General features: G+C 39.4%; 36 protein-coding genes and 1 non-coding gene across 70 annotated transcripts; 14 read left to right on the plus strand and 23 right to left on the minus strand.

The window, feature by feature from the left end:
* Nucleotides 1-1,370: 1,370 nt before the first annotated feature.
* Nucleotides 1,371-4,216, minus strand: LOC149741018 (fibroblast growth factor 13-like). 5 transcript variants are annotated; one of them, XM_089878817.1, is made up of 4 exons: nt 3,832-4,216; nt 2,235-2,449; nt 1,987-2,185; nt 1,371-1,921 (listed from the first exon to the last, which is right to left on the minus strand). In XM_089878817.1, exons 1-4 carry the CDS (start codon nt 3,929-3,931, stop codon nt 1,806-1,808), a joined length of 630 nt encoding a protein of 209 aa, XP_089734943.1. In that variant the 5' UTR covers nt 3,932-4,216; the 3' UTR covers nt 1,371-1,805. The 5 variants fall into 5 exon arrangements, with proteins under 5 accessions (XP_089734943.1, XP_089734934.1, XP_089734970.1 ...); XM_089878808.1 differs by having other exon boundaries at nt 1,371-1,936; XM_089878844.1 differs by lacking the exon at nt 3,832-4,216 and adding an exon at nt 2,817-3,069.
* Nucleotides 4,217-4,361: 145 nt separating this feature from the next.
* Nucleotides 4,362-34,152, minus strand: LOC149741019 (26S proteasome non-ATPase regulatory subunit 1-like). Its single transcript, XM_089878442.1, has 23 exons — nt 33,992-34,152; nt 33,780-33,897; nt 33,527-33,696; nt 33,269-33,465; nt 32,975-33,211; nt 32,799-32,915; nt 32,595-32,735; nt 25,804-25,886; nt 25,662-25,752; nt 24,008-24,233; nt 23,732-23,821; nt 23,576-23,673; nt 20,561-20,716; nt 19,582-19,646; nt 17,096-17,210; nt 16,903-17,019; nt 16,752-16,854; nt 12,216-12,385; nt 11,966-12,157; nt 7,499-7,558; nt 7,019-7,132; nt 6,872-6,947; nt 4,362-4,502 (listed from the first exon to the last, which is right to left on the minus strand). Exons 1-23 carry the CDS (start codon nt 34,008-34,010, stop codon nt 4,426-4,428), a joined length of 2,832 nt encoding a protein of 943 aa, XP_089734568.1. The 5' UTR covers nt 34,011-34,152; the 3' UTR covers nt 4,362-4,425.
* On the plus strand, nt 17,276-17,348 carry Trnar-ccg (transfer RNA arginine (anticodon CCG)). The gene has a single exon. It is a non-coding gene; the product is annotated as a tRNA-Arg (tRNA).
* Nucleotides 17,635-19,512, plus strand: LOC149741021 (5-hydroxytryptamine receptor 2A-like). Of its 6 annotated transcripts, none has more exons than XM_089878641.1 (6): nt 17,635-17,774; nt 17,824-18,021; nt 18,126-18,374; nt 18,426-18,771; nt 18,821-19,093; nt 19,150-19,512. In XM_089878641.1, exons 1-6 carry the CDS (start codon nt 17,738-17,740, stop codon nt 19,385-19,387), a joined length of 1,341 nt encoding a protein of 446 aa, XP_089734767.1. In that variant the 5' UTR covers nt 17,635-17,737; the 3' UTR covers nt 19,388-19,512. The 6 variants fall into 6 exon arrangements, with proteins under 6 accessions (XP_089734767.1, XP_089734774.1, XP_089734782.1 ...); XM_089878648.1 differs by having other exon boundaries at nt 18,824-19,093; XM_089878656.1 differs by having other exon boundaries at nt 17,686-18,021; nt 18,821-18,926; nt 18,975-19,093.
* Nucleotides 34,153-35,023: 871 nt separating the features above from the next.
* On the minus strand, nt 35,024-39,597 carry LOC149741022 (uncharacterized). Its single transcript, XM_089878473.1, has 2 exons — nt 39,182-39,597; nt 35,024-37,518 (listed from the first exon to the last, which is right to left on the minus strand). Exons 1-2 carry the CDS (start codon nt 39,513-39,515, stop codon nt 35,393-35,395), a joined length of 2,460 nt encoding a protein of 819 aa, XP_089734599.1. The 5' UTR covers nt 39,516-39,597; the 3' UTR covers nt 35,024-35,392.
* Nucleotides 39,598-40,206: 609 nt separating this feature from the next.
* LOC149741023 (FAS-associated factor 2-like) lies at nt 40,207-53,664 on the minus strand. The gene is made up of 10 exons (XM_089878613.1): nt 53,522-53,664; nt 53,333-53,455; nt 46,665-46,819; nt 46,359-46,479; nt 45,182-45,374; nt 45,021-45,127; nt 41,616-41,768; nt 41,339-41,462; nt 40,546-40,652; nt 40,207-40,488 (listed from the first exon to the last, which is right to left on the minus strand). The coding sequence occupies exons 1-10, from the start codon at nt 53,579-53,581 to the stop codon at nt 40,273-40,275; spliced, it is 1,359 nt and encodes a 452-aa protein (XP_089734739.1). The 5' UTR covers nt 53,582-53,664; the 3' UTR covers nt 40,207-40,272.
* Nucleotides 53,597-55,282, minus strand: LOC149741024 (tetratricopeptide repeat protein 14-like). The gene has a single exon (XM_089878594.1). It carries the CDS (start codon nt 55,216-55,218, stop codon nt 53,713-53,715), a length of 1,506 nt encoding a protein of 501 aa, XP_089734720.1. The 5' UTR covers nt 55,219-55,282; the 3' UTR covers nt 53,597-53,712.
* A 1,052-nt stretch (nt 55,283-56,334) lies between these two features.
* LOC149741025 (F-box only protein 21-like) lies at nt 56,335-58,568 on the plus strand. The gene is made up of 6 exons (XM_089878571.1): nt 56,335-57,448; nt 57,498-57,708; nt 57,762-57,881; nt 57,947-58,023; nt 58,075-58,281; nt 58,339-58,568. The coding sequence occupies exons 1-6, from the start codon at nt 56,550-56,552 to the stop codon at nt 58,520-58,522; spliced, it is 1,698 nt and encodes a 565-aa protein (XP_089734697.1). The 5' UTR covers nt 56,335-56,549; the 3' UTR covers nt 58,523-58,568.
* Nucleotides 58,014-70,204, minus strand: LOC149741026 (rap guanine nucleotide exchange factor 1-like). 5 transcript variants are annotated; one of them, XM_089878398.1, is made up of 26 exons: nt 70,045-70,204; nt 69,034-69,165; nt 68,902-68,969; nt 68,282-68,469; nt 68,098-68,231; nt 67,933-68,038; nt 67,782-67,859; nt 67,504-67,603; nt 67,324-67,447; nt 66,806-66,932; nt 66,660-66,746; nt 65,719-65,817; nt 65,585-65,664; nt 64,584-64,735; nt 64,321-64,398; nt 64,008-64,263; nt 63,614-63,817; nt 63,472-63,553; nt 63,192-63,296; nt 61,290-61,475; nt 60,436-60,520; nt 60,021-60,194; nt 59,754-59,953; nt 59,569-59,700; nt 59,320-59,458; nt 58,014-58,719 (listed from the first exon to the last, which is right to left on the minus strand). In XM_089878398.1, the coding sequence occupies exons 1-26, from the start codon at nt 70,067-70,069 to the stop codon at nt 58,654-58,656; spliced, it is 3,207 nt and encodes a 1,068-aa protein (XP_089734524.1). In that variant the 5' UTR covers nt 70,070-70,204; the 3' UTR covers nt 58,014-58,653. The 5 variants fall into 5 exon arrangements, with proteins under 5 accessions (XP_089734524.1, XP_089734516.1, XP_089734508.1 ...); XM_089878390.1 differs by having other exon boundaries at nt 58,427-58,719; nt 64,321-64,401; nt 68,282-68,466; XM_089878382.1 differs by having other exon boundaries at nt 58,427-58,719; nt 64,321-64,401.
* A 715-nt stretch (nt 70,205-70,919) lies between these two features.
* Nucleotides 70,920-72,279, plus strand: LOC149741027 (transcription initiation factor IIA subunit 1-like). Of its 2 annotated transcripts, XM_089878758.1 has the most exons (2): nt 70,920-71,645; nt 71,712-72,279. In XM_089878758.1, exons 1-2 carry the CDS (start codon nt 71,166-71,168, stop codon nt 72,096-72,098), a joined length of 867 nt encoding a protein of 288 aa, XP_089734884.1. In that variant the 5' UTR covers nt 70,920-71,165; the 3' UTR covers nt 72,099-72,279. The 2 variants fall into 2 exon arrangements, with proteins under 2 accessions (XP_089734884.1, XP_089734876.1); XM_089878750.1 differs by having other exon boundaries at nt 70,922-72,279.
* Nucleotides 72,249-73,390, plus strand: LOC149741028 (transcription initiation factor TFIID subunit 9-like). The gene is made up of 5 exons (XM_089878856.1): nt 72,249-72,417; nt 72,540-72,676; nt 72,811-72,948; nt 73,001-73,069; nt 73,125-73,390. The coding sequence occupies exons 1-5, from the start codon at nt 72,249-72,251 to the stop codon at nt 73,185-73,187; spliced, it is 576 nt and encodes a 191-aa protein (XP_089734982.1). The 3' UTR covers nt 73,188-73,390.
* LOC149741029 (uncharacterized) lies at nt 73,188-76,718 on the minus strand. The gene is made up of 12 exons (XM_089878582.1): nt 76,395-76,718; nt 76,075-76,132; nt 75,879-76,021; nt 75,530-75,714; nt 75,314-75,370; nt 75,093-75,258; nt 74,862-75,002; nt 74,724-74,792; nt 74,353-74,501; nt 73,920-74,086; nt 73,752-73,797; nt 73,188-73,686 (listed from the first exon to the last, which is right to left on the minus strand). Exons 1-12 carry the CDS (start codon nt 76,617-76,619, stop codon nt 73,488-73,490), a joined length of 1,605 nt encoding a protein of 534 aa, XP_089734708.1. The 5' UTR covers nt 76,620-76,718; the 3' UTR covers nt 73,188-73,487.
* Nucleotides 76,719-77,157: 439 nt separating this feature from the next.
* On the minus strand, nt 77,158-84,102 carry LOC149741030 (GRIP and coiled-coil domain-containing protein 1-like). 2 transcript variants are annotated; one of them, XM_089878531.1, is made up of 17 exons: nt 83,785-84,102; nt 83,478-83,590; nt 83,403-83,415; nt 83,144-83,286; nt 82,935-83,024; nt 82,742-82,870; nt 82,230-82,421; nt 81,656-81,837; nt 81,411-81,485; nt 81,251-81,339; nt 78,837-78,940; nt 78,619-78,780; nt 78,226-78,425; nt 78,039-78,117; nt 77,766-77,899; nt 77,465-77,530; nt 77,158-77,408 (listed from the first exon to the last, which is right to left on the minus strand). In XM_089878531.1, exons 1-17 carry the CDS (start codon nt 83,870-83,872, stop codon nt 77,249-77,251), a joined length of 2,019 nt encoding a protein of 672 aa, XP_089734657.1. In that variant the 5' UTR covers nt 83,873-84,102; the 3' UTR covers nt 77,158-77,248. The 2 variants fall into 2 exon arrangements, with proteins under 2 accessions (XP_089734657.1, XP_089734648.1); XM_089878522.1 differs by having other exon boundaries at nt 81,227-81,339; nt 83,785-84,101.
* Nucleotides 84,103-85,012: 910 nt separating this feature from the next.
* Nucleotides 85,013-88,393, minus strand: LOC149741031 (phosphatidylinositol 4,5-bisphosphate 3-kinase catalytic subunit alpha isoform-like). Its single transcript, XM_089878430.1, has one exon. It carries the CDS (start codon nt 88,391-88,393, stop codon nt 85,262-85,264), a length of 3,132 nt encoding a protein of 1,043 aa, XP_089734556.1. The 3' UTR covers nt 85,013-85,261.
* Nucleotides 88,394-89,486: 1,093 nt separating this feature from the next.
* LOC149741032 (replication termination factor 2-like) lies at nt 89,487-91,783 on the minus strand. Its single transcript, XM_089878770.1, has 6 exons — nt 91,486-91,783; nt 91,184-91,260; nt 90,523-90,664; nt 90,239-90,368; nt 89,883-89,990; nt 89,487-89,823 (listed from the first exon to the last, which is right to left on the minus strand). The coding sequence occupies exons 1-6, from the start codon at nt 91,647-91,649 to the stop codon at nt 89,614-89,616; spliced, it is 831 nt and encodes a 276-aa protein (XP_089734896.1). The 5' UTR covers nt 91,650-91,783; the 3' UTR covers nt 89,487-89,613.
* On the minus strand, nt 91,668-92,855 carry LOC149741033 (torsin-1A-like). The gene has a single exon (XM_089878704.1). It carries the CDS (start codon nt 92,778-92,780, stop codon nt 91,749-91,751), a length of 1,032 nt encoding a protein of 343 aa, XP_089734830.1. The 5' UTR covers nt 92,781-92,855; the 3' UTR covers nt 91,668-91,748.
* Nucleotides 92,856-92,988: 133 nt separating this feature from the next.
* On the minus strand, nt 92,989-101,107 carry LOC149741034 (uncharacterized). Of its 4 annotated transcripts, none has more exons than XM_089878484.1 (18): nt 100,788-101,105; nt 100,358-100,519; nt 99,981-100,101; nt 99,792-99,871; nt 99,597-99,707; nt 99,132-99,251; nt 97,891-98,095; nt 97,568-97,706; nt 96,743-96,839; nt 96,112-96,339; nt 95,930-96,043; nt 95,746-95,849; nt 95,580-95,676; nt 95,166-95,317; nt 94,271-94,468; nt 94,153-94,219; nt 93,988-94,068; nt 92,990-93,451 (listed from the first exon to the last, which is right to left on the minus strand). In XM_089878484.1, exons 1-18 carry the CDS (start codon nt 100,806-100,808, stop codon nt 93,317-93,319), a joined length of 2,232 nt encoding a protein of 743 aa, XP_089734610.1. In that variant the 5' UTR covers nt 100,809-101,105; the 3' UTR covers nt 92,990-93,316. The 4 variants fall into 4 exon arrangements, with proteins under 4 accessions (XP_089734627.1, XP_089734610.1, XP_089734635.1 ...); XM_089878493.1 differs by having other exon boundaries at nt 92,991-93,451; nt 95,770-95,849; nt 100,788-101,104; XM_089878501.1 differs by lacking the exon at nt 95,930-96,043 and having other exon boundaries at nt 92,989-93,451; nt 100,788-101,107.
* A 389-nt stretch (nt 101,108-101,496) lies between these two features.
* LOC149741035 (uncharacterized) lies at nt 101,497-106,797 on the plus strand. Its single transcript, XM_089878691.1, has 11 exons — nt 101,497-101,701; nt 101,770-101,910; nt 102,699-102,763; nt 102,829-102,984; nt 103,136-103,208; nt 103,313-103,456; nt 103,681-103,785; nt 103,881-104,032; nt 104,406-104,501; nt 106,327-106,389; nt 106,604-106,797. The coding sequence occupies exons 1-11, from the start codon at nt 101,644-101,646 to the stop codon at nt 106,634-106,636; spliced, it is 1,086 nt and encodes a 361-aa protein (XP_089734817.1). The 5' UTR covers nt 101,497-101,643; the 3' UTR covers nt 106,637-106,797.
* A 128-nt stretch (nt 106,798-106,925) lies between these two features.
* Nucleotides 106,926-108,081, plus strand: LOC149741036 (uncharacterized). The gene is made up of 2 exons (XM_089878795.1): nt 106,926-107,186; nt 107,450-108,081. The coding sequence occupies exons 1-2, from the start codon at nt 107,003-107,005 to the stop codon at nt 108,007-108,009; spliced, it is 744 nt and encodes a 247-aa protein (XP_089734921.1). The 5' UTR covers nt 106,926-107,002; the 3' UTR covers nt 108,010-108,081.
* LOC149741037 (uncharacterized) lies at nt 108,041-112,247 on the minus strand. Its single transcript, XM_089878676.1, has 9 exons — nt 111,365-112,247; nt 111,187-111,302; nt 110,776-110,883; nt 110,239-110,399; nt 109,508-109,654; nt 109,155-109,319; nt 108,835-108,932; nt 108,637-108,717; nt 108,041-108,503 (listed from the first exon to the last, which is right to left on the minus strand). Exons 1-9 carry the CDS (start codon nt 111,515-111,517, stop codon nt 108,303-108,305), a joined length of 1,230 nt encoding a protein of 409 aa, XP_089734802.1. The 5' UTR covers nt 111,518-112,247; the 3' UTR covers nt 108,041-108,302.
* A 2,621-nt stretch (nt 112,248-114,868) lies between these two features.
* Nucleotides 114,869-133,659, minus strand: LOC149741038 (rotatin-like). Of its 2 annotated transcripts, none has more exons than XM_089878371.1 (39): nt 133,471-133,659; nt 133,045-133,232; nt 132,595-132,793; nt 132,208-132,293; nt 131,686-131,928; nt 131,315-131,453; nt 130,888-131,071; nt 130,468-130,675; nt 130,087-130,173; nt 129,663-129,854; nt 129,336-129,542; nt 128,938-129,082; nt 128,465-128,630; nt 128,006-128,189; nt 127,498-127,675; nt 126,551-127,125; nt 126,160-126,349; nt 125,611-125,858; nt 125,076-125,381; nt 124,538-124,759; nt 124,198-124,323; nt 123,732-123,929; nt 123,546-123,674; nt 122,817-123,009; nt 122,380-122,462; nt 122,189-122,240; nt 121,928-122,126; nt 121,427-121,680; nt 121,052-121,180; nt 120,578-120,709; nt 120,347-120,523; nt 119,672-119,773; nt 119,501-119,613; nt 119,321-119,417; nt 116,332-116,519; nt 115,736-115,889; nt 115,554-115,670; nt 115,239-115,336; nt 114,869-115,094 (listed from the first exon to the last, which is right to left on the minus strand). In XM_089878371.1, exons 1-39 carry the CDS (start codon nt 133,523-133,525, stop codon nt 114,957-114,959), a joined length of 6,681 nt encoding a protein of 2,226 aa, XP_089734497.1. In that variant the 5' UTR covers nt 133,526-133,659; the 3' UTR covers nt 114,869-114,956. The 2 variants fall into 2 exon arrangements, with proteins under 2 accessions (XP_089734497.1, XP_089734489.1); XM_089878363.1 differs by having other exon boundaries at nt 128,465-128,633.
* Nucleotides 133,660-134,143: 484 nt separating this feature from the next.
* Nucleotides 134,144-147,880, minus strand: LOC149741039 (transmembrane and coiled-coil domains protein 1-like). Of its 3 annotated transcripts, XM_089878553.1 has the most exons (15): nt 147,738-147,880; nt 146,196-146,362; nt 145,779-145,883; nt 144,632-144,702; nt 144,258-144,330; nt 140,549-140,648; nt 139,586-139,685; nt 138,326-138,473; nt 136,850-137,014; nt 136,504-136,627; nt 135,983-136,194; nt 135,715-135,824; nt 135,239-135,374; nt 134,890-135,090; nt 134,144-134,671 (listed from the first exon to the last, which is right to left on the minus strand). In XM_089878553.1, exons 1-15 carry the CDS (start codon nt 147,760-147,762, stop codon nt 134,582-134,584), a joined length of 1,827 nt encoding a protein of 608 aa, XP_089734679.1. In that variant the 5' UTR covers nt 147,763-147,880; the 3' UTR covers nt 134,144-134,581. The 3 variants fall into 3 exon arrangements, with proteins under 3 accessions (XP_089734679.1, XP_089734667.1, XP_089734688.1); XM_089878541.1 differs by lacking the exons at nt 144,258-144,330; nt 144,632-144,702; nt 145,779-145,883; nt 146,196-146,362; nt 147,738-147,880 and adding an exon at nt 142,074-143,841; XM_089878562.1 differs by lacking the exons at nt 134,144-134,671; nt 135,239-135,374; nt 144,258-144,330; ... (2 more) ...; nt 146,196-146,362; nt 147,738-147,880 and adding an exon at nt 142,074-144,179 and having other exon boundaries at nt 134,896-135,090.
* Nucleotides 147,881-148,616: 736 nt separating this feature from the next.
* On the plus strand, nt 148,617-151,801 carry LOC149741040 (uncharacterized). Of its 4 annotated transcripts, none has more exons than XM_089878722.1 (7): nt 148,617-148,880; nt 148,958-149,157; nt 149,639-149,873; nt 150,255-150,326; nt 150,504-150,605; nt 150,838-151,009; nt 151,243-151,801. In XM_089878722.1, exons 2-7 carry the CDS (start codon nt 148,985-148,987, stop codon nt 151,488-151,490), a joined length of 1,002 nt encoding a protein of 333 aa, XP_089734848.1. In that variant the 5' UTR covers nt 148,617-148,880; nt 148,958-148,984; the 3' UTR covers nt 151,491-151,801. The 4 variants fall into 4 exon arrangements, with proteins under 4 accessions (XP_089734848.1, XP_089734855.1, XP_089734840.1 ...); XM_089878729.1 differs by having other exon boundaries at nt 148,617-148,848; nt 148,977-149,157; XM_089878714.1 differs by having other exon boundaries at nt 148,618-148,880; nt 148,977-149,157.
* A 34-nt stretch (nt 151,802-151,835) lies between these two features.
* Nucleotides 151,836-157,572, plus strand: LOC149741041 (neurotrypsin-like). Of its 2 annotated transcripts, none has more exons than XM_089878462.1 (17): nt 151,836-152,057; nt 152,118-152,467; nt 152,728-152,882; nt 153,169-153,356; nt 153,568-153,717; nt 153,771-153,887; nt 154,272-154,429; nt 154,486-154,588; nt 154,646-154,750; nt 154,948-155,107; nt 155,182-155,351; nt 155,412-155,617; nt 155,674-155,759; nt 155,927-156,077; nt 156,471-156,603; nt 156,788-156,976; nt 157,410-157,572. In XM_089878462.1, exons 1-17 carry the CDS (start codon nt 151,973-151,975, stop codon nt 157,538-157,540), a joined length of 2,637 nt encoding a protein of 878 aa, XP_089734588.1. In that variant the 5' UTR covers nt 151,836-151,972; the 3' UTR covers nt 157,541-157,572. The 2 variants fall into 2 exon arrangements, with proteins under 2 accessions (XP_089734588.1, XP_089734578.1); XM_089878452.1 differs by lacking the exon at nt 157,410-157,572 and adding an exon at nt 157,213-157,368.
* LOC149741042 (uncharacterized) lies at nt 157,562-159,786 on the minus strand. Its single transcript, XM_089878782.1, has 5 exons — nt 159,025-159,786; nt 158,755-158,838; nt 158,464-158,526; nt 157,999-158,286; nt 157,562-157,759 (listed from the first exon to the last, which is right to left on the minus strand). The coding sequence occupies exons 1-5, from the start codon at nt 159,199-159,201 to the stop codon at nt 157,580-157,582; spliced, it is 792 nt and encodes a 263-aa protein (XP_089734908.1). The 5' UTR covers nt 159,202-159,786; the 3' UTR covers nt 157,562-157,579.
* A 107-nt stretch (nt 159,787-159,893) lies between these two features.
* On the minus strand, nt 159,894-163,382 carry LOC149741043 (uncharacterized). The gene is made up of 8 exons (XM_089878603.1): nt 163,232-163,382; nt 162,688-162,793; nt 162,144-162,316; nt 161,710-161,811; nt 161,492-161,545; nt 161,181-161,395; nt 160,418-160,880; nt 159,894-160,297 (listed from the first exon to the last, which is right to left on the minus strand). Exons 1-8 carry the CDS (start codon nt 163,359-163,361, stop codon nt 160,059-160,061), a joined length of 1,482 nt encoding a protein of 493 aa, XP_089734729.1. The 5' UTR covers nt 163,362-163,382; the 3' UTR covers nt 159,894-160,058.
* A 5,659-nt stretch (nt 163,383-169,041) lies between these two features.
* On the plus strand, nt 169,042-170,954 carry LOC149741044 (transcription factor HES-4-B-like). Its single transcript, XM_089884689.1, has 4 exons — nt 169,042-169,183; nt 169,469-169,564; nt 169,667-169,757; nt 170,059-170,954. The coding sequence occupies exons 1-4, from the start codon at nt 169,100-169,102 to the stop codon at nt 170,601-170,603; spliced, it is 816 nt and encodes a 271-aa protein (XP_089740815.1). The 5' UTR covers nt 169,042-169,099; the 3' UTR covers nt 170,604-170,954.
* Nucleotides 170,955-175,548: 4,594 nt separating this feature from the next.
* On the plus strand, nt 175,549-176,910 carry LOC149741045 (uncharacterized). Its single transcript, XM_089886814.1, has one exon. The coding sequence runs from the start codon at nt 175,567-175,569 to the stop codon at nt 176,908-176,910; it is 1,344 nt and encodes a 447-aa protein (XP_089742940.1). The 5' UTR covers nt 175,549-175,566.
* Nucleotides 176,911-180,885: 3,975 nt separating this feature from the next.
* On the plus strand, nt 180,886-183,250 carry LOC149741046 (uncharacterized). The gene is made up of 2 exons (XM_089886762.1): nt 180,886-181,253; nt 181,448-183,250. Exons 1-2 carry the CDS (start codon nt 181,025-181,027, stop codon nt 182,824-182,826), a joined length of 1,608 nt encoding a protein of 535 aa, XP_089742888.1. The 5' UTR covers nt 180,886-181,024; the 3' UTR covers nt 182,827-183,250.
* A 498-nt stretch (nt 183,251-183,748) lies between these two features.
* LOC149741047 (uncharacterized) lies at nt 183,749-185,938 on the minus strand. Its single transcript, XM_089886753.1, has 2 exons — nt 185,540-185,938; nt 183,749-185,229 (listed from the first exon to the last, which is right to left on the minus strand). The coding sequence occupies exons 1-2, from the start codon at nt 185,766-185,768 to the stop codon at nt 183,845-183,847; spliced, it is 1,614 nt and encodes a 537-aa protein (XP_089742879.1). The 5' UTR covers nt 185,769-185,938; the 3' UTR covers nt 183,749-183,844.
* Nucleotides 185,939-186,204: 266 nt separating this feature from the next.
* LOC149741048 (protocadherin-18-like) lies at nt 186,205-197,442 on the minus strand. Its single transcript, XM_089886729.1, has 19 exons — nt 196,037-197,442; nt 193,242-193,378; nt 192,813-193,045; nt 192,183-192,354; nt 191,815-191,928; nt 191,406-191,539; nt 190,851-191,059; nt 190,439-190,584; nt 189,877-190,156; nt 189,513-189,690; nt 189,112-189,252; nt 188,716-188,889; nt 188,305-188,484; nt 187,879-188,097; nt 187,477-187,640; nt 187,294-187,408; nt 187,116-187,227; nt 186,949-187,053; nt 186,205-186,536 (listed from the first exon to the last, which is right to left on the minus strand). The coding sequence occupies exons 2-19, from the start codon at nt 193,372-193,374 to the stop codon at nt 186,271-186,273; spliced, it is 3,075 nt and encodes a 1,024-aa protein (XP_089742855.1). The 5' UTR covers nt 193,375-193,378; nt 196,037-197,442; the 3' UTR covers nt 186,205-186,270.
* Nucleotides 197,443-201,049: 3,607 nt separating this feature from the next.
* On the minus strand, nt 201,050-207,855 carry LOC149741049 (lysophospholipid acyltransferase 5-like). Its single transcript, XM_089886799.1, has 13 exons — nt 207,590-207,855; nt 206,945-207,052; nt 206,516-206,622; nt 206,029-206,122; nt 205,458-205,495; nt 205,132-205,239; nt 204,621-204,691; nt 204,215-204,323; nt 203,796-203,882; nt 203,228-203,391; nt 202,867-203,014; nt 202,284-202,442; nt 201,050-201,641 (listed from the first exon to the last, which is right to left on the minus strand). Exons 1-13 carry the CDS (start codon nt 207,666-207,668, stop codon nt 201,531-201,533), a joined length of 1,383 nt encoding a protein of 460 aa, XP_089742925.1. The 5' UTR covers nt 207,669-207,855; the 3' UTR covers nt 201,050-201,530.
* A 629-nt stretch (nt 207,856-208,484) lies between these two features.
* On the minus strand, nt 208,485-214,818 carry LOC149741050 (glycogenin-1-like). Of its 3 annotated transcripts, none has more exons than XM_089886778.1 (9): nt 214,273-214,818; nt 213,665-213,839; nt 213,278-213,440; nt 212,650-212,776; nt 212,291-212,394; nt 211,978-212,015; nt 211,101-211,304; nt 209,980-210,081; nt 208,485-209,254 (listed from the first exon to the last, which is right to left on the minus strand). In XM_089886778.1, the coding sequence occupies exons 1-9, from the start codon at nt 214,413-214,415 to the stop codon at nt 208,853-208,855; spliced, it is 1,458 nt and encodes a 485-aa protein (XP_089742904.1). In that variant the 5' UTR covers nt 214,416-214,818; the 3' UTR covers nt 208,485-208,852. The 3 variants fall into 3 exon arrangements, with proteins under 3 accessions (XP_089742904.1, XP_089742897.1, XP_089742913.1); XM_089886771.1 differs by having other exon boundaries at nt 211,927-212,015; nt 214,273-214,802; XM_089886787.1 differs by lacking the exons at nt 208,485-209,254; nt 209,980-210,081 and having other exon boundaries at nt 210,829-211,304; nt 211,927-212,015; nt 214,273-214,603.
* A 556-nt stretch (nt 214,819-215,374) lies between these two features.
* LOC149741051 (dedicator of cytokinesis protein 9-like) lies at nt 215,375-273,967 on the minus strand. Of its 7 annotated transcripts, none has more exons than XM_089886682.1 (49): nt 273,133-273,960; nt 272,415-272,500; nt 269,189-269,305; nt 267,869-267,958; nt 266,569-266,685; nt 266,120-266,245; nt 265,438-265,572; nt 263,927-264,089; nt 263,449-263,618; nt 262,751-262,897; nt 262,405-262,497; nt 262,033-262,161; nt 261,330-261,467; nt 260,940-261,010; nt 260,157-260,276; nt 259,760-259,839; nt 259,236-259,444; nt 257,733-257,900; nt 257,218-257,329; nt 257,024-257,154; nt 242,116-242,283; nt 241,340-241,528; nt 240,796-240,989; nt 239,781-239,880; nt 239,168-239,305; nt 238,848-238,953; nt 238,597-238,653; nt 238,028-238,187; nt 237,324-237,447; nt 234,576-234,729; nt 234,229-234,356; nt 233,791-233,972; nt 233,613-233,669; nt 232,371-232,480; nt 231,946-232,067; nt 231,427-231,564; nt 230,924-231,109; nt 230,321-230,434; nt 221,658-221,873; nt 221,286-221,343; nt 220,080-220,189; nt 219,781-219,903; nt 219,183-219,338; nt 218,758-218,862; nt 218,221-218,431; nt 217,757-217,947; nt 217,280-217,380; nt 216,842-216,980; nt 215,375-216,349 (listed from the first exon to the last, which is right to left on the minus strand). In XM_089886682.1, exons 1-49 carry the CDS (start codon nt 273,158-273,160, stop codon nt 216,215-216,217), a joined length of 6,402 nt encoding a protein of 2,133 aa, XP_089742808.1. In that variant the 5' UTR covers nt 273,161-273,960; the 3' UTR covers nt 215,375-216,214. The 7 variants fall into 7 exon arrangements, with proteins under 7 accessions (XP_089742808.1, XP_089742817.1, XP_089742802.1 ...); XM_089886691.1 differs by having other exon boundaries at nt 232,371-232,453; nt 265,429-265,572; XM_089886676.1 differs by having other exon boundaries at nt 265,429-265,572; nt 273,133-273,959.
* On the plus strand, nt 224,269-229,061 carry LOC149741052 (uncharacterized). The gene is made up of 3 exons (XM_089886826.1): nt 224,269-225,564; nt 226,573-226,813; nt 227,737-229,061. The coding sequence occupies exons 1-3, from the start codon at nt 225,430-225,432 to the stop codon at nt 228,255-228,257; spliced, it is 897 nt and encodes a 298-aa protein (XP_089742952.1). The 5' UTR covers nt 224,269-225,429; the 3' UTR covers nt 228,258-229,061.
* LOC149741053 (uncharacterized) lies at nt 251,297-254,497 on the plus strand. The gene has a single exon (XM_089886742.1). It carries the CDS (start codon nt 252,029-252,031, stop codon nt 254,051-254,053), a length of 2,025 nt encoding a protein of 674 aa, XP_089742868.1. The 5' UTR covers nt 251,297-252,028; the 3' UTR covers nt 254,054-254,497.
* Nucleotides 273,968-278,852: 4,885 nt separating the features above from the next.
* On the minus strand, nt 278,853-280,148 carry LOC149741054 (protein NLRC5-like). Its single transcript, XM_089886665.1, is given in 1 exon segment — nt 278,853-280,148. A coding segment is annotated over 1 exon segment (1,281 nt). The 5' UTR covers nt 280,134-280,148.
* Nucleotides 280,149-282,458: the final 2,310 nt, after the last annotated feature.

Here is a 282,458-nt window from a genome sequence, read left to right on the forward strand (position 1 = left end):
TAGGTATGATCATATACTATTATGTAAACTAAGCTGATTGCTGCTAGTCTTAATCGCCAACGTAAAGTACCCTGTTAAACCACACTGTACACCGAAAACCAGTCAAAATATTAATTTACTTCACATTAATTCCTAGATTTAATATTATATAACAAGATTTACATTAGAAATTATATTTTAAATGTTAAAACAACCGCTATATGTGTTTTCTAGCTTTGTATTGCTTACAAGAACTAAATGAACACATACCGACCATGCATTTGTATAGGCGATTCACGCTCTGTGGGCTCCGTAATGGCGGACACGAGCGCCGTTTCCTAACTTGGTCTATACTAACTTTGGTTATAGGAGCTTAGTTACTGTTTTATGGTTAGCAGATAACGTAGGGGCGGATTCTTCACTAGCACTAAACTTATTTTAGAACATAGTCAAAGGCTACAAATATAAAACAAACCTTTCTTAAGCATTCAAAACCAACCAACAATTCGTGATTCTTGGCATCGTAACAACTAATCCTGGCAAACACTCGCTATCTTACATACAGCGACTTCTAGAAACTTCGATCTCGGTTTGGCGCGCTTTTCCGCCAATTATTTCACCTTTGACCCTAAGAAGTCGAATCGACTTCTTACGTCATACAAATGTCGAATTCGCCAAAAGTTTTAACTAGCTTTAAACAGAGTCGTATAAACACCGAGTAGTCCAACTGCCGTCTTGTGTGTCCAAAATAGAGCAAAAGTAGTGACTTTGGCAATGGGTTTAAACGAACTTGTTAAGTTTTGTTTGTGTTTTCCTTTTTGTGGGAGGCGTAAAACAGCTTCTATTTACCTTACCAAACATTTTTCGGAAAATATATATGAATTTAGCCGCACCAAATGACTAAAATGTCACAAATCAACCACTTTTAGTTCTATTTTTTGACTTTTTTGGTACAGAAAACAAACAACACATGGTTTGTACATTTTTCAACCTTTAAATTTGTATTTAGGCCCAAGTTTTTTCCGTAAAAACCCGAAAAACAGACATTTTCCTTATACCTTCTGTGTTACTTTGGACCCAAATTGCCGTTTGATTTGTATTTTACGTAACAATGGGTTAGATTACTCGGTATTTCTATGGCTCTGGTTTCAGGTATCGCCAATAATCAAAAACCTTTTTTAACGATACAGTAAACTGAGCTTTTACCTAAACAAACTTGCATTTTTGATGCTGTGGATTACTTTTAAACCAAGCAGGTGGCAGCATCAAGTTTACAATTAGTTCAACATTGGGAAGCACAATCAGATGCGACTCTCATTCAAATGCGTTAAACCAAAGGGTTATTATTAATTCTTTGCAATGTTTACGTCCCAGTTTATCTTTAGCAAAACTAGCGGATTCTCTTTGCTGTATTTGTGTACAAGAGAGGGCGCGCGAAAGCACTTTAAACGGGGAGTTATTTTAATACATTCATATTTTTAATATATTTAAAATATATTTATGAACGACGAGTTGCACATAGATGTTTGTAGTTATAACTACAACTACTTTCAACTACATCTGTAATTACATAAACTCAACAATAACGTCGCAGCCACTATGAAAATCTCGTAACAGCAATACGTTAGTTTTAAACAAACTATTTATAAAGATGGCAGAGCTTTCAACAACGGTTGATATATAGTTTCGCTGAAAGACAGGTAGCAGCACCGAGTTTCGTACCTTTTACCCTCTGGTAACCATTATTTTAACTATTGTACCACGCCGCCTGTTGAAAACATAGGTTACGTATTAGTTGTTGCTAATGCTAAACACTGGATGGTCTCTCAATAATTTATCGCAAACATTTTTATAAATTCTTTCCTCTTCTTATTATCCGATGAAGAAACACTTCTGCTGGGCGCCGCCAACTCGCAGATGCTCGGTTCCTTGAACATTCGCACTGCATATAACATTTCTATAAAGTGTATGCTATTTTTATAAGGTGTATGCTATTTCCATACTAACCTTCTATTGGTCTTGGTATGAAATGTGTGCAAGGTTTATGTTTCTTTGCATGCGACCCTTTAACCGGAATCCCATCCTTAGACATACCAACATTCCATGGACGACCACTTTGTAATTGTTTGTAAATACATGAAGTATAAACCACGTAATAATTATCATGAACGGATTCTTTAAACTTGCATTCCATGGTGTAAACGTCCTGTTGATTGATATATAAGACAAATATAGACATAAGCATGTCGTTTTACCGTTGTATATAACCTTCCCTCGCTGTTCATGGCGATATAAAGCAATGTTTCGCTGTGTTGGATTGAAACGATTCGTAACCCGACAGGTATCAAGTAAAAGATCGTAGACTCCGAGTCGTCATCAACCCCCTTTACACCACCATTCTCACGGTCAATGTCCAAATAGAAACCATGTCTTGAATAAAGTCGTGTCTTCACTCCTTTAAGTTGAGATTCTGAACATAAAACGTCTTATAACTTTCCCTTCTTAGGTGAGATTTTAAAAAATCGATTCAACGAATTAATAATTCATTATAAGACGTCACAATAACCTTTGCAACGTAACAAACAGGAACAATAGCCGCACCTTTATGGCTGCTACCTGCCTCGTCATGTTTTATCAAAAATCCCGTTTCCTCCATGTTTTAAGCTTACTATGCGAGGACTTGAAGCGAATGGAAAATATATCACGAGATAAATTTGCTTGAGGGTTGAGGCAATTGAATAATTCATCGGATCTTGTTGGGCAAACTGCCAAGCCCTAATATTATACTTGCTCGTATATAGCGAAAGGGTGTTGAATAACATTAAATATGCATCTACCTCTTACTCCTTTCAATTGCCCGCCGACTTTTAGTTTATCCATTTCGTTCAATATCGACAAACACTTACAAATATATAATCTTCTTTCTACAGAATACTGCACACTAATAACCTGCCGTGTGCGAAAATCACCAGATATTTATGCCACCCTACCCCATACACTAGGAAGCTACTTCATAAATATTTCACGGAACGAGAAGGCTCACAACGGCTAGCCGATCGAAACCATCAATACATGAACAAAACACACACCGAGTCTTTCTTCTGATTAAATACGATCCCACAAAGCAATAAAACCAACGATCAATAAAAACTTTAAACCAATATTAAGATTTCTATGTTACCAAAAGAGACATAAACTGCTGACGTCATGGATACTGACGTCATACTTTAGATATAAATGATTCAATACGGTATAAATTATGAAAACATTCGTTAAGACGAACTCTATCATATGTCTTGACGACGTTTACCAATATATTCGTGTATTATAAACCATTATAAACATGTGTGTATTATAAACCATTATAAACATGTGTGTATTATAAACCATTATAAACATGTGTGTATTATAAACCATTATAAACATGCGTGTATTATAAACCATTACAAACAACGCCCTTTATGGTCGCAGGACCCCCATGTTTCATGCGGGAATCTGTCCCGCTATATAGCTGATAGTTCAAGTGGTTTAAATCAGGGCTACCCGTGAAGCCTCGATTGTACAACAAATATTCCGGCAAGCACTTTTCAGTGCTAACTATGTTGAGAGTTTGTTTTCTCACTGTTTTTTACTATGACTTATACTGTGCGAGTTATAGTCGTTAGTGGTAATAATAAAAGTTAAAATGATCTAATATCTGCTATCTGATAAAGAAGAGTCTGCTTAGGCGTTCATCCTAAGAGCACGCGACCTCGGAAGTGGATATACAATCTACTAGCAGCAGCAACAGCATCAAAACGATAAGAACGTCATTTCACACACAAATGTACCCCCCTTCCCAGCCACAATTACCTTCATCGGGAGTTCTTAGCTTCAATCCACGCCGACAGCGACAAATAAAAGGCATATGTTGCGGGAAACTTACAAGTAGATGTAATAATAGTTGAGGCATCACCCCTAACAATATTCACTAGACCTGCATGTCTATTCTCATGCGAACCTCACCTGAAACAAAACCTTTGTAACCTTAGAACGTCGGTGATGCTCTATTAAACACGGCGATTATGATGTAACAATCCATAGAACTTTAAGCATTCTTACGTCATAATACGGAACAAAGAGTCTCATTTTAATTTAAGCGTCACCACTTAATATTTTATGAGAAAAGAGCTAGCATCAAAACCGCACACAGAGCTACACGAAGCATCTGTACAATTATCAACAGTGTCGGTACGCATGGCCGACCACAATCAATTATTGGATTTATTTCAAACGTTAAATTCATCGATTTCTTACCAACAGTTCGGTGGTGGCTTCAACTCATGACGTAGTAAACAACCGATTACGTCACAACCTCAACTCGTGACGTAGTAAACAACCGATTACGTCACAACGAATACGAATTTTTATTTTACACAAAACTTTTTTTTAATTTACATTCAATTTCTACTCTGTGAATTCGAATGGTTCGGGAGGAGATGGTTCGTCTTCCTCGTCCGTTTCCTCTTTCTTTGGCCCGCCAGCTGTAAATGTGGATATTATTAGTGTAACTCGACAGTAAGCATGAGGTGTATGAATACATCTTGTGTGTCTGGTGTATAAGAAGACACCCATGTTATAAATCGACGGTAAGCATGAGGTGTATGAATACACCATGTGTGTCTGGTGTATAAGAAGACACCCATGTTGTAACTCGACAGTAAGCATGAGGTGTATGAATACACCATGTGTGTCTGGTGTATAAGAAGACACCCATGTTATAACTTGACAGGGAGCATGAGGTGTATGAATACATCATGTGTGTTTGGTGTATAAGAAGACACCCATGTTATAACTTGACAGGGAGCATGAGGTGTATGAATACATCATGTGTGTTTGGTGTGTAAGAAGACACCCATGTTATAACTCGACAGTGAGCATGAGGTGTATAAATACACCATGTGTGTCTGGTGAATAAGAAGACATCCATGTTATAACTCGACAGTAAGCATGAGGTGTATGAATACACCATGTGTGTCTGGTGTATAAGAAGACACCCATGTTATAACTCGACGGTGAGCATGAGGTGTATGAATACATCATGTGTGTTTGGTGTATAAGAAGACACCCATGTTATAACTTGACAGGGAGCATGAGGTGTATGAATACACCATGTGTGTCTGGTGTATAAGAAGACACCCATGTTATAACTCGACGGTGAGCATGAGGTGTATGAATACATCATGTGTGTTTGGTGTATAAGAAGACACCCATGTTATAACTTGACAGGGAGCATGAGGTGTATGAATACACCATGTGTGTCTGGTGTATAAGAAGACACCCATGTTATAACTCGATAGTGAGCATGAGGTGTATGAATACATCATGTGTGTTTGGTGTGTAAGAAGACACCCATGTTATAACTCGACAGTGAGCATGAGGTGTATGAATACACCATGTGTGTCTGGTGAATAAGAAGACATCCATGTTATAACTCGACAGTAAGCATGAGGTGTATGAATACACCATGTGTCTGGTGTATAAGAAGACACCCATGTTATAACTTGACAGGGAGCATGAGGTGTATGAATACATCATGTGTGTTTGGTGTATAAGAAGACACCCATGTTATAACTCGACAGTGAGCATGAGTTGTATGAATACACCATGTGTGTCTGGTGAATAAGAAGACACCCATGTTATAACTCGACAGTGAGCATGAGGTGTATGAATACATCATGTGTGTCTGGTGTATAAGAAGACACCCATGTTATAACTCGGCAGTGAGCATGAGGTGTATGAATACATCATGTGTGTCTGGTGTATAAGAAGACACCCATGTTATAACTTGACAGGGAGCATGAGGTGTATGAATACATCATGTGTGTTTGGTGTATAAGAAGACATCCATGTTATAACTCGACAGTGAGCATGAGGTGTATGAATACACCATGTGTGTCTGGTGAATAAGAAGACATCCATGCTATAACTCGACGGTGAGCATGAGGTGTATGAATACATCATGTGTGTTTGGTGTATAAGAAGACACCCATGTTATAACTTGACAGGGAGCATGAGGTGTATGAATACATCATGTGTGTTTGGTGTATAAGAAGACACCCATGTTATAACTTGACAGGGAGCATGAGGTGTATGAATACACCATGTGTGTCTGGTGTATAAGAAGACACCCATGTTATAACTCGACAGTGAGCATGAGGTGTATGAATACATCATGTGTGTCTGGTGTATAAGAAGACACCCATGTTGTAACTCGACAGTGAGCATAATGTGTATGAATACACCATGTGTGTCTGGTGTATAAGAAGACACCCATGTTATAACTTGACAGTGAGCATGAGGTGTATGAATACACCATGTGTGTCTGGTGTATAAGAAGACACCCATGTTATAACTCGACAGTGAGCATGAGGTGTATGAATACATCATGTGTGTCTGGTGTATAAGAAGACACCCATGTTGTAACTCGACAGTGAGCATAATGTGTATGAATACACCATGTGTGTCTGGTGTATAAGAAGACACCCATGTTATAACTTGACAGTGAGCATGAGGTGTATGAATACACCATGTGTGTCTGGTGTATAAGAAGACACCCATGTTATAACTCGACAGTGAGCATGGGGTGTATGAATACACCATGTGTGTCTGGTGTATAAGAAGACATCCATGTTATAACTCGACAGCGAGTATGAGGTGTATGGGCGTAACTCGACAGCGAGCATGAGGTGTATGGGCGTAACTCGACAGCGAGCATGAGGTGTATGGGCGTAACTTGACAGCGAGTATGAGGTGTATGGATGTAACTCGACAGCGAGCATGTGGTGTATGGGCGTAACTCGACAGCGAGCATGAGGTGTATGGATGTAACTCGACAGCGAGCATGAGGTACCTGCAACTGGTTCAAGCAATTGTTCAGGCTCGCCAGGTTTTTTATCTTTGAGCAAAATGATCCCTCCGCTGGCAATCTGGAAGTTAAATAGAACATAGAAATGTTAAATATAACAGAGAAATGTTAGACATAGAAACATTATATCACCGATTTAAGTGGGGAATATCTGTTCTCGTCGTTCAAAGTGATAAGTTTAAGTTGCGGTAGAATAACTCTGCATGGATTTTCCAACATCTCAAATGAAGATTCTTCTTTTGGTTTCTACAAATATTTTAATTCATTCGCAAATATCATGACCTTGCATTGTATCTAAGGCTCAATGCTACCATTGTGGGCGTAAGTGTCCTTGGGCAAGACACCTAACGGCATTCGTTCCAACCCAGTAGTCACTAATGTGTTGTCCAAATTGTCAGCCATAAATATAACAATCACTCACTAAGTTACATGCGTGGTAACTTGCTGCCCAATCAAATATAAACCTAATAATGCTGGTGCGTCTGATTATGATGCTGTAGACATGTCACAAAGGTAATAAAAAGCAGGCTTGGTGTTGGGGTAATGAGCCAACTCTGGTCCCGGGACTTTCCCTATATACATCAGAATAAAGTGAATCAATTCCCCACAAACCTCAGTTTCCATATTCTCAATCTCTTCTTCTTTCTTGTCAACTTTCTTTGCCGTGTTTTCCTACATATTTAATAATGTTATACCGCAACGTTACCCCACAACGTTACCCCACAACGTTACCCCACAACGTTACCCCACAATGTTACCCCACAACATTACCCCGCAACGTTACCCCACAACGTTACCCCACAACGTTACCCCGCAACGTTACCCCGCAACATTACCCCACAACGTTACCCCGCAACGTTACCCCACAACATTATTACATTACCCCACAACGTTACCCCACAACGTTACCCCACAACGTTACCCCACAACGTTACCCCGCAACGTTACCCCACAACATTATTACATTACCCCACAACGTTACCCCACAACGTTACCCCGCAACGTTACCCCACAACGTTACCCCACAACGTTACCCCACAACGTTACCCCACAATGTTACCCCGCAACATTACCCCGCAACATTATTACATTACCCCACAACGTTACACCACAACGTTACCCCGCAACGTTACCCCACAACATTACCCCAACATTACCCCACAACGTTACCCCACAACGTTACCCCACAACGTTACCCCACAACGTTACCCCACAACATTACCCCACAACGTTACCCCACAACGTTACCCCACAACGTTACCCCACAACGTTACCCCACAACGTTACCCCACAACGTTACCCCACAACGTTACCCCACAACGTTACCCCACAACGTTACCCCGCAACGTTACCCCACAACATTATTACATTACCCCACAACGTTACCCCACAACGTTACCCCGCAACGTTACCCCACAACGTTACCCCACAACGTTACCCCACAACGTTACCCCACAATGTTACCCCGCAACATTATTACATTACCCCACAACGTTACCCCACAACGTTACCCCGCAACGTTACCCCACAACATTACCCCACAACGTTACCCCGCAACGTTACCCCACAACGTTACCCCGCAACATTACCCCGCAACATTACCCCGCAACGTTACCCCGCAACATTACCCCACAACATTACCCCACAACGTTACCCCGCAACGTTACCCCACAACGTTACCCCACAACGTTACCCCACAACGTTACCCCGCAACGTTACCTCGCAACGTTACCCCGCAACGTTACCCCGCAACATTACCCCACAACATTACCCCACAACGTTACCCCGCAACGTTACCCACAACGTTACCCCACAACGTTACCCACAACGTTACCCGCAACGTTACCCCGCAACGTTACCCCACAACGTTACCCCACAACGTTACCCCACAACGTTACCCCGCAACATTACCCACAACATTACCCCACAACGTTACCCCACAACGTTACCCCACAACATTACCCCACAACGTTACCCCGCAACGTTACCCCGCAACGTTACCCCACAACGTTACCCCGCAACGTTACCCCGCAACGTTACCCCACAACGTTACCCCACAACGTTACCCCACAACGTTACCCCACAACGTTACCCCGCAACATTACCCCACAACATTACCCCACAACGTTACCCCACAACGTTACCCCACAACGTTACCCCACAACGTTACCCCGCAACGTTACCCCGCAACATTACCCCGCAAGTTACCCCACAACGTTACCCCACAACATTACCCCACAACGTTACCCGCAACGTTACCCCACAACGTTACCCCACAACGTTACCTTGCAACGTTACCCCGCAACGTTACCCCACAACGTTACCCCACAACAATACCTCACAACGTTACCCCACAACATTACCCCACAACGTTACCCCACAACGTTACCCCGCAACGTTACCCCGCAACGTTACCCCACAACGTTACCCCACAACGTTACCCCACAACATTACCCCACAACGTTACCCCGCAACGTTACCCCACAACGTTACCCCACAACGTTACCCCACAACGTTACCTTGCAACGTTACCCCGCAACGTTACCCCGCAACGTTACCCCGCAACGTTACCCACAACGTTACCCCACAACGTTACCCCACAACATTACCCCACAACGTTACCCCGCAACGTTACCCCGCAACGTTACCCCGCAACGTTACCCCACAACGTTACCTTGCAACGTTACCCCGCAACATTACCCCACAACGTTACCCCGCAACGTTACCCCACAACGTTACCCCACAACGTTACCCCACAACATTACCCCGCAACGTTACCCCGCAACGTTACCCCGCAACGTTACCCCGCAACGTTACCTTGCAACGTTACCCCGCAACGTTACCCCACAACGTTACCCCACAACGTTACCCCACAACGTTACCCCACAACATTACCCCACAACGTTACCCCGCAACGTTACCTCACAACGTTACCTCACAACGTTACCCCACAACGTTACCCCACAACGTTACCCCACAACGTTACCCCGCAACATTACCCCGCAACAATACCCCGCAACATTACCCCGCAACATTACCCCACAACGTTACCCCACAACGTTACCCCGCAACGTTACCCCACAACGTTACCCCACAACGTTACCCCACAACGTTACCCCGCAACGTTACCCCGCAACGTTACCCCACAACGTTACCCCGCAACGTTACCCCACAACGTTACCCCACAACGTTACCCCGCAACGTTACCCCGCAACGTTACCCCACAACGTTACCCCGCAACGTTACCCCGCAACGTTACCCCGCAACATTACCCCGCAACATTACCCCACAACGTTACCCCGCAACATTACCCCGCAACATTACCCCACAACGTTACCCCACAACATTACCCCACAACGTTACCCCACAACGTTACCCCACAACGTTACCTCGCAACGTTACCTCGCAACGTTACCCCGCAACGTTACCCCACAACGTTACCCGCAACGTTACCCCACAACGTTACCCCACAACGTTACTTCACAACGTTACCCCACAACGTTACCCCACAACGTTACCCCACAACGTTACCCCGCAACGTTACCCCGCAACGTTACCCCACAACATTACCTCACAACGTTACCCCACAACGTTACTTCACAACGTTACCTTGCAACGTTACCCCGCAACGTTACCCCACAACGTTACCCCGCAACGTTACCCCACAACGTTACCCCACAACGTTACTTCACAACGTTACCCCACAACGTTACCCCACAACGTTACCCCACAACATTACCCCACAACGTTACCCCGCAACATTACCCCGCAACATTACCCCACAACGTTACCCCACAACGTTACCTCACAACGTTACCCCACAACGTTACCCCACAACGTTACCCCACAACATTACCCCGCAACATTACCCCGCAACGTTACCCCGCAACGTTACCTCACAACGTTACCCCACAACATTACCCCGCAACGTTACCCCGCAACGTTACCCCGCAACGTTACCCCACAACGTTACCCCACAACATTACCCCGCAACATTACCCCGCAACGTTACCCCGCAACATTACCCCACAACGTTACCCCACAACATTACCCCACAACGTTACCCCACAACGTTACCCCACAACGTTACCTCGCAACGTTACCTCGCAACGTTACCCCGCAACGTTACCCCACAACGTTACCCCGCAACGTTACCCCGCAACATTACCCCACAACGTTACCCCGCAACATTACCCCACAACGTTACCCCACAACATTACCCCACAACGTTACCCCACAACGTTACCCCACAACGTTACCCCGCAACGTTACCCCACAACGTTACCCCACAACGTTACCTCGCAACGTTACCTCGCAACGTTACCCCGCAACGTTACCCCACAACGTTACCCCAACGTTACCCCACAACGTTACCCCACAACGTTACCCCACAACGTTACCCCACAACATTACCCCGCAACGTTACCCCGCAACGTTACCCCGCAACGTTACCCCACAACGTTACCCCACAACATTACCCCGCAACGTTACCCCACAACGTTACCCCACAACGTTACCCCACAACGTTACCCCAAACATTACCCCGCAACATTACCCCGCAACATTACCCCGCAACGTTACCTCACAACGTTACCCCACAACGTTACCCCGCAACGTTACCCCACAACGTTACCCCACAATGTTACCCCACAACGTTACCCCACAACATTACCCCGCAACATTACCCCGCAAGTTACCCCGCAACGTTACCCCACAACGTTACCCCACAACGTTACCCCACATTACCCCGTTACCCCAACATTACCCCACAACGTTACCCCACAACGTTACCCACAACGTTACCCCACAACGTTACCCCACAACGTTACCCCACAACGTTACCCCACAACGTTACCCCACAACGTTACCCCACAACATTACCCCACAAGTTACCCCGCAACGTTACCCCACAACGTTACCCCACAACATTACCCCAACATTACCCCGTTACCCCACAACGTTACCCCACAACATTATCTCACAACGTTACCCCGCAACATTACCCCGCAACGTTACCCCACAATGTTACCCCACAACAATACCCCGCAACGTTACTCCCCTCCAAACCCCACAACCCACCACTTCCATCTTTTCCCCCTCGTTGCCCGCCGCTCGCTTCTTTTCTTTCTTCTCCTTTGCTTTCTGCTTGGCTGTGGTAGATAGGACAGCCGTCTCAACTTTCTCGGCTTCACGCCCTCGTTTTTCCTCAAGTGGGGCGGGGTAAGCGAAACTGCTCGGCTTTGCGTTCGAACGAACTGACATCTTCGGCATCTGGGTACATAGAAAACATTTTTAATCAAACATAGAAAACAGATATATTAAAACTAACCTTAAGATCCGAGTTGAGACCAATAATGGCAGACGGTGTAAAAGCAAGAGACAAGAAATGGGCGTGAGGAAACCAATACCAATACTGACAGAACACCAACATACCCACAACAGACGCCATGTTGACGTGTCCTGTGCGTGACTGCAGCGATAATGTGACGTTTCTACCCCCTGTTGGTATATATGGTTAAGCATTGAAGGGGTTGGTTTATATGGTTAAGCATTGAAGGGGTTGGTTTATATATGGTTAAGCATTGAAGGGGTTGGTTTATACGGTTAAGCATTGAAGGGGTTGGTTTATATGGTTAAGCATTGAAGGGGTTGGTTTATATGGTTAAGCATTGAGGGGGTTGGTTTATATGGTTAAGCATTGAAGGGGTTGGTTTATATGGTTAAGCATTGAAGGGGTTGGTTTATATGGTTAAGCATTGAAGGGGTTGGTTTATATGGTTAAGCATTGAAGGGGTTGGTTTATATATGGTTAAGTATTGAAGGGGTTGGTTTATATGGTTAAGTATTGAAGGGGTTGGTTTATATATGGTTAAGCATTGAAGGGGTTGGTTTATATATGGTTAAGTATTGAAGGGGTTGGTTTATATATGGTTAAGCATTGAAGGGGTTGGTTTATATGGTTAAGCATTGAAGGGGTTGGTTTATATATGGTTAAGCATTGAAGGGGTTGGTTTATATGGTTAAGCATTGAAGGGGTTGGTTTATATGGTTAAGCATTGAAGGGGTTGGTTTATATATGGTTAAGCATTGAAGGGGTTGGTTTATATGGTTAAGTATTGAAGGGGTTGGTTTATATATGGTTAAGTATTGAAGGGGTTGGTTTATATGGTTAAGTATTGAAGGGGTTGGTTTATATATGGTTAAGCATTGAAGGGGTTGGTTTATATATGGTTAAGTATTGAAGGGGTTGGTTTATATATGGTTAAGTATTGAAGGGGTTGGTTTATATGGTTAAGCATTGAAGGGGTTGGTTTATATATGGTTAAGTATTGAAGGGGTTGGTTTATATATGGTTAAGTATTGAAGGGGTTGGTTTATATATGGTTAAGTTGAAGGGGTTGGTTTATATATGGTTAAGTATTGAAGGGGTTGGTTTATATATGGTTAAGCATTGAAGGGGTTGGTTTATATGGTTAAGTATTGAAGGGGTTGGTTTATATATGGTTAAGCATTGAAGGGGTTGGTTTATATGGTTAAGCATTGAAGGGGTTGGTTTATATATGGTTAAGTATTGAAGGGGTTGGTTTATATGGTTAAGCATTGAAGGGGTTGGTTTATATGGTTAAGCATTGAAGGGATTGGTTTATATGGTTAAGCATTGAAGGGGTTGGTTTATATGGTTAAGCATTGAAGGGGTTGGTTTATATGGTTAAGCATTGAAGGGGTTGGTTTATATATGGTTAAGTATTGAAGGGGTTGGTTTATATATGGTTAAGTATTGAAGGGGTTGGTTTATATGGTTAAGCATTGAAGGGGTTGGTTTATATGGTTAAGCATTGAAGGGGTTGGTTTATATGGTTAAGTATTGAAGGGGTTGGTTTATATGGTTAAGTATTGAAGGGGTTGGTTTATATGGTTAAGTATTGAAGGGGTTGGTTTATATATGGTTAAGTATTGAAGGGGTTGGTTTATATATGGTTAAGTATTGAAGGGGTTGGTTTATATATGGTTAAGTATTGAAGGGGTTGGTTTATATATGGTTAAGTATTGAAGGGGTTGGTTTATATGGTTAAGCATTGAAGGGGTTGGTTTATATGGTTAAGCATTGAAGGGGTTGGTTTATATGGTTAAGTATTGAAGGGGTTGGTTTATATGGTTAAGTATTGAAGGGGTTGGTTTATATGGTTAAGTATTGAAGGGGTTGGTTTATATATGGTTAAGTATTGAAGGGGTTGGTTTATATATGGTTAAGTATTGAAGGGGTTGGTTTATATATGGTTAAGTATTGAAGGGGTTGGTTTATATATGGTTAAGTATTGAAGGGGTTGGTTTATATATGGTTAAGTATTGAAGGGGTTGGTTTATATATGGTTAAGTATTGAAGGGGTTGGTTTATATGGTTAAGCATTGAAGGGGTTGGTTTATATATGGTTAAGTATTGAAGGGGTTGGTTTATATACGGTTAAGCATTGAAGGGGTTGGTTTATATATGGTTAAGCATTGAAGGGGTTGGTTTATATATGGTTAAGTATTGAAGGGGTTGGTTTATATATGGTTAAGTATTGAAGGGGTTGGTTTATATATGGTTAAGTATTGAAGGGGTTGGTTTATATGGTTAAGCATTGATTGAAGGGGTTGGTTTATATGGTTAAGTATTGAAGGGGTTGGTTTATATATGGTTAAGCATTGAAGGGGTTGGTTTATATATGGTTAAGTATTGAAGGGGTTGGTTTATATATGGTTAAGTATTGAAGGGGTTGGTTTATATATGGTTAAGTATTGAAGGGGTTGGTTTATATATGGTTAAGTATTGAAGGGGTTGGTTTATATATGGTTAAGTATTGAAGGGGTTGGTTTATATGGTTAAGCATTGATTGAAGGGGTTGGTTTATATATGGTTAAGTATTGAAGGGGTTGGTTTATATATGGTTAAGTATTGAAGGGGTTGGTTTATATGGTTAAGCATTGATTGAAGGGGTTGGTTTATATGGTTAAGTATTGAAGGGGTTGGTTTATATATGGTTAAGCATTGAAGGGGTTGGTTTATATATGGTTAAGTATTGAAGGGGTTGGTTTATATATGGTTAAGTATTGAAGGGGTTGGTTTATATATGGTTAAGTATTGAAGGGGTTGGTTTATATATGGTTAAGTATTGAAGGGGTTGGTTTATATATGGTTAAGTATTGAAGGGGTTGGTTTATATGGTTAAGCATTGATTGAAGGGGTTGGTTTATATATGGTTAAGTATTGAAGGGGTTGGTTTATATATGGTTAAGCATTGAAGGGGTTGGTTTATATATGGTTAAGTATTGAAGGGGTTGGTTTATATATGGTTAAGTATTGAAGGGGTTGGTTTATATGGTTAAGTATTGAAGGGGTTGGTTTATATATGGTTAAGTATTGAAGGGGTTGGTTTATATGGTTAAGCATTGATTGAAGGGGTTGGTTTATATGGTTAGGCATTGAAGGGGTTGGTTTATATGGTTAAGTATTGAAGGGGTTGGTTTATATATGGTTAAGTATTGAAGGGGTTGGTTTATATGGTTAAGTATTGATTGAAGGGGTTGGTTTATATGGTTAGGCATTGAAGGGGTTGGTTTATATGGTTAAGCATTGAAGGGGTTGGTTTATATATGGTTAAGCATTGAAGGGGTTGGTATATATGGTTAAGCATTGAAAGGGTTGGTTTATATGGTTAAGCATTGAAGGGGTTGGTTTATATGGTTAAGCATTGAAGGGGTTGGTTTATATGGTTAAGTATTGAAGGGGTTGGTTTATATATGGTTAAGCATTGAAGGGGTTGGTTTATATGGTTAAGTATTGAAGGGGTTGGTTTATATGGTTAAGCATTGAAGGGGTTGGTTTATATATGGTTAAGCATTGAAGGGGTTGGTTTATATGGTTAAGCATTGAAGGGGTTGGTTTATATATGGTTAAGTATTGAAGGGGTTGGTTTATATGGTTAAGCATTGAAGGGGTTGGTTTATATGGTTAAGTATTGAAGGGGTTGGTTTATATATGGTTAAGTATTGAAGGGGTTGGTTTATATGGTTAAGTATTGAAGGGGTTGGTTTATATATGGTTAAGCATTGAAGGGGTTGGTTTATATGGTTAAGTATTGAAGGGGTTGGTTTATATGGTTAAGCATTGAAGGGGTTGGTTTATATATGGTTAAGCATTGAAGGGGTTGGTTTATATGGTTAAGCATTGAAGGGGTTGGTTTATATATGGTTAAGTATTGAAGGGGTTGGTTTATATGGTTAAGTATTGAAGGGGTTGGTTTATATATGGTTAAGTATTGAAGGGGTTGGTTTATATATGGTTAAGTATTGAAGGGGTTGGTTTATATGGTTAAGCATTGAAGGGGTTGGTTTATATGGTTAAGTATTGAAGGGGTTGGTTTATATATGGTTAAGCATTGAAGGGGTTGGTTTATATGGTTAAGTATTGAAGGGGTTGGTTTATATGGTTAAGTATTGAAGGGGTTGGTTTATATACGGTTAAGTATTGAAGGGGTTGGTTTATATATGGTTAAGTATTGAAGGGGTTGGTTTATATATGGTTAAGCATTGAAGGGGTTGGTTTATATGGTTAAGCATTGAAGGGGTTGGTTTATATGGTTAAGCATTGAAGGGGTTGGTTTATATATGGTTAAGTATTGAAGGGGTTGGTTTATATATGGTTAAGCATTGAAGGGGTTGGTTTATATGGTTAAGCATTGAAGGGGTTGGTTTATATGGTTAAGTATTGAAGGGGTTGGTTTATATGGTTAAGCATTGAAGGGGTTGGTTTATATATGGTTAAGTATTGAAGGGGTTGGTTTATATGGTTAAGCATTGAAGGGGTTGGTTTATATATAGCCACCTGCATCGATAATTCCCTGCGATAAAATAGCTCCAAACTTTGACATGACGTCCTCGTGTTTGTCGTTTATCACTTTCTTGTACAATTCCTTGTATTGTTTAACCTGTGTTAAAATATGTTAGAAACTAACCGGGCAACTTAAACAAGTTACCTTGGGACAAGTAGTATCAGTATGTTGGATTAATATCATGGACGAAGAAATGAGCGCTCCTTGTCGGACGTAGTTGATTGAATCACTTGTGAGAGGTTCCAATAAATTTAAGGCGTCCTAGGGTTTAATATGATGTGACACAACACAATACACGGTAGCAAAACATATACAGACTAACAAAACAACCACTAACCTTATTTCCGCTACCAGCGCAAGCAATACCCAAAGCAACCGCCGCTCCATACCGAACATGAGGGTTGTAACTCTCCGATAGAAGCGAAACAACGCTCGGGCAATGGGCGGGCGTTCTAAACACAATGAATGTTAAACGCGCGTTGTATATAAGCGATCGTTCGCCCGCCACACAACGACTGACCCTGTGGCCTAATGGATAAGGCGTCAGCCTCCGGAGCTGAAGATTGTGGGTTCGAGTCCCATCAGGGTCGAAACTTGGGCGTCATTTTACAAATAGGTAATTTATTTTTCTATTTTACACGATTGTTGCATCAACTTGCGTGTTAAGACCAATGATTTAAATCCCAGCGAAGAATTCGACGTTTTATGACGTAACACTATGTTTTATTAAAACATAAAACACTACGTTTTATGACGTCACAAGTTAAATATTTGATCTCGAAGATTCGACGCGAAAGAAATTGTTTCATTTGAAGTTAAAACAACATTTAGCGACGACATCGCTTTAAATATTAAGGCGAGAGAATTAGAGAAAAAGGCAAGGGTTGCCATCATAATGTATCGGTGGTTTAGTTTTGGGGACGCAAGGTTAGGTTGGGTTGAGTTATGAACGTTACGCAACGTTAAGTTAAGTTGAGTTATGAACGTTACGCAAGGTTTTACAGCTGCAGACGATGGTGAGTCGGCCGATTAATTATAATCAAGTTAGAATGATATATGTTACAGAGGCGATGGATTGGAGCGTACTGTTGTTGATCCCTCTCATTCTTATGGTCGCAACAGGCAATGTGTTGGTTATTATATCGGTATGGCTGGATCGGAGGCTGAGAAGTTCAACCAATTATTTCCTAACATCGCTAGCTGTCGCTGATTTATTGGTGGCTGTAGTTGTTATGCCGCCGAGTCTAGCAATGATAGTCAACAGTAAGTACGCTGTGATCAGTCGGCTATGAAATCCGGGTCGGTAGAACTCAGTACCAACATTAACCGCTATATACACATTGTCGTCAAATAAGTTCCTTTTCCAGATTATGTTTGGCCTTTTCCCCCTCAACTATGTGGTGTATGGACAATGTTGGATGTTTTCTTCAGCACCGCATCAATATTGCACTTGTGTTTAATATCATTGGACCGTTATGTTGCATTATCTCGACCATTCAGCCACCGCAGAAGCGAATCGTCGCTGGTTGGTCGAATAAAGTTGGGGAGTTACGAGAAGCCACGCGTTACACGAAGTATAGGAATCCGTATCTTTATAGTTTGGGCCACAGCCTTTGGTAAATATGACATGAACATATTGTGCAGAAATTAAATGTATATTTGTTCAGTTATTGCAGTTCCGCTGCCCATATTGGGTGCAAGTGACCGTGACAACTTATTTATTGGTGATATGTGCGCGATAAACGTGCCCGAGTTCGCTGTGTTTGGATCACTAGTAGCCTTCCTCCTACCATTGGTTATAATGTTCGTAATGTACACGCTAACAATCCTCGCGCTTCGAAGGCAAGCCAAACTTATAACGAACGCTATGACACAAAGTAGCGACGAAACCATGAACCCGAACCATGGTAAATATTCATCGGTAAGAAAAGCTATCAACCAAATACAAACTCTGCTCGGGTTCGGCGTTGTAATTCAACCTGATGGCGTCAAACCAATGACATCACATGCAAGGTAAGTGACGTCACAATAAAATTCTTGTGGTAATTGTGACATCACACAGCAGCACTAAACGAATCTACCGAAGCAAAAATTCAACAAGACGATTATCTAGTTCGTTTAAACACCGAATAATGGCGAATATCAACAACGAACAACGCGCGTCTAAGGTAATTATGACAATACGTGGTTATGACGTCACAAGTACATATTTACAGGTGCTGGGTTTGATCTTCGTTTTGTTTTGTTTGTTTTGGAGTCCTTTCTTTATAACCAACGTAGTCAGCCATCTTTGCCAAACATGTAACCAACAACTAATGGGACAATGCATGAATTGGTGAGCTACGTCATAATATACATAAATTCTTACGTCATAACCATCATTTATTACAGGTTTGTATGGGTTGGTTATGTTTCATCTGGCGTCAACCCGTGCGTATATACTTTGTTCAGTCGAAGATTTCGGCAAACTTTCCTTAATATATTACGCGGTCGATGCTTACGTGTCAATCAACTGCAACGGGGTGGGTTAAGGTCGTCATGTGAAGCTACAGGGGGGAGTGTTAAGTCCGTACAAGAACCTACTATGACGTCACGAAACGTAAACAAAGTTTGGCGGACCGGAAGTTGAATGACGTCATCATAATATTAAAGACAGTGTCATATTGGGGAAATACCCATAGTGTACAATTGTTTGTATGAATCTTGATTGTGACGCAACATGTGAATAAAGTATCGGATCGAATATAACTAAGTTAGCAATGATTGTGGATATATCCCATTAGTGGGTCGGAATCATTATGTGAAGGTAAATAGGATTCTTACCTGAACAATATAAACCCGAGGCTTTCGACTGCTGCTCGCCGAACGTCGTTGTTTACGTCAGATACCTGTCAATCAAAAACACTTCATGCTCACTGTCGAGTTATAACATTGGTGTCTTTTTATACACCAGACACACATGTTGTATTCATACACTTCATGCTCACTGTCGAGTTATAACATGGGTGTCTTCTTATACACCAGACACACATGGTGTATTTATACACCTCATGCTCACTGTCGAGTTATAACATAGGTGTCTTCTTATACACCAGACACACATGGTGTATTCATACACCTCATGCTCACTGTCGAGTTATAACATGGGTGTCTTCTTATACACCAGACACACATGTTGTATTCATACACCTCATGCTCGCTGTCGAGTTATAACATGGGTGTCTTCTTATACACCAGACACACATGGTGTATTCATACACCTCATGCCTACTGTCGAGTTATAACATGGGTGTCTTCTTATACACCAGACACACATGTTGTATTCATACACCTCATGCTCGCTGTCGAGTTATAACATGGGTGTCTTCTTATTCACCAGACACACATGATGTATTCATACACCTCATGCTCGCTGTCGAGTTATAACATGGGTGTCTTCTTATTCACCAGACACACATGATGTATTCATACACCTCATGCTCACTGCCGAGTTATAACATGGGTGTCTTCTTATACACAACACACATGGTGTATTCATACACCTCATGCTCGCTGTCAAGTTATAACATGGGTGTCTTCTTATACACCAGACACACATGATGTATTCATACACCTCATGCTCACTGTCAAGTTATAACATAGGTGTCTTTTTATAAACCAGGCACACATGGTGTATTCATACACCTCATGCTCGCTGTCAAGTTATAACATGGGTGTCTTTTTATAAACCAGGCACACATGGTGTATTCATACACCTCGTGCTCACTGTCAAGTTATAACATGGGTGTCTTCTTATACTCACAGCCACGTGCAGCAACATCCTGTTAGCTTTATTCGACCCCGATCCTACATAAGCCATAGCTATCGTGTACATCGCGGATCTTCTGAGGATCGGATCTTTATCGTTCATTAAATCTTCGATAAGAACGTCGGCCTCGTCCATTCGCCCGTACATAACCTGTTTATAAACAAGTTAATATTTATAATAAACAAACATGTTAGTATTTATAATAAACAAACAAGTTAATATTTATAATAAACAAACATGTTAATATTTATAATAAACAAACATGTTAATATTTATAATAAACAAACATGTTAATATTTATAATAAACAAACAAGTTAATATTTATAATAAACAAACATGTTAATATTTATATTAAACAAACAAGTTAATATTTATATTAAACAAACATGTTAATATTTATAATAAACAAACAAGCTAATAGTTATAATAAACAAACATGTTAATATTTATAATAAACAAACATGTTAATATTTATAATAAACAAACATGTTAATATTTATAATAAACAAACATGTTAATATTTATAATAAACAAACATGTTAATATTTATAATAAACAAACAAGATAATATTTATAATAAACAAACAAGCTAATAGTTATAATAAACAAACAAGTTAATATTTATAATAAACAAACATGTTAATATTTATAATAAACAAACATGTTAATATTTATAATAAACAAACATGTTAATATTTATAATAAACAAACATGTTAATATTTATAATAAACAAACAAGTTAATATTTATAATAAACAAACATGTTAATATTTATATTAAACAAACAAGTTAATATTTATATTAAACAAACATGTTAATATTTATAATAAACAAACATGTTAATATTTATATTAAACAAACATGTTAATATTTATAATAAACAAACATGTTAATATTTATAATAAACAAACAAGTTAATATTTATAATAAACAAACATGTTAATATTTATAATAAACAAACATGTTAATATTTATAATAAACAAACATGTTAATATTTATAATAAACAAACATGTTAATAGTTATAATAAACAAACATGTTAATATTTATAATAAACAAACATGTTAATATTTATAATAAACAAACATGTTAATATTTATAATAAACAAACATGTTAATATTTATAATAAACAAACATGTTAATAGTTATAATAAACAAACATGTTAATATTTATAATAAACAAACATGTTAATATTTATAATAAACAAACATGTTAATATTTATAATAAACAAACATGTTAATATTTATAATAAACAAACATGTTAATATTTATAATAAACAAACAAGTTAATAGTTATAATAAACAAACAAGTTAATATTTATAATAAACAAACAAGTTAATATTTATAATAAACAAACAAGTTAATATTTATAATAAACAAACATGTTAATATTTATAATAAACAAACATGTTAATATTTATAATAAACAAACATGTTAATATTTATAATAAACAAACATGTTAATAGTTATAATAAACAAACATGTTAATATTTATAATAAACAAACAAGTTAATATTTATAATAAACAAACAAGTTAATATTTATAATAAACAAACATGTTAATATTTATAATAAACAAACAAGTTAATATTTATATTAAACAAACATGTTAATATTTATAATAAACAAACAAGTTAATATTTATAATAAACAAACATGTTAATATTTATAATAAACAAACATGTTAATATTTATAATAAACAAACAAGTTAATATTTATATTAAACAAACATGTTAATATTTATAATAAACAAACAAGTTAATATTTATATTAAACAAACATGTTAATATTTATAATAAACAAACATGTTAATATTTATAATAAACAAACATGTTAATATTTATAATAAACAAACATGTTAATATTTATAATAAACAAACATGTTAATATTTATATTAAACAAACATGTTAATATTTATAATAAACAAACATGTTAATATTTATAATAAACAAACAAGTTAATATTAATAAACAAACATGTTAATATTTATAATAAACAAACATGTTAATATTTATAATAAACAAACATGTTAATAGTTATAATAAACAAACATGTTAATATTTATAATAAACAAACATGTTAATATTTATAATAAACAAACAAGTTAATATTTATAATAAACAAACATGTTAATAGTTATAATAAACAAACATGTTAATATTTATAATAAACAAACATGTTAATATTTATAATAAACAAACAAGTTAATATTTATAATAAACAAACATGTTAATATTTATAATAAACAAACAAGTTAATATTTATAATAAACAAACATGTTAATAGTTATAATAAACAAACATGTTAATATTTATAATAAACAAACATGTTAATATTTATAATAAACAAACATGTTAATATTTATAATAAACAAACATGTTAATATTTATATTAAACAAACATGTTAATATTTATATTAAACAAACATGTTAATATTTATAATAAACAAACAAGTTAATATTTATAATAAACAAACATGTTAATAGTTATAATAAACAAACATGTTAATATTTATAATAAACAAACATGTTAATATTTATAATAAACAAACATGTTAATATTTATAATAAACAAACATGTTAATATTTATATTAAACAAACATGTTAATATTTATAATAAACAAACAAGTTAATATTTATAATAAACAAACATGTTAATATTTATATTAAACAAACATGTTAATATTTATAATAAACAAACAAGTTAATATTTATAATAAACAAACAAGTTAATATTTATAATAAACAAACATGTTAATATTTATAATAAACAAACATGTTAATATTTATAATAAACAAACATGTTAATATTTATAATAAACAAACATGTTAATATTTATAATAAACAAACATGTTAATATTTATATTAAACAAACATGTTAATATTTATAATAAACAAACATGTTAATAGTTATAATAAACAAACAAGTTAATATTTATAATAAACAAACATGTTAATATTTATAATAAACAAACAAGTTAATATTTATAATAAACAAACCAAAGCGATCCCCACTGCCAACCCTCGGATGATTTTCTCGTGTTGAGTTTCCTTGGCGTAAGACACCATGTCTTCCAAAACTTTCTCGTTGTTTGAACCTACAACAACAACATATATATACTATTTCTATGTAGAGCAGTATAAACAACGACCCACCTATCATGACCAATCCCATTGCCAGCCCGGCAGCTTCACCAGTCACCGCATCGTCTTGGTATAAATTACTTTTCAATAATTCGTAAACATCTGTTGGAAGGAACATGTTGTTGTAACCATTGTATGATATATTATGATAACTTATCATCGTATGATATATTATGATAAGTTATCATCGTATGATATATTATGATAAGTTATCATCGTATGATATATTATGATAAGTTATCATCGTATGATATATTATGATAAGCATTGTATAATATATGAACTTACCATTATTGGATGTTCCAAGCGAAGCCAACCCCAAACCCAGACACCCCCCATGTCTAATTGTCTCATTAGTAGCATTACTGAGTTGACTGAACAAATAATCAGTAATCTTTCCCCTTCCATGGTTTGCATGTATGAGCCCAATAGCGTACAACCCCCCAGCTTCCTGGTAGGCGCTCCCCCCGCTCGCATCTTTCGGAAGGTAGGTTGACATCAAGTCTAATGAATCCTGGGGTACCAAAGTTCCAAAGTAAGTTAACGAACGAACCCCAAAAGTTACAAGTAAGTTAACGAACGAACCCCAAAAGTTACAAAGTAAGTTAACGAACGAACCCCCAAAAGTTGCAAAATAAGTTAACGAACGAACCCCCAAAAGTTGCAAAATAAGTTAACGAACGAACCCCCAAAAGTTGCAAAGTAAGTTAATGAGCGAACCCCCAAAAGATGGCAAAGTAACGAACGAACCCCAAAAGTTACAAAGTAAGTTAACGAACGAACCCCCAAAAGTTGCAAAATAAGTTAACGAACGAACCCCCAAAAGTTGCAAAATAAGTTAACGAATGAACCCCCAAAAGTTACAAATAAACGAACGAACGAACCCCCAAAAGTTACAAAGTAAGTAACGAACAAACCCCCAAAAGTTGCAAAGTAAGTCAACGAACGAACCCCAAAAGTTACAAAGTAAGTTAACGAACGAACCCCCAAAAGTTGCAAAATAAGTTAACGAACGAACCCCCAAAAGTTGCAAAATAAGTTAACGAATGAACCCCCAAAAGTTACAAATAAACGAACGAACGAACCCCCAAAAGTTACAAAGTAAGTAACGAACAAACCCCCAAAAGTTGCAAAGTAAGTCAACGAACGAACCCCAAAAGATGGCAAAGTAAGTTAACGAATGAACCCCCAAAAGTTACAAATAAACGAACGAACGAACCCCCAAAAGTTACAAAGTAAGTAACGAACAAATCCCCAAAAGTTACAAAGTAAGTTAACGAACGAACCTAAAAAGATGGCAAAGTAACGAACAAACCCCCAAAAGTTGCAAAGTAAGTTAACGAACGAACCCCCAAAAGTTGCAAAGTAAGTTAACGAACGAACCCCCAAAAGTTACAAAGTAAGTTAACGAACGAACCTAAAAAGATGGCAAAGTAACGAACAAACCTCCAAAAGTTGCAAAGTAAGTTAACGAACGAACCCCCAAAAGTTGCAAAGTAAGTTAACGAACGAACCCCCAAAAGTTACAAAGTAAGTTAACGAACAAATCCCCAAAAGTTACAAAGTAAGTTAACGAACGAACCTAAAAAGATGGCAAAGTAACGAACAAACCCCCAAAAGTTGCAAAGTAAGTTAACGAAGAACCCCAAAAGATGGCAAAGTAACGAACAAACCCCCCAAAGTTACAAAGTAAGTTAACGAACAAACCCCCCAAAGTTACAAAGTAAGTTAACGAATGAACCCCCAAAAGTTACAAATAAACGAACGAACGAATCCCCCAAAAGTTGCAAAGTAAGTTAACGAGCGAACCCCCAAAAGTTACAAAATAAGTTACAAACAAACCCCCAAAAGTTGCAAAGTAAGTTAACGAACGAACCCCCAAAAGTTACAAAGTAACGAACGAACCCCCAAAAGTTGCAAAGTAACGAATGAACCCCCCCACCTTTTCATGCCGTTGATGAATGACCCCAAGACTCGACGTGGCTGTGAACTTGGCCCAATTCGTTGCCCTCGCCAACCAATCTAAGTTATCCCTGTGAATATAACGTTAAACCAACACTCAATGACAAACATGATGTTCTTACCGAAGGAACTGATCAATTGTCGTTCCACAATGCATGTAACTGTTGGCTATCACACATGCGTTGTGGCACACCGAGTTGCGAACCTGTCAAACATTGTACATTACCCCAACATTGTATATTACCCAAACATTGTATATTACCCCAACATTGTACATTACCCCAACATTGTACATTACCCCAACATTGTATATCACCCCAACATTGTATATCACCCCAACATTGTATATCACCCCAACATTGTATATTACCCCAACATTGTATATCACCCCAACATTGTATATCACCCCAACATTGTATATCACCCCAACATTGTATATTACCCCAACATTGTATATCACCCCAACATTGTATATCACCCCAACATTGTATATCACCCCAACATTGTATATTACCCCAACATTGTATATTACCCCAACATTGTATATTACCCCAACATTGTATATCACCCCAACATTGTATATTACCCCAACATTGTATATTACCCCAACATTGTATATCACCCCAACATTGTATATCACCCCAACATTGTATATCACCCCAACATTGTATATTACCCCAACATTGTATATTACCCCAACATTGTATATCACCCCAACATTGTATATCACCCCAACATTGTATATTACCCCAACATTGTATATCACCCCAACATTGTATATTACTCCAACATTGTATATCACCCCAACATTGTACATCACCCCAACATTGTACATCACCCCAACATTGTACATTACCCCAACATTGTACATTTCCCCAACATTGTACATTACCCCAACATTGTATATCACCCCAACAATGTATATCACCCCAACTTTGTATATCACCCCAACATTGTATATCACCCCAACATTGTATATCACCCCAACATTGTATATTACCCCAACATTGTATATTACCCCAACATTGTATATCACCCCAACATTGTATATTACCCCAACATTGTATATTACCCCAACATTGTATATCACCCCAACATTGTATATCACCCCAACATTGTATACCACCCCAACATTGTATATTACCCCAACATTGTATATTACCCCAACATTGTATATCACCCCAACATTGTATATCACCCCAACATTGTATATTACCCCAACATTGTATATCACCCCAACATTGTATATTACCCCAACATTGTACATTTCCCCAACATTGTACATTACCCCAACATTGTATATCACCCCAACAATGTATATCACCCCAACAATGTATATCACCCCAACTTTGTATATCACCCCAACATTGTATATCACCCCAACATTGTATATCACCCCAACATTGTATATCACCCCAACATTGTATATCACCCCAACAATGTATATCACCCCAACATTGTATATCACCCCAACATTGTATATTACCCCAACATTGTATATTACCCCAACATTGTATATCACCCCAACATTGTATATTACCCCAACATTGTACATTTCCCCAACATTGTACATTACCCCAACATTGTATATCACCCCAACAATGTATATCACCCCAACTTTGTATATCACCCCAACATTGTACATTACCCCAACATTGTACATTTCCCCAACATTGTACATTACCCCAACATTGTATATCACCCCAACAATGTATATCACCCCAACTTTGTATATCACCCCAACATTGTATATCACCCCAACATTGTATACCACCCCAACATTGTATATCACCCCAACATTGTATATTACCCCAACATTGTATATTACCCCAACATTGTATATCACCCCAACATTGTATATCACCCCAACATTGTATACCACCCCAACATTGTATATTACCCCAACATTGTATATTACCCCAACATTGTATATTACCCCAACATTGTATATCACCCCAACATTGTATATCACCCCAACATTGTATACCACCCCAACATTGTATATTACCCCAACATTGTATATTACCCCAACATTGTATATTACCCCAACATTGTATATCACCCCAACATTGTATATCACCCCAACATTGTATACCACCCCAACATTGTATATCACCCCAACATTGTATATTACTCCAACATTGTATATCACCCCAACATTGTACATCACCCCAACATTGTACATCACCCCAACATTGTACATTACCCCAACATTGTACATTTCCCCAACATTGTACATTACCCCAACATTGTATATCACCCCAACAATGTATATCACCCCAACTTTGTATATCACCCCAACATTGTATATCACCCCAACATTGTATATCACCCCAACATTGTATATTACCCCAACATTGTATATTACCCCAACATTGTATATCACCCCAACATTGTATATTACCCCAACATTGTATATTACCCCAACATTGTATATCACCCCAACATTGTATATTACTCCAACATTGTATATCACCCCAACATTGTACATCACCCCAACATTGTACATCACCCCAACATTGTACATTACCCCAACATTGTACATTTCCCCAACATTGTACATTACCCCAACATTGTATATCACCCCAACAATGTATATCACCCCAACATTGTATACCACCCCAACATTGTATATTACCCCAACATTGTATATCACCCCAACATTGTATATCACCCCAACATTGTATACCACCCCAACATTGTATATCACCCCAACATTGTATATTACCCCAACATTGTATATTACCCCAACATTGTATATCACCCCAACATTGTATATCACCCCAACATTGTATACCACCCCAACATTGTATATTACCCCAACAATGTATATCACCCCAACATTGTATATCACCCCAACATTGTATATCACCCCAACATTGTATATTACCCCAACATTGTATATTACTAGTGATGTACCGAAGTTTCGGTTTGCCGAATTTATTCGGCCGAATCAGCGATTTTGACAAAGATTCGGTTTTGGCCGAATCGTGCGTAAAGATTCGGCAAAAACCGAACTTTTTCACAGACAATATAGATACGATTAGCAAGAACTTGCGCAATTTGTGAGATAAGAATTAAAGACTATTTGCAACAAATAAGTTTAATTCAATTAATCGTCATGCTTTATAGCAATGGTAATCATTTCGGATACGGTTCTATGGGCTATGGCACACGCGCACTTTGATAAACTTCGTCACATTCGCGACCGAATCTGCTCCCGATCGTCGATAAAGAAACACTCGCATTTTCTCTCTAAATAGTGCACGCGTCTGCTCCCGGTCGTCGATAAAGAAACACTCGCTTTTTCTCTCTAAATAGTGCACGCGTCTGCTCCCGGTCGTCGATAAAGAAACACTCGCTTTTTCTCTCTAAACAGTGCACGCGTCTGCTCCCGGTCGTCGATAAAGAAACACTCGCTTTTTCTCTCTAAATAGTGCACGCGTCTGCGCACGATCCCCTGCACATTTTTAGCACAAAGCAGAATACAAAATGTAAAAGTAAAGTTTTCGAATAATTTTTTTACTCTCGGTATAGTTTTAAGCCAGTGACCGTGAGTAGTATAAATGCATGTGAATCGCGATTATGTGAATTTTAATTGATGCAAATATAAGTGCGAGGAGCGAAGCTATCAGGAAATTAGAACCAACACAAATTGTAATGTAATATTGCTAAGCATGGTCCCGGCCGAGCTTGGACAGAAGCCAAAAACGTCGTTCTTGGGCACCGCGCGAAAATCAGAGTTTCGTGAATCACAGTTGCAAGATATTAATTTTACACCTAAAATATTAAATTAAAAATTTATATACACATGTTACGTTATGTAACATTCAAAATTCAAAAAACATTTCATACAAATCCGACAATTTATATACCACAGGGAACAGGCTGCTTGCAAATAGACTGAGATTAGCATTTCGTCGGTTTCTACAAGAACAAATTCACAACGATTGCTTCGCTTACTAAGTGTTGAAAGTATGCTATCGCATGCGTCTTCCTTTATTTCCCAAGCCGACGCAGAGCGTAAAATGGGACGCTCATACACAATGTTTTTTTCGTCACAAAAGTAAATAATTTTTTTGTTTGCGTAACACAGGTCTTGTCAATGGTTACGCCGTTACAGTAAAGAATTTTTAAGTTCTCGAATTAACTGCTCGTCAAATATAAAATTAAATTTATCGAATCCAATAAATTAAATTTATCTAATCCACGCTCGTCCGTCACCGTTGTGCTTTTGTGCTTTTCTCCCAACGATTTACCTTCCCTGTAGTTTTGGTTCGTAAATACGCGCGTTATTAGGAGACTAATGTTTCCCACAACGCTTTATTGCCACATTAAAGACTTATATTGAAATTGTTGATACTTGTGTGTGACACGGTGCCATGATAAAGTATTTTCCTATATGTCGTTTTTACCGACCGCCCGTCGCCGTAGGTTCGGATGACGTCATAAACGATTCGGTTGATTCGGCCGAATCGATTCGGCACAAATGGCCGAATATTCGGTTTCGGCCGAATCGTTTTTTTAACGATTCGGTACATCACTATATATTACCCCAACATTGTATATCACCCCAACATTGTATATCACCCCAACATTGTATATCACCCCAACATTGTATATCACCCCAACATTGTATATTACCCCAACATTGTATATTACCCTAACATTGTATATTACCCCAACATTGTATATCACCCCAACATTGTATATCACCCCAACATTGTATATCACCCCAACATTGTATATCACCCCAACATTGTATACCACCCCAACATTGTATATTACCCCAACATTGTATATTACCCCAACATTGTATATTACCCCAACATTGTATATCACCCCAACATTGTATATCACCCCAACATTGTATATCACCCCAACATTGTATATCACCCCAACATTGTATATCACCCCAACATTGTATATCACCCCAACATTGTATATCACCCCAACATTGTATATCACCCCAACATTGTATATTACCCCAACATTGTATATTACCCCAACATTGTATATCACCCCAACATTGTATATCACCCCAACATTGTATATCACCCCAACATTGTATATTACCCCAACATTGTATATTACCCCCAACATTGTATATTACCCCAACATTGTATATTACCCCAACATTGTATATTACCCCAACATTGTATATTACCCCAACATTGTATATCACCCCAACATTGTATATTACCCCAACATTGTATATCACCCCAACATTGTATATTTCCCCAACATTGTATATCACCCCAACATTGTATATTTCCCCAACATTGTATATTACCCCAACATTGTATATCACCCCAACATTGTATATTACCCCAACATTGTATATTACCCCAACATTGTATATCACCCCAACATTGTATATTACCCCAACTTTGTATATTACCCCAACATTGTATATCACCCCAACATTGTATATCACCCCAACATTGTATATTACCCCAACATTGTACATTTCCCCAACATTGTACATTACCCCAACATTGTATATCACCCCAACATTGTACATTACCCCAACATTGTACATTTCCCCAACATTGTACATTACCCCAACATTGTATATCACCCAAACATTGTATATTACCCCAACATTGTATATCACCCCAACATTGTATATCACCCCAACATTGTATATCACCCCAACATTGTATATCACCCCAACATTGTATATTACCCCAACATTGTATATTACCCCAACATTGTATATTACCCCAATATTGTATATTACCCCAACATTGTACATTACCCCAACATTGTATATTACCCCAACATTGTATATTACCCCAACATTGTATATCACCCCAACATTGTATATTACCCCAACATTGTATATCACCCCAACATTGTATATTTCCCCAACATTGTATATCACCCCAACATTGTATATTTCCCCAACATTGTATATTACCCCAACATTGTATATTACCCCAACATTGTATATTACCCCAACATTGTATATTACCCCAACATTGTATATCACCCCAACATTGTATATTACCCCAACTTTGTATATTACCCCAACAATGTATATCACCCCAACATTGTATATCACCCCAACATTGTATATTTCCCCAACATTGTATATCACCCCAACATTGTATATTTCCCCAACATTGTATATTACCCCAACATTGTATATCACCCCAACATTGTATATTACCCCAACATTGTATATTACCCCAACATTGTATATCACCCCAACATTGTATATCACCCCAACATTGTATATCACCCCAACATTGTATATCACCCCAACATTGTATATTACCCCAACATTGTATATTACCCCAACATTGTATATCACCCCAACATTGTATATTTCCCCAACATTGTATATCACCCCAACATTGTATATTACCCCAACTTTGTATATTACCCCAACATTGTATATCACCCCAACATTGTATATCACCCCAACATTGTATATTACCCCAACATTGTACATTTCCCCAACATTGTACATTACCCCAACATTGTATATCACCCCAACATTGTACATTACCCCAACATTGTACATTTCCCCAACATTGTACATTACCCCAACATTGTATATCACCCAAACATTGTATATTACCCCAACATTGTATATCACCCCAACATTGTATATCACCCCAACATTGTATATCACCCCAACATTGTATATCACCCCAACATTGTATATTACCCCAACATTGTATATCACCCCAACATTGTATATTACCCCAACATTGTATATCACCCCAACATTGTATATCACCCCAACATTGTATATTACCCCAACATTGTATATTACCCCAACATTGTATATCACCCCAACATTGTATATCACCCCAACATTGTATATCACCCCAACATTGTATATCACCCCAACATTGTATATTACCCCAACATTGTATATCACCCCAACCAACCAACTTACCTGATCTTTAGTTTGTTTCAATGTAACTAGGTCTGCATGATTATTCCTTATAAGAAATTGCAAATACAATTCAATACTTTTCTCTCCATCTAAGATTGAACAGATTTGGTCGATTTCAACTTTTAAATCTGCACCAGAATCCTAAACAACCAATGTTAGATCAGCCAATGTTGGGGCTCGGGGGCGACGTTAGTTATTGCTCACCTTATCCTCTTGATAGGAAGCAGTATTGCGCAACGCTTCAATCACTCCAAGTAAGAAATATTGTGAAGCACTGTCGTACATATCAAACGCTATTTGGTAAGCCATAGGTACTTGATCCTGCAATAAAACCCATGTTGTAATATTGTTGTGAATATAACAAGGTAACCCATGTTCACCTTCCCAGTTTTGATCAGTTTTAACAAAATATCTGCAACAGCTGAAGCATCATCAAGATATATCAAGCATTGACAAATATTGATGTAGTCTGGTTGAGTTACTGTCTTCGAAGTGGAAGGAGCAAGATTGGAATGAAGACGAACAAGAAGTTTCAAAATATCTTCGCGAAGTTTTTTATTCTCAACCAATCTTGTGCATAGAGTTGTGCAGTAAGACAACATTTCACCAAGGTTTGGCTGAGAATTAACATAAATATAACACATGATATAAAACTATGGGTATCCACTTTATACCGTCATTCTGACCGCTCGTTCAAATATATCAAGCCTTCTAGTTTCCACAGAGATCCCAACAGCTTGTTTATACTGCCCTCCCTCCAAACAATTCTCAAACATTCGGTTGACAATTTCTTCAAGTCGGGGATCGATCTTTACTTCTTTACCTTCGTGTTGGCTGACCCGAAGTTTCGTGTAATGGTCAATGCATTTGCCTGGTAATGTAATGTTTGTACAATAATGTAGTGTTTAACAAAACATACAAGATGAACTTACAAATTGTAGTAACCACATATTCAGAACTCTCCTTAACGTTAAACGCAGCACCAGCGCAAAGGGCATAATTCAATGAATCTTCATAAGCGCCAAGATAATAATACAACTTTGATGCGAGTAAAGCCGACATTTCTCGATGTTTAAACGTTTCATCCTCATAAAGAACTTCACTGAAAAACAAATTATATTTGTTTAAATAAATTATTATGAAGTAGTTTGTTCATATAATTCAATTATTTTAATTATTTCTTACATTTGTTCCACATGGTCTGATATTTCTGGCCAAAACTCTGGTACAATATCATTAAGACGTTTTAACGCATAAACTTTCAATTCGTCTTCTGGTTCTTGAAGAAGAGAAAGCACACCCGCTGGAAAATATAATATTTTATAAACATTGGCACAAATATATAAAATTATGTAACTTTCAGGCATTATGTTTAATTATAAAATAATGTAGTTTACCTGCTGAAGTAATATGCATGATGCCCGTTCAAACTATTCCAACTTTAACAAAACAACTTTGAATAAACTAAATATCTGTACAACATAATTAAACGTGAGTACGTTTCGTCTAGAACTTATTTTAAAAAGCTATTGACTACTTTATTTTTTTTACAAATATCAACCACGCTTCTATACCCCACACATTGGCAACATGACCTGACAATTATGAATGAAACGTTTTCACAAAAACTTTAAAATTTGTTTCAGAAAGTCAGATGTTAAAGTTGGTTTTTGTAGGTAATAGAAATAGCATATTATTCGTTCGAATGCGCTTTGTCATTCCAGAATAATATAGTAGGGTAGGGGAAGATGGGACACCTTTTAACTTTTTTCTCGTCCCATTTAGCAGTTAACAATAAACAATCAAACATTTATAAATCTATATCTTCACGGTTCCCATAGACCGTTGTTAACTGTTTAAAATACGATCAGGATATCTGGATATTATGTGCTAAAGACGTCCCATCTTCCCCGACCCTACTATATTTTAAAAAGAATGTTTAATAGTAACCATATGTAATATATGCCACACATAATAAACATAAAATAAACAACAAATGTAAATAATTTGCACCGTGTAAAACGTAAAGCGACGTTGCAATCCTTGACAACACAAAGGGTAAAGCTACGCTGCTACGACAAAGTTAGTATAGACGTTGCTCTGGCTGGGTGTTTACGTATGCTTTTAATGCCACAATTCGAAAGGGTTCTTTATAGTAACACATGCGACAAATTTTGGATGTTCTTATAATATATTACATGCATCTCTATCTCCACCAACCGGCCAGAAATAATACCCCCTACACATGCTTTATCGTAGATGAGAGAAACTTGAGACGTTGGTGAAATACAGTAATTTATAAGGTGGGGGTATTCTGCTTACAACATTTAACTTTATCCCAATCTACCTGGGGGTATTCTGCTTACAACATTTAACTTTATCCCAATCTACCTGGTTTGGGAAAGACTAACATTAAACAGGCAAACACATATTGTTCCGTAGCAATGCTCTTTACTGGCGACGACAGTTCTTTATGACAATGAAGAAAGTTACTAAAGAATAAAAACACGACAATAAATAACAATGAGGTTCGACATCACACTTTCAATTTATTTACAGAATAAATTCTGTTTCAGGTGTGTGACATCATCAGTTATGACATCATCAGTTATGACATCATGAACAGCAACATGAGTAAATGAGGTTGTATGTAAAGTGCTTACTTACGAGAGGTACCACACAAGTGCTAACCACCAACCATGTTATTCGTACCAATGTCACCCATATATATAAAGTAGCGTACAAGGAATATAAAAATAGAACCACGATGCAATTAAAGCACCAAAAATAATATTAAATCATGAAGTAAATTCCATATGGGCATAAGAAGAGCCCCGTTGGTTTGTTGCTTCAACATACCGTGATTGTTGTGCTTGCGATTGAGCTTTCTCAAAGTCAATGTTAACGTAGTCCCCACCTGGGGATAAAGGGGGTTTTGCGGGTGGGGAACCACCTTGACTAATAGTTATAGGAGGAATATTTTTCTTGTTTTGTTTCACAGATTGTGAACGTCTTGTACTCGATGTGTGACGAAAGCCAAGAGATTTCGGTCGTTTCTTGTTTGTTCGATCGAGTGATTGGGTTGAAAAGGATTTGAGTTGATGAGGATACTGTGGGGTTGGTTTAGGGGGCTCCATGGCAACTGATAATATAGAGCTGACAATGGACTTCCTGGTGCCAGGAATAATATTTCCCGCGCTTACTGGGCTCATAGGAATGTAACCTTCAATGTCGTTTCTACCATCGGGTGAAATATTTATGGGATCTTTAACTTTCAAGTTGGACAAACCGTTGTTTAGCGGTTTCATGCTTAAATATTCTTCGTTGAGCTCAACGTAAGATTCTGGTGTCATGTCGGTATAATCTGATGATAGTTTAAGATGACAATTATAATGTGGTGAAGACGGGGCCATCTTGGTGTAAATAGCTGAGTTGACTCTCTGTGCGTCTGTTGTGCATGATGAACATTGTCGTGGTTTGATGTTCCCTTTCTCAGGGGATGAGCCGTACAATGACCACGCCCCTTCAACACTAAACGTCATGTCGGGGTCAGATTTACGTCGGGGTTCAATCTCTTGCGGCAACGACCGGGTTGTCACAGATTTCATCGGAACGTAACCGACATCTTCATCAACTTTGGAATCCGCGCCAAACCAACCAAACTTTGCAAGAATCCCGTTTTGTGGCGGGCTAACCTGCCTTGCTTGGGATTTATTTGGATTTCTATTAAACTCCATGACTGAATATTCATTGAGAGATTCTTTTTTTGACGTTTGTTCATCGTGTTTATCCTCTGCTTCGTATATGTGGTGGGGAGAAGCTGACAGTGATGACGTTCCGCAACTTAAATTATCATCAAGTGAATGTGTGCGTGAGTGTGTGGGTACATTGGTATATTCGTGGGTGAGGGGGTTAGAGGGGGGTTGAGTGTCAGGGGGTGGGGGGGCTGTACCGTGTCGGGGGTGGAATGTATGCGAGCAGGTGGGGCAGTAACCCCCATCCTCTTGTATGGGTGGGGTACTTGCTGTTTGTGTTTCAGCAATGCTGCGACTAGATTGTTGCTTACGTATATAAGTCTGGGTTGGACTGTTACTCCCATATTCATCAGCCGATGTTGGTTCGCTTGTATGCGCGGAGCATGTGATAGAACTACTCATGTAACCAGATGAAAAGTCATGGTTGATATGTTCGGTGCTTGACGCTGTGCTTGAGCTGTTGCAACTGCCAGGCAAGGATGATGTATGTGAATGTGAGACGTGATGTTGACTCATACGTTTGTACGTCGGTGTTAATCGATTCCTCATACCAGGACTTGTTGAACCATAAGTGAGTCGCATACTGTTGTATCTTAGTGGTCGTTTCATCGTGTTCTCACCCTCGCTACCTGTGCGTAACCTTGAATCTTGCAACCCAACAACATGGGAGGCAGGCAAGCTGTCACATCGATTACGTTTAGCCGATGAAATTTTGCCCATCCCTATCTGGCTGGGTGGTGGGTTATGGTGGGTACGTGTTGTTCGTGTCCGACTTGAGTTTGATCCTGAACTATTGGATCTTCCCCTGTAACTGCAACTTGCTTCTTCCTGTCGAAGCGCGTACATAACGTTAAGTATCGTGGTGTGCATCTGTGCAGCCATGGCGTCGTCGCCAACGTCCATCCATAACTTTCCGTTCCCGATGCCAGACGCACGCCCTGGTTCGATGAAGAACATGTTCTCCTTGTGCCCACACAACCTTATGTTAGTAATAAGAATCTCGGCAGGTGTATTATTACAGCGATCATTGCAAGCCACGAACACCATAGAGTCATGAGTGAGACAAATACGATGTTGGCCGTGTAAACTAAGGTTGCTGCTGCTCATTTCAAGTTCTTTGTTCTCCAACACAACTTGCCAGATGTATTTGAACATTGTCAAACCAGCAGCTGTAATAAACAACAACAACTGTTAATTATAAATAGTTGGAAATAAATATTGAGTTTACAATGACAGGCCCCATTACACAACGGAGCCACTCCACACACTCCTTCTCTTTTTATTCTCTTTATTTTCCCATCAACGACGCGACAACACGCCAAACTTTCTATTACGTCATAAAAGTTAGACACCTACTTATGACGTAATAATATCAAAAACAAGTTTAATAACAAAATATCCCGACATTTCTTGGCGTTCTGATTCATGTTTGTGATTCATAGAACGCCAACATGAGTAAGACCTGACTCAACAACAACCATGAAAGTTTTAATGCCACATTCCAACGCGCGTCATATTTACACAAGCGCGCAAACAAGTGCTCCATCAAACAATATGGAAACTTATATTCAACCAAATTAATATTCTACACTTTATATTACCTTTGTGACGTATGTGCGTAACGTTTGTGACGTCATATAAACCACTGTGATATAATACATTAGCGCTAGAAGCGTCGATTTAGGTTTAATTAAATCTTGGCGAAAATGACGTCACAATATAACCGCTGAATTAAAACGTCGATAAATAAACCTGTTTTGTTCAATAAGGTTTTACATATACGTGAATGTAGCGAGTTTTGGTGGTTAATATTTAAATATGTTTAAGTCACGTCCACGTCTGGGAGCCCTACTACGCTAGCAGTTGTTTTCGTCTACCCCGCAAGCCAAACGTCGCGTATTCGTATGTACATTGGGGTAAGCTAACATTATATGACGGTAAATACAGTTCTCAAACATTAGGAGGATAATTATCACGTTGTATTTATTTAAACAACAAATTGAAATTAAACCCAGAAAAACAACGTGTGTATTCGTTATATAAGCCGGTTTAATACGATCGTAGTTTCTTTCAAAACAGGACGCGCGTGTGTGTGTGTGCGCGCGTGTGTGGGCGTGTCACATAATTTTACTTAGGTTTATCTAAAATTCATTCGTATGATTTTATTCGTTTTATATAAAGTATTCATATTAACGTTTATTAGATGCAATATCTACAACTAATATAAACGAATAAGCGCGAAAACAAAGTTACGCATTTATAATGGAATGCCAGACGAGCGTTGTCTTATTGTTTAAGTGTGTGCGCGCGTGCTCGTGTGTGTATGTGCGTGTATGCGCGTGTATGTGCGCGTGTGTGCGTCCCCTCTTTTTCTCTCCTTATTGAAAGCAAGAGCGAGTTGTTTACGACGAACGTTGAGGCGTTTTGGGCAAAACCACAAACACAATATTAAATAAAACAAAAAAAAATACCAACATATATTAAATATGTTTAGTAACTGTAATTTATTATAAAACTTACACCTTATATAAACCTTGTTTATATTCTTTGAATTTTTAAACAAGTAAATATAAATCAACCTTACCCCTGTTTCATGCTGTCAGATATTACACAAGTAAAATCAGATTACATTTAACTATATTTAAACAGTTAACTGCTACAAATTTGTTACATAACCTATACTGACAGCAATAATATATTTTATTTCCAAAGTTATTATGGTTTAGTTATTTAACATTCATTTATAAAGAAGAGTTGTGTTAAATTACCAACAAATACAATGTGTGTGAATTAACTGAAACATTATAACAAATGAAAAACAGAATAACTTACCAGGCCGGACAGTTTTAAGCAAAGCAGAGATCCAAGTTTGTTGAACGTCTGCGCTTTCTGCTGCCATTGTAAAATATTCATCTTTCGTGAAAATAACGATTAAGAATTCGTGCTTTGTATCTTTCTTTTTATCGATATTCCAAGGGTTGCCCAAACTTATTTGTCGCTTTGGTTTGTTAACTTTCCATTTGCGTTCGTTTTCATAATATTCAAGTTTTGGAGGGTTGCCATCTCTTAATACAAAGAATCTTTTATTCCAAGTTTTAGCTTTTCGAAGTGTTCCTTTCAACACAATGTCCGTCGACATAGCTGAATAATCTGGTTCTGGAGCCATCAGTAGAAATCAGGGAAGCAATATTTTTCAGTTGTTTTTATAAACCATATTCTCTATATCTGCATGTAAAATAATAAGTTACCTACAATTTTACAAACACTATAGTAATAAAGCATATGAGCCCAAATACAAGTAATACAACAGCCTACACATAGGTTGACCAGAACGTTTAAAATAGATATACTCACAAAACGTTTCCAACATAACATATTTTGTCTTTTAACCTGACAGCAAACATCAAACAAAACCAACAAAGCTAGAATATCAAATATGACCGGAGATTGAACTACAAACTATTATAATATATTCTGTTTGTGAACGAACTCGTCTTGTTTTTCTGCCAAACTACTCGCCGTCTCCAACACAAGAAGAAGGCTGGCTTGTTTTTCAGTCCAAGGTCCTTTCAACTACCCGACTTATTCTCTTTTTTTATCTTTGCTTTCCGACACATTACGCCCTATAGGCGGCAACGGTAAACAACACCAAAATGTTTTTCTCTTATTTTGTGAGTAATACTGGCCTACTCACTTCCCATAGCAAATTATATTTATAAAGAATTTCACGAACGTGTCGTAACATTAAACATAATCACCCAAACCACGCCGTACTATTGGAATAAGCACGGCTGTGATTTCAACAGTTGTTTACACCGATATAGTAGGTCAAACAACTGCAATAACAACAGTCTAAATTTTACGCGGTCACGTGTTGTATTATTTATTAAATCTGAATATCACAATAACAGGGATAATATATATTATCTATCTTCATCATCAGACGAAGAATCTTCCCCCACATTTTGCACAAACACCGTGTCGTTCCTGTTTAAGCCAGCATCTTGTATTAAAGGATGACTTTGCGTTGAAATAACCTCATCCGTTGAACATCCAGCTATTGGTGCTCGGGGAAAACTAGTGAATATTTGGTAACGAGCCGGTGCTTCATCTTGTGCATAAACATAATCGTGTAACACCTGTAAAATAATCATACATGTTTAATTCATATAAACCTCATGCTCACTGTCAAATACCTTCACAGAAACAGCTTTATGGAATCTTCTGTTGATTCGTTTTCCGCACGGAAATTTAATCAATAATGAAATGACATCATCGCCATCACTTGGTTCTTCACAAATATCTAAACAACCAATAAAACATAAACTCCATGTAAGCATTGTAACCCCCCTGCAACCCCATGTAAGCATTGTAACCCCCCTGCAACCCCATGTAAGCATTGTAACCCCATGCAACCCCATGTAAGCATAGAACCCCCCTGCAACCCCATGTAAGCATTGTAACCCCCCTGCAACCCATGTAAGCATTGTAACCCCCTGCAACCCCATGTAAGCATTGTAACCCCCTGCAACCCCATGTAAGCATTGTAACCCCCCTGCAACCCCATGTAAGCATTGTAACCCCCCTGCAACCCCATGTAAGCATTGTAACCCCCTGCAACCCCATGTAAGCATTGTAACCCCCCTGCAACCCCATGTAAGCATTGTAACCCCCCTGCAACCCATGTAAGCATTGTAATTCCCCTGCAACCCCATGTAAGCATTGTAACCCCCTGCAACCCCATGTAAGCATTGTAACCCCCCTGCAACCCCATGTAAGCATTGTAACTCCCCTGCAACCCCATGTAAGCATTGTAACCCCCCTGCAACCCCATGTAAGCATTGTAACCCCCTGCAACCCCATGTAAGCATTGTAACCCCCCTGTAACCCCATGTAAGCATTGTAACCCCCCTGCAACCCCATGTAAGCATTGTAACTCCCCTGCAACCCCATGTAAGCATTGTAACCCCCCTGTAACCCCACCTTTACCTTTTTTACATTTAAGTTTCATCTCAAGTTGTGCTTGCCGCGACAATTCTTTCTCTTGTTTTAACTTTTCTTTTCTTCTTTCTTCATTTTCAGCGATCTCTTTTTCCTTTCTCTTCTTATCCATCTAAACAGAGAGAACAGAATTATACAAATACAAAACATTAACTGCCATGAAACATTACAAAAAAATTAATAAATAAGTTTTTAATTTTTAAAGCATTGTTAACATATTGATTCTACTAGAATATTAAACCAACCATAACTTGCACAACCAAACCTTCTGTTTATCTTTTTCCAGCGATAATAAATAAGCTTCGTCCTGCTCGGCGCGAATCTGTTGGTTCTGGTTGAGTGCTTCACGGTCCGCACGAGCCGACACCAACACCGGCTCATAAAGATCAACTATTTCACGTAATCTCGACAATAATTCCTGCCACAAATATCTTATTTATCATGGAATTGGTATATGGGTGAGGTCCTACAGTGAGGCACGCCATGAGATCTGGGATTTGAGCCAGAGTTGGCCCATTACCCCAACATTGTACATGCACATTCTATTCTATATGGGTGAGGTCCTACAGTAAGGCACGCCATGAGACCTGGGGTTTAGACCAGAGTTGGCCCATTACCCCAACATTGTATATGCACATTCTATTCTATATGGGTGAGGTCCTACAGTAAGGCACGCCATGGAACCTGGAATTTAGACCAGAGTTGGCCCATTACTCCAACATTGTATATGCACTTTCTATTCTATATGGGTGAGGTCCTACAGTGAGGCACGCCATGGGACCTGGGATTTGAGCCAGAGTTGGCCCATTACCCCAACATTGTATATGCACATTCTATTCTATATGGGTGAGGTCCTACAGTGAGGCATGGCATGGGACCTGAGATTTAGACCAGAGTTGGCCCATTACCCCAACATTGTATATGCACATTCTATTCTATATGGGTGAGGTCCTACAGTAAGGCATGCCATGGGACCTGGGATTTAAGCCAGAGTTGACCCATTACCCCAACATTGTATATGCACATTCTATTCTATATGGGTGAGGTCCTACAGTAAGGCATGCCATGGGACCTGGGGTTTGAGCCAGAGTTGGCCCATTACCCCAACATTGTATATGCACATTCTATTCTATATGGGTGAGGTCCTACAGTAAGGCATGCCATGGGACCTGGGATTTAAGCCAGAGTTGACCCATTACCCCAACATTGTATATGCACATTCTATTCTATATGGGTGAGGTCCTACAGTAAGGCATGCCATGGGACCTGGGATTTAAGCCAGAGTTGACCCATTACCCCAACATTGTATATGCACATTCTATTCTATATGGGTGAGGTCCTACAGTAAGGCATGTCATGGGACCTGGGATTTAAGCCAGAGTTGACCCATTACCCCAACATTGTATATGCACATTCTATTCTATATGGGTGAGGTCCTACAGTAAGGCATGCCATGGGACCTGGGGTTTGAGCCAGAGTTGGTGAATTACCCCAACATTGTATATGCACATTCTATTCTATATGGGTGAGGTCCTACAGTAAGGCATGCCATGGGACCTGGGATTTAAGCCAGAGTTGACCCATTACCCCAACATTGTATATGCACATTCTATTCTATATGGGTGAGGTCCTACAGGAGGGCATGCCATGGGACCTGGGATTTAAGCCAGAGTTGACCCATTACCCCAACATTGTATATGCACATTCTATTCTATATGGGTGAGGTCCTACAGTGAGGCATGCCATGGGACCTGGGATTTGAGCCAGAGTTGGTGAATTACCCCAACATTGTATATGCACATTCTATTCTATATGGGTGAGGTCCTACAGTAAGGCATGCCATGGGACCTGGGATTTAAGCCAGAGTTGACCCATTACCCCAACATTGTATATGCACATTCTATTCTATATGGGTGAGGTCCTACAGGAGGGCATGCCATGGGACCTGGGATTTAAGCCAGAGTTGACCCATTACCCCAACATTGTATATGCACATTCTATTCTATATGGGTGAGGTCCTACAGTAAGGCATGCCATGGGACCTGGGATTTAAGCCAGAGTTGACCCATTACCCAACATTGTATATGCACATTCTATTCTATATGGGTGAGGTCCTACAGTAAGGCATGCCATGGGACCTGGGGTTTGAGCCAGAGTTGGTGAATTACCCCAACATTGTATATGCACATTCTATTCTATATGGGTGAGGTCCTACAGTAAGGCATGCCATGGGACCTGGGATTTAAGCCAGAGTTGACCCATTACCCCAACATTGTATATGCACATTCTATTCTATATGGGTGAGGTCCTACAGTAAGGCATGCCATGGGACCTGGGATTTAAGCCAGAGTTGACCCATTACCCCAACATTGTATATGCACATTCTATTCTATATGGGTGAGGTCCTACAGTGAGGCATGCCATGGGACCTGGGATTTGAGCCAGAGTTGGTGAATTACCCCAACATTGTATATGCACATTCTATTCTATATGGGTGAGGTCCTACAGTAAGGCATGCCATGGGACCTGGGATTTAAGCCAGAGTTGACCCATTACCCCAACATTGTATATGCACATTCTATTCTATATGGGTGAGGTCCTACAGTAAGGCATGCCATGGGACCTGGGATTTAAGCCAGAGTTGACCCATTACCCCAACATTGTATATGCACATTCTATTCTATATGGGTGAGGTCCTACAGTAAGGCATGCCATGGGACCTGGGATTTAAGCCAGAGTTGACCCATTACCCCAACATTGTATATGCACATTCTATTCTATATGGGTGAGGTCCTACAGTAAGGCATGCCATGGGACCTGGGGTTTGAGCCAGAGTTGGCCCATTACCCCAACATTGTATATGCACATTCTATTCTATATGGGTGAGGTCCTACAGTAAGGCATGCCATGGGACCTGGGATTTAAGCCAGAGTTGACCCATTACCCCAACATTGTATATGCACATTCTATTCTATATGGGTGAGGTCCTACAGTAAGGCATGCCATGGGACCTGGGATTTAAGCCAGAGTTGACCCATTACCCCAACATTGTATATGCACATTCTATTCTATATGGGTGAGGTCCTACAGTAAGGCATGCCATGGGACCTGGGATTTGAGCCAGAGTTGGTGAATTACCCCAACATTGTATATGCACATTCTATTCTATATGGGTGAGGTCCTACAGTAAGGCATGCCATGGGACCTGGGATTTAAGCCAGAGTTGACCCATTACCCCAACATTGTATATGCACATTCTATATGGGTGAGGTCCTACAGTAAGGCATGCCATGGGACCTGGGATTTAAGCCAGAGTTGACCCATTACCCCAACATTGTATATGCACATTCTATATGGGTGAGGTCCTACAGTAAGGCATGCCATGGGACCTGGGATTTGAGCCAGAGTTGGTGAATTACCCCAACATTGTATATGCACATTCTATTCTATATGGGCGAGGTCCTACAGTAAGGCATGCCATGGGACCTGGGATTTAGACCAGAGTTGGCCTATTACCCCAACATTGTATATGCACATTCTATTCTATATGGGTGAGGTCCTACAGTGAGGCATGCCATGGGACCTGGGATTTAGACCAGAGTTGGTGAATTACCCCACAGATTCACAGAATTAAATAAATGAAGTTAAACACCCATGTATAACAAGTCACCTCAGCAGTAACTTTCCCTTGCACTCTTCCTACGATAGCAAGTTGGTTTTGGTAAAGACACACCACGGCCACCAAGGGGTATGTTGGGTTTCGGATCAGCTTCGAAACTAAAACAACAACATAAATAAATCAAGTCATTCATAAAACATAAGTTTGAAAACCTTTGTAGCCCTCCGGTTTCTGTATGGAGCATCCCCAGAACAACATATTGGTGTTTATATATTCCACAACATTATTATTGCACAAAGTACCCGAACAAAATGGTTCGGAATCTTTATTATGTGGGTCGTGTAAATATACGAGCAGAAATTGAAGATTCTTCTTGGCTTCGGCTTGAGCTTCGCCGTAGCTTCCCTGGGGGTTAACATTAAGTTAGATGGACCTGGGGGTTAACATTAAGTTAGATGGACCTGGGGGTTAACAATAAGTTAGATGGACCTGGGGGTTAACAATAAGTTAGATGGACCTGGGGGTTAACATTAAGTTAGATGGGCCTGGGGGTTAACATTAAGTTAGATGGACCTGGGGGTTAACATTAAGTTAGATGGGCCTGGGGGTTAACATTAAGTTAGATGGACCTGGGGGTTAACATTAAGTTAGATAGACCTGGGGGTTAACATTAAGTTAGATGGGCCTGGGGGTTAACATTAAGTTAGATGGACCTGGGGGTTAACATTAAGTTAGATAGACCTGGGGGTTAACATTAAGTTAGATGGGCCTGGGGGTTAACATTAAGTTAGATGGACCTGGGGGTTAACATTAAGTTAGATAGACCTGGGGGTTAACATTAAGTTAGATGGGCCTGGGGGTTAACATTAAGTTAGATGGACCTGGGGGTTAACATTAAGTTAGATGGACCTGGGGGTTATTCGGGTTAACCTTAAGTTAGATGGACCTGGGGGTTAACATTAAGTTAGATGGACCTGGGGGTTAACCTTAAGTTAGATGGACCTGGGGGTTAACATTAAGTTAGATGGACCTGGGGGTTAACCTTAAGTTAGATGGACCTGGGGGTTAACATTAAGTTAGATGGACCTGGGGGTTAACCTTAAGTTAGATGGACCTGGGGGTTAACATTAAGTTAGATGGGCCTGGGGGTTAACATTAAGTTAGATGGGCCTGGGGGTTAACCTTAAGTTAGATGGACCTGGGGGTTAACATTAAGTTAGATGGACCTGGGGGTTAACATTAAGTTAGATGGACCTGGGGGTTAACATTAAGTTAGATGGGGTAACAGTATATCGTTGTCATCTCATAATATATAAAGTTGTCATCTCATACACTTCCACAGTATTTACGAGTAAATAAATTTAATCATGCATTAGTTACAAGCATTACCCTAAACATCTGGGGAGGGTTCTCATATTTTGCCTCGAACTCGTCAACGAACGTTAACACATCCCCTCGTGGATCCGTCACCATTTCCCGAGGGTCAGGGTTAAAGATTCTCCAAACAAACCTTATGAATATTCAATACATAAGGTGTAGCGACCACGCTTCGATTAAACATAGATATATTTTTAACTGCAGCACTTGTTAACAACTTTGTCGTTATATATCGTGTCTTTTCATTTCAAATATTCTTTAATCTTCGCTACCAACCATAGATACAAACAAATTTATTATTTCTACAGAACAAATTACCTAAACAAACTGAATATTGTTGAGAAAGTAAAACGTATCGGCGAGACAAGGACGGACATTGCCCAACTAAGTATTGAACCCCCCCCTCCATGGTTGCCGTATATTAGTTGGGGTGGGGGGGCACGGTAGTGGGTCAGGATGCGGGGAATGTTCACCTGTCAATCAAATACAACCTGTCAATCAAATAATACCTGTCTATCATATAACACCTGTCTGTGAAATACAACCTGTCAATTAAATAACACATCAAACAAACCATGGGTGGGGTGTCTACATCATACATACCATGGGTGGGGGTGTCTACATCATACATACCATGGGTGGGGGGTCTACATCAAACATACCATGGGTGGGGGTGTCTACATCAAACATACCATGGGTGGGGGTGTCTACATCATACATACCATGGGTGGGGGTTGTCTACACCATACATACCATGGGTGGGGATGTCTACATCATACATACCATGGGTGGGGGTGTCTACATCATACATACCATGGGTGGGGGGTCTACATCAAACATACCATGGGTGGGGGTGTCTACATCAAACATACCATGGGTGGGGGTGTCTACATCAAACATACCATGGGTGGGGGTGTCTACATCATACATACCATGGGTGGGGGTTGTCTACACCATACATACCATGGGTGGGGATGTCTACACCATACATACCATGGGTGGGGATGTCTACATCATACATACCATGGGTGGGGGTGTCTACATCATACATACCATGGGTGGGGGTGTCTACATCATACATACCATGGGTGGGGGGCCTACATCAAACATACCATGGGTGGGGGTGCCTACACCATACATACCATGGGTGGGGGGTGTCTACATCAAACATACCATGGGTGGGGGGTGTCTACATCATACATACTATGGGTGGGGGTGTCTACATCATACATACCATGGGTGGGGGTGTCTACATCATACATACCATGGGTGGGGGTGTCTACACCATACATACCATGGGTGGGGTGTCTACACCATACATACCATGGGTGGGGGTGTCTACATCATACATACCATGGGTGGGGGTGTCTACATCATACTTACCATGGGTGGGGGTGTCTACATCATACATACCATGGGTGGGGGGTGTCTACACCATACATACCATGGGTGGGGGTGTCTACATCATACATACCATGGGTTGGGGTGTCTACATCAAACATACCATGGGTGGGGGGTGTCTACATCATACATACCATGGGTGGGGGTGTCTATATCATACATACCATGGGTGGGGGTGTCTACATCATACATACCATGGGTGGGGGGTGTCTACATCATACATACCATGGGTTGGGGTGTCTACATCAAACATACCATGGGTGGGGGGTGTCTACATCATACATACCATGGGTGGGGGTGTCTATATCAAACATACCATGGATGGGGGTGTCTACATCATACATACCATGGGTGGGTGTGTCTACATCATACATACCATGGGTGGGGGTGTCTATATCAAACATACCATGGGTGGGGGTGTCTACATCATACATACCATGGGTGGGGGTGTCTACATCATACATACCATGGGTGGGGGTGTCTACATCATACATACCATGGGTGGGGGTGTCTACATCATACATACCATGGGTGGGGGTGTCTACATCAAACATACCATGGGTGGGGGGTCTACATCATACATACCATGGGTGGGGGTGTCTACATCATACATACCATGGGTTGGGGTGTCTACATCAAACATACCATGGGTGGGGGTGTCTACATCATACATACCATGAGTGGGGGGTCTACATCATACATACCATGGGTGGGGGGTGTCTACATCATACATACCATGGGTGGGGGTGTCTACATCATACATACCATGGGTGGGGGATGTCTACATCATACATACCATGGGTGGGGGTGTCTACACCATACATACCATGGGTGGGGGTGTCTACATCATACATACCATGGGTGGGGGTGTCTACATCATACATACCATGGGTGGGGGTGTCTACATCATACATACCATGGGTGGGGGGTGTCTACATCATACATACCATGGGTGGGTGTCTACATCATACATACCATGGGTGGGGTGTCTACATCATACATACCATGGGTGGGGTGTCTACATCATACATACCATGGGTGGGGGTGTCTACATCATACATACCATGGGTGGGGTGTCTACATCATACATACCATGGGTGGGGGGTCTACATCATACATACCATGGGTGGGGATGTCTACACCATACATACCATGGGTGGGGGTGTCTACATCATACATACCATGGGTGGGGATGTCTACATCATACATACCATGGGTGGGGGGTGTCTACATCATACATACCATGGGTGGGGGGTCTACATCATACATACCATGGGTGGGGATGTCTACACCATACATACCATGGGTGGGGGTGTCTACATCATACATACCATGGGTGGGGGTGTCTATACCATACATACCATGGGTGGGGGTGTCTACATCATACATACCATGGGTGGCGGGTGTCTATATCAAACATACCATGGGTGGGGGATGTCTACATCATACATACCATGGGTGGGGGTGTCTACATCATACATACCATGGGTGGGGGTGTCTACACCATACATACCATGGGTGGGGGTGTCTACACCATACATACCATGGGTGGGGGGTGTCTACATCATACATACCATGGGTGGGGGTGTCTACATCAAACATACCATGGGTGGGGTGTCTACATCATACATACCATGGGTGGGGGGTGTCTACATCAAACATACCATGGGTGGGGATGTCTACATCATACATACCATGGGTGGGGTGTCTACACCATACATACCATGGGTGGGGGTGTCTACATCAAACATACCATGGGTGGGGGTGTCTACATCATACATACCATGGGTGGGGGTGTCTACATCATACATACCATGGGTGGGGGTGTCTACATCATACATACCATGGGTGGGGGGTGTCTACACCATACATACCATGGGTGGGGGTGTCTACATCAAACATACCATGGGTGGGGGTGTCTACATCATACATACCATGGGTGGGGGTGTCTACACCATACATACCATGGGTGGGGGTGTCTACATCATACATACCATGGGTGGGGGTGTCTACATCATACATACCATGGATTGGGGTGTCTACATCATACATACCATGGGTGGGGGTGTCTACATCATACATACCATGGGTGGGGGTGTCTATATCAAACATACCATGGGTGGGGGTGTCTATATCAAACATACCATGGGTGGGGGATGTCTACATCATACATACCATGGGTGGGGGTGTCTACATCATACATACCATGGGTGGGGGGTCTACATCAAACATACCATGGGTGGGGGTGTCTACACCATACATACCATGGGTGGGGGTGTCTACATCATACATACCATGGGTGGGGGTGTCTATATCAAACATACCATGGGTGGGGGTGTCTACATCATACATACCATGGTTGGGGGTGTCTACATCATACATACCATGGGTGGGGGTGTCTATATCAAACATACCATGGGTGGGGGTGTCTACACCATACATACCATGGGTGGGGGGTGTCTACATCATACATACCATGGGTGGGGGTGTCTACATCATACATACCATGGGTGGGGGGTGTCTACATCATACATACCATGGGTGGGGGTGTCTACATCAAACATACCATGGGTGGGGGGTGTCTACATCATACATACCATGGGTGGGGGGTGTCTACATCATACATACCATGGGTGGGGGGTGTCTACATCATACATACCATGGGTGGGGGTGTCTATATCAAACATACCATGGGTGGGGGTGTCTACATCATACATACCATGGGTGGGGGGTGTCTACACCATACATACCATGGGTGGGGGTGTCTACATCATACATACCATGGGTGGGGTGTCTACATCATACATACCATGGGTGGGGGTGTCTACACAATACATACCATGGGTGGGGGTGTCTACACAATACATACCATGGGTGGGGGTGTCTACATCATACATACCATGGGTGGGGGGTGTCTACATCATACATACCATGGGTGGGGGTGTCTACATCATACATACCATGGGTGGGGTGTCTACACAATACATACCATGGGTGGGGTGTCTACACCATACATACCATGGGTGGGGGGTCTACATCATACATACCATGGGTGGGGGTGTCTACATCATACATACCATGGGTGGGGTGTCTACACAATACATACCATGGGTGGGGTGTCTACACCATACATACCATGGGTGGGGGGTCTACATCATACATACCATGGGTGGGGGTGTCTACATCATACATACCATGGTGGGGTGTCTACATCATACATACCATGGGTGGGGGTGTCTACACCATACATACCATGGGTGGGGGTGTCTACATCATACATACCATGGGTGGGGGTCTACATCATACATACCATGGGTGGGGGTGTCTACACAATACATACCATGGGTGGGGTGTCTACATCATACATACCATGGGTGGGGGTGTCTACATCATACATACCATGGGTGGGGGTGTCTACATCATACATACCATGGGTGGGGGTGTCTACATCATACATACCATGGGTGGGGTGTCTACACATACATACCATGGGTGGGGTGTCTACACCATACATACCATGGGTGGGGGGTCTACATCATACATACCATGGGTGGGGGTGTCTACATCATACATACCATGGGTGGGGTGTCTACATCATACATACCATGGGTGGGGGTGTCTACATCATACATACCATGGGTGGGGGTGTCTACACAATACATACCATGGGTGGGGGTGTCTACATCATACATACCATGGGTGGGGGTGTCTACATCATACATACCATGGGTGGGGGTGTCTACATCATACATACCATGGGTGGGGGTGTCTACATCATACATACCATGGGTGGGTGTCTACATCATACATACCATGGGTGGGGGTGTCTACATCATACATACCATGGGTGTGGGGTGTCTACATCATACATACCATGGGTGTCTACATCATACATACCATGGGTGGGGGTGTCTACATCATACATACCATGGGTGGGGGGTCTACATCATACATACCATGGGTGGGGGTGTCTACACAATACATACCATGGGTGGGGTGTCTACATCATACATACCATGGGTGGGGGTGTCTACACAATACATACCATGGGTGGGGTGTCTACATCATACATACCATGGGTGGGGGTGTCTACACAATACATACCATGGGTGGGGGTGTCTACACAATACATACCATGGGTGGGGTGTCTACATCATACATACCATGGGTGGGGGTGTCTACATCATACATACCATGGGTGGGGGTGTCTACATCATACATACCATGGGTGGGGGTGTCTACATCATACATACCATGGGTGGGGGTGTCTACATCATACATACCATGGGTGGGGGTGTCTACATCATACATACCATGGGTGGGGGTGTCTACATCATACATACCATGGGTGGGGGTGTCTACATCATACATACCATGGGTGGGGGTGTCTACATCATACATACCATGGGTGGGGGTGTCTACATCATACATACCATGGGTGGGGGTGTCTACATCATACATACCATGGGTGGGGGTGTCTACATCAACATACCATGGGTGGGGGTGTCTACATCATACATACCATGGGTGGGGGTGTCTACATCATACATACCATGGGTGGGGGTGTCTACATCATACATACCATGGGTGGGGGTGTCTACATCATACATACCATGGGTGGGGGTGTCTACATCAAACATACCATGGGTGGGGGTGTCTACATCATACATACCATGGGTGGGGGTGTCTACATCATACATACCATGGGTGGGGGTGTCTACATCATACATACCATGGGTGGGGGTGTCTACATCATACATACCATGGGTGGGGGTGTCTACATCATACATACCATGGGTGGGGGTGTCTACATCATACATACCATGGGTGGGGGTGTCTACATCATACATACCATGGGTGGGGGTGTCTACATCATACATACCATGGGTGGGGGTCTACATCATACATACCATGGGTGGGGGTGTCTACATCATACATACCATGGGTGGGGTGTCTACATCATACATACCATGGGTGGGGGTGTCTACATCATACATACCATGGGTGGGGGTCTACATCATACATACCATGGGTGGGGGTGTCTACATCAACATACCATGGGTGGGGGTCTACATCAAACATACCATGGGTGGGGGTGTCTACATCAACATACCATGGGTGGGGGTGTCTACATCATACATACCATGGGTGGGGGTGTCTACATCATACATACCATGGGTGGGGGTGTCTACATCAAACATACCATGGGTGGGGGTGTCTACATCAAACATACCATGGGTGGGGGGTGTCTACATCATACATACCATGGGTGGGGGGTGTCTACATCATACATACCATGGGTGGGGGTGTCTACATCATACATACCATGGGTGGGGGTGTCTACATCATACATACCATGGGTGGGGGTGTCTACATCATACATACCATGGGTGGGGGTGTCTACATCATACATACCATGGGTGGGGGTGTCTACATCATACATACCATGGGTGGGGGGGTCTACATCATACATACCATGGGTGGGGGGTCTACATCATACATACCATGGGTGGGGGGTCTACATCATACATACCATGGGGGGGTCTACATCAAACCATGGGTGGGGGGGTCTACATCAAACATACCATGGGTGAGGGTCGCTGGTTCGTCCCTTCATTAAACTTGGCTTGCACGGCCTTCTCAATATCCCAATCATGTTCGATTAATAATTTCTTGCATTCTTCTAAATCATCTGTATGGGTGATTTCCTGTAATTTAACATGTGATACACCTCATGCTCACTGCCGACCCCTAAAATAAACGAAACCACTTACTTGGAAATGCAGCAACTTTACTGTTAATTCGTCGTTCAAATCACCTTCTCCATCAGCCATCTTATTATTTACATATCTGTTAAATATATGTTTTATGTCTAATAGCAAACACACAAAATGTGTTTAACAAGTTATATCGAATTGTTTATACAAGTATAAAACATCAACTATTTTCAACAAAATATCAAAACTCAGTGTTTTGATTCAAACTTCGAGATTTGTTTCAATATATCGCTGAACGTTTCTTTGTTCACGTTTGTTATTGTTTTGTTTGTTTTATTTAGTTTCTTGAGTTTCGTTTCATCCTGTTTCAATTGTTTCTTTGTTTCACTCCAAGATTTCCGTTTCTTTGGCCGGTCATGTGACTTGTGGTCATTTGACTTGTGGTCATGTGACTTGCGGTCATGTGACTTGCCGTCATGTGACCTTCGTTTCCGTGGCGACATCGAAAAACTTTCTTCGCTCATCGAGGATTTCCTCCTCGAGTGTCGACTTTTATCGTCACAACCAAAATCTTTCTCCAGGAGTTGTTTCACTTTATTGATCGTCGCACGTTTATTATCTTCAACTCCAACTTTATCCATGGCTGGTTTGGCAACTTTAACCAACCCCCCCAACCCTGTAGTAGCTTCTACACACCCTGGTTGAACCTCGAGCACTCGTCGATACAACCTCCCCGCCTCCCTCAACAAAACTTCATCTTCCCCAGATGTTTCAACACTTTTAGCTTTCGTCAACAAAACCTCAACTAAATAACTTTGAGCGTTTTTATTCTTGCTGTCGTATTTTAACGCAAGTTCAAAATCCGCGATTGCTTTCGTGAAGGAAAGTTTGTTTGCATAGATGGCCCCCCTCGCAACCAAAGCATCCACGTTTGAACCATCCAGTTCGAGGGCATAATTAAGATCCTGCAATGCCTCGATGTCCCTTCCCTGTTTACACAACTCCACACCCCGTGTTACGCTCATGGCAGCAACTTTACTCGACTGTTGTTTCCTTAAATGTTCGGCGAACTCGTCGATTGGGAAACTCAATTCGCAAATATCGGAAACGAACGAAAACATCGGTTTCTGGATCAAACTTTCTTTCAAGTGCGACAAACATTGTGGGTTTTGGAATCCAGTTTCCTGTTTCAACATATCTGCATAACACCCATGTGAACTATGGGTGTATGGTCGTGGCAAGCCATCCTCCTCAACCACACCATACACATGTTTGTTGCTCATTAACGTGACAATAATATCATCCGAACATTCAATAATCTCTCCTCTTACAAAACAACCAACATGATATCTTGAAAGCAAATCCTCATGTTTAGACTTTCTGCCCATTTCACTGAGGGGACAAAACGCTGTCAACCCCAATGTTTCTAATGCTTGACTTTTTCCAGCGTCAAAACATAAAACTTTTAAATAAATCCCTTTTTCATTTTTGTTAAAAACTTTTCCTATGATGACGTCACCCAGCTCCATTTTGTTGATGACGTTGTGTTGAATATATTTTTCTTTAATTCCCATAAACGTCTCCATTGGCGGTAACACCGCATATATATCACCAGTGTTAACTTTCGACGACCATGAACGTAATGTACATCCCTTGGATTCGCGCAAATCACTCAATTGCTTTGATAAATCTGACACAAGCTGTTTAACATCGTCCATTATTATATCACCTATACGTCGTATACGCAACAGCATACAAGGTTTTGCGGCATTTCTAAAAAATTTTAACGTAGACCTCTAGCTACATCTTGCGGGGGGAATAATTTAATTGTTTTATCAGCAGGTGATGAAAAAAGCACAGAAATAAAAAAGAGTAGAACGCGCAACTTCCCAAAACCGTGATATATTCTTTTTTCTATTCACGTGACCGCCAACTCCGTCCCCATTTCGCTTGGTCTCCATTGTAAAAGATAGGCGCATAGTAGTTTTAAGAGGTTTTTGCTGTTTATTTCAAAGACTACACTAACTATTCCAGTTTATTAGGCCAGTTCACTTATTTGGTAGGTTAACGCTTACAGTTTACCACTTTTTAGGAAATTTAATTATTTAATAATTTTAATTAAAAACCTTCAAGCAAACGGTTTGTTAGAAATATTTGTATATTAGAAAATAGTTGTTTTACCCTATAACTTTAAATCAAGTCAAAAAATGAAGAAAAACTAGATAAAACGACCTCGATTCCATTGACTACAATAGTAAACGGGAACGACCCGCAAAAGAGAGAGAGTGTATCATGCTCTCTTCTTTGCCGACATAGGAGATGCGCGTTCTATTCTTTTTTAGTTCTGTGGAATAAAGGCATTAGTACGTTAACTCCCCAAAGCAATTTAATTCGCGTCCACGGTTAATTTATAATCGAGTTTTAAGTTTCTAGAAAATATTTTAATGCAGAGTAGTAATGCTTTATAACACAACAGAGTAAAAATAATCGAACTTACTTTTGTGAGAAAAAAGAGTAATGTCACATGAGTGGGGAGTACGTGTCGTATTGCTCTTTTACGCCACCTGCTGCTAATATAATTAGATATTTATTCCGCTAGGTGTCACTAGAGGTTTCGCAAGATACAAGCATTTTTACTTTTTTGGTTTTTATTATTCAAAATAAAAAATTAAAAACAAAAATTATTTTTAATAAAAACTAATAAAACTTATCATATGCATTCAAGATTGTTTGTCGGACTCTCTGGTGTCACCTAACGGAATAAAAACTTAGCAATATTGGCAGCAGGTGGCGTAAAAGAGCAATGCGGCACGGACTCCCCATTTCATGTCGCATTGCTCATTTTTTACGCAAAAGTGAGTTTCATTATTTTTGCTTCGTTGTGTTATAATACTATGTTTCTCTGCATTAAAATATTTTTTCTTTATTATAACCAAAAAATAAAATATTAAACTTGTTTTGTAAATCGCGAAACCTTGCGGAAATAATCAAGTAAAAGCAAGGTGTCGTAGGGAAAACCCCTAAACTATAACCAAAAAGTTTTGTTTGTATACAAAACATTCGGAATCAAAACGAAGTAACGAAGATGTTTAATTTTCCTGGATTGCCCGAGCATTTGGTGGAAGATGTTATGACGTGTGGTTTTCTTGGAACGAAAGACGTTTTGAATCTCGGATCAACTTGCAAGAAATTGTGGGGGATCTCAAAACGAAATCTGGTTTGGAAAAAGTTGTTTAAATTAAAATTTCCACATTTATTAAACAAAGAAAGTAATCTTGAGGTTGTTCTCCAGTCATTGGTTATAACTGATGGGTCAAATACGTTGGTTGGAAATCACTGGATGGATGTTTATCACCAAACCAACCTAATAATTAAAGCGTTAAACGAAATATCAACCACACATAACACAAACCTCCAACTTGACGATGAAGATTTTGAAACTTTGCTGAATTATTCGAAACAATTCACGTTTAAACTTGTGTTGTGTATATTAAGATGTTTGGTTAATAATCCACGCGACCTCACAACAACTTACTATGCAAACAAAGCTTTGGTTTATCTCAAATGTTGTTCTTTAACGGAAGAAATTAAACAACTCGTTGAAACTCCCGACCCCTCGATGACCCTCCTAATGCAAGGGGCAATGCTCGTCTCTGATTGGTTCAAAAGTGAAACCGATATTGACCAATCAGAAGTAAAGGATTTCATTCGAACCTCAGCACAACTCATCCGTGACAGGTCATGTGACCTCACCCTGCTACAAGCGGCCAATCACATCTTCCAACAAAACTTCAGCGGAAATCAACAAAACTATTATGACATCAGCAATTCATTTATTGATGATGTCATAAAGACACGACGGGGAATCCCGATCACCCTTTGTTTAATATTTCGTGAAATATCATCGCACGTTGGTTTGAACCTTCACCCCGTTGCTTGTCCCAGCCACTTCCTGCTAAGAATGACAAACCCTGGGGGCCACAAGTAAGTTAGAAGTCAAACTTAAACACGAATGTTACAACTTTTGTTGCAGATTTATCGACGTTTTTAACGATGGGAAAGTTCAAACATTTGAAGAACTCGGGTTGAAAGAAGAATTGTTGAAAACGACGACAAATGTTGAAGTTTTGTCACGGATATGTCGCAATATTAACGCACATTCCAAGTATAACAATACAGCGGATCCCAGTTTGGCTGAAAGAGTTTTGAACTTGAGCGTTTTACTTGAACCAACATCAGAAATTGTAAGAATATTAAGATTGTTCGAAATATTTGATAATTTACCTCCAGCTCACAGAACCGAGCTGAACGTTTGAAGTTTTTGTTTCGAATAAATAAGAATCTTCACACGATGTTAGAGGATAATACGTTGGTGGGCGAAGAGTTTCGGGGGGTGGCCGGTATCGCTTCACGGGAGGTGGGTGTCATGTGATCACGGTGTCATGTGGCCAACCCATTAGTGACCACTGGTTTGATTGACAGGTGATAGAAGCACGAATATTATCAAGCATCAAATTAAAAATGAAGGAAAAGAAAAAAACTCGGAAAATAAAATTCAGGTTTTAAATTTATTCTTGTTTGATTGTGAAGTAATAATGTTAAAACATAAGATCGGCCGATGAAAATGCCCGAGTCATGTTTTCGGTTGGAACGGTGACTCGGCACTTAAAGTACGGCTACGTATGCGTTGTGAGGGGTTGGGACAACTACTGCGATATGTCGGTAAGATGGCAACGACTGATGGGGATTCCTCAGTTAAATGATGGGGCGACACAACCATATTATAATGTGTTGGTTCACGAAGATGGATCAGAAAGGTGGGGTTGATGTTGAAGTGTTGTAACATAAATGCAGCGCGTAACATTCTATTGTAGGTATGCGGCGCAAGAAAACTTGGAAGTGTTGAAAGGAGGGTTGGCGGTCGAACACGAGGAAATTGGAAAGTATTTTCAATCAATTAAACACGATGATGGGAAAATATATTATGAACCAAATCAACAACTTAAACTTGAATATCCTGAAGACATGGCCCATACAATAACATTGTGTCAGCAATAAGTGTTGTATACATATATATATACTCTGTAATAAATATAACAGCTCATATGCGTGATATTACAGAATATAGAAACACTGCATGTTACGCGCACCACCAAGCCATTGAAGAAACAATAAAAATATTTACAACATTAAGTGCGTTCAACCGTGTCTTCGCTTGATTGGTCGTTTGCCGTCGTGGGTGACTGATCTTCAGTCTGTGAAGAAATAATTGATTGTAACTTATTTATCCTCGCATGGCGGAGCAACAACACTTGTTATAACACAGGTGTTCTATTTCATACACCTCGTGTCCGCTTACCAGTTACCACGTATGTAACTTATTTATCCTCGCATGGCGGGGTAACGGCAGTCGTTATAACACAGGTGTTCTATTTCATACACCTCGTGTCCGCTTACCAGTTACCATGTATGTAACTTATTTATCCCTGCATGGCGGGGTAACGGCAGTCGTTATAACACAGGTGTTCTGTTTCATACACCTCGTGCCCGCTTACCAGTTACCATGTATGTAACTTATTTATTCTCGCATGGCGGGGTAATGGCAGTCGTTATAACACAGGTGTTCTGTTCCATACACCTCGTGCTCGCTTACGAGTTACCATGTATGTAACTTATTTATCCTCGCATGGCGGGGCAACAACAGTCGTTATAACATAGGTGTTCTGTTTCATACACCTCGTGCCCGCTTACCAGTTACCATGTATGTAACTTATTTACCCTCGCATGGTAACAACAGTCAATATACCAACCCATTAGTCCATGCACACAATAGCAGCAAACCATGTTTAACCTACCGGAGTTATTTGTCGTCTCGCTCTATGTTGCCGGGGTTTGATAGACAGCGATAACCCCCAAAGCGCTTCCTCGGACAAGTAGTCGTCGAAACGACCGATTAGTCGAATGACCTCGTCATCGCGTTGAAACTGATATTGACTGCAACAAATTGCAAAGGATGAACATGAGTAGTTCAGCACATATACATTATATGGAAGATATACACATATATATATAGTAACATACACACAGTAACATAGATAGACAACCTTTGTTTAAATCTTCTCATGGTATCCAAAATACTAAACTGTTGCCATCTTTTTCTAAAGTTGATGATTCCTGGTGCCAGTTCATCTTGGTTTCCGAGGTGAATGAACGTCAGATCTTGTAATATTAAACCCCTGTGTATATAATAATCAATATTATGACATCACACATGGTATTATGACCTCACAGATATGGTATGCATGGTTGAGTGGCTTCAGCGAGCGCTTCCCTGTACGTTCGGAACGAGGACGAGCTGTCAATCAAACGACAATATTCTTGCAGCCCCTCGCTTGTTTGTCGCTGCCATTCCAAACGACGAACGGGCGCCGAATCCAACGCGGATAAAACAGCAAGATAAGAATTAAAATTGTTCAACTTTCGTAGATGCTGAAGTACAAGGTTATTGTGGTTGGTGGTCCAACTTTTATAATAAATATCTTTGTATTCAACCTACCCTCATTATTCGAATAAATTTATTCAAAAGTTTTTCTCGTTCTTGTGGTTTTGTTTGTTTGAGAATAATCGTTCTCGCCCAAAATGACATTTTATTAAAATGTTCGGTAAACCTCGTTAAGTGCGGCGACAATTCCTCTGATTGTTCTTGTGCCCACTGCAGGACCTCGGGGATCTGTAGCGACATCGTGTGAACAAATACAACGATAAAATCAGTTTAGTTTTACAAAAGTATTAAAGCGGGAAAGATAATAATATTTACAATTTTAAGATTTAACAAATTTTAATTTATTTAACATTGTTTGGGTTTGTCCACTAGGTGGAGCATCATGCTTCTTATAATTAAATGTGAATTTGTTTTTTTGCGGACTGTCATTTATCAATATTTCCAAATACATGTAATTACAACTAAGTACCTCGATCTTTTGAAACATTTCTAAATCGAGCAACGTCATTTGTTCGGCCAACTTCTCGCTGCTGAAGTCGTGAATGCTGAGAACTCTGTGATGTATATTATGTACCATGTATATTGTATACCATGTATATTATATACCATGTATATTATATACCATGTATATTATATACCATGTATATTGTATACCATGTATATTATATACCATGTATATTGTATACCATGTATATTATATACCATGTATATTGTGTACCATGTATATTATATACCATGTATATTGTGTACCATGTATATTACGTACCATGTATATTGTATACCATGTATATTATATACCATGTATATTGTATACCATGTATATTACGTACCATGTATATTATATACCATGTATATTGTATACCATGTATATTATATACCATGTATATTGTATACCATGTATATTACGTACCATGTATATTATATACCATGTATATTGTGTACCATGTATATTATATACCATGTATATTATGTACCATGTATATTGTGTACCATGTATATTATGTACCATGTATATTGTATACCATGTATATTGTATACCATGTATATTGTATACCATGTATATTATATACCATGTATATTATATACCATGTATATTGTATACCATGTATATTGTGTACCATGTATATTATATACCATGTATATTATATACCATGTATATTACGTACCATGTATATTATATACCATGTATATTGTATACCATGTATATTGTGTACCATGTATATTGTGTACCATGTATATTACGTACCATGTATATTATATACCATGTATATTACGTACCATGTATATTGTATACCATGTATACACAAAACATACCCCGCTTACCTTGACGTAATATGCAATGCTGATAAAGGTTGAGATATGATTTCTATGTTGCTTGTTTTACGATGATCATGTTTGCCGAGCACAGTTTGCCGGAGTAGTTTGGCCAATGTGAGTTCCCCCTGGCACACAAGTTTGTAAACAAGGTCCATCAACATCTTCAATACGTCGTTGGTAATGTCCGCTAAACTGTGGATCAAACTTTATTATAAGTAAAACAATGCATATTATGTATGTTGGTGACATCATATATGACATCATTACAAAAACAAAATCTCTTTTACACTTATGATGGTGAAGTTAGTAAACCACCCACCCCGATGACCAACAAAACAACCAGCTACCACCCACCCCGATGACCAACAAAACAACCAGCTACCACCCACCCCGATGACCAACAAAACAACCAGCTACCACCCACATGATGATCAACAACACAACCAGCTACCACCCACATGATGATCAACAAAACAACCAGCTACCACCCACATGATGATCAACAAAACAACCAGCTACCACCCACCCCGATGACCAACAAAACAACCAGCTACCACCCACATGATGACCAACAAAACAACCAGCTACCACCCACCCCGATGACCAACAAAACAACCAGCTACCACCCACCCCGATGACCAACAAAACAACCAGCTACCACCCACCCCGATGACCAACAAAACAACCAGCTACCACCCACCCCGATGACCAACAAAACAACCAGCTACCACCCACCCCGATGACCAACAAAACAACCAGCTACCACCCACCCCGATGACCAACAAAACAACCAGCTACCACCCACATGATGACCAACAAAACAACCAGCTACCACCCACCCCGATGACCAACAAAACAACCAGCTACCACCCACCCCGATGACCAACAAAACAACCAGCTACCACCCACCCCGATGACCAACAAAACAACCAGCTACCACCCACCCCGATGACCAACAAAACAACCAGCTACCACCCACATGATGACCAACAAAACAACCAGCTACCACCCACCCCGATGACCAACAAAACAACCAGCTACCACCCACCCCGATGACCAATAAAACAACCAGCTACCACCCACATGATGACCAACAAAACAACCAGCTACCACCCACCCGATGACCAACAAAACAACCAGCTACCACCCACCCCGATGACCAACAAAACAACCAGCTACCACCCACCCCGATGACCAACAAAACAACCAGTTACCACCCACCCCGATGATCAACAAAACAACCAGCTACCACCCACATGATGACCAACAAAACAACCAGCTACCACCCACCCCGATGACCAACAAAACAACCAGCTACCACCCACCCCGATGACCAACAAAACAACCAGCTACCACCCACCCCGATGACCAACAAAACAACCAGCTACCACCCACCCCGATGACCAACAAAACAACCAGCTACCACCCACCCCGATGACCAACAAAACAACCAGCTACCACCCACCCCGATGACCAACAAAACAACCAGCTACCACCCACCCGATGACCAACAAAACAACCAGCTACCACCCACATGATGACCAACAAAACAACCAGCTACCACCCACCCGATGACCAACAAAACAACCAGCTACCACCCACCCGATGACCAACAAAACAACCAGCTACCACCCACCCGATGACCAACAAAACAACCAGCTACCACCCACCCGATGACTAACAAAACAACCAGCTACCACCCACATGATGACCAACAAAACAACCAGCTACCACCCACCCGATGACCAACAAAACAACCAGCTACCACCCACCCGATGACCAACAAAACAACCAGCTACCACCCACATGATGACCAACAAAACAACCAGCTACCACCCACCCGATGACCAACAAAACAACCAGCTACCACCCACCCGATGACCAACAAAACAACCAGCTACCACCTACCAAAGTTCATCCACCACGCGCACCAGAAGGAAAAAAGCATTTTTGGAAATCCTTTTACTTTTCCTGTCGGCCGCGGTCAAAGATTCGGATCCAAAGTTCTTTTGCGTTAGACGTGTTAAGGAATAATAAACGAGGCTATATAGATATAGTATAATATTATTATGACATCATATGATATATAATGACAATGTATGTTATATTATGACATCATATGATATATTATGACATCTTATGTTATATTATGACATTATATGTTATATAATGACATCATAAAGGATATCTATAAAGAAGCTTTTGTAGTAACTCAGGAGGTTGAATGAACGTTCGATAAGTTGTGAGGAAAGCTTCAAAGTAGATGAGGTCTGCAGGAAAGTTGGTTAGAATTGCAACATGTCGTATTAATAACAACTTAACAAGCTTACTTTTGGTCCCCGCCTCAGCTGCGTACACGATAAGGGCGTCTACACACCCACTGCAAACCTCATTAGATGATTGGTCGCCATGTTTATGAAAACTTAGATAGTTTGAAACTTCGCCAGCGTCAAGCAGGTTGCCGGGGTCAGGTTGGGGGAGGGGGCATGACTTGGAACCCCCTCGTTTTGGGGGGCTGGGTGACGGGGGTAGGGCTGTGGGGGGGGGTTAGAACCAAATAAAAGGAATTGCGCTTGCATGGTTAGCAACACAGGAACTTTTATCTTATTAAATGTTCAAAGGCCTATGTTTAGGTTCATAAATGGTTACTGGTTAGTTTAGATGTTGTGTCACAATTTAGAAGTAAATTACAAAACCGAATCTTTGCAGCCCTCTAATTCTTACCATTATCTTCTACTTTCTCGTCGACATTTTCAGAGAAACTTTTCTGTGGCAGCGGTTCAACTCGTGCTGTTGTTTTCTTGGGTAGGGGCGGGGCAACTAGGGGTGGGGTGGTTATGGGCGTGGCAGCCATCCCGTGCTCCTCGTTCAACTGTTGTTGTCGGTTTAATATCGAAGTTCTTCGGAAACTGACGCTACTTCTCTTGGGTAAGATGGGCGGGGGTCGTTCCTCTATGGTGGGGAACGTAAATATGCTCTCCTGTGATGTCATAGCGGTGTCATATTGTGTCATAATGTGTGATGTCATAATACTTACTGTTTTACGAGCTTTAGGGGGTAGTGCCGGGGGTGTGTCGTATAACGGGGATCCGGGGGAACTTCCATCTCCGCTACTCTGCTAAAACAAGATGTTAAAATATATCTATGAATATATATAAGATATCTATGCATGTATATGAGATACCTATGAATATATATAAGATATCTATGAATGTATATACGATATCTATGCATATATATAAGATATCTATGCATGTATATAAGATATCTATGCATATATATAAGATATTTATGTCGTACCTGCCACTGCTCTGTACTTCCCACTAGTGTCCTCGTGGCAGGGGAAACCACACTATGGGGCAAGTTGTACCTCCGCGCAGTTTCACGAGATATATCGGACATGGGAGGGGGTTGGGGTTGTTCTTGTGCGAATAAATGCATGTACAAATCAACTGTTTAAACATGGGTTAATATATCATTGTTGCATCATAATATAATTATGTAAAGTAATATCTTGTATTTCGCAAACATTTCTTGACAAATATGTGTTTTATATTACTTGTTTGGATTGCATTGCGTTTATACTTTAAAGCGCTTGATGCTAAACCATTGTTTCTAAAACTGGGGGGCGCGACCCCCTAGGGGGGCGTGAAACACTCGTAAGGGGGGCGCGATAAACTATAAAATAAAGTGTTTTAACAATGGTGTTCAAAAGGCTAAAACACGACGCATCAGGTAAAAGTTAAATTAAAATAGCAAACATTTAAGTCTGTTTTTAAACCTCTTACACATGCTAAATGATGAGGTGTCAATCCCTATTATGACGCTAATAATCGCCATGTGAATTGCTGTTATGTCGTAATTAATTGCCAGGCAAAACAATCGCTATTATGATGCAATGAATCCCTACTATTTCGTAACAAACAGTCTACCTGGCTAAGAAAAAAATGGTAAATATAAGGTTTAACTACAACGTAAACTGAACAGTTATTTGATTTCACTCTTGCGTTGATCGCGATAAAGTATTTTACGGAATAATACAGATACAGTTAACTAACGGGGCTGCGGTTTAAAGCATGTCCAATTTGCCAGGTTAGGCTGTGGTGGATCATGGCAGAAATTAATTAAACACCACTGTGGTAACTTAACAAAAAAGGAGGGAGGGGGCGCAAGTTTGTTGAGATCTTCATTGGGGGGGGGCGTGCTTTAAAAAGTTTAAGAACCCCTGTGCTAAACCATATTGTGTGGCAACATATCAACCATGCCACACCAGGTTTAATGACAATAAATCAAGTACTTACATTTATTCCTCTTAGTAGGAAGCGGCGGTGGTTCTTCATCCTCGCTTGCTATGCTTGCCATGCTAAGATCTGTTGACTTCCTGTTTATATATGGTTAGTTCCCGTGGTATACCATGGTTCCCATGTATACCCACCTGTTTAACTTGGCGGGGAGATCAGGGGGGATATCGAGTTCGTTTAAACTGTTGACCGACGCTGCGTCATCGTAATAAACGTTATGTGATGATGAAGGGCTGCGATATATATGTGTAAAAGAGGTTACTATCAACCAAGTTACTGTCCGAAACATCTGCTGATCATGAGTTTAGTATCCAGACAGTAACTTGGTCCATCATCAGTGTAAAAAAGGTTACTATGAACCAAGTTACTGTCCGAAACATCTGCTGATCATGAGTTTAGTATCCAGACAGTAACTTGGTCCATCATCAGTGTAAAAAAGGTTACTATCAACCAAGTTACTGTCCGAAACATCTGCTGATCATGAGTTTAGCATCCAGACAGTAACTTGGTCCATCATCAGTGTAAAAGAGGTTACTATCCACCAAGTTACTGTCCGAAACATCTGCTGATCATGAGTTTAGTATCCAGACAGTAACTTGGTCCATCATCAGTGTAAAAGAGGTTACTATCCACCAAGTTACTGTCCGAAACATCTGCTGATCATGAGTTTAGTATCCAGACAGTAACTTGGTCCATCATCAGTGTAAAAGAGGTTACTATCCACCAAGTTACTGCCCGAAACATCTGCTGATCATGGGTTTAGTATCCAGACAGTAACTTGGTCCACCATCTGTGTAAAAGAGGTTACTATCTACCAAGTTACTGTCCCAAACGAAATATTGTGGTTATGAGAATATGTTACATCACAATCATAATTATGACACGTTAGTGAGTTAATTAAAACGAAAACAAACGAAAGGAAATGTATGAATCACAAAGCACACTGTTGTGTTATTTATAATTCAATGGCTTTTTATGATGTAATAACGCAGTGAATGAAATTTAATTGTTTCCTTCCGGAATTATTTTAATTAAAGAAACATTAATTGAGTGATGATTATGATGTCATAAGTACCTTCCCAACAAGCAGTTGTAGGATCCGCTGTGTTGATCGTCGATGGTGATGCTTGACATTGAACTTGCAGCGCTTGGTATATTAAGCCTATGATCATGCACATGCTGTGAGTGGGGCTTGTGGGGGTTGGTGGGGGGGGGGCTTACCTTATTGGTACGAGTTGGTTTGGATATGATGCCGGTCGTTCACTGGTCCCATCTTCCATATTATGCCATCGTAGAATATTCTTTGCAACATAATTTGCCTCGCCGTTTGTTAGTACTTCGCAGCTATCTGTATATATGTTTGTGCCAACATTCGTTACATGATTAATACTCTATATACGGTAGGGTGGGTAAAGATGGGACACCTTTCTCATTCTATTTTATCATCCCATTTGGTAGTAAACAAAGATCATTCAAAGAATTATAAAACTGTATCCTCACAACTCCCATGGACCGTTTTTGATTGTTTAAAATACAATCAGGATATTTAGATATTCTGTTCTAAAGGTGTCCCATCTTCCCCACCCCACTATACATCATACACAACCTATTCAATTTATTGTAATAATTTTTTTATTTATTTCTTCGATAACGAAGATTAAATTAATAAAACAAAACAGGGATTAGCAGCAAGAACGTCGAGCAATGCATTCATAACACATCCTAACATATTGTTTTACCTGAACTTAAATTACTTGAGCAATAACTCGCGCGGTCGTTTGATTCCGTGTTGTTGAATTTGTACGAGGGGCCGATCAAGGATTCCTCGGATCTCGTTAAACCACGCACACCAAACACAGAAACCTGGGGTTACAACATGGGGTGGGTTAGGGGGTGGAACATGGGGTGACACAACTTACATCAGGGTTGGGGTTGAAAGGGGAAACGATCCCAATCGGTTTGTTTGTTCGTTTCTTTGGTGGGATTGGAGGTACTGATTCATCGTGGATGGCTTGTAACCTAAGGTTTGTGGGGTTATTGTTGGTGGGTACCAATCATATAAATTAAAAATGTGAAAGAGATCTTTCAGTTTTTTTTGGCCAAGATACATGCAACAACAGCATGTACAAACATTCACTATAAGAAGCTACAACAAGAAATTTGAAAACAATTTGTTGAATTTTCATGCGTTGGGTACCTGCTAAAGTGGTGTGCTAGTGATTGGCTTCTAAGTTGGTTGTTGGGGATTCTTAGTGATCCAAACGCATCAGGAAGGCTGTGGTAATATGAACATATTCACATGCATGATCACATAATCACGTGCATGCAACATCATGACATAACAATACCTTGCCCCCCTACTAGGGGAGGTGGGGGTGGTTGGGGCGCTACTTCGGGATCGGATCTTGCTCAAAGCTTCATCAACTAATCCGTCAACACCTCTTTGGACGGAATCTGTGGATGGCGGGAGGTTAACTACCACAATACAACATAATACACAATATACAACGTACCTATAAGTGTAGGAACCAAACTAAATCGTTCATCATTGCTTGTTGTGTTTGCACCCAACAGCATGTCGTCGGACCACTGGATTAGCTGGGCGAGGCTTTGAACAACACAAGCACGACACGATGTCATTACTGAACTATGGAAATACTTTGGGTTAATATTTATAACGTACAAACAGAGATATACCTTAGCTCGGGAGATATTTGGTTCCTTGATATTTCATCCAACACGGTGATCACAACTTCCAGAATCCTCGAGGCCGAACCCGAAAATTGTTCGAACCTTTTATTTGAAACCACGGCGCGGAAATACATCAACCCAACTTTCAAATCTTTCACTAATTCCCTGATCTTTGTTTCACCATCCAACGACTGCTGGGTTGGGAAGTTATAACATGCCATTATCATCATATAACACACATGCCAAAGTTGAGAGTTGGCCCATTACCCCAACATTGTATATGCACATTCTATTCTATATGGGTGAGGTCCTACAGTGAGGCATGCCATGGGACCTGGGGTTTAAGCCAAAGTTGGCCCATTACCCCAACATTGTATATGCACATTCTATTCTATATGAGTGAGGTCCTATAGTGAGGCATGTCATGGGACCTGGGGTTTAAGCCAAAGTTGGCCCATTACCCCAACATTGTATATGCAAATTCTATTCTATATGGGTGAGGTCCTACAGTGAGGCACGCGTTGGCCCATTACCCCAACACCACCAAGCTTACTTTTTCAAGGGTGCTACCGCAGAAACTATTTTCACATGCATGCTACCACCAACCATGATATATAACAACCAACCTGGGAAGAAGTTAGATCTTCTTGACTGCCACACGGTGATGGACGTGACTTTCCCTTTACTCGACCCCCTGTAATATAAACATCATATAACATTTAGGTTACTTAATGGCTTCAATACAACGTTTATTCCACCTTTTCCAGGTTTTTTGATTTGTTTATATTTTTCTCGGTAAAATTCAGTCGATGATTTGAACGAATCCGTAATTTTCCGCTTGGCGATCTTCAACCTGTCTGTCACTTTCGCCGAGTTTTCCGGGGATTCCCCTGTAATGATGTCATAGTTAGCTAACATTATTATGAACATCATCAAGCAGCAATGCTTGCTTTAATTCGATAATAAATAGTTGAAAGCCCTGCTTCTAAAGAACAAGGGACGAAAATACAATCGCCCACAAAATTACATACGTGGTAACTCGTAAGCGGGCACGAGGTGCATGAAACAAAACACCTGTGTTATAACAAGTGTTGTTGCCCCGCCATGCGAGGATAAACAAGTCACATACGTGGTAACTTGTAAGCGGGCACGAGGTGTATGAAACAAAACACCCGTGTTATAACAAGTGTTGTTGCCCCGCCATGCGAGGATAAACAAGTCACATACGTGGTAACTCGTAAGCAGGCACAAGGTGCATGAAACAAAACACCTGTGTTATAACAAGTGTTGTTGCCCCGCCATGCGAGGATAAACAAGTCACATACGTGGTAACTCGTAAGCAGGCACAAGGTGCATGAAACAAAACACCCGTGTTATAACAAGTGTTGTTGCCCCGCCATGCGAGGATAAACAAGTCACATACGTGGTAACTTGTAAGCGGGCACGAGGTGCATGAAACAGAACACCCGTGTTATAACAAGTGTTGTTGCCCCGCCATGCGAGGATAAATAAGTTACATACGTGGTAACTTGTAAGCGGGCACGAGGTGCATGAAACAGAACACCCGTGTTATAACAAGTGTTGTTGCCCCGCCATGCGAGGATAAACAAGTCACATACGTGGTAACTTGTAAGCGGGCACGAGGTGTATGAAACAGAACACCCGTGTTATAACAAGTGTTGTTGCCCCGCCATGTGAGGATAAATAAGTTACATTCATTCAAAATGTAGCACCACCATTTATAACACATAACCCATGCATCATCTTACCTCTTTTATGAGAATTATCCGCCATTATTATGTTTACATCATTTTCACCACAACTTTCTTTCAGTCAACACCTTACAATAATCCAAAGCTGTTTGTCTGTTAAGTATGAAAGCACATCTAGATTGAAAGTGTGGGCACTTTCTCCAAACTTTTGTTTTAACTTAAAAACAAATTTAACTTAAATAAGATTATATTAAAAAAATACATAAATTTTCAAGCTTATTTTAATTTAGCGGGCATTAGTCATTGTCCGGCGCCGTGGTATAGTGGTTAGCGCGCCTGCCTGTAACCCAGAGGTAATGGGTTCAAGGCTTGACGCTGTTACCACTGTGGGCGTATGTGTCCTTGGGCAAGACGCTTAACGGCAATTGCTCCAACCCAGTGGCCACTAATGGGTTGTCTAAATGATCAGAAATACATAAAAAAAAATTCAAAAAAAATAATTACCCACAAAGTAACATACATGGTAACTCGTAAGCTGGCGCGAGGTGCACACCCGTGTGATAACGACTGTCGTTTTCCGGCCACGCGAGGATAAAGTAAGTTACATTCATTTCATTTCATTTCATTTCAGTCGCTGTTTAAATACAACTCTATTTCAACCATATTCACAAGTGTAACTTCTTTTTGGAATTCAGCTATTTCTTTTAGAAAATTAATACTTTTGATTGGGTCCGCGTCAGAGTTTGTATATAAACATGTTGATCTACGTTATACAAACACATTAGTATATTTCGCCAATAACCCAAGCTTACTAAATTTACCACAACAATATTTTAAAATTTAGCTGGCAACACTGCAGGAATACTTTTTTGTCAGAAAGAGTGTTTGTTGTGGAAAACTTTTTCTCGTGTTTGACAGAAAATGTTAAGTTTGTTTGTTCTGCGTTTTGTTGATAATTTGTGGCTGTGTTAAGTTTAAATTGTATCCATAGTCGTCGGCACAGTGTCAATCATATTATAGTGAGGTAAAGAGCGATATGTTATATGCTGATGCAATAGCCAATATATAAGCAAAAGAACAAACTTCGTAAACACTCAAATAACAAATTAGTTCCAGGTTACCAACTTATTTAACATGGCTTGCATAATTCAACTTTAATTTAAACTTGAATCAAACAAATGGCGAAGGCACCCGGAGGTCAGAATAGCGTCGCTAAACTTTATCAAACAGTGATTGAAGACGTCATAAACAATATACGAGAGGCATTTCTCGACGACGGAGTGGACGAGCATGTATTGCAGGAGTTGAAACAAACATGGGAACAAAAGTTGGCGCAATCCAAGGCTGTTGAGAATAGTAGTAATGAACTGAGGCATGCCCAGTCTGTTATGCCATTGTATGTATACGCTAACTCAATGCAGGGCGACAAAAGTCAACAACCCCTGGTGTATCATACAATGACCGCTGCTGGACAACAAGCGGCCATGTCCCTTCCTAACAGTGTGTTGTACCAAAGGCAGCAACATCCAAACCAACAGGTGTACGCCCCATACCAACCTGGTACATCCACCAACCAACAAAGCACAAGTGGGGGAGGTAAACAACATCCGTCGGTGATTATACAAGCGGACGGGGCGAATGATCAGCGGATCACGCAGGTGGACGGGGCGAATGATCAGCAGATCACGCAGGTAGACGGGGCGAATGACCAGCGGATCACGCAGGTGGACGGGGCGAATGATCAGCGGATCACGCAAGTGGACGGGGCGAATGACCAGCGGATCACGCAGGTGGACGGGGCGAATGACCAGCGGATCACACAGGTGGACGGGGCGAATGCAGATTCATCATCGGAGGAGGATGATGACGATGATGAAGATGAGGTGGAGGAGGAAGAGGAAGCGGTAGATGAGGAACCTCTATGTTCCGCTGATGATGGATCGGATGACGACCCTGTTGAATTGTTCGACACAGATAACGTGGTGGTTTGTCAATACGATAAAATCCATCGCGCCAAATGTCGATGGAAATTTAACCTCAAAGTTGGAATCATGAACTTGAACGGGAAAGACCTTGTTTTCCAGAAAGCTACAGGGGAGGCTGAGTGGTGAAGACATTGTTGGCTTGTAAATAATTATCGTTTATTTCTATACGACCAGTGGTGACTTTGCTTGTTGCGACACGTTTCATTAAAACTTGGACAAAAATCACTTTTACGATAATTTCTGTTAAAATATTAAGTTTAAACAACAATCGTGACGATGATTTTATATTTTTCATGGTTAGTTAAAATGAACTCAGTTGAAAATAATCCTGAAAGGAATAAAAACCTTCCTAAAGATGCGGAAACGATAATAGCAGTGTTGCAAGATATGGGTGTGACGGAGTACGAGCCCAAGGTAGTCCACCAACTGTTGGAGTTTACATATCGTAAGTTGAACTTATTTATCCTCTTGTGATGAGGCAAGGACAGTTGTTCAGTGTAACTTAGTAGGTGCCACCTGCACTCATGTTTTACAATTTTTAATTGTTTTCACTTGTTGTCTATGAAGGTTACATAAGCGAGGTTTTGGACGAAGCCAAGGTTTACGCAAACCACGCCGGTCGTTCCAATATTAATGTTGATGACACAAAGCTAGCTGTGATGTCACAATTGGATAATTCATTCACTAACCCCCCACCCCGAGATGTAAGTAGCGGAAACAGTTGTCAAACATCGGGAACCATATTGTCTGGTATACACACATTCCAGAATCCCTTACATTCACAGTGGTTGATTAATGTGGTGAATATACTTTACCCACTAACCCCCCCTCCTCACAGTTCCTGGTTGACGTAGCACGGCAGAAGAACACGATTGCTTTACCACTCGTCAAGAATTACTCAGCGGCCCGCCTTCCCCCCGACCGATATTGCCTTCTATCTGTTAACTACCGACTCAAGGGATCTGCCGATAAAAAAGTAAGTTCACAATATTCATTATGACATTATAATTACATACCTTCCATTGCAGAATGTTCGGAAAAACTCTACAAAATATTTGACGACTTCGACGCAGAAACATCTGTTTGCCAACCCCCAGGTACCTGGTGTTGTAAACTCCCGTAGTCCTTATTTACCTTCGAACCCACTTACAGGTTATCATGCCTTCCACAAATGCAAAGCGGAAATGGCATGAGATCGGAAACTACGACACCTAGTGTTGAGCAGCTCTCTTTATTTTACAACTCGTGGCAGCAAACTTTGAAAATACAAAAAATTTGAAATTTTCAACGAAAAAAAGTTTTTGCCCCTTTTTATAAAAATAATCCCTGAGTGAAACCCCAAGTCATGTGTTGTCTATTACTACGTTGTTATAATGACATCCATGTAGTGCATTCGCTAATAAAGATTCTAGCATTAATGTTGTGTCTATGGAATGTTCATCTTTCAACAAATTTAAAAAACGCGAAAAGCTAAAATTTGCTTTCCATATTTAACAAGGGAGTGTGGGTAAGTTGTTAGAACAGCGGAGTAGATCCTCGTGATTCACTCCCCGACTCTATATCGCCGCTTAGTGGTGTCCCTGAATAAACAGCGGAGGATGACCTCGACGACCCCGCACACCCCACGCCCCCGTCGATCACCATGGCAACCTCATCGTCGGGGGTGAACGACGAGACGTCGATGGTTTGCGGCTCAATCTTCACTTCGGGTGTTCTGTGATGGGGGGGAGAATGAACAACTTTAATAATAATATATGTTTATAATTTATTCCAACTTACCCAACACTTGCTTCACTAACTTCCCCACTTGTTTTGCCAGCCATCTCTGGAATCACAATATAAAATATAGAACTTTAATATTTTATGATTATGGTAGCGAAGATTAAATAAACAAGTTTGTGGATAAATAACGAGCATCACCAACAACATAGAAACAACATTACTTACGCTCAAGGTAAGGTTTCAACACCGGGGGCACTAGAGTCATAGCCGTTCGAAGGTTGTCATTACTACACACCCCGGCCTCCAACCCGTAGGCCATCCCCATGCGTTTCAAAACTTCGATGTCATCGTGGATCTCGAACGTATTATCAAAGTTGAACATGTACTCGTACCTGGGGGTTAATGTGGGATAACTGGGTGGGTGTGTCACATACTTATCATTAGAAATACACTGGTACATACTTATCATTAGAAATACACTGGTACATACTTATCATTAGAAATACACTGGTACATACTTATCATTAGAAATACACTGGTACATACTTATCATTAGAAATACACTGGCACATACTTATCATTAGAAATACACTGGTACATACTTATCATTAGAAATACACTGGTACATACTTATCATTAGAAATACACTGGTACATACTTATCATTAGAAATACTGCAGTCAATGACGGTCTTCTTGCTTGTATTAACGATAATAAATGGAAGTTGGATCGATGAATTATCGGCGGGGAAACCTTGCGTTTGTTCGATACGTTTGTTGCGTTGAACCAAATTCTTGAAGGCAATTTGCTGGAAAAGATATTCATTATATTTGTTGAAGGAGATCTTATGTCAATTGTTTGTGATGTTATTGGACCGTTGTTTCATCTGCCATACAGGGAGACATTATCAGGGTTTGCAGTTAAGTGTCTTAAAGACATCCAATAATATTGGTATCAATAAACATATTACACCTGTTATGTATATTACACCTGTTATTTATAATTAGACATGTTATATATATTGTCCAACCTGTAATATGAGCTCGTGTAACTGCAGAGTCTTCTGTTGAATTCTTTGTTGACGATTTTTCTTTTCAGTCTAAATTAAAATATTTTTTGACGAATTCAAGCGTTATCCCCCCCCCACACATAGTTTTTGCGCACGAACCTGTAATGTTTGGACTTCTTGCGCTGAGTTTGTCGGCAACCCCACCCAGTGGATATCCTTCTTGTCCTTATATATGATATCCATGGCCATTAATACGTTTAATGCATCGTAAACTCGCCGTCGAATGTTCTTCTGGTCATACTGTGAAACATAACATAGAAATCAAAAATCTAAATGTTTTTAATTTTTTCCAACTGGACCACAGCTACTTAACATAGAAATCCGACGCACCTGATCAGTAACTTGCCGTTGATGGTCGGCAAACTCCGACACGAGTTCGTCCGCAACCTCGTTGTATGTTGTTGTCACTTTCTGTTTCACTTTCTCACAAACCAACATCGCAAAGTGTCGCAAACCCTTGCTGCCTTTGTCTGTAGTTGGGGTGCGTCGTCGTTTGCTGGGGTTAAGGTAGGGGGTAATTTACTACACCATATGGGACGTGTCATATTTACCTTTCAACCATCTGTGCTGGATCATTGAACATGGACGGTCGTTTATAACTTGGGCTACTGTAGATGAATGTGGATTAATTGCAATAAACAACAGCTCTTATTCTATCTTTTTCTCTAACAAAGCTGACACTAATAAACAAAAGTGAAAAGTCGTTACAGCAAACTAAAATTTACAACAGAAGATCAAAACTTGTTACATCGGACCATAACACCGACCTTGCATTCCATGTTGGCGACATATTGTTTATTCGAACGGGTGAAGCCATTTGTTGCGAGAAGAAAGATTTGTTTTGAGGCGTTGACGGCGTCATCTGTTTTATGTTGTTTGTGTTGGGAGCAATGAACACCGGTGTTTGGTTCGATGTGACGACTTTCACCAACTTTGTTCCGCTTGGTTGAATCTACGGTTGATATTAATGTTATTTCTATGGACCATAGGCACCACACCTGGGGTGGCAGGGGTGGGCAGGACAACCCTGGAATTTTCTATTAATTAGTAAACATAACAACATTGTGATTATAATTAATGGTATTTCTATGAAACAACACATATGACGTCACTTACCACATCGTTGGGGTCATTGCTGGAACTTTGGTTTTCGTTTATTATATTTGACTTCTGTATTGTTATCGTATCGCCAACCTTTAGTTTGGGTCCTGGGTGCGTCAGAAGCTTCGATCCGGTTGGTATATTGATTATGGCGCCACCTACAAACATCATATATATACATGGCTGTTGGTTTATTGTTTTACGTTGATACCTTTCACGGGACTTGCAAGGGGGGCTCGTATATTGATGACGTTCGGTGATCCAGTTACCTGAACATATTGTTAGGATTTAATAAAGTAACTTATTTATCCTTGCATAGTGGGGCAACGACAGTCGTTATAACACGGGTATTCTGTTTCATGAATCTCGTGCCTGCTTATAAGTTACCATGTATGTAACATTTTTTCTGTATGGCTGATAACTTGGACAACCAGTTAGTGACCACTGGGTTGGAGCAACTATCGTTAAGTGTCTAGCCACATATACAGTAAAAATACACACCACACATACTTACACACCACACATACTTACTGCTTCCCCTGCTTTAATAATCCGCACAACTTGTGGTGTTTGCTGAGGTGTAGTTTGGACAACACGAACTTGGGAACCTGCAGTCCTTACAATACCACTTCCCGAAGATGGGGTTGTTAGAAATACACTTTGTCCCTTAACTGGTGTAGTATGTACCACACTAATGGTTGGGGCATGTGGTCTAATGGTAGCGCAAGTGGATTTAGCGTTCTGTTCGACTTCCATCCTTTATTTTCGTTGATTTGAAACAAAATTATTGAAACTGTGCAACAAACTTTTGCCCACGCACCAATATTAGATGTCTATGTATTGTTCAGTCCCCGGTCAAATCATATTTTATTGCCGTAAACTAAACGTATTCTGCTTATAATATTTAATAAAAATAACTATTATCGCAATAAATATACGCTACAGCAGATAAATGGTTTATATCAGAGTCTGTTTATATACGGACTTTGGTTTATATAATGTACATAAAGCGCTGGGACACAAACAAACGAGGGTACGAATGCACTTTGCTGGCGTTCTTACAACATGGCACATTACGGTGGTGGCCATAACGTTGCGATGTCCCTTCCCACTTTGCCAATACGAAAAATAGAATGCCCCCTACCCACTCGCGAATTGAGGCTTTGGGGAAACTATGTGATTCAGGTCGTCCGTAATACAGCATAACACCATGGGTGGGTGTATAGTGTAACACAGCTCACTGCAGACCTTACTACACAACATATGATTAAACATTATGGGGATGATATAACAATTATATACAACGATATGATCACTTGTATTATTCCACCACTTTTATTGCACTAAATATACACATGGCACAAATATTATAATAAACACCAAAACTATTTAGTCCTTATCCCAACTCTCTTCATCTCATCAGGACTAAACTGCAATATTGTAGCGATCGCAACCAACATCTTTTGCTTTGCGTTCCCATCAACAGTAGTTAGGTATTGACACAACACGTTCTTCACATATTCATTGTTTGCATTTTCACGTGATCTATGACAATATAATGATGATTATGATGTCATACAACCCATTGTTACATAACTTACATTCCCCGTTTAATTTGTTCGATTTTTTCTTTCAACTCGGCGACTTGTTGCGCGTTCGCTTCGTCCCTGGGTGGGTTGGGAATATTAACACGCACATTGATTGCACATTGGTGCACATAATTGCGCTAATGCACCTAACAAGCATAGCATACCCTGGAATCTTTAAGATATCTATGAGTATCCAGCCTAAACTACACAACCAACATGAGGGTGACAAGAAGATCAGTGGTAGTGGAATGATCAACCCAAGGTTAATAAAGTGGCAAGTAGCAAATATTGTCACCTTGTACCACATACTTACTTCATTATACCAGCATCTTGTAGTTGTCTAACTTGGAGCTCGAGTTCTTTCTTTTTCCTTCTCACATTATTAATCGTCACATCTTTCCTTGCGAGTTGTTCAACATAATGCATGAGGTTTGTATCCTTGCCCCCCTGTATGTGGATGGTACTATCATGACATCATAACACATCATGACATCATAACGCATCATGACATCATAATGCATCATGACATCATAATGCATCATGACATCATAATGCATCATGACATCATAATGTATATTATTCAAACCTTTGTTAAAATCTCGGCAACAGAATCATCTGTGATGTCATAATCCCTTGATGCTGTTCGTTCAACATTCTGGTATTCGCTGGAAAACAAATCATTGAAGGTTGGTTGGTGTAACTGTATGGATACGCCTACAATGGTGGGAACATCCAACCTTGGACCTTAATATAGAAGCCCCCCCCCCACTAACCTATGATAAGTTGATGTGTAAACTTTAAGTTGTTTAATCTCTTTATCTTTATCCATTAGCATAGACACGGTTCGTTCACGCTGGTTCTTAACCTCTTGTTCAATACTTGACACTTGGTTCTTATGTTGCTCCAACATCTTCTGCGTGTCCTCTGCGTGCAACGTGGCTTGCTTGGCCATCGCGCGCTTATGTTCAACTTCCTAGGGATACCAACATGTTGTGGGTTAAGGATGTCGGAACATCTTACTATTCAACAGACCAAGGAACGAATGGAAGAATATGTCAACCTTGGGTAAGAAACACTTTTATTGCCAGCAGAACAAGACACCCCTAACCCAACTCTTTGCACCCCCCCCCAACTCACCATCTCCTTACACCCCCCCCCCAACTCACCATTTCTTTACACCGTGCCTCCAAATCCTCACATCTCCCACGGAGATTAAAATGTCGGTCCCTCGCAGCTTGGAGTTGTTTCCTCGCCTCCTCAAGCTCCCTGTTAGACCCGGAAGACCCCCCACCCCCCTTTATATTCTTGAGCACGGATTGTGCGCGAACCTGCGTGGTATACAACGTGTGAAATATATGTTATGAACACCACAAGCACCACCCACCTTGTATTTATCAAACTCTTCTTTTACTTTTAATAATTCTTCCTGTGATTCGAGATATAGTTGTTGAAAATCATCGCACGGGATTTTATTCGAAGATAAAATATCTGGGATTCACAACAGTTAGGAACATAGAAACATAATTAAAAGTATAATAAACAAATGTTTTTACGTCATTTTTTTTTTTATTCTTTATGGGTGAGGTCCTTGTCAAGGACCTGGGATTTAGGCCAGATTTGGCCCATTACCCCAACACCCGGAAAGCCCATTTAAGTCCTTCTTGCGAGCGGTGCCGCGACACCGCATCGCAGTCAGACGCGTATTGTTGGCACCATTTTTTATCCTCGTGTGCTTATGAGTTACCATACTTTTCAACTTTGTGTATGATTTTTATTTGATATGGCTGATAATTTGGAAAACCCATTAGTGACCGCTAGGTTGGAGCAATGTCCGTTAAGTGTCTTGCCCAAGGACACATACACCGATTAGTGTTAGTACCGCTGCCGAGCATCGAACCGGGGACACTTTGGTTTCGATGCAGGCGCCTAAACCACTGAGCCACGGCGCCGGACCATTTTACGTCATTATCCACAGCAGCCCCACCCACCCACAGCAGCCCCACCCACCAAACAACAGCCCCACCCACCCAACAGTAGCCCCACCTACCCCACAGTAGCCCCACCCACCCCACAGCAGCCCCACCCACCCCATAGTAGCCCCACCCACCCCACAGTAGCCCCACCCACCTCACAGCAGCCCCACCCACCCAACAGCAGCCCCACCCACCCAACAGTAGCCCCACCCACCCAACAGTAGCCCCACCTACCCCACAGCATCCCCACCCACCCCACAGCAGCCCCACCCACCCCACAGTATCCCCACCCACCCCACAGCAGCCCCACCCACCCCATAGTAGCCCCACCCACCCCACAGTAGCCCAACCCACCCCATAGTAGCCCCACCCACCCCACAGCAGCCCCACCCACCCCACAGAAGCCCCACCCACCCCACAGCAGCCCCACCCACCCCACAGCAGCCCCACCCACCCCATAGTAGCCCCACCCACCCACCCCACAGTAGCCCAACCCACCCCATAGTAGCCCCACCCACCCCACAGCAGCCCCACCCACCCCACAGTAGCCCAACCCACCCCACAGAAGCCCCACCCACCCCACAGAAGCTACACCCACCCCACAGAAGCTCCACCCACCCCACAGCAGCCCCACCCACCCCACAGCAGCCCCACCCACCCCATAGCAGCCCCACCCACCCCACAGCAGCCCCACCCACCCCACAGAAGCCCCACCCACCCCACAGCAGCCCCACCCACCCCACAGCAGCCCCACCCACCCAACAGCAGCCCCACCCACCCCATAGTAGCCCCACCCACCCAACAGTAGCCCCACCTACCTCACAGCAGCCCAACCCACCCCACAGCGGCCCCACCCACCCCACAGTAGCCCCACCCACCCCACAGCAGCCCCACCCACCCACAGAAGCCCCACCCACCCCACAGCAGCCCCACCCACCCCACAGCAGCCCCACCCACCCCATAGTAGCCCCACCCACCCACCCCACAGTAGCCCAACCCACCCCATAGTAGCCCCACCCACCCCACAGCAGCCCCACCCACCCCACAGTAGCCCAACCCACCCCACAGAAGCCCCACCCACCCCACAGAAGCTACACCCACCCCACAGAAGCTCCACCCACCCCACAGCAGCCCCACCCACCCCACAGCAGCCCCACCCACCCCATAGCAGCCCCACCCACCCCACAGCAGCCCCACCCACCCCACAGAAGCCCCACCCACCCCACAGCAGCCCCACCCACCCCACAGCAGCCCCACCCACCCAACAGTAGCCCCACCCACCCCACAGTAGCCCCACCCACCCCACAGCAGACCCACCCACCCCATAGTAGCCCCACCCACCCAACAGTAGCCCCACCTACCTCACAGCAGCCCAACCCACCCCACAGCGGCCCCACCCACCCCACAGTAGCCCCACCCACCCCACAGCAGCCCCACCCACCCCACAGCAGCCCCACCCACCAAACAGTAGCCCCACCTACCTCACAGCAGACCCACCCACCCCACAGTAGCCCAACCCACCCCACAGCAGCCCCACCCACCCCACAGAAGCCCCACCCACCCCACAGCAGCCCCACCCACCCCACAGCAGCCCCACCCACCCCACAGCAGACCCACCCACCCCATAGTAGCCCCACCCACCCAACAGTAGCCCCACCTACCTCACAGCAGCCCAACCCACCCCACAGCGGCCCCACCCACCCCACAGTAGCCCAACCCACCCCACAGCAGCCCCACCCACCCCACAGAAGCCCAACCCACCCCACAGAAGCCCAACCCACCCCATAGTAGCCCCACCCACCGCTTATATCGACAGGTTCATTACTTTTACTTGCAGCACATTTTAATAATTCCTGTAAACTCAACATTCGTGATTTTATTTCGTCGATCCCAAGGTCTTCATCTGATTTGTAGCTGGGGATGATAAATGTTAAGTTGGGACCACATGAGACCACAGCAACGTCACTACTATACACACAACATACATTGACAAACCATCCAATTTCGTTTTTAACGAAATATTTTCCAATTCAAGTTGGGTGTTCGTGTCTTTAAGCCTCCTGCACATAGATATCATACAGTTATCATATATAATCCATAAACATCATATATAATCCATAAACATCTTATATAATCCATAAACATCTTATATAATCCATAAACATGATCCATAGACATCATGTATAATCCATAAACATCATATATAATCCATAAACATTATATAGCTCACTGTATAGTTGACAGATCCTTCTGTCTCGTCCCATCATACAACCCCATAACGTTAGATATTTGGACCAGTCTCCCTTCAAGGTCTCCCACCCGAACTTCTTCGGCCTGCGCCATCATTCGCTCTCGCTGTTCCACTTCCGCCACACGAGAGCGCTCAAACTCAAGCTGGGCCATGTGATCTTTCTGTAGATGTTAATTTGGTTCAATAAATAAGTTTTACACCAAAGTTTAAAAATAGACATCACCAACACAAACAACAAACATTAACATTTATTTCTAATATTTGGTTAAACATTCACACAAACATGGCTATAATACAGGGCATGGGCTGCACCCCATCAACCCCATCAACCCCCCGACCCCATCAACCCCCCGACTCCATCAACCCCCCGACCCCATCAACCCCCCGACTCCATCAACCCCCCGACTCCATCAACCCCCCGACCCCATCAACCCCCCGACTCCATCAACCCCCCGACTCCATCAACCCCCCGACCCCATCAACCCCCCGACTCCATCAACCCCCCGACTCCATCAACCCCCCCGACCCCATCAACCCCCCCCACCACCCCTACCTTCATTCTACTCATCTCTGATTGCAGTTGCATCAATATTGGAGACGGTGTGTTCGCTTCATGCTCAGCGACCTCTAACCTCGCACGAACTTCACTTAACTCATCTTCCAGTTGACGAACCCGCCGTTTATAATCCTCGTGTTGTTGGACTTCGATCTCTGCAACCCTCGTTGCTGTGTTAAGGTCTCGCATCTGTGGGGTGATAACATTATGGTGCAGTCCATGCAATTTACCACTGCGTTAAACGGTTGAGTGGTATGTATGTTATTCACTACTGTGATAGAAAACATTGCTGCAGAATTATTTAAAAACACATATTATATATTTCTGATCATGAAATTGTATCTTCCCAAAAGCGAGCTTGCAACAAATTGGGGTAATAGGTTAAGTTTAAACAACAATTATGTTGCCACGGTAATTTACATGTGTGTGGTGTTATACCAACATGGGTTGTAACGCCCAAACCACCCCTCACCTCTACTAAATATATTAAAGGAAACATGGCGACTCACAGCTAACTCGAGCGACTCATTTTTGGTCCGTTCATCGTTTAACATTTTCTGGATTTCCCTCAAAATAATCGAGTGGGTTGATTGTTCTTGTTCGTGATCCGATTGTTGGTTTCGTAATTTTTCTTTCACCTTAAACCACAAAGTTAAACATCCGGTAACCCCAACCTGGTAACACCAACCCCACCATACCCACCCTAGTTAATTCCTCTCCCAATAATTTATTCTTCTCCAACAAAACTTGGGTTTCTTCCTCAAGCTTTGTTACTTCAACCTCGTGCTCATGCTATTAACAAACAAACAACATTATCTATCAAATAATGGATGTTTATGACATCACAACATAGCTACAATGTTGGGAGCAGCCAAGTTTAGAACAGGGGCAACAACATATGTATATAACACCTTGAATTGCTTTTTCTCTGCCTGGTAAACAAGAACCAACTTCTTTTTTTCATCGGACATTGTTGATAGGGATGTTGTTAGGGTGTGGAGTTGGGATTGTAGGTGTTGAATGTCGGGTTCCGTAGATTCATCTTCATTCAGGGCTGTGGGGTTGTATATATTGTGGTAAGGCATGTCAGGGTCCTAATAGCCGTATACACAATGCATATCAATCATAACCCATATATCTACCACCATGGTGAACATAGAATGCACCAACCTTCTGTGTTCTCCTGTAAAACATGGAAACATCATTAATATATGTCGTTATATGTCGACAAACATTGTGACTTACGTCAAGTGTGCTTGGTTTCTTCCCCCCACCACTAGATGGAGTTGTGAGCGCCTTCATGCTTTCCTCTAACGCTTCTTTCTCTTTTTGCAAACTTTTGTATGCATGGACGAGATCTATAGAAACAATATATATTTGTAAACTTTCCCAACCCATCGATACCAGCGCTGTGGCCTAGTGGTTAGCGTGTTCTGCTGTAGACCAGTGGTTACAGGTTCAAAGCTCGTCACTGCTACCAAAACAACCACCCACAAAGTTACATACATGATAACCACACCAAACACATATTATACATCACACGCGAACCCACCTCGTAACCTGCCTTCATAACGACTTATCTGATCCTTTTGTTTATCTATGACATCATAAAGCTCCTCGTTTTTGTTAAACTTAAACATTCTCTTGAGTTGTGTCGATAAAATACCTTCAACTTAAACCAGATACATTATATGAACAATATTAAGGTTTGTATTGATTTAACTGAGGGAACAATCTTTATTTATATTGTATAACTAGTATATAGGTCTAACCAACGTAATATAGAAACAACCGAATAGTTATACAAAGCGACCACACATACATGATACACCAATAACCTGTTTATTCCAAACACCACTACAAAATATAACTTACATAAACACACCACAGAAATAAAAAAGAGTAGAACGCGCAACTTTCCAAAACCGTGATATATTCTTTTTTCTATTCACGTGACCGCCAACTCCGTCCCCATTTCCCTTCGTCTCCATTGTAAAAGATAGGCGCATAGTATTTTTGGACGGTTTTAGCTGTTTCTTTTAAAAACTACACCAACTATTCAAGTTTGTTAGGCTAGTTTAGTTATTTGGTACGTTAACGCTTACAGTTTACCACTTGTTTAGGAAATTTAATTATTTAAAAAAATTAATTAAAATTTCAAACAAACGTTTTTTTAGAAATATATATGTATTAGGAAATAGTTTTTTTACACAATAACTTTAAAGTAAGTCAAAAAACGAAGAAAAACTACACAAAACGTCATCGACTCCATTGACTACAATACTAAACGGGAACGACCCGCGAAAGAGAGACAGTGTATCATGCTCTCTCCTTTGCCGACATTGGAGATGCGCCTTCTATTCTTTTTTATTTCTGTGAAACACACCCGCACTGTGTGCACTCATCCGTGTCGTAGCGATCGCTGGAATATATGACGTCATTACCACTCGCATAAAGACCATTGTTTGCGTCAATTAAACGATGAATTACCTTTGTTACAAAATAATATTTCGAAACCTTTTACTGTTTTAAGCCTTGATCCCCCAATAAATATTATACCATGAATATTCTTACTATGCACATTACATGTGCTTGGTATATTTGGTGTGGTTATAAGATTTACTGTACATACCATGTTTAATCATAATATACTGAATAGTGCTATGGTTTAATACATAGCGTATAATTGAACTAATACCTCTTCATACCCACGAATGCCCCCTTAAATATTATACAAGCTTGCAGATGGCTACACCCCCAGTCTAACAACAATGCTGATACAACATGTTTAATACAATGTATTTAAATCGACAATAATATAATGAAGAGCAATCGCACCTTTAGTTAAAACGGTGCAAACATATTTAAAAGTACCAACGACGATCAATATGCTGATTGATATGGAACAATAACCATTGAAACTTTACTTTGGCACAGCAAGCCGACGTGCTATACATTAAAACATGATGAAAATAGTAATCGACGCAAATATTGAACTTGATTTAAACAGACGTACTATGTTTTATGATTTACTTTCGCACACTGTTACGTACAGCGTGGCAAACCCAATCGACTTTGGTTGTCCATTGTTTATCTTGTGCTGCGGCCAAACAATCTCGAAAATATTGGACGGCTTGCGTTTCATCTTTCTCCACAGCAAGCGACGCACGAATGTATTCGATGTCATCGAACGAGGAAAGTTCTGGCAACCCTGCACCCAACATCATGCAGAACAAATTGATAATCAAGTTTGCACGCGATCGAATCGATAAATAAGCACGGCAGCAAAGATCCTCAAAGTGTTTGTAGTCGTAAGTTTTCGATAGCTCTGTTGTGGAACCTCGGCAAATTATTCTTAGGAAGTCACCGGGTAAAACGAACGGGACACGGTTTCTACAAATCCCGTATTTCTTCTTCTTATGGTTCAAGAAATGACCAAAGTCGATGTGAAACATTTGTCCGTTCTTCTTTATCATAATATTATCATTATGTCTATCAGCAATACCCAAGAGCAATGTAGCAACACAGTACCCGGCACACGACCGAGTGAAGTTATGAATAGCTTTGTTATATTGCTTCTCACCAGGGTTGTTGTCCTTCAACCATTGATGTAACGTTCCGTTCCTTAGTTGCAACGATCCAACCACCCCCCCCTTCTTCTGCACATTCATTACAGTTTCAGCGTTTTGTACGATCTCAATCATGCCAACATTATGTCCCATAGATATGCATATATATGGCGATATACACAAATCTAAATCATCACTCTGCCAAATCTCATCCATTACCCTTAGTACTTGTAATGTCAGCATATCTTGTCGTAAATCATCTCCATTCTTGAACAATATCCCGTGTACAGGTTGGAAATATTGAGCAAGTGGATCCGCGCTGTGCCACTGTAAGATTATCGGCCGCTTCGCTGATGATTTGACTTCACATGAATTATTTTGAAGATTTTCCAACTTGTAGGCTGGGTTGAGTGGGCTAAGGTTGTTTTGAAGGATTTCTTGATAATCTGGTTTACACAAATATTCCTTGAGTGCTTTTTGTGAAATATTGTCATCTTTTTGTAAGATGGTGTTGACATTTTTCAGCTTGGTGAGAATCTCTGTCTGCCTCACCAGTTGTGCGAGATACGGACCACATGATCTACAGTAAGCCTCAAGTAGCAAACCAAACTGTAGCGATACTTGTACGTCGAACATCTCAGATTTCAAATGCCAGAATAAATAATGTCCAATCCTAAGATTTTTGATGGCTCGCTTCAGTAAGAAACGAACCAGTGAGTTGTCGAGGTAAAACTCAAACTTGATCGCCGTAACAAGCTGTAGAAGATACTTCAACACCCCGTCGTCCGTCAATCCAACATCTAGACACTCGGTGGCAAACCTTCGAACTTTGGGGTCGGGATATTTGCAATCCAACAACTCGATAGCGTACTCCGGTGGCAGACGTGGCCACGAAGCGAGCAATGAGTAAAACTCTTTCACCAACTCCCGATCCTCCCATTTTACAGACTGTAACAACTTGGGTAACGATTGTGGGATTTCCTTGCAAAGTCCCCTACATCTCCATAGCAACATACGTTCGTCCTGGGTGAGGGGGGAAAGTGGGTCGCGTGAAACGATGTTCATCAACCTCTTCAAATCACCCCCATCATCAAGGGGGGGTGAATCAAACGCAAGCTCTGTATAATCTCCCTCAATCAACCCCTCGTTGGTTTGCGTGAATTCCACGTTTGCTCGATGCCCCTCAAACTCTAGTTCTAAACATGGGGTTTCTTTCATAGGGTTTGAACCGGTGACACCAATAGGGTTAAGCATCCCATCCATATGGCAGGGTGGATGCCATAACCTTACTGTATGTTGGCCTTGTATGAACTTACCAGTGTAATTATACAAAGGTATATTCGCCCACGCTAACGGCCAATGTTCATCCTTCTTCCTACGCACCCCACACACAGCAACACATAGTTTAGCGCATCGCGGTATATCGGCAACTTTAATATCAAACGTAAGCCACTGGTTCCACTTGGGCGCCTCCGTCCCCCCCAACTCCACCGTCTTCTTACCCTCGCATAAAGGTTTAGTTCCGTGATAAAGATTTGCGTAAACGTACAAATTTTCACCAACGTTCAGATAAATTCCAATGTTCACGAGAAACTTAAAGTTTTGCGTCAACATATGGGACATGATGGGAGGACGTGATTCTTTGTTGTGTTTATGTTTATTAATGTTAGGTTGCATATATGGCAGGTGGGGAGGAATTTTCGCCAATACTTGCTTCACCGACTCCAACATAACATCGGGCAGCTCATCACGATTTACACATTGACGGATATACTTATATTGACAAATTGGGAAATTTCCTTCCAGATATTCATTCAAGCCACAAACCTTCAAAACATAATGTTCGTTTATCGACTTGGTTGAATTACTTTGCGAGTTGTTAAAAGTTAAAACTTTCTTTTTCACAACTTCACTTATGATCATGGCGGGCGTTGTATCGCATGGTACACACACTGATGCGTGGGTTTGGAAGGAATTCTCCTGTACCACCCACACACGGATCACTATGTTTGTATTGCTTAGTAGATTCTCGGTCGTGTGCAGAGGCAGCTTAGGTGATGGTTCCACTCTGGGTGGGTAGCAATAAGCAATCAACGCATGTGGGTCACAACACCTGTTGCGCGCCTCAACCTCACTTTTACAGAAACTCGCAACATCTCGTCGAAAATCATCGACTTCAGGATTTCTTCTCCGCACAAACTCATCGATGGAAACCCCAACAGCTTGCGTGATCGATTGTTTCAACATTTTTTCCTCTCGATTCCCCTTTGCAGCAGTTAACTTCAAGATTGGTTGGAAAAGATGGATATCGCACAACCTTCGATGTTCGTCGTAAAATTCCTCCGTCTCGGCGTCCTTGGTGACACCAACAAACACGTAAGCGTTATTTTCCAACAATCTGTCGTACAACGGCTGTTCCTTCGCCATGTTCCATACCGTCTCCTTGAGCTCAAACAACCCGCATTCCCTCGAAGTTTCAAGCGATATAAAAATCCCATTGGGGAGGAAAATATCCACATAAACTTTGTTGGGCATGAGTGGGAACCCCCATAGTTCTCCCGACGCTGACGAATGCGTACTGGAAGGCGACATCTTGCTACATCTGGATGATATAATGGTGAGAATAAAACACAGGTTATAATCAACATTTATATTATAACACAGGTGTTCGGTTTCATACTCCTCGTGCCAGCTTACAAGTTACCACGTATGTAACTTATTTACCCTCGCATGGCAGGGCAACGACAGTCGTTATAACACGGGTGTTCTGTTTCATACACCTCCTGCCCGCTTACGAGTTACCACGTATGTAACTTGTTTATCCTCGCATGGTGGAGCAACAACAGTTGTTATAACACGGGTGTTCTGTATCATACACCTCGTGCCCGCTTACAAGTTACCACGTATGTAACTTACTTATCCTTGCATGGCGGGGCAACAACAGTCGTTATAACACGGGTGTTCTGTTCCATACACCTCGTGCCAGCATACAAGTTACCACATATGTAACTTATTTATCCTCGCATGGCGGGCAACTACAGTCGTTATAACACGGATGTTCTGTTTCATACACCTCGTGCCTGCTTACAAGTCACGTGTGTAACTTTGTGGGTGATTATTTTATGACAATTTGGACAACCCACTAGTGACCACTGGGTTGAAGCAATTGCGTTAAGTGTCTTGGACTTAGTCTTACCCAGGGACACATAAGTCCGCAGTAATAGTAAAATATAGTTGCTAACAATTGATTAATAACCCACTATCATTAGTTCACGGTCTCAAACATCTAGATATGCAAGAATAATGAACAAAATACTTACGTTTTCAAACCGTAAACAATGCATACGTTTCGTACTTAATGAATGCAGACGTACAGCAGCAACAACCACATGCTGCGCAACTTATAAATAAACGTTTAAAGATCCAAAACTTAAAAATAACTTTTGACAAAAACTTTATCCTAGTAAATATACATCCTTGATTGTTGATTAATGTATTTAATTATTCCCTATTTACGTTGTTTAAACTGTTTCAAGGAAATTAATATCTTACCCGGGAACACTGAAAGCTGGTCGCGATTTCGCCAGCGTTGTATATTATGACGTCATAAAGTCAAGATCATTGTTTAAACGGCGATGGCTTCTCACCGAACAAAAGATTTATTGAATACATGGAAACTTTACAATTGATATTGTGTGCATTTAATAAAATATTCACATTTATTACAATTTGCGATATCGGTAAAAACAAAATATTACAAACTGTACATGTGAGGGTTTACACGAACCATTATGTTGGGTGATATGTGGTATTTAGCCAGCGTAATGGTAGGGGTTATAAGTCACCCAATGACCATTTTTATCCTTGCCCCGTTTAGCCGATGGATGAGACGTAAAAAGTGATTTAAAAGTTTTGGTTTGAAATATTTTTTCTTCTTGTAGTTTGTGTTTTGCTCCGAGTACGGTCGTCGCGGATGAAAGATTACGAACCGTGTCCGATGTAACACCGGATGTTGACGGGCCCTGTGAAATAATCGAGTTATTTGTCTTAATATTTACCACTAGTGGCAGCAAAGATTCACCGATACTTCAGCGACGACAACTTTGTCTTTTTTCTTTTTAGTTTTCCCGTTTTTCAATTTCATTTCTTTCCGTTTCAACAACTTCTCCTCAAGTTTGGAAACCTGTTCCTGTTAATTATGAAGTTGTTGTTTATCTTGGAATTCGATAGCGAAGATCAAATTAATTAAAGCAACATAGAGAATTGGCAGCAAAACATACAATAAACTCGGTGAATTGTAGTTAATTCTAATAAAGTAAAATATAATTGTTTGAATAGTTTTTGTAAAGATACAAAGTGGGAATCAGTTGTAGGTAAGATTGAACAAAATATAACAAGAATTATTATAATTTATAACGATATAAAACAACATTTTACCTCGTTTCCATTGATAATTATGACATCATCAACGGTGTATTGTTTACAACACACGGGACAAACATTGTCGCGAACTTGTTTCAGCGCCCGATCACTTAACACACAGTTGCACGAACCAATGTAACTAAAACTGTCGATATATTTCTTGTTATGGAAAATATTTTCATAGCTTAACACAAACTTAGTTGGTATATAACACGCTGTATGATATTTTCATGAAAGGCACGACCAGCACAACCAACAAACTTATTTAACATCAAATATATTATAGTTTAATCACAAACCTGTATCTCCCATTCATTTCAATGCCAGCAACTGGACAAATATATTTAGCTGCGTTTGTATCGATGTAAGAATCCCCTTTTTCAGCTTTGTTGTCCCATGATGGATTCTTGGTGAGAACTAATGTGTGAAGGTCCTTTAAACCTATCAGGTTAACATATGTGAGTGACACCAACATATGTGTAGGGGTTGGCGGTGTATGTTGCATGCAGAGGTTACAATGTTATGTTGCATGCAGGGGTTACAATGTTATGTTGCATGCAGAGGTTACAATGTTATGTTGCATGCAGAGGTTACAATGTTATGTTGCATGCAGAGGTTACAATGTTATGTTGCATGCAGGGGTTACAATGTTATGTTGCATGCAGGGGTTACAATGTTATGTTGCATGCAGGGGTTACAATGTTATGTTGCATGCAGGGGTTACAATGTTATGTTGCATGCAGAGGTTACAATGTTATGTAGCATGCAGGGGTTACAATGTTATGTTGCATGCAGGGGTTACAATGTTATGTTGCATGCAGGGGTTACAATGTTATGTTGCATGCAGGGGTTACAATGTTATGTTGCATGCAGGGGTTACAATGTTATGTTGCATGCAGAGGTTACAATGTTATGTTGCATGCAGGGGTTACAATGTTATGTTGCATACAGAATACCCACCTTTAATATGATTCATCTTTGGTTTATCCTTATCTTTGTCCAATAAATATTCAATCACGGCATCTTTGTTGTACAGCCTGTAAACATTAATGTGATTGTTTATCCGTTCGAACACAATAACAAAGGTTAATTAACGGTAACACGACAGTCATTAGAACACGCTAAAGGTAAATAACAGCGAGTTGCAAATATTTAGTTAAACGACGGCAATCATCACATTATTTTTTTTATCTTTTAAAAACATAACGAAGAACAAATTTATCGAAACAAAAGTGAGAATGAAATAAACAACAATCCCCCACCTTCCCAATTCACAAGCAACGATTGGTTCCGTCAGTAGTTGGTTTGTTAAAACACAATATTTCCATTTCATATCAAGTTCAACTTGTTTCTCGGTCGTTTCACTTTTTTGTTTTGTTCGAACTAGTTCATGACGTTTCGGTATGGTACCACCATCGCATCCCATGATTACTTAACCACTAAATCTATACAAAGCACACAATATTAGTAACTACATTATACAGCACGATTAATGGAACAACATTTATGATTGAAGACACAATGATTAATCTAGAACTACAAGCCCAACTTTTTGAGCGATCTTTTTACAGCCCGATTTAGAATAGAGCCGCACAGTCTTTGGCATCCATTGTAATTCATCCATTATTTCTTGCATTTCACTCGGTGTTAACTTTCTTGCATTGAGTCTTCGAACTTCATCCATCACACAACTTTCCACATGCTCGCGCTCCAACGGGAAGAACGGGACGAAATGGTCGATGAGATTCCTCTCTACCACACCACTATTCTTCAATCCACTCTTCTCATTGAACGCGACTTGTTCAAGTATCTCCTCCATGTCCGATAACTTGATACCACTTCGTGAGTTCCCCAGCTGCCACGCCTCGTAACATTTCTTGTTGATTTCTTGACCCCCAGTATTGCTGAGGAAAATGAAAATAGTTTTTCGATAATCCACCCCGTGTACCACTGGTTCGTTGCCCATATATGGTTTCAATGCATCCACCAACCCCACTGGCATATGATCTATCTCGTCAAATATAAATATGGACCTTCCACACTTACTAACGTTTCCATGCAGCCATGATTGAAGTTGGTCTTTATAAATCCCAACTTTGTCCTGATGTTTGAAATCCACCTCAGCGTTGAAAACGTGAACGAACGAACTTTGTAAATTCTTCACGTACAAATTCTTAACGATCATCTGTGCGACGTAATTCTTGCCACTGCCCGTCCAACCATGAAATGACATCACAAGAGCTTTTGGTGGGTTAGGGTTGACAAGATGATGTTTCACTGCGCGATACACAGTTTTTTCAACTAAATGTTGGCCGTATAGTTTGGTTCGAAGATCATGCTGCAACCCTGTCATGTTCGGTTTAATATTATGTTTATCACAACATTCCATAAGTTTGGCTTTGCATCGAAACGAAGATAAACCAGATAACTCAGCTACCATTACCAGGGCTGACGTCGCAGCTGTCCCGACGACCACCCCCATCGATATCGGGTCGAGGAATGCAAAACATCCGGGGAGGAAATAAATAAAAACCAACAACAAATGTAACTTATCCATTATCAAACAATAGCATCTGTAACAACATTACATTCTTTTAAAGAAATAATAAATAAGTTGCGTATTCACAAAACCTTGTTTACAACCTAACGAAGTTGTAACTTACCCGTGACAACTGTCATATATTCCCAGTGTTGCACAAAATATACATCGTTTTTATTTCGTCCCCGATATTTTCGAAACTCTCCAGATACTTTTGCCTTTTTAAACATTAAAACACGATTTTTTTATTCGGTTAATTTATTAAAAGCGCCTTCATCACAGTGTTAGTAAGGCAAACGCAAGATATGGTGTCAAACAAAGAAATCATTTTGTTTTACATAATTAGAAAAATATACAAAGAATTTTCATAGTCATGAAATATAAAAATGTTTCAACAAAAAAACACTTTTTATAAAATTTGTTACAAAATATTTGAAACTTGAAGAAGGTTAGGGTAACACAGCTCAATGCTTTGTATAAAAAGTGAAGATATAAAATTTATTGATGTGAATAACACGACATGTATGTGCTTTATATGAAGTATATGTTGATGGTTATATATTTTTAACGGGTGTGGCACTTTGTGGTAAATGTAGATACGATGAGTTGATGTCGTCATCTTTATGGAGGTATGTTTCATGGGGGAGGCTGCCACTCAAGCTTAAGCTGCTCAGTAATGTGTTTAACTCCTGCGGGTTTATGAATGTATGTAACCTATCGTTGTGTAAGGGGAACGACAGTCGTTATAACACGGGTGTTCTGTTTCATACACCTCGTGCCCGCTTACAAGTTACCACGTATGTAACTTATTTATCCTCGCATGGCGGGGCAACGACAGTCGTTATAACACGGGTGTTCTGTTTCATACACCTCGTGCCCGCTTACAAGTTACCACGTATGTAACTTATTTATCCTCGCATGGCGGGGTAACGACAGTTGTTATAACACGGGTGTTCTGTTTCATACACCTCGTGTCCGCTTACAAGTTACCACGTATATAACTTATTTATCCTTGCATGGCGGGGTAACGACAGTTGTTATAACACGGGTGTTCTGTTTCATACACCTCGTGTCCGCTTACAAGTTACCACGTATATAACTTATTTATCCTTGCATGGCGGGGTAACGACAGTTGTTATAACACGGGTGTTCTGTTTCATACACCTTGTGCCCGCTTACGAGTCCAAGCTACAAGCTTGAATAACACATCAACAACCGAACCAACTTCTTTCTGTTGCTTTCTTCTCTTGGTTGCAACGATCGCTTCCAATTCCTCTTTTTGTTTTTCCAGCATCGCAAGTTGTTGCTGCAACCAATGTGTGATCACCATATTTACACCCCGCACATGTATATTATACACCTTATACCCCCCACCCCTACATACACTCACATGCAATAATCCGTTCTCGGCTCCAAGATCTTCATTCAAACACGTAAGATGGTTGATACGACTCGCACTGGAAGAATATTAATATAAACACCAAACCCATCATACCCTCCACACTCACCTCTCCTCCACCACCCTCGTAACTTGATCTACTTTATTAATAGCCTCCCTCCTCTCAACCTCGGCAACCCTCACGCCCTCCGCCACTTCATCTTTCCACGATAACTCTTGTTCCAACGCAGAAGTAGCGAGTTCCAACCTCCGTTCTAATCGTTCCACCTCATCAACCATCGACGAACGCTCAAGGAGGAATAATTCCCTGATGTCGTGGAATTTATATTATATTTGTTTACTCACTATGGATGTAATATATTGACCAATACCTTGCATTCACATTAACCCACCCACCTCAAGTATATTCACCACATTAACCCACCCACCCCAAGTATACTCACCACATTAACCCACCCACCCCAAGTATACTCACCACATTAACCCACCCACCCCAAGTATACTCACCACATTAACCCACCCACCCCAAGTATACTCACCACATTAACCCACCCACCCCAAGTATACTCACCACATTAACCCACCCACCCCAAGTATACTCACCACATTAACCCACCCACCCCAAGTATACTCACCACATTAACCCACCCACCCCAAGTATACTCACCACATTAACCCACCCACCCCAAGTATACCCATCACATTAACCCACCCACCCCAAGTATACTCACCACATTAACCCACCCACCCCAAGTATATTCACCACATTAACCCACCCACCCCAAGTATACCCACCACATTAACCCACCCACCCCAAGTATATTCACCACATTAACCCACCCACCCCAAGTATACCCACCACATTAACCCACCCACCCCAAGTATACCCACCACATTAACCCACCCACCCCAAGTATACCCACCACATTAACCCACCCACCCCAAGTATACTCACCACATTAACCCACCCACCCCAAGTATACTCACCACATTAACACACCCACCTTATCCTCCTCATCTTGCTTTTATGTTTAAGTTTAATATTTTTATATTTTTCGATGTACGATCGCGTTTGCTGCGTTGATATTTCCAATCTTCGGCGCATCAATTCAACCGCGTCTTCTAGTTGATCGCGATTCAAATCCGCTACAAGCGTCTGTTATGAATGGAAACCACATGATAACGATTGCTGCGAATATCAATATATAATTTATTGAACAAAAGTTAATCAGGGTTGAAGTGACAGAACTTTAACAATGTTTTCCAACGTAAACTTAATTTATTCAAATTATTATTCAATTAAAACTATTCCAATTGCACCAAGAGATTTATGTTTAAGTTTTATGAGATATTTGCCCTATACACCCAACATACACCCCCACCACCCCCAACATTAACCCCCCCAACACTCAACCCACCTCAGTCAACTGTTGGCTTTCCTCTCCTTTCAACAACAACAACTGAGCTTCTGCGTTCAATGCTCGTCGCTGCAACGTGGCTATGTCGTTCTCCAACCTATGATGTAATTATGATGTCATCAAACTGTGATGTCATCAACTATGATGTCATCAACAACCCACGCACCGACAGCGAGCATGAGGTACCCACCTTGGATGATCAAACGAACCGACATCAACTTTATTCGTCCCCGATGTTTCGTTGAACAATCGACTTTCTAATTCGTCAATCTATAATAACATAGGTAAACACCCAGGATAATATAAACCCTTCACCCCCACCCGCAACCCCTTCACACCCCTACCCCCACCTTATCTTGCAACCCCTTCACTTTTTCATCTCCAACCGACATTTCATTTAACTTTAACATTTGACGTTTTGTTTCATCGAGTTGATTTAATGCAGTTTCCAACTCAGACAATACCTTTAAACAAAGCTGGTTTATATTAAGTGGGGTAGTTGTTGGGGTACAAGGTGTATGAAACCACCCACCTTAGTCAGTTCATCTTCCAGCCCAACATTCCTTCCTTCTAGTTCCCTCTCAACACCAACATGCACGTCGAGTTGTTTCTTCATCTTTTCTTCACTTAACTTACAAACCGATACCTCACGTTCCAACTTTGATATTTCACCCTCCGCCATCTCTAGCTCCACCCGCTGGTCATCATATTGTTTACGAAGCTCCGCAAGTTGACCTTTCACCTCAAACCCATCTCCACCCTGTTTAACAATGTATTACACACATTCACTACAACATCTGTTGGAGCTCCCAAACATGCCAGGATCGGCAAACAACAAATATTAATTATGTTGCCAAAGTACATACCCCCACGACAACCCCACACACACACCCCCATCACCACACCCACCACTCCCCACCACACCCCCCCATGCCATGACACCCCCACCCACCACAACCCCCCCACCCACCACACCCACCACACCCAACACTCCCCACCACAACCCTCCCCCATGACACCCCCACCCACCACACCCACTCCACACCCACCCCACACCCCCACCACACACCCCCATGCCATGACACCCACCACACCCACTCCACACCCACCACACCACCCATCACCACACCCCCCCATGCCATGACACCCACCACACCACCCACCTCCAACCTCCCAACTTCCATCTTCAAACTTTCAACTTGTTGCTTCAACTTTGATATTTCCTCGTTCGTCTTCGCCTCCCCTTCCTCTAGTGCGTTTCTATGATGTCACACATTATGATGTCATATATTATGATGTCACACATTATGATGTCATATATTATGATGTCATACATTATGATGTCATATATTATGATGTGATGTCATACATTATGTCATACATTATGATGTCATATATTATGATGTCACACATTATGATGTCACACATAATGATGCCATATATTATGATGTCATATATTATGATGTCATACATTATGATGTCATATATTATGATGTCATATATTATGATGTCATATATTATGATGTCATATATTATGATGTCACACATTATGATGTCATATATTATGATGTCACACATTATGATGTCATATATTATGATGTCATATATTATGATGTGATGTCATACATTATGTCATACATTATGATGTCATATATTATGATGTCATACATTATGATGTCATATATTATGATGTCATATATTATGATGTCATATATTATGATGTCATATATTATGATGTCACACATTATGATGTCATATATTATGATGCCATATATTATGATGTCATACATTATGATGTCATATATTATGATGTCACACATTATGATGCCATATATTATGATGTCATACATTATGATGTCATACATTATGATGTCATATATTATGATGTCATATATTATGATGTCATACATTATGATGTCATACATTATGACATCATATATATTATGACATCACACACATTATGACATCACATATGACATTATACTTACTGCATTTCTTCAATTATTTTCTTCGATTGTTTTTGTCGTTGTGTTTGTCGATCCATTATGACATCACCAACCCCATTGTTAAGTTGATTGTTTAATTGTTTGTTTACTTCTTTAAGATTCTTATTCATTTCCAATAATTCTAAATTAAGTTTATTTATAAAAATACTAATGAACATTTGAAGAAAATAGAATCACAAAATTAAAAAAAAGCCTTTTAAAAATTACACAACTAAATTTAGAATATTTTAGAATATTTCTCCAAATTTAGAATAAAACCACTAAACATTTGTTAGCACCAACCCCCCCAACAATCCCCTCCCCACCTGCCACCTCTGTGTCCAATTCATCTTTCACGGCCACCAAGTGACGCTCACCCTCCAACAACTCATCGCGTAACTTCTCGTTTTCAACGCGGAAGAATTCTCGTTGGCTCTCTAACTCCCTCATGTGGGTGGCGGCCTCAGCTTGGGCCACAGCAACCGAGGGAAGCGATTTTATCCCGTCCAATGCTTGAGTGAGTTTGACAACCTACAAGGGGTGGGGTTATATACAACACACACTATACAAGGGTGGGGTTATATACAACACACACTATACAAGGGGTGGGGTTATATACAACACACACTATACAAGGGTGGGGTTATATACAACACACACTATACAAGGGTGGGGTTATATACAACACACACTATACAAGGGTGGGGTTATATACAACACACACTATACAAGGGGTGGGGTTATATACAACACACACTATACAAGGGTGGGGTTATATACAACACACACTATACAAGGGTGGGGTTATATGCAACACACACTCTACAAGGGGTGGGTTATATACAACACACACTATACAAGGGTGGGGTTATATACAACACACACTATACAAGGGTGGGGTTATATACAACACACACTATACAAGGGTGGGGTTATATACAACACACACTATACAAGGGGTGGGGTTATATACAACACACACTGTACAAGGGTGGGGTTATATACAACACACACTATACAAGGGGTGGGGTTATATACAACACACACTGTACAAGGGTGGGGTTATATGCAACACACACTATACAAGGGTGGGGTTATATGCAACACACACTATACAAGGGGTGGGGTTATATACAACACACACTATACAAGGGTGGGGTTATATACAACACACACTATACAAGGGTGGGGTTATATACAACACACACTATACAAGGGTGGGGTTATATACAACACACACTATACAAGGGGTGGGGTTATATACAACACACACTATACAAGGGTGGGATTATATACAACACACACTATACAAGGGGTGGGGTGGACAAAACATACAATATATATAGGCAACTACAGCACTGCTAGAAAAAAGGAAAAAAACTTGTTTTTTTTCGGTGAATCTTACAATCCACACACAGAATATTTGGGAAATGCTCAATATAAAATAACTAATGAGAGTTAAAAACTTAAAAAGAGGATGTTACGCCACTAAAACACCTTGGTTGCGCCAATACACAAACATGTTAAATATACACCACACACACCCCCACCCACACACCACACCCACCTCGTCTTTCAATCGATCTCGTTCACGCAAAGCATCGGTCAACTTGGAAGCCATTCCCCCCATCTCGGACATCGCGTTGTTCATTCTTCCTCGTAACTCGCTGTCCTCACTTGTTAACGCCTGTGGTGTTACCATAGTTACAAGCCTGTACCATTGTTGCATACATGATTGTATCAACTTGTATATACATGGTGGTTGTTATAATGCAGGTGTTATGTTTGCCATTAAGTGTCTTACCCAAGGACACCAACAAGAGTGGGAAGTGTCGAGGCTTAAACCTGTGAACTCTGGTGACAAAACCAGCACCAACAAGCCACGGTACCAACAAGCCACGGTACCAACAAGCCATGGCATCAACAAGCCACGGCACCAACAAGTCACAGCACCAACAAGTCACGGCACATACAAGCCACAGCATCAACAAGCCACGGCACCAACAAGCCACGGCACCAACAAGTCAAATACCTCTATTTGTTGTTTAAGTTGATCGTGTTGTTTGGTTGAACTATCGAGTTGATCATGCAGAGCATCCACGTTATCTAGTAATGTGGCACGTACGACAAGTAGATACGCCATCTGTATTAATGGGTATCATATGAGTATAATATAAATGTGGCATATGTAATAATACATCCCAACACCACATACATCACAACCTACTTGTTCACTAAACGAACTTCCGACCAACTCCACCAACCCTTCTTGTGAACACATATCTTCCATCTCGTGTTTCTCCATTTCTATGGAACATTTATACAGAATATTAATATGAACACGTATATATTATCCCTGCGTAAACGATATGATGTCTCCCTTAATATTAACACTTTATGACATCATAATACGAACCACTTTTAGCGATAAGATCTTTAAGTTGGTTTCGTAATCTTTCGTTCTCGAGGTCGAACTGAGTTGTTAGTTTGTCTCGTTCGTCGCTTAATACACGGACACGCTCCACGTACTTTTGCACCTGTCAATCAAACATAATGTAGCTGTTGTTGAACTTATTGGTTGCAAAGTATTTGGAGGACTTGAGTCAGATAAACTGACAGAGACGCGCAGCCTTTGTTAATCAATACAAGGAACCACAGTGTAATAGCCCTTAGTTTGACAACCAGTATTGTAAGTACAGTGATTGCACTCATCACCAACCCCACACTAAACACCCACCCTGCTCCCCCCCTACCTATGTGACCCCATGCCCCCACATAAGCCACATCACGCACCTCGCTCATTTCATCCGTTTGCGTCTTCGAAAACATTTTCAACTTTCCTTCCAATACTTCAACAAGTTGCGACAATAACGTCACAGAAACGATTTTCTCAGCAGAATCGGTGATGTCATCTTCGTTGACCACCCCGTACTTCACCAACAAATCCAACATTGTCTATTGAAGTTCAATATTACTCTCGATTAAAATAATGAACATCATATTTAATTAGGAGCAAAACAACAGTCGTTATAACATGCATGGATAAATTCAATGAAAGAGCATTTGGTTAAAAAACGTGGCTGTTAAACCTTATAAGAAGCAACTCACAGTGGGTTGCAAATATTTATTCAACTTTGGCTGATTGCACCAAATACTTTTTACATTGTAGCAACTATACTTATAATATTTTAACCAACATATTATGTCCACACACCACACTTACCACGCTAACTGTGGATTCCATTTCTAAGCATCCAACACCAACCAACCAAACACCTATTCACCAACAACTACCATATTCTATATACCTTCAAACAAGTAACTGTTGAGTTTTATTATTTGCAATCTTACTAACTACAATACACAAACACAAACACCGTCGAAAATACCTAAAATATTTTCATATTATTCAAAACAAACCACCGCAAAGTTACAAGTACTCCCCGAAAATCTAATGATAGAAAATCTCTAGCGCCACTTGATGTTTTTAAACTAAATAATGGCAACAGCTAGGTGGCGCTACAATAATCTTATCGTTCCGAGTCATTTCTTGTGTAAGAGGTAAATTTAATACACCAAATGTAACGAGGGTATACTACAGTATCTACGCTTATTCTTAAGTGACTATATTTCAAACCCATTGGTGTTCTTCTCCGGGTAGTAATCTATGTAAATATATATCAATTGTTGCGATTTTATTACAAACGAGACTTAGTATAAGAACTTCAAGAACAACGTTTACTATACAGCTTAATGCAAACGATTAGAACTAAGTTATTTGCTCATTACAACCATAAACGAAACTCAAACTTCGAGCTCCCCAAATATTTCCCATAAATTCAATGTGTTGGTTCGTGTTCAACGGTGCGTGACCATGTAAACAAATGTTATAAATAGAACATTTTAAAAACCGGGGACGAAATAAATTATTCAGTCTTCATGTATATTGTGTGGGAGGTTGGGTTAAGCTGGTGGTTTGAGGTTGATCTGCCAACTCTGCCGTGAAACCCAGGTCCTCACTTGTATAGAGTTAACCTATTCGTTCATTCCAGGTGTCTACAATGCAAGACATTTAATATATGATGATGGTTGTTGTTTATTTGTGGATCATTCAACTTTGTATGACCTTTTGTACAGGTATGACATATAAATGGCTGTTTATGATGTCATAATCATCATTTGTGACCGGATTTTTTTACTTTCAGCACAAACTTGTTTAAATTGTTTGAACACAACATCTGAGTGGTGTCACGTCATATCAACGTCGTCATGTGATTGTGAATGCCAATGCAACCCTGGCTATTATCGGATAAACAACGCCCAGAATGTATCGGCGTGCGCAACTGGTAAGTTAACGCTAATGTTTAAGCTGTTAACCATACAGAAAAACAATCATCCTAAAAGTTACATACGTGGTAACTTGTAAGCGGGCACGAGGTGTACGAAACAGAACACCTGTGTTATAACGACTGTCGTTACCCGCCATGCGAGGATAAATAAGTTACATACGTGATAACTTGTAAGTGGGCACGAGGTGTATGAAACAGAACACCCGTGTTATAATGACTGTCGTTGCCTCGCCATGTGAGGATAAATAAGTTACATACGTGTTAACTTGTAAGCGGGCACGAGGTGTATGAAACAGAACACCTGTGTTATAACGACTGTTGTTGCCCCGCCATGCAAGGATAAATAAGTTACATACATGGTAACTTGTAAGCGGGCACGAGGTGTATGAAACAGAACACCCGTGTTATAACAACTGTCGTTGCCCTGTCATGTGAGGATAAATAAGTTACATACGTGGTAACTTGTAAGCAGGCACGAGGTGTATGAAACAGAACACCCGTGTTATAACGACTGTCGTTGCCCCGCCATGCGAGGATAAATAAGTTACATACGTGGTAACTTGTAAGCAGGCACGAGGTGTATGAAACAGAATACCCGTGTTATAACGACTGTCGTTGCCCCGCCATGCGAGGATAAATAAGTTACATACGTGGTAACTTGTAAGCGGGCACGAGGTGTATGAAACACCCGTGTTAACGACTGTCGTTACCCCGCCATGCGAGGATAAATAAGTTACATACAACCAATTCAAACATGGAAATCTAATAAATAATGCTTCATCCAGTGCGCTGGTTTGGGGGTAAGATGGTTTTCAACGAAGAAGTTTCAAAATTGGAGGCAACCACGACGGTAGGTGTCCATAGAAATAATATAATTATAAATTAACACCATAAAAATAACAATATACCTCGCAGATACGCACGATGTTCCAACCCTACCCAGCCTTCATCGAGGTGCTAGTCTTCAACGCTGAGAGACAAACCATGGCAACAATAGTTTCATATCAGTTGATATTTAAGAATCAACAAAATACATACACCGATATCGAGCAGGAATTCAGCAACTTATATGTGAGTGGTTTTCACTCGTAGCGTGTTTTAACGACTGTCATTTTGCTGCTAATTTCCTTTTTTTGTTGTTTCAATTAATATGATCTACGCTACCATAGGCCTGTTCGAACCGATGTTATGAATTATTTCTTAAATTATATATTTGTTGCAGAATTGTAGTTTATTGAATTCAACCATTGCTACAACGGATGTAAATCTTGCAGCTACGTGCCCGATTGTCGTGGGTGGGTGTGCAAGTTATTGTGTTTAATTAAATTTTAGCACTGTAGTGTTAGTTAACCATATGTCATGCTTATGTGATATTATGTTATTTAACCCCATGTTCCAGACCCCACCATACTCTGCAACGGGAACACTTCGTTCAGTTCAATGTGCGACAAAACATCAACAAGTTGCAACACAAGCGAGGAAGGGTTTGTGATGTGCTCGTGTAACCAAGGTTATCAACCCAACACCCCAACATCATGCATGCGTAAGTTGGTGATGAAGTACATGGGCAGCTATACAGGGGAGGCAGGGATAGTTAGACACACAATCCTGTGAAACAAATCTAACTTATTGGTTGTGATGTTTACTGATTATTACAGTGTAGAAAATTTGTAAAAATAATCCAAACATCCATTGCTATCCTGGCACCCCAAGTTTAATGTTGCTTATATTTTCCATCATGTAATAATTCAACTACTTTACTGACAGGTGCCGCATGTATCACTGACAGCGAATGTAACAACCCCTTTGGTAAATGCAAGGTTGGAACATGTTCGTGTTTCTGGGGGTTTTATGGCAGCAACTGTGGGCAACGTGAGTTGTTGTGTGTTAAAATATCTCAATGATTTTTGTTTTGCTGATAAATGTTCCAAGAGATAAATGTTTAATCGTCATCTTTTACCCCACAGCGTGGTTGTTCGTATTCACCATGGTGACATCGGTTTGTGGGTTCCTTATAATTATCCTCGTCACAACAATCATCTGTCAATCAAAGAAGGGCGGGGCAAGTTCGGTGACGCAGAACGGGGTGTCGTCACATGAGGGCGATGTGGACCTTAAGGTGGTGATGTCATAATCATTCATGATGTCATAATCAACCCTCGTTTCCACCAAATATATTTCACTTCCAACTTTCCACTGAACAATTGAAAGGCTGTGTAAACATTGTGATGTCACAAACACCATTGTTACAACCCATTGTGTGAAACAGTCGCAACACAAAGCTATTGTTTCGTAACAATGGGTTCAAGTGGGAATGAAATTAAGGGTTTCCAACGTTTTACAACGATCCGCTTAAAATATTTAACAACGGTTTAAATATTCATTTGTTACCAATAATATGATGATTATGACATAATAACCTGATGACATCATAATAACATTGTGACATCATAATAACATTATGACACAATATTAACATTATGACATCATAGAACCCATTCACGGACTTCCAACCAGGTCAGATGAGAGCGAGGGTTCCGTACGATCGTGGGTTGGAGATGGAGGGTTCGAATACGACTCCTACCCCGGTGGGTTTACATGGGTTGTCATTAGGTTCCTACTATTTGTGGGTGTCAATCAAGTGCTTGGGTGTCAATCAAGTGCTTGGGTGTCAATCAAGTGCTTGGGTGTCAATCAAGTGCTTGGGTGTCAATCAAGTGCTTGGGTGTCAATCAAGTGCTTGGGTGTCAATCAAGTGCTTGGGTGTCAATCAAGTGCTTGGGTGTCAATCAAGTGCTTGGGTGTCAATCAAGTGCTTGGGTGTCAATCAAGTGCTTGGGTGTCAATCAAGTGCTTGTATAAATTGTCAGCAACACAGTAAAACAATCACCAACAAAGTTACATATGTGGTAACTTGTAAGCTAGCACGAGGTGTATGAAACAGAACACCCGTGTTATAACTACTGTCGTTGCCCCGCCATGCGAGGATAAATAAGTTACATACGTGGTAACTCTTAAGCGGGCACGAGGTGTATGAAACTGAACACCCGTGTTATAACTACTGTCGTTGCCCCGCCATGCGAGGATAAATAAGTTACATACGTAGTAACTTGTAAGCGGGCACGAGGTGTATGAAACAGAACACCCGTGTTATAACTACTGTCGTTGCCCCGCCATGCGAGGATAAATAAGTTACATACGTGGTAACTCTTAAGCGGGCACGAGGTGTATGAAACTGAACACCCGTGTTATAACTACTGTCGTTGCCCCGCCATGCGAGGATAAATAAGTTACATACGTGCTTACGTGGTAACTCGTAAGCGGGCACGGGGTGTATGAAACTGAACACCCGTGTTATAATGACTGTCGTTGCCCGCCATGCGCGGATAAACAAGTTACATACGTGGTAACTCGTAAGCGGGCACGGGGTGTATGAAACTGAACACCCGTGTTATAATGACTGTTGTTGCCCGCCATGCGAGGATAAACAAGTTACATACGTGGTAACTCGTAAGCGGGCACGGGGTGTATGAAACTGAACACCCGTGTTATAATGACTGTTGTTGCCCGCCATGCGAGGATAAATAAGTTACATACGTGGTAACTCTTAAGCGGGCACGAGGTGTATGAAACTGAACACCCGTGTTATAATGACTGTTGTTGCCCCGCCATGTGAGGATAAATAAGTTACATACGTGGTAACTTGTAAGCTAGCACGAGGTGTATGAAACTGAACACCCGTGTTATAACTACTGTCGTTGCCCCGCCATGCGAGGATAAATAAGTTACATACGTGGTAACTCTTAAGCGGGCACGAGGTGTATGAAACTGAACACCCGTGTTATAACTACTGTCGTTGCCCCGCCATGCGAGGATAAATAAGTTACATACGTGGTAACTCGTAAGCGGGCACGGGGTGTATGAAACTGAACACCCGTGTTATAATGACTGTCGTTGCCCGCCATGCGAGGATAAACAAGTTACATACGTGGTAACTCGTAAGCGGGCACGGGGTGTATGAAACTGAACACCCGTGTTATAATGACTGTTGTTGCCCGCCATGCGAGGATAAACAAGTTACATACGTGGTAACTCGTAAGCGGGCACGGGGTGTATGAAACTGAACACCCGTGTTATAATGACTGTTGTTGCCCGCCATGCGAGGATAAACAAGTTACATACGTGGTAACTCGTAAGCGGGCACGGGGTGTATGAAACAGAACACCTGTGTTATAATCACTGTCGTTGCCCTGTCATGCCAGGATAAATAAGTTACATACGTGGTAACTTGCAAACAGGCACAAGGTGTATGAAACAGAACACCCGTGTTATAACGATTGTCGTTGCCCCGCCATGCGAGGATAAATATTAAATACCCCCGTACACATTAAAGCGAAACTGTTCCTTCCACAGCGAGCACAACCAGATGGAGACGGAACTTATGTAAATATTGGTTTCGAATCTAATCATAATAAAGTAAGTGAAACATATGGTGTTTTATCTTATTTTGTGTGAATGAGTTTCATATTAGTGGGTGTATGTAAATATGTTTTATATATTTTATTGCTGGTATGTATATATTGTGGAAAGCGAAACATGTGGTGGTAATGTGATTTATATAAAGATATTTCGTGTGAATTAGTTTTATATGAAGATAATATAGATCAATAATTGTCAATATTCCCCACAGCACAACGACGACACGGCAGCTAAATACTTTTGACCCCCCCCCCCCCCTGCACCAACCACTAACTCTTGCTATTTTATATTTATTATTGCACATTCACTGTTACCCACCCACACATTGTGTTTACCTACCCCTGTGCGTCCCACACTTATCGGTGCCAAGCATGTCGCTTCTGTAAAATAAAATATTCAAATCAATTGTGTGATCTCATAACTATAATAGTGATGTCATAATTACTTCAAAACCAACCTACTGTGACATCATAACAAAGCATTATTACAACACAAATATAAACAATAGACATATAGTAACAGTAGTTAAGTGAGTCAATTAATTTGTAGCTAAGTTGAAACCATGTAGGCAAGTATAAAGCCGAGTGTTAGTTGGTTGTTGTTAGTAAGAATGTTATCGAACTTTATATTTTGGATAATATTCTCTATACAACTGTCATCATGTTGCGAGTACGTTGTATTGGAAGGTAGATCGCTTGCATTCAGCGCTAACACCGACTCAGATGGTTTGATCGTCGTTGATGATTTTGTGGCGAGCGATTCAAACGAATGTAAAGCCAGATGTTGCGGTGATGGTAGGTTTATGTGGGGGTGGCTATATAACACAGGTGTTCTGTTTCACACACCTCATGCCCGCTTATTAGTTACTACAAATGTTATTTTGTGGGTGATTATTTTTATGGCTGATAATTTAAGTAACCACTTGGTTTGTGTCTTGCAATAATTCTAACTAAGCATACATACCTCCTATGGTGGCAGTGAGGAGCCTCAAACTTATAACATCTGGTCTAGTAACCATTGAACCAGAGACCACTAACTATATATTGTGAATACCCAGATAAATGCAACACGTTTGTGTTCCACCACGACCCCACCCATCAACTTACCGACTTTACCAATTGTTACATCATACAATGTGATGGTTTGTTGGGCTGTCAATCAACCAGAGCAAACGACCACTTTCTATTCGTCGAGCCAAGTGCTTACATCATCGCGCCACCAACTGTACCAACAACAACAATCAACTACACATTTACCCACCCCACCCCCAACCAACCGACCCATCTTAACGTAACCGAAGCGATCGAAACCAAAGCCACGACAACTCCAGCAGCAACAGAGGGAACAACCAAGTCACAACCGACAACCCCTGTTACCCCACCAACTACCCACCCTATTACTACAACGAACCACACAACCCCCTTAAACCCCCAAACGAACCACACAACCCCCCACCACCCCCAAAAAGTTGACCCCGTCCTAACCCTTCTTTTAATCCTCGGCCTTCTGTTCTTATTTTCATCGATTTATGTTTTCTGGAAAACGAACCGAACCATTAAAGTTCGTAAATATCGTCAGATGAGATTTATGCTTAACGACGAGATAATGTTCACATGATCGCCTTCATCGGGGTTTGAACACGGAACCCTTGACTTACTGTAGATTTATTATTGCAACAAAATAAATGCATAGAACTATTTGCGAAAAATAAATCAAAATTACAAAATACCTGCCATGATTTAGCGCAGGTTTGCAGCCAGGATAACATGGGAGGATTTCAAGCTTTTACGTGATAATTGACGTTTTTTAGTTTAATAAGAAAATCTAAACTTCTTATAAAACAAAGAATTAGAAACCACAAATTCACAATGTGGAGAAACTCATGGATACGTTACTGGTTTCTACGGTGATTATATTTTAGATTTGTGCAACACTGCATGTAGAAAGTTGGCTTTCCGTTCTACACGACAAGAATCAAGGTTCGCACGAATAATATCGAGTCCGTGAGGGTATTGTGACATCATAGCAGATGATTCACCTTTGTCACAATCGTTCATGTTGCGATAAATATCGGTGACGCGTTGCCACATCCAAATATTGAACGGGAAGATCTGGGGGGGACTTGGTTTGTATAGAGTGTAGGTTGAAATATATAAGGCCATGTTTATATTAGAATAAGAAACTAACGATGTCATTGAAGGCGAAACATACTTCACTTGGAATAAACCGTTGTTGAAAACTCACCCCCCTCTGTGAGGTGATTCCCCCAATCTGAAACTCATGCTGCCCGATGTTTCGTGGAAGTTTCGTAACACCAGGGTTGTCCTGTCAATCAAATAAGGTCAGTTAAAATACAAATGTTAATCAAACCACCCGTCAATCAAACCAACCATTAATCAAACCCAACCTGTCAATGAAACACCACCTGTCAATCAAACCAACCTTAATAAACTGTACAAGCCTCCTCCTTGTGCTTAACAACACGGGACCAAACTCCCCACAAACTCTCTTCAATATGGGATCTAAGGTTTGTGGGATTTCTGTGGATTAATAAAGTGGTTAATATAAGTAACAACCACCAACTTACTGGGTTGAGACTTTATGCAAACGTTGTCTCTAATGTGAGTTTATTGTATGTGTGTTTAACAACCACTTTTTAACCAAATGCTTTTTTATTTAATTTAACCTTAGCGTGTTATGGAAATGTTGCTTTCCTTATGTTAATTAACAATGCCCTTTATCATAACCCCCCCCCAACCCACCATCTTCAGCGCAATAATCATCACATCCCTCCGGTCGTCGCTTCCTCACGACCCTCCCATCCCCATCAACCTCATGCACATTGTACCTGCTTATACTCGGCAGATGTCCGTTCATGTGTTCCACCCACGCTGCTACTAACGGGGCACGCGTCTTCATTAGCATGCCTGTGATGTCATCATGATGTCATAATGTAACAAAACAAACACACCACAATACCAATCCAAAGCTGCCGATACCAGACATATGAATGGCTATACATATCTATATGTTCATGTGGGATGCAGACACAATGTAACCATATATTAGATTTAAAGATAACAATGAGACAAGCAACATAATAGATTGAACCGACCTGGCACAGGATCTCTATACAAATGTGCAAACATCATTCCTCCCAACGCAAAATCAGCAACACACGGTTTCCCTCCAAGCAAGTACGGGTGTTTGTCAAAATGTGCCGTTAGTTCATCAAGCAACCCCTTCCAACTTTCTTCTATGGCTGGGGTAATATACATGGTTGGTTGGTTGGTGTATGGGGGTAATATACATGGTTGGTTGGTTGGTGTATGGGGGTAATATACATGGTTGGTTGGTTGGTGTATGGGGGTAATATACATGGTTGGTTGGTGTATGGGGGTAATATACATGGTTGGTTGGTGTATGGGGGTAATATACATGGTTGGTTGGTTGGTGTATGGGGGTAATATACATGGTTGGTTGGTTGGTGTAAATATTATGACCTCTAACCCCTAATAACCCACCAACCTTGTAAGTTGTCAAGGTTTATATTTTTGTCCATGTATCGACAGGGAAGTTTCCAACATATTATTCTATATGTGTAAGGTCATACACGCACTTGACGTTTAGGTCAGAGTGTTTTGCCCAAGCACACATACATCCACAATAGTACCAACGCCGAGCATTGAACCCGGTATCAGTTAAAGTGCAAGCCTACAACCACTGAGCCATCCATCATATTAACCTTAAGATTAACCCATGTTGATATAACACAAAGCATACAAGCTTATGAACTTATTGTTGTCAACATGAGTAAGCAATGAATGAACCCCCCCCTCAATCAACCTGGCGCTGTTTGTTCATTAATCCCCAACACCCCCCGCATGGATTGAAACTTTCCGTACAAAGCACCAGCGATGGAACTTCTTTCCGAGGTTGAATGTTCAGGAAATCCGATTCGACCGAATTCCTCTTTTATAAAAGGAAGGTTTTCCGGGTAGGACCATCTACATAGACATCATATTAACAACCATATACATAGATATCATATTAACAACCATATACATAGACATCTTATTAACAACAATCATTACATAACATTTGGAAAAGTTGAGCGTCATCGTATTTTTATCATGAATTAAGAATGTTAAGATTTAATAAATTCTTCGAATACGATAACGAAGATTAAATTAATTAAAACAATGCAGAATGGAATTAGCAGAAAAACTAGTCGTTAAAACAAGCTACGGGTAACTACTAAAAATGTCAAATAAAAGCGTGGCTGTTAAACCAACATAATGCTTATATTATGTAATATCCCATAGTATCTTTATATCTAACATATGTATAATAATTATGTAATAACATTATATAATAGCCCACCTGTAGTGCATAATGGGCAACACCATCCACTCATCTGCAAACAATTCCAACAACGAACAAGCCAACTTTTGTTTGGGGGTTCGGGGTTGGATGGATGGGACAGGGTGTCTGGGGTAAAAGGGGTTAATAGGTTATGTGTAGGGGAAACGATAGTCGTTATAACACGAGTGTTCTGTTTCATACACCTCGTGCTTGCTTACAAGTTACCACGTATGTAACTTTGTGGGTGATGGGTTTTTTCTGTATATCTGATTATTTAGACAACCCATTAGTGACCACTGGTTTGGAGCAATTGCTGTTAAGTGTCCTGCACAAGGACAAATACGCCCACAATGGTAGCAGCGACGAGCCTTGAACTCAGTTCCTCTGGCCTACATGCTCATAACACTGCTATTGTTACAAAACAAATACCTTTGTTCTAAATAATCAATAATATCGGTTGAATCTTGGATTGCTTCATTTTGTGGGGTGACCAGAACCGGTATGACACTCCAACCTATTCGTGGTTTGATGAAATTCGCGTAAATCTACAAATAAATACCATTAATAACGTCATCATACAAACAATTACCACATGATGACGTCATACTTCTGCACTCGCGGTCACTGGTTCGAATGGAATCTTCTTGAAACGAAGATAAGATCTAACTTTAGCCGTGTACGGCGATAACTCGCCACCGATTAGTTGATACATCATCACATTTGCTTTGCACAAACTCCGAACGACGGTGGTTGGTTTCATTATTTATTAACGAAGCAAACATGGTCTATATAACGCTGCAACATAAAAGATGCATTGCGTTAAATACACGCAACTTACGTCTATATGCTTGAAAACACCGCAAACAAATTACTTTAATAAATCAATTTACAAAACCTTGGATGTACGCTGCAAAATTAGTTGCACAATTTGTAAACAAGTTTGACGAGTTTTGCATCTGGAAACACTGCTTGTGACGTCATGCTTATACAAATTCGCAGAATTACGTAGTGCGGTAGTCACGTGGGTAAACAAACAAAAGCATCAACTTTATCACCAACGGAGTAAAGCATTGGAGGGGGTTGTTTGATATAATTGTCTATTTATTTTCGACATAAATATGTTGTACGTGACGGAACTCTCTTATAAATGGGAGCGCATCAGCTCTGGATAACATCTACATCATTTTAAATGACTTACTTTCTGCAAAATAGAAACAGGATTAAAATACCTTCATAGTTTATGTGGCTGGCGTTGGTGGAAAGCCACTACGGCACGACAAGCCCCCAGCCAATGGTAGTGGGTTTCTACTCTGGTGAGAAACCCTTGCGGGATGTTACTGTCCACGCAGGTTAAAGAAACCCCATAGACAAAAATAATACAACGACGCACATCAATGCGCACAAGAAGGAACACACCAACAAAAAGACAAAAATAATACGACGAGTGCAGCGACGTACATGTGCCAAACATGCAACGAACACAAATGCTCAAACAAAAAGGGGACGCGGTCAAAAAGTAATTATCGCGAACATAATCATTGAAACATCAACAAATAAAATATGGTTCAAATCCTGAAGGATAATCATCTGCAGTGTACACCATATTGAATGTCCGACCACAAGGAGTCGAAGCCAACAACAGCCCCGCACGTCCCAATCAAAAGGTAAGTCGCCATCTTGGTACCGCGATACTCTCGTCGCATCTTCACACAATATAATATCGTCCGGATGTTACGCACCGCATCGACCGTTACGAAACTGCATCAGGTTGTTACGAACCGCATTGACAGTGACCTAAATATCGAGCGTAGCATCACTGGCGGCGACGTCCACGCAACAACCTGACCGTTAAGTAACTCAATCAAAACTGACGTAACCGCACCGGACGCAGGGTCATGACAATGCTCTGACCCACCGTATCGACGTCGTAGCGTAATTGTGACGTGGCCATCGTCCCAATCACGCTACATGAAGTTTAAATACAAAATTAGGGTTAAAATTATTAGGATTATATTTATGCGCATATTATACTGCGTGTTAATATTACTCGAGTATTTGTGTACCAACATAGCGTTCTCACCAAGCGATCAGGACAATACAGAATCGCTGAAGGATTCGACCTTTGTAGACGAAGTACCCAATAGAGTGTACAACAACAAAATCTGATCCAGCAAGATGTTCGCCATATTTTCATTGCATATATTTCATAGACATGCAAAATGCACTATAGTAGTGACTGACTAAAAATAGCCGGCAACATTAGGTCCAGCAGAATAAAAATACAGCAGCGCAGACAAGACACACATACAACACACAACTCATACTTATAATACTCAAACCTCAAACCGTGTATCCTTTATTGGCGTCTTCGTCTTTGTTCTTTGTCTGCAAAACAAATGTAATGGTTACGTCACAGATAGAACTTTTACAATCGTCACCAATTCATTGTTTTACAATTAATAAAGTTGAAACTTATTTGGTTGTTAACGTTTAGCAATAACGCTAATAATAAACAATGATAATGTACAATACCTTGCGCTTTTCTTCGGCAGCTTTATTCGCTGACTTTTCTGCAACAATATAAATTTGAGATATCGCGTGCATATTATTACGTCATAACTACCTTCATTCTTCTATCGCGTCATGGTCTGCTTGATCCTCTGTGACGTCACATACCATGTTCTGTAACAGACAACTATTAAAATAAACAATTCAGATTGTAACGAAACAATGAACTTACGAAGTGGGTTCTTCTGTTGCGTCATCACCACTTCGTGACGTCACATCGTCGATGTTTCTAGAAAAGAGCTTATATACGTAATAATGCCAATTGTGATTTATACTTTACCAATTCTTTGATCTTCTTGCTTCGCGCTCATAGCACAAATATAATTAGAATATACAAGTAATGTGCCTCGCGTGGACGCAAAACGCGCATGGGGCCCCATGAAAACAAATGCGAAACGCACGCGTGGAATAAACCGCGTTGTGACGTCATAAGCACGCGTTGTCCAGCGATGACCTAACTATGTCGTAACAAATTGAGCGAAAACGAATTTGACGTAATAAAAGAACGTCGCGAGTGACGTAATGAAAAACTATAACGTAATTTCGCAACGCTGATTGTAATTATATAAAGTAATAACACAAGACACGTTACTACTTTAAGTTTATTGTTTGTAATATCAGTATAGGATAATACATAAGTATAAGACGACAGCAGTTGTTTCATTAAATATTACTCAACTTAAAATCTTGAAATACAATCCACATTAGTTGCAGAACCAACTTCAACCAACCATCCACGTAGTGTAACGGCCACGCATTGGAAGGCGAGTGTTTTGTAAGCGAGGAATGCGAACCAATCAACCAAAAGCCGGGGAGGGCTAATCAACGTTGAAAAGTGTTGCCTACTTCCAACTTCTTGCACACCCTTACCGTTGAAATATAACAGACATGGCAACACTGGTTCGAATCAAGCCTGTAGTATGAAACCGATTAAATATGAAACTAGCGTTGAATCGTAACTAGTTTTGATCTGGGTATTCTATGGATTCGTATACAGCGTATGCTTTGTGTATAGTAAGGTTATTCTATCACCTACAATCATCCCTTGGCCGAATCATAAATATAATAAAGTATTGCGGGGTAAGATGGGATGACGTTGGCACATACACCATATTTCCTGATTAATATGTTTTAAACAATAAGCAACGCTCTTTTAGAGTCGTGAGGATACGGTTGTATATAGTAGGCTGGGGGAAGTTGGGACACCTGTTCATTCTATTTTCCCGTCACATTTGGTAGTAAACAAAGAACATTCAAAGAATTATAAAACCTTATCCTGTGACTCCCATAGACCGTTGTTAATTGTTTAAAACACGATCAGGATATTTTTTTTACGTAAACTTGTGTGTTTGAATAAACTGTCTACACACGTTTGGAATATTACCATGCACAAACTATGTTGGTAGTTGCCAACTATATTTACCTGGATCTTACAATGCCATGTATTTCCCCGAGCATTTTTCATGGGATTGTTGCAACAGTCCCCTCCACACATTGCACGTAGTCAGGTATCTTGCTCAAACACCACAAACCACCACCAACATTGTTAATAATATTGTATTTAAACTACGTGTGATAAACAATCTAGCAGCAACGTGTAACGAGTATAACGAACATCAATGGTGACGTCATCACCCCGTCATAATGACCAACACATCCTCTAAACACCTCTTATATTTCTCCTCACCCTCCCAGCCCTCTAGTGATAGTTTATCCAACGAATGTTGAACGCGTTTGCTTAGACCCGCTCCTTTAAGATGGACCTTTGCCTGGTGGGGGGTTATGTTTAAGGTATGTATGCTGGGTATGGTGTATACAGTGCATGAACTATGTATGTGATACAATACAGACCATGTTCGGAATATTATACGTAGTTAGTATTGAAAGACACCACTATATATAACCAGCCTCACCTTTTGATTGTTACACAACAAAGTAAGCAGAGCGATTGACGAATCCATTCGTGTTTGTTTATTATCGAGGTTTGATAATAGAACGTCAACCACTGAATCTGGGGGGGAGGTATAGTTATGCAAGGTGTATGTACAATATGTGTATGCGGTATAAGGTATATATATGTTTGAATGCATAAAACTTTATTAACGACACGTTTATTAAGTAGATGTCACAATGGCCTCTAGCCTTAAACAAAGTTGTTGTAAAATCATTGGAAAAAAGATTTACTAACAAAACTATTTTAGCATCGAATTACAACTAAACCAACCCACCGTTTGAACTGATCCTGTTCTTACTTGGTGAATGAAAACAAAGGTTCCTTATTATGTTCAACGTAAGTTGGGCGTTTGTCTTTGATTTAAATAATTCAACGAGGACATCAAATATATCTGGAGGAGGAATACGTTGAAGAAATATTAATAAACAAACATAAAGACAAATAAACGCAACAAACCTCTTAACTTGAGTATATTAAGTTGTCCATCTGTATGGAAAGATAGGGCGTACATGAAACTCAACCAACATTCTAATAATATTGTTTGTTGTTTAGATCGTTTGGGGTGTTGACCTCGATCGGCGGTGGCCGGGAATAATTCAAGTAAGTTCGTCTGTGTGGGGTGGGGGGGGGGATTAGTTGATATTATGTTTGTAGTCCCTTGACAGCCAGCCAAGCCTGGACTCGTGCCCTCGGCCAAACATTGGGCCGAGGATTAAGTCTGTTGCACACAAAGGGCGAAAAATCTTAAAACAAAAAGTGAACCTACTAAATGATAGCAAGACTAGTCAGTGTAGCTTTCTCTTTAATCATTTTTCGATCGTTGTGAAGTTACTCTCTCCAAAAGTAACGAATTGGAACGCCAGCGAATATCTAGGAGACCGGCGTTTCGTGTTTAATTAAAATGTTTGCGACATTTTTTGAAAGCGTGATCATCAAGGTCAAACACTAGATCCCAGACAAGGTGAACTCACTGAGGCAAAATATAGAGACAGAACATGATTGGGGAGGGGTCACTATAAATATTATAACACGTAACACCACATCACACCGACCTTCCACATCAGCGCGCGACATTCCCCCGATATCGACACATTGATAAGAATGTTGAAAACCAAACGAATAAATCCAGGTTTAGTTTTGCTTCTCGATAAAACCAATGTTTGAACATCACGACAGGTTTGTAGAACGGAGGATAATATGCTGGGGTGGCCGGGATGGTTCGTGGTTATACTGGTGCACGCTGGGATGATAATAACAAATGTTATGCGTATTGGTTATTACTGGTGCATGGTAGTGTACATCACTATGTAATAGATACAACATGTAAGGTACATCACTATGTAATAGATACAACATGCAAGGTACATCACTATGTAATAGATACAACATGTAAGGTACATCACTATGTAATAGATACAACATGTAAGGTACATCACCATGTAATAGATACAACACGCAAGGTACATCACTATGTAATAGATACAACATGTAAGGTACATCACTATGTAATAGATACAACATGTAAGGTACATACATGTTGTATCAAGTAGAATATATTTCACTTATTTTGTTGAATGTTTACCACACATGGTGTGGTGAGTATTTATCGGGTTGGTTAAACATGGGGTTGTGTAGAAAAGTTAATATGTAATGTATATATGTGTGGTATATATGTGGTATATATGTGGTATATATGTGTGGTATATATATGGTATATATGTTGTATATATGTGGTATATATGTGGTATATATGTGGTATATATATGTGGTATATATGTGGTATATATGTGGTATATATGTGGTATATATATGTGGTATATATATGTGGTATATATATGTGGTATATATGTGGTATATATGTGGTATATATATGTGGTATATATGTGGTATATATGTGGTATATATGTGGTATATATATGTGGTATATATGTGGTATATATATGTGGTATATATGTGGTATATATGTGGTATATATGTGGTATATATGTGGTATATATGTGGTATATATGTGGTATATATGTGGTATATATGTGGTATATATGTGGTATATATGTGGTATATATGTGGTATATATGTGGTATATATGTGGTATATATGTGGTATATATGTGGTATATATGTGGTATATATGTGGTATATATGTGGTATATATATGTGGTATATATATGTGGTATATATATGTGGTATATATGTGGTATATATATGTGGTATATATGTGGTATATATATGTGGTATATATGTGGTATATATGTGGTATATATGTGGTATATATATGTGGTATATATGTGGTATATATGTGGTATATATATGTGGTATATATGTGGTATATATATGTGGTATATATGTGGTATATATATGTGGTATATATGTGGTATATATGTGGTATATATGTGGTATATATATATGGTATATATGTGGTATATATATGTGGTATATATGTGGTATATATGTGGTATATATATGTGGTATATATATGTGGTATATATATGTGGTATATATGTGGTATATATGTGGTATATATGTGGTATATATATATGGTATATATGTGGTATATATATGTGGTATATATGTGGTATATATGTGGTATATATGTGGTATATATATGTGGTATATATGTGGTATATATGTGGTATATATGTGGTATATATGTGGTATATATATATGGTATATATGTGGTATATATATGTGGTATATATGTGGTATATATGTGGTATATATGTGGTATATATATGTGGTATATATGTGGTATATATGTGGTATATATATGTGGTATATATGTGGTATATATATGTGGTATATATGTGGTATATATATGTGGTATATATGTGGTATATATGTGGTATATATGTGGTATATATATATGGTATATATGTGGTATATATATGTGGTATATATGTGGTATATATGTGGTATATATATGTGGTATATATGTGGTATATATGTGGTATATATATGTGGTATATATATGTGGTATATATGTGGTATATATGTGGTATATATATGTGGTATATATGTGGTATATATGTGGTATATATATGTGGTATATATGTGGTATATATATGTGGTATATATGTGGTATATATGTGGTATATATGTGGTATATATATGTGGTATATATATGTGGTATATATGTGGTATATATGTGGTATATATGTGGTATATATATGTGGTATATATATGTGGTATATATGTGGTATATATGTGGTATATATATGTGGTATATATGTGGTATATATGTGGTATATATGTGGTATATATATGTGGTATATATGTGGTATATATATGTGGTATATATGTGGTATATATGTGGTATATATGTGGTATATATATGTGGTATATATGTGGTATATATATGTGGTATATATGTGGTATATATGTGGTATATATATGTGGTATATATGTGGTATATATATGTGGTATATATGTGGTATATATGTGGTATATATGTGGTATATATATGTGGTATATATATGTGGTATATATATGTGGTATATATGTGGTATATATGTGGTATATATGTGGTATATATGTGGTATATATGTGGTATATATATGTGGTATATATGTGGTATATATATGTGGTATATATGTGGTATATATGTGGTATATATGTGGTATATATGTGGTATATATGTGGTATATATATGTGGTATATATGTGGTATATATGTGGTATATATATGTGGTATATATGTGGTATATATATGTGGTATATATGTGGTATATATGTGGTATATATATGTGGTATATATGTGGTATATATGTGGTATATATGTGGTATATATATGTGGTATATATATGTGGTATATATGTGGTATATATGTGGTATATATGTGGTATATATATGTGGTATATATGTGGTATATATGTGGTATATATATGTGGTATATATATGTGGTATATATGTGGTATATATGTGGTATATATATGTGGTATATATGTGGTATATATGTGGTATATATGTGGTATATATATGTGGTATATATGTGGTATATATGTGGTATATATGTGGTATATATGTGGTATATATGTGGTACAAGTTACCTTGTTCACAATGCGCGGTATACGTGGCAACCAACTCCATCAACACAACCAACATTTTGTTTGAATTGTTCGTCCATGACCATAAGTGTGTCATAATCTGTGATGTCATAATGTATTACGTCATAATCTGTGATGTCATAATGTATTACGTCATAATCTAAATGTATGACATCATAATACCTTAGCAAGCATAGACGAAGCCGCATGAACTTTTGACCCCGTGTTCCCGCTGATCATGTTGGTGATTAACGAGGTTAGCGATAATATCGGTTGAATCTGTGACTCACAATCATCTAAACAATACATTATGATGTCATAACCATATAAACAATAGCAATTATCCCAACAAACCAGTGATTGTCGATTCTTTGTTGAAATTGTTGGTTTGAAACTTCAGCCGAAGTTTTTCGTGAAATCTTTCAATTTCTTGCAAACAACGTTCGAAGAATCCAACTTTATGGATGGAACATGTTATTTGTGGGGATGGCTTATAGTTATTTGTGGGGATGGCTTATAGTTATTTGTGGGGATGGCTTATAGTTATTTGTGGGGATAGCTTATAGTTATTTGTGGGGATGGCTTATAGTTATTTGTGGGGATAGCTTATAGTTATTTGTGGGGATGGCTTATAGTTATTTGTGGGGATGGCTTATAGTTATTTGTGGGGATAGCTTATAGTTATTTGTGGGGATGGCTTATAGTTATTTGTGGGGATAGCTTATAGTTATTTGTGGGGATAGCTTATAGTTATTTGTGGGGATGGCTTATAGTTATTTGTGGGGATAGCTTATAGTTATTTGTGGGGATGGCTTATAGTTATTTGTGGGGATGGCTTATAGTTATTTGTGGGGATAGCTTATAGTTATTTGTGGGCTTATAGTTATCATCTACGCCCACAGACACCACAAGTATGGTTGATTTGGATCATTATTTGAAACTTTTACCTTTGATATTTTAGCTTGGGCGGGGTCAAAACTACTTTTTTACCCCTGCCACACCCACTTTCCACACCCCTGCCACACCCACCTTCCATAGCCACACCCCTGCTAACAGATGAACACGCGAATAGATTCCCCAACCCCTCGCATACAGCTACAAAGCAATGGTTAGCTTCTCCATGCAATCCTATACTTGGTTGTATCACCACCATCTCCATTATGTTTATCATCATGAGAGTGAGTTCACGTGAATCGCATGTTTCACCTGCGTGAGAAACATCATCATTTCATCAACCCCACCAACCAATCACAATCCTACCTCTCCTTGCTTGAATAATATCGACCAATCCAAAGCCTTGGTTCCGATCACATGATTTAAACAAGAGAGCAAACAATTGTAACACGGATGTTTTTAAACGAGGGTTTGTGTTGAGGATGGTCGTCGTTCCCTCTGTTGGGGGGGGGGGGGTTAAAGTAGCTATTATGCTGTATAAGTTGGAATGATGGGAACTCCATAATGTGCACTGCCTAATTGACCCATGTAAGCTACAAGGCACCATAGTAGTTTGGAAAGTTACCATCAATGTTTAAAGCAAAACCAAAAGACTCTTTGTCATTATAAAAGCCCCAATTAAGCTTCCCTAAAGTAAAAGACAACTTTTCGAGCTGCCCTACTTAGTGAAGCTTATTTTGTTGGGTTGAATTAAACAGGTTAAACTTGAATTAAATGGAAGTAAACACAATACAGTGTTGGTTGAACCAACAACCATCATTATAGTTAAACCCGCGCTACCATATATGGTGTGCCACTCCTTCGTAAACGACGTATGTAGAAACTTGCGTTGATCCTGGTGTACGAGGCACGTTAGGAAACTTAATGATGATCCGTGCAATTCCTCCAATAATTTGCTGTGTTTCGTATCTACCAAGATAGTAATAACATGGGGTTAACATATGGGTAAAATAGGGGGCCTGGGGGGGGGGGGGGTTGTCACCCCTACTTTTAAAACAAAGGTGAAATCATATGTTTAAGCATCCAAGTTTTAAAAAGTTTACCAGATGTTCGGCGTTTACACAAATAATTTGAATTTGCTATTTATCTAGAATTTATCAATGTCACCCCAGACCCTCCCACCAGCATTCCACCAAACACCCCAACACCACCAACCTGTTGATTTGATCTTCAACGCGGCCACAGCGTTTGCAACGAATGTTTGGTTAGGATGAGTGAATAATTCTGCCGTGTTTGCATCGGATGCTACAACAGCGTGGAACAAACGTATCGTCCATGTGTGTTGAGTCACCAAACCAACCCCGTGGTACGTAGCACCCCCACCCCCACCAACACCCCCACCTCCACCCCCACCAACACCCACACCCTCATACATTAGTTGTTCATTGGTTCGTTCAACGTCAAGCAAACTGTGGAATAATGAAGTTTAGTAAACATGCAGCCAAACGTTTAAAATTTTAATAAAATGCAGGAAAACTTCAACAAATGCTGGCAGTGCCGTGAGTGCCAAGCCTAAACACAGGGGAGGCAGGGATAGTTAGACACACAATCATATTAATCTAACTTGTTGGTTGTAATGTTTAATGCAGTGGCCACCCTGCCACCCCAGGTTTGGTGCTTATATAACAAACCACACGTTTATTCGATGTAACTTACTCGTTCATCGTGTGCAAGATATTTTGATTGACAAGTGATGTAACAATATCCATTGTTGACAAACACACCAAGTTACGTAACAATCGGCATAGTGATGTCACAAGTGAGGGGGTAACGAGCGACCTCCATTCAGCAGGAAGTGATGTCACTGATGATGTCATCGATGATGTCATAGACTCGCTACCATGAACCTGTGTCCCTGTGATGTCATATTGAAACATGATGATGTCATAATGTTGATTATTACACAACAATGGTTACCTGTATCATGGGTTAGTGTGGTCAACCGTGGCAAACTTGGTGGAAATATTTCCTGGAAGTTTTAGGTTGGGGTTAGTGTTGCTATTATTGGGTTTGTATAAGTGGGTCAGGTGGTGGGGCGACTAAGGTCACCTGACAAGGACCTCACCCACATAGCATAGGAAATTAAAGTAAATGTACATATACCCCACCTTATTATTATTGTGTGAAAGATCCCTTGAAATGCTCGCTTGCGATAACGGGGTCAAAGTTGAAGTGCTGCACGTCTCTGAACCTGCAGTGTTGCGCAATAAATAACTATACACCACAGTGTTGCGCAATAAATAACTATACACCACAGTGTTGCGCAATAAATAACTATACACCACAGTGTTGCGCAATAAATAACTATACACCACAGTGTTGCGCAATAAATAACTATAAACCACAGTGTTGCGCAATAAATAACTATAAACCACAGTGTTGCGCAATAAATAACTATACACCACAGTGTTGCGCAATAAATAACTATAAACCACAGTATTGCGCAATAAATAACTATACACCACAGTGTTGCGCAATAAATAACTATAAACCACAGTATTGCGCAATAAATAACTATAAACCACGTTAATAGAAAACATCTCACCTTGTATTGATTCAATGGTTGCAGCGACCACCATGTTGTTAAGATACGCAGGTGATCTAACATATGCGTTGGGATAATACTTGGCCAGCATCAGTGATATATGTTCATACAGGTGTGCGTGGTGTAGCAACACATGCAATGCTTGTATACCGTACAATGTGGTGTCCGATGTTTCATCTTGTACCACCGGGCCCTGTTACAAGGTAAACTTTCAATGTTTGACTAACAAATAAGTAACTACGATTGGAAAAGTTCAAGAGAGGTTTACGTTGGTTCTTCACAACAAACTTTGCAACAGACTGAACAGGATGGCAGCATGGTTGCGCAATACATGGTATTGATGTAACAATGGTGTCTGTTGTAACAATAGTAATGAAACGATACCGAACTATTTATAATATTTGTCTACCTGTATTATCAATATATATCCCTTTATTAATACATAGCATTATCCCCACCACCTACCACTGAATGCATTGTATACAACCCAACCCAACCCAACCCAATCCAGCCCAACCCAACCCAACCCAGCCCAACCCAACCCAACCCAACCCAACCCAACCCAACCCAACCCAATCCAGCCCAACCCAGCCCAACCCAACCCAACCCAACCCAACCCAACCCACCCCAACCCACCCCAACCCACCCCAACCCACCCCAACCCAACCCAACCCACCCCCACCCACCCAACCCAACCCAACCCACCCCACCTGCCCCAACCCCACCCACCTGCCACAAATCACCTCCAGCTACATCCGCGTGTGAAGCAAACTTATGTGACGTCATATTACATAATAAGTCCATGGCTTGCCCTCGTACTGCACTGCATTCAGAGTGGTCGAGTATAACGCATAGTGTCTGTGGGGTGAGATACAGTTATCAACATAATAAATAGGCGTATTATATATAACATACCATACTCCACAATCCACCAGCGCAATGTTGGAACCCCTTCATCAACAACGAGCAACCCTTCCTTGTTTGACTGACAGCTGCAGCCACAGCCAACCCAGCATATCGTGTTCGAGGATCGCGTGCCGACCATAGTGGAACAAACCAACCCAATCCAGAAGCTTGGTTGGTTGATAAATATACAAGACTACTCGGCCAATCCTGTACAATATGGTTGGGTGTAACTTGTGTTATGGCAACGACAGTCGTTAACACGGGTGTTTCATACACCTCGTGCCCGCCTACAAGTTACCACGTATGTAACTTATTTATCCTCGCATGGCGGGGCAACAACAGTTGTTATAACACGGGTGTTCTGTTTCATACACCTCGTGCCCGCTTACAAGTTAACACGTATGTAACTTTGCGGGTGATTGTTTAGTGTATAGCTGGCAACTTAGAAAACCTACATATGTTATACGAACGTTACCTGTACATCAAACAGCGCCATCTCCCTGGTTAGTTGTAATATACATTGTGTTGAACATCTGCTCACACCTTTACCCATGTATGACAAACTACTTGCTCCACTGCCGATATGGAAAGCTGATACAATCTGTACATTTATTATTATGTTGTAATTATGGTTGGTGAACAACATGCATAATCCCTACCCCTCATACCATGCCCACTACATTAATTTCAGATAAATATAAAAGTGCACACCATAACACATGGTGTCACCCATACAATATATTGTATATTTGTACAGGCTGTACTTGGTGTACTATTACCCCACCCCCCCCACACAACACCTTACACACACCCACCTCCAGTAGCGTGCCAAGCAATTGTTGCAGCAACACTTTATCAGCCATGTCCACCACAATAACCCCCCCACCTCCATCAACAGGTACTTGGTTAGCACTGAAGTGAACCAGACATTGTAAAGTCACTTCCATGGATGGTAGGTCGTAAAACTGTGGTGCGTCTGCTAGACGAAGTCGAACTAATATAACGGTTCGTACTTCTCGATGAAATTGTACGAATTCCTGTCAATCATAAACAATGTTGTTATAATTGACCGTGATCAAAGTCAGAATGTCAGTACTGTAATCAATTACGGAAATTGGTGTTTTCAAATTACAATATCTTCAACAGCAACAGTTTATGTAAGATTTTTAAACTAATTGTTACAATAAACAACTCGTGTGGGAATTGATCACCGTATTGATATATTGCTGGTTTAAACAGGCTGACTAATGTTCACGCTGCTGAAGTCAAATCGAATAATCATAAAATAATAAATTGCTGTATTAGAATTAGGTCATATAGCAATACCAATCACTATTATGACATCATAATCACCTCATTCCTCTCCCAGTGATGTAACAATCGTGCCACATGCGTCAACAATGATAGGATATGTTTACATAGCTGTCTACGTATGGTTACGGAAGATACAACAGGATCTCCAACGTTGGATGAAACCGGTTCCTTTTGGAGTTCAGATGATTCAAGCACTTTAAGCAGGGGACTCCCCGATATATGGGCGACCATCCATTGTAGAAGGGGGGTGGGAGTCGACGTGGTTTCCGTTATTGAGAGGAAGTCATCCAATGTGGCCACTAGGTGGATAAGGAGCACTTCATCCTCATAGCAGGAAGGGGGGACCTGAGGTTGGGGGGGGGGTATCATGCATTGATTGGGTGCAAACATATGATATATGGGAGCGTGGGGGATGATATACCGTGTTAATTAAAGACCATGTTTTGCACTTCACTGTTGTCTCACCCAAGGACACAATGTAGCAGCATTGAACCTCCAACCCAGAACCATTGGGTTACAAGTGTATGATGTTATGATACATATTTATAATTGTTGGCAACCATAACCCACCCACCTTAAGAAACTTCCCGATGGCAACCTTCCACCCCTCCTCCTCGAGTTTAAACATCGACTGTGTTAGTTTGATTGACATGTGGGTCGATGATGTCATAATACGGAGTAACAGGAATATATGAATGGCTGCCGCATGTGATTGTGATGTCATAATAGCGTCTATGAGGTCATCAGCAGCAGTATCGGGGTGTGAGAATACAAGCATTGTTCGATCGGATTCAGTGAGACAAAAGTCCATTGTGTTGTCATCTATGGTGGGTGAACATGATTGTTATGTCATAATGGTGGTTGTGGTTGGGTAACGGCAGTCGTTATAGCACAGGTGTTTAATTTAACAACTCAAACAACCCATTAGTGACACAGGGTTGGAGTAATTGACGTTAAGTGTCTTGCCCAAAGACACATACGCCCACAATGGTAGCAGCGATGAGCAAGCACAACCGCTGACAAACAATATAATTAATGGTTGGTATGACTATAAAGACATTCACAATGGTAGCAGTGCAAACCATTACTGTACCTTTACATTATAATAATATTGATAACTCACCATCATCCATATTAGTAGTGGTATCATTACAAGCGGTTGGGACGTGGTTCCCGTGTGCGGCCATGTTCCATCCTATGCGCAACGCCGAGGACGCTGGTCCTGTTGCCACCTCATCATGCATGGTGGGTGGGGGGTGGGTTAGAGTACGATGGATGCTTACGGTGTGATGGGACGGGCACAGGAAGGGGATCTATGGGGGGGGGGGGGTGAATAGTTTTGTTTATCCTGGTCTATGAGTGGTGAGGGTAAACGCTTAAAACTGGGGGTACATGCTTGTTGTTACTCCTGTTATAAGTTGACACCCTAACATTCGCCTTATGTGTGTGGTTGTATATATGTATGTGTGTGTGGTTGTAAGCGATATATATATATTACACTAACATATACATACCTGGTATCTCGCAACTACAGCTGACGGCAAACTTAGTTCAACAACTTGCATTGGTTGGTTGGGTGTTCGAACATGTTCCCTCAACACATCATGGAATACAAGCATGGCCAACACCACACATACGTCGTGTATCATGGCTGTGGTTAGCCTGGTAAGGTTGGCTAAGTGGATCAACCTCATGATTATGCCATGATCATGAGACAACTTATCACGTGAAGCAGCATCATGTCTCATGATCAACTTCATGATCGTGATGCAAGCGCTAACAGCGGGTCTGACATCATCAATGAGGATTGTGACATCATCAGCGGATAGTTGTTTCAGTTTATGAGTGATTGAATCGAGACCGTTGTGTTGTATGAACGCGGGGTGCAGGGTTGGATCCTCGAGCATGGTGGAAAGTTGGCGCAACGCTCCTATGCGTGTGGTTGGTTCAGTGGTCGATGACCGGAACACGGACAACATACGAACAACCGCACCTTCCTGGAAGATACAACGACGGATGCGGAAACTATCCAACTCATCACGTGGGATCAGGGAGAGGGGGGTGTCCATTATTAGGAGGTCGGTAAGTCCTGGGTGGAGGGGTTGGTATATATGTATGATTATCACCTGGGCATGGTAAGGTGTTATATGGGTTGGTAGGGTCAGGGTTGTAAACCACTGGCTCTCAAGCTTAATGCATAATACAATAAGCAGGTTATACAGACGTGCATTGGTGGGTTCATGAGTGTAATTTGATGGTTCTTCACCATTTTACATCACATGAACTACCACTATATATTAAACATTAATTAACTCAAGGCCGAACAGGACAGGTTGTTGCACCAATTTAGGATTCAGTTTACTTGTCCAAGTATTGAACATGAATGATAAGAATAAACATGGTTAAAATCAACCGACATATTATCATATATTATCATAAACAGCATGTTTGAAACACACACCTGATATTTTGATATTAAACATTCGTTGTAGTTTGTTTGCAGCGACCCCCCTCGACTCCCTATGTTTCAACATTAACCCTCGAACCCATGATTTCAATGCATTTGTATCATTAGAATGTGATTGGGCGATGTAGGTGGTTATAGAGGTGCACAGAATCTCCGATTCACCACTGAAGGCCTGGGGTGTATGGGTGGAAGTATCAAGTATAACACATATATAACTATTGATACAGCAGAATTTTGGAATGTACCACAAAATATGATATTACTAAAAAAGTTACGCTCATAAAAGCTGTTTGCAGGACTGTGGTGTTAAGATATATGATGACCCCACCCTTTAAAGGATCAGGTGAAATGCCCCATACACCGCTAATGTTACATTTATGTTGGTGCACAGGGCACAATAATCTAAACATTTCAATGTTATTATGTAGATTGTCACAATTACAATGGGTTGGCATCACATCTATATTACACAACACCATGCCTGTGATATATAACCACCCACCTGAAGAACGGGTAACACCCGATCCATCGCCCCCGTTAGTTGCCCCCACACCCCTTCACCCATCAACACACGACCGTGTAATAACGTGGATATAAGTTCTTGTGCGGGGTAAGATACCAAACGTGACGTATCGGCCAACCCATGCGTGCATACCTCGTATAATATTTCACTGTCCAACAAGAACCTGTGAGTGGAACATATGTTGTATTATATATTGTTGCCATCAGGTATGACTTAATATTAGAGTTTTTAATAAAATTGTTAATTTTATTACAGCAGCGAGACAACATGAAGATATACATGTATAATGTTAGCAACAGCAGCGTTGTCACGCTCTAAAGAAGTCTCGTTAAACAAAAGACGTAACAAAGCTGCAATAAATTGTTGGTATTTATCAAAAGAGGTATTTATTGAATAACATCTACTATTATGATGTCATTACTGATGATGTCATAATACCTGCATGCATAGCTTTGTGTATGACCATGGTGTTCCGCAGCTGATGTAACATTCACACTCATCCGCGCAATATTCAAACATTCCTCATATGTGTATCTGCGTACTTGCACCAATGGGTGTGCAAATAAACGTAGCAATATTAGTTTGCTTGTTGTTCGTATCTTGTCTTCTGGTGAAACAATAAACAAAGACTTAAAAACAATTTCTACAAGCGGGAGGGGTGGTAGAAGCGACAAAAATTAAACTTAAAAGTTTTTGATGTTTTAAATGGGAGACGTATATTCCATTCAAGTATATCTGTGCACCACACGTTCATTTATTAGAATTTATTACAAGGCATAGGCTATTAAAGAAATATGGCTGTTGTGATAATGGGGCGGCTCTGGCATAAACCCCTATCTCCTCCAGCAAGTACCTCACTCATATAGAACTACTACCCAAGTATAACAATTTATTTCTAACACACAACTTACCTGTCCCATTATCATGGAAAACCTTGGAAATAACATGAACCACCCTCGTTATATGCGTAGGGTGGGGTCGGTGGTCTAAACCAAGCAAACTACTTTCAATTATCTCGATCAACTCAAGGTTGATGTCGCTTGCTTGTTGTAACTCCTGTGAGGGGTTGTAATAACTTAGTTAGGTTGTAATAACACAAACTTTTATCGGTGCCTTTAGTTACGATAGCGAAGATCAAAACAATAGTCGTTAAAACACGTTTTAAGTAAAAACTATGTGTGGAAAATATAAGTTCGGTTGGTGATGTTTCAATTTTTTTTTTCTATGCAAACAAGTAAACAGTGATACGATTGGCGCCCTCCTTTAATAGCTATGGGTGTGAAAACCATTGAAGAAACCAAAAAACCACCTTATATTCGTGGTGCAACATGTGGGTGTGTGTGAATGAAGCCACCACCTTCCTCAACCTCTCAACCACTTCATATTTATCATGGTTGGCCTCCTTTAAATATTCCAACGCTATATCTGTGACGTCATCGTATCCCAGCCTCATGCACTCGTCGATTGCAACCACGTATAATGCTTGCGATAAACTTGTCTTCAATACTCTGTTTGCCTGGGGGAGTTATATAAGTGATGACATTATCAATGACATCATCATGACATCACCGTGATACTACAATGACATCATCATGACATCACCATGATACCACAATGACATCACTACAATAACTACCTGTTCCACAGGTACCACAGCTTGCAACACGTCCACCACAAACCCAGCCATTGTTTGGAAAACAACACGATGTGAACGACCTTCATGTATCGACCATTGTTTGTTCGTCCACTGTGTTGTGTTGTCACTCATATGGTAGTGATACATCAACACATCTCCCAATGTCTCAAGTAATCCACACAACTTGCTTTGCTGTCGATAAGTTTATAATGTATGTATAGTTGGCCTATTGGTAAGTGATAACAATAATTATGAACATAAGTTTGTAGATTCAACCGATGATGCTCATTGTTGGTAAAATTTAACTTCAGCACACCAATGTTCGTTTACTGTATATTTAGTAATACTTGGTTTATTCTGTTATGATTGGACCGTTCAACAATATGAGTGCTACACGCTCTACAACACCAAACATAATACTCACAATATTTTGTGCAACATTAGATGCGTCGATCCATAATTTATCGGCACGAATAGTTTTGCCGAGAAGTTGAATAAGCGGAGATATTGTCTGTGGGGGGGTTGGGTGTTTAGTGGGCTGGATGTGGTACATATGTATATGTGGGTACTTATATACTTCAAACATGTATGTATACATAAGGTGTACATATAACTACCTACTACCAATGTAGCACAACCTTAACTTTACGCGACTTGAAGCGACATTTCACTCCAACTTTTGAAACAGGGGTGACATTATTGTGTAACACCCTAATACAGCGTATACATTGTTGTTTTCCATTATTCAATGAGGTTTCTATGTTTTAAAGCTATAACTACATATACCTATATGCCCTTACAACACCTGTATAATATTCAACGCCAGTCTCGTGCTATCCGTCTTCAATGAAGGAAGTGTGGCTTCCAAACTAGCGATGCAAAACTGTGGCGTATTAAGTTGCGTTCGTTGTAATGCAACGACATCATTATCGTCCCCAATACTTGAATCCCAAACCAAACTATTGAATCCTTGTGAGTTGTTGCTGCTGTTGTTGTGCGACATGTGGGAGGTGCTGGGGGGGATTATAATGTTGATAAAGCAAGTAAATATATTGTGAGTTGGGGTAATGGGCCTTCATATACGTTTAACAGCCAAGCTTTGACACTTTTACTCAAGTAGTTTTGGTCTTTGGAGTGTTTTAACGACTGTTGTTTGTTGCTAATTCCCTTTTCTTTGGTAACACAAGATACAATACAAGTAATACACAAGTAACGTGTACCCCACCTCCCAGATGAAGAAGATTGATGGTCCCTCCCATCCCCCCCAATCCTCTCAACCCTCACTGACCCCTCGGCCTCAGATCGAGATATGATGTCACTTCCTGTCAACGAGGCAACCCGCGACCCCTCGCTATCGTTGACCCTTGACCCCTGGCTACCGTTACGACTCTCACAGTGAAAAGGAAGGCCTTCAAACAAAAACTCAAAGGTGAAAATGTTTTAACATCAATAAGTGAAATATGGGGCGACATTGTTAAAGTTGAGCTTATAAAATCTGTTTTAGGTTTAAAACTGAGGTGGTAAAACAAATGCCACCCTTGTTTCAAAAGTTGGAGCTCATCGCAGTCACCAAATATATTAAAGAACATATGCTGTGTAGTGGGAAAGTCATGTTACCCCTACAACCCCAACATTACCCCTACAACCCCCACCTTGTCGAGGGCAATACATGTCGGGATCTTGAAAGAAATTCAGCCTCGATATCAAACCCTCGGCCAATGCACGCAAACATTCCAACGAACTCGTCATTAATTGACCACCGGGGCGCGCACTTATAAGGGTGAGCAGCGTCTGTAGCAACATAAACATCTTATATACATATAAATAAATATCTTGTTTCACAAAAAATGATAATAATTAAATATAATATATAATATATTAAAATTAAGTGTTAAAAGATATGAAGAGTTTTGTTCTCATAATCTAAACAAGGACTTCAGCAATATAGAATAGAAACGAACCATACAGGCATACAGCACATAGAAACATAACGTCACCAACTAAGACAAGTTCGACTTCACACCTGAGTTATCGAAGGTCTTTGTAGAAATATCTCAGCGGGGAAGTCCCTGAAAATAACATCGAGTAGGAAGGCACACGCGTTCCGTACGAGGTGGGGACTTGGTGAGCATAGAGAAGCGCAAGTTGATGTCAGCACGTGCCGGTCCGTTCCTGTTAATGTGTGCCATAGAAATCCAGGGAAACGCAAACATGGGGTTTCTATGGATCTCGATGCTTCGTTGGTGGGGAGTGGGGGGGTCGGCGGCTGCAACGATAAAGATATACTTATACGAATATAAAATGTGTCAAATATATATATATATTATACAACCAGTATTAATAGCATGGCAAATTAAAGCAAGCAGCAGCAGTAACACAAACAAGTTAAAAATACATTGTCTGTGATTTAACATATGAGCAACTCCCTCAGATGTTGTTAAAAGTTTGTAATGCTTTTGCCGCATATAAATTATTAGGATATGCTGCCTAACAGATAGTTTCCAAGTTGGCCCTGCACTTACTATTGAATTTATATAAAACTTACATTCCCATCATTGGTGATCGATCGTTGGGTGAAATATCCGTAATCCATCGGTGGGTAATCAACTTGGGGGGTGGTATTATGGGGGTCTGGTGGAATTAAATAAACAATCACCCACAAAGTTACATGCACGGTAACGACTGACGTGGCTCCGTCACTTGACTTACGATTTTTACGAGGATAAATATTATAATATTCATATAAAAGTAGATTTTCATGATGATAATTATAAAGAGATATTTTGTAACAATCTTAGACCTACATGTGACAACAACGGCCGACAGTCACTCCAATACAAATATTTGTTTAAAAACGACCACTTTGCAAGCTGTTTCACTTTTAAAATGCAGATATCATATATATAATACATCCCCCACTGCAAACCCCCACCATTATCTTGATCATCCCTCCCGTAAACACATCTCCGATTCTCATTGCTTGCTTTCGATAAATCTTTCTCGCTGACATGTAACAATCGGTCTATTATGACATCACACTGGGGCTTGGTGTCGGGGTCAAGGTTGGGTCGGAGACGGGATAAGAAAGTGAGACCTCCGATGGCGGCGAGCACGTCACATGCTGAGGTGTGCTGTGGTCATAGAAATCATATTATAAATTGGAAAGTCATGAATAAATACACATAAAGTTTGTTCTATAATAAATGTTGAAACCAAAAATAGGGAAATGTAATAACACGGCAGAGACTTTTTACCGTTTATGAGTATCCAAATACAGAAAAAACATGACAATTAATATTACTCGCTGATACGCATCTCTCTACCAACCGATCTAAATGATTTTACCCATAAGAATTTATAAGGGCCACATTAACCCACCCACCTGCGTCAACCTTATCAATAGTTGAAGCACCACCGATTGTTGGGGCGATGGGTCAAAGTTGAACCACTCCAACAAACGGACCATCAGTTGTTTCTCCTGCACTAAATCACCCTCGTGTAGAAGTCCATGGTCCAACTTTAACACGATACTTTCAAGCGCACGACTTCGAATTTCAACAATATTGTGGCCTGACCATGCAAACAATAAGTTCAAACATGTTGGTTTTGGGGATAATTTAACATAACTATTAACCGCCCACGTTTCTTTCTTCAAATTAAATGTAAACATATTTTAACCGCAAGCGTTTTAATAACTATTATTTTGTCGTTATTTCCTGTCATTTCATTTTAGGTGTTTTTTACATTTTACTCTTGTAATTAAAGTCTTAAAGAGACAAATAAAGTTTTTATTATTATTAAAAATTACCTAATTTCTTGAACAACAGATCAATTCCTTGCGTACCAGACGGAGAATCCATCATTAAAAACTAAATCCTTCAAAATCTGAACAAATTCCGAACTAAACTGACGAAACAAACTGCATTCCAACGAAACTTGTTCAAGATTTTCGTTTCAACCGAAATTAAATTTTCGTATTTTGTGTTTACAACTGTAAGTCACGTGGTTGATACGCATGAGTGGTTCTGAATCTTAATAGGGGACAATATTTCGATTTGGCTGGTGTTTTGATTTTAAAATCTTAATTACAACGTTTGTGTGTAATGACACGGCGGTGTAATAGTTGTTACATTATTTAGGCAGAGTCCGTAAAGAGGCGGACTTTGGTTTGAATGTATTTCATCATTGAGCATCAGATATTATCTGGTTTATATCGCTCTGTCTACTCTGCCACCGCACAATTTAAAAAAAGATTCAAAACAATAATGTATTTCTACACGAATGGCTGTACCAATAAACTTACATATGTTTTACTTGCCGAACACCAATGGCTAGTTGTACACGTGTGTGTGTGTGTGTACCCGCATTATGGTGTATATTGCCATAAGCCATAAGGGCTCAACAACAGTTTAGGTCTGGTCTGGTTATGTAACAACATCTACACTTAATTCTTACAAACTTAAATACACCACACAAACATATAGGTAGTTTAATTGCTTTATTAGTGACATCAATAACTACGGGCAAGTACCTCAATCACTAGTAATACGTGATTTGCACTTTGTCAATTGCAAATTTAAAATAGCCACATGGTCACAGTGTTAATAAAGTAAAATATGGCTGGTCTGTTATACAGCGCACACAGTTAGTAAAGTTACTGCTATGTTATGTTGAATGTTTAGCTGCTGTTACTACCAGGCATGATGGATGAAATAACTCTTCTGGTAAAAACCTTAACATAATTGCACCAACGTTTCATCTGCCGTACAGCAAGACCTCATCAGGAAATAATTTTCACAAAACCCCATTTTCACCAAGAAGAGCCATCCCTAATATTATGTGGATGTTGTTTGAATTATGATGAATTAATCTACGCTGCTCGACGAGTGCATGGGGTTCCAACACTAGAGGAGCTCTTGTTATCTTGATGACATCATAGGTATCGTATCCCAGGTTTTATAAGCGATGATAATCGAGATGATGATCACCACAGTTGATATGACGCGTACCTGGGGTGGGGAGGTTTTATAAATAGGTGGCTTGTACATGTGTATATGAGGTATACTTGGGCTACACATGTAACCATCAATGCAGCACATGCTTAACATTAGAGATAGCAACTCAGTTTAAACATAAACTACTTCTACCCTGCTGTTCCATCTCTTTAAACAAAGAAATCTCGATACAAATCATAAATAGATCAGTCTGGCAGAAAGTAGGGACTCACCGGGGACTTGGTGAGTGGTTTAAGCAACCCTGAAACAGTTGACACTAGCACCAACAACACAGCCATCACTGACAGCAACAAATTAATCAGTTTTCCCAATAAAGCTCGAGCTGTAGCGTTCTCCAATCCATCAACTGATACCAATTGTTGTTGCTGGAGTTCCATTTTCGCCAACCTGGTTTGGCAACTTTCTATCGCCTCCTGGGGGAGAATACATCAAACATGGAAACCTCATTGATTAATTATGGTGGTGTATAATATACAAAATGATCTTCAACAAATGTGAATATACCAATGCGTGTAGCCTCATACCCCCAACACACATATATATGCGATCCCACCCACTCACCTGCATATCCCTTGCCCTCTCACTAGCATGATACTCCACTTTCTCCTCCATACTAAACAACTCCTGTTTAAGGTTGGTAACTTCACGTTGGTGGAGTTCAGTCAAGTCGTTTAATTGAACCTCTAATCGCTCGCATCTGTGTGTGTGGGGGGGGTTACGTACATGGCATAACACTTGTTTTTATGAATGGCTGACAATTTACACCACCATCTTGCCCAAGGAAACATACGCCCAGCAGTTCCTCCAACATTAACCTCTTGTTAACAAGTTGTCACTTTAACCATTGTGCCACCCACTATTATGACATCACACCCACCCCGATGACATCTCACCCACCACGACGACATCACACCCATCATGATGACATCACACCCACCATGATGACATCACACACACCACGATGACATCACACCCACCACGATGACATCACACACACCACGATGACATCACACCCACCATGATGACATCACACACACCTGAATCTTTCCTCTTGTAGCGACCTTGTTAGAAGGTCGATCGTATTTTGTTCCAATCGTTTCCAATCTTCCCACTCCACCTCAAACTGCTGGTGAGCCACCTGGGTGCTCTGTGTAATATATATGCGTGTTGATATGTTCATAATTTTTATTACGCTAACTACAGCAAAGTTACCAATATTGCATGACAAAAGTTAAACAACTTCTTCCTCTATAGTGCGTTGTAAACGCATCCAAATTCACCAACGTATATACATGATGTACTCACCGCAAGATCTGACTTCACTCCAGCTACTTGGTTGATGATGGCTTGCATATATTGTGGGTCGACTCTCCTTAATCCACTATGTGGGCTGTCGGGTCCCGATAATATAGAGTTATGCACAACATGCTCGTCGTGGTTGATTGACAGCCCGATATCAATGGAGGAAGTGGAACTTACGTCGTCTGCGCTTGTGTAACGGTAGTCTAGTGAAGTGTCTGGTGGAGTGGGGTGTTATGTTGGATATGCTCATAACTACCAAGCCTTGCTTATATATTAGCAATGGTCTAATGTGAGAAACAAACACACAAGAATTAGTGTCCCACTGATTGCATAGTTGGTCTATAATACAGCGTACACAGTTTACTTGAGAGCCATGTTATTGTTTATGTGGAATATTATATAGGTGTTGCTACCAGGTAAACTTTGTAATACTTGAACTGCTACGTGTAGAATCAAACATTTCAAAGTTTTTCTGATGTTTTCACAAAGCATGGGGTAAGCGACCCACACCCAATATTACCCACCTTCCAAACCCCCCTCCTCATATTTTAACGAGGATAAATTATCCGCGCTTCCAAATTTATTCTTCAACTTTGAAGCAAGGTCCTTGGGTTTGGAAGCGATCGCTCCAGCAGCATTCTGCGTTGCCTAAGATTGTATGTTGTAAGTATGAAACAAACCCTATGGCAACTTTAGTGGCCAAAAGGTGGCAAACTTTGAGGGGGTTTAAATTTAACTGCTTTGTATGTCGGGTTTAATTGACATAATAGATTGAATTAAACATAAGAAAACCACAGAAATTATTAACTAAAACATACTATATACATTAATTAAAAACACATAAGATATTGATAAACACACACCCCCCACCTGTTGCAACCCCGACAGCCCCCCCTTCACACTATCCACCACCCCACCCGAGAAGTCACGTAAGTTTGCCCCGACATCCCGTAACGATTTACTCTGACGACCCACGGCCCCGCTTGATTCGATCTCGCGCAATCTACGATGGTACGTGTCGAACTTCTTCTTTAACTAAACAATGAAACATGGTGGGTTTAATTTATCAAGTGTGTATGGATTGTTTAGTGTTTAGTGTTCTGCACAAGAACACATACGCCCACAATGGTTGCTGTCCAAGCCTTGATTTAATAGGCTTATTATATTATTAGGACTGAAACGAACTTTTGACAATTTATTGCCTTACGTCATCTCCAATAAATTTCCCAACAAGCTTCGCTACTCTATGCAAACAATACCCGCTTAAAATAACATTTCCATGGTAACACAGAAACTTTACCCTGGCTTAAATTGAAAACAAACATATTATTACAGCAAGCCAATCATATAATGTAATGAAAACAACTTTAGTGATGAATTTCTGTATCGCTGATGTAATAAAAAGACAATTCATTACATTCTCCAGATATATCAAGACAATCTCAAATATAATAACCGACTTGACCAAAACAAGAACAAACACCAACGAACCAATTTCTCGGTCGTGCTTGAGCGTAAACTTTTCCTTCGTGGTTCATCGACCATCATAGATATCATATAAACATAACTATGTCATAGATATCATATAAACTAACAAATCATCACAAATATCATTCTTTTTCTTAAAGAACATGTTATGACGTAAATATAACGTATTATGACTCATAATATAGACAAGCTAACGTAACACATGAATTATCCAATAATATGCGAACACATTTATACAAGTCCAATCTATAACATGTGCATTTGTACTTATTTACCAACCTACTAAAGATAACCAGGAACAAACTATATACATGTAATATTTAAAACAATCTTTACCAATGAATTATAATATACCAGGAACTATCCAACTAACAACATGCAGATACATCCAAATGCATGGAAGACTACCTTCCTACAACAACTAACACAACCAACACAGGTACACAGTATTGAACCGCAACAATCAATACATGAATTGCTTGCATTATTACCAGGATTATAAGACACTTATTGCAGGTCCATTGTATATGATGCAACGTTACGATCATTATACAGTTTCCACATTATATTGATTATTCTTTGCAAAATGTTTGGGTTTTTTGGGTTCATAACATATTTTTTCAGTCTTAATATAAATATTTTAAATTCTAACATCAGTGAAGATGGCTTTATTTTTAGTTCAAAACATATTAAAGAAATTCAATTGGAAAAAAAATAGAAAATAAGCGTGGTCGTTACACCTAGCAGACAATCAACGAGCCATTTATGTTAAATTATTTTCAAGTTAAACTTTTAATGGAAACAAAAGCTGAACAAAGACGCAAGAGCTCAACATACAAACAACATTAAACCACTTACCTGTGCTATGGCTGCGTTGGATTTTTGATTCTTTTTCTCAAAGACACTTTTTATCCTCGCTACTTGTTGTTTATCAGCATTGCCAGCCAACTTTAAATAATCGCCCACGTTTTCATCGCGCGTGGATTGCTCAAGTTTGATGGCTTCACTAAAGTGGGGACAATGTATTATAATATGTTGAATGGTATATATCATGTTATCATGTATTATATACGGACCCTACTCAAAATGTGGAACAAATGGCGAATAAATTGATTAACACTTTCGGCGCCGCACTAATTTGAACAATCGGACACTGGGTGCTGCACGAATTTTGGATTTTATTAAATTTTAAATAAGCCATGAATTACAATTTAAAGTCGCGAATTATACAACAGTAAGCAACAGGAATCAGCTGGAAGAATAAGTATTGGACAAAACAAAACTTCACAACATCATAATTGTAATGATCAGACTATCAAACTTTGAAGTTTGAACCATTATCCGTAATTATTCCAGCAATGGCAGCAGTGAAAACATTGTAAACTAGTAATATTGCGTAAAATATACCTGAAATCATCAGAAACAGCTGATCGCAGGATCACAAGCTAATTGGTCAAAAATAACATAATCTCAAAGCAGACGTTCGCATTTAGTCTCAATGCAGCCTAGATCGAGCGCACATATATATACGTGGTTTACTATTAGTTTAAACGCAACGCGGCACTCGTAACAATAAAAAAAACGTATATATACGTAGATTGGCGCCAAAAGTGTTAATATTACAGTTTGTTTGCAATGTTTATAATAAGCAGTGTTGATATAACAATATAATAATATATATTAATGCAATTATAGGCGTAACATTAGGGGTAACTAGGGTGACTTGTTACCCCAACTCTTATAACAAAAGTGACATGTTTTAGCACCTCACTTTTAAGCCTATAATAGCTTTAACCCTACTGTTAAGTGTCTATACAAACAAGCAAAGCCAAATATATTGCATTCACCACATTAATCAATGAAGTTCCCTAAGTTTGACAACTATGAGTGTAACTGTATTTTAACAATGTCATTCATGTTAGCCCAGATTTTACTTGAAATTATGTTATCTATGAATGTACAACATTACGCATGATAATATATGACTTATACAAACAGATGGAATGTATTAGTCATTTGATTGACAGGTCGTCACCTACTCATTATATGACGCGACGTATTGCGTAATGTCATGCATCCTGTACATGCAACAAGATACACCAATACATTATGTTTCACCTGATCTTTAATATTTTTTGTTGAATATGTTCGACAAGTTGTCTGTTACGTTGCGCCTCGCTAACTCCTGGTGACCCATCTACTGCGTCGTACGATACATCTGGAACATTGGGAGGTTTAATACTTGTGTGTGTTTTTCTTTATGTGGTGGGTGGGGTGTACCGTGTGACTATGCGTGTTGTCAGCCACACAGAAGAACAATCACCCACAAGCCACAAGGATAAACAAGTTACATACGTCGTAACTTATAAGCAGGCACGAGGTATATGAAACAGAACACCCGTGTTATAACGACTGTCGTTGCCCCGCCATGCGAGGATAAATAAGTTACATACGTGTTAACTTGTAAGCGAGCACGAGGTGTATCAAACAGAACACCCGTGTTATAATGACTGTTGTTGCCCTGCCATGAGAGGATAAATAAGTTACATACGTGTTAACTTGTAAGCGGGCATGAGGTGTATGAAACAGAACACCTGTGTTATAACGACTGTCGTTGCCCCGCCATGCGAGGATAAATAAGTTACATGCGTGGTAACTTGTAAGCGGGCATGAGGTGTATGAAACAGAACACCTGTGTTATAATGACTGTCGTTGCCCCGCCATGCAAGGATAAATATGTTACATACGTGTTAACTTGTAAGCGGGCATGAGGTGTATGAAACAGAACACCCGTGTTATAATGACTGTCGTTGCCCCATCATGCGGGGATAAATAAGTTACATGCGTGGTAACTTGTAAGCGGGCATGAGGTGTATGAAACAGAACACCTGTGTTATAATGACTGTCGTTGCCCCGCCATGCAAGGATAAATATGTTACATACGTGGTAACTGGTAAGCGTGCACGAGGTGTATGAAACAGAACACCCGTGTTATAACGACTGTCCTTGCCCCGCCATGCGAGGATAAATAAGTTACATTCATTATTACATTATAACACTTGTGTTATACACCAATGGCACCTGAAACAGTTGTCATCAATAATGGGGCAACAATCGGTTGGATTTCGTTTGTTTTTGCCTGATGCACGCTGTCCATGCTCGACCTCGGCTCCCGGGTCGTCTGGAATATTAGGTGATAATCAACTTGTGTGATGTAACAATCCCTTGTGTTAGGTCTAAATCCCAGGTCCCATGGCATGCCTCACTGTAGGACCTCACTCATATAGAATAGAATGTGCATATACAATGTTGGGGTAATGGGCCAACTCTGGTCTAAATCCCAGGTCCCATGGTGTGCCTCACTGTAGGACTTCACCCATATAGAATAGAATGTGCATATACAATGTTGGGGTAATGGGCCAACTCTGGTCTAAATCCCAGGTCCCATGGTGTGCCTCACTGTAGGACTTCACCCATATAGAATAGAATGTGCATATACAATGTTGGGGTAATGGGCCAACTCCGGCCTAAACCCCAGGTCCCATGGTGTGCCTCACTGTAGGACTTCACCCATATAGAATAGAATGTGCATATACAATGTTGGGGTAATGGGCCAACTCCGGCCTAAACCCCAGGTCCCATGGTGTGCCTCACTGTAGGACTTCACCCATATAGAATAGAATGTGCATATACAATGTTGGGGTCATGGGCCAACTCTGGCTTAAACCCCAGGTCCCATCGCGTGCCTCACTGTAGGACCTCACCCATATAGAATAGAATGTGCATATACAATGTTGGGGTCATGGGCCAACTCCGGCCTAAACCCCAGGTCCCATGGTGTGCCTCACTGTAGGACCTCACCCATATAGAATAGATAAAGTCAAAACACAAACAAATTTAACTCAACTTATTATATTCTAATGCTGTTTCTACAATACTTGACCTGTTTTTACCAGAACAGCAGCTCCCAACTTTATATCTTTTCTTGAATACAAACCACGACAATGCAACCTCTACAACAACAATCCAAACACACCAACCCACATTAACGAACTACACCAAACAACTCTTCCACATCAACTTAAGGTTGAAACGCTCAACTTAAGTTTGGGACAATGAACCAACGAGCCTCCACTTGAACCTATTGTTGCAACGAACCACTACAACCACCAGCCCAATAGAAGGCACAACCATAACATGCCTATGTTTTACAGCCCAACCAACATTAATTTAATATTGTTATCCTCACAGTTAAGTTTATGATGTAACAATAAAGATAATGACAAAATAATGGGCCATTGTCTGCAACATAAATAGAACCTTTGTTGTATTTTGTTACATGAAGAATTTGAACTAAAACCCGAAATTTTGACACGAATAACCAGCATTAACTACCAGGGTGTTAAGCAACTGTTGCCCTTTCAGGCGTGCCTCACTGAAGACCTCACCCTTATATAATATAATCTCTATTATTGAATGTCTATAAACTGCTTCAGTGGGGTCTAGATGTGGGACCTTCCGCCTCTGCACCTCAAGACCCCACCCATGCAAAACATAACACCACCCCCCCGATACCGATGGTTGCCACATAACCCTCCCTCGTTACCGATGGCTGCCACATAAACTCCACATCTGCTGTCACATCTCCCTTCATCCGTTGCTTCCTCTTATTCAACTTCAAGCCTCCCCCTTCATCGCATTCATCATGAACATTCCTTCTTCTCAAAAAGTTCGGGGCGGATATGGTAGGTAGAGCTGTGGTGCTCCCGAACAACCGAGCTTTGAACGACTTCTTGTGATCGTTTCGATCTAATTGTTCGCGATAATAATTTTCTAGCGACCGCGATCGAACAACTGAGTTAACTTCCTTCTCCACACTAAGAGTTCCGTGCGAGTCATCCATGGGGTTTGTGACATCACTATTTGTTGGGGTTTGTGGGGCCGATGTACTCGTTACTGACGATGTGTCGGCAACTTTCGCTCGATTAAACTTGGTAAGTTGAAGGACAGACTTTGGTAGGAATGAGGATTTGTGTTCCCTGTTGATTGGTTCGGCTGCATCTACAATCACCTCACCATCGTGCTCCTCTATGTCGTCAACATCAACTTGTTCCATTGTTTAAATAAAGATCCTTATTTTAAACCTGGGTTGCTTAAACACAACTACAATGTAGAGTAAAGCAAAGAATATAGTTATATTTAACCTGTCTGTCAAAACACAAACAAATTTAACTCAACTTATTATATTGTAATGCTGTTTCTACAATACTTGACTTGTTTTTACCAGAACAGCAGCTCCTAACTTTATATCTTTTCTTGAAAACAAAACCACGACAAATGCAACCTCTATAATGACAACCATTACCCACAGTAAAATACTGTAAGTAATATTAGATGATGGCAACATACGCATCAAGTGGACGTAGCAGGAAGTCATGCGTTGCGTAACAATCGAGGCAACATCAACCAAGCAAGCTATCGTGGCTGATGATCACTTACATAAACTTAACATAATTATATAATAGTTTATAAATATCTTCAATAAAGTAAAGAAGATTAAAGCAATGAATAAAAGGAAATTGGAAACAAAACGGCAGTTGTTTAAACACGTTAGGGGTAAAACTACGCAGAAAACCTTTAATCCATAATCCAGACTATCAAGTAATCCGTAATCAATATTCTGTCTATAATAAACCTGCATATCAACAATGCTACATTATTAACCCACCACACAACATCTGTAGATAGTCGCATGATATACTGACTACTTCCCCACCGCAAACCTCCACAATTATCATGAATAATTGATGAACAAACCGTTACTTGCAAACAAATCAACATAGTTGTAATCATCAACTTTCTTGAAGCAAACCTTATAAACTCCCCAACCTAACTTTGAATACGATACCGAAGATCAATTTAATTAAAACAACGAAAAGAAGGAAATTGGCAGCAGAACGAAGTTCATTAAAACACACTATAAATAAGACCCTGAGTGTGGGAAATAACATCAGTTACAAAGTGTGGATGCTGCAACCAACAACTCGTGAACTCGCACTCGGGTGTTAAAGTTTAATTAAAACAATTTACTAAATATAACATTCTTTGCATACAAAACCGCTACATACACTACCTATAACTTCTCTATATATCTATAGTTTAACCTTTATAATGTACATGGACATACACCTCATACACTGCAGTGCCTGTACATTACACCCACCCCAATGCATTACCAGCACTACACGCATAAGCTATTCTACCATCTGCCATCATTTCCTTTCATTCATATTAATATATATTATGACATCACTATACACATGAATCAGCAATAAATGAAACCATGAATCATCAGAAATACACCACCATAATTATAAAGGATTATTTTTATATTTGTTTAATATAGATCTCTAGCTCCACCTGCTGACCGATAAATTTACTTTCATTTTTTCATAAACAAGACACAATATACTTAACTATGTTGGATATAATCAATAGGCTGACATGGTGTATACAAAGTTTGTATAAAGGTAAAACAATAAAGATTAGAAAACTTTCAACACAACATAACTTAATAAGGGTGTTGGGGTAATGGGGAACCCCCCAAACACCCTAGTCTCCCTCACTGTAGGGACTTACCCTTACTTATTTTATGCTGGCATAACTTGATTATCGTGTAAAAGTCAGTATTGCATAATAGACCCCAACCCCCCAGGTTGGACCCCAGCAACACACATAAGACAACTCACCAGGCAACATTATACATAACTCTCCAACACACATAACTTACCAAAGATAAATCATCGTTGAAATTCAAAGGTTTGACATCGGATGTTGGCGTGAAGGATGAACTTGATGATGATCTGAACAAGTTACCCAGGTGAGACTTGAACCTGGGATCCTAAGGTTTGGTTCCACACACACTAACACAGGGGCTTATGGTTGCAGATCATTTTCAATCAAATATTTTGTTTTTAGTAATTGTTTAACATCATTATATTGGTGTCCCCCCCAAGAAAGCAAATATGGCTGCACCATTCATGCACCTGGGGGGGGGGGGTGAAGAATCTTCCCCGACCCATGTCAGCAAGGCAAATATGCACCTTTTACACATGTGGTTGCGATAAAATATATTTCACCCTAAATAATGTTTAAATAACTTACCTGGGTCGTGTAGGGTTTACCTCCAAGTTGTTGGGAGCGGATGATGACGTACTCGTCACTGATAATCGACCCTGGAATGTTGGGATAACTAATTTTTAAACATACTTTGGAATATTAAAATTTAAACCATCATTTATTTCCGCATGGCGGGCAACGACAGTCGTTATAACACAGGTGTTCTGTTTCATACACCTCGTGCCCGCTTACAAGTTACCACGTATGTAACTTATTTATCCTCGCATGGCGGGGCAACGACAGTTGTTATAACAAGGGTGTTCTGTTTCATACACCTCGTGCCCGCTTACCAGTTACCACGTATGTAACTTATTTATCCTCGCATGGCGGGGCAATAACAGTCGTTATAACACGGATGTTCTGTTTCATACACCTCGTGCCTGCTTATGAATTACCACGTATGTAACTTTGTGGGTGGTTTTTTTATGTTTGGCTGATATTTTCGACAACCCATTAGTGACCACTGGGTTGAAGAATTGCTGTTTAGTGTCTTGCCAAAGTATCATCAGATACCGTTGCAAGTGTAATACAAAGAAGCTAAACAAACTCCGTGGTATAATCCATGCTATATTGATTATAATAAATTAAGTAGGTTTTAAACAAAGATTAAAATTATTTTTAGAAGTGGATTAGAATATTTAATTTAAATTCTATTTCGAGTTAATCCTTTGTTTGCTGCGTATTTAACAAACAGATTTAAAAAGATAAACTTATTTATCCATCAATGTTTTAAATTCATTTAACTTTAAAAAAAGTAAAATATTATTTTCATAACGCTAAGTTAGTTTGACGCAACAATTTGTTCAATGACAAACATTGGGTATTGTTTGAACATTAACCATTGTTATACTTCTGTCAACAATGAATATATTATGACATCACAAACACAATGAACGCATGTAATATATACAATTACTCCATACATACATGATAGAAAACAGCCAATATTTAATATGACCAAATGGTTTTCATTTTAAAAGTTATGTTTGAAAAACGAAAACCATCTTCAGTTAGGTCGAGTTCAAATTTTAACCAAACTGAATACAACCAAAGTCAACGTTTGGGTTAATATGTTTGTATTAAAACTCTTCAGAAACCCCATGTTGTATACCTTAACACAAATATTACACACCTGGGGTGAATTGCTTCGATCTTTTGATAACTTCTTGAAACTGTGGACTCGTTTCATTTTGTTTCCACCAAGATTATTACGGGACGTGCCAATTTGCCTCAGGACCTGAATGATGTGGAGTTATTGTGCATTGATTCATGGGAGATCAATTGATACGTATCATAGAACACGGTGTGTTAGATCAATTATTATATTCCTTATGTGGTCTGTGTAGAGTGAACCTCATTGATTAATGTGGTGAATGCAATATACTTCGGCTTTGCTTGTTTGTGGAGACACCTAACAGCAGGGTAAAAACCATTTTGAGCTTAAAACTGGGGTGCTCAGCACAAAATGTCACCCCAGTTTTAAAAGTTGGATTGACAATTTGACCCCTAATGTTACCCCTTCCCACCAGAAGAACAACTTTAAACTCACCTGTTTAAACGCTGAGGGTCTTTCAGGTAATTGATCGATTGACGTAGCAAATGACACGCGTTGTAATTCCACGGGGTCACATTCCAACCCAGAACCAGCTGACTTACTTTTAAAACCACGTTGGAAAATACTCTTTATATTTGAATGTTGGGTTTTATTCTGTTTCACTGCAAAAGTAACGTTCATAAAAACCTGTCACGCATGGCTAACCAAGCATTCACAATAAGCATCATGACATAACAATAGGCTCTGTTGCATAACAATGAAATGTGAACATCAAAGAAAATCATTTTTACAAATGATTGGTTTGTTACAAGTCTATGTTGAGATTACGGTTTTAATAAAAGTGGAAAAATAAAGAAAATGTCAAAAATTATTACATTTGTTAAAACCAACAGGATGTAATTAATGTTTGGCGTTATAGCACAGGGGAGGCTGGGATAGTTAGACACACAATCCTGTGAAATAAATCTAACTTATTGGTTGTAATGTTTACTATTTAATGCGATGCAGAAAATTGGGGGTATGCTCGCCCACCCTGCCACCCCAGGTTTGGTGATTACAGGTATTCCACAATGACTTAATTAACATCGATGCAACAATACTGTGGACAATAAGCAGACTGAATGTACGAATGTAACTTATTTATCCTCGCATGGCGGGGCAAGTCGTTATAACAGGGGTGTTCTGTTTCATACGCCGGCGCCGTGGCGTAGTGGTTAGCGCGCCTGCCTCCAACCCAGAAGTAATGGGTTCAAGGCTCGTCGCTGCTACTATTGTGGGCGTATGTGTCCTTGAGCAAGACACTTAACGGCAATTGCTCCAACCCAGTGGTCACTAATGGGTTGTCCAAATTATCAGCCATACATAAAAATGAAAAAAAAATCCAAAAAAATAATCACCCACAAAGTAACATACTTGGTAACTCGTAAGCTGGCGCGAGGTGCACACACCCGTGTTATAACGACTGTCGTTTTCCGGCCACGCGAGGATAAAGTAAGTTACATTCATTCATTCATTCATTCATACACCTCATACTTGCTTACAAGTTAAGTTACCAGTAGGATGCACAACCAGTAGAATACACAAAAGTTGTAAGAAAGTGATTTAGATCAATGTACAATTAGGAATTACGAAGAAAGTTAATTAGAAAAGGTAACAGGTTAAAAGTTAAGGATATTGAACAGCGAACACATGCGTATAATTATAATAAATGCAACAAATTATTAATAAAACGTTTCACAATTATAAACATGCTGTAACATACAAAGCTACATAAGATACAAGCATAAGCATAATATCATTATTATGTCACTGTATTAATATGTGACATTGGATATACAGTCAAGCAATATTGCAAGCAGAATACTAAATTCCTATTTAGTCTGTTTTGTATACATAAATTACACCAAACTCGTGTATTAAAAACAGATTTAATCAAGCATTAATGTTTATTACACAACGTAAGTCAGAAGCAGGAAGATATTAATTCAGTTAGCTTCATCTACATTTATCTAAATGTTTAATAAACATAATACTGACCATTATTATCATCGTTAACATCCATGGCTAAAACAACAACAATATATTTCAACTACGACCAACCTGCAATACACATACATGCGACCCACTGACGATTTGTAAACTTATGTCAACTTTTTTGTCCCCGATTAATCTTACAGAGGGGGCGCTGTTATTTACTAATGTAATACCGTGGGGTAGGATGGAACACCGTTAGCATTTAATATCCCATATTTCCCAATCGTGTTAAATATTTATCACGTTTTTAACAACTAACAACGCTCTTTTAGAGTCGTGAGGATACGGTTATATATTTCTATAATGCAAAATAGGACGATAAAAGAGAATGAAAACCCCAACGGCCTATATAGTTAAATATAGAGAATACACACAAAGATTTAGAAATCTCATAACCAAGGGATGTAAACCCCGTGTATCGATGTGTTGCCTTCGATTGTCAGCACTGGGTTGCAAATATTTAATAAAGTTGACTATTTTCAATGCCCCCAACCGACAATAGGAATATATAGGTCTTGAAGTGACGTCGCGCATCCTATGACGTCACACATTCCATGACGTCACAAATCACATGACGTCATCCAGCCTAATTTACGAGAATCGTCCATCTATATTTAATCGGCGCCATTCCCACAAATATCGTTTCGTGTTACATTGTTTGTTGTTGTGTAACATAGGTGTTATTGTGGCGTCTTAATAAACGCGAAGGTCGCGAATTAAGAGTTGACATCGGTGAGTTTAATTGTGGGGGGATGGAGGATCAAACATATTGTGTTACCTAACAATGGTATCGAATGTGACGTCACTAATGGGTATTGTTATAATGGGTATCATGTAACTTTATATTGGGGAGGTCATGTTAGGTTTATATATGAGGGTAAATATATACATGGGTGGTTGGTAAACATACTGTGTGTATTTGTTGTTCGTTTCAACCGAAACCATAAGGTTTGTGTTTAAAGTTCATGCAGTTTGTGTTACCAAGAGTTGAACAAATATACGTGCAGGGTCAATATTTCAGTATAAGAATGAAATTTTAAGCTAAAATTACAAATATTTCGTGTTTAAGAATTGGGACGAAGACATTGAGGGTTCTACTATATACGATTGTGACGTAATAATAGCAACATCTTTAAACAAACAAAGGTGAATTAATATTAGTTTTTAGGTTTAAATTATTAACACTTGGTGTATATTACTTATATATCTATAGTTGACTGTAGCTGCCAACGTTGTGTTTAGGATCCAAGATGGCGGATGGCTTGTCAATGTCAATGGGTGGACGGGTGGCGAGCATCTATAAACAGAACACGAAACGGAGGAGATTTACAACCGTGGTCAACGATATTGAAAACAAAAAATTAAATTTCTTGAAGAAACAACTTGAAAGTGACCGAGTGGTTGAAACAAACAGAATGAAAAAGTAAGTTTGGTTTCAGTGGTCACTAATGGGTTGTCGAAATTGTCAGAAATACATTAAACCAACAAAGTTACATACGTGGTAACTTGTAGCTGGCACAAGGTGTTTGAAACAGAACATTGGTGTTATAACGACTGTCGTTGCCCCGCCATGCGAGGATAAATAAGTTACATACGTGGTAACTCATAAGCTGGCACGAGGTGTATGAAACAGAACATCCGTATTATAACGACTGTCGTTACCTCACTATGCGAGGATAAATAAGTTACATACGTGGTAACTCATAAGCTGGCACGAGGTGTATGAAACAGAACACCCATGTTATAACGACTGTCGTTACCTCACTATGCGAGGATAAATAAGTTACATACGTGGTAACTCGTAAGCGGACACGAGGTGTATGAAATAGAATACCTGTGTTATAACAAGTGTTGTTGCCCCGCCATGTTAGGATAAATAAGTTACATACATATCTTCGTTCCAGGATAAACAACAAGGTATTGAATGCGAGCGACGAGCTGAAAGCTTTCCAAGTAGCTTTACTTCGTCGCATCACAGCCGTCAACGAAGTGGGCGTGTTCGAGGATCGACCACTTCGTAACCTTGGTAGATATGGCGGGGCAAGCATTGAACAAATCAAAGCTGAAAGCTTGAAATATAAAAGAATCCGCGACCCCGAAAAAAGAAGGAAAATAAAGTCGAAGATTTTGATGGAACAGGTGACTATGACCTCATTCATCCCGATGAAGACGACATGCATGTATAATACCTAAACATTAGCCTGAGAATAAATGCTATAGACCTGTTGCAATGAATATACCAGCACTGTAACATAGTACTGTGGGGAAGATGGGACATCTTTAGCACATAATATCCAAATATCCAGATCGTCGGTTTATGGAAGTCGTGAAGATACGTTTTTATAATTCTTTAAATGTTCTTTGTTTACTACCAAATGGGACGAGAAAATAGAATGAAAAGGTGTCCCATCTTCCCCCACTCTTTCATATACGGTAAGTCATGATACCCCCAACATACACCACGCATATCACCACTGTATATACAATATACATTATATAGCAACAAACATAACCAAACAGGGTAAACGCGATGGAAGAATCAAATCGTTCAACCCTGGTGACCTTGGCGATCTTACCGAAAGTATTTTAAAGGTGAGTTACCATGTGTGTGACTTTGTCGGTGGTTGTTTGAATGTTGGGGCGAAGACAGTCGTTATAACACAGGTGTTCTGTTTCATACACCCTGTGCCCGTTTGCCAGTTACCACGTATGTAAATTTTCTATCTAGATTTCCTGCAGGTAAAAAAGTAAAACATATTTCTATGTCAGCTTACTAAAGCGGAAATGGCGCAACGAAAAGAACACGTGGCAAGTGACGTAGGCAACCTTGATGACGTCAGGGAGGCTGACGATGACGAAAATGAGGTCATTGTAATTTGTGACGTATATATAAGACATGACGTAACGAATTGGTTACGTCATATTATAGTACTTTGAAATATGCTAACATAAAATGTTCGTTTGTTTCTTTGAATACGGTAACGAAAATCAAACCAATTAAAACAACGAAGAGAAGGCTGAACGTGCTAATTACATGCGCGACTTTTAAACCTTTTGACAACGCGTCCCATCAGCTTTACCCATAACACGCCCTACCTTCCAGTCGCCCCCCAAACCCCCACAACGAAGGTTGGTACTCCCTCCACTACAAGTGTCAAAGCCAACCAAACCAAACGAAAATTATTATCGGAAAATATCGGCTGACGTCAGGAAACGCATGGCTGGTCACACCAATCAGCATCGAGTATTGGAAAAGATAAGAGAAGAAGGGAAATGTAAGTTGGCCAACAGTATTCAAATACAGATCACTGGTACGCAGCCATCCCCTTATTTAACCAATCAAATCGCTCTGTTACGCTACGATTAGAGGTTAATGCGACTTGATTGGTCTTGGACGTGCGTCTTATGGAAATATGTTGCCAACGAAGCGTATAACAGAGATTTGACTGGCAGTCTGTACCCCCAACCCTGAGATACGAACCCTAAACCCTCAACTTATGTTTTACAGACCCCCGCCCCACGCCCGGTGTTTCCCCTCAACTGAGACACACCGACTACCCCATCACTTCATTACGTCATTACCCCAACGACCGTAGACAGTATAGTGAGGCGAGTTACGAGTGGGACCATAGGAAAGCGGTTGGGCCGGTAAAGATGTCCAAACATTTGAACGACGGACAGAAGTTTTGGAACCAAACAGATAGTTTGTTACGTCATAAACACCCGCGACGAGTGGTGTTACCGAGGATCGTGTAGTTTCGTGGTTGCCGATTGTTTTAAACTTAAAAAAATGATAAGATAAAAAGCTGAAAATAGAAACTGGGTCATACCAATGTAAATTGTAAAATGTTAAACAAACGTGTCAATGCCACCCGACAATACCACAGCGGCAGCGCTATTGTATTGAAAGGAAATGTTGGCAATGCCAAATAACCAATGCCCATGTATGGTGTTATGCTCCCTTTTCTGTACTTTTCGCCTATTTAATCTGTTTTAAAAGATTTTAATAATGTAATATCATAATGTTCGCATATAATGCGTGTTGTGAAATAAATTATGTTCTGACGTCATTAACGGTTACGTCACTGCCTGCGTAGTGTGAAGTCACAGTCGCGCGCATCGCGTTTGCAGCGTTTGCAGAACTGCTTAGTGACGCAACAAAGAAAGAGAATCGTGGGTTCTGGTTTTGATTTCAAGCGAAACGAGGTCGACCATTTTAAGGTAGATGCGTCACAAACATGGGTGTTACGAAACTATGGATGGTTGTGTTGCTATTGTGGTTGGTTTGTGATGTCATATATGCAGGGAGGCAGCAAGGAAGAGGTAGGTGTGACGTCATGTGTGTGTGACGTCATCATATGTATACGTCATCGAATATTACAGGTAGACAAAGAAACCGTGAGAATACACGTGGAGGTCGAGGAAGGGGACCGCCAAATGTGGGAAGGGGACCGCCAAATGTGGGGAGGGAATCGCCAAATGTGGGGAGGGGACCGCCAACAAGCGGCAGTCGATCAACAGTAGATGATATATTTTCATTGTTCTTCGGTGAAGATACTTCTTTCAGTTTCTCACATACGGGGAATTCCTTTCTATGGAGCATAGGTGGACCCACCCCAACAACCCCTGTTGCCCCTACCACCCCCGCAACAACAACAACAACTGCCGCGTCCACAGCGACCAATGATGACGTAACAATGAACCTACCATGGCGGGGCAAAGGAAGCTTTACGGTAAACAATTGAAGTGGAACAAACCACTGTGACGTCATAAATAGTTGGCACTCTATGTGTGTTACGTCACCATTACGTGGAAACACGTTACAATTAGGTCATAGTTTAATACGTCATCATTACGTCATAATGGACCGTAGTTTTCAAAATATACTTTTGAGTTTGACAACGGAATGTTTGTATGCAACTCATGTATTCGTATGTATCTGGTTATAACACGGTTGTTCATATCTTGATGTTTGCACTTGTTATTCTTGCAGGGCGATGTTCGCATTGATTGTCGTAACAAGAAGGGTCGTTGCTACAAGGGTGGTGTTCAAGTATTTAACAGGGAGGAGGGGGTATGGGGGAACGTGTGTGGGGCGGGGTGGGGTAAGATGGATGCTAACGTCGTGTGTAAATACCTCAAGTATAAGTAAGTCACATTGTTTGTGTTTGCTTTGTAATCTATCTGTTTAAATATATGATAACGAAGATTAGATTAATTAAAACAACAAAGAGAAGGGAATTAGCAGCAAAGCAACAGTCGTTAAAACGCGCTATGGGTAAAAACTACTTAAGTGTCAAAAAAAGGATGTCTGCTAAACCCAACATACAATAAACTCACAGTGAGTTGTAGTTTTTGCAATTGGGAAAAAATTATATGTTGCGTCAAAACAATGTTGTGTGACGTCATGTTAATATGTTGTGACGTCACACAGGAAAGGGGCAAAGAAACATCTTCGGCTTCGCAAAGCAAAGTTGTCAGTTGTTGGGAAAAGGTTATCACCGATGTTACGAAACATACGGTGTACGGGCGGTGAGGCGAAGTTAACCGAGTGTGACGGTGAAGCCATGCGTGACGGGGAGGGTTGTGAGGGGGAAAGATTCGCTGGGGTTGTTTGCCAGGGTGAGTATGTGAACATGTGTATATTATTGTGGGGCAAGATGGATATCGTTGGCACATAATATCCCATATTTCCCGATCAATTGTTTTTACAAACCCCTTTTAGTGTCGTTGGGATACGCCCTAATGTGACGATAAAGTAAATAAAAACATGTTTCATCTTCCCTAACTTAAGCCAACCCCGAGGGCAACTTACATCCATTCACCCTCACAGGAAAACAAACGATCCGTGAAGATGACGTCACGTGCTCGAGTTCCGAAACACGATGCGCGAATCGTAAGACGTGTGTTACGTCACAACACGTATGCGATGGGACGAGTGATTGTCCTTGGGGTAGCGATGAAGAGAACTGTGGAACAACTGGTTTGTGACGTCATAGTGGTGTGATGTGTGACGTCATAATGTTATATTCCCAGGTGTTTGTGACGTGGATAAGTTCTGGTGTGGGGCCGGGGGAGGGGGATGTGTTAGTCGAAGCTTTGTTTGCGATGGAGACAGAGATTGTGTGAACGGGACGGATGAGATTGGGTGTGGTAAGTATGGTTGGGCACATGGCGGGGCAACGACAGTCGTTATAACACAGGTGTTCTGTTTCATACACCTCGTGCCTGCTTACAAGTTACCACGTATGTAACTTATTTATTCTCGCGTGGCGGGGTAACGACAGTCGTTATAACACGGTGTTCTGTTTCATACACCTCGTGCCCGCTTACGAGTTACCACGTATGTAACTTTGTGGGTGATTGGTTTTCTGCATGGCTGTTAGTTTGGACAACCCATAAGTGACCACTGGGTAGGAGCAATTTTCGTTAAGTGTCAAGAACACATATACGTCCACAATAGCAGTGACGAGCCTGGAACCCCACGTGCTCTTCTGTAAAGACAAGCGTCCTGACTTTTATACTATGTTGTTCCAGTGCAATACCTGCGTCAGTTTACATGGCTACGAAACGCCAAGCTCCAACTAACCGCTGGTGATTACAACTCGGGTTGGCGTCATGTTACTCCATATACTTGTGCGAAGAAATGTAGAGAAGAAAAAAGATTTGACTGCGTGTCGTTCGATTATCATAAGGTGACGTCATGATATACTTTATGGGTAACCATATCTAAGTGTTACGTCACAAGTAGGATACAAAGGAGTGTGACCTCACAACGCATTCGAGTAGAAACGCCCGCTTGGTGCGCCCGAGAGAAGGGAACTGGGATCATTATGAACTTAAGACGCCTAGGAGTGAGTATTGTGGCGTCACATACTGATGACGTAATAATCTGATGACGTAACATACAGGATGTCCTGGGTTTCGATGTGTTACTTCATGGTCGTGTATACCAGCATCCCAACAATGTGATGGAGAGGTTCAATGTAGGGACGGGTCGGATGAAAGGAACTGCAGTAAGTGCTTTGATTGACAGGTGGTGTATTGAGCGGAAATGATGGTTTGATTGACAGGTGGTTGGGCGGGAGGAATGGTTTGATTGACAGGTGGTTGGGCGGGAGGAATGGTTTGATTGACAGGTTGTGTATTGGGCGGGTTTGATGGTTTGATTGACAGGTGGTGTATTGGGCGGGAATGATTGTTTGATTGACAGGTGACGTAGGAGGAGGATTTACCATCCGTCTGGCATCGGGGGTTTCCTCATATGAAGGTCATCTAGAGGTCAAGCGGGCTGGGGAGGACTTTGGGCTCGTGTGCGACATCGGGTGGTCGATGAATGAAGCGAACGTCGCGTGTAGACAATTGGGATTCAGGTTGAAATAATGAGTCGCTGTGACGTCATAATACTGTGATTGTATAGTGATTGTGACGTCGTAATACTCAACAGAGGTGCATTGATGGCGCTAAGTGGTCAATTCTTTCAACGAAGTCATCGCGCGTATATGCTTAGTGACGTCACATGCAGGGGTGATGAGGTCACTATAGATGAATGTCGTCATAGTGGGTGGGGGGTAAAAGATTGCCCAATGGACCATGAAGCTGGGGTGGTTTGTATATGTAAGTGACGTCATCGTTACGTCATATTGTCATCACCACGATGTCATTATCCGTTTATAGTTGGTGACGTTGCTATTCCTACAACGACGCCAACAACAACAACTACACGTGGAACAACTACAGCACAAAGAATAACAACAACAGCGACGCCACGACGTACAACAGCCACGCCACCAAGATGTGGCGTGAAGCCATCCACCGAAAACCACGCCATACCACGTATAGTGGGTGGCAACTTTGCTCAACCCAATGAATGGCCATGGCAGGTACGTCATATACGTCATACCCTCGCATACGTCATAACCATGCATACGTCACACAGGTAGCAATTTGGTTACCTTGGCAATTCAAATGTGGAGGGACTTTGATTGACAGTTGTTGGGTGTTGACGGCGGCTCACTGCTTCTCGTGAGTTTGTGATGATTTAATTGTTGTTGTTTCTGTGGCAGTATAAGGTTAATACCATCATTAACTTTACCTTAATGGTTTATATAAACTGTTACGTAACAAGGGGACGACAATAACTCAGTTACGTTATAAATAATGTCATTCTAATAACCATTGTTTACAAACAGACAGCAGTATGACGTCAGTAACTACTGGATACGTTTGGGTGACCACCAATCAACGGTCGTAGATGGCACAGAACAGGATTTCAAAATTGAAAGAATAATTAAACATAATTTCAACACAAACACAAACGACAACGACATTGCTTTGATTGAGGTAGATGGCATATTATAAATTTGTTTAAACGCTTGGGTTAAAACTATTTACTAAATAATCAGACATGAATACTTCTTGAGCATAATATATAGTAGGATGGGGGAAGATGGGACACTTTTTATTCTATTTTCTCGTCTCATTTGGTATAAAACAAAGAACATTCAACGAATTATGAAACCGTATTCTCACGGCTTCGATAGACCGTTGTTAATTGTTTAAAACACGATCTGGTTATTTATATATTATGTGATAAAGGTGTCCCATCTTCCCCGACCTTACCATACCTTCGAATACGATAGCAAAGATCAAATTAAAACAACGAAACAGTGTTGGTTAACAGCGTATCCGTTAGGTTAAACCAGCACACATCACTAACACACATCATACCTCCAGTTGAAACGTCAAAATGGCAGATGTGCTCGACTCAACGAAGTTGTGAAACTAGCTTGTCTACCAACGTCGTTGAACCAATTTCCTGGTGGAACAAAATGTCATATAGTTGGTTGGGGACAAACGTCATTTGAGAGTAAGTGTTTGGGGGTGGTGTATGAAACAGTCAGTGGTAATGGGTTGTCTAAATTGTCAGGTGTATGAAACAGAACACCTGTGTTATAACGACTGCCACTGCCCCGTCATAATTAAGTATATAGTAACCATAATTAAAACGAATATTTTACAGAGTCGGTAAATTAACATTCTCTGATACACAGGCGCCACACCTTACACGAGGTTGTTGAAAGAAGCGACCATCCCATTGATAAGTAGAAGGGACTGCCTTGCACAAAGTGTGTACGGCACAAGATTGTCCACTAACATGTTTTGTGCCGGTTATATAAGAGGAGGGGTGGATACGTGTCAAGGGGATTCGGGTGGCCCGCTCCTGTGCCAAGCAAACGATGGTAGGTTCGGTTGGGGGAGTTGGTAATTCTGTGGGCTAAGTTACTAACTGAATGCTTGGTAATATAAACTGAACGTTAAGGTTTGGGGGGAGGTTGGGCGAAATACTTGGTAACAATGATATACCACAGTTGGCGCTGCTGGTCCACGTTGGCACATAAATCTCATATTTTTTATGCTTTTTTACAGTCATAAGATTAGCTATACAGTTATGTAAATTTTCTATGTTTACAACCAGATCGAACGAGCAAAGAGAATGAAAACACTCCCTATTTTACCCCACTCTACTATAAGATTAGGGGCTGCTTAACTTTGATTTATATATATCTGAGTCAAGAAATGTGGTGGCCGGCACAGACAATAATGTTGTTCAACTAACGTCTTTACATTTCCTTCTTTCAGTTAAACATTTTTTTAATCTATCTGCCTTTATAGGTTTATACTACGTGTGGGGTGTGGTTAGTTGGGGCAACGGTTGCGCCCAACCCAGGTCACCAGGTGTTTATACTAGCGTTGCAAACTACGTTGGTTGGATCACAAGGAATACTGGAATAACATTCACTTAATCACGTCATAATAAACATATGTACGTCAACAATGGCTGTTTATTTCAAGAGATACACAAAGAACATAGGAACGACAACAGCGAATGCGACACAAACAGCCATTGTTACTTCCATAGCCACGCGGTTCCGTACCGACTTAACCGAGCTAAACATCGCGTGTCGGTAAACACCGGTCGTTGTAGCGTTGCCTGCGTTGCGGTTCGTATGCGGGAACTCAACCTTTGAATAATTTGGTTTAGTGACGTAACTATGACGTAACTATGACGTAACTATGACGTAACCATGGCGTAGCCATGGCTGCAAATAAAAATTACGGCATATTACATACAAATTATGCATTATATGACGTTATAAATAGGTATTAAAGCGTAAATATAACGTATTTATGACGTAGTCTATGGTGTAAATTATGGCGTAGTCTATGGTGTAAATTATGACGTAATATATGATGTAATCACCTGTGGTTCCTCTTTCCCGAGGAAATTACAAAGAGGTTCCCAACCTTGCTTGACGTTGAAAGTTAGCAGGTTCGATTGGGGTACTTGCTGTGTGACGTATGCAATATGGGCATTGTAAGCACGCTTACATAACAATGGACTGATGTCATACGTCATAATGCTCGACAATGGGTTGACGAACCTTCCAGAGGATATGACGTCATTAGCCAACCTCATAATCTCAAACCTTCTGCTTACAGTTGGAGAGATATATCTCATCAAGCGAAGGAGGAAGTTGTTGTTCAATGTCTGCGAGGGTGTCGTATCATATATGGTAAAAGGTGGGGTTATACCATAGTTATATATTCAGAATATGGGTCCAACAAAGCGTACATATTATATATAGACATTATACTGTGTCTTCTATATACACACCAAGCATTTTCCCAAGTTACACATCAACATTACACACAAAACGTTACTTACATCTCGGTTACGTTTGTAGCTTTCAAACCAAACATCCTCATTATCCCTCACACACAAGATCACCTGAATGGAGGTAAATATAAATGTTAACTAAACAATACAGTGCTGGTTATAATACAATGGTTATAGACTGATATGTTGAAATACTTATTGTTGAAGAAAAATCTTGTAAAGATAAATTTTCCTACGGCGCCATACTTAGCGGACATACTTTAACGATAACTTTAATAAGTAAGTTTACACATGTCGTTGAATACGCGGATGAATATAGAAAGATAGGGAACTATTTACCTTGCACGTAGGGAAAGCTTTGTAGATTTCGACAGCCAGCACAGCGGCAGGCCCGTCAGTGACCGCCTCACAGTTTGACAACATCTGTTGGGGGAATGTATTGTATAGAGTTGTTTGGCACATGATTAAACCCAGTGGTCATTCATAGGGTTGTACACATTATCAGCTATACAGAAAAACAATTACCCACAAAGTTACATACGTGGTAACTCGTAAGCGGGCACGAGGTGTATGAAACAGAACATTCGTACATATTATAAAGTCCCAAACCTCTTTGAGCATTGGCGTCGCATCCCCATTATACGTCATCAATGCCTCCCATTGTTCCACCCCACCCACGTGATTAAGTTGTTCCGCTACATCCCATACGTCATAATCAAGCACCTCTAACGCGTCTTTCATCGACTTCGTCCCTGTCTTGTACAAACCAGCCACGATAACTTTCATGATGGAACGTAAAAGGAAATAAATAAACTAAAGTAGTAACTGTAGAATAAACATCATTTTAAATCAATATTCTAAATATCCTAAAGCAATAAATTACGATACCAACGTTTCTTAACATCATAAATACACATAGTACTGTGGGGTAAGATAAGACACGTTTAGCACATAATATCCAAATATCCGAATCGTGTTTTAAACAAATAACAGCAGTTCATGTAAGTCGTGAGAATACGGTCTGATTTTAAATGATCATTAAATTTTATTTCTTTACTACGAACTTGGACGAGAAAATAGGATGAACAGGTGTCCCATCTTCCCCTACCCCACTATATATACCAAACAAAGAGTATATGTGTGTAGATATACACCTAACCCACATATTGGTCACTATGCATAGCGACCTTATTTCATAACAACAACATATATAACTAAACTCGCAACGTTGAAGTATCTTCTCAACAAGTATAACATACAATAACATAAGTAATATATCCCCTTGTACTTTATATCTATTATTATAACGTTTGCTTCTATATAGAGGTTCATGCACCCGCGTTTAGGAGCAAATTATTAAAATAAACAAACCTTATATTAATACATAACAAACAACCAACACACCACCTCAACCACACAACCTTACACTAATGAATCTACAACATGAATGCAACATCCACAAACCACGTGTTCAATACTTAAAGGGAACCAAGGTCAAAATATTTTATTCGTCGATTTTGAACTTTTTGTTTCACAATTTGGAATAAATAAACTTACTATGACGTAAATAAACTTACTATGACGTATGATGTACTATGACTCATTTGTAGCGTAATATACAAAGCGCGCGTTGTTTCTATTTTTTACATTCCCGCTTTAAAAGCGTCGTTCGAATGCGAGCGCGGGAGGCGTCTATGACGTCGATAATGATGATTGTTCCTCGGTTCTATTGTTGCACGCCGCGATCGACGCGATGAAGGATTGTCTGAAAGTCTCTTGAACGAACCATCGGTGGTCACGCGCGACATCTCCCGGTTAAAATCTGACGACCTTTCCCTCACGTGGCGGCGGGAAGGAAGTGACGCACGTCGATCAAATTCCCCTGTTATGATATCACAATTTGATTATGACGTTAGTTTTATAACAAAACCTTAACAGCGTGGCTTTCAAACCGTGCGATAAATATAAGTGCCAATACAACTTATATTTAAACAAAACTTACTTCGTGACGTCGTCCTTTCTAATTGTGGTGACGTCACATCCGGTACAATAATCCTTTGTGATTGTTCATCACGTATTAAACTTCGCGTCCTCGTCCTCATAAAATGATCTCCACTCTCGTCATGCTCGTGTAACATCTCCATCCGTGGTTGGAAGCCTCGGCGCTCAGGGAGGGGCGGGGGACCGCATCTACTAGGGCTCCTTGGAAGTTCTGAGCATTGTGATTGACTGAAGACGTCACTCGTTCTACTGCGCGAACTCCTAACCCCGATTGAACGGCGGTCGAACATGCTGGCCTCGCTTGGCGGGTAGGACGTGTTCCTGTAGTTGGGATTGTTGGATTTAGGTAGAGGGGGTGGTTGGCAGTTGATGTAGTTGGAATCAGGGATACTAATGTTGTCCACGATGGATGGGGGGACATGGGAGCATACGGAGGCGATGCGTTCAAAGGGGTCGATTTCGTTCTGTAGGGGAGGGGTTAGAATTTGTATATGTGGGTGAGGCTCTGTAGTTGGGTGTACGCCAAATACATATGTAAATAGGCCAGAGTTCGCACATTATCTTAATGCGGTATGTGGTTTATTAAAACCTTTATGCATATGTGTGTACGTTATTAAAACGATCGTTAGCGATTCTGGTTTTGCGCTGAATTTTAGGTTCAACGGCGAGATTTGCCATGTAAACTGTTGCAACCCAAAGTATTTGTAAATCTAATCACTCTGCGAAAACATCAAGGATCCGCAAGCTCTAAATTAGGGTCTTACTTGTGGCAGACGGGGGTCTTGATCCGTAGACCTCGTGGACACGGTCGACTCTTTCTCCTTTCGTTTCCTCTTCTTTAAAACCTCGATTCTCTTCCACACGAGGAAGCCAATGATAATGATGGCAAGACATCCAAGCCCCAGCCCGATGTATAAGCCAACGTGCTTGTCGTCGCTGCCGCTGCTGTCGTTGGCGATCGTTGATAACTCGGTGGATACTGAAAAACAACTTTTGGTAAATATTACATGGATGGACGTAACCTTCGGGTTGGGTCGTGTTACTGTACGAAGGTAAATAACATGAACAAACTTACACCGGGGACGAGTGGTTGTAGTTCTGGGGGCGGGTGGATCGAACGATTTGGTTGCTGGAACAAAGTGAAGGATAATGTTGAAACATGGTTTCTACTTTTAAACAGTAATATACTTCATATTTAACTAACATAATAAAGAAATTGGAATTAACAGCAAAACGACATTCGTTATAACACGATGAAGCCACGACCCGTACAAAAGATAAAACTATACTTACAGTAAAAACCCGATCGAGCTGTGGTCATCGTGTAGCTGATGGCGAATCCTTTGTTTGGATGACAGCCCTGTTGGCCTTGGAAGTCGATGCGAAGCGAGCGACCTGCGGGTGGGGGGGGGGTATTAAAAGTGGGCTGTGTATAGTAGGGTGGGGTATCGTCCCATTTGGAAGTAAAAGAATACCTGCAGAATTCTACCCGTGCCCTAACTGTAAAAAACATGATTATAAAGTATATGATATAGTATGTGCTAACGGTATGAATCTTACCCACGGAACTATATATAATACACATCAAACAACATTTTCTACAAGAACACCTATTCCTATAGGCCACGGAAACAATGCAGACCGATAAAGCTGTTCCGGCAACAACCCACCCATACACACTGTACATTATCGAAAGAACTTAATCATTACCCATATATACAACCCACCTTTAGACACGATGTCACCGGGAACTTGGTTACCACAAAACCTGGCTTGCGTTTTCTTCAACTTTATGTCGATGATCTCAACATAGTCGGCCCCACAATGGGCGGGGTCGTCCGCCAACAACCGCAACCCTCTGAATGCGATGCGAACTTTCTTGCCGAGGGGGGCGGTGATCCTGTGTGTATGTGACGTCATGATAGAGTTATAAGTTAGTGGCGTCATAAAGTCACTACTAAGTGTGACGTCACACAAACCATTCACGTAACAATGTTAATTTTGTATCAATTAAACTTAGATACGTCATAATTACTTTATAATTACATTAAGTGGGTAAGTTGTATAAGCTAACGCCCCATGTTTGCAGCAATACTTTGGAACAACGAACGACACCAATATTGTAGTTTATTTGTTCTCGTTATAACAGCAGAATTATAATTAGACCACCCCTACCACAATAAACCACTTATACAGGCCTTTACACCCTAACCCCATATAACCCCCACACCCCACGTACATAACCCCACATTACCCCCACCTCCCACCCACCTCCACGTGCACCTTGAATGTCTCACACACAACCTACTCGGCCAACCATTACTCGCAAAACTCTTCCAACCGGCTGATGCTTGTAAACGTAAGCGTTTGCACGACCCTGAGTATATGGGCACGTAAGTGACGGTTGTTAACGGACACGTAAGTGAGTTTGGTATTAGAATGGTAATTATAACCCCCATGGGTAACAGGCCAACTACGGACTAACCCCCCGGCTGGGCTTCGGGCCAGGTATTGCCATATAAGGTATAAACACCAGAGTGGAGTATTGAATATATAAGGCATAGGAATTGGGCAAAGTACTTTTATACTAAGACACCAAAGCATAAATTTAGGACTGTGGGGTAAGATGGATACCGTTAAAAATTTAACTTCGCTTTGTTCCCTATCAAACTAGATGATAAAATATAATAAAAGCATGGGCCATCTTACCCCAACCTACTATGTAAGATTTATATTAACTACTCATCATCACTACATATCCACCCATATATATATGCAGGTACATAACCACCCATATATATACAAGCCCACTTACAAGTTACAGGTTGCAGGGAAGTCGCCTCCCCTTCTGTTGGAGCAACCAACGGCGTTATACGGCCAACACAAACGTCAATCAACATCAAACCTAACGTAACGTAACTTAGCGTTGCGCCATTGAGCGGCATCTATGGGGAAAATATATTTAAATATAAGTTACAAACATAAATAGCCCGGGCGTTACTGACTTTTACTGACGCCTTTTCCAAAAACTTTCCCCATAGTTTTTTTAAACGACTGTTGTTTTGCTGCTAATTTCCTTCTCTTTGTTGTTTTAATTAATGTAACCTTCGTTATCGTGTTCGAAAAGATAAATAAAACATATGTTGAGTAATCCGACCTAAATTCTAACTCCTCTGACAAGAACCTCACCTATATAGAAAGGAAAGTTACTTTATACAATCGCTATATGTGATCCCATTCATACACCGTTTAACATTACATGCGCCGCATTAGCTTCTAATATAACACTATATCGCATATCATACTTGTATTACATCCACGTTTGAGAGACACCGTGTTAATTTGCCCCGGGCATAACTATGGCTCGGTGTCTCAGTTTTGACTTGAAATGGATATTTTGGATCGTATTAAACATAATACGCAACAATATAACAACGCGTGTGAGTATGTTATATGGTTCTCTATGTATAATTAATTACTTTTGTTTCGTGTGTATATAGTAGGGTGGAGGAAAAACGCGCATTGTGATTCTATTTCCTCGTCCCATTTGGTAATAAACAAAGAACATTCAAAGAATTATAAAATCTTATCCTCGTGACTTCCATAGACCGTTGTTACTTGTTTAAAACACGATCAAGATATTTGGATATTATGTGCTAAAGGTGTCCCATCTTTTTCCATAGTTCTATATTACTTACGACGGAGCAATGGTTTTTAACTTAAGTTAAATCTTCGTATTTATCGCCAAACATTCCTGACCTTTAAAACTCAGCTTAAAACTCAGGGTCATCGGTTCAAGGCCTACCCAGGTTATCTGCATACCAACGTCACGGATTAAATAATCCGCCCTCGGCATTGTTGTGACGTCATATCAACTAATGCGATAGGTGAGACCGCCCTAGTGGTAACGGTTACAATATTAGGTATCCACTAAGTGACAGTAGAGCATTGTTTATTACCAATCGGTTAAGTAACGAATTTTGTTTCATTAAATGTAACTTTGCTATTAATATCTTCACACATGGCCTACTGAAGATATTAATAACATCTTTAGTGGGCCATGCTTCACACAGCAAGGATTGATTAAAACAACGAAGAGAAGAAAAATATCATAAAAACAACAATCATTAAAACACGTTACGTAATGACTACTCAAACTCGTGGTTGTCCACTAACTACACATGTTGCGTAGTGGGGTCTGTAGGATAAAAATAAACCTGGTTTTTAAGGGTGTATGTATGACGTCAATGTAGTGACGTCACGCATGTGTAAGTGTAGTGACGCCACATATAATGACGTCACTGATGGATTAAGCTCAAGGAACAATTTCCGAAACCAATAAAGCGGTTTGGACAGTTGACCGAGTAACGATAGTGACGTAATAATGGTCGAACAATGAATCGGGAGGTCGTTTATTACAAGACAAGCACACCCCGTGTAGATGTTCATTGTCCCCCTCCCCACTATATACTATGGTAACTTTCATCTGACCGATCCCACCACGCGCTAATTGTTACGACAATCGACTCCCCGATTTTATGAGCAATATAATTATTACGTCACAATAAAATTATTACATTCGTTTGACGCGATTGTTGTTTGTTTGATCGCGTGAACTGGAAACCTACATCTATAACGTAACAATGCGATGAGCGTCATGTAGGTCACGTGCGTGGGAACCTGTCAATCAAAATAAATAAAAACAAAAGTTGAAACTGAATTTGTTTTTGAGTAATTAATGTTTACGTCGTATTCAAACATTGGTGTTATGACAATAAATATGGAGCGCTACATGTTATGTGGGTAAAAGTGACGTCATAAAATATCTAAACAGCAATGCATGAGGTGTAGATACGTCATAATCACCATTGTATCAACAAAATACAACTTAACACGAGTTAAATTATATTTTATTGTGAGTTTAGCAGCCACGAGTATTTTGACACTTTTACTTTATTTTGACACAAGTAGTTTTTACGCGTATAGCCGTACCGTGTTTTAACGACTTGTGTTTTTCTGATCTTCGCTTTCGTATTTGAAAAGATAAATTATTTGATTTACTAGTTTGTGTGTTACGTCATATACAGTGTCACCTTTTGACCCACATGTGTTATTATTACGTCATAATATTAATTCAAGTTCGTCGTTGGTGGCGCTATAGGTCGAAAGTAAGTCACGTGATAGTAACAAACAATTCGTAACTTTGTGAGAATTCTAGAAAACAAATTATCATTCATTGTTCTTCCATTGTTACCGAACACACGACGCGATAGTGGCGCACGATAATAATAGGTTCGTTAACTTTCTGCTCTTTAATTACTGCAGCGGCACGTTGAGACGTAGTTACAGGTCGTAGATAAGTTGTTTTCGACAAAATATAATTGCCGCGATGATTCTACAGCTGACAAACAAGTTACAGACTCACATTGAGTCTCTATTTACTTTCACAACCCCTAAAATTAACCTGGTAAACAAATTTACTCGAACCAAATATTTCGTGTTTTTTTACTCCACTATACTTTTACAAAGTATAATATGTTTTAGTGAACTCGTGATAATGCTAACAAGTAGGATTTACAAAATCTAACATTTCATCAGCCATGCGGCGACAATTTAAGTTTAATTAAAAGTTTTCAATGAAATTTGTGTTGATTTGCACACCAGGATGACCAGAGCATCAATTCCTTATAAAAAAGTCCATTACTAACACCACGTGTGTTAGAACAATAACTACCAACCTTCTGACATAAAATTATCGCGAGTTTGGTTTAAACATACTACTCGAATTAATTTACTTTCCCAAAATTTAAATTTCTCGTTTATTCGAATCATTTAATCCAGCGCGTCATCGATTTATAAAGTTATTGTGACGAAACTAAAGGATTATTTCGTAACAAAAGAGAATATGTGATGTAACAATAGCGTATATGACGTCACACATATACTTTCTCAGTGTGAAGTCGGATTACGTTTCTTATTATTTGAACATTATGACGTCATGTATCTGGTGCAGCTATGACGTCATTAATGTTGTGACGTCACTACCTTGTCCTAAATTTGGCGAAAGACAAGCAAAGGAAGTGATGTCATAATCAGGTCGCATATAGCATTGTTACGTCACTGTATAGATTGTTGACCACAATTAACATCCGGGGTTGTTTATTGTTTAATAGAACCGCATGATGGCGCATATCTGTGTATCAAACTTATTTAGATGCGGGGCAATGGTAGACGTTATAACACGGGTCCAGCTTAACCACACATGTTAATTTGTTGGTGGTTGTTGTTCTGTGCAGATCAAGGTTTTATTTACTCGCAGATTAACCGACTCTGACCAAATATTCCACAGACAGCAACTTGTCGCTTCAACACCGAATAAACAACATTTGAACCAAAACATCCGCCCGACTAATTAAGATGATGGCCATACACGTCCATGGCGCCCACCCCACTTGACGGGCCGGTGGAAAGTATTTCTCGCCCCTGTAACGACTGCTGTGCAATTATAACAAAGTACAACCGCCAACTAACACTATAAGGAGTATTGGGGGGTTGTTGCATTGAAGTGGAAAGATTCTGATAGTTCATCTACATAAGTAGGGTTGGGGAAAATCTTCATTCTTTTTTATCATCTTATTTTGTAGTAAATCAATATTATTTACAAAACTATATAACCGTATTTTCACAAGTGTAAAACAACATTGCTGAATGTTCAAAACACGTTTAGGAAATATGGGATTTGGGTGCTATTGGTATTCATCAAAATAAAGTCAACAAAACAAATACATTTCTACAACCACGCTTCAAACACCCCACATGTATAACTGCTTGCATCACTGAAGATGGTTTTAGTTTAAAACCGAAACGTTTTAGATGAAAATGGTATCATATTTACGTCATGTTAGCATTGAAACTGAACTAAAACTATAACGGTTTATCAATCTTATAATCGAAATGAGTGTTACAACTTTGCGTGTATGGTGACGTCATCGTGACGTACGTTCCATGACGTCACAAGTTCGTTAAACTAATAAACATACGTCACGCTTCAGTGGCGGTTTTCGTTTGACCTGCCATCCGATCACGTGATCCACCACACCACGTGACGTAAATCCGAAAATTGTCGTCGGTTAAGAAGCTTTAAGTTCAAGACTGTGGTTTTGATGCAGACGGTAATTGTCGGTTGTTTTGAAGCTGGACAAAGCTCGCTTTCACGCGACGACTTAATTAGGCGGTGTGTCGCATCTATGTGAGTGGCTGGAGCATTGCTAGACTGTATTGTATGGTTGGTTGGTAAGCATGGGGAGGATGGCTTTGAACGAAAGGAGAATTTAACTTATTTATCCTCACATGGCGGAATAAGATTATTTATAACACGGGTGTTTTGTTTCTACATTTGTAAAATATAACTGGTGTGGGCTTATGTAACGGTTGTCGCGTGAAATGGTCGCCATTGTTAACACTCAGTGCACGGTTATTACGTCACAAACCCCTCTATGACATCATAAAAGCAATGATTGTTCCACATCATTATTGCGTCACAAGTACCGATTGTCATCCTGCAGCGCGACAACAAATTCTCGTAAATTTCGTTTCCGATCGTAAATTCGCGACATCTGCGCGATCACGTGACTCTTTCATCCGCCGCTTCCCCCCCAGCCCGCCAACCGACGTCGCAACTTAACAATCGCTGTCGAAGCTTTGGAACAATAGCGGTTAATCGCGGTTTTGCTATTCCGCCTCATCCGAACGTGACAATGGCATTTGAAACGTCACAATTACCCAACAAACCACAATCGACCAATTGTTACGTTGCTGACAGCTAAATCGCGATGCATCGAGATTTCAACGCGAAAGTTACTTATCTTTCTTATGTGACGTCACAATGGTATGTGTCTGGCAACAATGGTAGTTGTTGATTAACATATGATATTATTGAATAATAAACATATAAAAAATATTGCATCTAATAATTGAACATGGATTCGCTTATATACGTATTCATATATAGCAGGGGTGAACGCTTCGGCTTCTGTCGTTTATGGTCAATTACTAATTTATCCTCGCGTGGTAACAACAGTCGTTATAACAAGTTACAACGTATGTGAATATGGTTTGAAATGTCACACTAGTAGATGAATAACGACCTACACAAGATTGTTGTTGTATTTACACCACGTGACACGTATCCACCAACACGCGACACATATTTCCCAAATGTAACATCACAATGCATTGGCTGGTCGTTCATCGGTTTGCGTGTTTGTGTGCAATGATTGGAAACATCTACTTTACGTTCGAACCTTACACGGCAAATATAAAGCAAGCCTATATAGTAACATGTGGATATACATGCGCTGGGTCGGTGTGGCTTAGGGCTCGCCTACAGTAACCTGTGGTGTATATACCCCATGCATGGTAACATATATAATACATGTTATTGCACACGTTGGTGTTAAACAAACATCGATATCGTGTTGTTGTATATCATTTCACAAGTTCGATTGTTACGTCATACTTATCAATCGGTAACACGCGACAGATACGCGCGTATCGCGATTGCTTTTTTTCTTTTGACCCATACATTGTGACGTGTGACAGGAGCAGAAGATAAGAAGACGCACGAAAAAGGCGCGCGCGTGTTGGGGGGTTTATAAGACGACGCAGCCACCACTCGGTACATATGTTGTTACATCACAGTCGGGATTATTACGTCACAATCATGCCTGTTGAACGAAGAATGACTGAAGCGGAGTTACGGCGAAAGGTGGGTGTGTATAAGATGTCGCTTGTGTGAGGGGGTGTGTTTATGTAGTTATATATGGACAAGGTTATGATTAATCCAATGGTGTAGAACGAATCTTATGTTTGAACTTGTATTTGTTGTAACGTGAGACACGAACGGCTGAAAACAACCATGGTATTAACCATCAACAACGTGAAAGTTGGGAAGTTTAATGTTCCGCACGTTTAAGTAATGTGTGGGTAGCGTGGTAGCAAGTCGAATGTCATTAGTCGATTCAGCCAAAGTTAAATATTCGATTCTTTCCAGACAAACAAACCAATTATGGAGAAGAAGCGACGCGAACGAATCAACAAATGTTTGGAAGATTTGAAGTCGATTGTTCTCACCGCCGTCGCTGAAGAGGTAAACAATTATTCCTCTGTGACGTCATATAGCATTATTGTTGCATTTTATCTTAATTTTGTTACGTAATAATACGCATATCTAACGTCACAATTATTGCAGTCGCGACCAAACAAATTGGAAAAAGCGGATATTCTAGAAATGACGGTTCGATATTTGAAGTCGTTACAACAAGGCAAGCCTATTGATGCAGGTGTGTTACGTCATAATCATACCGTGTGTTACGTCATAATTATACCATGTGTTACGTCATGACAGATTTACTTTAGACAAAGTTTTATATTCGTTCGTTTTATTTAAATATTTGCAACCCACTGTGAGTTGCTTCTTATAAGGTTTAACAGCCAAACTTTTATCCAAATGCTTTTTCATTGAATTTATCCATGCATGTTATAACGAATGTTGTTTTGTTGTTAATATAAATTTGTTCGTAATATTAATGAATATTGATATTGTAAAAATAGAAGAGAATTAAACTTAACCTTCTTCTCAAGGTATCCTCTCTCTTTCACGCACCAGTGATTATGACGATTCTGATGACGACACAAAATCTTCAATGACCGAATACTCCCAATGTGACATCACAACCATGTTGAATCGTAGCGACGTTCCCTTGCATTTCCGCACGCAGTTCTTGGGACATCTAGCGGACAAACATAACCCGGTTGAACGCAAGAAACCGCAGCATCATCCTACGCAACATTACTCAGCAGAATTCGACCGTCGGCCCATTCTCATGCCCGGGAAACCCCCTCACCCCTACCAAATCCCACTTACCCCAACCCTAACGTTCCCACCAACCCCTATTTCACCTATATCATCTACGTCATTTATACGTCGTATACCCTCACCCACGTCATCGGATGATGACGTCACCAACCACGTGACTGACTGCTACTCTCCCCCGACCCCCCATACTAGTAGTAGCGATTCCGGAGTTTGGTCCTCGGGTTCGAGTCCCCCTTCCCCCATTCAAGGAAAACCATTTAACAACCAACCCAACAAACCAACCACTGTGTGGCGCCCTTGGGGGTTATAGAAATCTTATAAAGGGGCGGATTCGCAAAGTGAACCAGGAGGGAATTTAGAAACCAAAGCGACCACTTTTACCAAATATTGTAGCCTTTACAAGTTACAATACCAAATGTTAATGCGTGATATTTAACGTGTTGTATGCAACTTAATGCAACCAACACACACACAGTCACAACGCATGTTAATCCGCCCCGGCATTCCCCTATTATATTGTACCTACTGTGACTCCACGCCAGTTGCCTTATTATTATTTTTAACACCCCAATATGCACCGCGTAGTTTGTTCTTATATTTCTTTGCATTGTTCTATCCTCGCTGTGCCGGTCGTGAAATAAACACGCTTATGACGTAACAATGGCTTGTTTGTGATGTCAGCAATTTATCCATAGTTAAAATAGCGGTCGCGTCGTTTGATCCCCCCCCCAAAGCTGTGTCCACCATCACAGCGTTATAGGACAATATGTTTATTATACCAACCCCCCCTGGTTATAATCCTTATGTAAATGAAACTTTAATATAAGTTGGTCAACCGTATACAAAGCACGTTCGCCACCCATCCATCATAAAGCCAACATATGCACAGCTTATTTCGCCTTCCCTTGTCCAAACACACATCCCACGGTAGTCGTTGATAAACATTCCAACTCCGTTTCTTAATCGTTTCCATCACGTCACAATCGTGGCTCGCGACCGTCGCCATCAGCTTAAACAATCGACGAACAAAGGCGCGGTTATAAACCATCGCGCGTGTCTCAGCACCTGTGTATGTGAAAAGCAAATAAGTCACAACGGAAGCTTTGTCGCCCAAGCACACGTGTGGTGGGTTAATGATCAACTCACCAACAAGGAAGGCATAGAAATCTTAATAACTTGGTTGATAGTAGGAGAGCGACGCGCGTGGGAAAACAAATATTAAGGTGCTGTTATATATATGGGGGGGGGGTCTGTATTGGTGTGGGGTAAGATGGGACATCGTTAGCACCTATATCCCATATTTCCCGATGTTGTTATTAACAATTAACAACGCTCGATTAAATTAGTAAAGATATTGATTTGGGTGTTTTATAAGTTTTATGTTAAGGTGGGGATAGTATTGCAGTTTTGTTGTATAAGGTGTAAACATGGTGTAATGGCGCATGACAATTATGGATATTTAGCAATATATTACTTAAGGCGCCTGCACCACACATACGGATAAGAACATTACTTTGTAAAACATGCGACATTATATTGTATGGGGATTTCATAGATGTATGTTTTTTCCTAAGTAACCAAGTCAATTATGTGGAAGTGGGAGTATATTGCTTAGCTTATAAAGTGTTTTATGACGTGGTTGGTATGACGTAGTTGATGTATGACGTAGTCGGTATGTTGTGAAACACCACCACACCCAATAAGTGAATACCCGATATTTCTAATGCATCTATACAATGTAATAGCTTCCTATACCACTTGTCCATTATTAGCAAACCACTCAAATAAAAGCTGCAGCCGGATATAGTTTTAATTGATTATTTAACGAACAGCCCGCGATGGCGACACCCCTACTTGTAAGTCGTCGTTCTTACATAGAAACCGGCGCCACCATGCACTAGACACCCAAGAACAAAATGTTCTATTATGTTTGTTAATCTTACACACGACGATAATTATAACAACAAACTATTCACTCGTATTCAGTCTTTCCCACGCATTTCTAACACCAAGTTTAAACATCAACCGTTGTGAACATTACTTGGCAGTGAAATATACGTCACTATGCATGCCTGTTACGTCACAATGCTAATGTTTTATTACGTCACATATGAATATTATCCAGTATTTAAACAACACACATACTGACGTCACAATCACGTAACTGATGATCGTTACAATATTAATCTGTGACCATAGTTTTAGATTCAGAATCTACGTAACAGTGGCGATTGTGAGTAACAAACCCTACTATGACGTCATAAGCGATCTCACCATATTACTCAGCACTGCCACCTAACGGACGCTGTTTTGGAAACGCGAAGTGTACGAAAAGTGACATCACGCATCAAACAACTGATCACGTGACCCACTACCTAGATGACGTCACCAACCATTATATAAATAACGATTCGCGAGAATGACTAAACAAACAACAACAACATACGTAACAATGCGAGTGTTCTAGAATGTTTAATTGTTTGACAGCGCCACAAGTGTTCGACAAATACATCTACAAGTTAAGTTGAAAGTGAAGTCTGGAAAATAAAAACAGGATTAAAATACCTTCATAGTTTATGTGGCTGGCGTTGGTGGAAAGCCACTACGGCACGACAAGCCCCCAGCCAATGGTAGTGGGTTTCTACTCTGGTGAGAAACCCTTGCGGGATGTTACTGTCCACGCAGGTTAAAGAAACCCCATAGACAAAAATAATACAACGACGCACATCAATGCGCACAACAAGGAACACACCAACAAAAAAAAATAATACGACGAGTGCAGCGACGTACATGTGCCAAACATGCAACAAACACAACAGCTCAATCATACAAAAAGGGGACGCGGTCAAAAAGTAATTAACGCGGACATAATCATTGAAACATCTACAAATAAAATATGGTTCAAATCCTGAAGGATAATCATCTGCAGTGTACACCATATTGAATGTCCGACCGCAAAGAGTCGAAGCCAACAACAGTTCCGCACGTCCCATTCAAAAGGTGAGTCGCCATGTTGGTACCGCGATACTCTCGTCGTATCTTCACACAATATAATATCGTCCGGATGTTACGCACTGCATCGACCGTTACGAAACTGCATCAGGTTGTTACGAACCGCATTGACAGTGACCTAAATATCTAGCGTAGCATCACTGGCGGCGACGTCCACGCAACAACCTGACCGTTAAGTAACTCAATCAAAACTGACGTAACCGCACCGAACGCAGGGTCATGACAATGCTCTGACCCACCGTATCGACGTCGTAGCGTAATTGTGACGTGGCCATCGTCCCAATCACGCTACATGACGTTTAAATACAAAATTAGGGTTAAAATTATTAGGATTATATTTATGCGCATATTATACTGCGTGTTAATATTACTCGAGTATTTGTGTACCAACATAGCGTTCTCACCAAGCGATCAGGACAATACAGAATCGCTGAAGGGTTCGACCTTTGTAGACGAAGTACCCAATAGAGTGTACAACAACAAAATCTGATCCAGCAAGATGTTCGCCATAGTTTCATTGCATATATTTCATAGACATGCAAAATGCACTATAGTAGTGACTGACTAAAAATAGCTGGCAACATTAGGTCCAGCAGAATATGAATACAGCAGCGCAGACAAGACACACATACAACACACAACTCATACTTATAATACTCAAACCTCAAACCTCAAACCGTGTATCCTTTATCGGCGTCTTCGTCTTTGTTCTTCATCTGCAAAACAAACGTAATAGTTACGTCACAGAACAACTGTATCGTTCAAAGTATTTGTCACGAGTTCAACAAACGATTAATTATGTTCTAAACCTATTAGTTTAATTGTTAACGTTTAGCAATAACGCTAATAATAAACAATGATAATATACAATACCTTGCGCTTTTCTTCGGCAGTTTTATTCGCTGACTTTTCTGCAACAATATAATCGTTAAACATCGGTTTGTATATTATTACGTCATAATTACCTTCATTCCATCTTTACGCCATGGTCTGTTTGATCCTCTGTGACGTCACATACCATGTTCTGTAACAGACAACTATTAAAATAAACAATTCAGATTGTAACGAAACAATGAACTTACGAAGTGGGTTCTTCTGTTGCGTCATCACCACTTCGTGACGTCACATCGTCGATGTTTCTAGAAAAAAGCTTATGTACGTAATAATGCCAATTGTGATTTATACTTAACCAATTGTGATTTATACTTAACCAATTGTGATTTATACTTTACCAATTGTGATTTATACTTAACCAATTGTGATTTATACTTAACCAATTGTGATTTATACTTAACCAATTCTTTGATCTTCTTGCTTCGCGCTCATAGCGCAAATATAATTAGAATATACAAGTAATGTGCCTTGCGTCGACGCAAAACGCGCATGGGGCCCCATGAAAAACATCGCGAAACGCACGCGTGGAATAAACCGCATTGTGACGTCGCAATCACGTGATCGAGCGATAACGTAAAAACACTATGACGTAACAGTAACGTGAGCGGTAAACTAACATGCGAACGCAGCGATTATGACGTAATAAAGAACCATTGCGACTCCTGACAACGTGAACCTAATATAAGACGCAGTTCCATACGCAAGGTACAAAACTTTTAACTGATCATAATATATTTTGTACAATGATGTTTTAGTAATATAATACGATAATAGTATATCATAAATTATGCTATACTACAATATTAACACAATAACATAACACCTAGGCCTAATACTTAACTCAAGTCTTGCCATTAACCTTAAACCTTCCAACTTGTAACCTGGTGTGGAACCAACTTCATCTAAACTGAAACGTGGTAACTTTGTAGAAGAGGCGTTTTATGCGCGGAGCAATCAACGCGTGATCAGCTGGTGCGAGCCTTGCAGACTTAATGCTAAAGGTAACGATAGAAAACCTACAGATATTTTGTGACGTCATATTTTTATATCATTGACATTTCGACGCTGTTAAACAATAAATAAAACATTCTAGAATATTCGCATTGTGACGTATGTTGTTTGTTTGTTTGGTCATTTCAACATGTCACGTGATCTGGTATGTGATACATGTGACGTCATGTTTCGCACATTATGAGCCCATAATCAAAATTATGACGTCGTGGGTGTTACAGCTTAATTGTAGTGATTTGTTATCGCATTGTGACGTCACGATCTTCACGTTTCTAAAATTGCGACCGTTAGTTGGCGATGCGGAGTAGTAGGGTCAAAGTCGTGTATGACGTCATAATAGGGCATTCACGTTTAGTATGGCTAGCGGACGGTTGTCCGCAAGGGCAGCACCTGAAAGGGCCAGCTTCGCTCAGATGGTGGCAGCTAATACACCAGGAATAGTGTTTAAAAGACCAACATGCCTTATGTTTAGAACGAACAAGCTAATGTCAAGAAGCGAGATAATATTTCTGTTAAAAGAAGCAGGTTTTACAAAAAACAGAATAGCTGGCATTGCAGCAATGAAAGGTAACAAAGTGGATGTCACCTGTGTTACCAGGCAGAATGTTCTGGATCTGTTCGAAAAGTTAACTACAGTAAACGAAATTTACGGCCTTCGACTGTACGAATCCGACATTGTAAATGTAGTAATAGGATGGGTTCCAATACCCTTTCCTGAGAAAACGCTGCTGGAACACATTGAAAAGGAATATGGCAAACCAATTAAAAGCACTCACAAAATAGATAAAGATGGGTTCAAGACCGGAGTCAGATACATAACAATGAAAAGAGAAGATGTGGAAAAAAACCCGATTCCCAGTTATATCGTAGTTAACAATCTTGAGTTTTATGTCTCATACTTTGGCCAAAAGATTACATGCAAATATTGCTCAAAACCTGGTCACAAACAAGCAGACTGCAAACAGAGAAAAAGCGACTTCCCTCGTCTCGAAACTGCCACGCTCGAGCAAGAGTCCGGCCTGAAGCTGAATACTCCGACAGCCAGTGCGAGGCTACCTGACGTCAGAGATAAGAACGCCAGCACGCTGCCGCAGGTAGCGCGTGACTCGCAGGAGGCGTCAACTGCTATGGAGAGCGAAACAACCGCTGCTCGAATCAAGAGAGCTTATCCCAGCCCTGATGACCAAAGAAACACTAGAGTCAAGTCGGCTAGCGTCAGTGAAAAAAAACTACCGGTAAACTGCCCAAAGTGCAATATGGAAGGACTCACCACAGAACAAACCGAAAGCTACTTCTGCTGGAGCTGCAGCAACGAATTTTTGATATCCAAAGTGTGCTGTGGAAGCGACCTATTCCTCACAAGCTTCGATAGTGAATCAACTGCATGCCCAGTATGCAAGGAAACTATGCTATTGATGCCGTGCTGTAAAACGGTACAACCAGAATACAGATTGGAAGATGGAACATACGAATGTGCGAACTGCCAAAGGTACTCCACACATTGTAAATGCAACCAATTTAACGTTTTTCTTGGTAAACCCTTAAGTAAAGCTTGCACTAACGCTAAATGCAAATGTCGCCTAATCCACTGCGATTGCGGAAAAAGGTATATCAAAGAAATAGAACCGCAAGCACCATTTAAATGTAGCTGTGGCTTTGAATATGAATACGATGTGGATATTGGTGTTAGAAAACTTTAATAACAACTTTCCAATGACTGTAAATTTTGCAACCTTTAATGTAGCTGGTCTAAGAAATGATAAAAAACGTAAAACTATTTTTCGCTATTTACAAAACAAACGATACTGTATAACTTTTTTACAAGAAACGCATTGCTCGAGAGAGAAACAAAAACTTTGGGAAATGGAATGGCAAGGGGAAATTCTGTGGGCCAACGGTACCAATAACAGTAGGGGGGTAGCAATACTCTTTAACAAAAGACTGTCATATGAAGTGCTTACCCACGCTGCGGATCCTATCGGACGGTGGTTAATGGCAACGATAAAGATTAACGGCACGATATTAACCATCACAAACATATACGGCCCCAATAGGGATGAACCTCAGTTTTTCGAGGACCTATTTCAAAAGCTGCTTATTACCCAATATACCGGAGCTACTATAATAGGAGGAGATTTCAATGTAACGATAAATCCTGCGCTAGACAGAAACATCCCAACCCTTCGAAACAAAAACTCCCACCGCGTTTTAACAACCAATATGACTGCTCATAACCTTTCAGACCCACTCAGATTTAATAATCCTGGTCTAAAGGTTTTCACGCGCATCCAAAACAACCCATACGCCGCTAGTAGAATTGATTACTTTTTAGTCTCCAAACTCGTCCTATCAAAACTGCGTGCTGCGTCCATAGTTCCCGGCGTAAAGTCAGATCATTGCGTCGCTACATTTGAGGTTATGCTTGATCCTAACCCACGAGGTAGGGGTACTTGGAAACTGAACTCGACTGTGTTATCTGATGTTCGCTACATAAAAATGATTAAGGCAGAAATTAAAGAATTTTGTACATTTAACCCCCCGCAACAGTTTAAGCCGACGCTGAGGTGGGATGCGTTAAAATGCCATCTGAGAGGAGTAACAATCAAATTTTGCGCGGAAAAGACACGAGCTCTTAAAGCTGAACAAAAAGAGATTGAAAATAAAATTAAAAAAACGGAATCCGAAATAACGAGTATAATCAACCCGTCGACGGAACTTTTACAACAAAGGGAAGCTCAAAAGAACATGCTTAATACCTTAGTAGAAAAGCGGACCATGGGCGCAATCGTGAGGAGTAGGGCGCTTTGGACCGAGAAGGGAGAAAGAAGCACAAAATACTTCCTAAACCTGGAAAGAATACGCAGAGAGAAAAATACTATCTTTAGACTTAAAAGCGATAACTGGGAAATAACAAACCAATCGGCAATAATAGCGGAACTAGCAAACTTTTACCAGGAACTATATGAGCCAAATCGCACAAATTGGAATACTAAACAAATCGCTGCTCATCTCGCAAGCCTTTCCCCGCCTCGCTTGACCCCAGAGCAAAGTATGGTGCTTGAAACCGAAGTTACACAAAAAGAGTGCTTATTCGCAATTAATTCAATGCGGAACAATAAATCACCAGGCAACGACGGCCTTCCTATCGAATTTTACAAAGCGTTCTGGCCGACATTAAAACCCGTATTCATGCAAGCCGTTCAATTCTCGGAAAAAACAGGTATTTTATCCACAACCCAAACACAAGGTGTCATTACACTTGTACAGAAAAAAGACAAGGACCCACACTATGCGACAAACTACAGACCGATAACCCTTCTAAATTCAGATTATAAAATTATCTCAAAAGTAATAAACAACCGCATGAAATGCTTCTTAGACGATCTGATCCACAAGGACCAGAACGGTTTCATAAATGGACGATATATCGGAGATAATATTCGGCTCATGTTTAATATGATTGAGTACTGCGACCTAAAACAGATACCGGGAGCTATTATTTCAGTAGACATGTATAAGGCCTTTGATACAATAAGCTGGGAATATATAATCGAAACGTTAAAAGCATTTGGATTCGGTAGTAGAATTATAAAGTGGATTCGGACAGTGTACGATGCGCCAAAATGTGCTGTCACAAACAACGGGTATGTGTCGAAGTATTTTGATATACGCAGGGGTGTCCGGCAAGGCGACCCTCTGTCTCCTACTCTGTTCGTTATGGCTATAGAAATGCTGGCGATCGAGCTACGAGCATCACCCTTTCAAGGTATAAATATTAATAGTCATGAAACAAAGCTCTCTCTACTGGCCGACGATACGGTAATATACACGAGGGGCAATCTACAGGATTTTAATCTAATTTTCCAAATACTGCGACGTTTTGGTCATGCCTCGGGCTCTGTGACTAATCTGAATAAATCAAACGCATTCTACGTAGGAACGAAACGGAATTGTACAATGCGCCCAATGGGCAATGAAGGTCTCGCATGGCCTAATGATCAAATAACATATCTCGGGGTTGTCATTCCACTGGAAATGCAAAGTAAAAGAATCTTCACGCTTAACTCCGCCACTATCATAAAAAAAGTCGACATTCGTTTAAACATTTGGACTAGTCGTGCACTGACGCTTCTCGGGAAAATAACGGTCATAAAATCCCTCATCATTCCCATCCTCACCTACAAACTTACAGTCTTACCCGAAATACCACCGCAGACGTTTATTAACAAATTAAAACAGAAACTATTTCGTTTCATCTGGAAATCTAAGTGGGAAAAGATAAATCGTACAAAAATGTGCACAGACATAGAAAGAGGCGGGGCTGGTATGATCGACATCGAAACATATCTTTTAACACTGAACCTACGATGGATAAGAAACGTACTAGACCCAAATTACCACGCTCCCTGGAAATTAATAGAAAAAGAGTTTGTCGACCAAAACATCATGACCGTCGCTATGTTATCACCAATGAGAGATGGCTGTGCCGACTTTCGGCGCATATTCCCACTGCGCGCCTTACACAAATCAGTAATTCTACTGCGGCGATTGTTTAAGAAAGGGATAATTTCGGACTACCGTACGGACCCACGGCTATTGTGGTTAAACCCAAAAATTAAAACGAAACAACAAAGCTTTTTAATCGAACAGTTTTTAACTCATGGCATCTCCTCCTATCATGACCTTATTAACGAAAAAGGCGAATACATGGGATACAACGAAATAATAAAAAAATGGAAGGTCCCATATAAGGAGACAGATTTTTGGAGCTACAACCGGCTTATAAAAGCTATCCCGGACGAATGGGACAGGGAGGAATCGCCTCCAGCAAATCAAACAGAATATAGAGAATACCCCGAAAAACTGCTAAAAACGGTGATGGACTGCCATAACACCAAACATCTATATAAGACATTAGTGAATATATCCTGCGAGCAGACAAATAAACGGGGCCAAACGTGGGCCACGTTACTAGGTATCGACCCTGATTGGAAAAAAATATACAAAACCAATTACTTCTGTACCTTAAAAACAAAATTCCGCTCATTCCAAATAAAAGTAAACAACCTGGCGATAATAACAAATGATAAACTATTCAAATTCGGAATTGTTGACTCAGGCCAATGCGTTTTTTGTGAGAGTGCACTGGAAACAGTGCATCATATTTTCTGCACATGCCCTAAAGTAATTTTATTCTGGAAAGAAGTTTCCGACTGGATATGTGCCACTTTACGCACCCCTTTTGTATTTCAAGATGAGCATTTTCTTTTTGGTGTGAGTGATAACCCGATAGTTTCTTGCTTATTACTATGTGCTCGCTTTTGTGTATACCGCTCTAAAGTAGCAAAGAATGAACCGAAATTGCACATGTTCTTAAGTGATGTAAACAGAATGAAAAACGAAGAATGGATAATAGCAAAAAGCAAAAATAAGAAAGATGTGCATAACTTAAAATGGAGTAACTTTTAAAAGTCAATTATATACATCGTATTTTCTATTTGCTGCTGTGTATTTTCAACCAACTGTGCTGTTGCGCCTTTTTATTATAATAATAAAAAAAAAAAAATAAAAAAAAAAAAAACAAAAAAAAAAACGTCATAATAGGGCTTGTTCATAATAGAGTCTAACAATCGCCTTTGTTATGTAGATTCTAAAAGTGTATGGTTATTGCTATATATATATATAGGGTTGTTACAATAGGGGATTAATAATTTATTAATTATAAGTTAACGGTTGGTTTCGATAACGTGCCAGTTATAACATGGAATTGAATGTGAAAGTAAATTACCCCATAAGTTACCAAGGACAAACAATATGTTTATATTTGTGTGCTGGGTATATAAGGGGCGGCTACTTGTATGTGAGACTCATATCAGCACTATGAAGTTTAAGGTTTCATCTATCGTGTTGTGCGTGGCTTTGGTGGTGGGTGGTAGTTTGGGTCAGGATGTAAGTACCACCACGAAACCATCAACTACTAAACCATCAACTACTAAACCATCGACAAGCAAACCCACAACTATGGAAAATGACGTAACAAAAGGTAAACAATCAACTTTGTTTCGCGTGAATAAGTTTGTTTTTATTTAAATATTTGCAACCCACTGTGAGTTGCTTCTTATAAGGTTTTGTTTTTTTGTTTATCTTTGAATACAAATCGGGTTAATTCTAGTTCAGAATACTTGCCTCTTATGACGTAATAATGGATGATTATTTGATAACAAAACCCATTCACAGAAAACAAAGAATGTGGAATTGATGACGCCAAGAAGCAAGAGGCGTGGGACGCTTGGTGGCGCGAATTCAATCTTTGGAAATCAGCGTTTCAAAAATCTCAAATGTTGTACGGCGGTTCGTATGTTAATGGGGGGTACGGTCAAAAACCAAGCTATAGCGGCCAATATGGTGGTCAATATGGTGGCCAATATGGTGGTCAATATGGCGGCCAATATGGCGGCCAATATGGTGGTCAATATGGCGGCTATGGCTGGCCCAACCAGGAGTCAAAGAGCGCAATTGACCAAATCTCTATGGGGTTTAACTTTGTTGATAACGTTGATGAAAGCGACCTTTATACTGGCGGGGTTGAGGTGCTCGAATCCGCGATGGCTCGACTGCGCATGGGGTTTGATATGCGACATGTCGCTAATGACATCATAGAGCAATTGTGGATTAACAATGGCGAGATGCGGAAAAGTGCTGAAACCAAGGCTGTGTTGAAGGAAGTACTTTGTCGTATTTTGAACAGTCCTAAGAAAGAAGAAGCGATCGCCATGATGAAGGAATGGTCGGATGAGATTAAAAGTCAGGGGAGGGCCAACTTGAATGTTGTTCTTGATAAAATTATTCGCAAGTCCATTCTATATGCATTGGAGGGCCAACAGTTCGGGAAGCTCATGGAGAAAATTTTCGTGGATAAAGCTGACATGCCGAGGTTGCTCACCAAGCGAATATTTGAGGTGGTTGGACTTGATGGGGCCAAGCAAGCTTTCACCGAGTTTTCCGTGGAAATCATCGCAAATTACATGAAGAGTCAAGCTGAAGATATGCGGATGATGGTACAAGGATTTATTAATAAAATAAACGGCACAGCAAGTTGGGGAACGATACACATACTCGTAGGTGTCCGCAACTTAACCGGGGAATTCACGCACCAGGTTGTAGACAATATGGTGGACGTTCTTAACGACCCGACATCCACAACAGAACTTGGCATGTCAGCCGCGCATTTGATGAGAGATCTCGTTAAAAAAGACAAAGAAGGAAACTTCACGGCCGACTTAAAGAAATACCTCGCCCCCGGTTCAAGGACCCCAATATCTGGCTTCCCCCTCAAAGCCTTGCTGTTCCTCATTCAACCTGAACGGGAGAATTGCGACCTGGCAAGTTTGTTAAAGGACACCCCGAAGCTAACAACACCTCAGATGCCTCAATACCCGGCATGGCAGGGATACCAAAGCTATCAACCCCAGTACAAGCCAAACTATCAACAACAACAACAACAACAACGGCCACAATATCAACAACAGCCACAACAGCCGTACTACCAGAAGCCTTCATACCAAGGCTACCAAAAGCCACAACAACCCGCTAATGGTGGTTATGGTGGTTGGTGAGCGAATGTACAAACACCAGTAGTTGAATATATACAACAGAAACATTATACCCACTGTACATGTTCGTGTGGTTATCGAGTGTGTCTATCATATATAGGTTAATCGCTGTTGCCATGATATGTGTTAACGTTATGCGGGTTGCTATATGGGGTACCGTGGGATAGGGTTGATACAATGGAACGATTAATAATTTATTAATTATAAGTTAACGGTTGGTTTCGATAACGTGCCAGTTATAACATGGAATTGAATGTGAAAGTAAATTACCCTCTAAGTTACCAAGGACGAACAATATGTTTATATTTGGAATATTATTACGTCATAATTTACCTTTATTCTTTGCACCGTAGCCCGCTTGATCCTCTGTGACGTCACGTGCCATGTTTTGAACATATCATAAAAATAAAACGACCATATGAGTGCAGTGTTTGTGACGTAACATTACGTATGACGCATATTGTGACGTAATAAAAAACCGTCGCGACCCCTAAAATAGTGAACTTATAATATAATTCGTAGTTTCATACGAAATGCCCAACTTTTGGTTAATATTATTTTCTATATTTTAATGTATAACTAAAGTAAAACATATCATTACTGTCTATAATACAATAATTGATGTAATGCCGCATTAACGTTCTAATTATCATCATTTAACTCAAGTCTTGCCATAAACTTTAAACCTTCCAACTTGTAACCTGGTGTGGAACCAACTTCATCTAAACTGAAACGTGGTAACTTTGTAGAAGAGGCGTTTTATGCGCGGAGCAATCAAGGCGTGATCAGCTGGTGCGAGCCGCCTTTGCTTAAAGCGTTAATACTAATATATTGTGACATCATTATTTTGCTATTTCCATTTACTTACAAGTGGCTTACGTATATTCTTTATTTTGGTGAATTCCCGTGACGAAAACCACACGAATACGACTAGTATATTTTATTTACAATAAACATAACATATACAGTGGGTATAATGTTTCTGTTGTATATATTCAACTACTGGTGTTTGTACATTCGATCACCAACCACCATAACCACCATTAGCGGGTTGTTGTGGCTTTTGGTAGCCTTGGTATGAAGGCTTCTGGTAGTACGGCTGTTGTGGCTGTTGATAGTTTGGTTGTTGTTGATAGTAAGGCCGTTGTTGTTGTTGTTGTTGTTGTTGATAGTTTGGCTTGTACTGGGGTTGATAGCTTTGGTATCCCTGCCATGCCGGGTATTGAGGCATCTGAGGTGTTGTTGGCTTCGGGGTGTCCTTTAACAAGCTTGCCAGGTCGCAATTCTCCCGTTCAGGTTGAATGAGGAACAGCAAGGCTTTGAGGGGGAAGCCAGATATTGGGGTCCTTGAACCGGGGGCGAGGTATTTCTTTAGGTCGGCCGTGAAGTTTCCAGATTTATCAAACTTGATGAGATCTTCTATCATGTGCATCACTTTCTTGCCCGGCGCCGTCACCGATGTCGGGTCGTTAAGAACGTCCACCATATTGTCAACAACTTGGTGCGTGAATTCCCCGGTTAAGTTGCGAACCGCTATAAGTATATGGATGGTGTCCATGCTAGCTGTGCCGTTTATTTTATCAATAAAACCTTGTACCATCATCCGCATATCTTCAGCTTGACTCTTCATGTAATTTGCGATGATTTCCACGGAAAACTCGGTGAAAGCTTGCTTGGCCCCATCAAGTCCAACCACCTCAAATATTCGCTTGGTGAGCAACCTCGGCATGTCAGCTTTATCCACGAAAATTTTCTCCATGAGCTTCCCGAACTGTTGGCCCTCCAATGCATATAGAATGGACTTGCGAATAATTTTATCAAGAACAACATTCAAGTTGGCCCTCCCCTGACTTTTAATCTCATCCGACCATTCCTTCATCATGGCGATCGCTTCTTCTTTCTTAGGACTGTTCAAAATACGACAAAGTACTTCCTTCAACACAGCCTTGGTTTCAGCACTTTTCCGCATCTCGCCATTGTTAATCCACAATTGCTCTATGATGTCATTAGCGACATGTCGCATATCAAACCCCATGCGCAGTCGAGCCATCGCGGATTCGAGCACCTCAACCCCGCCGGCATAAAGGTCGCTTTCATCAACTTTATCAACAAAGTTAAACCCCATAGAGATTTGGTCAATTGCGCTCTTTGACTCCTGGTTGGGCCAGCCATAGCCGCCATATTGACCACCATATTGGCCGCCATATTGGCCGCCATATTGGCCACCATATTGACCACCATATTGGCCGCTATAGCTTGGTTTTTGACCGTACCCCCCATTAACATACGAACCGCCGTACAACATTTGAGATTTTTGAAACGCTGATTTCCAAAGATTGAATTCGCGCCACCAAGCGTCCCATGCCTCTTGCTTCTTGGCGTCATCAATTCCACATTCTTTGTTTCCTGTGAATGGGTTTTGTTATCAAATAATCATCCATTATTACGTCATAAGAGGCAAGTATTCTGAACTAGAATTAACCCGATTTGTATTCAAAGATAAACAAACAGTTTAAGTTATGAATATATTACATTAGATGTCAAACATGCAATGTACATTAACAACAAAACGACAGACCCATAACGCGCTAAGATAAAAGAAAGAGAATTCGGTTAAAAAGTTTGGCTGGTGAACTTATAAGAAGCAACTCACAGTGGGTTGCAAATATTTAAATAAAAACAAACTTATTCACGCGAAACAAAGTTGATTGTTTACCTTTTGTTACGTCATTTTCCATAGTTGTGGGTTTGCTTGTCGATGGTTTAGTAGTTGATGGTTTAGTAGTTGATGGTTTCGTGGTGGTACTTGCATCCTGACCCAAACTACCACCCACCACCAAAGCCACGCACAACACGATAGATGAAACCTTAAACTTCATAGTGCTGATATGAGTCTCACATACAAGTAGCCGCCCCTTATATACCCAACACACAAATATAAACATATTGTTCGTCCTTGGTAACTTAGAGGGTAATTTACTTTCACATTCAATTCCATGTTATAACTGGCACGTTATCGAAACCAACCGTTAACTTATAATTAATAAATTATTAATCGTTCCATTGTATCAACCCTATCCCACGGTACCCCATATAGCAACCCGCATAACGTTAACACATATCATGGCAACAGCGATTGAAACGCAGGTGTGACTTATATTTCAAAGCCATAACCGATTCTCATTATTACGTCAGCTAACTAATTAAATAATTACGCGTTTGTTAATATTCCGACTGTGACGTAAAACCAGAAAACAATGAGTTTAACTTTTTGACTGCTGTAGGTCACGTGGTGTTTCACATGACGTATATCGTGACGTCAGTGAGTACCCACGTGACCCCTGACTATGGGGTGGTGTACAAAATAAAGCCGCACGAAAGGGTGGTGTAAAAGATTTTATTGAAGACACAGTGGGCGGGAAATAAATACGTGACGTAACAATGAACTTATAATACGTCATGCTCTGTGACGTAACCAGTCGTATTACTGTCGGTTGATGAATTAATTCTAAAGCTCGTAGTTAAGTGTCTTGCGTATTCCTCTCGTGGGAAGCTTGGTTTGGTTGAGTATATAGAGCTAAGGTTCGAACCTGACCCACTGTGGGACCAATAACTTTGGATGGGTGACTTCTCCGGTATCGGGGGCAAGTTGGTTGGGGGGTAAGATGGTTTGTCGAAGGGGCTTGAGGTGTTTGGGTAATCATGGGTCATGTCTGTATAGAGGGGGGTTAGTGTAATAATGATTGCTGCAACCTAGTGGTAACTTATGGCTTGTCATCCATACAAAACCTAATCACCCACAAAGTTACACACGTAGTAACTTCTAAGCTGGCATGAGGTGTATGAAACAGAACACCCGTGTTATAACGACTGTTGTTGCCCCGCCATGCGAGGATAAATAAGTTACATATGTGGTAACTTGTATGCTGGCATGAGGTGTATGAAACAGAACACCCGTGTTATAACGACTGTTGTTGCCCGCCATGCGAGGATAAATAAGTTACATACTTGGTAACTTGTAAGCAGGCACGAGGTGTATGGAACAGAACACCCGTGTTATAACGACTGTCGTTGTCCCGCCATGCGAGGATAAATTACATTCATTCACATTCATGACCAACCTACCTTGTTCGTTGACAGGCATCCAACACGCGTCACTATGACCATACAATAGGCATTGTTCGTCACAACGGTTAACGTGATCACGTGGCTGGGTGTTTGTTACGTAACCTATAAAGACATTGGTTAGTACCATGTATTATGACGTCAAGAATGACATAAGTGTGACGTACCTCGTTCGAATGTGACGTCACTAACGCAAACATCTTGATCGCTGTCGCCTCGTCCACTGTCTACGTCATGATGGGATTGTGACGTGGTTTGTGACGTAACAGACGTTGGTTTCTGGGTGGATAAACGTGTTACTCCGCGTTCCGCAATAATAATCTCAATATTCATCCGCCAACTTACCTTCTCGTAAACACTGCCGCTAGTGGTCGTGGGTTGGTATTGTGATGACGTAGTAATGACGTTGTGCGATACGCTGGTGACGTCACTAACAGTGTCGTAGTTAGTGGATGGCCTCCTGATGACGTATGAATGGTTAGTATGACGTCATATTGGACCTTTCACCCTACATACGTCACAACTTACCTAGCATGGGACTTCCCCCAAGTTGATCGTTCCGCATCACTGGTTACGATCAAGTTTAACTTCCGGTCAGTGACGTCATGATATGTGGCTGCTGTGACGTCAGGATACGTAGCTCCTGTGACGTCATCATGTTTAACATCCTTGGCTACGTATGTTCGAACAGTCTGTTGGAACAAATATATGTCAGTTCTGCCTTCATTTTAGGCGTAGTATAATATTTATCTTACTTGAGGAAAAGCATCAATAACAAGAGAGCATAGCTCTAACGACAGCGCTGTTTAGACAGCTAATGCCTATTATTTAGCATATTTTTATTTAGACTATTTTCCTCAGCAGTTTAAAGATAAATATATTAATGTTAAAGCTTATATTTAACACCGCGAGATGGCGGTAGAGCCTCACCTTGGTATCTCTTTTACACCGTACCACAATCACTATAACGACCACGATAAGAACCAACATGGCGGCCGATAACGCTGCAATGATGATCACTAATGATGAACTGCCCATGCCTACGTCACTAGGGGGGTTTATGACGTGTTTGGGCAGTTGGGCACGTTCGGTAACCATCACGTTAAGTTGGCGAAGACTTCGTAACATCGGGATGCCACTGTCTCTTGCCTGGAATATATAACACTTGATGTATTCAAGTAAGCACTAATGGTAGTAAACAAAATCTATCTTAATTGTTAAAACCACTATGACAAATATGAAAAATGTGCTAGCGATATCCCATCTTACCCCACAGTATTATATGGGATATTATGTGCCAACGGTATCCCATCTTACCCCACAGTAAACCCATAACCACACCTTACACACCCTCACCTCAATAGTAACAGTATGCAACCCCAATGTTGATTTCAAATCCTCGTGACTCATATTCAATCTCAGGTCACCGGTTTGTGAATTAATAACAAAAGTAGAATTGATATCTTTATTCTGTTTCACCCCATCCTCGCTTAACAACCGGTACTTCAAGTCGCTTTGTTCGTCGTAATCAACCGCCTGTAATTTACGTTGTTACTACTGCCGTCTAGCGGAGAGATTTTATTTGACACAGTAAACATAGAGATGATGTGCAAAACAAAAAGGCATATTTAAGTGGTGGAGAAAAACTAGAAATTAGATTTTCCATTTAAATATGAGACCGATGATATTAGTTATTGGCGAAATATATTAACTAAGCCATTAGTTGGACTCGCAGTTGCAACGTCATAATGTGCAATAGTGACGTACCTGAATACGTGTTATGACATCATCACGTAGTATTGTTGCGTAGATAGTTGTTTCGTCGTTAGGGGGGTTGCTGAATACTGGTGCGTTGTCATTGACGTCATCAACCGTCACAATCAACGTACAATGACTCGATGACGTCATAGGCTCACCGCGATCGCGCGCAGTCACGAAAATCTAGGACAAAATTGATTGTGAATTGTTTGTGACGTTGTAAGTTATTCGTATACGCTGTTGCCAGGTGCATTATAAGCATGGAAGAAAATGTTGGTATTTTAGGTTTACAAAACAAGCTATAGCCACAAGATCTTTAAATCATAAACTAATTATACGACCCCCATTATAAAAGTGTTTATTACAGAACAGCATTAACAATTCATATAGAAGTATTATCACTACCTTCCACTTCGACACTTGCTCCCGATCCAACGCCCTCACCAACATGATCTCCCCACTCTTTGGATCGATGGAAAACGAACCATCTCCTCCAGATACCGAGTATATGACGTCACCATTGGTGGATGCTACTATCTGGTTCTCCTGCGTAAATCGAAGTGATAACAACATATGTTGGGGGTTTCTATCTATTGGAACATATGTTCATTGTTTAACCTCTTATAGACATAGTAGATGTATAGTTACCAATCCAAAACATAAAAACAATCACCAACAAAGTTACATACGTGATAACTTGTAAGTGGGCACGAGGTGTATGAAACAGAACACCCGTGTTATAACAACTGTTGTTGCCCGCCATGCGAGGATAAATAAGTCATTCACTCATTCAAGTCTATACTCACATGGTTGAGCCGCATAGCAGGCAGATTACTTTTATCACCATCTGTGGCTGTGATCGTCGTTACCATTGTACCCACCACCGTGTCCTCCATCATAGAAATGTTATATATATCGTGTTCAAAGTGGGGAGTGTGGTCGTTTTCGTCGAGTAATATTACTTCGATGTATCGGTTAGTGCACCTGAGGGAAAGGGTTAGTTGGTTTATGCTTAATTTAAAGTCACTGCTATAGTGCAGTTTGCATGGCACATAAATATATACAATAAAACTATGGCCATTATCTTGCTGGATCTATTTTTTATAGAAGCTAAGCACACCAGCCACGTCACAATATGCACAATTATTACGTCACAGTAGCCATACTTACAGAGGATTGACACCAAGATCACACGCGGTAACTTGGATGACATATCGTGGTTGTGTTTCCCGGTCCAACGCTCTACCGACCCCCAACATACCATCGTCGTTCAATACAAAGCTACTGTATGGGTCAGGTGACTTGATGACGTCATCACCCACGTCATCACGGGTAGTTGGGATAAATGTTTCGATCATTAATTCGACTTCACCATTAGATTCAAGGTCATTGTCTTTAGCGCTGACGTAAGCGAAGAATGTTTTCAAAGGCGAAGACTCAGAGATGTAAACTGCGTGGGTGTTTAAGTAATTAGTGTTATACCGGGTGGTTGGTGTAATGAGCACTGTAATAACAGAATTTCTATTTCAACATACAGTGTTGGGGATTATAATGTTAACTCAATATACCAGTGCTAAATATTCAACCTAAATACCCGAAACTACATTTCACACAACTTTGTAAGCATGCAATAAATGATTTAACAAAAGTTATGTGAACCATTGTAGGTGGTATTTATGTAACACCCTCACATAATATAATGTAAACAACCCCATGTATACAAACCACTCACCTGTATCGCCCACGTGGTTAGCAATATAACTCACGCTCACTATTGGTTGATTATCGTTGACGTCAGTCACGTGGATAACCAATCGACATCTTCCAACTTTTGGCGCCAAACCATCTTGGTCACGTGCCTCGATAAACAAGATCAATCTAAAACAAACAAAGGAACCATTATTATAAATTAAATGATCATTATGATGTCATATAATGATAAAACGCGGCAAAATGTATTACAAGTTCATAACGATTTTAAAAGACATCATATATATTCATTGTCAAAACATTTGTAATTAAACGCTGTATCGTTAAGTATATGTGGTCGCAAGTTGGCGGTACAGAGCGCGGAAAATTTGGATTAAAGAAATTTTATGACGTAACAATCACAATTATTACGTTGCACCAACCACGTGACTTACTTGTTTGACGCTTCACGGTCCAGTGGTTTCTTCAACGTCACTTCCCCTGTCTCATGGTCGATGTCAAACAAACCATTCATTCTCCCCTGGTTCCTACCAGCGATGAAATAACGAACCAAGCCGTATCTACCCTCGTCATGGTCCACTGCGTGCACACGTGACACTACGTACCCAGGTGCAGCGTCTTCTCTTACGACAATCGAATATTCCTACGTAACAATACAGGGTTGTTGAAGAACAATCACTTTTATGCGACGCGTGCAGTGTTAACGATGCAGGTAGTTTTAATATGACTGCAACCCATTGTTTGAGATTCTAAAACACGATGCATACGTCACAATCGTGGTTATGGGTGAATAGTTTTATTTAAATGTCGTGTGTTACGTAACAATGCTGTTTATGTTGCCACAATATTTACTGTGATGTAAGATGGATGTTTGTTGTTCGTATTTTAACAATCAACAACCCTAGTTTAGAGTCGCGAAGCTACAGTTATATAAGTCTCTGTCCGTAAATATAAACAGTATATGACGCCACAATGGTTATTATATTCACCTTCCGGTCGAACAATGGCTCATTATCATTGACATCCGTCACTCTGACCTGTAAAGGCACGTGATTGGTCAATGAAGGCTCTCCATGGTCACGTGCTGTAAGGGTGAGGCGGTAAAGTTGTTTCTTTTCGTAATCTGCAATTTAAGGGATTTGTGTAAGTTATAGGGTGTGGGGTGGAGTTGTCCCATTGTATCTTTGACGGTCGAATAATTTTCTGGTACGTAACATAATATTGTTGTGATGTAACAAACCAACAACGCTGTGTTGTTTGTGGGGTCCAGCGCACCAGCGGTAACACATAAGTTTGAAACGTTGTTTATTTTCTTGGAAAATTAATTTCTATTTTAATTTTTTTTGCTGAAAAAGGTAATAGGACGGCACCAAAGTATATTGTACGGTCAGTACTTACCAAGTTGCTTTACTACTTCAATATGAAGATGTTGGGATCCTGTCTCGTCAAAATATTGACCAAGACGAAACTCGTTGCTTTGACTCAATGTGTAAGTTATTATGGAGTTGTTGCCTGGGAGGTTGGGTGTGACTTGTTTATAACTTTGATTACATGTTTAATTAACATAGCGAAGATATGGAAATTAATGGCAGAGTGACAGTCGGTAAAACACGGTAAAAATTAACATAAATGAAAGAGCATTTGGTTGAAATGGGTAACGAGCAATTAACCTTATAATAAGCAGTGGTTTGCAAACAAAACGACAGTCGTGATGTAACAATGATGTGTTGAAACGTAACAAGGGGGCATTGTTACGCACGACATACCTGCGTCACGGTCCACTGCTTGGTATTTATCCAGTGATATGACGTCACCAGGTCTCGCGTCTTCGCTAACATTGATCAAAATATATCGGGACGAGAATTCTGGAACGTGCTCATTTACGTCGATTATGACGACATCAAGGTAAACCATGCGGAACGACGTGTGGACGTAAATCTGGAGGGGGGGTAGAGAGCATAAATTTAATTGAAGAGGGAAATTATTTATGGATCTTATAAAAGAAAATATTGAAAAATAGCGTTGGGGTAAGATGGCCACCGTTAGCACATAACATCCCATATTCCCCGGACTCCTTGAAAACAATATACCCGCGTTCTGTAAGGAAATCGAAACGTAAAATAATTTGGCGGAAAATCTTCGTTAGAATAATATTAACACAAGTGTATGTGCGGGCCTGGGAACGGAAACGTTACTTTATGGGTTTCAAACGACAAAAGAAAATATTTAAACGTATTAACTGTTGTTGCCAGATATGAAATCATTCTAAACCTCGAAAATATGTAATATTATCTGCTATATCCATCTTACCCCACAGTATATACATGTTATTACATACATAGCGAAAATATGGCTGTTATGTTGTTCATAGTTCCGCACATAACCTCGGTAAATACCTGCATTCTTATGGAGCATACAACGGAATCAACACATAACTCCTCTCTATCCAACCGACGAGCCAACGTTACCCGCCCTGTTACTCGGTCAAGCGACAACCAACTAACTAATTCCTCGGGACTCGGATTCGGGTTCGACGTAATTAACTTCTGACTTAATTGTTGGAAATTTTGTCTTCGGTTTCTTGAGATCCTCATGTTAAGTACGTCGGATATTTCCTCGACTATTGTTCCTGGATAATAAGCATTGTTTGGGTTGGATACGTAACAATGTGTGGTGACGTAAGGTATGAAGTTGGATAAATGATAAATATACAATCACCCAGAAAGTTACACACGTGGTAACGCACGAGGTCTATGAAACAAAACACGCGCACCTTAACAAATATGTCACACATATTATGATAAATATTTCCACAACCATTATACCTGAGTTCGAATCCTCGCGAAGGTAGACGCTCTTCCTTACTGTTGTGGATGACGCGTATGACGTCATAATGCAACATGATGACATCACAACGACCGTGACGACCCAAGGCGCCAAAGCTCGATAAGCGACCATTGTCCTGTAACAATCGTTGTGTAATATGACGACATAGTAGGAATGTAAAACACAATGATTAATCGGTGACGTAATAATGTTAACGAATTAGCGAAAATAATCGGTATTGTGACGTATTTGATGTTCGATGAAGCGTGAATAAGGTGGTGTCACGTGACAAGTGGATTAGTTACGTCACAATAGCGTTGCGTGCGAAGTATTCTTTGCTTGCAATTCCCACAAACTCCTCAAGTAAGTACGAAGTAACATGAGCCGAACACCATGTGTTATGGGTGGCAAGGCGTGTTAATACATGAGTGCTCGCCCCACCACCGTAACGACAACAGACCACAAAATGCATTAACTCGACGTTGAGGAACATAACATGCTCGCCCTTATGTTTCAATCACCGAACCCAATTATAACCCGCATGTGTGTGTAGTGTATACAAATTATGGAAAGAACTTTTTACACGAATGTAGCGAATGCTTTTTTATCTATTTTATCAATAGCGTGTTATAACGACCGCCGTTTCGCTGTAAATTCCATCTCTTCGTTGATTAAAATAGCAATGTTATTGTAATCAAATAAATAAATATGACATGATGTAGTTTCCCCACTCCCTTATGCCACCCCCTTGCCCGGCCATCAACAAAACACATTCTACTTTAACACCTGATACATTAGATCGAATGAAATTATTTACTCCCCAACAAAGTTGCGTGTTTGTTCGTTCCGCATCAATGATTACCCCTTTCCCCTACGTCACATACCCATGACGTCACGACCACCCACAAACCCCCTAACTAGTTTGTGACAACTTTGTTTATCCCTATTATTCGAACCGGAACTAAATATTCGTAACACACGTGGCTAAACTGCTATTTTCCACGGAAGTGACGTCATATACGACGTCACACAGATATTTGTTTAAACCATTTTACCATGCATTAAGTTAAGCTGTATGTTTTGATACATAGTGGTAAGTATTGTACGAGTAAATAGCTCTAGGGGTGTTTTTGTGTGGTAGCCTGTTTTGCTTGAAGGGCAGATGAAACGTTCGTAAAATAAAAGTTAACTTTTTACCAAAAGAATGATTTTTAATGTATAATAAAAAGTTATGTCTAGTAGCAAACGTAAAATAAGCTCTAAAATGTTTAAAAAGTTGGATTAATTAAACGCACAATATAGTTGATGTAATTCACACCCCGTGCAACTCAATGCAATTAACTCCACCCTTTTAAACTTCTCATAAATTATTCATCACATAGTGAAGTTTTCAATTACTGCACACAGCCCATGTATATTAATACCATCGTGAAATAAGATCCACACGAATTTAGATCAGCACAATTCTTGGAATGATCCAGTTTCAGCAAATTAAAAACGACAACTTTGTTTAGGGTCCGCTTATTATTTCACATGAATAATTCACAAGGCACTAACACACGATTGCTTCAAGTACTTCAAGTCTTGTAATTTATTTACAAAACTCAATTGTTATATTGGGTGGCTGACTTAGTTACGTCATAAACGCCTTTGTTCCAGCAAATAATCGACGCTTGTGACGTCAGAATATTAACACCGGTGTCGCAAAAAAATCGTTCCCCGAAAATATCGTTCTCATTTTACAAACTGCGCATGCGCATGAAGTGGTGGTCACGTAATTGCCATTTTTCACAACATTGATGAAATATTGCAGGATACACTTCATTTCATATGTGCAAAATGTTGTCAGGAATACCTATATTTATGTTTTTTCGTTGTTAACCTATTGAGTGTCATGGTATTCTCGCACTGCGGTAGATGTGAGATTTAGTTGGAGGTATAGGCACAGATTTCAGATTTTACGAGTGGTCTTTCTCATATGTGGTATAAGTCAGTAAGCTTTTTATTAGGCCAAAACACTTATATTCCACGCCCGAACCTTACAATTAAACCCAAAATCCAATCCAGGCACAACCAAACCAATAAACAAACAATTAAATCAACTGTTAACAAATTGAAAAGAAAATTGATGATTAATTAACAGTATTTACAGTCATATAAATAAATGCTGCCAAATTTTACTTTGGTAATATAAACGTCACAATAAGAATTCAAACTTACGCAACAAATAAGGTTTTTATGTTCTCATCAACTTTATTAATATTAAGCACATTTTACATGTACAGTCAGTCCCGTAGTTTATACACAATATGTTTCATAAGAGATAAAAGTATAATTGAAATAAAGATGAAAAAATTCAATATAGTTGTATACACAACGGCGTATTTGGTTGGAGTGGAACTGTTTTCACGAATGTTGTCATCGAGGGTCAAAGGTCAATGGGAACGATTTTTGCGGGGGAACGATTTTTTTCTGACACCGGAAGCAAAATATATTCCCGCCAAAATATTTTGGATTTTAAATAAATTAAACATTGCTCTAAACGAATCTAAAGCATCAGGTTTTGTTTAACATTTGGTTTCTACATTAATATCGCAATATATTTGGATACTCGGAATATTTGTAAAACTAAATTATAAAAACTTCATATTTAACAACTTTACGGAACGCATGTCAAAACTTTTTGCATAAATTATTAATTAATGTTAATTAGTGAAAGTTTTCACCTGCTGTGTGAAGATTAACTTGCTTTATCACATGCAACGTACATAGGAATAAATTTAAACTTCTTTACCTTTACTTGTGTTCTTGTTCTTGTTGTTTACGTTGGTAAAATATTCCAATAAATGAAGAAAATATCAACAAAGATTGCTTAAGATTCTGCGAGAAATAAGATTTATAATTTGTCACATAGGCGACCATTGAAGTGTATGGGATTTAGTCTTTGATCCAACGCAGGGGAATGAAGCCCATTACCGACCACGTGGTCTTCTTGTAAGATAAACGTCAATATAGGAAACGCATTAATCCTTCATTCTTATCTTGCTGTGGAACCAAACTAATTCCCCTCCGTTGCAAAGTGCTGGGAAGCTAATACACTAACACATAGATGTTATCAGGGGGGGGGGGGCAATTACTTAGATGGAGCAACAGCAACAGCAATCGGGTAAATGCGGATCGATTCTCTTTCCATCTCTTACAGCTAATCTAACTTAGGTCAATTACCTTAACGTAGCAAATACCACGCCCAATAAACAATATACCAGGACAGTATACGACTAACTATGCCGGTAGTATCATACAAACTTATACTGGCCTATGAGATTAACTGTAACTACGATAAAGGCTTTATAAATATATCTGCTCAAGTGTTTTGCTTATATTTATAAACCAGCTTTCACCAATGTTATTGTTTGACAACAAAGGTTATGAAATCGCTTTGCTATTAATGCCGTCATATATACATGGTCCTCACACAGCACACATGCATTTTACTAACTATGCGAACTACTGTTAGTTAACCCATATACAGCAAACCACACCGGACATAGACTGTACCTTCGTGATTCTACAATAGTTACCAAGCATGCGACTTTGTGGGCGATATTTTCGCATGAATGCTAATGTTAACAACTCAACCACAACTGTGTCGTTTAACTCTGCCATACGTAGCGGTTACCTCATACACCTACTTACGGGCTAAGTATTCGCCGACTTTTACAAGGCTGTAACTTATGTTATTTGACCAATATACATTGGTTTATACAACAAATCACTGCGCCTACTTGTCCACCTGCCCAACCTTACGACTACCACAGTACAACTCGTATGCTACAAGTTCACACGGCGCCTCTTATTAAGTGTTGACGCTCCAGACACACACGGCGCGAATTGGTCAAAAACCTGCAGTAATTGCCAGTTGCCGCACACTGTACACAAAGCGAAACAGAAACGAATCTAATTTCTGATAAAACCAACAAAAGCGACTGGAATTAAATTAAAACTGTAACTTTTAGTCTGGCAAGTTATAACTGTAACAGACGACTCACAAACGATCAATCTTACTTCACAAATCTAATAACGTCTGACGGTTTATAAATCGTAAACAAATATTTTAACCCATATTAAAATATCGTCTTTCGTAATTATGGTATTGTTATCAAATGTCTCATAACAACGGCATTACTTAACTTTACTGGTTGGTCAACTGCAAATCAAGGCAAACCAATAAGAACAATATTTTCCTCCCCAATAAACGTCATGCGGTTTAAATAAATGTACAGGAAGCTTTCACAGCTTGTTACGCGGTTAATAATATAAAGCGGATTTATCGATGTTATGACGTCACAATACATTCGTGTTAATCTGGAATTACAACAATGCTAAACATTCGAATAAACCAAATCCAATTAAGAAAAATAATCCAGAAGCGAAAAGGTCGCGAATCAATAATTTATGAGAATACTAGAACAATAAACGCGTTTATGACGTATTAATATACAGGCACACTCACCCAGGAACGCCACATACAAAATACTTAATATCTTATTCTGTGCTTAACATATAATACCCGTGTATTTACATATATGCATGCACTGTATATAGTAAAGTGGGGAAGATGGGACACCTTTTCTTTTTATTTTCTTGTCTTATTTGGGTAGTAAACAAAGCACGCTTAAAAATTATAAAACCGTATCCTCACTACTCCCGTAGACCGTTGTTAATTGTTTAAAACACGATCAGGATATTTGGATATTATGTGCTAAAGGTGTCCCATCTTCCCCCATACTTCTATATACAACCATAACGTTATACCTCCATAACAAACCCTCATATACGGCCACGTTTACTCTGTCACACCAACCATCAGCTTATCAACTTTGTTTTATCGCGTTAACAGCCTTATACTTGATGTTGCCGCCTAATATTTGCAAATTATCTACATATATACCCTATATATACCGTTACTACAACAACAAGCTTTATAACCCAGTCCATAGTTTGCTACTACCTCCTCCCCCCTGCTGTAGATTATTATAGGCGTAAAAGTCCTGCATACCAAGCGTTACCAAGTACATGCATACGCCCCATACCCACCAACCAACCCTGCCACGCCTCACTGACTTCCCTTCTTCTAATTTACCCATGTGACGTCACACTCATCTCGAATGTTACCACGTGACTCGTAACTTTAGATTTTTTGTCGTGATTTTGAAACTCTGGTTTCCTAGAAGTGGGAAGCTACATTTGAACCTTTTCTACAACTTCTAATATTAATTGAATCCAATATTTGGAATCATTGTCACATTAACAACTGTTGTTGATTATTTATGCGGGGTAAGATGGACACTTGTATATACATAATGTTTCATATAAATGTTATAACGACTGTCGTGTTGCCGTTAGTTTCCATCTCTTCGCTATGATAATTGAATATTACCGTTGTTGTTATTGTGATGGAAAAGATAAATTTTTAACATTCTAACCTCAAGTATATATATATATACCAATGTATCAAACTCGCTGCCCTGCCTTACAATCTAACAATCTATATTTCTTAATAAACGAAATAATTCAATCGCGCGTACCTACGTCATTATATTTAAAGTCCTGACGTAACACTGCATGTTACGTCATCACATGCTACGTCATACCCACAACTACAACTACCAACCAACCACTTCAATATAAACCTTTTACCCGAACCCAGCTTGACTTTATTTACTTTCAAACTAATCGTGATGTCATTTCCGTCGTCGTCACCGCGTCGCATCACTGCAAACAATGGATTCGCCAACAAAATAATTTGTGACGTAAACAAACGAAACGGATGTTCCCATTATTACGTAATAATCTTGTAAGAACAAATAAGTCGGTGATTCGCGTAAGCTGCCAATGTATAATGACGTAGGTTATACGTGAGAACGAGATTTTTGAGTAGTTATGACGTAATAATAAAAAACTTTAATACGTCACAAAGATTTTAATGACGTCATATATTATACAGCCACATAAACGTAAATTGTTATTGGTGTCTTCAAATATGAAACCGAAGATTAGATTAGTTAAAACAACAAAGGGGAGGGAATTAGCAGCAAACGACAGTCGTTAAAACACGCTACAGGTAAAAACTACTTGAGAAAATCAAGTATTTATTCCCACACCGGTTCATGCTTTACTAGGAATCGATGACGATTTTTAATCTTCGTTTAAAAGCGAATCGTTGTTGAATAAACTTAATCTTATTTCATGGAAGTAAATATGGTCGTCGATGCGTTGAGGTGGGTGTGATTGATTGTTAGTTGGTGGATTGGAAACATCAGTAATATCTATGTGACAGGGGGCTTCGATTTTCCAACAGGTTATACATGACGTATTATTACGTCACACATGTGCAGCGAGTGGTGTATGACGTCACAAAGCGAAATGACATCCGACGAACATATTGTGATGTCAATAATCGGTACGGGGCTATTTCTTAAATGAATGTAACTTATTTATCATTATATGAAGGGGCAACAATGGTCGTTATAGGAAAACCAAGCCCACAATATGGTGACAGCGGCAAGCCTTCGTACTCACCAGTCTTGGGGCAGATGCGCTAACCAGCACTGTTCTACAGCGCCGACAGTGTCGTGACATTACTTACGGCCACGAAACATGGCCGGTTAATATCGGCAGGGATTATCAAACACTCCCACAAAGTAACCACCACCCTATGTTATGTATACTGCGATTAGTATAAGCCATATCCCATTATAAATGGGAAGATATTGTATATTTATATATATTATATATCTATCGTGTGTTGAGTGGACATGTTACATACAAAGATATTTTTACATCCATCTTATAAAACCTATTATCTACGCGGGTATATTCTTTATTCTACATGGTATAGTAGGATGGGGTAGGACGGAACACCTTTAGCACATAATATCCAAATAGCTTGTTCGTGTTTCAAGCCATTAACAACTGTCTGTGGAAGTTGTGAGGATACGGTTTTATAATTTTTTGAATGTTCTTTGTTTATTACCAAATGGAAAGAGAAAATAAAATGAACGGTGTCCCATTTTCCCCCACATTAATATATATACCACTATATATAGGAACTTGTATATGTATACATAGTATATAAATAACCATACACCACTAGAATTTACTCACGACCACCATACAACATCCACACCAGCGCACCATCTTACAAAGCACCTTAACTAACAATACATTCACTACAATACACCACATGCAGCTACTGTGTGACGTCACAAAGCGAGAGGAGCGAAATAACAATCAGCGCTCCGCGTGGCGATACTGATTGATTAGTAGTTCTCGCCTTTAGGATTATAAGGTAACAGAACTCCCGTGTTATAACGATTGTCGATAATATGCTACTTTGTGGGTGATTATTTTATCTATGGCTGACAACTAATTGGCCAGCCCATTAGTGACCACATTATTCTAGCTATTGCTGTTAAGTGTCTTGCCCAAGGACACATACGCCCACAATGGTAGCAGCGTTAAGCCTCGAACCTGTAACCTAAATCCAGGTGCGTTAACCGTTGCCCCACGACGCTGGTCATATATAGTAAGGCGGGGGAAGATTGGACATATTTTGAGCTCCTCGTCCCATTTAGTAGTAATCAAAGAACATTTAATGAATTGTAAAACTTTTCGACTCTCATAAACCGTTGTTAATTGTTCAAAACACGATCCGGATATTTGGATACAATGTGCCATCGTGTCCCATCTTCCCTCAACCTACTTTTATACCTCATGTTCGCTGTCGAGTTATAACATTCTAACATAAACGTCTGCTTTATATTTTCCAACAATTCTTCATAAAAATGAACAAACAATGAACATTGTTACGTCACATAGAGTACTATGATGTCAATTCGGAAAATTTAAAACCAATTATATTTTGAGTACTTACAGGTTGTAGCAATATAATAACAAATAGCAGAACGGTACATTACAGTAAAACCAACATACACACGGTAAAAGCAATATATTTACTCAACTTTAAAAATAATTAATTATTCTTTTTCTTTCATTGGCATATTTTGCATTGCAGAGAATTTCCTTTCACCAAAAATCGTTAAATCACAAATAAAGTTAAATCTATTTAGCAAATCTAGAATATATTCTAACAGAATCGATTATCTGTTTAATAAATATCATTGTTACGTCATGGTGTTACTATGATGTAATAAAGTAACAATACAGCATTCATGTCACAATGCATGTTTTTTCGTCATGACATCATCAATTTCATTATGACGTCATCAGCTCGTCTTAACATGTTCTTCTTTGTTTTTGAAGAAATTTTGAATTTTAAGTAAAACGAACAAAAGCAAGAATGAAAGGTGTCCGTAGTAATATACTGATGTGTAGACCTGTGTGTGGGGTGGGTAGGGTTATGTATGGGGCATGGGGCATGATACTTGTTTATCCTCGCATGGCGGGGCAACGACAGTTGTTATAACACAGGTGTTCTATTTCATACACCTCGTGTCCGCTTACGAGTTACCACGTATGTAACTTATTTATCCTCGCATGGCGGGGCAACAACAGTCGTTATAACACGGGTGTTCTGTTTCATACACCTCGTGCCCGCTTACAAGTTACCACGTATGTAACCTATTTATCCTTGTATGGCGGGCAACGACATTCGTTATAACACGGGTGTTCTGTTTCATACACCTCATGCCAGCATACAAGTTACCACGTATGTAACTTATTTATCCTCGCATGGCGGGGCAACAACAGTCGTTATAACACGGGTGTTCTGTTTCATACACCTCGTGCCCGCTTACGAGTTATCAAATATCATGTATGTAATTTTATGGCCCTTATGGGTGATTGTTTTTCTGTATGGCTGACAATTTAGACAATTTTGTCTTGCCCAAGGATACATACGCCCACAATGGTGGTAGCAGCAAGACCACTGTTCTACAGTTATGGCTAAAATGTGCTACAGTCCATGGGTTTTAGACGAGAGTTGGCCCGTCACCCCACAAAGTAAAACTACAACTCACCGGTGAATAAATGCCCCACTTAAGCAATGCAAAGTCGATAACGGCGTACCCCAGCAGCGTATGCAGGTACACCCATCCACATATAGTTGGTATCCATGATAATATGGGGTGGGATTTCATGTATTGGATGATTGACAGCTCTTTGATCATGGATAACATCTGTGGAGGGTGTATACTAGTTGTTGAATAAATAAGTAACACATTATAAAAAGTAAACCTTATTCTATCAGTTACTATTGCAACCTTCATAACTTAATAATTACAACATAGTTGAATATCTTTGCAACAACCTTATATTAAAAACCCATATTTTACAACTCTACACAACATGAAACATTATTGTGGATTAGTTGGGTAAAGCAATTAAGAACATTCTATTCCTTATGAGAGGTCATACAGTTGGTGGACATGTGATACAAGCCATAGTTGCCCCATTACCAAACTTCCACATGCATAAGGACACCTTTAGCGCATAATTTCCAAGTATGTTCGTTGTTTACTACCAAATGCAACGAGAAAATATAATGAAAACATGTTCCATCCCCCCTACTATATATTATGTCCAATACAAGTCTCTACTTACAGGTTTTTCAACAGTCATCACCAACAACTCAAAAGTGAAGCAAGTGAAGTAGCCTTCATGCAAACCGTGCCATAATGCAAGAAAGTATAAAGTTGAAAGGTGGGACACCAAGCGGATGCCGATGAATCGGAGACGCTTGAAAACGTATCTGTGGTTAACATGTTTATGTAAGTTGAGTGAATGTAACTTGTTTTATTCTTTCACGGTGGGACAGGTACATGCATTATAACAAGGACACACCCACAGTAGTGGCGAGCCTTGAACCCGTAACCTATGGGTTGGGGGCAGGCACCATATGAACGTTGAATTGGTTGCACCACTTTTCGTGAGTATTTATTAAAGTAATATTCAACCCACCTACCTTAACACCCATCCATTTGTATTAATATTAAAACAATTAATCACATCTTGAAAACTGGTTGCGGAAACGAACCCCCTCAACTTAACGTTACCAACAGCATCCCATGTTACACGCCCGCCATCATGTGTCTTGTAACCAAGCCCCGATATTATACAAGAACCTTCCTGGGAAATCAACAACGGTAATGATGAACAATGGCCATGGTGGGTAAAGAAGTTGTAACTTTATATCACTTTACTTGTTAAATAACAGTAAATGGTTTTGAACAAATTTTCGCTACAGTTGCAGAAATAACATTTTATAAAAACGGATGAAAGCTTCAACCATCTCATCCTCGTGTAGGATTCATCACATGGCTTTCGAACTAGTGGTTCAAACTTCAGGAATTGCCCAGAGTTAACTAATCGATCACAAATACCGCATATACTATTATTCTAAAAGTTGAGTTCTTGAAAGATTAAAAGTGATTGCGACACGCAGTCAAAAATGTAGAAAAACTGTGGTTTAGCTCATTAGATGATGGCAACATCCGGCACAGCCTATATCCCATGTTACACCATATACTCACATTAGCCACCCAGATGGCAACATATTGAAACAACGTAACATGACCAGTGATGGCAACGTAACCAACTTTGTATAAGAAGGGGGACGTCTGGAATATATCATTGTTGTTAGTATTGCATAATAATAATAAATATGTTTGTATCTATGTTTAGCAGCGAAGATTAAAGAATATTTAAAGTGAAAAGAAAGAATATATCGACAAAGTTGTTAAAACACGATACTGGTAAAAACATATTTACGTTTAATGATTTAATCAAAGAAAGAAGCGAGGGCGCGACACCCAAGTTAAACAATGAGTGGAGGTTTCAACAATGAAAAGATTTTTGTGATTCTTGAAAATAAAATACATTTCTTAAACCTTAGGCGTGTTTGTGTTTATAACTTATTTATTAAATAATTATCCGATTGTTTCCAACGAACCTGAAACTCGATTGTTGTGTAATAAAGTGGGTTAAACATTGAAGCGAGAGAAGCTTGGCAGGCGAGCATGAGGGTTCCCGATGCACATCGACGAAAACCAGGGAATAAACTGTAATCATGATGTCATAATGTAAGTGATGATGTCATAATGTAAGTGATGATGTCATAATGTAGGTGATGATGTCATAATGTAAGTAATGATGTCAAAACATAAGCGTTTATGTCATAATTTGAATAACAATCCCATGACTACCAACCAATATTTATTATTAATTTATAATGTGGGTGATGATGTCATAATGTGGGTGATGATGTCATAATGTGGGTGATGATGTCATAATGTGGGTGATGATGTCATATTCATTTTGTAACCTTTAAATATGAGTTTTATTTTTACCCAACCCACCTGTTAGGTTTACCACCGGGAGTGTCAGTGAGCTCCCCGTTCAATAACGATCGCAATCTTTGAAGCGGAAACTATGGAGGGTGAACATGGTGTTTAGATCAATTATCATGAACTAATTTATTGAAATAAATAATTAAACAACAAATTGATGGAAATTAGAGTTAAAAAAATTTAAAAGAATTCTTTTTGAATTATGTTATGTTTGACTTAATAAACGTTTTGCATAAAAACAATAAATAACTTTGTGTGGTTAATAGTAGAGAATTGGACACATATGAGCATTACACGAACTTGCTAAGCTGTTAACAGTGTTAACGGAAGCAAATTATACAGAAATAACCTACAAACCACCTCGTGCATAAAATATGCAGGTAAAGTTTCCTGTGCTACTTGGGTAAGGACCTTGAAATTTAGGCATGTCATTATAAAAGATAAAATCTTTAGATATTGGGTAAGTTTACACTCCAGTTTTACGTGAACATTCTTCATAAACAAGATGACAATGTCGTACCTGGGGGCCAACTATATAACCTCCATAAAAATAATTGAACCCAAATATTTCGATCAAACTTGGAATATCTTTGATTCCTCGTTCTTGCTGGTCTTTGTTTAAACTTTCCTGCGAAAAATATTAAATCAAATTAAAGTGAAAACATTAGTTATTCTAAGTTAAAGCAAAAAGAAGGACTTAATTTATAAATAAGAACAATATCATAAATATGGAAACTGTGTTGCAATAGTAGCCCTGGATATATAAAATACAAGAATAAAACACCATTAATAATTTAAACAATTAATAAGAATACAAAAGCATATTATTAAACCATTCTTACATACATGTTTCTGGTGTCCGTCATATACGTCCCATGCCAAACCTGGTAACAATAATGTTTGTAACTTATTTATCCTTGGGTGCCAGCCATACCCCTTATGTAACAGCGCATGTATACAGACTCTTAAATCAGAATATTAGATGTTAAATAATCAGCAATTGTTGTGTAGCAAATAAATATGGAGTACAATTGTTGTTTTACCAACAAACACAATTTTGTTTATATTTGCGTCTCCTTTAATCAATAACAAGCAATTAGTTAAAATTCTGAAGGGGTAAAAGCAGGAAGTAAACCTCCCCCCATGGTTGGTGTTATAATGAATATCATTATTAATACAGGCACCAAACTATTTAAAACCCAGGGTGGCAGGGATAGTTAGACACACAATCCTGTGAAACAAATCTAACTTATTGGTTGCAATGTTTACTGATTAAAACAGTGCAGAAAATTCCAGGGTTGGCCTGCCCACCCTGCCACCCCCAGTTTGGTGCCTATGTTGCAAACTATATTGTGTATATTGTGTATATGGTTTGTACATAGTTGCTCCCACAATACATTACATCAACACCACTCACCAATCATCCTTAGTGTCAATATACACTGCGGCATGCACCAGTTAATGTCGTATCCTGACGTGGAATATACCGAATATCCGTACACGAGGTACCCCTGTGTGGTTACATATGCATTAATATTACTGTTGCATTTATCATTCCTGTTAAATTGATTATTGTTTTCCTATTTTAATCACACCTAAATGACAAATTTATTGTTGTATTTAACTCAGCTTATGGCAATATAATTTGACTCTATTTAAATTTCAACTTAAAACATTTGTTGCACCTTGCAACAAAACCTAATATGACATAGTTATAGATAATATACACTTCACGGAACACCTACTAAAAGGCAAAACCAAAACATGTATTTTGGCCAGGGTTAAAAGTGATCAATTAGCCTGTAAGAAATTTAAAAACAGCCTTAACACTATGAATGGTTTTGAACACAGTTTTATATGAATAATTTTGTTACAACTTCGTTTAATATATTCTTGCAGCTTACCATTTGAAATAGGAATGATAATCCCACCATGACTGAGGTTGCAGCAAATACCTTGAATATTAACCATTGTACGGATAAAGACAACAAGGAATGATAAACGTCAAAACCTGGGGATGGAATGTATTATTTATACATCGGGTAAGGAACAAGGGGTCAGTCGGCATTGTAGCATTGGCAACTTTGGCGTTATTTTTATCTGTTTATATCCAGATTATGAGATTATGTCACTACGTTTATATAAGGTGTATTTCATGTTCACAACCAGCGGGTGTTCGTTTAAATACAGGACAATAGTAAATCACAGGTATCGAATGGAATTACCTAATTTATTCAATGAAGAAATGAACAATTTAATATACACTTGTGTTGCATCAAGCGTATCATAACACGGGAACACACGAAACCACAATAACATACAAACCAACGTACCATAGTTCCAATACAGCATACACAGACTTGATATAGTGAAGTAAACATATTGCAACCATATGTGTTTCTTGTAGGGAAACAACCGGTGTATCAACGCGAGGGGGTAACCTGTTGGGTTGAAGTAAAGTTAATGTAACTTATTTATGTAGTGAAGTAATTGCAATCGTTATAACGGTGTATTACCGTGTATATTAGTTTTACATTTAATAATTGTTACCTTAAACCTTGCAAAACAGGGTAATGGCAATCCTTACAAAATAGATGTTCTACAATCTTGATAAAAAATTCGGTGCTAGTGAAGAATCTTCCCCCCCCACCTTATTTGCTAACCACTAACCCATATAACCACTAACCCCTAACCATCAACACCTAACCCCCTAACCTAAGGGTTAGGGGTTAGCAAATAAGGTGGGGGGGGGATTCTTTACTAGCACCGAAAATTCAGTCATTAAACAAGATTAGGCACCAGTAGAAAATTATTGATACAGATCAGGCTGGTGGAAAGTGTTAGGGGAAGGTAAGTATGTGTTGTTAGTTATATTTGTTAAATTTAAGTTAAACAACCTACACAATAAAAATAAAAACAATATTTCTTTGTCTTTTTAACATAAAGCTTAATATTAATATATAATATACTTGACCGACCTGAATATACCGTTATAAGGAGTTTAACCGCTGGTTCGGAAACTCCCACAGTATTTGATATCGTTGTAACAAGCGACATGGTTTGTACTACAAAACACACGGTATAGTAAACCAAGAACCGCAAACTACACAAAACTTTTCAGCTGTCTCGGGTAAGGGTAATTCCCAACTAATGACGTGCCCGTTGATTCTTTGTGCTTCTAATTAAATATTTACTTTTAATAAACCTTTTAGGCTAAATATGACCAAACTAATCCGAAGTCATGTTCGCTTATGTACACATAGCAAAATACGCTTTAATTTCATTCCAAATTTACTATAAATCCTATTACTGTGTAATAGGGATTAAGCCATAATTAATATCCTCTTGGGGAGTTTGTACGGAAACGTCTGGTATAAATACTCAAACCAATCAAACGTTATGTTTGCTCCTTTACATGGGATTCTCAATCACGTTTAACCTGGTTCTATCACATTTCTCTACATGCAAGTTTAACTTACCTGGGTAAGTTTACACTGCGTTTCACACACCGAATAAAATCCACAATAATTGCTGCTTGTTAAAAATAACTACCACCTTAAACCATAGTATACTGAATCACTTCAGTATACTATGCTTAAACCCTGCATATCATATATATATAACGTGTATATGCTATGTAAAGCAAAGTCAACGGTGTAGCGTCATCGCGTATACAGGAACGACAAACAATCAAACCTTGTAATCCTGAGAAGTGCATAAGTTGGCAATCCCTCCCCTCATAAGACAGGATTGCACAATGTTATACATTACGACAAACCCTGATATACTGGGCGAATATATATCTCCCTTCACCGGTATTCGAACCCACGATCATAAGCTTTCCCTATAAACGACCGTCCTGCCAGGTTGTCATATTTACGAAGTCTTGTATTTGGGACGACTTTAATTTTAACTAAGTCATGTACGTTACGCGAACACCAGTGTTTGATATTTAAATAAAACAAAGATAAAATGTTTCCACGCTAAAAGAAGCCACGTCGAAGCGCTTTGTTCAAAAGTTACAAAAAAAACTTCATCTGTAAACACCAGCAGGCATTGATAAAAATAATAAAGGGGAGTATAACACACAAGATGTATCGGCAGTGGTTTTGTACCGCAATCTAAGGGAGGTTTATCGGCAAGTTGCTACTTTGATCGATATATGACGTCACTGCCTTCTTTATGATGTCATAATTTAAATAAATTTAATGACGTCATTAGTTTGTTGATGAAATAACGATTCACGCTATGCGTTTGTTGTCAATAAAGTTAGAAACAGTGACGTCAGTAAATTTTGTGACTTCAGGCACCATTATGACGTCATTCACTTTTGCGAGTTCGTTAACACTAGCGACGTCATTTTCTGCTGTGACGTCATTAGAACCAATGACCTCGTTCAAGCTAATGGCGTCATCGGAACTGGTGACGTCATCATCGTCACTAATATCCGCACCACAAACAGGTTGAACCAAGTTTGACCACGTGACCATATCTATCTTAGCTTTTATATTATCAAAGCTATCCACTCCATGGTAATCTATGAGACCCTTGGTCCACCGCATGTAATGCTCGTATGGTTGGTCTATCAGACTCACGATTGTGATCGAGTCTTCTTCTACTTCGTCTGCGGCTATGGTGGGTGTCTGGGGGAAAGTAGAGTTACTTATATTTATCCTCGCAACGACAACCGTTATATCACGGGTGTTCTGTTTCATACACCTCGTGCTCGCTTACAAGTTACCACGTATGTAACTTATTTATCCTCGCATGGCGGGCAACAACAGTCGTTATAACATGGGTGTTCTGTTTCATACACCTCGTGCCCGCTTACAAGTTACCACGTATGTAACTTATTTATCCTCGCATGGTGGGGCAACAACAGTCGTTATAACACGGGTGTTCTGTTTCATACACGTCGTGCCCGCTTACAAGTTACCACGTATGTAACTTATTTATCCTCGCATGGCGGGCAACAACAGTCGTTATAACACGGGTGTTCTGTTTCATACACCTCATGCCCGCTTACAAGTTACCACGTATGTGACTTATTTATCCTCGCATGGCGGGGCAACAACAGTCGTTATAACACGGGTGTTCTGTTTCATACACCTCGTGCTCGCTTACAAGTTACCACGTATGTGACTTATTTATCCTCGCATGGCGGGGCAACGACAGTCGTTATAACACGGGTGTTCTGTTTCATACACCTCGTGCCCGCTTACAAGTTACCACGTATGGAACTTTGTTGGTGATTGTGTTTATGTATGGCTGATAATGTGTACAACCCATTATAATCACTGCTGGGTTGGAGACCAAAGCCACATATACGCCCACAATCGCATCGAACATACGACATATAAACGCTTACATTCGTTGATTCGTCCAGCGTCGTTTCATTAGAACCAACGTCTGATGAATCCAGGTTCGAATCCGGGGGAGGCAAGTCGGCAGTTTCATTCACCTCGTCCTCCTATACATAAATAACTATACTGCATACTTGGTAAAACATACACTTTTTATTAGTTTAAAGCATAACAAAGTGATATCACATGCTTGGTGTGTAACGTAAGTCTGGTGAAAGTGTTTTGGTTTGAATCTGCTATATAGTACTGTGGGGTAAGATGGGACACCGTTAGCCCATAATATCCCATATTACCTAACCGTGTTTTAAATGATTAACAACGGGCTATGGGAGTCGTTAGAATACGGTTATATAATTCAAAAACATAGTTTGTTTACCACCAAATGGGACAATAAAAGCGAATAAAAAACATAAACCATCTTGCCCCATTATAATACATGGCTGTTACTGACTGATTTAGTTACTAAACAACAAACACAAATGTTAGGTTGCTACTCTAATTATAAACACAAATGTTCGAGGAAGCAATGCTTAACCTGGCCTTGCAAACGGAATTAATTCAAAATAAATTAGTGGTCTAATATGTTTCAAAAATAGTGTTTTATATTCATTTTTAATCTGGTTGTTTTAATTAAACATCAAATGTTTTGCGACAGTTCATTTTACAAAACTATATTCCAGCAACATAATTTTTTGAGATTAAAGTCCAACATTTCACCTGCTATAGCAGATCAGTTCAGTGTATAATATATATGGTCGCACTATTACCAAATTGAAACACTATTTTTGAAACTTCAGTTTAAAACCTCAAATCTCACAACTCATAACCTTAACAATAATTACAACAATAAGCCATTAGTGCAGTTGCTGTTGTGTTTCACGAGAGAACTACTCAATAATTGCACAAGCACAAAAAGCCATGCTGGTTACGAACCACAAATACATTGTGACGTAAACAAGCGCTGTCACGCAACAACAAACATGCAACAATAAATTAGTGAACTTCTTGTATGGATCCGATAACATACCATGATTGCAACTGATTAGGAACAACGTAATTGAACTGATTATAATGTGCAATATATATTATTTCATTGGTTGACAATATGTTAAGACTTCTTATTCACCGTGTCGTCCAGTTGTAACACTGTATCAAGCTTAGCTTGTATGTGATCGAAGCTATCGGCACCAGCGTAATCTACATTTGATGATTGCCATTGTTGAAGATGTTGTTTCTGTGATTCCAGTTTCAACTGCGCTTCTTTCTTTACCTCATGCACGCTGTCAGGCTGCCCGCCATAATTAGGGGGGTTCTCGGCACCTTTATATTCCTGCATTGCATGGGAGGTGACATGGTTGTTTTGTTATAATGTTGGTGGCCCTAATTCACCAGAGACACAAGGTGTATGCATAGCCTCATACTTCTATATGGGTGAGGGCCTACAGTGAGGCATGTCATGGGATCAGGGATTTAGACCAGAGTTGGCCCATTACCACAACATTGTGTATGCACATTCTATTCTATATGGGTGAGGTCCTACAGTGAGGCACACCATGGGACCTGGGATTTAGACCAGAGTTGGCCCATTACCCCAACATTGTGTATGCACATTCTATTCTATATGGGTAAGGGCCTACAGTGAGGCACGCCATGGGACCAGGGATTTAGACAAGAGTTGGCTTATTACCCAAACACCCATTGTGCTACAACTCATTAGTAACCACTGGGTTGGAACAATAGCAGTTAAGTGTCTTGCCCAAGGAGGCATACAGCATACAACTACCGGCATCGAACCAGGTATCATTTGGTTACGATGCAAGCACCAAACAATCGAGCTATAGTACCAGACATATTTTGGCAATTTCCGAACAAGTAATATAGTTTCTTCTACATAACCCTTAAACACACTTAAACAAGCCTCCGTATTTTAACTTAAATAAACAAAGTATTACAATTGTTGTTGTTTTCCTCATTCCCTCCAAACCCTGCACCTTGGCCCATACCTTCCACCATTGTTTCACCAATGTTTTTTCATGGATGCCTGGGTCGAAATATAAGGGTTATTTATGCAAAACAATATTATATTAACAAGAGTCGAAATACGTGTATATTCAAATGTATTCCAAATATATTGTAAGCAATACAACTTTATGATGTATCTTGCTTCAAAAAAGTAAAATAAATTGGGCAACCAATAAAACTCTCCGTGTTACTGGCACAAATACTGCTGTATATAAAATTTCTTAATCTAAACAAATTTAAAATATGTAAGTATTTTTAAACCAGAATTGTTGCAACTTATAACCAAACAACCACCTGGTCCGTCAACTTGCGTGACTTCCCCGGTTTTCTCATCATATTTGTGATTCCATGGTTTTACGAACCCAATGAAATGAACTATCTTTGTATCTTTGCCATACCTGGAAATAACTTTTTTAAATGTAGAAAAAATAATCAAACACTCATAAGTTTATATACGGCCTAAATCCTACGTTTTATTCCTTAACACCCATTTAGAATAAGTTAAAAATTTTACCATGTGAGCCAATTATTTTTCCTAGACCACAATTTTTATTTCCAATTCAAGCAACCTTTAACACAATAACATTTTTACTTTGGCCAGCGCAAGCAATAACCTGAGTAATATTTTATTCAAGACATAATAAACATCTTACTGGGCAAACGCAGGTGAATATGTATAAGTTGCCGTTGAATGCATGTTGTATAAGAAGGACAACCTTTTGCTTGTGTCAGATGTCGACCATTCCGAGAAATAGGAATTCAGTAACCCCTGGTCCCCGCCTGTATAATGAGGGGGGGGGGGTTCAATTAAATTAACATAAACATATAAACATGTTCTTAACAAAGTAGATGTGAAAGTAACAAAGGGGAGAATGGTAGGTACTTGTATATACGGCACGTGCATAACTATTTATGTTATAATTTAGTTCTTCAGAAAGATTAACAGTTTGGATATTATATCAACTTAATCAAGAGTTTATAAATGAAATAGTATGCAGATATTAGTTCAAAGAGTAACAAATAGTGTAAATTTAATATTTTGTGATGTTTTAGCCAGTGCCCCTGGTTGTTGGGGTAATAGACCTACATCCCAGGTGCCAGGTGTGCCTTACTGGAGACCTAACCCTTATAGAATAGAATCTCTATTATTGAGTGTCTATAAACTGCCTCAGTGGGGTCTAAATGGTAGCACCCTGGGTGTTGGGGTAATATATCTACATCCCAGGTCTCAGGTGTGCCTCACTCAAGACCTCACCCTTATAGAACACAACACAAACTCACCATCAAAGCTACCATCAGTATCGGCAAGTTTGATGAGATTATTATAAGTTTCCATGGAAGGTGTGAACACAAACACACCAGAGTTGAACATATCTGGCCACCCAGCGTCAGGGGAAGCCGATAGTTCGTTGCGCTCGAACAATTCGTCAACATTTGTCAACACCTGTTTCAGGGGGAGGGGTGGTTACATGCCTTTTCTTATAAATCAAATTTGATTGTAATGTTTACTGATTAATGCATTGTAGAAAGTTCCAGGTTCCAAAGCAGATCTTGGCAACCCAGGTTTGGAGGTTAATATGGATAATAGCAAAACAAAGGTTTCGTGGGAATTTTCAAAACTAGAAGTTCTTTAGAAAAACTCGACCAAAACAAAAACCACAACCATACCAAGGTGTCGGCATCCAAGAAGACACACTTTGTGTATTGAACCAATCGCCAGCAATGTAACTTAGTGAAAGTAACGCCAAGTTCAGGTCGATGTAGCAACGCAAGGTGAGCGTCGTCGTTGCTGTCTAATACGTCAACCACGATAACATGGTCGAACAAAACAGAAAGCCGAGACCTTGGAATAAAAGGAGAAAAGTGAATGATTTCGCTTAGCCGTTAACAAAATTATATACATTTTTATCTACAGCGTGTTTTAACCATGGCCGTTTCGCCGTTTATTCTTTTTTATGTTGTTTTAACTAATATGTAAATATGTGTATCGCTGACAATTTGCACAACCATGAGCGATCACTGAGATGCAATTGTGATGTCTTGCCTACAAGGGGTGACAGCCTTACGTCTGCAAATCGTAATTTAAACACCAGGCGTTATAGACCATTTAGTTAAAAAGTTCGCAAACACTTAATGAATAAATGATCATTTTGTGTAAGATGTTTCTAAGTTGCAATATTCAGGTAATTTACATTTAGAATTTTTTTTTATACTTTACATAAAATGTATAGCTTGTAAATAACACAAAGTCTTATAAATTGTGACCAAAATCCCACCTGCAAATTGTTGATACTTGCGGAGTGATTAAGACAACGATTTCCCTTCGTGTCTTGTGTCGTCTTAGAGATTGCGCAACAACTAGTGCACCGTCGCAATAACGATCGTTTGTAGCTAACGTGACGAAGGCCTCGCGTGCCATAATTAAACCAAATAAATAAAACTAACTGCTTAGAAATGAGATAATGTTATGTAATATAAAGGTAGTGTCAACAATAGCTTGCAAGAAATGCTGCTAAAGTAACGTCACACACGAACGTGGTTTAAAACCGCCGCTTAAATGGACGACGCTGTACTTTAAACATCTTCCAGTTTCGTAATTTATTCCTTACTAAAAAAACAACCCATGTAATAAACAAAAGCTGATAAAATAATTAAAACGTTGATTTCACGTTTTAAATTGTCATATCCTGTTATTGTAAGTCATTTTCACGACTTAATCGTCGTTTTCATTAATATACGATTACTAGGTCCACATAAACACATATATGCTGCTGGTATGCACTTACACGTACATTCCACAACACATGCCCACCTGCGAGCTATAATTTCAAAATCAAACCACCTGAACTTTACTTAACCTTGAACTCAATCATGCGTGTTAAGTTGGCGCCAAATCTTTTACTTGGCGCCTTTTTTCCTCCACAGTCACCCATCGGTGATTTCATAGACATGTTATACTGGCTTTCGTGGCAATATATTTACCTGAATATTTGCCACTTTTAAAGCAATATGTTTTTAATAATCTGCTTTCTAATGTAAGAGTGTCATGGTTTCATAGACACTGATCACTCGTGGCCCCTGCTTCATCAAAATTTATTTTACCTGTTATTTTATTACTACTGTAGAGTAAGTGATTCCCTGCACGACTATGCTTGTGGTAACCGCTTAAGAAACTATTGGGGAAAACTTGGCCGGAATGTCAGGTCCCCGACATGACCTCACTCATATAGAGTGTTTGAATACAATGTTGTGGTAATGGGCCAATTATGCAGTGTCCCGTCGTAGAACCTTACCCATATAGAATATTGCAATGGACTAGAAACAGTCTGCCTTTGACTGCATTGTAACTAAGCTATTGTCTGCCATGCAACAAATTCATTTTATTTAAAATTGATTAGATTTAATTTGTTAACATTGGGTTACTGCGTAAGTGCGCCAAGTTACTGCAGTTATGACGTAATAATGCGGTCATTATGCGACAACAAACATTGTGACCTGGACGAGACATGATTCCGTTTGTACAGTGAGGATAAAACACAATGAAAAACCTGCATTCGATGTTCAAACACCAAGCACTCTATTATTTACATTATTGAAGATGTAACTTTAGCATTTGGAAAATTTGCTTCTAAATTTCAATAATTAAATAGTGATGCTATGAATGCGAGTGTAAAACATGACGAACGCAGCAGGAACTAGACGTAAATAAAATCATAAAAACACAATAATAATATCCCATATGTGCCAGCTGTGTATATATGTCTAATGTTGCATCCCTTATTGTGATGTGGGCTTGGCACAATGTAACTTGATGCAGGGGATTATGTTTTGCTGATATGATGTAATGTTGAAATATAAACTACTGTTGGGAGATGAATGATAGAAAATTTGGTAAAATAAGATCCGTCTAAATTAACGATGAGCGCAATTAAAAAACAACAATTACAATAATTGCTTCATATTACACAAACTGTGCCTTGAAACGATAAAACGGGTAAACTTGTTCAGAAAATAACGCAGCCTTCAAAAACTTAGTCTTCATTTGAAGCCTTTAGAAGATTCTTATGGAGTGACACAACTTAGCGCAGTTGAAGCTCTATAGCATTGCTGTTATGTTCGTTATTGCTTTAATAGGCTTTATAGGCTGGTTAAACAGTTACATTTATAACAGCATTGCTATATTTCAGCTTTACTTAGTATGGTTTAAACCTCCAACCCTCAAGCATTTGAAGCATCCGACACTGAACCTGCTACACTACGACGTGGGGTCACGTTACCACTTATTGATGACATCACGTCCGCATCATAACCACCCGTTGTTACGCTGAACGAATCTTCGTCCTCGCCCAGTAACTGTGGGGGGAGGGGTTACTTGCAAGGTTTATACAACATATGCATGTGTCTTCCCAAGTGGATGTAACTAACTTATTTATCCTCGCGTGGTGAGGCAGTCGTTATAACATGGGTGTTCTGTTTCACACACTTCATGCCCGCTTACAGGTTGCAACGTATCTATGAATGTAATGAATGAATGTAACTTACTTTATCCTCGCGTGGCCGGAAAACGACAGTCGTTATCACACGGGTTTAACACCTCGTGCCAGCTTACGAGTTACCATGTATGTTACTTTGTGGGTGATTATTTTTTTGTATTTTTTCATTTTTTTTATGTATGGCTGATTATTTGGACAACTCATTAGTGACCACATTGCGTTAAGTATCCTGCCCAAGAAAACATACGCACACAATGGTAGCAGCGTCCAGCCTTGAACTTAGTGACCTATGAGATACTCTATGCTAACTCATTAAATATAGCCAATGCAACGTACACATAATGTTACATACTTGTTCATGGAGTATTTGTGACAATTCAGCAGCCGTCCTCAAGTAGCATTCCTGTAGCGACTCATGATATACTTGTTGGTTGCTCGTTATAAGTTGTTCGTTTATATAAAGCGCTCGTCCACAAAGATCAACGAATCGACTGTAATTCAATATATGGTTAACGTTAGGGAAGGAGAGAAGGAATAACAACAACCTTGGATAAGTAAAAAAAAACACACAAAGTCTTGAAAATGCTACTTTTGGTAAGTGTCTATAAATGGCCAGGTAACACTCAAATATTTAAACAGCAAATTTTACAATAAAATATTATATTTGGCAGAGCATGGGAACATACAGCAACCGTAATAAACTATGGCTTAGTAATTAAAGCTGTAAGTAATGCCACAATACCTCCATATACAAAAGCAAGATACCCTCGCAGTATAATTATATACTCACCGAAACACCCCACGTAGAAGTTCAATCGTGTTCGCCGCGTGGTTTTGAACCTTGCTGTCTTCCAAGAAAGCTTTGGCGTAAGCAAGTGGGCCGGCGTTTACCTGGTGGTGGATGGTGGGTAGTGTGGGACATATGGTGTCCACATATATTGGTGGTTGATACTTATTACTATTACTGATTGTGTGGGGGCATTGATGCTTATAACACAGTTTTCATAATGTGTAAACATATGCGTTGATCCCATATACATTGTTACCACGTATGTAACTGGGTAATTGGTGATACATTGTCACCAAAGCGCAATAGAACGATTTGGATTCGTTAAATAAGGGAGATGGCTGCGGACCAGTCTGTGTTTCAAATATTGCAACTGTTTCATGTACGGACAACATAAATGATACAAACAACATAAATGATACAAACAACATACCAATATAAACATAACTACGTTCTATCTGCGTTCCAACACCCCCTCACCTGCACGTTAACTGATCCTTGCAACCTTAGTTGCAATTTCTTCAAATCCACTCTTTCAGCCGTGATTAGTTGCTCAAGTTCGTTACATTTTGACGTCATCTCATCTAGGGCCACCTCGATTGGTTTAAGCTCGAAACTTCTCATTGACATTACAGGGATTCGTTTCTTCACGTAAGGGAAGCTATGGGAGGCTGGGGGGTGGAGGGGATTATATGGGGGCAGTGTACAGGTAATTAATGGAGAAAGTTAATACAACCTGACGTTTAGGCCAGTGTTAGTTCATTACATTAAATAAAGATGGTTTAATTTTTATGCTAGAACATTATTTTTAGGAGAGATAACCGTACTACTACAAACAACTTTTAAACTTGCTTTTATATATATATAGTATAACGCAGCCCTCACTTTTGTTGAAAGAGCAACGATACATATGACATAACAAATACATATGACGTAACACTTACTGGTAAGTATTGTCTTCCGCTTCCATTGTTCCTCAATATCCCCTCTTGCTCGCCCTCCAGGGGTGAAGGGAGTTTCGAACACAAAGTTACGAACATTATGTTGTTGTTCGAAGTATGTTGTACGTTGTTCACGTTCGTGTTCATCAAAGTAAGGTTGCACGTAGGTTACTTGTATGTAAGCTAACTTGCTGTCCAATTCCTTGGTGTTTACCTGGTATATGGGGTTGTGTTTGAAACTAATATTCGAATAACATTTGCTGCCGTGATAATAGTACATTGTGGGTGTATGTGTCCTTGGGCAAGACACAACAGTAATTGCTTAAACCCAGTGGTCACTAATGGGTCATCTAAATTGTCAGCCATACAGAAAACAATCACCCACAAAGTTACACACGTGACACGTGGTAACTTGTAAGCAGGCACAAGGTGTATGAAACAGAACACCCGAGTTATAGCGACTGTCGTTGCCCCGCCATGCGAGGATAATTAATTTGAAACAAAACAGCTGTGTTATAAACAAGTTACATTCATTCTCACCTTCCCAGATTCTTGTATAAGCCTCACATTTTCACTCCCGTACTTGCTTCCATAGGTTGCTTGTAGTCGTTGGGATATCTCCGATAGCTGGGTGAGCTTGGGTTCCTGGGGGTTTGGGGGGGGTTGGTATTAACAAGGTGCAGGCATGGATATGAACACGGCAGTACACAAATTTAAACTGGGAGTGTGGTAATGGGACAACTCTGGTCAAAATGTTAGTTACCCTGGCTTGCCATTTAACCTCACTCATGTAGAATAGAGTTACGAATTACGATCAAGAAGAAATACATTTATAGAGCTGTCCCTTACCTCAAACTGTGGGGTAATGAGCCAATTGTAGCTGAAACCCGATGCTTAATGCTGTTGGTTAAGCTTACACCTCATCCATGTAAAACACTCCCATATTACGCATAAGAATAACGAACCTTATAAATATATTGTTTCCCGTCTTCCTCTTCAAAGTGAGATTGTCCATACAACGCGACCCTGAAGAACTTGCCAAGCAATCTCTTTCCATTACGATTGACTTCGAGTACTTTCTCATAACCTCGCTTCATGGTGTCGTATACATTTACTAAACTCTGTTGGTGAGGGGGGTTAGATACAACCCTGGTACCTCATATATACATTACACTAATAATGTCACTAACATACTACGTCACCAACACGTTACGTCATACACGTAACGTCACAAACACGTTACGTCACAAACACGCTAAGTCACCAACACATTACGTCACAATACGCCAAGTTACAAACACATTACGTCAACCACACGTAACGTCACAACACGTTACGTCACACACACGCTATACGTCATAACACATAACGTCACAAAGACGTTACGTCACAACACATTACGTCACACAGACGTTACGTCACAACACATTACGTCACAACACGTTACGTCACAACACGTTACGTCACAACACGTTACGTCACAACACATTACGTCACAACACATTACGTCACAACACATTACGTCACAACACATTACGTCACAACACGATACGTCATAATTACCTCATAATCCCTCCGCTTCTCATAGTAAGGGGTAATCATGGCGAATATTGTGGCCAACAACTCGTAACGTTCGGCTTGTTGCAAAGTTTCAACGCATGTATGGAGCATCTCTATCAGCATGTCCTGTGTGTATTACACGTTATACTGTAATGCTGTGTGTATTAACTACACGTGTATATATTGCATTGTAAGCTGTATAGACGAGGACGACGGTCGTTAATGTGGAAAACTACTTGAGGAAAATAATTAAACAATAAGTGTGGCTGTTAAACCCACGCATGAACATATTAGTTCCACACCTCGTTATAAGGAACGTCCTGCATCCCACTATCTTCCTTCATCGCCAACTCTTCTTTCTCCACGTTGGGTGAGATCATGCGGAACAACGCGCATCCCTTGGCCAGCATACCTGGTGTATTGTGTGTTTGTATTTAAGTGGGGTGGTGTGGTTTACACGGGAATTTCACCCAACACCCTGCTTACTTTATAGATATATAATGTATTTAAAAGTCGCAAACAAATTATTGCAATTAAGTTTGAAGCTTATTTTTCGTGCAATCAATTTCAAATTACGTAAACAGCAACCAAAATATTGAAACTACTTGTTACAATATTTGCATGCTATACAAATGCTTGTTTTCATTAGATATGAAATATGGGAACCCGCAAATTACTGGCGGTCGAATCATCCGAAATTACGTTTAATTTCAAACTTTTCACCCAAACTTTAAATCAGCTCATTAGCGCCCACGTGCGATCAATTATTCCCACACAACTCACTTCCGGGTATGACGTCATTATCATGGTTCGAACCCCCGAATACTTTAGTTATAAACGCAGTTGACAACCCTGTCTGCATCGACGCGATGCTCTGATCGCGATCACGCTGTTCTATAGGTTTATGACGTCATAAAGCGACGATTAAATACCAGAATAACTTATCAGTGTTGACCAATGTCAATATAGCGCAGAAAATTAATTTTGTGATTTTTCCCCCCACACTCAGGTTGCACCGAGTCAGTTTAACGGTGGGGTTTAGTTTACCAAAGTTGACTAAATCTTGATTAAAACGATTTTAATTCCCGCAAATACATTCATCATGTAGTTAATATAACCGAACATAACTTCTATATTTAGAATAATTCCCGATAAACGTGATTAAATAACATGTTGTAAGCAGACGATGTTCCAGGAAAGCCATTGTGAATTGTTACGAATCGTGTCGTAACAATGTAGTTACAATGTATAATACGATGGACAATGCAGCAATAGTGACGCATAATGCTACATTGATGACGAATATGACGTAGTTTAAACAAAAATATTTAAAGTCGTGTATTTTTGCTGCTTCTGTGCGTGAAATTTAACATCGGTTTTGTGATTTACGCTACAGCTGGATTATTTAACGGAAGTTTAAGACAGCGATTGTCGTTTACTTAGCTTTGTATGACGACAATATACGTAACACATACCAAACGTATATAACACAAAACCAAAGCTCTCACCTTTCCGTTTCAAATACTCGGCGACCAACGCAGCGATATGAACGTAACACATGGCAACCTATATATGGGATATATGAATTAAAGTGGGTTCATAAACTGGTGTCATGAATATCATCGGGTACATAGTAAGCAGGCCACTATTAATAAAGGTATTGAACTTATAAACCAGTAATATTTATTGGTCAGCATCTTCTTATATTAATCATTAATAGTTACTGATGGCATGCCTCACTGCAAGCTCTCATCCAAACAGAACATACGGTATGTTCATACAAGTATAACTCTATACAATGTATATGTATATAGCTATATAATAAATACAATAAACACGCATGCTGCAGCATCTTATGCACACATACACCCCCCCCCCACCTCCGAGTAGTTCCCATTCTTCTTGTGCACGCGAGCCATGGACTCCAACCACGTTTTCCTCAACTCCGGATTCTCCGCATACGACTTTGCCAAACTACACTGAAGGTCAACCAACATCTCAGGGTCGTCCTTGTGCTCTTTCATGGCGGCTGTCGCCATCAACACGGTGCGGATCTTCTTTGTGAGTTCTTTAACCTCAACAGGGAAGGTGGAACTCTGCAAGTTAGATGGGGGTTTATGTGGATGATGGTATTTTGGTATATATGTAACATTGTGTGTTTAATATACAGGAATGGGGATGTAGATGTGAATGGTGGTAACATAGTAAATGAGTGACGCTTAAATATATTGTATAGCAGGGTGGGTAAAGATGGGACAACTTTTTTATTCTATTTTCTCGTCCCATTTGGTAAACAAAGAACATTCAAATATTTATAAAACTGTATCTTCACGACTTTCATACCGTTTTTAGTAGCTTAAAACACGATCAGGAAACACGGGATATTATGTGCTAAAGGTGTCCCATGTTACCCCACAGTACTATGAGGTAATAAACCAATAACATAAGGGTAGCATAATGACCCAATAAACGGAAAGCAATATAATAACCGTCAATACACAGTGTAGATAAAATAAATAAACCTCATACAAAGACAAGGCTGTAAAGTGGCAACAAAACACCTGTGTTTAAAATATAATGCCTCAATGTAGACTAAACATACGGGTTTCATTCCTTTTAAATTGATGTATAAAATAAGATAAATATTTATAAATGTGAAAACTTTCAAAATTCATATATAATTAAGACACAAATAGATTAAAAAGCCATTTGATCGCATACCAAAGCCGAGCCTCCATATGCGGTATTAAAACACCTGTTACAACTTAATGTTCAAACGGTTAATTTAAAATAAATGTATATTATATTCAATCTATGATATAATTACACACCGATACACAAGTGGAGACTTGGTAATTACGTTACAAACAACGTTGCGAACATTTTAAACAAAGTTTTGAATATAAATTGAATTCATACATAAAAATGTGTGTAGAAAGATTTTGTCCATTAGTTTCTGACATTGTATAACTGTTTTCATAAGATAAGCAAGAAATAATTGAACAAAGTTTCTATATTTATAAAGTTAAATTAAATGTCAGAATAATATTTTAGCATCACGTTATTCTCACGGGATGTTTCCACACAAACCGTATATGGAAAATAATGGTGACTTCTCCATCACGAAGTTTAGTAACGTGTGAGTTCCACACTCGTGGTAGTGGCGACGCAAATAAATAGAAAGTGAAATCGATTTGAGAAAAAAGATTGATTTATTGCTGTGGCGTATAATCTTGGTGTTTGGGAGAAATGATTGAAACTGTGCGCAAATAAAGTCGTTTCTTCGGTCATAATGGACGTTGACCTTATGGAGAATTACAGAGGTGTGAAATTACTAGGTAGCAATGAAGTGGATTGTGTGTTTCCTTGTCGGTTTGAAGCGAGCTACTCTGCGGTGTTAGTTGCGTTCAAACAGCCAACCAGGAAATCGAGGTTTTAAAGCGTAGGCTTTTGTGTTTGTTCTTTCACGCAGCCACATATATATAGGCGTGCATACGAGGCCGCGTAAACGCGTATTAATCACCAGTATTATCATCAGCGTTAAGATAATGTACATTCGGTAAACTGATACAAGGAAGAGAAGCTTCGTATGTACGTTGGTATTCAAATGTAGCTTGTGTGCTGCTGAGTTGTATGAATTATTCACATGGGGACGGAGGTTAGGTAACAGGTGGAAAGTATTGAGTGCAGCAAAGTTATAACAGTATATACTGTATAGTCAGTGTGATGCTGTGTGGACGGTGTAGTATATGTTATGTAGTGTTGTTTATAATATAGAAACTATAAGTGTATTGCAAGGTATCATTAGTGATGTCACTGTATTGATTGTTACGTCATATAATATATACAATAACGTCTTATATGGTATAACGCGTTACTGATTTAAAGGAAAGTGGATGAAATACAATATATAGTGGAGGCGTGGGTTATGAAATTGCTATGGTATAAGTATACGTTGTACTGCGTATTGTTACGCAAGTACATTCGGCTACGAACAATACAACGGATCCTTGTATTAAACGGTGAAGTATTATATACATGCATAGTTATAATGGACAAATATACAATATAAGCAAACACGATGGTAAATACACTGTATATACTTGTTTACTACGGTTGTTATAATTGGAACTTCAATGTGCATAGTGGTGGATTTAAGTGCTTGATTAAATTGTATGGTACTTATGTATTTTGTGTTGTTATGAGAACAGCATTAAATAAATTCGTTATTTGGAAATACCAGAAACACGGTGTGAAAGGTTACCATAGTTCATGAATAAGGATTACAATATACGTCATAAAGTGGATTGTTTTGTCACAAACTTAATCAGGTGAAGCACAGGTCATTGTTAAAAGTCAGCAGAAAAGTTCAAAGAGAAACCTTTGTACAGATATGTTAATTAATATTATGTATTTAGTTGTACAGGCATAATATGCATGTGTTACGTTATACCTGTTTTTGTATTGGTGACGTTTATTGTTTATTTTGTTTATGTTAAATTTTAAAGCGGTATGTGTGGTGTATGCGATATATATGTTATGTTTATAAAGTGTAGTATACATGTGATGTATATACTGCGTGTTGTGGACAGTTTAATGTGCATATTATATAAAAGTGCGGTTGTATAACAGAGTATCGTTCTACTATTGCTGTTAAAGCGGTTGATCTATATATGACGTAACAATTGAATAAACGTGACAAATACATATTGTGATAAAACAATGAGTCACTATGACGTCACAGTCAATGTCTTCGAGAACAGTTACATTAACAAACAAACTTAATTGTTTTTATGTTGTTACGTAACAATGTGAATGTGACGTAATAATTATTTAGGCTGTTACGTCACAGTTATCGTGTGTTACGTCACAATAATTTTCCAAACCAAAATTGGAGTTCGAAAATCGCGTGTATCGCGTTTTTATTGTTACGTGATATAGAACAATAGAATAGCGTCACGATATCGCGTATTTTTATACGTGGGTGATTTACTTATATGGAGTGTGATAACTGTGGTGTATGAGGTTAATTTATAAAAGTTGCCGTTTATTCGGTTTCACGCGTTCAGCCGAATGCAGCGCTTCTCTAAGAATCGCAAAAGTGATTTATGTTGTAGAAGTTCGAACGCTAGAAGAGATTACTCATCCTAGGCCGGTCTAGACTTATCCTGTGTTAGACTACACTAAGTTCCGAGTTTTGAGCAGAATTTGCAACGCACCGCCATTTAAGGTTTAAATGTTCGGTGGAACAAAGAATTATTCGCAACAGCGTTTGTTGTTCTGTTATTACGTGGCTTAATTGAGACGCTGTTGATGAAGTCATTCGGGTGTAAATGTTGTTTGGGATTAGTGATTCTGTATTGACGTATGTCATACATGTATGTAGGGTAGCGAATGTACAATGCGTGTTATGGGTTTATGGGGCATTTATTTTATACTTTTTAACGGCAACGTGTTTTAACTACTGTCGTTTTGCAGCTAATTCCCTTCTCGTGTGGTTGTTTTGATTAATTTGATCTTCGCTACGTATTCGAAGAAATAAATAAAACGTTATGTTATGCATTAATAGCTTGGTGTATACATAGTGTATAACGTTGTTGTTATAGATTCACATGATGTGTTACGGTATCGGCTAAGTTTTGAAACTAAATCATGGACAAAGTTGAGTCAAAGGAAACCAAAGCATGGAGAGGATCGTTGTTGTTAAACTTTGGGGACGGTGTTGGTGTCAGTTTGGATGAGTTAGGAAGGGAATATGATGAAATGATTACTACGTTTGAAGAACAGGTATGTAATGTATGGGTAGATGGATGTAATTTGTTTATTGTTTAGTAGCGGGGCAACGACAATCGTTATAACACGGGTGTTTCACACACCTCGTGCCCGCCTACAAGTAACCACGTACGCAACTTTTTGAGAATTGTTTTTAAGGCATATGCGCAACTCGCCACTGCGACGTTGTATAGAAAAGTAATCAATTATTAAAAGCTACATGAAAGTTGCAGCTGCTGTTGTACCTAAGTATAATCCCATGCATTAGGTGTGTGGGGTTGGGGGTATAAGGGAGATATAATGTATCTATAAAGGTGCTTGTTGTAACATATGGGTCTATGGTGGTTTATTGATTACATGACCTGCTGTTATTATACATGCATAGTAATATGTGATAAAGACAAGGGTTCTAACATACATAAAACCAAGCATTATGCAATTTAAATGAATATTAAACAACATGATAAATAGTCTGGTTTTATAAAAGCAAATCAACTTATGGTTCAATATATGTTTGGATACCATAACATATTATTGCAGAACACAAGAATGTTTATGGTCATATTTTTGCGCATGTTTATACATATTCACCATGTATAACATGCATGTTACGTCACAATGATAAAGAACAAAGGGCTTTGTTATAAACAATAGATTTTATCATTTTTCTTTATGAGGTCATAATATGAAAGCTTGGAACAATTGACTTCCGCGTGCCACATTATGAGCTAATAATAGATGCTATGACATCACAATCACGCACAATAATAGGGGAGAACACCTTTCGGAAAGTTTGTTGAAATATGATGACAAATTATGGGAGAATCTGGTAAAGTGGTGCAACCAATTCAACGTTATTGTTTTGTTGACACTTTGTGAAACTATTAAATATAGATTTTATTGAACCTCAAGCAACAAAAATCTTCACTTTATTTGACCTGGGTTTAGACTTTGATATATGTTTGTTATTTACCACGTTTAAATAGATGAACAAAGATTAATGTTATGACCTTTCACCCACAGAAACAACGACTGCGACAATTTATCCCGAACGGGGCAACAATATCCGAGGACCAAGTCACCCTCACCCCCCCAAGAAGCCACAGCCCCACCCTTAGTGCGTCTAGTACTTCCTCCAGGAAGATGAAGAGAGGAATCTCTGCATCGGGGATCAACACGCTAAGGAGCGCACAAGCAAGTCTGAAGAAGAAGTTTTCACGCTCCCATCTTCAAAAATCCCCCCTCGTTGAAAGGAAAGCAACAGGTTCTTGTTTGGAACTTTTTGGTTGTTAGGTTTAGTTAACATTGTAAGCCATGATCAGTGTCAAAGATATGGAGTGTTTTGTATAAAGTTTATGTGTTGTATTCTGTAAGGGTGAGGTCCTATAGTGCCAGGTATCTTGTTGTTCCTTTAAATATCATGGTAGTAACTTATTATATTCATTGTACATAACAAGGGTAATGTAGCATGTTTATATTCACTGCCAAACCCCCTGGCTCACCATTGGTACATTCCTATTGTTTTACCTTCATTTGTTTGTTAGCAATCATATCACTTAGTTTTACCTTCAAGGATATTTGTATACTGTGGTTGTTATAATGTGGTTATGCATGTCATGTATTTGTGTCCTTTTGTGTGCTTGGAAATAAAGATTCTTCATCAAGTTGTGTTGATGTGTGAACTTCATTTGTTGGGTGAATGATTGTGTTTGGGGTAACGGGTCATCTCTGGTTTAAATCTCTGGGTGGAATGGTGTAGTATAGAACCTCACTCTTATGGATTAGAGTTGGTGTCACCGTATGTAAAGATGCAAGGCAAGAGTTTTGTGATTATTTATTAAAAAATACTTGACAGTGAGCATAAGATGTGCCGAGGTTTTTGGGTATAGTTATAACTAGGGGGGAATAGAACGCGACTTTAGCTCTAGGTCAGGGTTGTCCCATTATCCAAACACATGGGTATTGCCGCATAGATAACAATGGTGGCACAGCTTTAGTGTGGACTTGCTTGAGGAAAAGTTGATGCAACAATTTTATTTAAATGCTAGCAATGTATATGAACATTTCATGTTCGTCCCTACTTTAAAAATATCTTTTGTTTAAGAAAGATAACATTTCATTATTAATAGATTATACCTAAAACATAAACAAACAAAGAAAATTTTAAACAACAATTTCTTCTCCCAGGTTCTAAAGACGGTAGATTTGATTCGGACACCGGGAGTTTGGACAGCGAGGTCTTTATGTCAAGCAAAGGATCAAGGAAAGCAAGCGAAGATTCCAATCATAATAACTCAACACACCAAAAGGATGAAAATGTAAAGACATTGGATGTAAATGACACCAAACCTCCGGTGTCTCCAACGAGGGAGAGGTGCGCTACAGTCAACACTTCACATAAAGTGATACTGACACCACCTGTGTTGGTGGATGGTGAAGTGAGGAAGGACTTCCAATATCTTTCCCCCTCCCATACATCAAGGTTTAACACAATGGACACTTCAGATAGAAGGAATAAGAAGGTTTTTCGGTCGGGTAGTTTCGCTCGTTTGATCGGAAAGTCAGATTGCGTGGGTGGTAAGAAACAACGAAGGGTGGAGGATGATTCCCCGCTTAAAGCTTTGTATAAAGCTACTGTGCAACATTCAGATGAGAATATCAACAATAATAACTACAGAACTGCAGACATTGTATTATCGCCTGGTTGATGTCGACGCTTATCTTCCATAAACACCCAGCATATGAAGACGAGATTTGATTTAAGAAATGAAACTTTTTTGGAGAAATTGGCATCATTTTGTATTCAGTATTGTGTTGTTGTAATTGGCCAACTGTGGTCTAAACCTGAGGTCCCATGGCATGCCTTGCTGTAGGCCCTCACCCAGTTAAACTACAAGTATTTAAAAGCAAGATTTTCCACCTCTTTAATTACTTTATCTTCCCAAAAGTTTCTTATATTTAAGTTTGTATTATATTTTACTACCAAAGGTATATATGTTGTCCTGTCTGCTTATGTACGCGGTACTTTAAAGATGTTTTAATGAAATATGAACAACAACAAGTATTTCTAGTGAATAATATCCAATGCTTACAACAGTCCATATAACTTAATATTGCTTTCATAAACGCCTTGCTTTATAATTAAAACAATCTTAAATATCGAAAGTTAATATTATTCCTTTATTGAATCCAAGGTTCCTAAACTTTACACCACAGAAATTTATTTGAAAATTATATTTTATATACTGTAACATCTCATGAATTTTCACTCCCTAATTTGCATTAAACTGCAATATAAAATGAAAAACAAATGAGATAAATCATTGACTTAATTATTTTAAAACTGAATATTATGGTTTATGTGTCTTATTTTTTGCATTTAAAAATGCACCATGTACACTAAACTACTTTGGGACCAACTTATGGGAATACAGCATAAAGTGACTGCATTGTTTAAACTGAATATTTTTCCACACTTTTATTGTTTTCGAATAAATTTGAAATTCTCTTGACATTATTGTGTTATGTAATAAAACAAAGGCAACGTTTGGTATCAGTAGTTTTAGCATGGTTGGTATTTCATGCTGTATTGGTAATTTTACAACCCAAATGAACATAATTGCATGGGGAATTATAAACGGCAGATGTCAATTGGGTTGATGAAGTATTTATGGGAAATAACTGCAATCAATAATAATATCAATACAATATAATGACCAACTGCTGTATATATGATGTATATACCACCATGAAACACTACATACCAGCATCTTGTTATGCATGGTTTGTACAAATACACAATAATGAGTATTCAATCACCTACAAAGTTACATACATGGTAGCTCATAAGCGGGCACAAGGTCTATGATATCTACAAGCTACAATATACTTATATCAACAGCTCATAATTCAACAACTGAAACTGAATGTAGAAATCTCTTTACAAAACTACATACTTAATACTTTAAGCAACACAACAACTGTGTACCTGAATACCACATGTAAATAACTTCCTGGCTATGAGAGGTGAAAGCCCAAACTACAACAAGGACATGAACAAGTTACCTCATTAAAACGTACACCTTACTATCAAACTATATTTCTTTGAGTATTGTATACAATTACATAAGAGTTGCATATAAATACACAGAACATGTATAACACACTACAGTGGTAGCCATATACATTCATATAATATATACCTTGATTTAAAGAACATGCAAACCCTGATCTTGGTATGCTATACAACCACATATACACCACACTATATATATATAGGTATACAACATCATATGCATTGAAATATATCTACCATTAACACTAAGTAATATGCTCTCATATTAATGTAGCAAGCCATCATATGTACATTAACACATAATCTATACAGATACTACTAAACAACATGCACAAACCACTGCAATATAAGTATTGGCTACTTATATTTTATAAGCAATACATAACAGTGTAATATGTTCCCTATTTAAATAATGCGACATTCAAACTCCTATATACAGTATACATGGTACACCTTGTTTTAACAGCCTATATCCACCATATAATATGCACATAAAAATATTGCAATTTACTCTTTGCAATTTATATTTTATAGACAATACATAATACCTTGTATAAACACAAGGATAATACACCCAACCCCATATAACCCAACCCACGTACTTGCATCCCTATATACAGTATATACACACCTGTTATTGGCAGTACATATACTACCTTATATATAACCCTTATATAAAGCCACACATATGCGCACCTGCATTCCTTTATCACTGATAGCATACGTGTTGATCACGGACAGCGAGTTTTGGAACCTTGAGCTCCCGATTCCAACTTCTTCACTTATTAACTGGGACACTGACTTGATCATCTGGGGGTTAATATGGGTGGTGTGTTAGGATTATGAGGTTATTCTATAAGGGTGAGGTTCTATGGTGAGACTTGCCAGGGTTCCAGATCCTAGGATTTAGGCCGAAACTTGTCTGGGATTGGAATTTTAGGCCGAAACTAGAATGTCATAACGAGGTGCTACTGTTGGGTTATTAGTAAATAAGGGAAATGTAATACAGATTGGTGGACACAGTTTAACAGAATCTCTATTATCTATAAACTGCCTCAGTGTGGTCTAGATGGTAACACCCTGGGTGTTGGGGTAATATACCTACATCCCAGGTCTAGGGTGTGCATCACTGAAGACCTCACCCTTACAGATTAGAATTTATATTATTGAGTTTCTATAAACTGCTTCAGTGGGGTCTAGATCTGGGTGTTGGGGTAATAGACCTACATCCCAGGTCTCAGGTGTGCCTCACTTAGGACCTCACTCTTATAGAACAGAATTTATATTCTAACACCACACCTGCAAATGCGATCGCACAAAGTTTTTCTTAGGTCTCCCCTCATCGTAATTCTTCCTCATAAGTAAATACAACAACGCACACGCCTCCGATCTCAGGGATGCAAGTTGGGAGTTACAACACTTCAACGAGTAATAAATAAGTGACGCACACAAGTCAGCTGAACCTCGGAATAATACGCTTGGGAACTGAAACCAACAACAAATATAATCAAACATAAATTTAAATTTTTTTTTTTAAATAATAGAAGGTATGTAAAAAGATAAAATAACTGTATATATTGTCCCATATAATATTAGAACACAGAAAAATTAATCCATGTATTTTGTCAATTTAACCCGGATACTAAACCCACAATCAAAAGGGCTTTTATGAACTTTAAACAGCAGAATTCAGGTTATACAATGTTCGATGTTAAGAAGGGCTTACACTCAAATATAGTTGGTCTGTTACGTACAAATACACAAACAAGATCAACTATATAGTGAAGTCACGTCATACACACCTTGCATAGCAATAATCTGAACGACGCAAACGCATTTTTAAGAACTGTCTCCGATTGACTGACTTGTAGGAACAGCAACATTACTGCGAATAATTTGTTCATCAACCGGTTGTCGCCTTCCTTGCTTGTAAGTTGTTTCTATTAATATTAACAACGTTAGTTACATGGGGGGCATGACAGGGTATCTGGTGTTCCAGATTAGGCTGACATTGGGGTAAAAAGAAACTAAAACTGCTATTTAGTGTCAATATAAGGATTATAATAACAGCAGTTAAATATCATGTTGTTTCTATCCTTACTATATAACGTTTATTTATGACTGTATGGGTTATAACTATAGGAGTCTAACATTGGTGCGTATGCTGTGGATTTATATCCTATGGGAATATTCTGGGTACACCTAAGGTTAATTAGTGAAAACGGATAAATCCGTTATTTTGCACCAAATATGAGTAATATAAAATGCCATATGGCACAAACAGCACCCTGGATCCCATAAGATGGCCGTTTATGTTTCACCTTAAACTGCCTTTGAAACTCAGCCAGCATATCAAGCACAATAAGCCCAACTTCAGTTGAAAGATTTGCTTCAAGTAATGTTAATCTTACAAGTTCCTTCTCATCAATCATGTGGGAGGCTTCTGTTGGAGGTGATATATATATTCACGTGTTGGGGTCAAATTAACGTTTTTTTAATGGAGGAGACAAAAAAGGTTTATAATACAATAAGTCAGGCAGCAAAGTAAGGGATCTCTTGGTATAGAAGACCACATTAAAGACTTGATTATTTTTTGGATGTTTTTTCTCTATTTATATATGGCTGACAATTTGGACAACCTATCAGTGACCACTGGGTTGGAGCAGTTTGCGTTACAGAACAAATATGCCCACAATAGTAACAGCGTCGAGTCTTGACCCGTGTATCCCTTACACAACTAACTTACGAGTGATCATCGGTTCAGCAAGATTCATAAGATAATGGTGGGCGGTTGATGAACGGATTCGAACCGGAAGGGTCTTGGACTTGCTGTTCAGTTTCGATAATGAACCAAATCTATGGGGGGTTAAGTTAAGTTGGTGGTATGCAAATATAACTGAGGTGTAATTGAGTATTTCTTGTTTAATATCATGCATAATTATACTGTAAGGCCATATCAAAGCATTGGGTAATTTAAAATGGGGCCAGCATGTTTGGGAAGCCTGTTAAAAACTTGACTTAAATTGTGTTGCTGCAAGTCCATTATATTTTGATATGAAAACTTTCAAAGCTCGGAATTATTCACCAGTGACACGTTTAACTTTATAGTAAGTTCAAACGTGTGTGTTGGTACAAAACATACATTAAACAGTCTAAACATCCGCAGGATAAAGTAAACGGAGATTAAACATGGTTTGGCATTGTAATTGTACACCACAGGTTAATTACTATATTGGGATGAAATGAAATTATTCATCGAAAATGATCAATCACCATTGTAAGCTTAATAAGTCTGATGAAGCTTTTCATTTTGGATGTTACAACCCTGTGTGGTGGGAAATAGGACGTGAAATGTCGGTTTGAAAAAAACAATTTGCCGGAAAAGCTTAATCAGATTTATACCATGCGTGGCAACAGCAGCTTAAGTAAGTACACACCCAGCAATTAGGGAGGTATATACTATTGCTTGTATATGCAGTTGTACACCCCATGCAACAATTAACATGTATCGATAATTTAAGCGACCTTACCATGTGAATGGTGAGTGGGTTGGAACAGAAACATATCAATAAAACAAGAATGCATTAAAATGAATCTTATACGAAAGCAATACATAAATGTTATCTGCTGGTCGCATACACCAAGTTCGGTGGCATTTCCACTACAATATTTTCACAACCTGCCATTGCCATTTGGTAGCATTTGCTATACGCCACCGTGAACTTCAAGATCCAATAAAGTTTTTAGCCAAAACACACACACCTAGCAGTATCGAGCAGTGAACCCGGTATCCTTCGGTCACAATGCAGGCGCCCAACCACTAAACCACAGTTGTGACATTGCCCATTATCCCATGCTAACATATTATCAACTCATAATATACACACATCTAATAACAATACCAACACATTACACCACAGCATCACAATTATATAAAGTAACAACACATAGCATCACAATTATGCTTGATAACACAACACATATTCACCTGATTCCCTGGAACTGATGTTTCTTCCCCGTGTACTTGAAGTGGTGAATGCACATTCTGTCGTAAATATGTTAGTTGTTACAAACTGTGTAATGTATGGTTGGGTAAGTTACTATCATGTCTGCTAAACCACAAACAACCCCTACACCCCGTACATAATACAATCCACACAACTTACTCCAAAACTTCAAAGAAATCAATTTGTTCGTCCGTTGTTGAATCCTTCCAGAAGCCATGCAGAGCATCGGATGGCAGGTTATTCAACAAATGCATGAAACATAAGAGTAAGTTCCGTATCTCTGGTGCCGTGAACTTCTCATTAGGACTGAACCTTGTAGCGCTTGCCATGCTCAAAGTAGCCTGTGTAAGGTGGAGGGTGTAAGGTGGAGGGTTGAGGTCTAAACATAACCTGCTAGCTATAACATATTTTGTTCTTTTAAAAAAATGTTGTTTTTCAAATATAGTGAAAGAAAGTTTTTATGTTCCGTTCAGCAAAAAGGGACTTTGGGCCGCTTAACATACATTGTTGTAACCCAGTGGTCACTAACGGGTTGTAGCATCCTGGGTACCGGGGTAATGAGCCAAATATAAGTGAAGAAAAATTATGAAGACTTACCTTTAATTCAAGTTTATCGGTCACTTTATCACTAGTGGGTTGGGGGGGCGTGTTTGTGTTGTTCTGGTTATCGGACACAGCTAGTGAGCCTCGAGAACCTCGGGTTAGTAAACTACTGCCTGGGTTTGCTATGGGGTGGGAATTAAATACATTGGTTATAATATATAGTAGTTATAAGTGTTATATTTTCCCCAACTCAGGAGAAGCAATTATTAAAATAGGAAGTGTGGCCACAATCAAAATGTTATCCTCGTCATCAGACTTGGTGTTAACATTATAATGAAACATATATTAAGCAAAACAAACCATTACACAAGATATTATTATGAACCCCACAGCCAACTTACATATAGCGCTCATCACTGAGTTATCCGGTAACCTCGCCCGTAGGCTCCCGGTTCGATCCCCGATGGGGGGGAGTGAGAACACGTTGTTGAGAGAGGGGGAACTCTCGCCAGCTCCGCGCATGGGTGACGATTCGGTGAGGTCGTCTCGGGAAGACTGCCGGGGAAGATGGGGGTAATAAATATGAAAATATAGTAAGGTTGGGTAAGATCATTGGTATGCATGGCCACCCTGAGTGTTGTGTAATGGGCCAACTCAGGCCTAAATCCCAAGTACCATGGTGTGCCTAACTGTACAACCATTAAGTTCCAGTTATACAAATAATAACAATGTCAATATAAACGCTGATAAAGCTTTTAAAAAAAAATTTGTGAAACATGAGCCTAGGTACTTCTATTGGACAAATTAACGGGCAAAATAATGGGATACAACTAAGATTTTTAAACGGGGGAATCTATATTACAAAGTCTATATTACATTATGCCTGGTAAGTAACAGAACGATGTTAATAAGAACCAATACACGAATAATAATGAAATACCAATCTACTTACATGGGCACTTAATTCACACATAGTAACTTACATGGGCACTTAATACACATAGTAACTTACATGGGCACTTAATACACACATAGTAACTTACATGGGCACTTAATACACACATAGTAACTTACATGGGCACTTAATACACACATAGTAACTTACATGGGCACTTAATACACACATAGTAACTTACATGGGCACTTAATACACATAGTAACTTACATGGGCACTTAATACACACATAGTAACTTACATGGGCACTTAATACACACATAGTAACTTACGTGGGCACTTAATACACATAGTAACTTACATGGGCACTTAATACACATAGTAACTTACATGGGCACTTAATACACATATAGTAACTTACATGGGCACTTAATACACATAGTAACTTACATGGGCACTTAATGCACACATAGTAACTTACATGGGCACTTAATACACATAGTAACTTACATGGGCACTTAATACACATAGTAACTTACATGGGCACTTAATACACATAGTAACTTACATGGGCACTTAATACACATAGTAACTTACATGGGCACTTAATACACACATAGTAACTTACATGGGCACTTAATACACATATAGTAACTTACATGGGCACTTAATACACATAGTAACTTACATGGGCACTTAATACACATAGTAACTTACATGGGCACTTAATACACATAGTAACTTACATGGGCACTTAATACACATAGTAACTTACATGGGCACTTAATACACATAGTAACTTACATGGGCACTTAATACACACATAGTAACTTACATGGGCACTTAATACACATATAGTAACTTACATGGGCACTTAATACACATAGTAACTTACATGGGCACTTAATACACATAGTAACTTACATGGGCACTTAATACACATAGTAACTTACATGGGCACTTAATGCACACATAGTAACTTACATGGGCACTTAATACACACATAGTAACTTACATGGGCACTTAATACACACATAGTAACTTACATGGGCACTTAATACACACATAGTAACTTACATGGGCACTTAATACACACATAGTAACTTACATGGGCACTTAATACACACATAGTAACTTACATGGGCACTTAATACACATATAGTAACTTACATGGGCACTTAATACACATAGTAACTTACATGGGCACTTAATACACATAGTAACTTACATGGGCACTTAATGCACACATAGTAACTTACATGGGCACTTAATACACACATAGTAACTTACGTGGGCACTTAATACACATATAGTAACTTACGTGGGCACTTAATACACATAGTAACTTACATGGGCACTTAATACACATATAGTAACTTACGTGGGCACTTAATACACATAGTAACTTACATGGGCACTTAATACACATAGTAACTTACATGGGCACTTAATACACACATAGTAACTTACATGGGCACTTAATACACACATAGTAACTTACATGGGCACTTAATACACACATAGTAACTTACATGGGCACTTAATACACACATAGTAACTTACATGGGCACTTAATACACATATAGTAACTTACGTGGGCACTTAATACACATAGTAACTTACATGGGCACTTAATACACACATAGTAACTTACATGGGCACTTAATACACATAGTAACTTACATGGGCACTTAATACACACATAGTAACTTACATGGGCACTTAATACACACATAGTAACTTACATGGGCACTTAATACACACATAGTAACTTACATGGGCACTTAATACACATAGTAACTTACATGGGCACTTAATGCACACATAGTAACTTACATGGGCACTTAATACACATAGCAACTTACATGGGCACTTAATACACATATAGTAACTTACATGGGCACTTAATACACATAGTAACTTACATGGGCACTTAATACACACATAGTAACTTACATGGGCACTTAATACACATAGTAACTTACATGGGCACTTAACACACATAGTAACTTACATGGGCACTTAATACACATAGTAACTTACATGGGCACTTAATACACACATAGTAACTTACATGGGCACTTAATACACATAGTAACTTACATGGGCACTTAACACACATAGTAACTTACATGGGCACTTAATACACACATAGTAACTTACGTGGGCACTTAATACACACATAGTAACTTACATGGGCACTTAATACACACATAGTAACTTACATGGGCACTTAATACACATAGTAACTTACATGGGCACTATTCTTCACAGGAATCTCGGCATCCACCACCAACCTCCCCACATTATCGAGCAATATACGCAGGTAGGGGAGGTAGAGAGTAGCGATGCGACTCTGGTGTTGACGACCTTTATACCTGGGGGGGCATATTGAAACTATTAGTATAGTTTTAACAGTAAAGAGGTGGATTTATATTTCATTGCAGGAGGTTAATAAAGTTTATATCGCAAAGAAGTTTCAAATGTTACATGGCGGCAACTGCAGCGATGTTATGTTCACGGACATTCAGCCCAACACAGTGGTCATTAAACAGTTTGAAGCAGCCAGGATGTCGGGGTAATGAGCCAACTCTGGCATAAACCCCAGGTCCCATGGCATGCCTTACTGTAGGACCTCACTCATATAGAATAGAATGTGCATATACATTGTTGGGGTAATGGGCCAACTTTGGCTTAAACCCCAGGTCCCATGGCATGCCTTACTGTAGGACCTCACCCATATAGAATAGAATGTGCATATACAATGTTGGGGTAATGGGCCAACTCTGCCCTAAATCCTAGGTCCCATGGCATGCCTTACTGTAGGACCTCACCCATATAGAATAGAATGTGCATATACAATGTTTAGGTAATGGGCCAACTCTGGCTAAAACCCCAGGTCCCATGGCATGCCTTACTGTAGGACCTCACCCATAAAAACCATAACATTACACCCACCTGTCATCAAACACATGCTTGGCGAGAATATTCCGGAACGTCTCGATCGCGAAAGATCGGATCTCGGGCGACTCGTATAACGCGGAACACAAATTCTTCATGAGAAGTCCAGTTAAAAAGTGAATGCGGCAATAATCCTCGCTGAGGCAGTAGCTGTAATCTGTAAGTGTACAGGGTGATGTTTTGTATTTGTTGGGTATTTATCAACGTGAATTATAAACACAATGTATGACATCGCATTCACCATGATAATGAGTTATGAAACAAACAAAAACTTGAATGCAAGAATGACATGACTTGGGGTACAAACATTTTGACTTTTATGTGATAAAACACATTTCCTTTACAGACATGTAATAGTGTAGTATATATGCTATAATGGCATGCTGTGTATAACAATGCATGGTTTGTATAACAATGCATGGTTTGTATAACAATGCATGGTTTGTATAACAATGCATGGTTTGTATAACAATGCATGGTTTGTATAACAATGCATGGTTTGTATAACAATGCATGGTTTGTATAATGGTTCATGGTTTGTATAATGGTTCATGGTTGCATCAAACCTCGTTTAGTTCGTAATCGAACTTTTTGACCACCTTTGTTTATCCGCACAGTATCGGCTAAAAGTTATATATCGATAAATATATAACAACTGGTAGTTCTTAAACAGGTAGCAATCAAAAGAGACAAAACAAGGAAACTTAGTCACAAATCATAGTTAAGAACCCAGTGGCTGCAAATAAAAGCTATGCAGGTATCAGTTAATCCCCATCATAGTTACTTTAGTATACACTTATAGTGATTGGTGACGTACCATTCCTTGCACTTTTAGAGCTACAAGCAAAAGGAAGGTTGAGTGGTATGAAATGTTCGTGCGAACAAACTATTTGGAGGAATTCAAACTTTAGCTCGAATAAAACCTGAGAAAGAATAATCGTAGTTAATAAAATTGTATTTAGAATGTTTGTGCTTAAATTCTAATGTAAAGGTAAATACAAAACCAAATAACCCCAATTTTTCTAGTTCAGGTATTTATTTTTTTATCAGCAAAAGCCCTTCGAGACTACTGGTGTTATAAAACATTGAAATAGCCTATAGTAGTTTTAGTCAACCATTTAAACCACACACAGTTACCTTGGCATCTCCAGGGTTGAAATTCTCCATGTAAAAGTTAACAAGTTTGAACACAAACCCGCGGTCCAGGTAAGTGAAACAAGTTTTGACAAAGTTTGCCAAACTTAAGTTTGCGTTGTGGACGTCACTATAGTTTGTCTGGTGGAGGGGTGTAATTAAAATGGTGGGATCATAGGGGTTACGATATATATATATGGATGCGTGATGTGTATTGTTAATACATTGGTAGAGTTATATTGAGATATATATAATGAAAATATGCGTATAGTAACCATAATATGTTGTTTTATATATTGTAGTATATAGCTACAACTAGACACAAAATCCCATATTTCCTAATTGTGTTTTATTAATTAACAACGATCTTTTAGAGTTGTGAGGCTACGGTTATATAGTTTTGTAAATATTCTTTGTTTACGACAAAATGGGACGATTTAAAAGAAAACATGGACCATCTTACCCCAACTAACTAGATATCATTATTTGGTTAATGCATAAACTTAAACTTGTAACAAACCAGCCACAGAAACATATACATATATATATATATACATATATACTACATATTATGCTTTAATTATACATATAATCTTTCACAAAAACATATACATACCTTCCATTTCTTAACAATATGTGTGGTTGTTGTTGTTAATAAACTTTGTACAGAATGTTGGAAGGAAAGTGGGAACCTCTCACTGCGACTTTGACTCAATCTGTGGAAAGGTTGGTTATAATGTATGGGGGTTGGGAGGGTTCGTATTCTATATACAAGCTGGTGTTGTTGTATTTGACACTTTTGCCAGGTGGTTTTACACATGTGAAAAGTGGTGCAACCAATTCAAGGTTTTTGTTTTGTTGACACTTTGTAAAACTAGCTGTCAAAAATACTGAAGTGTTAGTCAAACACAACTTTTTTGTATTTAAGGGCATTCTATGGCAAAATTTATCTTATTTTAACCCAAAAGCCAATTATTTAATAATTATGTTACAGCTGTCATCCTGTCAAACATGATGTCACAGTGGTCATTATCGTAATAAACGTCAACAATGGGAAATTGTTTCCACATAAAAAACCACATTAAACAAAATTTTAATTTTAATTTAAATCAACCAATCAAAATCACCCGTTGGGAAATTGAAAAAAGATCAAGGCCCATTATGACATCACATAAGGTATTGTTCATAATACTCCCATTGTGACTTCATATTAACAATTATGATATAAATGCTACTTCAAAGTGGACCAGATACTACCTTAGAATAGCAAGGCTGAGGTATATATAACTATGATGTGAGTGGTAAATAACATTTATAACAACTGTTTCAAAGATATAAATATTAGAAATGTAAATAATCATCAAAACACTGAAGAATACACCACATGTGTCTGGTGTGTAAGGAACATAAGTGTTTGGAAAACCAGGTGTTATTTTACATGCGCCATGTTATAACCTTTGATTGGTGAAATATAAATGGTGTGTCCATTACTATGTGTTTATGTATACAGACTGTTTGAACGTTGTTTCATAATCCACCACAGGACATACATGCATATCCTGCATACCCATGTTAGGCACTTATACCAATACACCATTGTTACAACTCAACAGCAAGCATGAGCAACATACTTGTTAGCCTGTATAAGATGCTGGGCCATACTCTTCCCAATAATTTGAAAGAAGAAAGATGAATGAAGGAGTAATTTGTTTGCGGAGAGGAAATCCGCAGTGGACGGTCGTAACAACGATTGCATTCCAGTTGCTAATTCCTCGTGGATGGTTTTGCATTTGTAGTTTGCCCACGGTGCGGTCACGAACATGTACTGTGGGTGGGAGATATTTATGAATGAAAAACTTAATTATACTTGTGTGGCGGGGCAACTACAGTTGTTATAACACGGGTGTTCTGTTTCATACACCTCGTGCTCGCTTACAATTCATCACGTGTGTGACTTTATGGGTGTTTGTTTTTATGTTTTGTTGATAATTTGGACAACTCATTAGTGACCACTAGGTTTAAGCAATTATGGTTAAGTGTCTTGCCCAAGGACACATACGCCCACAATGGTAGCAGCGACGAGCCTTGAACCTGCGCATTTTTGCATAGAAGGCAGTTGCACTAACCACTATGTTGGTGTATGAACACTCAATACTAAAATATCATATGTTTCACCTTAATATATTGCTGTAGTAACTTGTCATGTCCAGTATCATGGTATGTGGCTACTACATGTATAAGGGTCTTCATACAATTGGTGTGGCCATCCGCAGTAAAACCTTCATGTGTTAGGAGGTATAGCAACCTGTTGAGTATGGTGGGCAGGTATCGGACCATGGAGCTGTGTCCTGCTGCCAGCAATGTCTGTAATGGTAATGTATATGTAGGTGTTATAATGTATATGAGCATATGTGGGTTTAACTATGGTTGCCACTCCCATGCCCACAGTCGAGTTGCTGAAACTATTGCAGTGTGTGGATAACCAGGCATGACTATAAGCATTGGTAGCATATAAAAGCAATATAAATATGGGGTGGAATTTTAACCAAGTATAATGCTGTTGGCAACTATCCAGTCAAACAACATTGTGTTGAATTTCTGTTTAATACAAGCAGTTTTGAACAAATGCCCAGTAAGCCGCAAGTAAGCATATTTGCACCATTGCAAAGTGGTGAATATAATAACATACGTAAATAAGTTAAAACAAATGTAGGTTTTGTTTTCATGGGGCAGGGGGGCTTCAATGTTTCTGTTTCTGACCACTAACTATAAAATGTTGGGAACTTGCCAAACTTATTTTATATACACAATTTCCAAACACATAAAAACATCTATATAAGGTTTATTTATTAATACATCAGTGAGCTAACAGTTTCTGGCCATGAACCATAAGAGGTTGAGAAACGCATGGTGAAAGCAGTTACAAGCGGAAGTAATGACACTCAACTTACCTTCAAGTACTTAATCATATCCTGCTCACTGCTTGATGTGGAAAACCTTTGGGAAGCTTCAAAGAAGTTGTGAATATGCTGATCATCAGTGTATATGGTTGACACCAAGGATAGTTCAACACGATAAAGACTCTTTCCACCATCCACCCATTTCACTTCAGATCCATGCTGGGGTAATGGTTACAATGGAATTCAATTGGTGGAAAAATAGGTTTTCATTGATATAGTTTCTAGATCACAATGTGAAACAGGTTTCACGAAAAACGCATCACATAACTATATATTGAACAAATAATTCATTACCTTTCAAATGTTCTTACAGTGTTGCTATCTTTAAATTAGTTTCCACATTACAAAGCTAACATGGGTGTAATATGAAGTACATTTGAGTTTGTGCGAGATTAATTTGCAACTTACACGTTAAGAAACATAAATATGTTAAAGCAATCCTTTATTTGCAGAGTCAAGCTTCAATGCGGAAATGGCGCGAACGAGACTTTGCGTTTCGGAGGTTATTATGACGTGTAAATTAACTTTAATGACCATTGTTGCCGGACAAAGTAAGAACAACTATTCGAACTTCTGGTATATGACGTCATAATGAAACTGACCGTGCGTCGCCGTGCCAAGAATAACCGGTTACCAGTATAGCGGTGAGGAAGGTTGGCAACGGTGGCGAGTTGCACGATGGTGGTTCCCTTGCATTACCAACAACAGCTGTGGTAATATATTGAACGCAACCGTAAGGTTGGGAGGGCGGGTTAAAAACTTCCGGGAGAAAATGCTTCATGATCAAAAGCATGAGACTGCAATTGACCTGGTGGTGTGTTAACGTATATAAATATAAATTACTTCATTTATTATAAAATTATTCATTACATTTGACCATGATAGAGTATTTCTGTATGGCAGACAAAACGTTGGTGTCAGAAAAGTCGCGGTTTTATACCAGGGGGCAATTTAATGTTATATGTACATATTAAACGTTGTATTTATTGTGTATTAAGTTCGATTGGTTTTATGTCATTGTATTAAAGAACCAACTTATAAATATAACAATGCAAAGACAACGGAATATTTGACATTATTTCAAGAAATTCGGTCATTTTCGCTGTTAGGCAACGTTGGCTCAATCGCTTCGATTGTGAGGTATATAAATCAACGTTTCTCCTTAATTATGACGGAGTAACACAATCGTTTATGACGTCATCAATACACCAGTGGTTACGCGAAACGCACGCGATAAGTTTGTCCTTGCAGTAACTTTACGTATTGTAGCGCGTTTATGGTTACGTTAGGTTGGAATGTACGCGACAATGGATAAGAGACCTGCTTGTTACGTCACAGTAACCGCAAGTTAAATCACAATCCCCATTATCCGGTCAAATACGTCACAATACCGTAGTAAAGGAAGGAATGTGAAAATTACGGCCGTAAGAGTTTGGAGGATAAGTAGCGAACATGGAACATTTATAAGGAGCGGACAATACACCGAAAAATTGATTCATTTACAATTTATGCAAATTTTGAAAAAAAATTTCTTTACAATTTGAATGAATCCTAATTAGGTTTTCAAAGGTAAAATATCGTCCAGTACAAAAGAGAGAGAAATAGCCGTTATATATATAGTGTATAAATCATAGTTTCGACATTTTTTAATGGTTGCCTAATTATAGCATTGCAGAAATTGAATATAAACCTAAAAAGTAGAAATAACATAATGTGAATGGAGACGAAATCCCCGGTTTGGCGTCCAAGTTTCGAACCGAGAGAATCGGGAAGTCGGAAAAAAGTTTGTTGATCGCTATTTATATACTTGGCAGTGAGGGTTGCGAGCTGGGGACATGGCGTCGCTACGTTGTGTGTATGTGGTGTATTGGGGTTGTGTGTACGTTGTATAAGAAATATTTTAAAAGTATGGACGTTTTTTTTGTTAACAGATGTTGCAATCGGTGGTTGGGAATAATACCACAAGTTAAAACGGTATATGCTGCTTGCTACCTATAGTAGGAGCGGTGTTCGTATCGTAGTAATAGTATGAACATCTTATATAAAACAATATCATAAAAGTTAAACTTTTTTGATATTTAAAAAAAAATGCGTAAATGTGACTCAAGGAATGAAAGGGAATGTTAAGGAAAATGTTGTTTCGGTAAAAACGCAAGAGGTAGAAACTTCGATATGACGTGACGCTGTGTAGCGGTGTGGGTTCAAGGTGGTAAGGATAAAGTGGTTTGAATATAAAGTACTTAAAGTAACTACTTATGTATTACATGTGGGTCACACTTGAGTTAAGTTTGTGGTTCCCACGCAGTTGAGGAACAGATTAAACTGAAGCGAAAGGTTAAGGAAAAGTTGCTTCTGGGAGATTTTCGTGGCGATGTTATTTATAGAAGTTTCGGTTTAGGAAAAATGATGAAACAGTTTTTAATGCTTTTTATGTCGTTTTGCTGCTAAATTCCCTTCTCTTCGTTGTTTTAATTATAACAATCTTCGATATCGTGTCCAAAGAGATAAATAATTATGTTTTTGTCAAAGTAAATTTATGTTATTATGTTTAATTTACGAATAACTACAACGCTAGATATGGATAAGTGCGGTCACTGCGGTCTCGTTTATAGCGTTAAGTTTCGAGGGTGATGAATTATTGAAGCCGTGTTGGTAAAGGGAAGAAGGCGGTAAACAAATAACATTCGCCGCATTTGGAGCCTCCAAACGCCGTGTGCGGGATAGCTTGTGGTCGATGTATAAGTGGCGCTGAGGTAGCATTGTAGGAATATGGATGTATTATAAAAATAACAGCAATGATTGAATCTCAATGTACAGTTAGGAGCGTTTTAACTAAATGATGAAAGTGACATCAGATATAGCCGTTGAAATAGCCTTGGTATATATCTGGTTTAACCATACGTTTACTATGGTATGTACAGTGGATGTCTATAATACTAAAAGTGGGGTCGGTCGTTTCAAGTTTCAAGTTTGTTTATTAAAAGCTTTCCTGTATTTAGCGTTGGAATGTATTTACTAAGTTGAGTTGAAAACTATTTATTTTGGATTACCTGCAGAAACAACGCATTGCTTAATGTAGCTTACACTAAAAAAGTTTAACAAAAGTATTTACTGAAAATAGAATGAAAGTATTTGCATTTATCTAATATAATTAATGAAGTTATTTTTGCAACTATTTTTTAAAGTTTAATTTAATTATTCTCTTTCGTGCATCATAATTATATCTTTGTTTCGTCACCAATGCACATTCCTACGTCATAAAGCGCAATATTAGTTGCATACTAGAACTTAACCAGCATTTACAGTTGAAAGGTTGGCTGATTTGGGACGGATTTTGTTTGAGTAACGTTGAATATAAGAATCAAATATGGGCAGTGCAAACACGGGCACTACGTATGTTTGCACAACATGTGCGTATTACATTCTGGCTGTGTATAAGTCAAGTTGGCGTGCTTCACGTGCATTGCGTAAGTGTGCGGTGTGTGGTGTATAGTAGGGTGGGTAAGATGGTTTTATTTTTTGTCGTCCCATTTGGTAGCAAATAAACGAATTGTTATAAACACGATTGGGATATATGGGATATTATGTGCTAACGGTATTCCATCTTACCCCACAGTAATATAGCTATATGTCGTGGCACACAAATAAATACCATAATAACTGTTTTATAAAACAAGTAAATATTCCGGGCAACAGCAGTATATATAATATATGTATGTTACGAGTTGTGTTTACAGGACCATGTGTTGAAATATACGCAGGTTATTATAGTTTTAGTTTGAACAGGTGGTTGGTGGATAAGAACGCGGTTCAAGCAACGTCGTTTATGGAACATTATGGCATAAATATTAAGGTATTTTATTGGGCGAAATTTAATGCAAAAGAAACCGGCGTTTTACGTAAACGCTTGAAACGGTAATATTATTATTTCGGTTCATGTGGCTGGTACATCATATGTTTTAGTAGCTCGTGGTGTATAATACATGGGGTTTGGAATTTTTATGGTTAATGTATCCATGTAGCTAGGTATGTAATATGATATCAATGTATTTAAGATTGACCTAGATATAAATACGTTGTAAGTAAACACTGCGGTTGCCATTGAAAGCCAGCGTACAAAGTTAAGACCACAGTCACGTATAAAACAACAGTAAGTCAAGGAATTCGGATTTCTTTCAACATCGCCAACATAACATTTACTCGGCGCAACGTCATAACTCAACAGAGCACAATGACCTGATAAGACGGCTGGCTGTTTACATTGCAGGGGTGCTACAGCTGGGTTGATAAAAATGGCGATTTATTTGGATTTTAAATGTTCAATATGTGTGAAGTGACGTAGTCGATGACGTGGTTGATGACGTTGCCGACGCAACACAGTTTTGAATAAATTTTATTTATAAAAAGTCCAAATCTTTCGTGTCAAAAACCCCCATAGGTGTACATCGCTACATATCATATTGGTTCGTACCCGTATACGCTTTAGTCATTATAGTAAAGTGACCGTTAACACGTAGTATTTATTGTCGAATGGCAGAAGAACGTATAAACAGTGGTGTTTTTAATATGATTTGAATAAAATACTATGAATAGCTTTCATGGCCGATGATAAAATTATGCTGCGAATAACACTTGTACGCGTTTGTAGCTGCTGAAAATTGATATACGTCAGTTTAATAGAAATCACGTCAAATAACTCGCGTGCGCCCCGCGTAAAAATAAATCTTAAAATTCTTAAACGGCCACAATAATGGCTGGGAATTGTAAACATACATTCAACGTCATACTGGCGGAAAAACGACATTTCCAAGCGTGGGCAAACTACCAGGCAGTGTACCAGATAAGGGACCAGGGGAAAAACTAATTTTGTTCAGGGCGTGCTTCACTTTGGGTGTGTAACGTCATTCGGACAATGAATTCCCTGTCCCGTGATATTGCAAAGTTAACAATGATATCTTTATTAAAAGCGGAATATATCGTGACACTGGTAACTTATAAGGAGCGTATATGGTGCCCGTGTGTATTTGATGATCAGCAGATGTTTTGGACAGTAACTTGGTCCATCATCAGTGTAAAAAAGGTTACTATCCACCAAGTTACTGTCCGAAACATCCGCTGATCATGAGTTTAGTATCCAGACAGTAACTTGGTCCATCATCAGTGTAAAAGTGGTTACTATCCACCAAGTTACTGTCCGAAACATCTGCTGATCATGAGTTTAGTATCCAGACAGTAACTTGGTCCAGTGTAAAAACACCCTCAGCGACAGAGTAAACAAAATGAAATCACTTCAATATATCTCGGTTTAAAAGTCACATGACGTCACAAATGACGTAGAGGTTGATTTTCCCATAGATAACATTGGCAGATGATCAAACTACAGAACGACAATTGGGGATCGCCAATCTAATTACCAAGGTTTCAATCCAACGTCACAGGTTACCCTTACATCGCAACTAACAATACAGTTCAAAGTCAGCCATTGTTACAGAACAACAGACGTTTCGAAATATCGCGTCACAGTTTATTGCTTCTAAAATAGCGTTTATCGTTTATGACGTAATATATTATTAATCAAAACTTATTGTTTTGATTTTACAAAACACTTTTCGCATCGAAAGAGCATTTTACGCGAATATTTTGAACGATAATATTGAACAGGTAGTTTGTTTTACAAGGTTTACAATCTTTGTACTGCAACTTTCACTAATTAACTTTAATTAATAATTGACGAAAAGTTAGAGCAAGTGATGCGTGAAGTTGTAAAATATGAAGTTTCGTAACTTAGAGTAGAAACATGCCTGGAATCCAAGCGTGCTGTATCCACAAAAAGTTTAAGAACTGATGTCGTATTATCATTAACGTTGTTTCATAGACAGTATATAACATGGGAGCATATATACTTGTACGATGTTATAATTCGTGCCCAAGCCGACCTTTAAATATTATAATAAAGCTAAAGTGGCGGCTCATACGTGGTTGTTTGGTGGGATTGGCGAGTTGTGTAGATTGTACGGCGAGACAGAGTAACCTGTATGTCATGAAGGTGTTTTGCATGAAATACTTTGGAAATTTCCAAAGTAAATGAAAATAGATGGGAAATTCCGATCCCAAAATTCGCATTACATAATATAGTGTCGCAAATTACATCACAGTTAATATGCTGAGTGTTTTGGTGGTCGGTGTGTTAGTTGTGGTCGGTGGTATACTGTTTGTCGTTTATCCCTTAAAACGGTAACGTATTTGTATTATTTAAAGGGCGCATTATGTTTGTGGAGATAGTATATAGTGACCAAGGTAATGTATAAGCATATATAGGTGATGCTACAGTACATACATATATACAGTACATACATACAGGTATTTTACATTTAAATAGGTCTGCCATTAAACGTAGCCAGGGTTACTAAACGAAGGAAACCGCAACCGGTTTCCTTTATGTAATTAAAACTAATTTAATCATGTAGTTAGCTAGTCAGTGTAACAATAATTGAGGTTATAATTAACCCCCAGAACCTCATGCCCGCTGTCGATGCGCCAAGTTTCTTGCGAGGGTGGGGTACTGGGGTAAGAGGGGTAATTGGGGAATTAACCGCAAGCAATGGAAGGCTGCCCTGTGCGCGTCATATAAACCGCGTTCCATGAGTTGTTGCCGGATATGGCAAGGTACGTTGGGGGTTGGTGGGTGTTGTGGTAATGAAGGGGCAAGTTAAGCAAAGTTAAATGCTGCTTAGTTGGTGTGTGTGGCCACAAAGTGCGCACGGTTTTGCTAAGCACGCAGTTGCTTGTTCATGCGATAAGTGGCGAACAGTGTACCGGGTTGTGGGATAAACCACACACAGTGTATTTAACAACTAACATAGCAAAACGCGAAGGGCAAATTACAGCCATAGCGCAACCGTATTTAGTAATACTTCATAATGCGACGATTCCAACGAACCATGGTACCGGTATTTAAGTCCCAAACAACTGAGATTTGAACAAAGCACTGTTTTCGGGATAATTATAACCATGAATTTTCTTTATCACAAAGAAAACACGATGAAGAACATACTTGGTAAAAAAAAACCTGTAAACAGTTTTGGGTAAAGGCGGTTGGCGACAAACACTTAACTGTCTTTATAAATGGCAGAAGTATACAGCAGGCAGGACAGGAACGAAACGACCCCAATTTTAAGATGAATAAAACGCCATTTCTCCATAAACAACGAAAACACAGTACACACATTATGTGAATGCGACGTAAACAAGTCTAAGTATAAGATGACTAAGAACTTACTGTGAACAACATAGCGGGACATGGTGTATTTATCCCCCCGTATTTAAGTGACCATAGCAAATATAAGGGACGTATGGTTTGGCAGACAGCCGGTAATTTAATCCAAAATGTTTGCGTTAGTTGACGCCAAGCTTTAATAGCTTTGCTGTGTACATAGTGCGTTCATTTGATGACAGGGAACATATTGGAAACTTAAGACATTACGAACAGTAGGAGATAATGTAATATATATGGGTGGGGTAAGTTGGGACATTTTGCACTCTTATCCCATTTGGTAATAAAGAAAGAACAGTTAAAGAATTATAAAACGATATCGTTATTAATAGGATGAGGAAATATTTGATTTTATGTGACAGTGTCCCGTCTTACCCCATGTATACTATAGTTCTATAGTCCCTATATATATGGGTGTGTAATAACAGCAGATGCCGCAGTAAGGTCGGCAAGTGCAAGGTATATTAGTGGATGTCGCTTAAACGTGAGCAACGATGCGTAAATATATATTCGAAGCTTTGTTCAATAGAGCGATTCCGGAGAAATATTTAACTAATCTTTATCGTAACTCCGTTGAAACAGTTGAGTTATTGGAAGTGGAGGATTTATATTTATTAAAAAGTTATAAACGACCCCACGGTTTTATAAGGGTGTGCCAATATATAGGAAAAGTTTTACGCAAGTTAAAGGAATATAAATAACGTTTAAGTGAGAATTGTGGAACGGTCACTTTCCCGTTCAATACGCAGGTCATGTTTTGAACAAATGGTCAACTTGGTCGTGATTGGATTAATATGGCACGAACATTCCGGGTCGTTTTGACCGCACGGTAACACCATAGATATCAAACAAATAATAAAAACATCAATAAAAAACAAAACGTAATCGACTTGAAATAAACAATGACTATTGGGAGTAATTGACCTTGATAGCAATAATATTAAGGCGGTGTTTCAATTAATGAACAGTTCAATCGCCGTCTACTTGATACAATTGTATTACACACCACGTGTTAAATGTTTAAGCTACAGCGCCTGTACCACATGGTCGCATACGAAGCAATCAACCATACGTTTACGTCAGCGAACTTCCGCTGACCTCAAACCATGAAAGTCAAATCTCGTGATTGCGTTTGATGGCGTTGAGTAATGTAACGGTGGGACTTATTTATTAACGACAATCTTTATAACACAGGTGTTCTGTTTCATACACCTTGTGCCCACTTACAAGTTACCACGTACGAGTAACTTTGTGGGTGATTGTTTTTGGGATATTTTCATATTTTTGTAATGTATGGCCGATAATTTCGACAGCCTATAAATAAGTAACCCCTGCGTTGGCGTTGAGTGATGACGTTATGTATGATGAATGCGAACCACAAGCGAGTGTGGTCGGGTACAATATACTTACAAGGGTGGGTTGGTATCTGCTGTAACCGCGAAACGTAAATTGAAGCGGGCAGGTGTTTATCGTGAAGTTATAACGTAAACAAAGTAAGGCAACCCCGCTAAGAGGAAGCGTGTTAAGCTACCGGGGGTGGGTTTCAATAGAAAACCTAAGGATGTGGTTTTAAGATAGTTAACATACACTTTACATCAAAGCATTACATCTGTGTGTATTGTACCATTGTAGACCCTTAAAAGGTTGCGATCTCATCCATCATCATTGAGGTAACACTCTTGGTATGGGAGGCCGCACCACAAGCCGTGTGTGGCATCTGCCGCCTAAACTATTTCCGTGGTGAAGAATTTTGTAAGTCAGATTTTCTGCAGGGCCCCGTTTTGTAGTTGGTACTACAGTTAATGGGGAAGCTCTGTTAACAATCTATGTCTTCGATTGCAATAACAAAGCTACACAAGTGATATTAATTAACATAACGCAGAGATTTAGCAGCAAAACAAACCAAGCGTAAAATAATCACTGTTCGAATAGACATCCGACAACGTTATTATCCAAATACGTTTTGTCGACCGTATTAACTAAAACAATAAAGGAACAAAATATTTATCTGGAACGTCTAAGCGACTTATCTGGAGCAACAAACATATACGTCTGAATGCTAACGTTATTGTAACAAATGCGAGCCGTCTAGATAAGTGTTAATGAGGTGTCAACCGTATATATATTAAATGTGAACAACAGACGTTATTAGATGGGGAATAGCAAGGCAAATTTAGAGCTACGTCGGTGGTATGTCAGTCAACGCATGAGGTTCGCACGCGACGAAGTTTCGTTTAATGATTGTTCCAGTAGATTGGAACCCTGGATGATGGTTTATTGGATGCTGAGGTGTGGAGACGTTTAGTATTGTGGGGGGTCGGGTTGGAGAACGGTAATGAAATAAATAAGTTGTGTTTAGTGCAGGTCGAAGTGGATAGTTCCTTTGTTTAGCCTCGATGTAAAAGAACAAACAGGGAATATCTACATCAAACGTTTTTTTTTTCAATTTACTGAGGCGAGATACGCTTGAGTGTAAACGCCGCTTTAAAGAACAAACAAAGCAATATCACGCTAACGTGAAGATATTTCTTTGTTTGATAAGTTTTGAACCAATACCTGTTTATAAGGTTTGAGCAATTAAATGTAACCTGTTATTTTGTCAGCAGGTATATATGAGTAGGGCGATTAGAGATGTCGTTTTATTTAATATTAACCACGTTACTGGTTGTGCTTGCTTTGGATCTTATATCTGCACAAAGTGACCAAGCTTCCACACAAGTAAGATACGCTGAGAGTGAGACAGCGGATACAGCGGTTGTTGTGCCGAACCTGCAAGCGTTGGGTGAAAATACAAGTGAAGATACGTTTACTGTAACCGTGGAATCAGAGCAACAAAGCGGGGAAGCGAAAGGCTGCGCGTCGTCTGATTGTCAATCAACGACCAGTGAATGCGGGTCAAGTTATGAATATAAGAGGGATTGTGTGTCTTATGGTTGCTGTGGTTGTTGTGGATGTGGGGGTTGTGGTTCAAGTTCAACCGGGACGTCGGAGATTAGTTTATTACTAAGGACGATGGACAGGTTAACTCAAGGACCTCCCGGCCCACAAGGACCACCGGGTTTGCAAGGTCCCGCGGGCTTTCCTGGCATGCCAGGCCCGCCGGGGAAGGCAGGATTTCCCGGTATCCAAGGTCAGACCGGATTACAAGGCCCGCCTGGGATCGGCATCAAAGGAATGAAGGGAGATTGTGGACCTCGAGGTGAACGTGGTGAGAACGGAACACCCGGGATATGTAAGCCAGGACTACCGGGCAAACCTGGCCCACCTGGTCCACCAGGGGTGGTGTATACGACGGAAGAACTACAGAGTTCTCCATTGAAGATTGCAGGGCCGCCTGGACAGCCTGGTGAGAAGGGAACGCAAGGTGAACCTGGGATGCCAGGGATTGAAGGGGAGAGGGGGGAGACGGGAGTTGGAGTTAAAGGTGAACCTGGTATGAAGGGAATGACTGGTCCTCCGGGTCCTCCGGGTCCTCCTGGACTTTCATCAAGTGATGTAGAGACAGTTAAGGTTGTTCGGCAAACTGATGGGCCGCGGGGACCAAAGGGTGAAAAGGGGGAGTCGATAACAGGTACTCCTGGTGTTAAGGGCGATAAAGGGATGCCTGGTATGAAGGGGGAAGGTGTGGAAGGACCTGTTGGCGCTCCTGGGCCTAGAGGATCTACAGGGCCAAAGGGGGACATTGGTGTCGGTGTCGTTGGGCCAAGAGGGCTCCCTGGTCCACCGGGCACACCTGGGGTTGGGAGCAGGGGTAGAGATGGTGTCGACGGCGAAAAGGGGGAGATGGGACCACGTGGGTTGCAAGGACCACCCGGGGAACCTGGGAATCAAGGAAGTGGTAACCTTGCTAATGGTGGGTCTGTGAAAGGGGGCAAGGGAGATAAAGGTGAAGCTGGTAGAAAGGGTATGCGGGGCGATGATGGTGTTGACGGGCGTCCTGGTCGCAATGGGGCGGCTACTAAAGGTATGAAGGGAATGTCCGGTCTACCTGGACCTCCAGGAGCATCGGTGAAGGGAGAAGCAGGTCCGCCAGGTCCCCCAGGTCCTCCGGGAAGATCAGGAGGTAGGATGAGCATGGGAGGATCGAGTAGTTCCTCCTCATCTGCACAATGTTGTAGGAGGGAGCAGGTCGCTTTCATGGCGGCATTGTCGCATAACTTTCAAGGCAATAACCAAGGGGTGGCGTTTGATAATGTGCTTACTAACATTGGATCTGCGTATAGATCGGCTACTGGATGCTTCATTGTACCAGCGGGTGGGATATATGTCTTCCATCTACATATACTTAGATGTAGAAGCAGTGGGCCGTTGTACGTTCATATGATGCGAAACAACGAGATGGTTAGTTCAGGTACCAACCAAGACACAAGGTTTGAAACAACCTCAGCAAGTGCTGTATTAACATTACAACGTGGGGACGTGGTTTGGGTGCGGCTGCGACAAGGTATAATATACGGACACAGCCCTTCACATTACTCAACCTTTTCCGGCTACGCGATCCAACTAAACGAAGCCGTAAACGTCGCCGCTGCCATGGCGAACCAGAGATACAAGTCAGGTTCAAGTTACAACTTATACAGAGAATCGACATCGAACGTTTTAACCGAAGAAGCGGCGGCACGAGCAAGGTCTATGATGATGAGTGGTAACGACTGATACGGGGCGAGACATACACCAAGTGGTTGGCGAAGGGAAGCCCGTGATGGGAATATTTATTTTTGATTACATTGTTTTTATAGAGCGCCATACGCTACACACGCGTGTTTATCAAGGTGTATTTCAACGACGATATCTTAAACATACACCACTATACTGGAAGTCAAACTGAAAGAGTTTATTATCCGCGAAAATTTCACATTTGCTTCATTGCTTTTTTATATTCACTATTGTATGTTTAGTTGTTGCATCCGCGTATTAAGATTTATTCACATCAGTATTACTGACGTGTGGGGCACACAAGTATCATTGGTGTGGTGTACTTGATAATAATGGCACCTCACAGTAAATATGCGACCCCCACCCACACAATCACAATATGTTCCATTTACAATGAATATACGTGTGTTGCGATGTAAGCGAGAAATACAATATTGCCTCGTATATGTTGAGTTATATTATGAGACAAATTGTTCAGATTAAAGGCCAACAATCAAACTTTAATACACCGCAAATGAAACTAGTCTTTACAGCGTCGCTGTATGTTCGGGGAAATTATTGCGCAAACACCATATAGCAATGAACATGTGATATTGCCCGTCGTATAACGGTGCAAATAGAGCCAGTATTATATTTACGCAATAATTTTGAGACGTAGTTTTTGCGGATAAAAGTACCAGCAACCATAATATTACATGACAGAACACCCTTCAATACATAGATAGATTGGCGACACAACGGCTGTTATAATGTAAACGCGGTGTGAATGAAAGTCGATTGAAATTCAATAAAGATTGGGACGGATGAGATGAAAGGTGGGTTTAATTTGTGGTTGATTATGGAGGGCGGGGGAAGCTGCAGGTGGTGGTATGCTATATGCGTTCATATGTGTTGTGACGTCATACAAGAATGACGTCAGCATGTAGTCTAAATAATCCAGGTTTATAAATGTAGTGCGAAAACTAAGCCATACGAATGAAACGTGTATGGAAACTTAATGGGTTGTTCATATCCATCAATCAAATATATAGTGTCGATATACGTGGTGTGGTTTATGGGAAACTGTTGTTACGTCATAAAGTGATGTTACGTGTATGGTGTCTTATACGGGAGATATAGTTGGGCGAAATTGTAAAAATATAACTTTTCTTTGTTTACTTTTAAATGGGACGATTAAAGAGAATAAAAACATGTTCCATCTTACCCCAATATAAAGTTTTATCCAACATAGACAACCATTACACCACCGTATGAAAATAATAGTAGTAGCGGCGTTCCACGCAACTATAAGAAGAAGGTTATTTATCATTTTAACCACAAGCCCACAGTGAGCATACGTTTGTGGGGACATGACCTTAAAGGTTAATCCAGCATAGGCGGTTGTATGAGGGCTTACGCATGGCTACACTTTATATTAATGGAAGGCATTATCCAACTTTTAAGGTATAAGGGGGTTAGGGGTATTATGGGGCGTTTAAAACATTAAATGTTAATTTATCATTATTAGTGTACAAACATAATTATTTACATAATATCGTATTGTGACGTTGGTTAGGGTTTTATTAAATAAACAAACGTAATAGTTACGTCATTTTAGTGGAATTTAAAGAATTAATCTGGAAACACTGGATTGAAATATATCTGGCAGCACTGGGATATGACGTAAACCACAACTTCCACTCTAAGGTTTGGAATGTTGGGTTTGAAAATATTTATCATCCTCACACCGGTTGGAGAGGTGCTTCATATACCGGCCTACCTGGTGGTCACGTGGGCACTCGACGGCGGCCCTGGGTGTATTAAGTTTATATAGGGAGTTGGGGTAATATGGTACATTCTGGGGCAAGATGGGATACAATAAAACAATCAAACTTATGAAATGCAGCAACACCTTATAAATATATATACTCAGCAATTAGGAAGGAATCGACCAAACACAATGGTCTAGGAGATGATTTATAGCGTTTAGAAATTGAAAATATTGGACATTATATTACGCAATACATACATGGGATATAACAACCCATTTCATAACTGGCGACGCCAACATAAAACCCACATAATTCCCCGCTTATACTAAGCACTAATTTACGTTATCTGTCTTCAACATAAAGATAGTGTATGAAGTAGCACGTTAGTCATGGTATGTATTCAATGTATATTATACGGAAGTAATATTAAACCTTCGTTTCCGTAAGCAAGCAAACCATTCATTAACATCTTGGTAGCGACGTCTACACCGCATGTATGTTTGGAACGCATGTATGTCTGACTCTATATATATAACGGTAAACGAATATTGCGACATCAAAATAATTAAAACGCATGTACGTCTACACTATATAGTCTCCAATACAAATGTTTTCAATTATAAACAGATTAATTGGCCAACCGTGCGGGCAACATGGTACAACCCAGCTTCACTGGCATGACACACACTATAACATCGCCCATATACAATGCAACAGGCAGGTATTCCTAAGTCTTTGAACCGACGCAACACAAGGTGTTGCAATAATATAAAACTTAGCCTGGCAAACAGGTATGACATGGGTGACTGAAATATTATGATATATAACATAAACATATGTACCATAGCTACTATAAAAAGCTACTAAGCAACATTATGTATAAAGTGCTTGCGAAACGTTCAACATGTAATCAAGACCAAGTGTGGAAACTAATTGTTAAAAATTCATTCTAAACGGCCGTGGCGCGTAAATAGCATTGACTTGTAATACTCGCATAGATTATTTGGCAAATCACGGTGGCATTTATTTGCTAGACAGCTAGAGAATGTGAAAAACTGTGGGTTTCAGCAAAATGTCGGAATTAATTTTGACGTCTTGGCAAATAAGTTGAGGTCAAAATGGCCAATCCTAGTGTTTGCCAAGATATGTGGAAAGTACTTTAGCTTTGAGCCAAGAATGCCATAGTAAATTTCAAGGACAAGTAAGATGAAGTACTTACCACTCTGCCAAGTGCTAGTTGCTCATGAAGTGAAAGATATCCCGGTTGTAAAACACCCGCTACTGGTATAAGGTGCTCACCACAGCCTACTCTACCATCCTTTGTTAAAAGTGGCAACCACGCATATCCAACTGTGTAATAAGCAACCTTAAGTAGTTGAACAATACCATGGTATGTAGGGTGGTGGTAATTACCTTCAAGTTGGCTGGATTCCTTCTTCTTGGCGTTGGTATCGACAACTACGTGGTAGAATGAGAATAGAATATGATGGCCATGGTGTAGTTGGGTGGGGAGGGAGAGCTTCCACTGTAAGGTTTCATTATAAAGTAAGTATATGTTCAAATATATACGGGTTAAACATGACCTGAAATGGTTTCCGCTGAAGAAGGTATTTATAATGATAATGTGGATTAAAAATATCAAATACATGGTAAGGCAAGACATAGAACCTGAGACTTAGACTTGGTATAATATACATTATAGAACATAAATGTTTGGATATTTGTAAAAATCCACATTCCACTCTACATGGAAAGTTTATACAGCAAAGCGTGACATGGGACTTGTTTTAGGCCAGAGTTGGCCAGTTATACAATGTTATTTAACATAAATACATGTAAAGATTTAAAAAAAACTTATAAAGAAATAAACTAATGTCATTCAGTAGAAGACAAACAGCTCATTGAACCAGCACAACCGACAACCCTACCTCTTCATAAAACTCGGGTTTTTCATTATGGTGCAACACAGCTGCCGACACGTGGGTTGTGAAGGGGCCGACCCCTGCCATGCCTGGGGGTTTGTAGAAGGATTGGAGGGGCTTGGTGCCTTCAGCGTCGGAATCGCGGAACTCGGCTACAACTGCGATGTTTCGTGCCTGTGGTGGTATAAGGTAAGGGGTGTATGGTGGGTTAGGGGTGTATGGTGGGTTAGGGGTGTACGGTGGGTTAGGGGTGTATGGTGGGTTAGGGGTGTACGGTGGGTTAGGGGTGTATGGTGGGTTAGGGGTGTATGGTGGGTTAGGGGTGTATGGTGGGTTAGGGGTGTATGGTGGGTTAGGGGTGTACGGTGGGTTAGGGGTGTACGGTGGGTTAGGGGTGTACGGTGGGTTAGGGGTGTATGGTGGGTTAGGGGTGTATGGTGGGTTAGGGGTGTATGGTGGGTTAGGGGGGTATGGTGGGTTAGGGGTGTATGGTGGGTTAGAGGTGTACGGTGGGTGAGGGGTGTACGGTGGGTTAGGGGTGTATGGTGGGTTAGGGGTGTACGGTGGGTTAGGGGTGTATGGTGGGTTAGGGGTGTACGGTGGGTTAGGGGTGTACGGTGGGTTAGGGGTGTATGGTGGGTTAGGGGTGTATGGTGGGTTAGGGGTGTATGGTGGGTTAGGGGTGTATGGTGGGTTAGGGGTGTACGGTGGGTTAGGGGTGTATGGTGGGTTAGGGGTGTACGGTGGGTTAGGGGTGTATGGTGGGTTAGGGGTGTATGGTGGGTTAGGGGTGTATGGTGGGTTAGGGGGGTATGGTGGGTTAGGGGTGTATGGTGGGTTAGAGGTGTACGGTGGGTGAGGGGTGTACGGTGGGTTAGGGGTGTACGGTGGGTTAGGGGTGTACGGTGGGTTAGGGGTGTATGGTGGGTTAGGGGTGTACGGTGGGTTAGGGGTGTACGGTGGGTTAGGGGTGTATGGTGGGGTTAGGGGTGTATGGTGGGTTAGGGGTGTATGGTGGGTTAGGGGTGTACGGTGGGTTAGGGGTGTATGGTGGGTTAGGGGTGTATGGTGGGTTAGGGGTGTACGGTGGGTTAGGGGTGTATGGTGGGTTAGGGGTGTATGGTGGGTTAGGGGTGTATGGTGGGTTAGGGGTGTACGGTGGGTTAGGGGTGTATGGTGGGTTAGGGGTGTACGGTGGGTTAGGGGGTATGTTCGGTGGGCCAGGTGAATCGTTTACTTTGTAAGGATGAGATTTTATAGGAAGGAACACCATGGATCTGGAGTTTAAGCCATAGTTGGTCCATTACCCCAACACCCAGTGAGAGTGTATGCACATATATGTATAGACAGGTTACGCTGAAATTATTAACAGGATGTGTGTTAACTACCACTGACTTACCTGTATTTTAAAATGTTTGGCACCTATGCATGTTTGGTGTAGTACAAGGTATAATAGGCATGAGAAAACACTGCAACATATTTAATATACAAACCAGAATATAAACTTACTTTAGCAAATGTCTTTTGATTATCATAATTGAGAAACTTGGGATAAACATAACAATGGTTCGTATGTTCCATATTAATGTGTTGTTCGCTTGCAGATGTTGGTAAGAACTCATCAACCTCTAAAACTGGCTCTTGTGATGTCATAGATTGGTTTGATGATGTCATAGGTGCATATGGTTTCACAGGGATGTATGATGATGTAAGGATATCTGGGGGGGTGGGTGTAAGATATATATTTTGAATAACATGGCATGGTTGGTCTGTTGAACGCCTTACCCCAATGTTAGCAGCGTTCAATCTCATATCCCATGCTCAGGATATAAATATATATTATAAACTACTTGACTTATTATCTATATACTCGGTATGCAGTAAAACAATATAAACGTATACATATGTATATACATATATTACAAACTGAGCTATAATAACATCAACCACCACCAACCCAGTATATAGATAGCAATATACTGAATAAACAACAGCCCATATTAACAACAGTATTATATTGATGAATGGTTTACTTGGTAGATCTGTGGGAACGGAATCGATTCCAAGTTGTAATTCACATTCAATGTATTCCAACTTGCTTAACTTTTCCGGCCTGCAAGGAAACGGGATTTAAATGGCGGACATGGTTGTTTGTTTACCAGGGTTACTATAAACTTTACTTCCTGAAGGAAATGCATGAACATCACGTCGACATGATACTTAGTGTAATAGACATAACATAAACAAAAATGTAAAGACACAACACTGATATAGATTTATGGGTCGTCTACTACAGTGGTTTCACAAATCGGTTATGATTGTACAAAAGTTGTGTGAAATGTAGTTTTGAAAGCTTTGCTATTAAATTATGTTATATGTTTGGCCTTGGGGTCGAGAAGGTTTGAGAATCATTGGCAAGCAAGGACTAACTTTTTAAAGTCTGACAGAAACTTTAGTAAATCATCTTGCGCGAGTTTGTTTGATTCTTGTCGGTAAACGTATTCAAACGTCGTGTTGCTGATGTGGCCTTTGTCGTTGTCGAATAGCGGTCTGTGTGGAAATACATTAGGTTAGAACAGTTTAATTTTATAATTTTTCTCTTCCAAAATTTAATGAAACAAGGAAGAGAGAATTAGCAGCAAAATCACGTTTGTTAAAAACAGAACATAAGTGGAAGAGTTAAATAGAAGTGTGGCAAATTTATTATCGAGTATAGACTCATTATACTATAGCAGATGTTTCACCAAGTCTGCTCAGTCTTTTACAAGCACTGATGATGCCAACAGTTTTTGGTGTATGTTATACAAAAATCTTAATTATGAATATCAAGGTTTCAATTATTAAGTATAGACTCATTATACTAAAGCAGATGTTTCACCAAGTCTACTCAGTCTTCTACAAGCACTGATGATGCCAACAGTTTTTGGTGTATGTTATACAAAAATCTTAATTATGAATATCAAGGTTTCAATTATCGAGTATAGACTCATTATAATATAGCAGATGTTTCACCAAGTCTACTCAGTCTTCTACAAGCACTGATGATGCCAACAGTTTTTGGTGTATGTTATACAAAAATCTTAATTATGAATATCAAGGTTTCAATTATTAAGTATAGACTCATTATATTATAGCAGATGTTTCACCAAGTCTACTCAGCCTTTTACAAGTCTTGATGATGCCAACACAGCTTAAACAATATAAATAACTCACTTGGCTGTCCAAGCAAATGGCATGCGATATTGCCCCAACCTCTGACATGCAGACTTAGCATGTTTCAATACCTGCCAATATAATGCATTAGATTTACTGTAAATGTTAATACTGTGATTGTAATGTCAGTACAGTTACACTACAAAAAAACACTTTATATTTATAATTAAATCAAGGTATAACAAGTTAAAAAATTATGCACAAAACTCTGTATCCTATGAAATATGGACTTACTGCATACACTAAGAACATATTATACGTTGTAAGGTGTTTTAGCACTTGCCACCTATGGTACAATGAGTCAATTTTACCCTAAATCTTACGATCAATGACGTGCCTTGCCACAGAGGTGACAGAACCTCACCCATATAGATATTATACACAACAAACCTTAGCGGCCACTTTATGATTATCGCCATCGGACTTCATGTAAGGTTGTGTACAAGACTTGATGCTTCCTTGTAAAACTTTCTCTATCTTTGCTACTATGAAGATCTCATTGTGGGGGTTGGTGACCGAGAATATGCCCTGCAATGTATGAATATGGGTGGTTTATATCACAAACATGCTGGGAAAATATACACAAGGTGTTCTGTTTCATACACCTTGTGCCTGCTTACAAGTTACCACGTATGTAACTTATTTATCTTCGGATGGCAGGGCAACAACAGTCATTATAACACGGGTGTTCTGTTTCATACACCTTGTGCCTGCTTGCGAGTTACCACGTATGTAACTTTGTGGGTGATTGTTTTCTGTATGGCTGACAATTTAGACAACCCATTAGTGACCACTGGGTTGGGGCAATTGCCGTTAAGGATACGCGCCAACAACTATAGTCGAGTAAGAATTATCAATAACCCCAACTCAGGGCTTCTTAAACAGGGCGTCCCAAACTGGCAGTAACGAACTTAAGAGGAAGCCGAAAGTTCAGCAATTTTACACGAAGTACTTCATATATCATACTATTAACCGTTAAGGATTGTCGAAAATTGTATGAGATTAAAATATACGTTTTAAGATTCTATCATTTGTAGTTTTTTAAATACATATATTTAGTTTAAGTAAAGTTCTGTTCCAACCCACAACCCACCTTCTTAGGATGGGCCACCCATTCCTTATCCACCACCTGTAGGTTTGGTTCCCCTGTCCTGGTTTCAACACTAACTGTGGAACTTCTCTTAATATGGCTGGGTTGTCTATTAGGTACCATCCTTCTCACCTGGGATGGTTTATTTGAAATATTAGTGAAAGAGCTTTGTTTTTTTCACTTTGTCAAAGGTGTTACTTTACCCAAAACTCCTGTATTATAAGGTTGTATGTTTTATAATATAGGTTTTGTATCTGGTGTAAAAAACACAGATGGATGGTTTAAATCGATATGCATATCAACCTAACGGTCTACATTACTACACTTATCAACACATATATTCACCAAACTACATCTATCTAATACAACACTTACAAGTGGGTGGTTCAAATCAACATGTAGATCCGCAGATATCTTCTTCCCCGCTTGTGCATCGTATAATGCAAGGGTGACAAAGAAAGGTTCGACCTACAAGCCACGGGGTGAAATATAATGTGTGAGTACATGTTTATATCATTCAACCTCGAACGTATGGAATTGTTCAATAAAACATAATACAACACGTGGTGTAGGCATGCACAAGGAAACAGATACAATTGTTCTATATTTACTTATGTGTACGTATATATGTAATACAAGTAGTACCTCAGAGGTACTAACATACATTTGCACATAGCATTATTATGAGGTATAACAACACATATATAAGCACAAACATTACATTAGTAACTGGTTCATCAGCTCCATCAATTACAACCCCCCTTAAAGTGAAACTGATACTTTTACAATCGACCAACACACGATGTACGGATGACTTGAGTATGGCTGGTGGTTCAACATGGGTGGATGGTGCCTTGCCATGTTTCGGCTGGGTGGGAAGGTAGGGGTTAAGTTAATATATGATGTTAAGTGTTGTTGTATTCTATATAGGTGAGAACCTACAGAAGTGGTTCCTAAAGTTTTTTAGCGCGATTTAAACCAGAGTTTTATCTCACAACCCATGTACCCAGGCCTCAAACATCGAAAAATCTATTTTTAACACAAGCGTTTTATACTATTTTGAGAGCCGACCGATACTTTGGGAACCATTGTTTAGCAGCAAAGGAAGTCAGTACATCAGGGGATCTTATAGTTTGCGCCTTTTAACAATAATTGTGAACTTACCCACCATTGTAGATGTTACCTCATAAGTAAATAACAAGTATAAAGCATAGCGTTACGATAGAAGTACCTGGGTGACGTTTCACCCCAACATTTTAAACAGGGGTGACACATACGTTTATTCTAAAAACGTATATAGTATATATATAAAACTTTTTACATTATGCCTGGTAGCAGAAGTATCAGAATACAAATAGGGCATTTCTCAGAAATAAGGACCGTATGTCAGTCCTGCCCGTGCTATAAATACATCCCTACTTTATTGTATCTATCCTGGAAGTCGGGATACAGTTTGATGACATTCTGTCGTCCCTCCTTCCTCGCAAGTGAGTTCTTCTGGTCGGTTTCTCTGGCATATTTCACCAACTCCGGGTGCATGCTACTTTTCGGGTTTTCCAGCCCGCATTCATCTCCGTTCTTATCGTGCTCTGTGGGATGGTGGGGTTGTAATATTATATACATTAAGTGATGATAAAACTTACGTTCTTACACTAAAGGAACCAAATTGTATATCAAACCAGTGTTTTTGATGTTAATCATATACATAGGAAGATATTAATTGACAATGATAATGTTTTAGCTACTATTATTTAGTGTAGTTTTTCAAACTATTCCCAGTTAGAACACTTTATTGTTGCAACCCCTGGATTTTAAAGTGGTATGACTTAGTGTAGTGTCACACACTATTAGTATATGTGAGGATCTCATGGCAAACCACAACCGATAATATGCTTACCATTCTTCAATGTTTGACTAACATGAGCTTCTATACTGCTTTGCAGCGCCAGGTTGATGGTAGCGATCCAATCATTCGCCTCCGATTCAGTGTCTGCTGCCAACAAGTGGCTAGATTGGTCTTGCATACGGACCTCGAATGCGTGTTTACGAGCTTTGCTTGTCTGTAGGGGAATATGCTGGTTAAACATGGGCGGTCATATGGAAATTTGGCGGTGCTAACAGTGGTTACATGCTGTTACGAAACATCAGAGCTTATCTTTACCAGCCTAACTATTTCAAACGCTACTAAAAACATTCTTTTTGTTTTAGGTTGGACCAATACCAGCTTAATCTGTTGTTGGTCAAAGTATGGATGTGCCGCGTACTTTACCCAAGCTTTCCTACAAACAATGGGTGTAGTCCTGTGTTTTATCTCTGTGGTAACTTTCTACGGTGTTTCCCAATACATAATTCATGGAAGGCATGTGAACAGTAGAATATAACTTGCTGTGTGGTGAATAAATAACAAGCGTAAATATGTTAAAACAAATGTCAGTTATTTTATTGATGCCCCCACGGGTGTTGGGCGTCTCTGAAAGGAACCGGGTGTGTAATGTAATGAGAAACACAGGTGCCTGAGGTGTGTAATTTATCCTAAATGTTTATTATGATGTCATGTCAATCTAAAAGAGGGTTCTATTACATCATAATAAAGACAATGAACTGTTTGATACAAAACACATCAACTGTTATAAAAACAAACCCACACCCAGTAACATATGAACAACACACACAAAGTAAATTAGGAACAAATGTATGAATGCAATGAACTTAGTGACCAGGGTGTTTGTTTGTTGGTATATTGCTTTTATGGTAGGGTGGGGTAAGATGGAACACAATTAAAGTTGGGTTAAGATGGGACATGATTTCATTGTTTGACATTTTTCTATCTTTTTTATTGTCCCACTTGGTAACAAACAAAAAGTATTAACAGAAATATACAACCGTATCCTCAAGAGCGTTGTTAATTGTAAAAACACGATTAGGAAATATGGGATATTATGTGCTGAAGGTGTCCCATCTTACCCCATGATGCACCACAATGCTATATTTAAAGCAGAAACAACTTTTGTTAAGTTAGTGGAGATGATAAGTGTTTATGCGTTTGTTAGTGAGTTACAGAACATAAGGGGAACAGAAGTGAGGGAGGGTCAAGTAGAACTAACCATTTTAAACTACACCATTATTATTTACAACCGACATTATCATATATTTAAATACATTGTACGCCTACAGCTTACATCAACTTCTGCGAAAGGTTCAAAAGTTTGGTCTTCAAAGCTTTGGTACTAACTTAAATTTGGATCATCGCAAAAGGTTGAGAAGCACTGTTTTACCTTAGCCTTTTTCAAAGCTTTGGCAGTAAAGGCAGTGCTATAGGCTCTCAGTCTCACCAATACACAGAACAGAACACAAAGTATCTACAAATGAAACAACAAAGATAGAAAGCCATGCACTCACCAGACTCACCACATGGGCACCAATACATGAGTCGAGGTAGATCGCTCCTTTCGGATCTTTACTTATCTTCTCGTCCTTGTAGAAGTTAAGTATGTAGGAGTTGTCGGGAAGTTGTTTGAGGTGGAAGTATCTTCTCTTGAAGGACTGGGGGTTGGGGAAGATTGGTTGATATCATATTAGAGTTATACTGGTTACATGAATGCTATACATGAACGTTGAGGTGTTGGGGTAATGGGCAACTCTGGCCAAAACCCTCAAGGACTACACCCATATAGAATAAGGTTAATGTATAATAGAGATTGAGGTTGTAATATGGTTATATCTATAACACAGTGTGGTCTACATAGTAAACTGCAGCCTCTGCAAGGAATAAGAACCCCAGTTGTTGTCATGGATATCTTACTGGTTGGTATCTATTGCACACAGTATATACAAATATAATATACATATACACCATATACATACATACCCTTATAGACAACCCCGACACCCATATACACACATACCCTTATAAACAACCCCGACACCCATATACACACATACCCTTATAAACAACCCCGACACCCATATACACACATACCCTTATAAACAACCCCGACACCCATATACACACATACCCTTATAAACAACCCCGACACCCATATACATACATACCCTTATAGACAACCCCGACACCCATATACACACATACCCTTATAGACAACCCCGACACTCCATAAGCAGGTGCCTTATACAACCATCCAAGCTTGGTAACCCCTTCCTTATGCGACGAAGCGATGTCATCATCTATGTCGGGTTCCTCATCTAATTCAAATACCTTTGGAAACAAAATATTGATAACAACAAGTATACGCATAATGGTGTGTATGGGCCAACTAAGGTCAGTGCTGCAGCAAGCTACTACAAATGTTGAAAACCTTAATACCAATATAATGTGAAATATGTAGAAAAGATTAAATTTATTAAATTAAAACAATGAAGAGAAATATTTGGCAGAAAATGACAGTCGTTAAAACACAGGTAAAAACTACTCGACGTTTCAACACAGGTAAAAACTAAGTGTCAAATAGAAGTATGGCTGCTAAACCCATAATACAATAAACACACAGTGAGTTGTATTATTTATATGACCCAACATACTTGTTCTTGCAGGAGTGGTTCACTACCATCTCCTCTAGGCAGGTGTAAATAATCAGATGCATAAGCCTCGTATTTATGCTCGATGAGGCTCCAGTTGGATGTGTAGGTTTTAATGCACTGGAACAAAATGATGTTGAATATAAGTTTGAATATGAATGTTGTTTTCACAACTTTGAAGAGAATGGGTAAGGTTTAAGACTTTAAGAAATAGGAAGGTAAATAAACAATGGTCCAATATGTGAAACTGTTCAGTAGAAATAACTTAATCTCTGGTTTAATCCTTTATCCCAGTCCTGCATCGCTTGTATTAAACACATTACAAACCATAAGAATAAACAACCAAGGAAATATAATGGTTACATAATAATGTTTATTCACATCTTGCCTTGCTGTATAACGCCCACACTATGTTAGTTTGCAACAATACTTGGAAATATGAAACATAAACTACATAATTATAACGTTATCCCATTTTTACAATCATTCCATTTTCTAATGTTGTCGCATGATTTAGTGTTTGTAAAACAATACACAGTGACTGCATGATGAAAAATAACATATATAATATATCATCATACATAATTAGAAATCTGTTTTAAAGCCCACTGTGATTATTATATTCACAACAAGGCAGACAACCAAATGAATAGTCACAGCTTTATTTGGCCCCCAATCCCAAAGGACATTGAAATATAATGCATTGAAAGTATAAGTGTTAGCTTTCCGGTTGTAAGGCGTGATATTACGTCATCAAACTAATCTTTATATTACATAAGGGTTTATGGATCATGGCAATATAAGGCTTTGTACAGACTTATAATTGCTACTGTTGAACCTAGTGTTTAGATTCAACACACATCATAACTACTTTAAGCTAAGTTGAAACTATAGGAGTGGCCAAAACTAAAAGCAAATTCATAACAATTAAAGTTAAACTTTTAACATTAGGATATTGGTCCATTACCACTATTGGCAGGAATTGGCTCGCAGCAAAACGAAACATTAATTTGGAGGTTTTAGTAAACTTTAGAATTAGCTTGACTACACTTAAATATTAATTTAAAAAAGTGGTTTACATCTTTTTATTTGGTGTTGTTAAAAAATAAGTTTGGGACCTGGGATTTAGACCAGAGTTGGCCCATGACCCCAACATTGTATATGCACATTATATTCTATATGGGTGAGGTCCTACAGTGAGGCACACCATGGGACGTGGGATTTAGACCAGAGTTGGTCTATTACCCCAACATTGTATATGCACGTTTCTCCAGTTACATATCTAATGATTCAAGAAACAAACCTCTTTAACAAACAGACCGGATGCTTCCTTGGTAGCTTCGGGGGGAACAGTGTCGATGGTTGTTCTTCTTTCACGGGGTTTTACTGTGGACTAAACATACATTGGTTAACATTGGGTTTTACTGTGGACTAAACATACTGCATACATTGGGTAATAAAATGTATAATGTTGGTACCTTCTTTATATTAAAACTAGAACTAATTAATTCTGTACATTAGATACATTTTTCAGCCAAACAAAGTCTGTTTTTATATAACGTGTGAGTATATTATGGTTAGTAGGTTATGTATGGAAGCTACATTGTTCCAAGTACAAACATACTATGTGTAAAGCACAAGCATGGATTACTCTGTATAACATGGGCAGTGAAACGTAGACAATGATATGAAACCCAAACAAGCCATTAGTTCCTCATACAACATACAATAACTAACACAACAATACCATAGTTTCCCATAGTCGTGTTTGTTACTTGGCTTTACTAATATATAGATACACAGTAATGTTAGTTATATATATATATAGTGAGCTATGGTTTATTAGAAATAATATGATCTTCAATATCATAATACATATAAAGTTTCGTTAGCACCTTTACCGTCATATTTACTTTTTATTGGCAGTTGTAGTGACAGTGTATTGCACAGTGTATTCTGTATTGTGCTATGTTTAAATATTTATATATATTGTACTCTGCGTAAAACGTTACAACTGGAATGTATAATAGAAATAATATGTGTTTGGTTGGAACGTGAAACACTCACAAACATTTTCTTGTGTGTTTGAAATATAAGAATTGATGTCAAACTATTAACACTTAAAATAGCTTGGTGAATATTGTGATGTATCTACAACAATGTTTTGTCTAGTATTTAGCAAAGACATCATAAGGGAACAGGAATTTCAATTATTAGACTACACTTGCTGCCTCTAACAACCGTAAACTACAATCAGTGTAAATGTAACACATGGATGGTCATGACAACTTTCGGTCATGAACAAACAAAGGTCGTTAACATCAACATCAAGTCTTTGTAAAATCATTGAAAGACAAACCATTATCACACAACCCCAACAACTCATACAATGACGTAATACCAGTCATCTCACATACTTCGCCGACTACTCATCCAATGTGTGTCAAGTTACTTCCATTTGTAACAATTTATATAACTGGGGTGAAGTCTAAACGTGCTTTAATTTATAAACCAAAAAAATATAAAAATTAAACAACACACTGCAATTAAAAAAGACTAGAATAACATTTTTTACAAAATAGAATGCAAATACAAAAAGCTACTGTTTCCAAACAATACTTACTATGACATCATCAGCAGGAAAAGATAACAATGACCTCATTGTGTCATGTTGAATCTCTGATTGTCGTTTCACAATGTAAGATTCATAATCAACCGGCTCCGATGCCGCGGTTTTCATCTGGGGGGGAATAAAATATAAATTTGTTTCGTCTCTTTGATTACAGTATTGAAAGGTAATGAGAATGATGAAAATTAACTTTAATAAATATAAAATAGATCTACATAATTATGAAGTAAAAAAAATAAAAATTATACATTCTGTCTTTTTTGTTGCAAAGGTCAGAAAAAATGAAAATATGCAAAAAAGAGGGAAGTAACGGTAGAATGAAAGTCGTTTAGGCGCGTTAAGGCTGAAGTGTGAAATACTCACATGACTTGTTAAATACAAAGTGATAGCCAACAGATATTATATTGCAGCTAGTAAGTATAAAAGTAACAACAACTCATGATAATAAAACTACCCCTTAATCGTCAATGAATTAAAAACCTTGCAAAAGTTTTGTGCAAAGAAAGTCACTTTGTAAGGAAATTGCTCCATTTGTGTAAAACGCACAAGTTTGGCACAGGTGTTTGTGATTCACACATTCTTAGCTGCATGTGTTTCCTGGATTATTTGGTTAAATATGATATTGTAAAGGTTATTATAACTATGATATGTTCCACGAAAGGGGCCTGATCTAGAACATATTGTTGGACGATTTTCATTGCATTATATCAGAATGCACCAGGTATTACTAATATTGCAAACAATCGAGACCAATTAATGTTGTACCGAAGATATATTTGCCGATAACTAACACCAACAGTTTTTTATCTAACTAGATTCTATTATATATATAAATACATCTTCTGTACAAATTTCGATTTTTGTATGCTGCAGATACACCAGCATTATAGTGTTATTGTATATAATACAAGCTTAGGTGTGCATTAATCCAAGATTACAATTATTAAACCACATCATATTATTTATAATATTAAACCAACACCCATATACCTGGGATGGGGAATCCTGGTTTATCCTGATCGCAGGTGATTGTGGCATTTTAATTTAAATAACAATCGCAATCATCGAAATAATTTCTTAACAACTAATATTGGGAAAGACTCAAAACAACAAATTAGTTTTAGATTTATAAGAAACTTTATAGAATAGTAGGGACAAGGGGGTATAAACATAATCACAATGGCATAAACAAAAAACATGATGATAATATATAACAGTTTCATTCTAAAATAAGTTCAGAAAATTAATACTTTCAAACCAAAACGACTAAAACAAGCATTTTTTAAATGGCTTTAGCAAAAATAAGAAAAGGTTCACTACTTTGCACAGCATCTCAAGATACTGACTGCACAAGTCTTGGCTACAACATTACCGACCTATTGTGTACAAACCCTCACACAAACAAACATTCTATCTCATCATTGTTACTCGAGTAAATAATTTAAGTTGTAAAGATAAAGACGGCAAATAAAGTAGCAGAGCAACAAACACTAACTCTGAGCTAAAGATACCAAGATAACCAAGTCTGGGTGCGGACACGTCTCATTGGGCCCAGTCCTGCAACCGACGTACCGTAAAAAGTTTTTCAATATAATCAAAGACAGATAGCGGTGCTTGCCTCACTGTGTGTCTGGTATGCAACGTTGCTGCAATGTTTGGATAACTTATTTAGCCTATACTTGCTGTTTATGTAATATAGAAACAACAGCACAAAGCCAAAGAAGAGTTATAATAAATACATTTATATATATTTATATATAGGCTATATTTATATTTTGTTTAATAAAAACATTCTCTATTTATAGCTTCCAAAGTTGAAAGTTAATACATAGGTTTTTTGTAATTCAAAAGTACAAGTGTTTGTTAAATACCATAATATCATGTAAAATAATAAAGTACATCGTGTTGTGAAGCAATACTTCACTAAATGACTCACAAATACTTTATTATATACATACAGTATATAGGGACTTATATATAGCATAGGCATTAAGGCATATAGGGACTTTTAGATATTTAGAAAATATTAATCCTTGACTAGACAGCAAGAAATTATTCATTTACAAGAAATAATGGAATCCAAACTACTTTCAATTCCATACAACAACATACACAGAACATTCATGTCTATAACCTACCATAAACACGACTAAGCAAACTTTACCCATAGCTAGTTTAGCCTAATGTACTCAGTACACAACTGTTACAGAATCCTTTATTAACCAAACCCTCAACAACAAACTTGGGGTGGCAGGGTGGGCAGGCCAACCCTTCATTTTTCTGCACTACATTAATCAGTAAACATTACAACCAATAAGTTAGATTTGTTTACAGGATTTGGTGTCTAACTATCCCTGTCTCTCTTGTGTTTAAGCTCGGTGCCTATAAACCAGGCACAACAAGCCATATACAACAATATCCCTGGCATAAATTAACGCCTACAATCGTCCAAAATTCCGTAACTACAAAAGTGGACATGTTATAGCCAGAGGCACTTCACACAAAAATGATAACAATGTGCTCTATGACATCATAAGTGCATTAAACCAAACATGTGAAAGAATTGTTAAAACTATATTTATTTATAACACAACAAAACATGGATCTCCAATATTTGTTACATCAATAGTTATTTTCTGTGGCAGACAAACCAACAACAACATAACACAATACAAGGATAATGATCTTTACATTCAAATCATGTTCTACGACATAGACTACAAATTCTTATGAAATTTCTAACTGTGTTTAGAATTTTAATTTTATCTCTCAGTCCAACCATTACACTGTAGGCATTATAACATTACATCATATAAAACATTGTATTTGTTGGGTTAACAAGTTAACTTCATCACATAATTGACTAAGATGATTCATATTAGGGGTATATAACTAAATGTGGAAATTGTACAGCACTGGATGTATATCAAATATATGCCAACAAAAGGTTACCAAATGAAAAATAATAGCCTGTAAATTTAATTGCAAAAAAATTATAAAAGTTAAAGCACTTTAACCACAGTCATTTTACGGTTCGTTTGGAAAACATATTTTGATATATTTATAGAAACAGATTATAACAATTTTGTAACATGGAGCTATAAGAACATTTTGGAATGAATTTGTAACAACCAACTAAAACACATTTGCGCAGTACAAAAATCAAATTCCCATAAAATTTCCTGACATGCAATATGCTATTAAAGAACCCCCTACTTACAGGTTCATAACTTGAATAGACACTTCCTCTCATTGCTTGGGTTGCACTTTCCCTTCTCTTTGTGGCCGTTCCCTTCCTTTTCAAACCTGATACACAATAAACATAACTTTGTATACATTTGTCATTTACTATAAAGTTGGAAAAAGGTGCAAAAATAGGAAACTGGAAGTTTACTAATCTATGTGTGTACAGTGTGGCATGGCATACAGACCGGAGTTTTGAGCACATAAGTTTCCAATACCCAGGACGCTACAATTGATTAGTGACTACTTGGTTAAAGTAATGTCTGTTAAATCCTGGTCACATGAATGTAACTTATTCATTTTCGCGTGGCCAGAAACGAGTTGTTATACACCCGTGTTATAACAGTTGTTATAACACGGGTGTACACCTCATGCCAGGTTACAAGTTACCATGTATGTTACTGTGTAAGTGATTATTATTTGATTTTTTTTAACCCATTACGTCTGCCCTGTGCAGGGAAATCAAATCAGTATCTAGCATTGAACCCACATCCTTTGGTTAGGATGCCAGCTAACCATTGAGCTGAGGCACCAAAACGTGGCTAGTGAAGAATCCTCCCCCACCTTATTAGCTAACCACTAACCCCTCAACAACCAACCCCAACCTTTCCAACAGCCTGTTCTGCTATGTACGGGAGTATTCTGCCCTAGTGCCTATATTTGTATTTTAGAAACAACTATTTATAAATACAAACCTTGTGCAAACTTTCTTGTTTCAGGCATGGTTCTGTTATACAGTTGGTAGCCTTTAGCCTATTATATTCAATTGTATTTCCACAATATATAAGAAAAGTAGCGAAGTAGTAATCCAGTGATCCAACTTTACATTGTTGATATTTGTGAGCAAAACAATGATTCAGCTGGTGACAGTATGTTTAACTATATATGGTGCCTTCACTAACATAAACAAACAGTTGCTTGTTAGTTAATTCCCACATACACAATATAGATTACTTCCCTATCCTAGCAAACTGTTTCAAAGTTAGCTATGAAATAACCCTGTTCTGGTGCCAAATATATTTATAACAAATGTAAACACAAACGGTGCGACTTACTGTACATAACGTATAACTGTGGCCGGTCCAATTGTACAGCAGCGGGAAACAGACGTACGCTACAATTCCGCCACCGAGCATAAAGTGGCGAAGATACTGTTTCATGCAAACTGTAGGAACGGAAAGACCCAACGACGGCAATAACCAACATAATATTTGAAATAAAATATCCCACACTTATCTGCAGCAAAATTTTATCACGCATGACAAACTGCGGCAATTGCACGAAGATGTATTTGCAGTAAACACTCCGAACAAATCATTCGAGAAACACGACACATTAATTTGAAACAGGTTATTTTTAATACCAACAATTTTGAATTAATTAGGCAACAGTAATTACCTTAAGCAAATATTGCTCATATATAAATCCGCACACCAGCGACTGTCGTTATACTACAGGCGTTGTTTTTAAAATTCCCACACACACCCTACTAATTTGACAAAACATTGCTTGTCTGCAGTATTATGAAAACTTTGCGCCCCCCAAACACATGCTGTGATGCCAGCAGCAAGCCTGGATGTCATCATCTCTTCATCCAAACATGCTTAACAGCCAATACACCCTTACAGTTTCCATTCCAAATCTAGGTTTGTTTACACCTTTTATCATAAAATAAACTTACCTTGAACGACGCTTCAATCTTCTTCGTCATAAAGTTGATGTGATTGGCTCCTAATGTTAGATGTTTGGATCGCGAGTTTTTTTTTATTTTTTGCCGCGACCCCAACCTTACTAAACGCAGGTATACAACAGTAAACTATTGAAACCACGCTTATTCTGTGGCCGATAAGTCACAACAAATCAACTTTTACATCGACATCGCTTCATTCCTCAATGTTCAGCTGACAGTACTTACCTTGGAGTTCATGACGTCATATACTCGTCATCAGTACAAATGATTTCTAAAATTTAAATTAATAGTGATAGTGAAGATTCCTCATTTATGTTACAGATTATAGGTAAGTGGAAAATGTTAGAGGTTGGCAGTTAATAAATGATTATGGTTAAGTGTTTGACCTTAGCAGGCAATGTAGGGGAAGAATTCTACACTAGCACAAAATATTTCGATATTAAATCTGTTAAAACAGATATACAAAAGTTATTTCAGTATTCGTTATTATTATTTAACAGTCACCTATAACAAATCTACGTACAGACAACTAACAGTGTAGAATATATTGCAGTCTTTTATTTTTAGATGTTTTAAGAAAAAATACCGTAATATACGTGAAAGTACTCACCAAGTGCAAGAATTCCTGTTCCAGAAGTCGCTTTTAAGCTAAAATCGGAAGAAAACTCAATTTTTGCCGCAGGAAACAAAAACGCAGCTTCCCCTTCAAAGGTTTTGTTGAAAAGAAAGATTTTTGGAATATTCCGCAACAAATTTCCAACCTCGTCACTGATTGGTCGGTTAGATTATTAAAGAATATAATGATTGTTACGTCATAATGCATAAATATAAAACGTAGATCTTTGGCGGATTAATATGGTATTAGATTTTATCTGTTATTTTATCGATTTTGCTAAAATAAAACAATAAAATGTTAAAATTAATTATATTTTACGCAAATAATGTATCAAACATATTGTACGAGAGTAAAATTAAGATTTAAAACAACTTATAAGACGACCGCCTGGCCGGCTTATATATGACGTCATTGTACATATGTTTTGTTTGTGTAAAAAACGTTACATATACGAATATTGTTATTAAATGTAACTTTGCAGGTGATTTTAAACATTTTTTAAATGCTTACTATACTTATAATGCGCCAGAAATATATCGAAAAGTTTAATGCTGACTTCTGGTCCACAAAACTTAAGGAACGAACACCCCAACTGCTGATAAAGCTGCTAGCGCACAGAATAGATACTACTCGTTGTCACATGCTCTCGGTAGCTTTATAAGGTAACCATCTAATAGTGATACTGCATTTATACCAAAGCCAGGCAACATACATAAACCCGTTTATCTGCACGGAAAGTTATGAGATTAGAAACCAATGGACAAAACTGGGGGCTAAAAACTCGGGATAAAAATACGTTAATCCCGTGTTGCTACCAGAATAACGGTAATACTGGAACATGGACCACGGACGAGACGTGGGTTTATATTGAAAAACACTACAAAGTACAAATGCACATTGTCAACCATAGAATTGCTACAAAACATTTGTAATGCAACTTTAGCCAACCATTTATAACTTACATGCTGGAAAGCTTCTCTCCCGAACATGTCTGCAGTAATCATTGCTTCTGTAGGAGTAACTGGCCCTGCATAATAATCAACGAACATGTTTATGCTAATTATTAATGTTAGAACACTTAACCAATGGAGTTATAAGACAGCGGGAAAGATGGGACACATTTTCATTATATTTGCTCGTCCCATTTGGTAGCAAACAAAAATCATTTAAAATAATTAGTGCCTAATAAATTACTTGCGATATGATACGTAACATCAGGTATAGTAATCGACATAAATGCACTCTGCTTGTACACGTCGTAAGTATCTTCAATGTACGTAAAGGAGATACTCATCAGTAGCACTGGACCAAATAACACCAAAAATAAATCCAAGTGTGGTTAGAGAGATCTTGCCCTGAGTTTAACTCATAGAAAACATCTTGTGACTGAAACATAAATTACTCACTTTGTTTTGTAAGAATAACAACTTCTATCCCTTGCAGCATGGACGCAACTAGTACAACATAATACTTTTTACTATCTCAATTCCAACTGAATTATATTCGTGTGTTTCGTGAAAGTCTCACTTGATTAATTGGAATCTTCGCGCCTCGGAAACGCAATGACGGTTGCTTCGGTTTGCAGCAAAACAAACATGTTGCTGCTCATGCACTTCATCCCGCATATACTGTAACGACGATTAGCTGATAACTGTCGTAGACTTATGTGCCTTCTTTATTTACAACAAAATATAACACAATAATATATAGTGAGATATAATATCCAAGTATATTAGCATCACAACCGAATAAACTATTGAACTGAAACAAAAACTACAGGCTTTGTGAACACGAAGTGTAGAAAAAATAAGCGTTGATTTCAACGGCGGATACAGTGGGTTTAGGGCGCTAACGTCGTCGAGACGAAACTGCCCGAAGATGAACATTAGAATGCGGTTGGCCTATAATGTTGCCGAACATTGGATTGCCTTTATATAAATTGTGGATTGGTAACGGAGTGAGTGTCATTAATCAGCACGAGTTTTTCTAACTAAGCAAACAGCAATACATTACCACATTACTTAACGCACACGAATGATATCATATATACAGAATATAGTATAGCATCTTGTTTACATGGCGATGCGTATAACAATTATGTGACTTTGCGTCCTATAACTTGAGTACACATACCAGCGGTTACAAGGCACATTATAACCAAATAAGACAATAAACAGTGCAAACTGTAACACGAGTTTTTTATCTATAGATAATAGGGACCCATCCTCGCAAAAAAATCTTCTTTCATACGTCATTCCTCTCTTTTTTTAGATATCTCTCGTTGTCAACGTCGATTGAAATCTCAAGTTGCTGAAGTTAAATTAAGAGTTATTCCAATAACATAAAGTAAAGGCATAAGTAATTGCTGCCCCGCCATGCGAGGATAAATAAGTTACATTAAAATGAATAGTGACGTTTATTAATTTCTAAACACAACCCACCGATCCAGGAATATTATTCAAAGCTTCCTGAATCCTCCTTTCCTCTTCTTCATTAGCGAACCTCCACATTAATATTGTTGGATCTTCGTTCCGGAAGCAAAGAGCAAGTTGTAGCATCAGATCAATCTTAGGGAGGATCTCACACAAGATTCCAACATCTTCTGACTCCAGGAAGTTTCCAGCAATTCGGAGTTCAGCAATCTGCATCGGGATAAACGGTGATTGGAATAAGTTTTTGGGAGACGTTCATATATGTGAGTTGCATATAACACGCAGCAATGAATAAAAGAAGCCAACTTATCCTAAAACGACAGTCAACACGGGTCCCCACCTCGTGCATGTTCACTTTACATTTATTCATTCTTCGGCCAGCACAGGAATACAGCCAAACACTCACCGTTCCCTTCATGTTTTTGATCCCGCGTGCGATCACTCTAAACGATTGTGACGTAATCCCACTATGACGTAGATCAAGTTGTTTGACGCATTTCTTTACTTTGCTTAGAACACGTGACATAGCGTCGACTTCATACATAGAAATAACAGAATAACTGAGATCGACCAGATCCGGGAAGTGATCTGCTGCACTTTGGATAACTACATCGTTATCGCATTCCCTCAGGTCCAATAGCAGGTTCAGAAACAAACGTTTTCCTGTGAACACAGATACCGGGTATAGTCCACAACTCACCCAAAACCGCTGTTGCTTATAATTAAGCCTAGTTATTAACTTATTGCAACTCCCGATAAAAAGGACTAGAACCTATTTTACACACGTATATTATATAAGATTAAATTGTGCACAGCCTTACCATCTTTAGTGTAAGGAATGTCGACTGCTTTGAAACGACGAAACATTTCTTGCAGAATCAAATCTCGTTTAAGGGACATTGTATCTGTAAGTACATTGGATAGGCTTTGAAATGTGAAATATGTACGAAGTCATTCAGGAGGTATCAACGAAACCGTGGAGGTATGGACGCTACTCAGGTGGGTGTTGACTGCTGTATATATAGAGTACTGTGGGGTAACATGGGACATCTTTAGCACATAATGTCCAAATATTCTGCTCGTGTTTTAAACAATTAATAACGGTCAATGGGAGTCATACGGTTTTATATTTCTTTGAATGTTCTTTGTTTACCACCAAATGGGACGATAAACTAGAATAAAGGGTGTCCCATGTTCCCCCACCCTACTGTTTAGCTAAATGTTATTGCTGGGTGTCATCATACCTCGGTGGTGCACATCACCAATATTACCTGAAACGTGTAAGCAGCTAATACACAGACGCAGTAACTGTTCGATAACTACTGATACAGATACCACATAATGAAAATTCAAAGTTACCAACCTCTAGGGGATGATTGCGGTCGAAAGAAAGCCAAGATTCTGCTCCATAGTGCTGAAATGAAACATATCATATCATTAGTAAGGTGTTGCTGGTATTTTATCTGTCGAAGTCACGAGATGTATAATGAACAAGCACTACTAAATATACGCATTAAACAGAAACCAAGTCCAGCTGACAGTACGAATCAGTGGCTTTTTGGCACACCATTCGATTTTGGACTTAGTAGCATTTAATGTATTTTCCATGATATATCAAACAGTGCCAGGTTATCGGGAAATATATCGCGGTTATTTCGAAAAGTAGAGGGTGGGGAATCACATAAAACAGCATGTCATATGTATTCGCTATGATGATAAACAGTTTAAGTTACCTTCACACTTTCGTTTAACTCCTTCGTTTACGCAACAAGCAGAAGACACGTCATCGTCTTTTTTCACCAACAACCCGCACAGAAACCACGTGACCATGCTCCAGTGGTTATCAAAAAGTTTGTTTCCAAGAAATCTTTTAAACTCCGCAACTGACATCTCGTTCTTGATGTAACTTGCCGAGAAATACTCTTGAAACAGTTGATGGGAGAAGTAATGGTTTATATCTCCCTCGAAAACTCTCTGGGATATCATGGTATTAGCAACGCTTATAATAAGATCTTGTACCTCTTCTGCGGTGATTTGTTCTTTTGCTAATGCGTGGTCACTTATCAGAACTGTTCCTTCTTCCGTTGCTGCGAAGGCGACCCTGGATAGTTGACGAGTTAGTTGTGGTATATCAGTAACTGTGTTGCCGACCCTCTTGAGGTGTTCAAGTACGCAGGTAAATACTTGCGTCATCGTCGATACGTTTTCAATGCCAGAACTGTTAGGGTAGCGCATTGAAATAACGATAAGTTGCATCATTAGTGGGTTAGATATGAAGGTCACTAGTTGTGGGGATTCTGCGTGAACTTTATCCCACAGTTGGTTGGCTGTTTCTCCAGCAAAGAAGTTGAAGAGCGTCCTTGTATCTTCGGGAGTGAAGTCCTGCAAATAGATCGTCCGCTCTGGACGTAGATGTGCTTGCAGGCCGTTCATTGCGTGCGGTCTGGACATCACGTACAGACATACACCAGGGAGATACGTAGCTGAGAAAATATTTGCCACAATTTCAGCGACATGTAGTTTTGCATCCGTCCCCAGATTGGATGTTTTCATATCTTTGTACCAAGTCGCTTGGTCCAACCCGTCAAGTATAAGAACACACTTATTTTGGTTTTCCATTATGTATTTGAACACGCCTTTGCGATGTTTCTCTTCTGTTAACTTGTGGAAGTTATTATCGACAAGAAATTCTTTCAAATTGAGCTTGTGGTTTGGACTGTAGTTAAGGTCCATCACTTTAATGAGAAGAACTATTTTCCCGGCATCCTCGTGCAGTCGTCGCATCCGCTTTGATAATGTTGTTTTACCGGATCCAGCATTTCCAATAAAACCAGTGGACCTGGTTTGACTTTTTGATTTGGACTTTGGTTGACTTTCTGCAAAGCTGTCAAATGAGATATTTTCACCTTTCTTTAGCTTTGGTTCAGTGTTTGACGGAGCGTAAGCTTCATTCTCCATCACTGCCCCACCGCCGTAGAATGATATCTCTGTAAGAAGCGGATGTATAACCGGGATAGCAGATGGGTTGCAGTCAGGAATATGAACCTGCACGTCTTTTTCTTTTTCACCCCTTAACAACTCTCTCACATATTCAAAGGTGTAATGCAGCTGTGGATCTGAATGCGAAATAAAGCGGAGTCACAAACAACGTTACTTGATTTAAACCCGAGTATTTAACATAACTTTAATTAAAGCAAAACAGGCCACGTATAAAATATAGTAGGGTGGGGAGCACGGGACTCGGGGCAAAGACGGGAATTGGGAGCACGGGACTCGGGGCAAAGACGGGAACTTTTTAAATCTCCTTTATGTATCCATTTATTGATAGACAACAACAAATGTTACAATATTTTTACGGTCCAACAAAGTGCGCGGCATAAACGATTACTGTTGTAAAGTATTAAAATTTGGATTTAAACGACTACAATATTTGTTCAATGGCTGAAAGAAGCCTAATAACAAGATGTTCATTTTGAATGCTCGCTGAATCATATTTAAACGGCCGAATTTTAAAGGTTGCGAGTTTGAATCAACAATCCAGTATTGTAGTTTAATAAAATAGGCTGAAACATTTGGTACAGTTTGATTTTGTTTCAGAAAATTAGTTTTAATTTTGTCAGAAAAACTGAGATATGTACATGCGAAAAATAGGCAGGGGTCAATATGTCTTAAATTAGGGATAAAATCAGCAAAAAATACCGTTTTTAAATTATATATATAAAGGTTATACGTGGCGAAAAACTAGCACAGGTTTTTTAATTTTTTTTTATTGATTATCCGCCAGATAATATCTGGAATTGTTACATTGACCAACATATAAATACTCTAATATTTATACTTCAACTTTGGTCACCGACACTAAAAATAATATGACAAAAGTCCTTACGTTTAGTTGGTTGGTGATTATTGAAATGAACTTCACCGACAGGTCCCATAATGTTTATAGTTGAACTTGTTGACGGTCTGGCCTCATCCATGCTGTTCTTCCGTGTCTTTGTTTACCACTATATACACTCCCTTATATAGCCTGAAACAACAAACACATTTAACATTCTATTGTCATTCAGCCACGACAACGTCAAAATATATGACGTCAAGGGAACACGATCGAGGTGGGGTGAGTTGGGCGTATTATTTTAAATCCGTCTATTTCTTGCAGCAAAAAATGTGCAAAACACCTATTTTCGTTCTAGTGCATTATCATTGCTAGCATAAAATATAAGCTATGTGCTTAAAGCAACCGAGCAACTGCCTATGTCAAGCTAGTTTATCATTATAACATTTAACGGTAAACAGAGGCATCCCATCGAATTGGAGGAAGTACTAAGGAAATTCTTTGAGCCATAAACCTCATTCGGTAAATCAATTAACGCCAACCTTGTACTAAACAGTGACATCATCCGATGACTGTTGGAAAGAAAACCAACATATTGTTTTGGTTGTTGCAGGTTTTGATATTTGTATAGTATGTTAGGTTTAATGATAAACGTAATTGTATAGGTTAAGCATAAATACCCTCTGAGCTGCATACACATAACCAAATTTACACTTTAATTTCTTAAACGTATATTTCCAACTTATACATCCAGTGTTTCATCGTTCAAATACAAATTCTCCTATACCTCGGTTACCAGTCTTCCTGCCGTGATGTCCTTTAAGGCAGCGTTTAGTCTTAATCAGGAAATATCAATATCGTCTACGCTTCTTCATTATGCCACAGTAGTAGTAAAATATGGCCACCGAGTAACCGAGGGGTCTCGGGTTTGAAGCCCGATGCTACTGCCATGGCGGATAAGAGAGAACTCATCGTGTTAATGTCTGAATAAATTTACTAAAACGCACACAACTGTTATCATGTACATACAAAATATTGTTAACGTTCTATACTGAATAAAAGGAATAACCTTTACGTTTTAACGTAAGTCCGCATACCAGCGGTTACAAAGCACATCAGCCACGGGCAGGGGTTTCCCAGCTTTGATGCGATTGGTTACTTTAAATGTTATCTCAACGCTTCGTAAACCATGGTATAACATGAGCTCAAATATTTGTAGTTGATGCACCGACCAATGGTATGTTTTCGCACAGTCGATTCGAGAGTAAAATGTAAATTAAACGCACATAGGAAGCGGTTTTGTAAAATATTAACCAAACATGCATTGGGGGCGTGTTCATACTGCGACACAAATATATGTGGACGGTTTACGAGAATTTGGAATTGAACGACAATGGATAAAAAGTATATAAAGAATAAAATACAAGTCATTGTGTGTAAAACACTAA

This window comes from Ciona robusta, chromosome 1 (genome assembly GCF_009617815.1).
Source record: "Ciona robusta chromosome 1, ASM961781v2".
In the NCBI taxonomy this organism is placed as follows: domain Eukaryota; kingdom Metazoa; phylum Chordata; class Ascidiacea; order Phlebobranchia; family Cionidae; genus Ciona; species Ciona robusta.

What these genes read in the sequence shown, in the direction of transcription:
- LOC149741018 (XM_089878808.1), bottom strand. Translation starts at nt 3,931, where the DNA reads ATGCCTCAACTATTATTACATCTACTTGTAAGTTTCCCGCAACATATG. An exon ending in AGGGAAGGTTATATACAACG is followed by an intron (nt 2,186 to 2,234) that starts GTAAAACGACAT and finishes ATCAATCAACAG; the next exon opens with GACGTTTACACCATGGAATG. An exon ending in CATACCAAGACCAATAGAAG is followed by an intron (nt 1,937 to 1,986) that starts GTTAGTATGGAA and finishes TACACTTTATAG; the next exon opens with AAATGTTATATGCAGTGCGA.
- LOC149741021 (XM_089878627.1), top strand. Translation starts at nt 17,772, where the DNA reads ATGGTGAGTCGGCCGATTAATTATAATCAAGTTAGAATGATATATGTT. An exon ending in AGTTTGGGCCACAGCCTTTG is followed by an intron (nt 18,375 to 18,425) that starts GTAAATATGACA and finishes ATATTTGTTCAG; the next exon opens with TTATTGCAGTTCCGCTGCCC. An exon ending in CCAATGACATCACATGCAAG is followed by an intron (nt 18,772 to 18,820) that starts GTAAGTGACGTC and finishes GACATCACACAG; the next exon opens with CAGCACTAAACGAATCTACC.
- LOC149741019 (XM_089878442.1), bottom strand. An exon ending in GCAGGGAATTATCGATGCAG is followed by an intron (nt 12,386 to 16,751) that starts GTGGCTATATAT and finishes ATATACCAACAG; the next exon opens with GGGGTAGAAACGTCACATTA. An exon ending in TTGAGAATATGGAAACTGAG is followed by an intron (nt 7,133 to 7,498) that starts GTTTGTGGGGAA and finishes AAATATTTGTAG; the next exon opens with AAACCAAAAGAAGAATCTTC.
- LOC149741022 (XM_089878473.1), bottom strand. Translation starts at nt 39,515, where the DNA reads ATGGCTCCAGAACCAGATTATTCAGCTATGTCGACGGACATTGTGTTG. An exon ending in GCTTAAAACTGTCCGGCCTG is followed by an intron (nt 37,519 to 39,181) that starts GTAAGTTATTCT and finishes TGTTTATTACAG; the next exon opens with CTGCTGGTTTGACAATGTTC.
- LOC149741023 (XM_089878613.1), bottom strand. Translation starts at nt 53,581, where the DNA reads ATGGCTGATGGAGAAGGTGATTTGAACGACGAATTAACAGTAAAGTTG. An exon ending in ACAATATTCAGTTTGTTTAG is followed by an intron (nt 46,480 to 46,664) that starts GTAATTTGTTCT and finishes AATATTCATAAG; the next exon opens with GTTTGTTTGGAGAATCTTTA. An exon ending in GAAACCGGAGGGCTACAAAG is followed by an intron (nt 45,128 to 45,181) that starts GTTTTCAAACTT and finishes TTGTTGTTTTAG; the next exon opens with TTTCGAAGCTGATCCGAAAC.
- LOC149741024 (XM_089878594.1), bottom strand. Translation starts at nt 55,218, where the DNA reads ATGCTGTTGCGTATACGACGTATAGGTGATATAATAATGGACGATGTT.
- LOC149741025 (XM_089878571.1), top strand. Translation starts at nt 56,550, where the DNA reads ATGTTTAATTTTCCTGGATTGCCCGAGCATTTGGTGGAAGATGTTATG. An exon ending in CCGGTATCGCTTCACGGGAG is followed by an intron (nt 57,882 to 57,946) that starts GTGGGTGTCATG and finishes TTTGATTGACAG; the next exon opens with GTGATAGAAGCACGAATATT. An exon ending in ACTCGGAAAATAAAATTCAG is followed by an intron (nt 58,024 to 58,074) that starts GTTTTAAATTTA and finishes TTAAAACATAAG; the next exon opens with ATCGGCCGATGAAAATGCCC.
- LOC149741026 (XM_089878382.1), bottom strand. Translation starts at nt 70,069, where the DNA reads ATGGCGGATAATTCTCATAAAAGAG. An exon ending in CTCAAGTAATTTAAGTTCAG is followed by an intron (nt 66,933 to 67,323) that starts GTAAAACAATAT and finishes ACATATATACAG; the next exon opens with ATAGCTGCGAAGTACTAACA. An exon ending in AAATGTTTCAAAAGATCGAG is followed by an intron (nt 60,195 to 60,435) that starts GTACTTAGTTGT and finishes ATGTCGCTACAG; the next exon opens with ATCCCCGAGGTCCTGCAGTG.
- LOC149741027 (XM_089878750.1), top strand. Translation starts at nt 71,166, where the DNA reads ATGGCGAAGGCACCCGGAGGTCAGAATAGCGTCGCTAAACTTTATCAA.
- LOC149741028 (XM_089878856.1), top strand. Translation starts at nt 72,249, where the DNA reads ATGATTTTATATTTTTCATGGTTAGTTAAAATGAACTCAGTTGAAAAT. An exon ending in ACTGTTGGAGTTTACATATC is followed by an intron (nt 72,418 to 72,539) that starts GTAAGTTGAACT and finishes TTGTCTATGAAG; the next exon opens with GTTACATAAGCGAGGTTTTG. An exon ending in ATCTGTTTGCCAACCCCCAG is followed by an intron (nt 73,070 to 73,124) that starts GTACCTGGTGTT and finishes ACCCACTTACAG; the next exon opens with GTTATCATGCCTTCCACAAA.
- LOC149741029 (XM_089878582.1), bottom strand. Translation starts at nt 76,619, where the DNA reads ATGGAAGTCGAACAGAACGCTAAATCCACTTGCGCTACCATTAGACCA. An exon ending in TTATTAAAGCAGGGGAAGCA is followed by an intron (nt 76,133 to 76,394) that starts GTAAGTATGTGT and finishes CAATATGTTCAG; the next exon opens with GTAACTGGATCACCGAACGT. An exon ending in GTTGAAACCTTACCTTGAGC is followed by an intron (nt 73,798 to 73,919) that starts GTAAGTAATGTT and finishes TTGTGATTCCAG; the next exon opens with AGATGGCTGGCAAAACAAGT.
- LOC149741030 (XM_089878522.1), bottom strand. Translation starts at nt 83,872, where the DNA reads ATGTTTAAGTTTAACAAAAACGAGGAGCTTTATGATGTCATAGATAAA. An exon ending in TGGGAGAGGAATTAACTAGG is followed by an intron (nt 82,871 to 82,934) that starts GTGGGTATGGTG and finishes TTGTGGTTTAAG; the next exon opens with GTGAAAGAAAAATTACGAAA. An exon ending in CAGAGATGAGTAGAATGAAG is followed by an intron (nt 81,838 to 82,229) that starts GTAGGGGTGGTG and finishes TAACATCTACAG; the next exon opens with AAAGATCACATGGCCCAGCT.
- LOC149741031 (XM_089878430.1), bottom strand. Translation starts at nt 88,393, where the DNA reads ATGTCGCCTTCCAGTACGCATTCGTCAGCGTCGGGAGAACTATGGGGG.
- LOC149741032 (XM_089878770.1), bottom strand. Translation starts at nt 91,649, where the DNA reads ATGGGATGCGATGGTGGTACCATACCGAAACGTCATGAACTAGTTCGA. An exon ending in TAATTATCAATGGAAACGAG is followed by an intron (nt 89,991 to 90,238) that starts GTAAAATGTTGT and finishes CATAATTAACAG; the next exon opens with GAACAGGTTTCCAAACTTGA. An exon ending in TTGTCGTCGCTGAAGTATCG is followed by an intron (nt 89,824 to 89,882) that starts GTGAATCTTTGC and finishes ATTATTTCACAG; the next exon opens with GGCCCGTCAACATCCGGTGT.
- LOC149741033 (XM_089878704.1), bottom strand. Translation starts at nt 92,780, where the DNA reads ATGGATAAGTTACATTTGTTGTTGGTTTTTATTTATTTCCTCCCCGGA.
- LOC149741034 (XM_089878484.1), bottom strand. Translation starts at nt 100,808, where the DNA reads ATGGAATCCACAGTTAGCGTG. An exon ending in GAGATCGATTGAAAGACGAG is followed by an intron (nt 98,096 to 99,131) that starts GTGGGTGTGGTG and finishes CACCCCTTGTAG; the next exon opens with GTTGTCAAACTCACTCAAGC. An exon ending in ACGAGGGTGGTGGAGGAGAG is followed by an intron (nt 94,220 to 94,270) that starts GTGAGTGTGGAG and finishes ATATTCTTCCAG; the next exon opens with TGCGAGTCGTATCAACCATC.
- LOC149741035 (XM_089878691.1), top strand. Translation starts at nt 101,644, where the DNA reads ATGATGATGGTTGTTGTTTATTTGTGGATCATTCAACTTTGTATGACC. An exon ending in CACCCCAACATCATGCATGC is followed by an intron (nt 103,457 to 103,680) that starts GTAAGTTGGTGA and finishes CTTTACTGACAG; the next exon opens with GTGCCGCATGTATCACTGAC. An exon ending in TCGAATCTAATCATAATAAA is followed by an intron (nt 106,390 to 106,603) that starts GTAAGTGAAACA and finishes TATTCCCCACAG; the next exon opens with CACAACGACGACACGGCAGC.
- LOC149741036 (XM_089878795.1), top strand. Translation starts at nt 107,003, where the DNA reads ATGTTATCGAACTTTATATTTTGGATAATATTCTCTATACAACTGTCA. An exon ending in AGCCAGATGTTGCGGTGATG is followed by an intron (nt 107,187 to 107,449) that starts GTAGGTTTATGT and finishes GTGAATACCCAG; the next exon opens with ATAAATGCAACACGTTTGTG.
- LOC149741037 (XM_089878676.1), bottom strand. Translation starts at nt 111,517, where the DNA reads ATGAAACCAACCACCGTCGTTCGGAGTTTGTGCAAAGCAAATGTGATG. An exon ending in TTGCCCATTATGCACTACAG is followed by an intron (nt 110,400 to 110,775) that starts GTGGGCTATTAT and finishes ATGTCTATGTAG; the next exon opens with ATGGTCCTACCCGGAAAACC. An exon ending in TAATGAACAAACAGCGCCAG is followed by an intron (nt 109,655 to 110,238) that starts GTTGATTGAGGG and finishes ATATTACCCCAG; the next exon opens with CCATAGAAGAAAGTTGGAAG.
- LOC149741038 (XM_089878363.1), bottom strand. Translation starts at nt 133,525, where the DNA reads ATGATGGATTCTCCGTCTGGTACGCAAGGAATTGATCTGTTGTTCAAG. An exon ending in CAATCTTCTTCATCTGGGAG is followed by an intron (nt 130,676 to 130,887) that starts GTGGGGTACACG and finishes AATCCCCCCCAG; the next exon opens with CACCTCCCACATGTCGCACA. An exon ending in TGGCGTTGAATATTATACAG is followed by an intron (nt 130,174 to 130,467) that starts GTGTTGTAAGGG and finishes ACCCCCCCACAG; the next exon opens with ACAATATCTCCGCTTATTCA.
- LOC149741039 (XM_089878541.1), bottom strand. Translation starts at nt 142,583, where the DNA reads ATGGAACAAGTTGATGTTGACGACATAGAGGAGCACGATGGTGAGGTG. An exon ending in CAAAAAATATTAAAGATCAG is followed by an intron (nt 138,474 to 139,585) that starts GTGAAACATAAT and finishes TCCCCACTTTAG; the next exon opens with TGAAGCCATCAAACTTGAGC. An exon ending in AACCACTCACCAAGTCCCCG is followed by an intron (nt 134,672 to 134,889) that starts GTGAGTCCCTAC and finishes TCCCCACCCCAG; the next exon opens with GTACGCGTCATATCAACTGT.
- LOC149741040 (XM_089878722.1), top strand. Translation starts at nt 148,985, where the DNA reads ATGGCGGATGGCTTGTCAATGTCAATGGGTGGACGGGTGGCGAGCATC. An exon ending in CGAAGATTTTGATGGAACAG is followed by an intron (nt 149,874 to 150,254) that starts GTGACTATGACC and finishes ATAACCAAACAG; the next exon opens with GGTAAACGCGATGGAAGAAT. An exon ending in ATGACGAAAATGAGGTCATT is followed by an intron (nt 150,606 to 150,837) that starts GTAATTTGTGAC and finishes CCTACCTTCCAG; the next exon opens with TCGCCCCCCAAACCCCCACA.
- LOC149741041 (XM_089878452.1), top strand. Translation starts at nt 151,973, where the DNA reads ATGGGTGTTACGAAACTATGGATGGTTGTGTTGCTATTGTGGTTGGTT. An exon ending in CCAATGAATGGCCATGGCAG is followed by an intron (nt 155,618 to 155,673) that starts GTACGTCATATA and finishes TACGTCACACAG; the next exon opens with GTAGCAATTTGGTTACCTTG. An exon ending in CCTGTGCCAAGCAAACGATG is followed by an intron (nt 156,977 to 157,212) that starts GTAGGTTCGGTT and finishes GTTTACAACCAG; the next exon opens with ATCGAACGAGCAAAGAGAAT.
- LOC149741042 (XM_089878782.1), bottom strand. Translation starts at nt 159,201, where the DNA reads ATGAAAGTTATCGTGGCTGGTTTGTACAAGACAGGGACGAAGTCGATG. An exon ending in CGACGCCAATGCTCAAAGAG is followed by an intron (nt 158,839 to 159,024) that starts GTTTGGGACTTT and finishes TTCCCCCAACAG; the next exon opens with ATGTTGTCAAACTGTGAGGC. An exon ending in TCGGGAAAGAGGAACCACAG is followed by an intron (nt 157,760 to 157,998) that starts GTGATTACATCA and finishes AATTATTCAAAG; the next exon opens with GTTGAGTTCCCGCATACGAA.
- LOC149741043 (XM_089878603.1), bottom strand. Translation starts at nt 163,361, where the DNA reads ATGCCGCTCAATGGCGCAACGCTAAGTTACGTTACGTTAGGTTTGATG. An exon ending in CATTCAAGGTGCACGTGGAG is followed by an intron (nt 162,317 to 162,687) that starts GTGGGTGGGAGG and finishes ACATACACACAG; the next exon opens with GATCACCGCCCCCCTCGGCA. An exon ending in AGAAAGGACGACGTCACGAA is followed by an intron (nt 160,298 to 160,417) that starts GTAAGTTTTGTT and finishes ATATCATAACAG; the next exon opens with GGGAATTTGATCGACGTGCG.
- LOC149741044 (XM_089884689.1), top strand. Translation starts at nt 169,100, where the DNA reads ATGTTGTTACATCACAGTCGGGATTATTACGTCACAATCATGCCTGTT. An exon ending in AAGCGGAGTTACGGCGAAAG is followed by an intron (nt 169,184 to 169,468) that starts GTGGGTGTGTAT and finishes GATTCTTTCCAG; the next exon opens with ACAAACAAACCAATTATGGA. An exon ending in AGGCAAGCCTATTGATGCAG is followed by an intron (nt 169,758 to 170,058) that starts GTGTGTTACGTC and finishes CTTCTTCTCAAG; the next exon opens with GTATCCTCTCTCTTTCACGC.
- LOC149741045 (XM_089886814.1), top strand. Translation starts at nt 175,567, where the DNA reads ATGGCTAGCGGACGGTTGTCCGCAAGGGCAGCACCTGAAAGGGCCAGC.
- LOC149741046 (XM_089886762.1), top strand. Translation starts at nt 181,025, where the DNA reads ATGTTTATATTTGTGTGCTGGGTATATAAGGGGCGGCTACTTGTATGT. An exon ending in GGAAAATGACGTAACAAAAG is followed by an intron (nt 181,254 to 181,447) that starts GTAAACAATCAA and finishes ACCCATTCACAG; the next exon opens with AAAACAAAGAATGTGGAATT.
- LOC149741047 (XM_089886753.1), bottom strand. Translation starts at nt 185,768, where the DNA reads ATGTTTATATTTGTGTGTTGGGTATATAAGGGGCGGCTACTTGTATGT. An exon ending in GGAAAATGACGTAACAAAAG is followed by an intron (nt 185,230 to 185,539) that starts GTAAACAATCAA and finishes ACCCATTCACAG; the next exon opens with GAAACAAAGAATGTGGAATT.
- LOC149741048 (XM_089886729.1), bottom strand. Translation starts at nt 193,374, where the DNA reads ATGGTCGCTTATCGAGCTTTGGCGCCTTGGGTCGTCACGGTCGTTGTG. An exon ending in GCGGCAGTGTTTACGAGAAG is followed by an intron (nt 187,228 to 187,293) that starts GTAAGTTGGCGG and finishes TTATCCACCCAG; the next exon opens with AAACCAACGTCTGTTACGTC. An exon ending in GATGCCTGTCAACGAACAAG is followed by an intron (nt 186,537 to 186,948) that starts GTAGGTTGGTCA and finishes CCCTCTATACAG; the next exon opens with ACATGACCCATGATTACCCA.
- LOC149741049 (XM_089886799.1), bottom strand. Translation starts at nt 207,668, where the DNA reads ATGTCGCTTGTTACAACGATATCAAATACTGTGGGAGTTTCCGAACCA. An exon ending in ACACAACAATCGAGTTTCAG is followed by an intron (nt 203,883 to 204,214) that starts GTTCGTTGGAAA and finishes GATATATTCCAG; the next exon opens with ACGTCCCCCTTCTTATACAA. An exon ending in AGTGGGGCATTTATTCACCG is followed by an intron (nt 201,642 to 202,283) that starts GTGAGTTGTAGT and finishes CCCCACACACAG; the next exon opens with GTCTACACATCAGTATATTA.
- LOC149741050 (XM_089886771.1), bottom strand. Translation starts at nt 214,415, where the DNA reads ATGGCACGCGAGGCCTTCGTCACGTTAGCTACAAACGATCGTTATTGC. An exon ending in TATTCACCTGCGTTTGCCCA is followed by an intron (nt 212,395 to 212,649) that starts GTAAGATGTTTA and finishes AGTTATTTCCAG; the next exon opens with GTATGGCAAAGATACAAAGA. An exon ending in CGCTGGACGAATCAACGAAT is followed by an intron (nt 209,255 to 209,979) that starts GTAAGCGTTTAT and finishes ACTTTCCCCCAG; the next exon opens with ACACCCACCATAGCCGCAGA.
- LOC149741052 (XM_089886826.1), top strand. Translation starts at nt 225,430, where the DNA reads ATGGACAAAGTTGAGTCAAAGGAAACCAAAGCATGGAGAGGATCGTTG. An exon ending in TTACTACGTTTGAAGAACAG is followed by an intron (nt 225,565 to 226,572) that starts GTATGTAATGTA and finishes TTTCACCCACAG; the next exon opens with AAACAACGACTGCGACAATT. An exon ending in CGTTGAAAGGAAAGCAACAG is followed by an intron (nt 226,814 to 227,736) that starts GTTCTTGTTTGG and finishes TTCTTCTCCCAG; the next exon opens with GTTCTAAAGACGGTAGATTT.
- LOC149741053 (XM_089886742.1), top strand. Translation starts at nt 252,029, where the DNA reads ATGTCGTTTTATTTAATATTAACCACGTTACTGGTTGTGCTTGCTTTG.
- LOC149741051 (XM_089886676.1), bottom strand. Translation starts at nt 273,160, where the DNA reads ATGCCTGAAACAAGAAAGTTTGCACAAG. An exon ending in TCAGTGATAAAGGAATGCAG is followed by an intron (nt 221,874 to 230,320) that starts GTGCGCATATGT and finishes TCTAACTTGCAG; the next exon opens with AGTTCCACCTTCCCTGTTGA. An exon ending in CTTCTACGTGGGGTGTTTCG is followed by an intron (nt 216,981 to 217,279) that starts GTGAGTATATAA and finishes ATTGAATTACAG; the next exon opens with TCGATTCGTTGATCTTTGTG.